At 31.9% G+C, this 288358-nt stretch overlaps 7 protein-coding genes and 1 long non-coding RNA gene across 14 annotated transcripts in view; 1 reads left to right on the forward strand and 7 right to left on the reverse strand.

The window, feature by feature from the left end:
- Positions 1–8644: 8644 nt before the first annotated feature.
- On the reverse strand, positions 8645–13601 carry LOC139529051 (uncharacterized). The gene is made up of 2 exons (XM_071325292.1): positions 12440–13601; positions 8645–10100 (listed from the first exon to the last, which is right to left on the reverse strand). The coding sequence occupies exons 1-2, from the start codon at positions 13279–13281 to the stop codon at positions 8828–8830; spliced, it is 2115 nt and encodes a 704-aa protein (XP_071181393.1). The 5' UTR covers positions 13282–13601; the 3' UTR covers positions 8645–8827.
- A 13004-nt stretch (positions 13602–26605) lies between these two features.
- LOC139527602 (E3 ubiquitin-protein ligase TRIM45-like) lies at positions 26606–28638 on the reverse strand. Its single transcript, XM_071323133.1, has one exon. It carries the CDS (start codon positions 28621–28623, stop codon positions 27403–27405), a length of 1221 nt encoding a protein of 406 aa, XP_071179234.1. The 5' UTR covers positions 28624–28638; the 3' UTR covers positions 26606–27402.
- An 8686-nt stretch (positions 28639–37324) lies between these two features.
- LOC139528950 (E3 ubiquitin-protein ligase Midline-1-like) lies at positions 37325–39395 on the reverse strand. The gene has a single exon (XM_071325197.1). It carries the CDS (start codon positions 39393–39395, stop codon positions 37467–37469), a length of 1929 nt encoding a protein of 642 aa, XP_071181298.1. The 3' UTR covers positions 37325–37466.
- A 16881-nt stretch (positions 39396–56276) lies between these two features.
- Positions 56277–161815, reverse strand: LOC139529053 (RNA-binding protein Musashi homolog 2-like). 5 transcript variants are annotated; one of them, XM_071325296.1, is made up of 16 exons: positions 161578–161743; positions 161404–161444; positions 161111–161192; positions 153095–153179; positions 149690–149731; positions 132006–132098; positions 106085–106133; positions 76763–76845; positions 75941–76019; positions 73373–73432; positions 72136–72228; positions 64868–65095; positions 63785–63955; positions 63490–63674; positions 62871–62930; positions 56277–62395 (listed from the first exon to the last, which is right to left on the reverse strand). In XM_071325296.1, the coding sequence occupies exons 1-15, from the start codon at positions 161646–161648 to the stop codon at positions 62892–62894; spliced, it is 1401 nt and encodes a 466-aa protein (XP_071181397.1). In that variant the 5' UTR covers positions 161649–161743; the 3' UTR covers positions 56277–62395; positions 62871–62891. The 5 variants fall into 5 exon arrangements, with proteins under 5 accessions (XP_071181397.1, XP_071181399.1, XP_071181398.1 ...); XM_071325298.1 differs by lacking the exon at positions 63785–63955 and having other exon boundaries at positions 161578–161815; XM_071325297.1 differs by lacking the exon at positions 73373–73432.
- On the forward strand, positions 150198–154672 carry LOC139529055 (uncharacterized). Of its 3 annotated transcripts, none has more exons than XR_011665739.1 (4): positions 150198–150607; positions 152872–153074; positions 153524–153693; positions 154572–154672. It is a non-coding gene; the product is annotated as an uncharacterized lncRNA (long non-coding RNA). The 3 variants fall into 3 exon arrangements; XR_011665741.1 differs by having other exon boundaries at positions 153661–153693; positions 154572–154615; XR_011665740.1 differs by lacking the exon at positions 154572–154672 and having other exon boundaries at positions 153661–153892.
- Positions 161816–254089: 92274 nt separating the features above from the next.
- On the reverse strand, positions 254090–255107 carry LOC139527604 (protein Star-like). Its single transcript, XM_071323134.1, has one exon. It carries the CDS (start codon positions 254911–254913, stop codon positions 254113–254115), a length of 801 nt encoding a protein of 266 aa, XP_071179235.1. The 5' UTR covers positions 254914–255107; the 3' UTR covers positions 254090–254112.
- A 13789-nt stretch (positions 255108–268896) lies between these two features.
- LOC139526375 (E3 ubiquitin-protein ligase TRIM71-like) lies at positions 268897–270576 on the reverse strand. The gene has a single exon (XM_071321514.1). It carries the CDS (start codon positions 270574–270576, stop codon positions 268897–268899), a length of 1680 nt encoding a protein of 559 aa, XP_071177615.1.
- A 13572-nt stretch (positions 270577–284148) lies between these two features.
- LOC139526376 (protein lin-41-like) overlaps positions 284149–288358 on the reverse strand; it is a 16141-nt gene continuing 11931 nt past the window's right edge. Inside the window, exon 2 of the mRNA XM_071321515.1 lies at positions 284149–285853. Within this exon, the coding sequence (XP_071177616.1) occupies positions 284149–285843 (1695 nt within the window). The 5' untranslated portion in view covers positions 285844–285853. The remainder of the gene's footprint in view (positions 285854–288358) is intronic.

Consider the following 288358-nt stretch of genomic DNA (forward strand, 5'->3'; position numbering starts at 1 on the left):
CAAATTTATCTTTGGTAAACTGGCACGGCTTGTTAGTTTACTGTTGCTAGACTATCAAGGGGAGAGTTTACTGTTGCTAGACTATCAAGGGGAGACAATTTAAACATTAAAAGGAGGTGTAATTTGTAATCTTTTATACACAATTTGGAAGAGAAGTTATTTTTTTGAAAAGTTATTGTTTTTTGTTTTGTTTATATTATTAAAATATCAAGAGCCAAAGTGACTTAAAATGTTGTCAGTTGATCTTTGCCTACCTTAAAAAATATTTATTTTACTAAAAGTCTAAAACAATAGGAATTTTATATCATTAAGTTTGAATTTTGTGTAAATCTATTCCTCTTTCCAGTATATAATAAGGGCCATAAGAACAAAAGTAAAGTAGTGTAACCAGGGCAATTGTATTGAATTGTATGTCTTATCAAAATTTGAAAAGTTCTTAAATTTTATCATTTCTATCTGTTAATATTAAGTCAAAATATGTTTTGAAACTTTGCATACAATTAAATTAGTGTATGAACAAAGCTGTTATTTATGAATGAAACAAAAGGTGTTTTTGGAAAGCACACCGAAGAAAATTATGGAATTTTATAGACTTTGAAAAGATAAAATCAATAATATATAGTGGAATAACAATGTTTTATCTAACCAAAGTTATTAAGGGGAGATAATTAAAAAAAACATTGCTTTAGGGTTAAAAATCCAAGTTCCTAAAGGGAAATAATTCAAAAACTTTTTACCTTGCTTTAGGGTTAAAAAGATGATGTAACTTTTCCATTAATCCATTTGTTGAAAGTTTTTCATCAGCTATCAGCAAATTAAACAAAAACATTGCATATCTTTTAAACATTCATTTTAAGCTCAATTAGTGCACCTCACTATTCTGAAGAAAATAAAATTTGAGAAACACATCATAATTTTGCCATCCAGTATGTTGCATCATACATGTAGCTTCAATTTGTGTATTTTATATTCATCTTGACTAGAAATCATTTTAAATGTGATTGCGTTGGAAGAAGAATGAAGATGTTCATATTTTTTTTTTATGTAAACAAGAATTATAAAATTTATTAAATAAATTTCATATAATATATATGTTATATACGATTTTTCTGTTGGTCATGTATTTTTATATTTAAAGAGGGTCTGGATGTGGGCTTGTCATTTCTGAACTCTTCAATTTTTTAGGCCTTTTTTCGATATACTTTGTCCAGTAGTCTCTGTTCTTCCCATTATTGAGGGGGATAGGACCACCATCGGGACTCCAGGATCGAGTGTTTTTAAGCGTGCGATTTCGAGATTGACCCTTGAGGGATCTGGGAATTCTTTTTTGAATTTTGGGATGCCTGGATTTGAATTTATTTAAATTCAGGAACTGATGATTTCGTTTCTTTAAGCAAATACCCCCTAACCCCCCATTATTCACTGTTTTTTTGGTGGTTTTTTTTTTTTTTTAACGTTTTTCTCCTTTCTTTTAGATTTTGTCCAAATATTCTCAATTTGTTTTAACCCCATCCAGATCCTTATTTACAGCTTACAGCTTACAACTTGTGTTGAAGGGTTGCTGTCATGTTGACTTTCTGTTGCTGTTATGCATTTTTTAATGAATTTTTGCATGTAACTATGGAGTCAATATTTTAAAATTTGTATGAATGAACTTATTCAAAAATTATACGAATTTCACACGGAACATTTTTGATTGGACAAAACTTGTTGTAAAATACATGTGGGTGGATTATACTCAAATGAATGCATAAGTATTCTCCACAATATTTTCAACTAGTACAATTTGTACTTAGAATGTCAAATACACTTATCAAAACCAAAATGAGGCTAAGCAGAACATTTTGATTTATGACAAGAGGATCTAGTAAATGTGATTGCAAAAGTTGAATGCTAGTCTTCATTAATGGGAACCAGAAACTTTTTTAATTTTTTTTCACATTTATAAAAACATTGCAATATTTTCTGAGTTATGGTCCATAATTTTTTTTTAAATTGATGAACGAAAGGAATGCATCATTTTGTAAAAATTTGAATGTTTTTTTCTGAAATGGAAATTGGCTGCTCTGGTCGATGTTGTATGCATTGATTATTTTGTGTATATTTTGGTTAATCATTTTTTTAATCAAAATCATGTTGATGATTACAAAGTATGAATAATTTTTTTATACAATAATTTATTTTTATAGTTGCATAGTTTAAACCAGTATTACATCAGAAACAAATTTACTAAACATAATTTTCATTATTTATCAGTAATCATATTGATAAAAATTACATGTTTGAATAAATCATTTTCTAAGATGCTACCTTAAAAACACTCATAAAGCTGTTTCTTTGGTGGTTGCACCAAAATGAATAATGACCTCAGCCCAAAACCTCAGTCAGTATTGATTTTTGTTCAATTTGACACTCATAATTTAGTTTTACAAAGAACTTTTATAGCAATATTGAGATCACCTAAATAAGTTGTTAAAATCATGGCATCACTAATAACTATATTTGAAGACATTATTTGTATTTCTGGATTTATGAATGATTTGTTAAATTTTCAATTAATTTAAGTGCCTTTATTGTTAGTTTATTGAATGACTTCTTATATTACTTTGTAATAGTTGTTGCTGGATTTTCCAAGCAAGAACAAGGTTCATGTTATCATTGATATTTTAAGGTGGTACCCAACACTTTCACTGAAATTTATTCGTCTCGTTTAATTTTCATAAAATTTGGTCAAAGTATTTACTTTGACCCTTTAACAAAAATATAAAAAATTCAAAAATTTTGAACCAACCGTTTTGTCGGAAAAATTACACTGGTTATATAGCAGTTTGACAAACACCAATTTTTATCATTGAGAAGCTTAATATTCCTTTTACAACACAACGTAATTAAAACGTTTAGATGACTTTACAGAGTTATCTCCCTGTAGTGTTAGGTACCACCTTAAATGTCATCTAACCATTATTGAACAATACCTACTGTACATTTGCTGTTAACCTGGTGACATTTCATTATACATTTATATTATGCTTTACAAATACAGTATATGAATATATATATTATTGCATTCATTTCATATTCCATTCCTAAACGAACAAGAAAAAAATTATATCTTTTATACCATTTCTCGGGTGTATAGGTGAACCACAAATGGTCAATAAAGCTGAAATTCTCTTAAACTTAAATGCAAAATTTGGCAAAACAACAAAATTGAGTATCTAAGAACAATACGATTTCAATAATCCACGAAAATGTGACTCCACAATAATAAATGACTGAGACACTGTCCCAGCATTTTAATTTTAACAAAATGCATGACTAGTGGTCACAATATAGCCTTCAACAATTGAAAAGAACCTGTATCTGAGCAAGTAGTCCATCACAACTCAACATGTAGTCTTGTTGTGATTGAATTCAACAGACAAGATTAAAAAATGCCATTAAGACTAGTTTCCTTTAAGGGCTATTCCTTTCGAATTAATATGGAAGGTTAGGAAAGAAGTTATTTTTGCTCATTTGGGTGGTGGGTTGTTTTTGCTTGTTTGACAAATGATGAATGTAAAATAACTCCTTAAAGCAAGTACATTTAAAGATACGGAGATGTATACTGAAAGTCATTCCTATCCACCCACATCCTTATCAATGGAATAGTCTGATGTGCAAAACTCTTGATATGAAGTAATACTTGGGATAGACACATTCACTTTGATGCTTTTCATTTTTTTGCTATTTGCTAGACCCAATGGTAATATTCTTATTTAATTTTATCAAATTTATTCATCTCTTGGTTAAGTTTCAAGTTAACCAAGGGTTATATTTAACCCTTGGATAGAATTAATCCTAGGTTATTTTCTGTTGCCTCGTGTAGATAGCTTCTCTCTCTCTACGCTCAAGAACCTTTGCACTATCAAACCCTTTTTTTACAGTGGTAGTTAAAATTTTCCACCCTTCACCTTTTAAACACAGCTATTAGATATAGGAATATGTGGTGTGAGTGCCAATGAGACAACTCTCCATCCAAATAACAATGTATAAAAGTAAACCATTATAGGTCAATGTACGGCCTTCAACATGGAGCATTGGCTCACACCAAACAACAAGCTATAAAGGCCCCCAAAATTACTAGTGTTAAACCATTCAAACAGGAAAACCAACTGTCTAATCTATATATAAAAACGAGAAAGGAGAAATTACATAAACAAACGACAGCTACTGTACATCAGATTCCTGACTTAGGACAGGTGCAAACATTTGCAGCGGGATTAATCTTTTTAATGGTACCAAACCTTCTCCCTTTTTCTGAAACAATAGCGTAACATCACAACATAGAAAAACACAAAATATTAATTGGCAGGCTTAACTCAATCAAAAAACGTAAATTAACACACTATGAACGAATAAATTTGATATTATTGTATTAATTGTAAATTTGTCCTCGTCACGAAAGAGAGGCGAAAAATTTCAAAGGGACATTCAAACTCACAAGTCCAAAATAAACTATCAACATCCTGGCTAAAAAAAGAAAAAGACAAAAAGACAATAGATAGAGCTCCTGACACAAAACACAACATAGAAGACTAAAGACTGAGCAACTTGAATCCTATCAAAAACTGGGGGTGAAATCAGGTCCACTAAAAGGAAAGTAGATGCTGTTCCTTTTTTGGCACCCAAAAATGCATGAAATATTTTCCATAGGGTCCTATGTTAAACGAAGTCCCTCACTGGAAGAACCCCATATATTGAATTTTTGTTGAAATCAAACAAAGTTCAACTTTGGACCCCGATTTGGACTAACTTGAAAACTGTGCCAAAAATCAAAAAACTAAGTACATGTTTAGACTCAGCATATCAAAGAACCCTAAGATTTCAATTTTTGTTAAAAAATACCTAAGTTTAATTTTGGACCTTAATGTAGACCAATTTAAAAACGGGACCAAAAATTAAGAATCTAAAAACACAGTTAGATTCGGTATATCAAACAACCCCAATAGTTCAATTTTTGATGAAATCAAACAAAGTTTAATTTTGGACCCTTTTGGCCCCTAATTCGTTGGGACCAAAATTCCCAAAATCAATCCAAACCTTCCTTTTGAGGTCATAAACCTTGTGTTAAAATTTCATAGATTTCTATTAACTTATACTAAAGTTATTGTGCAAAAACCAAGAAAAATGCTTATTTTGGGACCTGTTTTTGGCCCCTAATTCCTAAACTGTTGGGACTTAAACTCCCAAAACAAATCCAACCTTCCATTTGTGATCATAGACCTTGTTAAAATTTCATAGATTTCTGTTTACTTATACTAAAGCTGTTTTGCAAAATCCAAGAAAAATGCTTATTTCGGCCTTTTTTTGCCCCTAATTTCTAAACTGTTGGGACCAAAACACCCATAATCAATCCCAACCTTCCTTTCATGGTCATAAACCTTGTGTTTAAATTTCATAGATTTCTATTTACTTTTGCTAAAGTTAGAGTGCGAAAACCAAATACATGTCTTCGGACGACGATGACGGACGACGACGACGCCAACGTCATACCAATATACGACCAAAATAATTTCAATTTTTGCGGTCGTATAAAAGGGAGGATTATTACTCTCGCCCATTCTCCCCTCGTTATCCATTGGCCAAGCCAAAAGGATCAGCGTATTTGACTGATTGGAACCCCACCCTCTTTTTGTTGAGTTGCGAACCCCCAGCTGGATCAGCCACTCTCCCCAAAAGAGAGAGTAACGAAATATTAAATCTGTATCTTTGTATGCTGAGCGTGCCTGGTAGTCGGGTTTCTATTGTAGATACACTTATCCCTTTGTAGGTCCGAATATGAATGTTAATTTATTCTCGAGAAGAAAAGGGGGGGGGGGGCTATTTTTCTTTAAAACCGTAAGATAAAAAATATAGTTATGATTACCTTTATTAAACTGATACAGGCAAGTACTTTGGGTTATAATATTGCCTTTATCTTTAGTCTCTTCTACTACATCCAAACATTTTCATATTATTAATTTATGTTGTAAACAAAAATATTTGTATCAGAAATCAATGCAGAAATGTATTTATATCAAATGACCAAGGAATTTTATTTTGCACTCGTTTATGTGCGCGTACTTATCATATTTACAGATCGGTTAAAAACCCAAAACTAATTTACATAATGGAAATCTAGGCGATAACGAAACATCGGAATTACCTCAAGGTCATCACGATGTTAAAAGGGTGGTTGAGTTTTTTTTTAAATAGCTTCACCCGCCACATTTAATTTATAGCACTACCTGAAGTCAGGAATTTTGTCAATGATTTTCTTTCAGCTTTATCTTAATGTTTTTTGTTATTAAAAAGGGAATTGGAGTTCTCTCAAGTCTGTACTTTGTGTTTCTATTAGGTTTTTTGTGCTTTAAATTGAAGTTATGAGTAAAGCCAACTCAGTCGATTTTTTAAGTTTGTTCTTAAATTGTAATGGTTCACCACTGCAATTATAGGGGATGGGAGTCACGCATCAGCAAACATGATTATTTAACCATGCCACATTCTGACTCTGTCTGTCCCAAGTAATGAGCTTGTTGTTTAATGGTTGTCGTTTTACTATATGTCGTATGTGTTTTCCTTTTTTACAGAGGATGACCTTGAGGTCACTCCGATGTATTGTTATCGCTTAAATTTCCGTCATTCATAAATTCTAGTCAAATTAGTTTTGGGTTTCCAACACCAGTGAAAAAAGTGCATTTTCATACCTGCGATTTCTGTTCTCCGGTTGTACGATGTTTCAACAAAATATGGAATCATTTCAGTTGTTGATTTAGTGGTGAAAATTTGACTAAATTATATCTTAATAAATACGATTTTATATGTTTAATTGGTGTTTCAGAAAGAGGTCAGGTGCTCTTGTTCATTCATAAAATTATCGTTCATTCATAAATTTATCGTAAAATAAAAATCACTACACAGGTTATACGTGTAGTGTAAATGACCACCTGTAATCTAAAAATAGCGGTCTCACTAATAACGACAAGAAGAACTTTTAGCGACAAGAAGTGTCAAGAACGGACAAGAAGAATAAATTAAGCGACAAGAAGACTATTTAGCGACATGAAAACTTCTCGTACCGCATGAGGATGACACATATCAAATGAACAATTATGTGTGGGACTTAGTTTTAAGAAATGATGTCAAAGTAACACTATGAAAATATTTTTAGTAAGCTGAAATATATATTTATTTTTTACATGTTTATGTCTTGTAAGTTATTTTATTTCTGTCCCATTTTTCAACATTAGTGTCTCGAAAGGTGAAATGTTTTAACTGAATGGTTAATTTAAATTAATTATGAAAATTGTTAAAATTAAATAAATAAAAGTAATTATTGCCCAGTTACAAACACTTAACCAGGGGATAATCCATAATTACCCCCAACTTTAGCCTGGTAAACTTGTTGTCTCCTTGTGAAATATAAAACATATTAAAAATGATTTCCTGCTTAAGTTTTTTATTGATATAAAGTCAAAACCTTCTTGCTTTTTACTAGACAACCATGTCCTGTCAGGTTTAATTCTTATATATGTAGATGAAAAATAAAAGTGTCCCAAAACATTAACATGGCAGCAATTGCTTTTACAGCCTTTAAGGCTTTGATTTTTTTTACAGAAGAGTGTCCACCATGCACTTGCACTGCACTATAATAATAGTAGAATAGAATTATCATATATAGAAATAGATGAAAATGATATTAATCGGTCGTCCAACTGTCTATATCAATCTGCTCAGCTCTTAATAAAACTCCATATCACGGCTTACTCGACAAAAAGCTTAATATTATGTCTCGCAGCTGATATTTTACGATATCAACATGCAGACAACCTGATAATCGGTACATACATGCAATCGTAATATTAATAATATATATAACAACAAACCAGTGTATTCTCTACGACTATTATTATACAAGTATAATAGTCCAAGGTATACTGATTTCTTGCACTACAATATAATAGTTATTACGGTGAGGTTGAATTTCCTGTCATTTATTCATCATCCAAGCACGAACTTGTATCAGAAAAAAATATCTCTGTAAATAAACCCAAGTTTCAGGTATAGAGATGTGATCTGTTTCTGTGACATGTGCTTTTGACCATCCACAAGAACCTGCGGTCATCCGATGTTCAGTACTTCAGTACTTTGATTTTATTTTGTACATAAATAAGCCGTCAGTTTTCTCCTTCGAATGTTTCACATATTGTGTTCAAAATTTAAAACACAACAATCAATTTTGGGTATATTATTGTAAAACTAGAAGCAAACAAACAGCATTTATATAAACGTGAAGGCCTTTTAAATGTTTTGTATGACTATACAAACCATCTTGCACGTAAAACCCCCATGGTCATTGGCAGGTATGATTACAAGCTTTTTTCCTCAACAACACGTAGCATCATCAAAAGACAAAACCCCTCATTTATGCTTGAACAAAACTTCCATTGAAAACATACTTTTTAAAAGGAGGGGAGTGGGGATTTTGCACATTTTTTCTATAACACTGCATGGTCTCAAATTGATTTCCTAAAGTTGTCTTTTCATACTGTTGAAGAATTTTGCAGATAGGATTCACAGTATAATGATTACACCATAATAGTAACTATTTAAACATGAGCCATTGATTAAAATCTTTATCGTAAAACTATAAAATTGTGTACATGATAACAAATACATAATTGGTTCTGTGGTTCATAAGACGCCCGTCCTCGTAACCATTGCATTGACCGATGGTTTTGGCAGAAGGAATTACTGGCTATAAGTATATTGACCTTTACTAGTCTAAGGTTAAAATAATCGAATTTCATTGGTTGTTAAACACAATGTCATTCATGATATTCTCTTCGTTGTCTCTTTTCATTTGCATAAGTTTCAGTTCGTCAAACACCGTCGACTCCGGAAACGTTTCCTCGTACTCTTCCTGCAAAATTCGAAGTCTTTTCAAAAGATCTTTCCCGCGGTCAGACATTTTGACATACGTTTCTTTGAGAAAACGGACGGAATGGCCTCTCAATACATGCATGGTCCCAATTTCAAGACCCTCTAATCGTTCGAAAAATCTAGAGGCTGCCCAAGAGGGATGTGATGTCCTTGGTGATTTCTGTCGCATATCCATCGGCACAGGTGGAAACAATCGGTACTGACAGGCGTAAGACGCCGTTACTACAGCACCATGTGTTAATAAGAGTTTCTTGATTTTATTTGCGCATTGTTGGAAGAACACTTCGTCGTCAGCATCGAAAACACATCCTTCGTATGGCGGAAGCAGACATTTATGTGAAGCGCGGAATGTTTTTTTGCCCCTTTGTTTCACGTTACTGTGAACAACTGTTGGTTTAGGCGAAGGAATGTGACTCATATTCGGCGAATCTGATATTGAAGGAATATTTGACCCATGTGCCTCCATTTGCGATGGTCCCATGGATCGAGACATTTGTGGGACAGACGAAGTTATAGGGACGAAATATTGCATCAGCCGATTATCCATTTCCGGTTTGCCATTACTAAATGTTACATCGTGCATATTTGACGGCGGCGGCGGATATCGATTTTTCACAACGACCATCTCATTTTCAGGATATGACTGGTGCGGGGAATCAGCATAGTAATCATTCACGAAGCTTTTCGATGGTATCTCATTTTTGCCCGCAATTATTCGATCAACACGACCCCCATTTTGCGATATTTCCATAACGTCATCTTCATATTCATCCGCGTAATTTCCGGTCGTTGTAACATGTATACTCTTTTCTGATTGGTTATCTGTTTCAGTAGCCCAGGTGGTATTCTGATTGTCTTCTGCTATTTCAGGCCATTCGTCGTCTGCTTTTGAGGCAAAAAGACATAATTTCTGTTGTACAATAAACCGGACAATCTGATATGCGCGTTTTACTGTTTCTTTGTCAATAATTCTGGATGGCAGATATGCACTGTTATTCCCCATAGCAACACCATTTCTTAAAGCCGTCAGAATGGCTGACAAACGAGCAAGATGGCCGCCTGCTTGATTAATTGACCCAAAAACCATTTTATTATCGACATACATCTTTTTCATTCGCTGAAAGATTCCAAGACATCTGCAATGAAAAAGAAACAACTATTATAACAAAACACCGTTTTTCATATATTAATTTTCATAAATTGACTGCTAATAAAACTTAAAATTTTTCAAATAACCGAGGATTTTATACCCAAGGAATGGATTACATTTATGTAAGCTGTATTTGTCAAAACCTTTCGTTATTTTGGGATCTCAATACTCCATAGCTTACTTTATTTGGCCCTTTGATGTTTTTTTCATTCGAGCGTCACTGAAATTTCTGAAAACGAAACGTGCGTGTTACGTACAAAATGTATACCTCGTATCAATGATGAGTATAATTGTAACATATCAATGCGTAAAGTTTATATTCCATATGCCATACTTCATATATTTTATTTAAATTTTAAGAACGATGAGTTATTTTTTATTTTATTACTAATTTATTATGCGTCAATTTCTCCATATAATGTTTCAAGACAAAGGGGTGAGTTGAGCATTTATCCGTCATATGTGCTTAGTAATCATTATGAATACCGTGAAAAGTCCATGATTCTCATATCTATCACAAGTCACGTAAGTGAAAGAGGGGCGAAATATACAAAAGGGACAGTCAAACTCATAAATCGAAAATAAACTGACAATGTCATGGCTACAAATGAAAAAGACAAACAGACAAACAATAGTACACATAACACAACATAGAAAACTAAAGAATAAGCAACACAAACCCCACCAAAAACTAGGGGTGATCTCAGGTGCTCCGGAAGGGTGTAAGCAGATCCTGCTCCACATGTGGCACGACGTTATGTGTTTAATTTACAAGGCATTAAATATATTTTGGTCACTTTAACTTTATAGAAGAAAAGTCTGCTGGAAAAAAAGTCATTATCATCATGCAAGACCTGCAATGTTGAGCTGTATCAGGGTCTGGGTTGGGTTTTACAGAATAGAGAATGATGGACCTAACAGTGCATAATCATGATAATATAGAGTTATATAAAGAATAGAGATGAATTGGCAAAAATAAAAAGAACAGAAAATAACGCGGTGATGAAATATAAAGGAAAGAGAATAATGGTGTTCTGAAATATGAAGAATAGAGAATAATGAGAAAAATAAATAAAGAATAGAGACGATTGAGGACAATAAATAAAGAATAGGGGATAATGGTCCAAAAAATTAAGAATGATGAAATGAAGAACCGATTTGCGGAACCAGGGGTGTTCCGTGGTATATTCCGGGGTTGTACCCACCTCAAACCACCTTTTCGACATTTTTTTTTTAATTATGTGAACTTTTAGGTTGTTCAAAAAGGCTTGAAACCGCCTGATCTAAATGACTGAATTCTAACTTGTTGACCCCTTCCCCCCCCCCCCCCCCCCCCAATCACAATACTCCTGTATGGAACGAACACTGCTTGTTACATCGGATCTTTGATAAACTGTCAAAGAGTATAACACTTTTATGTACGACATGCATACTTGTTTTAAACTTTTCTGTCTCAAGGATAAACCTACAAGTATCTTATGAAGTATTTCCTAATAGGTCAATTGTTGGAGATTGTAAGATAACATATAATTTTTATCATCCCGATATACATGTAACAAACATATCTTCATCACGTGAATAAATTATGGAAAACTTTGCCGGTTTCCGGAAACAAATTTATCAAGTGCAATTAATGAGCCTTGTGATATCGATGTAGATAGGAAATTGTTTTCACTTTCATATTAGTTTACTGTATGTGAAACGGGATATTTCCCCTTTTTTATGGTGGAGTGGGGGTTGGGGTGCATTATTTAAAAGTATTACTAAAAGTTAAAACTCATTTTCAAGAAATATATACAATAAAAAAGATCGCTCGCTCGCCACATGTTTTTTAGAACTTTTGTCCGAAGAATTAAAATCAAATTGGTGTGGCCTAAATTTTAATAAATCTTGTAGATAAGATAATAAAATAAATAATACGTCGATCATTAATGAATCGATTTATAAAATCGTTGTGAGGATGTACAATCCGAATAAATAGTTTTTATCTTTTAAGTTGAAATTAAAGTAGAAAAATAGAACTTTTAAAGAATTGAATGTAAAAGGAAATGAATGTGAAAATAAATGAAAAAAACTCGATCAAATATGGAAATTTCATTATTTATAAGTGTTTCTTTCTTCAAACGGTATCCTTTTCAACTATTCACAATTGTTCAACTTGTAGAAGATCCTTTCCTCTAAGGAATTTATCTGGATCAAAAATAATCAGGGCTTAACAAAAATCCAGATAAGGAAAGCTTCCTTTACATTCAATGTTGACGTCATCTGTTACAAGACACACACAGATAGAGGTACTTGCATTAGTATTTATCAATAAATATTTACCTAGAAAATTCAGCTTGTCCACCAGAATTAAATGTATAAGTCTGGTCACTTTGCACACTATGAAAATTTCTGACTGACGACAAAATGGTCTGCGTAGAATTGGTTTCGCCTGTTGTGTCTTTTGTACTTTCTGCAAAGTTCTTACAGCAGACGATCAACGCTCTGTCAAACATTGCAATTCGGTCCCTGTTTTCAAAGACGCAGTGGACATCTAGCGCCTGGATTGTTCCAACAAAGTTCATGTGTCGTCTAAATTGGTTTTCCATACCGCAGCCATATATTTCTTTTAGTTTTGCATTCGTGAAGATGTCTGAAGAATTTTCAATGGTATCTAAAGTTTCTTTGAAATCGTCAATAATAATCAAAGGGTTTCCTTCTGAACATTTCAAAGTTTTATTTAAATCAGTTTGAATGTTGTGTTCATCAATCAATGATATGACTTTGTCATCGGAACAGCCTTCTCCTTCTCGATTTAAATGTTCCATCGCTCTTATTTCTTTCTCCAACACGGTACAAGACTGTTTAGTTCTTTGTAATGCACACGTTTTACGTTCTCCCCGCCTTGCAACTAAAAGACACATTAAAGAAGTTGGTTCTGTCCAATCAGTATCGATTTTAACGGTTGCCTTGGTACCCATGAAATGAGCAACAGAAATCAGCATCGGAAACAGCACTAGTTCCGCAGCACACGACAGTTCTTCGCACTGGGACATGACAATATTGTAACTTTCACTGTCTAGAATACTTTTCCAGTCAATTTTAACATCTTGGGATTCCTTAAACCGTTTCAAATTTTCCATCTCTTGTAGTTCTTTAAGCGGCATACTTTTTATGTTATTCATTTTTTGCTAAACCAGAAAATAGCAGCGTCAAATTAATTTTTCCATTGTGACAAAATTGCGTTCGCTAAATAATCTAAAATGGCGTTGACGAACTGCAGTGAACTTTGTTTAAGTATACAAGTATACTCTTATCACGGGATAATCAAGCGATAAATAGCTCTATATATCAAAATAGTGTAGCTGACCTAGATAAAAATAAAAGCAGACGATATAAGTCCTTCGTGCTACACAACCGTCTAATCTTTGCGCTAAAATTAAACCTCGTAACCAGTGAACCGACACGAATACTACCTTTTCGACTTATTGTTATGTACATAGCTAAGCTATATAGGTAAAATTAATTACAGTACATGTATGTACAATTGCTATTGCCAAGGGGCGTAGTGATAAAAAAAAAATGTTTTCTTTTAATAAATATATATACATATAAATATGTTAGATTTATGAAAGAAAATGAAACGGAAAAGAAAAGGGGGAAGAAGGAAAACTTATATAGAAATTGTTAGTAGCTAATGAGTGGTACATCAAAACCTAAAATAAAGTTCCATATATTTGTACAGTAAAATTGAGAAAGGAAATCGAGAGTGTGTCATAGAGACAACAACCCAACTAAAAGAGCAGAAAAACAACCGAAGGCCTTTTCTTTGAAAAATATTCATGGTTCCCGTATGCTTTTGGAACATACACATATCGACCACGAAAATATTCTCTAATATTACTATCGGACGATTTGGTTTGGATTTGTAACTGCCCAATCATTTAATTATTCCCTCTTTATTAAAGATGTTTCACGTACGTAATTGTTGACCATGTAGTTTATAGCTTTTGACCCAAGAAAATGTATTTTCATATTGAAATAGGCTGGTATATTGGTGAGGGTTTTGAATTAAGGAGATCGGGTATGGATATTGACACTACATTAGATAAATAATTTGAGAATGAATGCATATATGTATTTTATTCCTTTATTCACAATATAAATATTGTTTTGGCTCCGATTCTGACCAATGCTGATTATATACTCAATATATATTAACATGTACACTGTGATTTTTAATTAATAATTTCAATGTCACTTGGCCTCTTATGGGAAGCTGTCTCATTTTTGTTATTTTTCACATGTTGAAAAACGCTTAAACAATGTATAGCTTTGATAAATCAAGGGGGTTATGTGACATATAACCTCCTTGGATAAACTATTTCAAACTAACCATAGGAAGATCAACTTCCATGGCAGAGAGAATGAAAGTTGATTAAATTTATTCAACCGAATTACGTGTATTTAAAAATTTCATTTAAGAATTGGCGCATGAAATAATGAAAAATTACAATTGTCGTAAAGTAAGTCTAACTGAATTTGCCAATAATTATTTATTATTTTACAACACATTAAATATTGCTTTGATTTCCGTTTTCTTTTTCTTTTTAGTTTCTCAGGTTTTTTTTCAGTTGTCTATATATGATCGTTTAGTGTACGGTATTTGTCACGGTTGTCGTCATTTTTTTCATGCCTCTGTCTTTCTTACTAACGTGGATTTTTATTGTCCCCATAGTATAGTCCCCCTTTTTTCAAAGACAGTCGATGGTGTGTGGTATTTCATATGAACTTCAACTACCTATTCTAACAAACCCCTCCCCACGAGAATAACAATAAGGGTTAGCAATATCATCTGTACCTACAACACCCTTTATCTAGTTTTTAACGCCTCATCCAAACCATGCATTAACAGAATAGAGAATAATCGGCAATAGGTGTAGAATTTATGGAGAGAGAAAAAACCTACATAATATAGAATAATGGATTGCAACAAAATGAATAATAGCAAATGATGACTTAACATAACTAACATCATTCATTTTCTATATGGGCCCCGATTATGTCTTTCAATATTTACTTAAATTTCCAGTATTTTGATTTTGACAACTGCATTCTTGTCTATTAAAATGACTTTAACTTATAAGAGCCCAAATCTATCAAAGTAAAGTTGGGAATTATCCGGACAAATTATTCAGATTCCGACCCAACCATGCGATTATTGATCTTTTCTCTTGATGCCGCCTGCTTGGCGTAGAAGTAGCAAATCCCAGTTTTACGTGAAGTCTTTGGTTTAACCCGACAGGGGAGATAATTGAAAGACTTACAACAGGAGACGTGCATGCTTTGTGAAGTAATAGGGCGTATGCACGTTTCGCCTACATTAAAGACTCCAATGGCGCTGGAACCAAAACAGCTGGAATCTCCGTGACATTTGAAGTGGATGCAGAAAGTACGACGCCGTCGTACTTTCTGCATCCACTTCAAATCCTTTTTCAGTGTAGTTTATCACGACGGGTGCAACATGTGGAGCAGAATCTGCTTACCCTTCTGTAGCACCTGAGATCACCTCAGTTTTTGGTTTGGTTCTTGTTTCTTAATAAAGCTTTGGTTTTCTATTATTTGTCTGTTTGTCTTTTTCTATTTTAGCCATGGCGTTGTCAGTTTATTTTCGATCTACGAGTTTGACTGTCCCTCTTGTACCCTTCGCCCCTCTTTTAGTTATATTTATGACATATATAATGTTGTTGATACTATAAAACGTATGCTCACATTCTAGTTGTACTATTATATGCATTGTACTGTGGAGAATTTTGTTTATAAGTATATTTTGCTTGAGTCTGATCCTTTTCGCTTTGAGCAAATAAAATGTGTTTTTAAAGCTAAATTATTTAAGTTGGAAGGGTGAAATGATTGAAAAGAAGTTGAAGAGCATTAATGACAAAAAGTATTTTAAAAGATTTTTTTAATTAAGTCGTGCCCACTCTGGCTATTGGACAGGACAAAGCACGTTGAGTACCGAATCTGAATGGAAAAGGTAGAGTCGAGGTGAATCAACGAAGAACTGGTGTTCCATTTACAATGCTATAAAACATGCTGAATGTTAATTGTTAGTACAACACACTTATGTTTTCTGTGTGTCTATTGCTTCGGTTGGATAATCTAATACGGTAGGTCTTACCGTTTGTAGTCCAAATGATTAAAAGAAAATAGCCTTTCATTACCGTCATGATCCTGAAAATTGTTAGAACTGATTACATGTTCGTTACGTATTAAAGTGCGCCACTATCCGTGATGTCCTGTGGTGCCTGTCGTTGATGATCGTTGCTGGAACATCATGTTCGTTGCTGTTCTGCGGTTTGCATGTTGTGTCGAATATTATTTTTCTATGATGGGTATTCTTGCGTTTGTTTGTGCTGTCGAGTAGTGTTGTCATTCTAGCGACATTTTTTAACATTGACATATAAGCGGTAGGTTTTACTAGCAATAAAACCAGGTTCAACCAAGCATTTTGTTCTTATAATGTCCTGCACGAAGTCAGGAATATGGCATATGTTATGTAATAGTTCGTTTCTATTTATGTTAGCGTTTGCTTTTGTTTCTTTTTTTTTTTTTTTATTTAAGTGTTCCTGTTGTTCCTTGTTTTCTTCATTTAGTAGTTAGAATGTGTCCATCAGTTTAGTTTGTGTGTCGAAATGGTTTTCTCTCAATAGATTTATGACTTCTAAATACCAGTGCACTGCTGTTGCCTTTATTTAGTACAACTAGAGGAAGTTCGGTGTGATCATCATTATAATATGGTATGTGTTAGTACAATAACAGAATGTTCGGTGTTAGTACAATAATAGAAATGTTCGGTGTGAAATATGAACGGATAACAACTGTCATATTTCGGACTTGGTACAGGCATTTTCTTCTGTAGAAAATGGTGGTTATATAGCTAAATAAACTTCTCACGTGTATGACAGTTGCACACACTTCCATTATAATGACAACGATGCGTGAAGATTACAAAACAAACAGACTTAATAGGTACAAATGTTAAAAATAACCGGGATGCATGAGTACAAAGCCACGTTTTATGTGACAAAGGAACACAAAGGGGCATATGCAAAAAGCACATAAGCAAAATTGAAAAACAAGTATACACAAATTGACCATAGCACAATATTACAATGACGTGATGTAAAAAGTAAAATCACAAAAAAACTGAACTCCGAGGAAAATTCAATCGGAAAATCCCTAATCCAATGGCAAAATCAAATGACAAAAACACATAAAACGAATGGACAATTACTGTCATATTTCTGACTTGGTACAGGCATTTTCAAATGAAGAAAAAGGTTGATTGAACCTGGTTTTATAGCGCTAAACCTCTCACTTTTGCGACAGTCCCATCAAATTCCGTTATATTTACAACAATGCGTGTACAAAACAGACATAATAAATAAAATAGTCAAAATGTGGGTACAGCAGTCATCACTGTGTTACAATCTTGAAACAAACAATTTTACAAAAAAGCACAAAAACGAGACGTTCTTTGACATATATCACCTGACTTGTCAACTTTCTATTCAGACACTATATGATGACGTTTTACAAAGTCTGATTAGAAGCTGCGAGCTTTGGATAGCGAATAAGTTGGGAATCCAGTAATTGAACACAAAAAAAAACTAGTGCGGGTTTAAAATTAAGGCAAACAGGTCTTTCTTTATACTTTAACTATGGTTTTAATTAAATTGAAATATCTGACAGTACAAATTTTTTAGTTTAATATTAATACTAACATTACTTGATAAGAATATTTGATTCATACAACATATTTAGAGTTTTAAATACAGTTTAATTTCCTTTAAACATGAAACCGCAAGATATCTTTTTTTTTAAACATTGTCAATGTTGAAATATTGATTTGAGCTAATATCAATACAATGATTATCTACTAGTATTTAGCTTGTAATCCCAAGGTACATTTTGGTTATAGATTTCACCTTTTGAACCTTACGGTTGTATGATCTGTTTAGTATGATCAGTTCGGCATCTAGAAATACCATTTGGTCATTTCTGTTAATTGATTTCCTTAATGATTAACCAACGTATGTTGGGTCTATTAAAAAAAATTGTTATTAGAAATTTAAAATTTTTCACAAATAAAAAAAATATCAAAATATTCTTGATGAATAAAAACTTTACAATTGATCTCTTTATCATTCAGTGTAATTTTACTAAAATTAAGTAAGGAAGTTCCTTTGGCGAGAAATGGCATAATAACTTTGATGAAATTGGCATTTTTACGTTTGTCCTTCTTTTTTTAGGCTCTCGGAACATAAATAGGGTATATTATTTTTCTTTCAAAACTTTTTGACACAATCGTATCGGTAGCAAATTATTTTAGTAAAGCAATGTTTTGATCCTCAATGCTCATCAACTTCGTATTTTATTTGGCCTGTCTAACTTTTTTTGAATTCAAGCGTCACTTATGAGTCTTTTGTAGACGAAAAGCGAGTCTGGCGTAAATACAAAATTTAATCCTGGTACCTATGATGAGTTTATTTTCACTGCCCTCACGTACTTCGACAACTATGCCAAATGAAAAAAATGGAGGCAAAGGAGTAGGTCCAGTAAGACCCCTTTTTGGCCCCAAAATATAGCAGTTACTAAATTGTCAAAATGTAAACTTTTAGCTATTTATTGGAAAGAAGAATGCTTCTTCTACATAAATATGGGCTGTTCTTGACAATACAATGCACATATGTCGGGTACTAGCATCATTAAATCATGCTAAATTACAGAAATCTTCACAATTTTAGCATTTTAGTTAATTTTTAGACGGTTCTGTCTTAAATAAAAGTGTCCGCATTCGTGTTCATTCTTAATATTGAAATGTAAGTTGTAGTTGATGATAATACATAACATATATAAAGGTTGAGGATGAACACGGAAGCGGCCACTTTCATTTTTGAAACAAAACCATCTGAAAAGTGACATTTTTGGGCATATTTGATAGATTTTTCATATTTAAGCTTGACTCGGAGCGTTTTTAATGGCTAAATCAGTTAAAATCTTTCACATAAACTAATTGAATCAACTGAAATAGACACTGAAGTGTTTAAAAAGAGCTCAAAATTTTTCGTTAGATGAACCTGACATTTGAGGCCAAAATAGGCACTTACCGGACCTACCCCTTTTACATTTAAGTATGTGTGTAGAACATACAAGAGTTCTAAGCCAACTCATACACGAGGCGAAGATAAGGAATACGAACAGTTGCATAGTATATGGATCCGTACCACACTAATTGATAGAGATTTCAATGGATCAGTAGCACACTAATTGGCAACGGATTAGTACCACACTAATTGACAATGGATCAGTACCACACTAATTACCAATGGATCAGTACCACACTAATTGATAGAGATGGCAATGGATCAGTACCACTCTAATTGATAGAGATGGCAATGGATCAGTACCACACTAATTGATAGAGATGACAATGGATCAGTACCACACTAATTGATAGAGATGGCAATGGATCAGTACCACACTAATTGATAGAGATGACAATGGATCAGTACCATACTAATTGATAGAGATGACAATGGATCAGTACCACACTAATTGATAGAGATGACAATGGATCAGTACCACACTAATTGATAGAGATGGCAATGGATCAGTACCACACTAATTGATAGAAATGACAATGGATCAGTACCACACTAATTGATAGAGATAACAATGGATCAGTACCACACTAATTGATAGAGATGACAATGGATCAGAACCACACTAATTTATGGAGATGGCAATGGATCAGTACCACACTAATTGCCAATGGACCAGTACCACTCTAATAAATAGAGATGGCAATGGCCCAGTACCACACTAATTGATAGAGATGGCAATGGCCCAGTACCACACTAATTGATAGAGATGGCAATGGCCCAGTACCACACTAATCTATAGAGATGGCAATGGCCCAGTACCACACTAATTGATAGAGATGGCAATGGATCAGTACCACACTAATTTATGGAGATGGCAATGGATCAGTACCACACTAATTGCCAATGGACCAGTACCACTCTAATAAATAGAGATGGCAATGGCCCAGTACTACACTAATTGATAGAGATGGCAATGGCCCAGTACCACACTAATTGATAGAGATGGCAATGGCCCAGTACCACACTAATTGATAGAGATGGCAATGGCCCAGTACCACACTAATTGATAGAGATGGCAATGGATCAGTACCACACTAATTTATGGAGATGGCAATGGATCAGTACCACACTAATTTATGGAGATTGCAATGGATCAGTACCACACTAATTGCCAATGGACCAGTACCACTCTAATAAATAGAGATGGCAATGGCCCAGTACCACACTAATTGATAGAGATGGCAATGGCCCAGTACCATACTAATTGATAGAGATGGAAATGGCCCAGTACCACACTAATTGATAGAGATGGCAATGGCCCAGTACCACACTAATTGATAGAGATGGCAATGGATCAGTACCACACTAATTTATGGAGATGTCAATGGATCATCCAGATCACTTCAGGAAGATAGTCCAAAAGTATGTTCGTGAAATTCGGCTGCGATTTACTGTAGATAGTAAGACAGCAGCATGGCAGAAGTTGAACAGAAATAAAAATAGAAACGGGTTGTACCATCTCACCTATACTATTCATTATGAGTATGCATATCATCATGAAGTCAGCAGAAAGAGAAAGAAAAGGTTCAGGATAAAAGTTAAGCCAAGGAAGTAAAGATCAATGATATTTAGGAAGGATCAGCTTACAACAAAGTTCAAGCTTAAGATGAAAACCCGACATTTCACATAACTCTATTAAGTGTCTTGGAATATGGTTTTATGACACTGTAAAAGACAACCCCAATGTGAAGACAGTTCGAACATAGGTTGCAGAATGGCTTGAAACGTAGACAAGAGTGGATTATCTTGGAAGTTACGCTTGGATATATAAAGATGGGTGAAGTGGAACTTGCCAGAAAGAAAGATCACATGAGCAGAGTTATGGAGGAGGGAACCGTTCAGAATTTCAGTCATGCTTAGATCAGTCTCCATTTCAAACTTACATCAGTGGGGACTGACAGAAGAGAAAGGCAGAAAATTATATGAAAGAGATAAAACGGTACACATACATTCTAGGCAGTAAGGGTACGCTGCCACAGGGAAGATATCGATGGCGAAATGAGAAGGTCCTAACACATCTGTCTGATATCCTTGATGATGAGAGAAGGAAGAAGATAACAACAACAACTGAGGCAAAACATAAGAGATTCGTTAGAGAGGGAGATAATAGTCATGCGTCAAAGTCACAAAGCGCTTCATTTTGGACAACGATAGTGAATAGAAAATGAGGGATGACATTACCAATAATCTTGTTGTTTCCAGAATGTGTGCAGAAAAGACTACGCCCAGACATTGTAGTTTGGTCAAAGAAGTGAAAGATGATAGTAGCAGTAGAACTTACAGTTCCTTGGGAAGAGCAGACGCTGATTTAGGGGGGCCCCCCTTTATGATAAAACATTTGGTTGCTTATATAGGGAATCACTGAAGCGTGACAGGAGCGGGCCCCTTTTTAGGTCCATCAGTGGGTCCCCACTTATGAATATTTCTGGATCCGCCACTGAAGAGAGATGTTACGAGGTATACAGGAAGAAGAAGTAGTATACAGAGCTGATTACAACATGTAGAGAGAGATTTTCGAAGGTATGGCCGTTCCAAGTCGAAGTAGTTATAGACAGAGGAATTCCTGGATAATCAGTATGGAGGATGCTTCAGGCAATGATAATATTTGGGAAGGCATAGAAGACACGTAAGGGAAGCAACAGAACGTTCTTCTTGCAGGTTATGGCATTGCCGAGATGGTATGAGCTGGAAGCCGAGTGCTGATGCGCAGAGGTTAGTCCATCTCTAATGACCCGTCAACCCGAGGATGTAATTGGACATCTGGTGATGATTGAAAACATCGTACGGCATTAAGGTACCGACAGAGAGCAACAGCGACTCAGAGATGAGTCAACTAGATATGGCAACAGAAAAGCAGAATACCACCATCTGAAAGTAATAATCAGTAGGGTAGATGTGCTTCAACGTAAACTTGTCAATAGTTTTAAGAAAACTATATACAAATGGTTATATATAAAATAAAACTGAAAATTGTTACGGGGAAAGTGTAAAAGAGACAATAACCAACCGAAGAGCAGAAAACCAATGGGTCTTCAACACAGCGACGGACTCCCATACCCACAGGCGGAATACAGCTTGCCCTATATTTTTCAGGATACACCTAGTTTTATGAAGTTAAAACTTCGGTTTAAATATTTACATTGAAAATATTGTTGAATATAAAATGATTTTGAATTGGTTGTATTGATTTTTTCAACACAAATTTTGGAGAAGTTTTGGGGGAAACATCTGTGCCATGTATCATAGATCGTAGGATGAAATGGTTTCATTTTGATCAGGTAAAGCACTTTAAGCTCGCCTTCAGTGACTGCGGAGTTTCTTTTGTACGGTAATTTATATTTATCAGTTACTTTGTTTACTTCTGTTAATGTTATCTATTATATATCGCTATTTCAAAATTCAGCGGTTTTACTGTGCTGATTTTATTTTTGCGTGTTCATTAATGTACTAGGCGTAATTCCATTGATCGAATAAAAAATGGTATTGTTGAGAAACGAAAAATGCAACCACATATGCCTGTAACCGTCCCCAAGTCAGAGGTTGTCTATAGTCCTGGTATCTATGATGAGTTTATTTACAACCACTGGGTCGATGCCACTGCTGGTGGAAATTTATTTCCCCGAGGGTATCACCAGCCCAGTAGTCAGCACTTTTTGTGCTGACATGAATCATCATTGATATGGTTATATTTATAAATAAACTGTTTACAAAATTTAGAATTTTTGAATAATAAGGCTTTTCTACCTCAGGCATAGAATACCTTAGCTGGATTTGGCAAAACTTTTAGGAATTTTGGTCCTCAATGCTCTTCAACTTCGTACTTTATTTGGCGTTTTTAACTTTTTTGGATTCAAGCGTCACTGATGGGTCTTTTGTAGACGAAACGCGCGTCTGGCGTATATACAAAATTTAGACCTGATATCTATGATGAGTTTATTTATGTCATATAGTAATATACCTGGTTATTTTGGGGGAGTAAACTGTTGCACATATCATATGTGGTAGGCTCGGTTTAATGTAATGACAACTTTCAAAGACTTTGAGACAATATAAAGCTTGGCATATTATCTAGGCACTTGTCTATTATTGAAGATTGTATGCTGCTCATAAATGAATGTTGTTTCGGTATTTTTCGTATATCGTTGCGTTGCTGTGTCATAGACTTATATGCTCTGATCCTGACCCTCTTTACGACACGACAGTTGATAATGTGAAGTAGAGAATGAACCAGCATGCAATGATAACTGCAGTGCAAAAAGTGTACAGATTAAAAATTCTTTGATTGTTTCATATTTTGTATTTTGCAATCATGTAACAAATGTAGATTTCCCTTTTAGAACTTTTAAATTTGTTTCATGTCAATATTTCATATGATTAACCAAATGCTTAATATTTACAACTTCTTAATTGGTTTTACTGACGAAACATGTTATTGACTTTTGAAACGTCGCAATTCATCTGAAACATTTACTCCTGGATTAACAAATTTTTCAGATAAGGAGTTACTATTAAATTCACACTGTATAATCCACGGACTAGATATGCCGAAGTACGCAGTGGAAATTATTCGCACTAAGATACCTTCTTTTGTGAGTTGATGAATATTTTTGGAACTACACCCACAGATGTAAATATTTTCTTCATAGTCCTCGTCTATTCCTCTTGTAACGCGCGTCTGGCGTACTAAATCATAATCCTGGTACCTTTGATAACTATTAACTCTTTAGAGTTCAGCCTTCCCGTCCTCATATCTAGACACAGAATTGGTAGTCACAGCGCATATAAAATCATTTTATCAGAAGCAAGTTAGAAGAAACTTTTGTTACTAGTCTGGAAGTCACTTATACTTGATCCGCTGGATGCACTATCAACGTTACTTTTCCACATTATCCAACTATGTATTCTGGAAATACATACTGTAGCCCCCAAAACGAATGATTTACTGTTGAAATCTTTTCTATCTTCATATTTAAGACGTCAATGATGAAGATCTGCGGCGTCACTCCTATGGTAACTTTCAAATCATTTATTTCTGTAATATTGAAAGGACAACGCGTTAATTTTAATTCACCTTGGTAGACAAATCTCCGATTGAATTTAACAACTCTGCAGGATGGGTTGTTTGTTAATGATATAAAGTCACCAAGAAATATACCACTTCCATATAAGTCCCTCCATTAGCGACGTCAAAAACGTGTACAATTTCTATGTTTTCTGTTTGCATATTTACCGATTACTTTTGCATCGACGATTCGATATGGATAAGTTGCAGAACGATTTTTTTTTTATATCTTGTCAAGTTTTTGACGGAATCACACGGTTTTGAACGTAAACGAATTGATTTTTAATTTAGATATTGCAGGTTTTTTTTGATTGTCCAAGTCGGCCTTCTTTGCTATGGGTATGTTTACTACTGTTAAACATTGGAGTTCCGAATCTTTTCCAGTTATCAAGAGTACATTTCAGACTCGTGAGTTCCAGAGATTCATTTTCCATAACTTTCAAAATGTCACTCTTTTTTGTTGATTAGTGTTTTCCATTTTGCTTAGTGTTTGATAATGATACTTTTCAATATGTCAATCACTGCTATTATGCATTTACATTGCCCTTATTTTTCCGAATGACAGTACTATACACATGCTAGCAAACGAAAGATATATCTAACAAACATAACACACAGATGGTACCATTTGATTGCTTGGTTGACTGTAAATGCTTGATTTACATTCAGTATCAAATATTTTTGTATACAGGATGAAGGCAACATTAAGTCTAAATGTTTTAACACAGAGCTTGTAAACGCAGGAATAACTAAACAAAACTAAATTTTGGCACTAACAGAGGCATTGTTTGCTTTAAATGATAATTGTTAGCGCAATAACAAAAATGCTGGCATAAGACACATAAACCAAACAGAATTAGGAATTTCGAAACAATAAATATAGGTTATAGTATTAAAAAGAAATGATGGCAAACGAATATCAAGAAATAGTAGTATAATTATAAGGGGACGAGCAATTACATTTTCAGGGGGATATAATCCAGAAAATGACTATTCTGGTCTGGCCTGTTAAAAAATGAAAAAACCTAAATTGGCTTAAGAAATGATGAAAACAAATATTCCTAATAAATTCAGTTTTGTTAACAGTTAATTCATCATCATGACCATGTAAATGATATTGCAGGTCAACAAAAAAAGCAGGACATTATTGTGTATAAAATTGAAATTTATAGGCCTCGCTACATGACGTAGCAACAAGTGGAGAGGAAGTTACCATTCAGAGAAAATCCGCCCCCCCCCCCACTACCATGAACATTAAATGATAGTCCCCTAAGTACAACAGGAAAATATAAAATGCGTGTACAAAAAGTAGGAATTATCGAAAAAGAAAATAACGTCTTTAGTGTAAGTAGTAAAACATGTCCTGTCAATTTATATTATAAAGGAACAATAAAGATCTGGGACACTGTGCGTTATGTTTCTTCTTTGGTGTAAGTATAGCTGTATACTAGTATTATTCTGTTAAACATTTGCACAGGAAGTTCTTAGTAAGCAGCTAGATATACTTACAATCATTGACATGCCAAAAACACTGCTTTATGTGAGTGACAATTTCTACACTAGCAATACATACAAATTAAAATTGTAATGTACCCTTATATATCAAGGTTTATTATACTAATCGCTTTAAGTCTATTTGGAAAATGCGCGTGCCAAGTCAGGAATATTACCTTGGAATTTCGGTATTTTTATCATATTGCTGTGTAAAACCAAACAACATTTTAAAAAGAAATCAAACTGTTTGGAAAAATCTGATGGTTTGTTTATCAAAAAGAGACGAACTATATAAGAAGGAAACTCAAACACATTAGTCGAAACCCGAACGGACAACGCGAGACGACCATAGGACAAAAAATACAACATTGAAAACAATAGACCGAGTAGCACGAACCCCATGAAAACCCGGTGTTGATCGTGAGTTCCCCTAAAAAGTAGGCAGAATAAGCTCCAGATGTGGTAACTGTCGAGTTGCTTATGTCACTACAATTTTTGTTATTCCATATTCGAGACAAACAGACAGTACTGTGGTTAAGACAACTGGAACATAGCTGTGATGCAGATATTTAATAACTATTTAACATCTAATTCGTGGTGGTGGTTGTCAATCTTGGGATGACTTCAACTTAACCACTTAACGTTAACCCTTTGTTTGATAGCTTTGTGGTGAGCAGCAATCGCCTATCAATGAAATCATGATAAAAAACTGAACGCATTACAATATTTTGTTCAAATCTTTATCTATATTAATACACATGTAAAACAGTGACTTTGAAAAAATGAAAAAAAGTTTGACATTTTTAGTAAAGATTCATTACTAGTCTACGTTTGACCAATTTTACAAAGGACAATCTTCCCAGAGAGTAGGTCTGTCAATAAAATTCTATTACTGTTGTTTTCAAAACGTATCATCCACGGATCGGATATCCCAAATGTACTTGTTGGAATTATTCGCACAAGTTTACCGTCTTGTGTTAGTTGATGGACACTCAAATGTAAATATTTCCTTCATAGTCCACATCTATCCCATTTGGAACGTTTAATTGTTTTTGTGCACATTTGTAGGTAAATGTTATTTGTTCGTCCAAATATTTAGACACAGTACTGGAATCGACAGAACATACATAATTATTTCTTCCATAAGCATGAAAGTAGTAGCTTTGGCTATTTGTGTTGCTGTCTTGTTTTCCTGATCCGCTATATGCATCTATCCAAGTTAACTTATTATTATACCCGACTATATACTCCGTACAGACATACTGAAGCCCCCAAAACGGACCATTTATTGTTAAAGTTTTTTTCTATTTGCATGAATTTCACGTCTATGATAATAATCTGTGGCATTGCTCCAACGGCTATTTTAGAATCGTCTATTTTTATTATATCGTATGTTCCATATGGTAACTTCATCTCGTTTTTGTAGACACATTCTCGATTGAATTTAATTACTCTTGAAGATGTATGGTGTGTTAATATTATGTAATTACCAAGGAACAGACCACTTCCATAAGAGGTCCCTAACGTTCCATTAGCAACGCCAAACACGTATAAACAATTTCTATGTTACCTGTCTGCATGTTTACCGACGGCTCATGCATCAACGGATCGTACACACTTAAGCTACCGAACCAGTTTTTATTACTTTCGCAGCTTTTAATGAAATCAATTGGCTGGAATTTCAAATTCCTAATTTTCAACATAGACATTGCATCTTTTCTTTGTTTGTCCAATTCGTCTTTCTTTATTAGTAGCCTATTTACTTCTGTTAAACACTGTAGTTCCGATCCGTGTTTAATGCAAGTGTCCATTATTCTCTTCCAGTTATCAACAGTACATTTCAGACTGGTAAGACCCATCGCTTCATTTTCTAAATCTTTCAAAATTTCTCCCTTTTTAGTTGATAATTCTTCTTTTATTTCGTTTTCCATTCTTTCTAAGTGTTTGATAAAGTTACGTTTCAGTGAGTCTATCTCTAATATGATGTTGGAACTTTCTGTTTCAATCTCAGTTTTATTGTTTTTAATGATTTTAAGAGGACTGTCAACTTCCTGACTGAATTGCTGTAGTTTCTGAAGAAGATCCTTTGTTTGCGTTGCTGTTTTGATACCGGTTATAGCTTTATCAATGGTTGTAACGATTTCGCATTTTCTGTGGTTAAGTGTTGCACATAATGTACAGCATGGTTTAGAATGGTCTTCACAAAATACTTCAATGGCCTTATCAGGATGTTCATCACAAAACACAATCCCTGACGTACCAACTACTCCTTCAGAAGATTTCAGTTCTTCGATAGAAATTATTTTATGATTTAATGTCATTCGAAACTTTCTATGGTAGTTAGTACACTCTGGACAGTATGCCTCGCAACATACTGTACACCAATACTCGGCTTTCTTCGATATATTACTCAACTGACATGCGTTACACATCTTTTCCGATCTGGTAATGTCTTTAAGGTCCATCATAGATGTTATGAGATGGTTTATTGGCAGTTGATCTGCCCATGTCTCTGGAACACCAGGGTTTCCCTGGAGTTGAATCAACTTGCGGCAAATCGGACATTCAAAACCACCTTTGTCTTTTTCCTTTGTAACTGACGAAAGAATGAACGTAGAAATGCAGGATTGACAAAAAGTATGAAGACACGGAAGGTATTTGGGAACATGGAACGTTTCTAAGCATATGGGACAAGTCAATAACTCACTTAATTCGTCTTTTACTTCAATCGACGTCGCCATTAAATTTTGTTTATCTAAATTACCTTCCCTGTTTGACTTTGAACGGTCAACCGGTTATAAATAGATAGTCGGTTCAAATGACAGAACATTCTAACATATAATAATTTTTTACAGTATTTTATTCATAATTTGCGGTTTAAGGAATTCGATGCTGACCATAAAAGTGTTTAGTACATAGCTGACGGAATAGAAAAAAATAGAAGTAGCTTTTTTGTTTTATGAAAATGATAACATACTAATAAGTCAACTAACCATAGTTATAACAAAAAAATTGAAACTGCAATTGTACATGTACGTTATAGAAAATTGTAGCTACTTTAAATATACTTGTTTATGCCTATACTTATTGTCTTGTTCATTATTCATCAAGATAAACCCTTTGCACGAACGTGCAGTAGATTTTATACTGATGTCACTTATCAATCAATATTTTTTTATGCCTTTTAAACGTTGAATGGGTTGGAAATGGACCCCATTCTACTGTTTTTGTTTATATTTTTTATTTAACTATTCCTTTGTTTACATATTTAACGTGTTTTTACCATTATCCACATTGTTTTAAAATAACAGAAGTAAATATAAAATTATGATGCACGTTTATTCTTAGTATCCGCAAGGCAGGAAAGAAAAAAATATATGTACGTAATCCCCTCGCCATAAAGACACGTATCAACTAAAAATACGTATTTATTTGTTTCTATTGGGGGTTTGCATGTTCTATCACTGATGAATGAATAATTTAGTTTGAAAGTCTTTTACAACCACCATATGTGTTTTAGAAATGGTATAAGATGTGCTGTTATTACGATGCAGAAAAGTTGACACAAGAGACGTAGACCAAATAGTCCAACAGAAAGAATCATTAAATAAAAAATAAGGTTGTCATCCATGTATATAAAAGAAAAACATATTAAAACAAGATGGAAGGCGTTGAAAGAAGGGTTACTAAACAGCTATCATACTTCAAAGATATGAGTTATCCAGAGAGATTGAACAAATTTGTAAATGTACATGAAAGCAAGCTCTTTTTTACCATTGTCAGAAGACTCACAATAAAGAATAAGTAGCTGACCACAGAGAATATAAAGTAGTTCGCCAATGGTTTCTATCAAATATCGGAAAACACCCTTGCTCTGTAAGAATAGAAAATTGGAACAAACTGCCCATCTGTTATAAGGACTTGATGCATGTAAGTTCGACTTGTTGTACCTCTAAAATATTTCGCCCTCCTTTATAGCAACAATGCGATTAGAGTTAAGTACAAGAAACACGACAAGCATGACTAAGCCGAAAAAAATTCTTGCACAATTTAAGTCTTTCAGTATTAAGTGTATTGCAAATCAAGATGATGCAAATATTAGGAAATTTAGCAGTAATAGGAATATTTAAAAAAAGAAGATGTAGTAAACAGTCAAAAATAAAACAGATAAAATCTATTTTGTAAGAATATTTCCTTTTTCCATTTATATACCTAACTGTAAACCTAACAACAAAATTATTTTCATTTACCTGTGTATATTACTGTAAATTGAATTTTGTTCAAGGTTATTTTGTTTTCTGAAATTGTTTCACATTTCACAGTATTATAATACTGTAACTTTAACTATTCGCTCCTTATCTTATTGATTTTGTATTTGTATCATCGATCAAATGTATTCGTTCAGTGTATGTTCACTTGTGTTGATATGTCTTTTGTTTGAGTAAAGCCATTTAAATTGATATTTTAAAGTGTGTCTTTCTCTTTCTATGTTGTGATATAACACTATTGTTTCAAATAAAGGGGAAGGTTGGTACCTGTCCTAAGTCAGGAATCTGATGTTCAGTCGTTTGTTAATGTGTTTTTCTCGTTTACTCGATTTTTTTATATAGATTAGACCATTGGTTTTCCCGGTTGAATGTTTTCACAAGTCATATTTGGGGCGCTTTGTAACTTCCTGTTTGTTGTGAGCCAAGGCTCCGTGTTGAAGACCTACTTTGACCTATAATGGTTTACTTTTATAAATTGTGACTTGGATGGAGAGTTGTTTCACTGTCTCTCATACCACATCTTCTTATATCTATAAATGAGATGATGCCTTAAATTAACTAATGAAACCAGTAAAATATTCGTGTACAGTAAAATAAAGACAAAATATGAAATAGAAAAATACATTTTTAAAAATAGTTTTGAAAATAGAAAATTATTACGTAAATGCGAGTAAGTGACCATTTCTTGAAAATAGAGAGGGGTAGATATAAAAGAGTTCAAAGAGAAAATAGAATATGTAAATATTGTAATATAAATGCGGTTGAAGATGAAACCCACTTTTTCTTAAAATGTAAAATTAATAAATCTTTACGTAATCAACTTGAAAAAGATATAAATAATACTTTAAATTGTCTGAAGCAGATAGATAACAATTAATTTTATCTTCATTTGATATTATGCAGCTTACTGTTCCGTTCATTAAAAAGTAATTTGCACTGAGGGGAGTGAACACAACGCCTGCATAAATATTTCTGTTTTACCATTTTATATATGATGTTTAATATGTTATTTTTTCCATTGTGTACATTGTATTGTATTGTTTGTATATGCCGTCAACCCTATGGTGTATAAGTGTGCATTTCATAAATAATAAATAAATAAAAAACTTAATTAAATGAGAGCTCAGACTGTCTTGAGTGAATAACACTTTCATGTCATCATTAGCTTAGGAATCTGTATCATAATGGACGGTGTTATTGACTAGACATATGGTACAAAAGACAAAAAATTGCAGACTGAATTGATAAAAGAAAAAAAAATAATATAATCTCTCAAAAATTTAGTACATAAATCTTTTGATGTCAATATGACGTCATGAACATTTCGACATTACCATATTTCACAAGGCGCATCACTGAAGCGATATCAATAATCGAAATACACATCTGGTACAAATAACATTTGAATTAGGGCTTTACAGTTTTTTAATTTCGAGATTAACTGTAACTGCTAAAAGAAACCTTCGAATACAACCGTATGAACCCTTGTGAAAGTAGTCCAGTCTCGACGTATGCACTCAAAATTTGAACATAGATTTTATTCGTATACATTTTGAAATTTGCTGCTACATGTATTAGTTTCTACAATTAAGATTTTAAACAATAAGTAGGTCTCGAATCTTTTTTTTTACAGAATGTATGACGTACATTTCTTTTATTTGCCAACGTAAATTATTTTTGTCAACTGTATTAACAACAAGCAATGCACAGACACGAATACACCACCATCATTTAAACAAAAACTGAGCTTTGAATGAATAAATTATAATCAAAACACACACCCTCAACACTGGGGTCCGAAATCGTCAATCTCTTTTAGTTTGGTATAACTTACAGGTTTCCTTAATGGTACATCAACTAATGTCCTCTGATTTTTCCTTGTGCTTAAAAGTCCTAATATAAACTCGAAACTTACAATTCAAACACTTTTGACAACTAGAGAATTAATCACAGCTGACACCCTTTATAGACTTACGGCATCATTTGTCTAAAAGGGAAGCGAAAGATACCAAAGGGACAGTCAAGCTCATAGATTGAAAATAAACTGACAACGCCATGGCTACAAATGAAAAAGACAAACAGACAAATAATAGTACAGAAGACACAGCATAAAGTTCATATTTATTGAAACTTTTATAATTCTGTCGTGTTTTTGATGAATGCATTGGTTTTTTTTTTTATTTTCTACCGCTGACCTATAACTAGGTTGAAATTATGAATAAAGTTTTACAAGTCAATATCCATTCATGTAGTATCGCAAAGATTATTCACTGGTGTGTAGGTTTTATAAAGTTTCACACGTCAATATCCATATATGCAGTTGGAAAATTCAGTGACAAAATATTACATCTCCTGTAGTAAACACTGAAAACTAGATCTGTTTTGCAAGAACGTTTTTAATTATAAATTCACGGGAAAGCGTTACGATAAAAAAAAAATAAGAACAGAAATTGAAATAATTTGAAATGAAAACAAAACTTTCATTTAATGTTATCATTTTCTCCTACAAAAGATAGTTATCAAAGGTACCAGGATTATAATTTAGTACGCCAGACGCGCGTTGTGTCTACATACGACTCATCAGTGGCGCTCATATCAAAAATATTTAGAAAGCCAAACAAGTAAAAAGTTGAAGAGCATTGAGGATCCAAAATTCCAAAAAGTTGTGCCAAATACGGCTAAGGTTATCAATGCCTGGGATAAGAAAGTCCTTAGTTCGAAAAATTTTTGTAAACAGGAATTTCTGTAAATAGAAAACTACGTAAACAGCAGACTATAAAAGGAACATGATGTTAAAAAGTAAAATCACAAAAATACTGAACTCAGAGGAAAATCAATTTGGGAAGTCCATAATTACACGGCAAAATCAAATAACAAAACACATAAAAAACGAATGGACAAGAACTGTCATATTCTTGACTTGGTACAGGCATTTTCAAATGTAGAAAATGGTGGATTAAACCTGTTTTTATAGCGCTAACCCTCTCACTTTGATGACAGTCTCATCAAATTGCGTTATATTTGAATTGGTTTGAAATGTTGCTACTTGTAAGATCTTGTAATCGAAAACATTTCTAGAATACCAACTAATTTTTTAAACGGTTGTATTATCTCTAGAACATGCTAATTATTCGCATATTTTGTATATGTGGCTAGAACAGCGAATGTCAAGGGGGATCCAAAAGGAATGGGTTGATATGAAGCAAAGATTGGTACTTATGAAATAACGTTATTACGCAATGACAAACGACCCTAAACCCGATAAAAACATTGAATGCGAACAGATCAAGAAGACAGAACATGCATGTACAAAAATGAAGACGACATTTTCTAAAAAAATATATAAACAATAGTAACAAATTTCCTTTTATATTGTTATATTCATGAAAAGATAATATTTCAACATTGAATTTTCATGCGACAAGAGCAGACCATTGTACTCGAACACTTTAAATGTGCAAAATAAGTATATTATGGAAAATTGTAACATGCGAAGGACTTTGTAGAACACTAAAAAACACTTGGTGGTCCGAAAGATCTTTATATTTGTTTGAACATGATTTTATCCCCATTTTTTTTTATCAGTATATAGCAAAGATTGGCACTTTTAAATTTCAGTTTCACAAGCTTCTTATGCAGCTATATCGATAAATACTGAACATCGTGTATATGCATGTATATTTCTAATATCACAGTTTAACAAATAATTTCTTTCAATAAAATTAACGGTACCAATTTTCTTGCACCAGATGCGCATTTCGACAATACATGTCTCTTCAGTGATGCTCGTGGCCAAAATATTTGAAATCCAAAACTTATATAAAAGATGAAGAGTTATAATTCAAAAGGTCCAAAAAGTATAGCCAAATCCGTGAAAGGAATCAGAGCTTTGCATGAGGGAGATACATTCCTTAATTTAAAATAATTTCTAATATTTTGTTACAGCAAATTTTAATAACACAAAAAAATCCGTATTTTCATGCCAGTACCGAAGCACTGGCTACTGGGCTGGTGATACCCTCGGGGACTAATAGTCCACCAGCAGAGGCATCGACCCAGTGGTAGTAATACAATTAAAAGAGGGACGAAAGACACCAAAGGGACAGTCAAACTCGTAAATCTAAAACAAACTGACAACGCCATGGCTAAAAATGAAAAAAGACAAACAGAAAAACAATAGTACACATGACACAACATAGAAAACTAAAGAATAAACAACACGAACCCCACCAAAAACTAGGGGTGATCTCAGGTGCTCCGGAAGGGTAAGCAGATCCTGCTCCACATGCGGCACCCGTCGTGTTGCTTATGTGATTACAAATCCGGTAAATAGTCTAATTCGGTAGGTCAAATTCATGAAAGGGAAGGGGATTGTAGTTACGACGTAAGGAACATATCCGATATCATTTGTGAAACGGTTATTCCATAACGGTCAACCAACTCGTGATGGCGTCCGTAAAATTTACGAAGGGATGATTTCAACTTCACCATTTGGAACTCTTGGTTTAATAGCTTCCTTGTGAGCAGTAACCCTCTATCAAGAAAATCATGATAGGAAATGCAAGCACGGGAATATCGTATCAATTGGGAGATATATACCCCGTATGCAGGTGCTGCTGGAATGTTGCTACTTAGAAATGGAAAGTTCACAATTGGAAAGCTGAAATCATCTCTTTTGTCGTAAAGTTTTGTCTTCAACCGACCCTCATTGTCAATTTCTAGATGTAAGTCAAGATATGAAGCCGACTTAACTGTATCTGTAGTATCCTTTATCTCCAATTCGATGGGATAGATGCGATCCACATAGTCACCAAATTTTGAATTGTTTAGTGAAAGAACGTCATCTATATAGCGGAAAGTAGAGTTAAAGGATATTGCTAACTTCTTATCTTTCTTCCTAAGAAGTTCCTGCATGAAGTCAGCCTCATAATAATAAAGAAACAAGTCAGCAAGTAGAGGGGCACAGTTTGTTCCCATTGGGATGCCGACAGTCTGTTGAAAAACACGTCCTCCGAACGTAACAAATATGTTGTCAATCAAGAAATCAAGCATCTTGATAATATCGGTTTCAGAGAATTTTTTGTTTGAATCAGAATGGTTCTTTACAAAGTATGATTTATCCCTCCCTAAGACAAGATACTTGTATCTACGTTGGCCATTCTTTTTTATGAAGCAAAGTAATACCAACTCTTTTAATTTGTCTTTTAGTTTGGAATGTGGAATACTTGTGTAAAGAGTAGAAAAGTCAAATGTTTTAATACTGTTACAAGATGAAAGAGAGTTAGATTGTATGTACTCTAAAAGATCTTTGGAATTTTTAAGTATCCACATCTGATTCACGCCACCTCTAGAATAGGCAGTTTCACAATAACTTTGAAGCCCGTCTTTGATTGCTGATAAAATGGATGTTAATAATTTAGAAAGGGGTTTCGTGGAGCACTTGGAAGACCCAGCAATATACCGTTGTTTGTAAGGACACTTATGTAGTTTAGGTATCCAATACAGTGATGGAAGATCCAGTTCTTCATCTTTGGTTGAAATACCAAAGGAACAAAGAACAGACCTATGATTATCCAGGATTTCCTCTTTGGTAAGTGTCGTGAGGGTATATGTTGGGTTTCCACGTGAATTGTCTATACCTAATTCGTTTATCAAGCAATTAATGTAATGACTTTTACAGATAAAAACGATGTTATTTGGGGCTTTGTCTGCGGGGACAACAACATATTCATCATGGAGGTCAGATAGGTGTTTAGCAACATTTGGATCTTTGAAGATTGACGTAGCATGGGCATTGATGGACCCATTCAGTTTCTTAATTCTGATTTGTATTAACGACCTCACTGCCTTAATCCATTCGGATAGAGTGTCTACGTCTTCCTTCTCGCGCTTAGCCCATTGCCTGGCATAATCCTCGACTGAATCCATCAAAATTTTAAAGTTGTGTTTCCAATTGATGGATTTAGGCTCACGATATTTCGGACCTTTCGATAACACGTTTCGTAGAGAAGTGTTATTAACAATGTTAAGGTCACCGGTAATAACGTGGCCAGCAGGATTATATGTGAATTGGGAACTAGCACAAGTGCAATCAGGAGGTTTAGACTTGAAGTCGTCAATATCGAGATCCTGCAAAACGCGTTTGTAATTGAAAATTTTAGTTGCAATAGGTTTGGTATAGGTATAAGAAATTATTGGTACAGACTGGTCTTTGAAATAAGGAGGTATTTTCGATTGAACTAATTTATGATGAAGGATATTGCCTAGGTTGACGCCATCGAGACCTTTGTTGGCAAAGGAAAGATTTAGAAAAGATCTTTTCTCTTTTTCATCTTTTCCAATGCGAACTGGCTTGAAAAGTCTGTGACTAGCAATATCCGAAATTATAGCTTGTAGTTTGTATTGGTTTGAATGAGGGTTTGTTACAGTGGATTCCAAACATAAATTGAACAGAGAATGAAGTTTTGAAAGGGGTAATGAATAAAGTTTCGTGCGAATGTGATGAATACCTAACGGTTTTTGTATGCATGGCAGCAAGTCATTAATAGAGACATCATGCAGAGAGGGTGATGTATAATGACGATGGCCATGACTACGTCTACGTCGAGGAGTCGAGTTGAAAATATTCATCACATTCACCGAGTTACACGAAGGACTAGATAGAATACCTATACCATCAATTTTGTCATTGCAGCCATACGGTGTTGCAGTTCCCAATTGTCTAATCCAGTAGTCTTCTTTTTGTCTACGGAGAGTCGTTGAAAGATTAGGATTGTTCGAGCTGTGGTATATTTTTTCAATAATTCGAACTGTCATAGAAACGATGGAATGATCGGGCTGATTGAAATGCTGGTATAGAATGTCGTTAGCATTTACGGTACCAATTTTCTTGCACCAGATGCGCATTTCGACAATACATGTCTCTTCAGTGATGCTCGTGGCCAAAATATTTGAAATCCAAAACTTATATAAAAGATGAAGAGCTATAATTCAAAAGGTCCAAAAAGTATAGCTAAATCCGTGAAAGGAATCAGAGCTTTGCATGAGGGAGATACATTCCTTAATTTAAAATAATTTCTAATATTTTGTTACAGCAAATTTTAATAACACAAAAAAATCCGTATTTTCATGCCAGTACCGAAGCACTGGCTACTGGGCTGGTGATACCAATGTTCAATTGTTATCTTGAAAAAAAACTTTTGTTCAGTGTTGTTATCGGCATTGTTTGATTATTCATTTTCTTAAGACATTTTTTCTCCTTTATTCTAGATTTCCCAATGTAGATATCATCACAAAGAATATTTACTTGTCTATGCTTAACAAATTTTACAGAGGACAATCTTCCCAGAGTTACCATCGGTCAATAGAAATCCATGGCTGTTTTCTTCAAACCGTATAATCCATGGGCTAGATATTCCAAATGTAATAGCTGGTATTATTCGCACTAATTTACCGTCTTTTGTGAGTTGATGAATATTTTTTGAGCTGAATCCACAAATATAAATATTCCCTTCATAGTCAACATCTATGCCTCTTGGATTGATTAATTGGCTAGAACATGTGTAGGTAAATCCAATCTTTTCGTCCACATATTTACATACAGTAGCGGCATTAACAGCACATAAATAATCATTTTTTCCTGAAGCATGGGCGTAGTAGGATTGACCATTAGTTGCAAATCGATTCAGTTCTTTGCCACTTGATTCATCGATCCACGATATATATCTATTATGCGCTACTATATAATCTGGACAAGTGTACTGTAGCCCCCAAAATGAAACAGAGACTTTTAAAGTCGTTTTTATCTGCATGCTTATCACGTCAATGATGAGTATGTGTGGTGTCGCTCCTACGGCAAATTTCGAATTATCTATTTTTGTAATATCGTATGGTTCATGCGGTAACTTCAGCTCGCTTTGGTAGACACATTCTCGATTGAATTTAACAACTCTAGAAGATGGCTTATTTGTTAATAATATTGAATTGCAAAGGAAAATACCACTTCCAAACGAATTTCTTGACTGTCCACCAATAGCAACGTCAAAAACGTGAACAATTTCTATTTTACCTGCTTGCATATTAACGGACGGCATATGTACCATTGACCCAGATAAACTAGTAGTTAAACTTCCCATCACATTTTCATTATTTTCAAAGTTTTTGAGGGCATCAATTGGCTTGAAAATCAAAGATTTTGTTTTTAACTTTGACAATGTTTCTTTGATACTGTTTTCTATTTCGTCTTTCTTTGCTGTGAGTCTATTTAATTCTGTCAAACATTGGAGTTCCGATCCGTGTGTAAGGCAAGTGTCCATGATTCTCTTCCAGTTATCAATCGTGCATTTCAGGCTGGTAAGTTCCATCGCTTCATTGTCTATAGATTTCAAAATTTCTCCCTTTTTAGTTAATAAGTCTTCTTTAATTTCGTTTTCCATTCTTGCTAAGTGTTTGATAATGTTATTTTTCAGTGAGTCTATCTCTGATATGATGTTGCCACTTTCGGTTTCAATCTCGGTCTTATTGTTTTTACCAACTTTAAGAGAACTGGCAATGTCCTGACTTAATTGCTGTAGTTTCTGATGAAGTTCTATAGTTCTCGTTGCTGTTTTGATACCAGTAGTAGCCTTATCAACAGTAGTAACGCTTTCACATTTTCGGTGGTAAATTGTTGCACATAATGTACAGCAGGGTTTTGAATGATCCTCACAAAATACTTCAATTGCCTTATCAGGATGTTCATCACAAAAAACAATCCCTGATTTACCAAATACTCCTTCAGAAGATTTCAGTTCTTCGATAGAAATTATTTTATGATGTAACGACATTCGAAACTTTCTGTGATCTTTTGCACATTCTGTACAGTATGCCTCGCAACATACTGTACACCAAGACACGGCTGTCTTTGATACATTACTCAACTGACATGCATTACACACCTTCTCCGATTTGGTTATGTCTATTAGGTCCATCATCGATGTTATGAGATGGTTTATTGGCAGTTGATCTGCCCATGTCTCTGGAACACCAGGGTTTCTCTGGAGTTGAATCAACTTGCGGCAAATCGGACATTCAAAACCACCTTTGTCTTTTTCCTTTGTAGCTGACGAAAGAATGAACGTAGAAATGCAGGATTGACAAAAAGTATGAAGGCACGGAAGGTATTTGGGAACGTGGAACGTTTCTAAACATATGGGACAAGTCAATAACTCACTTAATTCGTCTTTTACTTCAATCGACGTCGCCATTTTAAGTTGTTTATCTTAATTACCTTCCCTGTTTGACTTTGAACGGTCAACCGGTTATAAATAGATAGTCGTTTAAATGACAGAACATTCTAACATACACTGATTTGTAGTTACAGTATTTTATTCATTATTTGCGGTTTATTGAATTTTGTTAAGGAATTCGATGCTGACTATAAAATTGTGTAGTAGTATACAGATCTATAGCTGATGAAATAGAACAACTAAAAGTAGCTATTTTTTTTATGTAAATGATAACATACTAATAAGTTAACTAACCATAATTATAAAAAAAATGTTTCGAAACTGCAATTGTACGTTTTAGAAAATAGTATATACTTTAAATATACTTGAATAACATGCCTATGCATATTGTCTTGCTTCCATTATTCATTAAGATAAACCCTTTGCACGAACGTGCAGTATATTTTCTACTGATGTCACTTATCAATCAATATACTTTTCATGACTTTTAAACGTTGAATGGGTGGGAAATATTAATATGTTTTATTTAACTATTCCTTTATTTACATATTTTACGTATTCTTACCAATATCGACATTGTTTTAAAATAACAGAAGTTAATATAAAATTATGATGAACGTTTTTTTCTTATTATCCGCAAGGCAGGAAAGAAAAAAAATAAATGTACGTAATCCCCTCGCCATTAAGACACGTATCAACTAAAAGTATTTATGTTTTTGTTTCTATTGGTAGTTTGCATGTTCTATCACTGATGAATCAATAATTTAGTTTTAAAATGTCGCTTACAACCATCATATGTGTTTTATAAATGGCATTATATGTGATGTTATTATCATGCAGAAAAGTGGACAGAAAAGACGTAAACAACAAAGTACAACCGAAAGAAGCACAAAATTTTTAACAAAATCGGGTTGTAAACCGTATATATATATATATATATACACGTATATACAACTCGTCTAAACATCAACCCAACAATGTTAGATCTGTAAATTTGCTTTCGCAAATTTTTGGTTCTTCCCTCGCCGGGATTCGAACCCATGCTACTGTGATATCGTGACACCAAATCGCCTGCACTGCAGCCGTCCCGCTAGACCACACGACCACCTGGGCTCTCACGTATATATATACATGTATATACAAGTATATATATACATGTATATACAACTCGTCTAAACATCAACCCAACAATGTTAGATCTGTAATGTCGTGACACCAAATCGCCTGCACTGTAGCCGTCCCGCTAGACCACACGACCACCTGGGCTTATATATATATATATACACACACAAGCTGATCTCAAAAACCTTACCATCACAATCATAGACCACAACGAGGGTTGGTCGAAGGTCGACAGAGTCGCTCGGGAAAGATTTTGGATAAGAAAGTTACGGACAGTTTCCCCAGAGGGCATAAATGAAAAAACATAGAACGAGTCCTTCATTTTCCTGTGACCACCTGTTTCAAACAACGCCGGATTTAGTACTGGCTTTACAGTTCGAAATTATTTTTAAAAATAACAGTTTAAATTACAGGTTTCCATTGATTCGGGATGATGTATAAGTACGTTGCCACGTTCAATTATTTTACCTCATTATATAAAACTTATTTTTTCAATCATTATTAGACTGCTATTCGTTTGGGAGGCTTAAATATGTAGTTTCTGTTGTAATTGCCCTACCGTTGTCTAATTTATACCATCCTGGATCGGTTAGGACATTTTTGATCTTTTTGTTTGAGGACTGCCCTCAATGCAGTTATAACATCTCAACTGTCACAACCTTTGGAAATCTAGAGTTGTTCCAGTTCACAACGAAAATAACTACTTTCATTTGGCATATCTTTGTAATCTTTGCGCCGTGTTTGGAAATTTTAAAATTGTATCAGCGTCTGTGGTGTTCGCTTAAATTGTATAAATTCAAGATTTAGAATCAGTATCTCAGTTTGAATATATTGACATGATTCATTTGACATCGTGCTATTATTGAAGAAGGATATCTGTTATCCGAAATATCTAATATTTGTATATTTTATAGTTTTTTAATGGTGATGTTGTACCCTTTTTGACTTGTTATATATTATATTTTGTAGTGTACAGAATCATATTACATAATCCATCGCCCTGTAAGATTGATCGTTGACTATTTATTCAGTCATTTTATATACATGTATATATATATATATACAAGAAAACATATTAGAAAAAGATAGAAGGAGTTGAAAGAAGGGTAACTTAAGGGCTAGCAGATCTCAAAGATATAAGTATTCCAGAGAGATTGAACAAAAATTTAAATTGTTACTAGTACAAGGAAGCCAAAAGTAAAATCACAATAAATACTAAACTGCGAGAAAAATTCAAAACAGAAAGTCCCTAATCAAATGACAAAATCAAATGATAAAACACATCAAACGAATAGACAACAACTGTCATATTCCTGACTTGGTACAGGCACTTTCAAATGTAAATAAATGTTAGATTAAACCTGGTTTTATAGGTTTTTTAGCAAGCTTTTTACCTTTCCAGAAGGCTTACACTTAAGAATAATTAGCAGAGCAAATATAATACCAAAGTGGTTCGCCAATGGTTTCTATCAAATATCCGAAAACACTCTTTCGCTGTAAGAATAGAAAATTTAAAAAAATTACCAAAGCCCCCCTCCATCAATTCCTTCAAAAACTGGTAAGACGAGCAATTGATAAATGAAAGGATTTATTATAATGATTATAGGGCAGATATATCCGGAAGTCACAAAATCAATAGTCAATCAAATGAATAAAATTATGAGCATGGAAAAGAGGAATCTTTAGGATCCTGTACTGGAAATAAACTATCAGTACACAATTTATGACAACAAACGATTTTTTAACATTCTGTAACACCACCTTTTTACCGCCAAGTTTTCTGGAAGAGCTAGACCCAAGACAGCAATTTTATGAAAGACGGCTTTTGAGGTTTGCGAGATGTATACTGTTACGCCCAATTCAATCTAATTAAAAACCGATCTCTCATCGCTCCCGTTTTCTGATATGTCGCGTGGGACATATCAGAAAACGGGAGCGATGGGAGATCGGGTTTAATTATATTGCGCCCAATTTGACTGGGATAATGATATTATTGAACTGACATTGTCTTTCGAATACAAAGTATTGGTAAACAGACACCAACCCACAAACTAAAGGTTGAATCAATTCAAAAGTGTTCATATTGTGTAAAGTCTTATGAGATCATTTTTCTATTTTGGAGTTTTCGAGAATATATACATCATGATATTTCAGCATGTAAAGTGCCGTCTTAACATCACAAAAATAAGATGACGAATTAACTAAACGTATGTGTGTAACGATTATCAGGTTGTCAGCATGTTGATATTGTCAATTATTTTAACTCTTATAGATTTACAGAGATATGATTGGTTAAATGACTACACGTGGTGACGATGTATATTTGATATAGGGTGTTCTAAACATATGGGGTTAGTTCCCATACATGGCTAGTTACCATATGATGGGGTTAGTAAGGAGTTACTTCCCTGTGAAAACAAAAAAGATTACACAACCCTTTATAAAAACAACACGGTGTTGAGGAAAAAATCTGAAAGGATTCAACAGACGAAAAAATTGATGATGAAAGGTTGAAATAAGTTCATAGAACATAATAAAAGCTAACAAATTGTTATTGTTGGCATAACGGAGTTACTTCCCTTTCAAAACAAAAAAAAAGAAATCTGAAAGGATTCAACAGAAGAAGAAATTGATACATGTAATGAACGATTGAAATAAATTCATAAAACAAATTTAAAGCTAAACTAAAAATTTGTTATATTGTTGGCATTTTTTTTCTGTAAAGACAAATGGAAGTAGGATCTTAATACTAAGTATCAGCTTCACTCTCACCCCATATGGAATTTACTGACCCCATATATATCGTATTAGGTCAATAACACACCATGTAACTAATAATGTCAGCAGCGAGTCACAATATGAAGTTTTTTGGCGAGTGAGCACAGCGAACGAGATCAAAACGCCTTCATATTGTGTCGAACAGCTTATATTTTACGATATCAATATACAGATAACCTGATAACCGATTTATTGGATTGTATTTGAGTCTTTTGGTATTGTTTTTTAGTTTCACCAGCAACCGGAAGTTGACTTGATAAGTTCGGGTCGACTAAGCCAAAATACAAATTCTTGCACAATTTAAGTCTTCCGATATAATTTTTAGTGTATGGCCAATCAAGGTGATGCAAATATTAGGAAATATTAGAAAAATATATGCGGCAATAGGAATATTTGACCAAGAGTAGATGCAGTAAACAGTCATTATTTAATGCGAAAAGAGAAGAATTTTGAAAAAAATATTGCCACAAAAAGGAGGAGCATCATATGACTAGGTTTATCATTCATTAAACGCAACTAGAGATGCCATCACAATTAGCATAAAAGAGGGCAGATGTACACAATAACGAAATCTTTCTTATATTGGTTCATTCAAAGTTATATTTGTCGAACTGTTTCTGAGTATCATGCTGTATGTTATATCAGATAAGTAGTATATCTATATAGAATTCGTCTTATTTACTAGTACTTCCATTCGATAATGGAGTATCTTTTCTTAAGATTTCCTGTACAAAGTCAGAAAAATTGCAGTTGTTATCTTATAGTTCGTTTTTTTGTGTGTGTTGTATTGTCGTTTGTTTTTCTTTTCACTTCAGTGTTTCTGTTGTTTCGTTGTTTTCAATGTTTTTCTGTACTGTACATGCTTACATTGTTTGGGATGTGGTACACTATCAGGTCATTATTGGCTCTATAATATCATATACACAGTAGCATTTTACTGAGACGGTTTTTGGGTGTGATACACTTTCTTATCATCATTAACTAAGGAATCTGTACCATAATGCATAGTGTGATAGACTGACTAAAAAAACCTCCTTGACAAAAGAGACAAAAGAGCCACTATTTGTTCCCTAAAATTGCAGACTGAATAAATTGATAAAAGTAAACATTTTGATATAATCTCTCAACTTTTTAGCGCAGAAAAGTAACTTGTGATGTCAATATGACGTCATGAACATTTCGTCATTCCCATCTTTGACACTGAAGCGATATCAATTGTCGAAATACACATCTTGTGCAATAAAATTTGAATTTGGGCTTTACAGTTAATTCTATTCAATTCGAGTTTAACTGTAATTTTCAAAAGAACCCTTCGAAAACAACCATACACACCCTTCTGTAAGTTGTGAAGGCAGTCGAGTTTCGACGTTAGGGAACGACCATTTGATATTCTGGTGGGGAGGGGGGGGGGTGGAGGGGGCAGGAGGATTTGATTTTAATTGGTTATTTATTTTTGTAAACTGCACTATTGAAGCAAGATTTTTTATTTTCATTAAAGCAAGGGACTGATTATTTATTTTCACAACTATATTTTTGATATTCGAAAACATACAATTTGTAAATTATTTGTTTATTATAAATAATACATGTATAGTCAAGTCATTATGTACCAATTAATCAGAATAAATCATCATCCTCTGCAGGAATGAATCTTCTGTATTCCCAACTGCATATACAATGTACATGTATTACATACATACACAGTATCAAAGTTGTGTTGTGTTAAGCCTTTTTTTTTTTTTTTTAAAGTATTGGCAAACATGTTTTGCCGAGCGGAGCGATACAAAACTTTTTTGAAGGGTTTTGGAGCCACTGAAGGCCAATGAAGCTATAGAACAAATGATGCAAAATCGTGTTTTGTTGGTGTTCCCCAGACCCTTTCTTAATCTGGAAAAAGCAAGCTCTATTTTAATGATTTTTTGACAATATTTTGGTCTCAAAGCAAAATGTATAGATTCAGTGTAAGACTTAATGTTTAGGTACTACATCAAAAGACCTGATGAGTAATGACTCAGGTCAATTACAAAATAACAAAAGGAATGCAACTCTAACAGAATACAGAAGGGTAATCAACGAACAAAAGACAAATAAATAAGAAACATTAAGCCCGAAAAATCAGGGGCTAAGTCTAAGGGAGAACAGAACTTGCTTCTTGCAAGGCACTCGCCGTGAACACAATTTGATATGGAGACTAAGTGTTTGGTTTTGAAATTTCCTACATGAGGCATTTGCCTCAATGTAGTTACAGCCCTGTAATAAAACTGATGTAAATCTTTCTGAGAAAATATACCTCAAGTTAAATGAAACTAATTTTTAAACATTTCAAGTATATTTAAAAAATAGTTATACTTTTATTATTAAAAGATTTGGGAAGTGTTTCCCGAATTTTGTTGTTGAAAAAAAAATGAATTTATGAAGAATCTGGTGCCATCTCAGACTTTCGATTAGACCTGCTGAGTTATTTGTTTTCAATGCATTGCAAGTCAGGTAATTTATTTTCTAACTACCACAGAACAAACCATTTATTTTTGTGATTATCAAGGCTGAGTTATTTATTTTCAAAATCCTCTCCCCCCCCCCCCCCCCCCCCCGAATATCAAATGGTCGTCCTCTCTTAGCACTCATAAAGTTGAACACTGATTTTATTTGTATACATTTAGAAATTCGCTTTTATTTTAAATTATGATATAATTAGTTATCAAAGGTACCAGGGTTATAATTTAGTACGCCAGACGCGCGTTTCGTCTACAGAAGACTCATCAGTGACGCTCATATCAAAATATTTATGAAGCCAAACAAGTACAGAGTTGAAGAACATTGAGGATCCAAAAATTCCAAAATGTTGTGCCAAATACAGCTAAGGCAATCTATGCATGGGAAAAGAAAATCCTTAGTTTTCCGAAAAATTCAAAGTTTTGTAAACAGGAAATTAATAAAAATGACCACATTATTGATATTCATGTCAACACCGAAATGTTGACTTCTGGGCTGGTGATAACGTCTACCAGCAGTAACATCGACCCAGTTGTGTAAATATTTATTTAAGGTACCATGATTATAATTTAGTACGCCAGAGGCGCGTTTCGTCTACATAAGACTCATCAGTGACGCTCATATCAAAATATTGTAAAGCCAAACAAGTACAGAGTTGAAGAGCATTGAGGATCCAAAAATTCCAAAAAGTTGTGCCAAATACGACTAAGGTAATCTATGCCTGGGAACTGAAAATCCTTAGTTTTCCGAAAAATTCAAAGTTTTGTAAACAGGAAATTTATAAAAATGACCACATTATTGATATTCATGTCAACACCGACGTGTTGACTACTGGGCTGGTGATAACCTCGGGGACTTTACGTCTACCAGCAGAGACATCGACCCAGTGGTGAAAATAGTTATCAAAGGTACCATGATTATAATTTAGTACGCCAGACGCGCGTTTCGTCTATAGAAGACTCATCAGTGACGAGCATATCAAAATATTTATAAAACAATAAGTAGGTCTTGAATTTTTTTACATAATGTATGGCGTACATTTATTTAATTTGCCAACGTAAATTGAGAAATGTTCATTTTTGGGAATAATCATATGCTTTTTGTCAATTTCCTCAACAAAACTTTATAATTTTTCGAAAAAACCAAGGATTTTCTTATCCGAGGAATAGATTACCTTGGCCTAACATTATGGAATTTCATGTCCTCAAGGCTCTTCAACTTTGTATTTGTTTGGCTTCATAACTATTTTGCTTTTTGTCAACAACTAGAAATGCACAAACACAAATACACTACCACCATCCAGGCTAAAATGCACACAGAGATGAATATTTTTGTCCATCTAATTAGTTAAGCCTTTTTTAACTGATTTTTATAATTCATTGTTATGTTGTACAGGTATACCACTGTCCCAGGTTAGGGGGAGGGTTGGGATCCCACTAACATGTTTAACCCCGGCACATTATGTATGTATGTTCCTATCCCAAGTCAGGAGCCTGTAATTCAGTGGTTGTCGTTTGTTTTTGTGTTACATATTTGTTTTTCGTTCGTTCGTTCATTTTTTTCTTTTTTTTTCTTTTTTTTTCATATAAATAAGGCCGTTAGTTTTCTCGTTTCAATTGTTTTACATTGTCATTTCGGGGCATTTTATAGCTGACTATGCGATATGAGCTTTGCTCATTGTTGAAGGCCATACGGTGATCTATAGTTGTTAATTTCTGTGTCTTTTTTGGTCTCTTGTGGAGAGTTGTCTCATTGGCAATCATACCACGTCTTTTTTATTCTTTATATATTATCTATTTATAAGAAAGTAGAGTACTTCTGTTACATAAATATGGGCTGTTGTTAACAATACAATGCACATGACTTGTATCGGGTACAAGTATTATTAAGTCATGCATAATAACTGAAATCGTCACAATTTAAGCATTTGAGTCAAGTTTAAGACGGTTTCCGTTCAAATCTTTCACATAAACTAATTGAATCTACTAAAAGTGTTTAAAAAGTGTCAAAAATCTTCCATCAGATAAACCTCAAATTTGAGGCCATAAGTGGCCCCTACCGAACCTACTCCTGCACAATTAAGGCACTTTTGAGAACCCTTTATAGGTTTACGGCATCATTTATCTTAAAGTTCATATTTATCAAAGCTTCTCAGTGATTTGTAAATTCAGCCTTGTGTTTGATGAATGCATTATTTTTTTTTTTAATTTTCTACCGCTGAACTTAATGTAATAATGACGTTGAAATTATGAATAAAGTTATATGCATTCATGTATAATCGCAAAGAATGTTAACTGGTGTGCAAGTTTAATAAAATTAGACACGACAACATCTATTTATGCAGTGGGAAATTAAGCGACAAGATATTCCATTTCCTGAAGTAAACACTGAAAACTAGATCTTTTTGATGTTTTGCAAGAACGTTATTAATAATAAATTCATGGAAAAAGTGTTCCGGTGAAATAAAAACAAAACTTTCATTTAATGTTATCATTGTCTGCTACAATAGAAAACGACGTATACAGCAGACTATAAAAGGAGCATAGTGTTAAATTGGTTTAAAATCTTGCTACTAGTAATCGAAAACACTTCTGAAATACCAACTTCAACTTATTTTTTTAAATGGTTGTATTATCTCTGGAACATGCTAATTATTCGAATATTATGTATATGTGGCGAGAACAGCGAATTTCAGGAAGAAGTCTAAAAGGAATCAGTTGATGTGCAAAGATTGGTACTTCTGAAATAAAAATATTACGCAATGTCAAACGGCCCTTAACCCGAAAAAAACATTGAATGCGAACAGATCAAGAAGACAGAAAAAACATGAAGACGACGACATTTTCTTAAAATTATATCAACAATAGTAAAAAGAGGACTTTTATATTGTTATATTCATGAAAAGATACTATTTCAATATTGAATTTTCATGCGACAAGAGCAGACCATTGTACGAACACTTTAAATGTGCAAAATTAGTATATTTTGGAAAATTGTAAAATGCTTAGGACTTTGTAGAACACTAAAAATTACTTGGTGATCCGAAAGATCTTTATATTTGTATAAATATGATTTCCCCTCTTTTTTTTATCAATATATAGCGAAGGTAGGCACTTTTTAAATTTCAGTTTCACAAGCTTCCAATGCAACAATCTCGATAAATACTGGACATTTTGTGTATGCATGTATATTTCTTATAGCACAGTTTAAAAACCAATTTCTTTCAAATGTTCAATTGATATATATTTGTTTGGTGTTGTTATCGGCATTTGTTTGATTATTCATTTTCTGGACTCTAGCATTAGAAGTTTTTTTTTTTTGCTTTCTTTTATACTAGATTTGTCAATGTAGATATCATCGGAAAGAATATTTACTTGTGTATGATTAACAAATTTTACAGAGAACAACCTTCCCAGAGTCAAAATCAGTCAATAGAAATCTATTACTGTTAATTTCAAACCGTATAATCCATGGGCTATATAGTCCAAACGTTCTAGCTGGTATTATTCGCACTAATTTACCATGTTTTGTGAGTTGATGAATATTTTGTGAGGTGTATCCACAAATATAAATATTCCCTTCATAGTCGACATCTATTCCTCTTGAAAGGCTTAATTCATCAGTTGTGTAGGTGAATTTAGCTTCCCCATCCACATATTTAGACACAGTAGCGGTATCAACAGCGCATAAGTAATAATATTTTCTTGAAGCGTGGAAGAAGTAGGTTTGACCATTAGTTGTACGTCGATTCAGTTCTCTGCCACTTGATTCATCGATCCACGATACATATCTATTATACGCTACTATATAATCTGGACACGTGTACTGAAGCCCCCAAAATGAAACAGAGACTATTAAAGTCGTTTTTATCTGCATTTTTATCACGTCAATTATGAGTATGTATGGTGTCGCTCCTACGGCAACTTTATAATCATCTATTTTTGTAATATTGTGAAAATGTAATCTTTAAGCTATATTTTGGAAAGTAAAATCCTTCTGCTACATAAGGATGAGCCGTTTTTGACAATACAATCCCTATGCAATTCAATTTGTTTTCGTTTTTGCGGAATATAGCTAATTTAGCAATTTTAACACTAGCATTGATATAAATTTTAAAACTAAATTTAGCGCGCAAGTTCTAATATTTTTCAAGATATATAAGTGTGTATTGGCCAAATATGATGCAAGGTATGAGGATGCACTATTTATATTAAGGTATGTGAGCCAAAAACTGTGCATTTACAATTTGTAATTTTGTTTTCACAGAGCTTTCATCATTTTGTATCCAAAACGTTATAATAATAATAAAGTCATCGGTTACGGATTACTATAGGTGTGATTTTGGATATTCTAACTCTTTGACAGTTGGTTCTGTGTAAAATTGTATGAGTATTCTCTAATGTAGATATCAATTTCAATTGAAATACTATTTTTAAAAGGACAAGTGTGAAATGAATCTAAGGGACTTGGTTCTGCCACTTTAATACATTATTTGCACATCTACATATTGTGATGAAACATAATATTAAAGGATCGGATTGACTGTAAAAAAATCTGTCTTTTCGAAAAAATGTTCATAATAAATGTTGTGCACACTGAATTTGAACACAACTTTTTGAGTAGACAGAAAAAGATGTTACAGTCATTCCTTTTACTTCCCTGCTAAGATCCATTTTTTTAAGGAGTAAATCGTCAAAAAAACCATTGATGGTGTCACGGTTTATGATCTGATAAACAAAAGACCAATAAGAAGACGTGTTACATCCAAACTTAAATTATATAACACAAAAACATGCAACGAAATGGAAGATGTCATCATTCGGAGACAAGATTCAGATTTAGAATCTTCACATTTCTTTCCATGTCAACAATATCAGAATGTTTGCCAAAAAATAAACTAACCACTGCCTTCTATCTAAATTTTTTTTTAGCTCCTTCCTTCAGACATAAATGTAATTTTCTGAATGAACTTTTGGGGTGATGTTTACGACAGAATTTAAATCGCGTTCATTATAACATTATCTATACTCTTAACAAATGATAAAAGGCAGCATTGATTAATTTACTACTCGAAGAAATCACTATCCATGCATGTCAGGGAGAGTTAAAAAAATAAAAACAGGTTAGTGGAGTATATCGATATTTGTGGATAAAAAATGAAAAAAATACAATCTAATAGGAAATAAACAGGATGAAAGGAAAGGAAAGCATACATTGAAGCATTCACAGTGTGATGTGAACCTATTTTGTAAATATATAAATGAACCTATGCGAAATCAATTCTTTTTTCTCCATCATTTAAAAGATATGACACAGAAAGCAAAGTAATAATATCAACACGTCGTGAAAAAGCAGTAAGAAAAGGGTATAACGCTTGAATTATCGGTATGTTAATATAAATAGAATAGGCTTACGAAAATGGAAACTTGTTTTTTCAACCACGACCAAATAAGGGAAATCTTCTATAATTCGTAGACAATTGGAAATTAAAACCGTTCATTCGTAAGCATGCGTGGATGTTATTTTAAATTCGGTTTCCAACATATATTTTGTAACAGTATGTTGATTTGTTTACCAAAATGTCTTAAAACTTAAGAGATGAGTTACATAGACTTATATGTTTAAAGGTATATTATTCCATAATTTGGTGTTGCAAGAAATATGTTGAAAAGATAAACTCATCAAAGATACCAGGTGTCTAATATTTCATGACATTGCATTACTCGTGGCTATTCATCGAGTTTATTTGAGTCTTTTATGGTAAACACATCAAACAATTCGAACATTTTCTCGATCTTGATATCTATATCATTAACGGAAAGCTTAATACTAAAATTTATGATTTATGAGATGATTTCTCATTTCCTATCGTTAATTATTCATTTTTAGATGGTGACGTTCCATTGTCACCATCTTACGGTGTTTATATATCGCAACTTGTACGATTTGCTCGTGTATGTAACAATGTTTTAGATTTTAACGAGAGAAATTTATGTATTACTGAAAAATTATAACACCAGGGTTTTCGATATCACAAACTGGTCAAAACATTTACTAAATTTTATCATCGGTATAAGGACATCATTCGTAAATATAGCTCAACATGCAGACTTCTTTTACCTTCAGGTATTTCACATCCAAGATTTTATGGAAATATTCTTTATAAAGCACAAAAATGTCAATTTTCAACTCAGAAGCTAACGAAACCTTTAAATAAATTTATTAAGAAGGGGTATAGTTACGACACTGTTGTCAGGTCATTAAAGATTGCATATTTTGGCGTTAATATTGATTCACGTATAGGGTCTTTGCATCGGAACTAAACACATTTATTTGAAAAACAGTTGTTGGCATGACACGGGTTATGTTCTTCTCATATATGTTATGATGGTATGATACTAAACCCCTCACGGGAAGGATTGTGCCTGATATTCATAGGATATAGACAATGGTTCAATCAGTTTAATTGAAGTCTGGAGCTGGCATGTCAGTTAACTGTTAGTAGTCTGGTGCTATTTATGTATTATTGTCATTTTGTTTATTTTCTTTTGTTACATCTTCTGATATCAGACTCGGACTTCTCTTGGACTGAATTTTAATGTGCGTTTTGTTATGCGTTAACTTTTCTGCATTGGCTAGAGGTATAGGGGAAGGGTTGAAATCTCAAAAACATGTTTAACCCCGCCGCATTTTTTTAGCCTGTCCCAAGTCAGGAGCCTCTGACCTTTGTTAGTCTTGTATTACTTTTAATTTTAGTTTCCTGTGAAAAATTTGGAGTTTAGTATGGCGTTCATTATCACTGAACTAGTATATATATTTGTTAAGGGGTCAGCTGAAGGACACCTCTGTGTGCGGGAATTTCTCGCTGCATTGAAGACCTGTTGGTGACCTTCTGTTGTTGTCTGCTCTATGGTCGGGTTGTTGTCTCTTTGACACATTACCCATTTCCATTCTCAATTTTATTTCTCCAATTCAAATGTAACTGTGAGTTTATGTCCACCAGTATTAACACCTTCTCCACTTATAACAACAGATAGGAACAATAACCACAAACATAAGACCAAAAATGTACTAGTTGACAACTTTCAGAGTATGAAGACAAAAAAAAAGAAGAACTTTGCAACTTATTAGACTCAGCAAATCCAAATATACTGATAGGAACAGAGACTTGGCTACGTAGTAAACTTAGTAGCTCTGATTATTTTATCCTTGACGGGTACACTGTATACAGGAAGGATAGATGAGATGGCTATGGACAAGTTCTCGAAGCAGTAAAATCAAACTACATCAGTGTGGTCGAAAATGACACTTAATATCACATCATGACAACAAATCGGTCATCATTGGTAGTATATACAAATCACCCACTTGATTAGAAAGAACAGTTCACCAGTAGTTTGGCTTGGAAGGGGGGGTATAAATCTACCCAATATATATTAGAAAACATAATCTAGCATTGGCGATGCGAATAAGCCATTTCCTGGACCTAGTAAAAGACAGTCACCTGGAACAGCAGTCTCTTTTCCCATAAAAAAACACCATGTTAGACCTATCAAAGTAGCCTTCATTATTGAATCATTGGCGACAATGACATCGTATACATCGACAGCCATATATAACTGTAATGTGGGAATTTATTTAATTCAACTTACCTACCATACTTGAAGGAACAATACCATCAAAAATGCCATCCGCAAGATCAAATCAACCTTAGGTAAACCAGAAAATCAAAAAAAAATTAGAAGACAGATAAAGAGGATCTTTGAAAAAGCAAGAAAGGCCAACAGAAAATATAATCTTGATGGATACCATCGACTAAAAAGCTCAACACAGAAATACCATAGGAAGGCTTATAGAGACTAAGTTAACGACATCATTAATCCTGAATTATCAGCAAATCCTACAAGATTCTGGGGATTTTTTAAAAGTAAGAAATGCAAATTATTTATGAGTTTCACCTCCCATAGATTCAGGTGTCCTCAATAACTTATAAATATTGTGAACGATCAATTTTCTTCAGTATTCAACACGAGTGGGTATATCAATACCATCCTAATAAAAGTCCACATCCAACAATGACTAAAATACATGTAACTGAAAATGATGTACTAAGATTGCAAAGCAACATGAATATCCTAACACCAGCTGGTCCAGATGAGACCTCAACAAGACTTCATATAAAGGTTGCACTGTACCAGCAAGCAACATTAACCTCTTTATTTCAAACATCAATCTATTAAAGCACTATACGACAAGATTGGAATTGAATTTTCAAGAAAGGAGACATATCAAATGCCAGTAGCTAACGTACAGTTTCCTTGACTGTTGTCACATGCAAGATCCTAGAGCACATACTCTGTAGTAGTATTACAAATCGTCTTGATACCTACTGCATCCTAAAAGACGCTCAAAATTGATTTAGGGAGAACAGTTCCTGCTAGTCGCAACTTGTCCTTATGATAAAGAACCTAAGCGTTATTATCCATAACACCATCAATTGGAAAGTTATACTCATCAAAGATAACAGGTTGATATTTTGTGTTTCGTCTACAAAAGACTCATCAGTGCCGCTCGAATCAGAAATACATGTAGTTAAAAAAGCCAAATAAAGATTGAAGAGCAATGAGGACCAAAATTTCCTAAAATTTTTGTTAAATACAGCTAAGGTAATCTTTTCCTGAGGTAAGGTTTTAAAAAAAAGAATAAACACATAGGAGTATATCTAAAATGGCAAATTCAAACAAGGTCTTCACCCAAAGAAATCTTCAATATTGTCCCCAACAGACAAAGGCTATATGCTACAAAACGCTACTTAGACCATAGCCTTACAATGCATGCTCAGTTTTGGGATCCGTTCACCTACCTTAACTAACAGAAGCTAGAAAGTGTGCAAAGAAGATCAGCCCTATTTGTGATGAACGTCTACCAACAAACCAGCAGTTTAACATCACCGCTAAAACTCTACAATGGCAACCACTAGCCGAGATTCGAGGGCCAAATGCAAGGCAGTAATGATGTTCAGAACAAGGCCGTGTAGCAGTATCTAGGGTAGAGCTACATATTAATCACCGGTAGGTAAAGGACACACACAAGACGATTCATCATACTGTATGATTCCCTTTTTCCAGACGCAATACGGAAATAGAACAACCTTCCACAACCTATTGTGGAAAGTATCTCACTAGATGCTTTCAAGCAGTAGTGCTGACCAGAATTCCTTAACCGCACCATCAGACTGTTTTTAACTTGCACCTTTGTTGTCACATCTAGCATGGGTAATAGTGCGATAATACTCAGGGGGTCTGCACTGTATTGAAGGAAGAAATATTTATGTGATCTTTCATTTACATTGTCTAACGTTGTCCATTTTGAACACTGACATAAGAACTTCTGACAGTTATCATCAAACATTGTGTCAAACATGATATATTTCTTCTCTATAGCAACGTTCCATATTACTCAACGTACCAGGCTCCGTTTGTTTAATTAACACGTATTTGCAGTGACGTCTAAAGTTTCAATCTACGCAATACATTTATATTTCGTAATTTTTAGTGTGATGCAGCATTAATACGGATAAATTAATAAGTCAATCATTCACAGGGATTTATAATGAAATAATTATTGCATCCAACTTTTTATATGGTATTAACGTAAACTTCAAGACAACCAGTATAAGACTTTGGATAAAACAATCAATTACATTGCTGTTGTATAATTAATGTGTTCACTCTTTTTCTTTAATATTTATAAATATTAACTGTATGAAATATGACTCAATACGTTTCAATTGTTTTGTTTTCTGTATTTATACATTGGTTGTTGTTTGCTCAACGTCCAGTGGCATATATATTGTTGAATATTCAGGAAGATCATTCGAAACCAAGTAAACTTTTGGTGAAGAAACATGCTGTAGTTCTATTGAACTAGTTTATATTGAAAATGCTCATGATTCTGTTACTAGTATATGGAAACTTGGACATAATATTAGCTTTCTTGTCAAGTACGACCTACTACGAAGTGAAACTAACAAAATGTAAATCTACAAACGTCTAACTTATACATTAGCAGATAAGGAATTTTAAGGTTGTGTTCAGTAACTGTCAGCATTCTCTGACACTGTATCATTTAATAGATGTTACTTGTACTAGTACATGATAAAAGTCATCTGTAATGCAGATATTGAAGGTCAATGCATTTTCTGAAGTGATTTTTAATGTGAATTTTTCTATGGTCCTATTGATATTCCTCTTTTAAGAGTATGGTTTAGTACTTCCAAAACCAGTTCAACAACACACCCAAGTGAATGCTCTAAGATCCATACCTATTCTTTGAATATCATAGTGATTTTTGTCCTTCGGGGAATTTGGTGGATGTGGTTTTTTGTGTTTATTTTTTTTTTCATTGCCGTATACCACATATCTCCTTATTTTTTTTTGTTTTTTTTCAAAATATTTTATATATCAATACCATATTAGGTTCACAAATCAAAGACAACAAGACAAATCAATTTGAATATACTTTTAATTTTTGAATGAACTTTTTTTTTCACAAATACACTTTACAGACATAATGATGAGAGAAAATGGTTTTTAAGTATCTTAATAATTAAGTAATTTATTGGCTTTGTCAAGGTTAAAGTTTTTTTTTTGGTATAGTTTTAAACATGGCACACATACAATTATTGCCACTTTTCTGGTTACCACAGATAGGTCATCACACAGGGATACAGTAACATCTTTGGCACAAGTTTTAAGTTGCCATGGTATCAAATAAATAAATACCCTTATAATAATATATGCTGCATCTTCAAATAAATAGCTACTCTAATTAAAAGCCTAAACTAGAATTTTTCTGGAGAAAAGACAAAATTTGAACTTGGACAATGCTTTTATCTTAAATCCTTTAATTTTATTTATCTGATGTTCACATTTTCTGTATAATGAAGAATTGTTTCAGTAACCCTTACCTATTTTGCATAATAATCATTTGAATAATCAGAAGTCACCCCCAAATGTTTTAATTCAATTTTTTATAACTATTTACACAAGTGTCAATCATTTTGAAAATGGGAGTAAACAATAATCCAGCATTTATTGCAGACGATATAATGAGACAATTATTTAGTTTATACAAAAACAAATATACATAATACTTGTATAAAAAATTCACATAAAACTGGATATGAAAAAACGGACCAGTCCTTATAACATTACATATACAGGGTTAGGAAACAAACGTTCTAAAAAGGTTATATGTTTTTCTACTGATTAAATAAGCTGGGTGTTATTTCATGAAGTATTTCAGTAAAGCTTAACTATTTTGAATCATTTTCATTATCCCTGTTATAGTAGCAATCACAACTTGATTTATAAATTGCTCGCGATGAAGACATATACATATACCTTTGTCTTACTTTTTAATTTATAGTGATTTTTTAAAGGATTATTCAATTGTTTTAAGGACTTTTTTTTAAAAGCCTGAAAATATTTTCGACTTGCAAACAGTATCATGTTAATTCTTAGACCATAAAGGGGGTGTGCACTATACACAAATGCACACGATACACCCCAAAAGACGGTAAGCCTTCGTGAAACAGCTTCATGTAAAAAGACCCTTGTTGGAAATACTACAGGACACACATCCATAGAGATTCATTAATAATAGATATAGATCTTTTAAACTGATGTAGCTAACATTAAAACCTATTGGTGAAAATACTAAAAAACAGAAATATATTAACAATAGGTCTTATTAGTTTCCAATTGACTTAAACATTAACAACAAATATTAAGATTTGAAGAAAAAAGATTGAATGCCAAAAATCCTAAATCTTTCATTTTTACAAAAAGTTAACAAAGGGGAACATCTGAAAATTGTTGAAAATGTTTCACAATTTGTTGTCTAAAAAAAATCAAGAATAAGCAATTTTAAAACTTTTTTTTTAAATAATCTTAAGTTACTTGAAAAGTATTTTTTCAAGTATTTTCACCAACTTTTTCCTACACTAAGCCTACTCTATTCACCGAATACATTAAACTCAATCAAAAAAATTGAAAGAGCTGTATTCATACAAAAAAATGTGTTCCCTGAGTTCATAATTCAAAAATCTGCCTTTCTTGATAAAATAAAATATTGCTGGTAATCGTTTAACTCCCATTTTCTAAGCAAAGTCCTTATTCTCCTTTTCTCATTTTCCAGAATTAGGAATGTCCCTTAAATATATTTTCTCAATCACACTTTCTTGAAAAAATAATGGGGAACATCTCAAAATTCATTTGTGTTAAAAATTCGTACACAGTATAACATTATTTTATGGTAATTACGCTATCTATTTTAGTCTAATTTTTAAAGAGAAGAAACCTGTGACTAGTATTATTTTTATCATGCAAATTTTGTCATGCAATCTATACTAATTTTACACTTGACCAAATAGCACACTAACAGTGACCGGCATTTTAGTAAAATTACTAAATAGTATAAATATCCTATTGAAAATCTATGATATAAATACAATCCTCAAATTATATATTGACAAAATATCAGCACCATTTTATATTCTGAGATGTTCCCATCATTTTTGTCAAATATTTAGCGTTGATATCACCTGCCAGAAAGCATGAATGACTTATCAAAATCTACATTGATCAAAACTTTTATGTACAAAGACAAATACATGAGGAATATAAATATAAACGAAAACAATTTCTGGGTGAAATATTGATATCTTTTTAACTTAACAAAGGTATTTTACATATGTCACGATACACACCCTACTAACTACTACATATTTACTAACTAAACCAGGTTAAGAACCTAGTTATCACAGATAGTAATGCAGGAGGAAATCTCAAAAATATTTTTGTTTGTGAAACTAACTACTGAAGAAAGCCCAAAAATTCACTCCATGGAGTTTCAGATCTTATGATGAAAAAAATTCAACTAATAAATTAAAAATCTGACTATATATGCAAACATTAACATTTTTGAGAAGACCCCTTTCTTCTGTGACTGAGACATATTTTGTACTTTGGACCCTGATGAATCTTTATATTTGTACACTATTACTATTCTTATAGCACTAGGGGCTGTTTATTTATTTATGTGCCTTTTCATGCAAACACTGACACAGAAAAAAAATCACATTCACGGATAAAGCTAATATTTACAGACGTTGACAAAAAACAAAATTTACACAATCCATTTTAGTTATTTCCAAATGCGTGGTTTTGTATAATTGCAAAATTATTTTTTCGTAAAAACTGAAGATGCAAAAGAAGGTTTTGAACTACTGACATGTTTAAGTTTAACAAAATATCCTTTTACAAATTTCTTAAATTCTTAAAATGAATTATTGCTATTCATTTAAATCAAGCAGATAGTAATTGAAAAATATAATAATAATCAAAAGCAATAAAGCAAAAAATCAATGTAAGGACTTGCTAATCTTATATAAAAAGCAAAAGCTTTTGATATGCGTAGAACTTGTGCACACTGATCTATTGAAACTATTTAAACTGACCAAATTTTCGTAACAAATAGATTTAATAACACTGTCCATAAAATTTGTAAAATTGTAAAAACAATAACATATTTTTCTAAATATAAGAAAACAACCTCAATTTTACATGTATTTACAAGACAACTGTTTACATGGTGAAACAGAAACATTCATTTGAAAAAAACAAAATGTCAGCTTTTAACTTCAAAAATTTAACCGATTGTTTCCTTCAATGTCAAACTGAAAGAAAATTTGAAATTGGCTTAGCACCTTTTTTCAAGAAAATGTGTAAATAGTTATCAAAGGTACCAGGTGTAAAAAAAGATGTAGTTTTCCAAAATAACAGCACTATTTTTTTCTGCGTAATTGTGATATTTACACCATCACAGTGAAAAGGTATTTCAATAAACAAATTGTTCAAGAAATAATGCAAGACCATTTCTAGATGGTTATTTGTATATTTTATAAAATTAACAAATAAAGAACAATCTAGTAAATTAAATTGTTAAAAAAAACCTTCAAAGACTTTCTTCAATAAATGCTCTTTTAAAGTTTACTTTTGACATCCATATTTGAAGAAAAACATATTGATATTCTATTTTTAAATTCTCCTTATTATGAGACATTCAATATGAGATAGAACTTATTTCTATGACAGTAAAGTATTGCCTCTTTTCTAAACCCAACAAGTAAACAATAAAAAAAAAATACCTGAAGTTTCTTTCATTTGTTCATTGTAATTTTATTGACCAAGACCCAGCTTAGTTCTTTTAAATATCTTATGCATAGCATACCAGTATATTCTGTTAGCAAAAAGTTGGAACATGAAGCGTAAAATGCCAAAAGTAACAGATAATACAAATCCTTGCCATTTAAACATTATCAATTTGCCAAATGAATATCATCTATTGATTTTGACCCCATACTTTTGTAAATTTCAAATATTTGACAAATTACGAAATATTTATTGAAGACTTTACGGAAGTTATATTTGGTGTACCATACCCCTGAATATTTTTAGAGTTGGTAAAAAAAACATTATTTTTTTCTCTTTTACTAATAATGAATATTTGGTCAGCATGGTATTTTTTCACAATTTTAAATTTAAAAAGTTAAAGGAAAAAAAGAGAAATCTGAACACAAGGTTAGAAGAAAGATTTTCCAATGAACACTATTCCAAGAATAAATTATTGCCATTATAAATTTAACAATACCCTCAACCATACAAAACAGAGATAGAATTTAAAATAAAATTTAAGTAGTTTGAAAGTTTGATTGAAGCAGAATAAAAAAATTAGTAATAAAAGATTTTAACAAAATTAAACTTTTCGAAAATATATAAAAGGTATATAGGGAATCTAAATCTATAAAAAAACATATATCCCAACCATTCACACATTATTTTACATTTACGAAACCATGCAAATATCGTAAACAAACCATTTTTACACCCCATTTAAAAATTGTTTCTTTATCACATTTCGATAAAAACAATAAATGTATTATGAAAAGAAAGGGAATAAAAAAAAAGTTCTACGAATAAATACTACCAATATTTGATAAAATTATATTTAACTTAAAAATAAATGAAAGATAAAAAATGATAATGGTTTCTCTAATATTGAATGAAATATACATACTGGACATTTTTCGTTTCTGAGATAAAACTGTTTAAAATATCTGTTGGTTTGAACTTTAAAAAAAAATATCATTATAATTTCAGAGAATAAAAATTCATTGAAACCTAGAAAAAAAACCTCAACAAAAAATTATAAATGATAAAATGAAAAGTTTCTGTGCAAGCACAATAAATCAAATGGAAAATTATTTATCTTTGTTAATTAAATATTAATTAAAAGATAAAAATTTATGAAATAATTGCCCAGTATTTAAATGTAAAATGAATGAAGGCAAAAAATAAAATATAACATGTCATTTGAAAATTAAAATTAAAATGTAAATAATCAAAGAAAAGAAAAAATATAACATGAAAAAATAATATACAACCTTTATATACAACATGTTGAACTAGCCATTATCATTCTAGTTACCATGACAATGAAAAACATCAACAAATCACTAACCCATAATTCCTTTGAAAAAATGGATGGGTCGACCAAACACAATTTAAATATTGATCTAAGTTTTTAAGGATCTCTTTTTCTTTGGTATCAACTTATTTCTTAAAGAGGTCCTGAGATTTAACAATTTTAAAGTCTAATTTATCATTTGAAAAAATCCTTATTATTGTCATGGCAACTAGATTTCCTCATTTTTGTGGACTTTGGCTTCACTGAAGACTCCCATCCATCAAACGATAGATATACGTTTTGAATTAAGTACAATCATTTATCACTAACCATACATTCCCAGATCTTTTTCTTTAGTATCTATGCACTCAGAATTTATAAATTCAAAAAATTGACCATATCACAGGTTTTGTCATTACATTAATGCCTATAATTTTAATAGTTTTAAATACATATCATAAATTATGAATCACTGCATGTAAAAGTGTAGCAAACATTTCATGTTTTTCCTAAGACATAAAAATTTTCTACATTTAAATAAATACTACAACCTATATATTCTTTCTAATACTATGAAAATACCTAGATCCCAAAAAATTCAACGACTTAAAGATTTCACTGGATCAACAGTAAAATCTCTATTTTTTCTAAATGGTTCTTGTTATAAAAATTGAACCAATGCACGGCTAAATCTTTGCAAAATCCTAACTTTAGGAAATATTCTAAAAATATTATAGAATTTTAAGGGATTTAGGTATTTTCACAGCGATATCTACAACTTTGGGATGAGGGTTGAAATTTGGTTTTCTACATGTAAAATTTTGACTGCATAGAACATACAATATACAACAGTTTGTTTTTTGGTAAAATTGCGTAATTCAACAAACATTTAAAAATATTTCGCAACAAATAACCCATAAGAATTGATATATAAATATCCATAATAATAATAATAATAATAAGCAATAAAAGTTGTAAACAATAGAGTCTGAAGAAGGACCTTTAAATGCAATTTAAGAACTATCCATTTCTTCGAGACAATTTTTCCTTCAGCCATTATGATCTTTTGTGTAATTAACACCCCTCCTGAAGATCTGAAATAGAAAAGACGATAAATAAAATACACATTTTTATTAAAATATGAAGTACTGTTGAAATTATTTAGTCACAAATTTTAATGGATATTTCTTAAGGTCATTTTGATAACTGTAAAAAACTGAAGTTCCTATTGTTTCGAAAATATTATGAATTGTAATACCCAACTCATTTGCAAGTTTTTTTTACTGCATGCGTACAATTTTAGCTGCTTTTTCAGGAATAATTTTTCAATGGTATATATTTTTCATCTGTTCAAGGTCCTCACATTTTTCTTTCTTTTTATAAAATCTATTGAAGCATATGAAGTTTTTCTAAATATAGATGGTACTGTTAAAATAATTTAGTCTCTAATTTCAAGAATATATACTAATGTTCTCTGTTTTATCGACAAGTACATAAATGATACACAATAATAGCAGGAACTACAAATCATAATTAACATGATTGAGATAGTACTAGTGTACTACATACCATTTTACTCTGCCATTGTAACTAATATCCATTCTGGAAACTTGTAGCTATCAACTGTCCCTGCAACAGAAGCAATTAAAAGAATAATCATAACTACTTTATCAATGTCAATAAATTCACATTATCAAGGACAGCTGCAGATTGTCAAAAAAACAGTCTTATAGAATCAAAACAAAAATTGGAAACTTCTGTCTACCTTGACTTTCATTGTGAGCCAAGGTTCCTTGTTGAAGGCCATAATTAGACCAATAATGGTTTACATTTTACACATTGTGACTCAGATAGAGAGTTGTCTCATTGGCACTCATACCACATCTTCTTTTGACTGTATGTTCCATAATTACACACATAAAAGCAAAATAACACAATTACTCTGGCTGTTATACTTTTTTCTCATCTCTAATTAATCTCTTGTCTCTGTCTAGCCCTGTACAAAGTACTTAACTCTTAATTCAAAGAGTGAAAACACATTGGTTTCAGCATCTTTCCCATTTTTTTAAAACATTAAAGTCACAATTTATGCGGGTTAATACAGAAGTTGTGATAATTTCACATGTAAACAACTAAATTATCTACCGTATACACTGAGGTCATAAGTCTAAGATCTGATAATACTTACAGCTAAACTATGACCAGCTAAACCATGGCCTAGACTGAGAGTTGGCTGAGGACTGGTGGCTTGAAGATACAGACTGTCCTGACTGTTGTAAATGTCTAGTGGACCAGGGCTGTTAGCCAAGGGTAAACCACGGCTTGGTGAGGTAGTTGCAGGGAAGGCAGATTGCCCAAAACCGTTCAGCATGGCTGAAATAAAAGTGAATAACATTAAAAGATGCAATTCTTAACTCGTTAACAATGAGTCGAACATGTGAAAAAAATTATTAAAGGAAAAAATTATTAGATTGTATGTTTACCTATGTCATACAAATTCATACTATTTGGATACTGTAGATTCGCTAATCTTTCAACTCGGAGGTTGTGAGCTCGAACCCCAGTCATGTTAGACTCAACAGATTTTAATTGATAAGGACTGCCTGTTTTTCTGCAGAAGGATGGCGACTCTCTCTGGATATTACAGGTTTCTCCTACAAAATAACTGGCCACTATGATATTTAGCCAAGATAGCTGTACTAATGTTCTTGCGTTTCAGGATTTAAGGTATGCACTCTGTTTGATTTGGATTTTTGAAGAAATTTTGCTCCAATTGCTGTAGATGTTGTCTTAAATTATACTAGATTTTTTCCAAACTATTGAACTGATTATCACAAAACTTGAAAGTAATGTTTTTTAGAATTCTGAAACTCTCAGATCATATCCACAAAATCCATTTAAATTAGTACTCCATAAATAATTCCAATGTATGTTATTTTTTGGAAATCATTGCTTGAAACTGCAAACGTACTTTTATTTTTGAAGATAACTACTGCAACTTTAATAAATGATTGTATATTTGAAATTTTAGACAGTGAGAATATTTTTTTAATTTTTACAATGTAATGACCTGATGAACAGTGGTTGTTGTTTGTTGATGTGGTTTAGAATTGTTTCTTGTTTTATTGTTTTTCATATAGATTAGACCGTTGGTTTTACACAGTCATTTTTGGGCCCTTTAAAGCTTGCTGTTAAGCGTGTACGCTAAATCAGATGTTTGAGACACTTTTGAAAATTAATGTAATTATGGCAAATGATAAACTGTTCTCTTTCATTGCCAAAACTACTGAAATCTGGAGACAGTACTGTCTAAATGTTGGATGACACCATAAAATATCTGATCCAAATCATCAACTATTCCTGAAATCATCTTTCTGCATTTTTTAAAGTGAAAACCATCCCAAAGTATTTCCTGGAATCTTGTCTAAAGTAAGGAAAGTTGGTGTGATTGCCAAAGAGACAACACTCAACAAGAGACTAAAATGACACAGAAATAAGAATTATTGGTCACCGTGGTAGGAACTTTTTTCTTGTGGCGGAATAATTTGTTCTTCCTCTCTTCTTACCTGAGAGTCCTTGTTGTGCACGCTGTGCATTAATCAGCTGTTCACTAACACGCTGTAGTGGAGAGGACATGTTAGGTTGGGGAGACGGCTCGCTTCGCTGAATCTGTAATCCGGTCAGCTGACTAGTCTGGGCAGCACCAAGATCAGTAGCGTATATGGCAGACGGTGAAACATGTCGGTCACCGCCAGGGGATGGGGCAGCAAGATAGCTTGTATAACCAGGGAAGCCTGAATAAGAGAATAGAAATTCTCTTAGTAATGTCATAATGAAACTCGCAAGACAAAATTTTAAATTTGAAAAAAAAAAAAAAATCCGTAAAATGATAACATTGGTCATAATAAATCTCCTATTTCAATTTCAAATTTTACTGTAGTATAATCGTATTTCAAGCAAGATAAATAAGTTTCTCATATAAATCATCTTTTTTTTAACTTCAATGGATTTTGAGATTGAGAAAATTCATTATGACTTATCCGGATTAATAAAATTTTTCAAATCATAATTATTTTGTCTTGCTTAATCATAGAAATTCATGAACATTGTTTTAGAAACATAAACAAAAATATAATCTGTTTCATAAGCCCTCCAAATATGCGATGATAAGAATTTCTTAAAATCAAATCATTGCTTTTTGGTGGAGGTTTATAAAAAAATATAGGCTTGGCTTCCCTGGTTTTGCATGAACATTAATATAACAAGCACACAACATTAGGTTGACTAAATATAGTTAAATCAATTTCAAGCTATCTAACTATTCATAAATCTAAGCCAAGTTTATCATTATCACTAATATGCAAAGAAGCATTCAGTATTTTTAAACATCTAAATAAAATTTTAACTTTTACAAAAAATAACTTCGATTCTTTTTTAAAAAAGAGAAAATCAAAAAATATCTATTTTTCTAAAAATAATAATGTTAGTTTCTAAAATATTTACATAAAAAAATAAGTATATGAAAAAAATTGGTTATCTATTGTTTATTTTGTATATTAGAAACTAAAGTTTATGTCAGTCGCATGCAATACACTACCAAAAGCAAAACTAACTTCTAAAAAAAAAAGAAAAAAAAAAAAAAAACATACATTTTTTTTTCTAACAAAGCAGTCTCATAATTTTTGTGTGCTTGGATAACTACTGTTTCATGCAAAATCAGCGGAGCCAAAATGTTTCATAATCTTGTTATATATAACAAACATAAGGTCACATGATCACCAATTAACAACAAATTGTCCAATCAGAAATAAGCTGTAAAGTCACATGCATTAACATTAAATCTAACAACATCAACTGATTTCAATCATAGTGGAACAAAACTAGTTTTTTCATAAATGTTCTGGTTGAAATCTGTTGATTTTAGAATTTAATACTACATCAATTATACAGAGGTATATTTATGAGTTATGCTTATCAAAGTTATCAATAAATTTTCACATTATTAACAAATATCATATTTTCCTGTTTGTTCAATAAATAAAATCAGTTTTGAGGAAAAAAACCATTTTGGTTTAATAATTTTGAACTGAGATACCTCAATATCTATTGGTATTGGACAAATTCTCAAGCTTAATTTCATTTCAAATTGAAATTTAGCAAGAAATATCTTCAATCGTATTAATAAACTATTAAATAAACTGAAGAAGCATAAAAATGGAGAATTGTCTCCCCTTAAAAGACTTTGATGACATGTCTATGTTATAAATAGCATAGAGGTAATGTGCTGCTGTATCATGATAGGTTATCAGATACAATTTTACCTCATATCTCTGCCAACTTGAAGCAATATTAAGTTATTTCTTGCTAAAATTTAACCACGAAATGAAACGAGTGTCTGTGACACATATTTTGATAAAGATTTTCACAAACATAGCACACAATATTACACAATTCTATATTTAGCTACACAGGATATATCAATACAAACCACACATGTATAAAAGGTAAGTGTATTTACATCTAGATATTAACATTGGATAACCATTTTTCCCTTAGAAAAAAAAATATTTCTTTATCAGATACCATACATAATTAGAATTTCTCAAAATGGAATTTTAGCTAGATTTGAAATCTTTTTTTAGAAATTTCAGATGAAATGGAGTTTTTTTTCTTTTATATTCAAAATCATGCCACCATTAAATAGCCAAAATGGACATTTGAAATAAATAATCTTCTTAGTTCTTGAAAAAAAAACTATTAAAAAAACAAAAAAAACTTGAGGTCTAAAAATGTCTTTACTTTACACTGGAAGGCACTGTAAGCTTGACCACTAAATATAACCTCTAAACAAAATGTGCTGATTATCCAATGTACAATGATTAATCACTATGCATATACTGATTAGAACTAAACAATAAATACTAAAATATACAATAATCTTGCTAGCACAAAAGGGCAGAGTTCAAGTAAAAAAATAACATATTCACATATAAAATGACAAAATCTTCCAAGTAACAAACACGCCATCTTGTGCAAAGGATGATGGGGGAAATAAGCTGAAAGCGACTGATACAGAAAAATCAAGTAGAAAATGTGGACTGAGCGGTGAGACATCAGTGGCGCTTACCAGCTGTGCCTAAAGGGAGTCCCACTACGTTTCGTCCAACACCTCTTAATGCAGCACTGCGGGACACTGCCAATGAGTTGAGGGAAGCCCCCATAGAGGTACTAAGAGCTGCACCAAGCCCTGAATGCAAACGTAAATCAGTTTACAAATATTCTCAAGATAAGTGTATTAATTAACATGTGTGTGTTCATTTTTCTAAGTGAAGAAAAACAGAATTGACAAAATCTAAGCAGAAGATTCTTAACTATCAGAAGCACATTCTGTTTTCTCATTATGAACTTTAATTGTTTTAAATTACATTAAAAAACTAAAGTTGATGTAGTAATTTTTATTTGTAGTTTTGGAGAAAAAAATTCTTAAAATCTGGTTTTTTTTTTTCAAGAATTCTCAACAGAAGTGCAAACATTATCTTAATGAAAAAATGGAGAAAAATCTTGTGTAACAAAATGTTTATTCTCATTGAATATCAATCCAATCATACAAGATTATAAATGAGTATACAGCACATGAAAATATTGTGCAACATGTATTATTTTGTAAAATGTAATTTAACAACATAAAATCTTGGGCTACAACATAGAGAACCTGGGACATTAAAAACAATTGTTGCACTATACAAAACAAGTGCAGACGTTAAGTTTGTCCATCCAATTTATAAAAAAATAAGCCTTTAAATTAATTTACAGATCTAAAGTTCCTTCTTACCAATAAAGGACATACTGCAGATTATTTATTTTCAAATGAGAAAAATACAGCCCCCCCCCCTCCCCTCTTTAAAAAACAAACTAACAATGAAACAAAGTTGAAAAAAAAATAACCATGTAAAAAATACACCTCAAAAGAAGGACACATAACAAATAGAAGAGCATCAACAGTATCTCAAATTAACTGATTTTTTAGACAAAATTCAAGAGTTTAAAAAAAATATAAAGATTTCAAAAAAATTAGAATCTGTAATTTAATTCAAAGGCTTATTAACCATACATTCTCATGTGAATAAAAATCGCTTTTACCAAATAGACTATTTGCCAACCCTGCAATTGATCCTGTGATTAGAGTTCAAATCCCACAAATTTTTTCCCACAGAATGGTGATAAAATTTTCATTGCCAATGAAAAGCAGGCAGAAAGAACAAATTTATCTAGTTTTTCAAAGATTGAATAACATTAAATCTTTAATCTAAGTAAATACAATGACATGAATTGTGATTTTTGTATGCACATTGGATAAAACACCTATCACTTTCAACTCATTGTGCTTTGCATGAGCAGTAACCAAGTTGATCCAGTTTGGAACCAGATTACAATTGGCCAAGGGAGACAACTTCAGATAACTATGTCTAATAACAGAATCAAATTGGTAATTGGCAAATAGACTTTTAGCTAGATATACATCTGCTTCGTATAATCAATGAATCAAGTAAAATTTCAAATACTGAACATATAATGCATCAATAAAACTATAATGATTGAAATTCGTTTCCAAAGTATCAAAGAATACTGTATGCACAAAATTATCATGGGCCTCACATAAAATGTTTTGGTCAATAATAATGAGATTTTACTTTCAAATTGATAAAAATAAATAAAACTTTCAAATATACAGCTAGTTAAATAATAATGAAGAAAAAATAAATATACCGTTATTTATATATAGGCAACATTGACGTAAAATAAAAGCACCTAGCAACGAAAAATACAAAAACAAAACCAGCAAAACAAGAAATAGCACAAAAATATATATTAATATTAAAGATGCGAGAGAAAAAAAAGAAAAAGAGATGAAACAAAAATAATGGTCGCTTCGTTTGGATTTCGGTTAAGAGGAATTATAATCATATGAAATGGGCATGGATGCATTAAATGTACAATTCTATAAATAGTAAAATGTTGAATGTACAAAACAATGTACACGTTTTAAAAGTACACAAAACACTTGATTTTTACAATAAATTGTTGGACATTACAACTTTCAACAAATATATATATACATTTAGATATGGACAGTAAAAGATTTGATCAAAATTGCATATTTGTGAAATCAACAGTTTATATTATCTCTAACAAATTTACCAAGTTGCCTCTTATAAATATTCTTTTCTTGGATCATTACAGAAAAAAAAAAAGTATTGCAGATTTTCCCTTACTGGTGATTTATTGCAATCATGATGCATTTGTTAACAACAACTTGGTACTTTTGTTATATAAATAAATATAATAATAAAAATATCACATTCATTAGGGAACATCTCAAAAGTATTTCATGAAGTCTTAGCATTGATATGTATGATTTTATTTTTGTCCTTTGATGAAGTTTCCAATGAATTTTAATAAATCTAAGAAGGGAGACAACTTCTAATTTTTGTTGAGTTATCTACCTTGAGGTAAAATCAATTTAATTGTAAATCTCTTGGCAAGTATTTTTCTTTTTTTATCTTAAAATAATCAGTTTCGATTTGTTACTTTCTCACTGATGCACACATAAGTTCCTGAATAAAAATAAATAAATGGCACAAATTTTTACAACAACTTTTTAAGCTGTCGTGTTGCTCTGAAAAATTCTATAAATGGGTATAAATGTAAAAAATGGTCACAATTAAAGTAAACGATTGCTACTTTTGAGAAAGTCCCCTTACACAAATATAAATTAAAATAATAAAGATATGGTACCCTCTGTCATCTAATACTGAACTTTTTACAAAATTATCACAAATATTTATCAATTTTTTAACGGTCCTGAAAATGGTCAATCATGAAATAAAGGCACTGGACAACAAAACTTAATGCTTATTGCCTAATGGGAAGTTATATATTAGAGTATCCTGAACAAGCTATGTGAATTGTAAATGCTTATTCCCTATTTCAAGAATATCACTGATCCAGATCTGAATTGGTCATAGAAATTTCAGCTTACAATCAACAATCTAAAAATGTTGTTTGCCGCTTTGATGTATAAAATATTAATAATTTTTCCAAAATATTAGTGGAAGCTAGCTTCTCTTGTGCATTTCAAGATGTTTTAATGAAAAAAGACAACCTAAAATACAGTGTTACTTTATTTGAAGGACTTTTATGGAATTAATCTGTACAAAGTGCCAAAAAAAATCGCATTATAGTATATGAAGCTGTACTATTTTTATTTAAATTTTTAAAAGCACCAAAGGTCAAGTTGACTTTTTTGTCAATTAGTCAAAATTTATAGAAAATATTTTCAAAAATTTAATTCAGGTTTTATATGATAATTCAAGAAAAATTAATTTTTATTTTCTGAATTCAATTTTTTTTGCGCTTTTCCTTTAAAACACTCGAGAAAGTTCTACTAAAAAATTTCAAGTTATAAGACAAATTGGCATGGCAGGTCTATTTTAATTCTGCACTTAAAATGCTGGTTAACGCATAACAATTATACTTGTGAGGTGAGGTAGATATTGTCGTGCATGTATATTTAAACGTCCTAAAAATCTTCTGATCATTACCAAAGTATTCTAAGTATATTTTTTATTGCTTGAACATGAATTTTAATAATAAATAAATAATAATTTAATTATTCAAAATATGGCTCAATTATTGCTTTGAAGCACCTTAAAGTTATATATATGTATATAATAAATAAAAAAATTATGCTCATTTTCACTAAATTTTAATACATTTAATATCTTATCGGCGGGATAAAAATAATCAAGCTTGTTAAATAAAAAATATAAATATGTTAATATCTACTTTTTGGCTATATTTTGAATCAATACAATAAATATTGTAAACATTACATTTATATATTTACATTTTATACACTATACACTGAGGAAAAATCAACTATGCTGTTACATATATTATGTATTTAAGATAACATAATTGTACAGTTATATATTACATCAAATATAATATATAATTGTACCATTATATAAATTAAATTAGATATAACATTTAACTGTTTCGTTTGAGGTTGTAGAGTGCTCTTTAATTTCTTTTAAATTGAATTTCTTTCCAAATTTTGAATAGTTGAATGTTTGTCTCTTGTTGAAGACTGTCTGGTGAAAAATAAATGTGTTGGTTTCTTTTTTTTTTTTTAGCACAATAAGGTTTCTTCTCATTGATATAAATCCACATCTCCTCTTTTTCCTATTGTAGAAATTACTTCATGACTTCATGCATTGTTCCTTTATTTTTTTCTTAGAAAACCATGCCTAAATGTTTTTCCTGTGTATGTTTGAATGAATGAATGTATATAATCTGAAAAATTATTCAGATAAACTAGGGACTTTCAATTATATTTGCATGCCTATAAAAGGACATGGCCTGCTACTTCTTAACACAGAGTGATGTCCCTTTTATTGTGAACATGGTGAAGCAATTGACATCAAAATGGCATATTTGGCAAGATAACAATTTGTGACATAGGAAAACTGCATACTCAGAAAAGGACATCAATTACAAACCTTTGACAAATATTTCATTAAAGGGAGATAAGTTAGACATAAAAATGAGACATGTTCATGTCCAAAATGCTGATGCAAGTACAACTATGTATAATATTTCTTTTTCCATTCTTCATTCATTCTGTAAAACAGTTCAAATTCTGAATCAACCATACAGTCAAAAACAATTTAACAGTCTTGTTCATATTTCTTTTGGAACTTCTCTGGTCTCACTGAAAACAACTGATGGGTTTAGAATGGATACCACTGCCCTAATTCTAAGATTTCCATACCTGGTGGATAGTAATATCCGGCTGGAGCAGCCAGCGTCGGGAAGCCACGCCCATATGGAGAGTACATTGCAGGGATGGTTCCTGGTAGCAAACCTATAAATAAAGAATGGTATTCAGGCTTTAGTTGCCTTGGTAACCAAAATGTATGACACAATTGCTACAATGCATTGTTGTAGTTTCATTGATATTCTGCTAATTCCAATATTTGAAGATTTTATTCCAGTAATTAAAAGAAACTTGCGTCAACTTCGCTTGCATTATAAAATTCATATTTTCTTTCAAATAATATTGGAATTGACAAATTTCAATTAAAGCTACAAAGAAATAATTCAATGAATTATCATTTATATTTATCATTATGTGAAATCTTCTGGTAAAAAGTTTATTTTTCTTCAAATATGGTATAAATAGATTCTACAAAGCTAAAATTACATTAGAACATTATTGAAATGTATTAAAGTTATCAAATTTATGAAATAAGGAAATAACTTTTTGTCAAAAGCAGGATGCCATAATCTTAAAGACAGCAGTGTTTTTAGCCTATTAACAGAGATTTGAATTATTTTTAGAAATTCTGGATACATGCATTATTTTTACCAAAAAATATTTCAAAAGAAACAGAGCGATATCAATTGTAAGTATATTACATTGTATCATGCATTGAAAATCTTTATTTCATAAACGATTAAGTAAACAACATGCTGTTTCTTTTGAAAGCATGCTATTGCAATATGAAAACATTACATAATTCAAAAAAGAAGTAGAACTAAGTGTCATGTGAATTTATATCATAATTTAATTAAGCAGCAATGTTAATAATTTCCTGGAAAATTATGTACGATAGTTCGTGTGCAAAACATGCAAACACTTCCTACTTCAAAGTAAATAAATGCTAAAACAGCTACGTTCCTCTAGTTCTAGATATGGAACCATTAAATTAAAGCATGCAAAATCTCTAAAGTTCAAACAGCAATAGGAAAAGCTGAAGAGCAGATGGCGTGAATTGAAATATATCACAGTTTTCATAAAGAAAGATTTTTTTGTAGAAAAAGAAATTTTAAAAACTTTAAACATTTAAAATCTGATTGAAAGAAAACTGAAAGACAGATTTGTTTTCCAATCCGGATTTACATGCTGATTAGAATCGAACCAGCACAAAAAATTGGGTTAAAAACTGCACGCATAAAAATCTGTAAGGAAGTCACATGGGAGTCATGTGACCCGGGAAAAGACTTACACATCTCTGGTACGATCATGTCGCTTGGTATTTCCCAAACAATTTCGCCATCTTCTGTCACTACGAAAGGATTAGAAAAAGGGAGATAAGTTTAGTGGCGCCAGAAATTTAAGCACACACACACAAATACAGCTATCTGCAAATGACTTGATATTAAAAGAAACATAATCGAATTTTTCTGGTTGTTCATTGGAATTGTTAGTTGACTATTTACAACACAGAGGCAGAAAATCTTTTGCTACAGATTTTTTCCCCAACTCGGTCATCTTTGTGTTAAAACAGTCAACTTACAATTTTTTCACTTGGATTGGTATATTTTTTTTGCATTTGAAACTTGTAATTCTCAATATCAGTTTTCGATTTTGTAGCAGGTCATCTGCATATGTCTGTATCAGAAAGAGCCTCAGTGTTATTTTTCATAGAATTCAAGTGTTCATAATAATAAAATTTCAGCTGTTTACAGAAATTATTACAAAAGATATATCACAAATTTCAAATTAAAATGTTTTACTCTTGAATTAGAAATAATAATTCTGAAGATACTTCAAAACAAAAATTTCAGTTACAGAACTAATTTCTCTTCATTAAAATATCCTTTGCGTTTAAATATTTTCATTATACCATATAACTGTAATAGCCTTTTAGATATTTTTCCTCATTCTGTAAACAGCTTTTTCTACATTATAATTTCAAATTTTGAAAAGTTACAACTAACAAAAAATATCTAAGTCAGTGATTTTAATTCTACTAGTGCATATTATATACAACAAATAAAAAATCTATGCCAAAAAATATCCCAAATCTATACCAAAAAAAAATTAGCTGAAGATTGATTCCACTGAGAGACTTTCATAATATACTGTGCACTCACATAAATTACTTATATAAACAATACTCTAACATATACTCCACGGAAATAAACTGGTTGTTTCATGAATGACAGATCTACTTTTACAAACAACTTGGTTTTTTTTGTTTTGTTTTTTTAAACTGGATTGTATCCCCTTTTTAAAAGGACTTCTTCCATTTTCGGAGTTTATCCCAATGTAAAATAGAAAGTAGCTTTAAAGTTTTATGATTTTATTAAACAGTTCTTTCCAGAACTAACATCCCAATTTCCACCTTAAAACATATTGATAGACAAAATATGTTAATTCAAGGGAAGTAATCATTATAAAAAGGGAAATAATCCATTATATATGATCTATTATCAATTGTCTATTCTCAATTGAAAGTCTCAATTTTGATTTTAAGATCTGGCATTGACAGAATGTTCTTTTATGTACCCAATAATATCTTTTAAATATATCCCAAACAGTTTCAAAATAAATAAGCTTGTTAATTCATTAAGCTTGTATATAAATATATATTTTATCAAAAAACTGTTTTAGTAGTTGTAAAATTATATGAAGTGAATACGTCACACCAAATGAACAGAATTATTAATAAATATTTTGATCAAAGTGGAACAAAATTGTTTAATAATTAAAATATTATTACTGAGTACATAAATATATAATACATCACACAAGAGTTCCTGTTTACACATGAATAATTACTACTAAATATATAACCACCGGCTACTCAAATATCTCAGAATCTTGTAACTCAAAGAAAATATTCACTCTTCACTTGAAATGTTAGTTTATATATTTCAGCTGATTTTTATAACTTTCCACAGTTAAAATTTCATGAGGTCGAAATACATCTAAGACATGTGCAGACAAATATGTCATGCTGCATGACTTACTTTAGTAAAAGATTTCAAAAGTCAGTCATTTTTACACATTAGACAATTACAATTATTCCATTTTCACAAATGATTATTCTTTGAATTTTGATTGCACTAACAGTAAAGATTGAATGTAAATATTTCCCAGAATTCCATATTCTGAAATGGTGGTATGAAAGTAGTGTCACAATGGAGAAGCAGGGTGGCAGCACATAATTGTGTTGGGAACCAGTACATATCATTCTCATTCCCTGCCTATAAACAAGTTGCCTCCCTTGTATGTTTTTAAAACACTTTACTCCTATATAACCAATTTCTAAAATTTACCATCACCGCTAATCATGCAGTTTTTTATTTCCATTTTCTATTGTTTTGTTTTAAACAATCGGTAAATTCTTCAATTTATACAACAGATTTTTTTCATATACTTCATTATTTTTGTGTTCGGTTCATGGAATTTGATACAAAATCATACTTGTCAAACTCTCATGCAAAATTTGAGTAAAATTTGAATATGAAAGATTGCTATTTTGAAAATAACAACCTGCCCAAAAAAGTCAAGGACAAAGTGCTATGGAAAAAATTTGTAGGAAAGACAAAAATAATATATCTCTACTCATTGAGTGGCAAATTTCAGCCTGCATTTTTAAAAAGAAAACTTTGGACAGAAAAATATTTCATCTGCCATCATTTTTTTAATTTAACAAGAGTCAAAAAGAGAAAATAACTTTTGAATGACTGCAGGCTACTAATTTGCCACTCGCCTTTTAACAGAATTATAAACACTACGCAACAACCAATCAACATAGTGACTGACTATTGAATATAGAACATACCACGAGCTATGCCCCGCCCTCGTGCCGCTAAGTTAGTTGGCACCATGACTTCTTTTGGCTGTGCTTTTTTGCATTCGACCTGCAAGAAATTCAGTAAAAAATTTTTACTTCAACAATTTTTATTTTCTAATTAATAATAGTAACAATAATTCTAAAATATCAAATAAAAAAACCATGTGTATTGTAAAATATATTCCAATGCACAAATGGAGTGATATCAGAGTCTCTAAAGTGATTCCATCTAAACAAGTGCTAGGAGCTGTCTTGAACATACAGTGAGATGTGAGCTATTGCTCTCTGTAATTTGCTTTTGTTTTTTAAATGTGTTTAATGATTGTATGCCAAGCATTGATCATGTTGATAACCACATATTTTCCAGTTTGCCTTCGCTAAAAGAAAGATATTTGATATACCGGTATGTACAGAATTTCAAAACATGTACAAAATTTTATCAGCAGTTTAAAGGGTAAAAGAACCTTGTACAGCTTCCTTATGTAATGTCTGCTTGAGTGGGTATAGGTTTTGAGAAATTTTCTTTTTTGTGTAAAATCTAGACAACTAGAAAAATTTCAAGACGCATGCCAGAATCGCCTTCCGGCACCAAGCTGACCGTGCGAGGGCTGTGAAGCCAGTCAAGGTCATTAAACAATTCCATCGTCATTGCATGCCAGTACCATTTTCTTCGATTTTGAGTAAATTTTACCACAGCTTTCCCTGATCCCTGATACTGCATAATTCTTATGGTATGTAAAGTTCCTGGAAATTTTTGTTACTTTCTGTGATAAAAAGTTTTTTGGTTTCAATTTTAATCCAGTTACTTACCATTTTCTTGTTAATTTCATGAAAGTGAATTTCACAGACTTTATCAACAACATCTTCATCTTCAAAGGTAACGAAACCAAATCCTGCAAAGAAAAAAAAATAGAGGTTAATAATTATTGATAAATAATATCATGAATATTTACAAAGCAGTCAAATTGTTACCGGATGCAAAAAATGTAAAAGAAATCATAAAAGGTCTGCTGTTTTTTGTCTATTTTCCTCTGGTACAAAATGTACTCAAAAGAATGCCCAGATAGAAAAAACAATCATGCACTCAGTAGTTTCTTCCAATATTTCAAGATTTGAAAGATTTTTACAACTTAAAATACACATTTAGAAAAATCAAGAATCAATTAAGTTTTACTTTTTCAGCAAATTAAGACAACTAATGGTCAATCTTTTAAAACCGACAACATAAATGTACACAAATTTTATAGATCTGTATTATGAGACTTTCAGGCAAATGTCAACAAGGCGTACAGGACTCAAAATTATCTGAATAAACACAGGTTTAAAATTTTCAAATATTTTTAACAATTTATTGGTAGATTTCCCCCCTTACTTATGTATTCTATTAAATCTTGTTTCTAGAACTTTCTTTCCCATTCTTAAACTTTCCAAAGCATGTACTGTTTAATTGTTAAGTAAGAACAAACAGAGACAATCGAGACACAATGGCAATATATTTTCTTTCCCATCTTAAAATGAAATAACTATTAGCTGTACTTTTATTTAACAGAGCATACTTTGTAAAAGAAAATAGATAAAATAACATTTAAACTTTCTTTCACCCGAATAACAATAAAATAAATATCTTTATTTCATTTTTGAATTTTCATAACTTTCATAACAAAGGATATTGACTTTTCGACCGACATTGGAAAGTCAAAAAAAAGTTGCCAAAATGGTATTTTAACTTTTATCATAACTAGGGACTACAAATAACAAAAGACGCTTAGAAAAGTCTTCCAAACTAGTAAATATTTATACAAGATTAAGAAAACAAGTAGTTCAATCCATCCATTATTTTTGAATTTCTTTCAAGTCTTTATATTTGGGTTTCATTATTTATTCAAGAAAAATCCATAAATAAAAACGGTAAACTAGCAAACAAAAGTTATTGATGTGGCTATAAAACAAGACTGGACGGGTCTTCAGCTAGATGGATTGCGAAAACAAGAGTATTTCTGAACTATGTGTCAATTTTTACAAGAACCTTCACGTCTACTTGCCAACGAAATGTGCAAAAATTGTAATCTTGATCTCCATAATACTTCAATATTCTGCAACTCCTGATTACTATGCCAACTCATAAAATAATTTTCCTCCCTACTTCATTAATTTTAATGGAAACTAAAATGAACTAATTCAGAGCTAAATTACACTTGTTCTAAAAATGACGTAATAAAAAAGAAGTGTCATAAATTTCTGAGTAGATCGTAAAAACATTTGGACTTGTTTATTGGTCTATACTTATATATGAAGTGCTACTTTTAATTTGACAAGTGTCTATTCAAACTACCAAATACTATTAATCTAAGATAATAAATTTTACACTTTCTTCTGGTCTATTTTTTTTCGGTAAATAAACTCAGAAAGAAAAGAATACTAGCCTACTTATTGTCCTCGTTGTAACAGATCAACAGTATCCAAGAATTTATTACCAGACCAATTATTTTTATCATGTATCATATGAATATCATTTAAACATATATAGAATATAAAAACATTCACGGGGAAAGACCTAAAAACACAAAATGAAGAGAGATTTCCTTTTTACTCAAAATTTAAATCATAAATTATTACTTTATGTTTTTATTAGTTTGAATAAGAGTTTATTTTAGAAGAAAATGTTTATGCAGAAAATACAAGTAGCAAAACTATTATTCATAGTTGAAGGAGAGAACTGGATTTAAAGTACATCTAAAAGATTGATAACAAATCTATATTTAATATCTAATCTAAAATGGAGATATCCAATATAAAATTTCATCTTTAAATACAATTTTAATTTTTTATTTCACAATTTGTTAATTAAAACCCAATAACACATATAATTAAAAGACATCTAGAGGGCAACAAGGTTTCAACAATAGTCTAATTTTTTACCCCCCCCCCCCTTCTTTTTTTATTAGCAAAAATTAAGATTTGAAGAAATTTTCTTTCAATTTCTGAAATCTGAAATGAAAAAAATTGCCTCCCCCCCAATTTTTTTTATACCAAAAGCTCCAATTCCTTGCAAGCCTAATAAAGTTGTGACTAAATTCTTTTAATTTAGGATACAAACTGAATGACCAGCTGGTGAATACAAAGAAATAACTACTCTAAGACTTTTATAATATAAAACAGTCTTTTATCCTTCCAACGTAAAAAAAAGTTTATTTAAAGTTTTTGGCGAGGTCTGGATGGGTTGGTATTTTGTTACTATTCTGATAAGGCATTATCTTTCCAATATTCTTCCCAAAATGAGATGAAGGCAAAGTTTAAGTCACTTTTATTCTTTACAGATTCATTTTTTGCAAACAATATGGGGCTGTCTTCTGCCCCAAGCCTCACAAGAGAGGGTCCCGATAATCAACCAAAAATAACATTCAATTCCTAAATTGTCATATGGGTTGTATATTACCCAGCATGCATTTGGAAAACAATTTCCTGGAACCAATGTGATGGTGGTCAATTAATACCACATACAGTCATGCAAAATGAAGACAACATCTAAATATAGTATGAACATTCTTATATAAGTCTACGATATTACAATTTGGTGTAGAAGATACTGAAAGAAGTGTCATAAGGGGAGATAACTTCCTAAAAGTACTCTTCTCGCTACTGTTGTCTCTAAGATGTGATAGTTATTCAAACATAATCATGCATTTAAAATGTGACTTCCAATCAACAATTTCATTATAAAAGTTTTGAAAAAAATCATTCCTTTTTTAACAAAACAGCCAAATTTTTAAATTGACCAAGAAAATCGTCAATTGGAATTTTATGTTTTGTGCATCAAGTTCCATCCACCAGATTTATTTCTATGCTTAGTTTTTTGACAGATTTAACTCTACAAATAGTACAAGTCTGCCAAAAAAAAAAATGAACAAAGAGTTTCCTACATATGCTAATTATAATACTGCTCATGAACCAATACTGAACATTAGGGTCCAAGCTTCCCCAAACATGGCCAGTAATGGCTGCAGAGGAAGCAGGGACAAGACACTAAACGTAAAGCTAGCGGTGTGCTAGACGATTGGCTAAGGTCTAATTTCTCTAGCTACAGAGATGAGATATACCCATTAAATTCTGCCAATCATCAGTCAGCTTTTACCCGTTCCTGAAAAATTCAAGCACATGGTAAAATAATGTCTTCATCATGTGACCTTCTTCAGTCATTTGTATACTAGGCGATAAAAGTGATAGCAACTTTCACACCAACAAGTTTTGTTTATTTATTTTGCAAAACAAACTCTACAAGGTCGAATAACATTCTTCAGAATTTACTGATGCGATACATATATCAAAAGACTTTTTAACTTTTAACTTTGTCACTAAGACCTAATACGATAATATTTATTCACTGATCCAATAACAACTCAAACATTCCATTTTTGAGACTGATCAATGAAAAGGATTATCTATCCTGGTCTCTAAAACTAGCTTGACTGTTGTGGTTACTTTTATATTAAATTCAAATGTTTCAATAACAGTTTCCCTATTTTTAATTAGAGTTATCTCTCTTTGTTCATCAAAGCCAATTTGTTATTGTGTAAAAATATTTCTAATCAAATGAAGGCTGTAAGTAATCTAGTTTTCTTCAAACTGACAACAAAAATCAATAAAGAAATACTATAATATTGGAATATGGATGCTAACCACAAACTTGCAGTGTGAACAATATCTATTCAACAAGGATGAAGTTGAAACTCCTGGGACTACACAATCAATTGACCACAAATATTTTTCTGAATTTTCCAATCTCTTATTTGTCTAATCTATCATTTGAAAGTCTTACACCATTGAAGTTAACATTTCTCACTAATTATACTAAGAATGTTTTATCCAGTTTGTAAAATGATATATTCTTCAAGTCTTCAGTTCCAAACACAGACAAATATATCACTGGAATAAATATCTGTGTGTATAAATATCCAAACGATGAAAATAAAATATTGCATATTAAAAATTGGGAACAGAGAGTACTTTTATTATTTCACTTTTAAGGCCAAATAATACAGAGGAAAATGAGAAGGGGGCTTTTAAAAGAGGGGTAACCCTGAACCTATCAACAATTCTGTCATTTGTAATTTTCTTAACAAAACATTAAGAAAGAAATAACATCAGTTTAAGTGATATATTATATAACTATTTTAGTTTACTCTTGTTTTGGGGTTGCTCTCCCAATGTTATCTATCAACTAATTAAGTCCTATATTCATCAATTGTCTTTTTATATATGTTATCAATACTAATAAGAAAAGAACTCAACCATTCAAATTTGTATCCCCCCTTTTCTTGATCCTACTTTTCATCTGATCTGCTTAATATATGACCTTTAAAATCACTATCTCTTCAAGTCTTGAAATTTACTGAATATAGCTTTAAAAAAAAACTTGTATGCTAACCTCTCATTATTTCAGACCCACTTTCTTTTTCAATAAACTAAAATTTATTGAAACAGCAAGAATGCATTCAATTGCGGTAATATAAGACTTAATGAAACTAATTCGCTTTAGGCTCCTCATAGCATAACACAGGAAGAATTCAATTCTTAAGATTCTCGACTTTTTAATCAGTTTATATTGAGCTCTTCTAAAGCAATATAATGACAGATTGATGTAACCTTTCAGACTTGAGAACCATCACAACTCAACCTTTTTGATCTGTGTGAATGGCTGTCAGCTAGCTATAAGGCAAATGACCTAAAAGACAACACAAGACCAACAAGTACTGATTTTGTTTCAAATATCAAAAGTCAGCGGAGGATTAGACATTGGCATGATTTTGACGCTGCCAGCTATAAGGCAAATGACCGATTATGTTTCAAATATCAAAAGTCAGCGGAGGATTAGACGTTGGCATGATTATGACACTGCCAGCTATAAGGCAAATGACCTAAAAGACAACACAAGACCACCAAGTACCGATTATGTTTCAAATATCAAAAGTCAGCGGAGGATTAGATGTTGGCATGATTGTGACTGTGTACTTTTCAGACATTGATTAATATTCAAGTAATGATAATATTTCAAAATAATTTCATGCTGTGTACGAATTCAAGCTTTAAAATTGCTGTATTTATCATAAGCCCTTTTTTCTACACACATTCAAATCTTATAAAGAAAACAAATTAATAATGTGTCAATTGTAGGTTTTTCTTTTACAAATTTGAACTCATGTACAATGTGTGTTTTACAAATATTGACCACTTAATCAATAGCCTTAAAGATATAAAGCCAGCAATAACATTTTGTCAAAGAAAAGGGTTCATATACTGTTAGTAAGGATTTCCACTTAGAAACAAATAAACACATAGAAATGCCTTATAAAAGCAACAAAGTTTTGTATTACAACCGATTATTGGCGCTATCAATTGACTGATCCTTTAATTTGACATTCAAGCCTTGTTTACATTTGTATTTGTGACTGGTTATGGATTTAAATATTGAGGTTATAAAATGTTATGGTCAATGTTACCCACCTGTCTATCTTATTTGTAAAAATTCATAACTTTCTTAAATCTCTCTTTTATCATTCTATGGTCAAATTAACCCACCTAGCTTAGCTGCCTTAAACTTGTAAAACTTTGAGACTTTAAAATTAAAATCTTTCTTTTTCTGTTAATGGTCAAATTGACCCATCTGCCCTTCAAATTTGTTTAAATTCTTTAGCTCATAGCTATAATAAAAAAAACTTTCTTTTGTAAATAAAAAAGCAAACAAATTCTTTTCTTTATTAAATATCTTACAACATGCAGCTGTGAAAAATCTTCCATTTATTCATAAATAAGCAAAACTCCTTAAAACAGTGCTGCATGTATATAAAGACATCAGTACTACATAGATACACTATCTTGGACAAATAAGCTTAATGGCATGATAGAAGATATAAGATTCTGATAAAATTTGGTAACTTTTTTTTTGTGGTACATCAATTTTTTTTGGTGCTGTACATCTTAATGTACTCAGCATGAAGTCTATTAAATGCACCTAGAAACATTCTGTAATTTTCTTATCAAATTAAAAAATCAAGTGGAAGAATCTAGTGAAGTAGGCCATTAATTTGATATCTGTTCTTCCTGTCTACTCCTCAGATGATAACACTGATAAAACTAGAGATGTGTCATCACCATTTTGGGTTTTCGGATTCATCCAAAGATGCAAGCAAGATGGACAAAGAAAGAAAGGACCGTAATACAAAGTGCTTCCTTTTAGCTTTTTCTACTCCATGTGTAAGATTTCTTCCCCGTTTTTCTAACTAATTTATGAAAAACAAACTTAAATCATAACTGGAGTCGTCGTTGGTTCCATCATTTGGAACTATAGTTATAAATATTTAGAATTTGACTGTTGTTTTTAAAGTCTGTTGATAAGAGAAAAATGGCCTTCTGTATAAAGGAATAATATTTAAGATAAACATAAAATTTAATATCATTGCTTTCGCTAATGACATGCATGTTTCTGGCAAATTGATAACATATTGAATCTAAGTACATGTAATATTAGAAGAAATTTGATCTTTCTTTAGTTTCCTCATAAATCAAAAGAAGTTGCCACATTCTAAAATGCCATAAAATTTAGAAACATGTATAAAGCGATATTCCTGTCCAATTTTTATTTGCATAAGATTATTCTTAGTAAACTAACTCACTTCAAAAACTGTTTTCAACAGATACAAACAACAGGTTTGATGCAGAAGTACATCTGTAACAGCCAATCTTAATGTTTTTAAAAGTTAATTATTCAATTTTTAACATCTTCTCATTTTTACAAAAGTAATAGCAGAATATTACAAAATTATTTACAAAGTTTCTACAAAGAAATGAACATCTGAACAATTAACATCCAATACATTCCCCAACACCTCTTAGCCCCCATTAAAATTCTAAATCAACATCAAGCCAGCTTTTTCAATTTTGAGTATTTTTGAAAAAACAGAAATTACATCTCAAACTCCCACCAGTACTTTTATCTTATTTATGATTTCCATGTGCACTATTTACTTTCTTAATGAATTCTGTTGAGCAATATTATGTTTGTGTTAAATATTTATTTTTGCTGTAATTGATGAGGGAAGATTAGGGGATTCATGATCATGTCATTTAGCGTCCCTTTTTTTTTATTACAGTTAAGCATCAAATGAGGATTTAAAATTTATGGAAAATTGTAACATTATATTTTATTTTTTGGTATTTTATAAGCTTAATTTTTTTTAGAGTAAACAGTCCCTTTACCCCCCTAATTTTGCAACAATTTATCCTCTTGTAAACTGGTACCCCAATCACGATTTCATTTATTTTGTTTGGAGGTAAAAGTACAGATGATTGTCAGAATGAACTAATATCTTTTGATGTTCTGGTAAGCTGACTGTTTGCAGTATGAAATCTTTCTTTTAATTCATAGATTCTAACTTTTGCTTAAAAATAGATTTTATATTCATTCAAGGTAAATATGTTATACAGATGTTTTAGATGAAAAATAAAAAAAACAAATGGCTGAAGCAACAATGCATTTAGGATAAAAGGAAGATTCATCTCTCAAACCTTTCCACCTTACTATACAAAGTACAAGAACTAACAGATTTTTTTGTTTTCATCAAAAACTTTAAAGCAGCTTATCCTCAAAGTACCCCTCTTTTGTGAATTTTCCCCTCAGACAACTCCCTGAAGGATGAGGGAATGTAGAAATGATAACTTATCATAATAGATAAGGATGCTGCTGCTAGCATCTCTTGGAGAGAATTATTCTGATAAAGATATCAAAAATAATTTTAGTTGATAAATCTCTGAAAATAAATAACGAGATCCAATCTATGATAAACAATCAACAGGGAGAAAAAAATCCTTGAAAACTTTATTAACCATGTTGGATGATACATTTCATGTCTATCTGGATGATACATATTCATGTCTATTTCATCTTGATGATTGTATATTTCCAACAGAGTTTGAAGAAAATGATAAGTATTGCAAAAAAAGATATTTTTGAAGTCTGTTGAACATTAAAATCAGGTAATAAAACTGCAAATTTTTTGATTAAATTGATGATTTAACCAATCAAGCAGGTGCAGGCACTTTGGTGCCTTCCTCACTGTAGTAACATTATAACCTTTCCTTAAAATTAGCAATCAGAGATTTTTTTTTACCACTTCAAATAAAATTGTGCCAAAATGTTCCTTCATGATTTTTTACGTCAATGAGACAGCAATAGCATTACAATAGCATTACATAGAATACAAAAAATTAAAATCATCTCAACGAGAAATGAACTTTCTGATCTCATCCCAACCATTATTGCCAAGTCGTAAACTTAATGAAGTTATTGGGTAATTAAACAGTCGCTGGTTATTCTTGTTTGCTTCTGAATTCTTATAAAAAATCTATTCTGATTACATATAATTTGGGGGGAAAAGATTTTTTTAATTGACAAGAAATATCCATTTTTCCAGTCAATTAGATAGGAATTAGTAGCACAACAATGCAAATGGGATGAAATGACCATGGATGTAAAATGCCATGCTCTCAAGACTGGTATCCCATCACCAGTGTTACAGGCAATTTCAGTCAATTAGTTCTGGTTGCCTGGCTAAAATTGATTCAGCAATGAGTTTTTTTACACCTGGCCTTGTAACAAAACATGTGAAGATGCATTTTATTCTCATTAGCAATTAACGCCTAATTGCACAAGACTGTCCAGAGATTTTTTGCACACATGCATCAAAGAATGTCAAAATCGCAACTCTGAACAGAAACCACAACTATTTCAATAATGTAATCTGGCATGCAAATGACCCTTGGGTAGGCATTTTCTCAAGTTCATTTATGTTTTTATCACTGATCTTAAAACAAATGAATAATATACTTAATAGAACAGCCCGGATTTCCCCTGATATTCAACATTGAATCCAAACATCTGTTTTATGAACATTGGAAATCTCAGAAAAGATAAAATTGAGAATGGAAATGGGGAATGTGTCGAAGCCACAACAACCCGACCATAGAGCAGACAACAGCGGAACCTTTCTAAAATATTCATCCTTTTAAAATATATACAGTTCTACAAGTTACAATCTATCTTTTATCTTTCCCATTAGACACTTAGCAATGACAGACAAGATGAGAGAATTATCCCCTTATCTGATTAATAAGAAGCAGTAACAATTATGAATAATTGTCTTATTATTTCCCTTGACAATTATGTATCCTTAAACAGGAAGTTTTAGTTGAAATCCATAACCCATAAATAGGTTTTGACACTTTTTCTTTATTTTTTTGTAAGCAATTTTTTCATTACTCAGGTGGCAGTGTTTGCGATTTTCATTTTCATGACCTTGAAGTTGGCATTATTAGTGCAGATGACCTAGAGGCTGAACATATAATAAATAGAACAAGAGGGTGCCTTTAAATATAATAGCTTGAACCTTATATTTAATGACTTAATACCCCCTAAATATACCTAAAATTTGGATACATAAATTATTTTAATAGAATCTGGTTTATAAAGAGCCAAGTTCAGCAGTACAGTTTTAAGACAAGGAACTAGAGAAAAGCGCAAGTCGGTAAGGCAAACAATGTTTCCAGGAAACTCAAACTGAAAAAAACATTTGTTTAGATTTCTAAAACGAAAATGTTTACTACAATTTTCAAATCAACTTCCAGTTAAAATATGTAAATCAAGTTTTAATGAAGCGCCCAAGAGAAAACGAAAACGGGATCCATCGGGATCCCAATGCAATCCCGGTGAAATTGTCGGGATAAGCCGGGATAAGCATCTGGAGGCGGGATCCCATTCGGGATAAATATCTGAAACTGGGATCCCATTCGGATAACTGTCTGAAGCCGGGATTCCAGTCAAGATGAAACGGGATAAATATCGGACACTGGGATCCCAATCGGGGTAACTGTCTGAAGCTGGGATCCCAATCGGAACTGTTTAAAGCCGGGATCCCAATCGGGATGACTGTCTGAAGCTGGGATCCCAGTCTAGTTAAAACGGGAAATTGTATATTGAACCATATATTATGTTGTTGAAAATATGTAAGTGTTTCTGTGGTCGGGTTGTTGTCTCTTTGACACATTCCCCACTTCCATTTTCAATTTTATTTTTATATGTCTCTGATAACATCAAGTACAGGTTATTGGTGTTAATTAACAATGCGTATGACACCAAAGCTGTCAGTTGAAGCCAATCACATTTAAGTGTCACTTAATATTCAGTTTGACAGATATTAATAAGTCAGAAAAATGCCGAGATTTTCGCGATAAAAATGGCAGGGCGTCCGAGAAATGTCACACGAGTGTTTTGCCAGAAAAGCTTGGGCGTTTCTGTTGTTCCCCAAGTTCCCATAAGTGCGTTTCTATTAGTTGTCGTCCGGCATCAATGATAAGATAATGATCGACATCGTAAAACTTTGATTTCTCAACTTATGTAAACTGTAAAAAATCATAACCACGTGCTTTGTTTTCAACTGTACTGCCGCGGGACAGTTCGACCCTAGAAAATACTGACTACTGTCCTAAATAATGCGGCCACTATCTTATCCGCATGCACCATGTGCCGATTAATAAAGTATAATTTTCTTATATTTAGTAAAAACTGGCCAGTAATTAATACTTTTATGCGATACCCTTAATTTATTTATAATACCGTTACGGAGACAGATCAACTTGGCCGATATAATTTGGGGCGAGATTGTCACGTCGACGTTTGTGTACTGGTAAAAACGTCATCAAAATTTGTTTACGCTGAATTATGGACAGGACGAAGATGAAGATGTTTTCAGATAAGTGCATTAATAATTTAATTTAACATGTGTATATGTGCATATAATGATTATAAAAATAATTTATTGAGGAACTATGATTTGTATGGTTTTTATCTGAGCAAATCAACATCAGAAAGTCTGAAAGCATAAACTGAAAATATATTTATTTTTAACATATACAATGAATAAACTTGTTAACTTGTCACATAACAGGCATAAATAGTAGGTATGTCAAAATTTAATTCAGTTGTGTGTATGTTTATTTGGTGAAAATAATAAGTCGCTATAGTTATTTATCGTCAGGGGATAAAAAAGGGGGAAGGTAATTAATTTGCCAAAAAATTAAAATAACCTTCCAAGACTTCATAATTATTTGGACTAGCTTCCAATCTACTGTATTCTATAAACATTAAACATGCAATAATATTTCTATTGAATTTGTTGCTTCAAAACGTATTGAACAAATGATTCTTTGTGGATTTTTTTGATACTTTTAGGGGATATACTGATATTTTTAAATGGAGCTTCCAACGAAACAGATTGCTTGCAGATATTCCAGTTACCATAATTTACTCAGCAATTCTAGTTGGAAGTACAGAGACAGCAAATTGATTAACAGAAAGGAAAACATGACATGTATCCTTTTGCATAAATAACCCAGGATTCCCAGTGGCAGTGCAATTTGAATTGGTGCATGTATATCCTGCTGGTATTTATTTTTGGGATCCCGCTTTTTTTTCCGGGAATCCCAGTATATTTCCACTGGGATTTACATCGGGATCCCGCTTCTTTTACGGGAATCCCGAAATTTATCCCAATACATTTACATCGGGATCCCGCTTATTTAGCGGGAATCCCGAAATTTTATCCCAGTGGGATCCCAATCAAAATCCCACAATATCCCAGTGGGATCCCACCTAATTCCACCGGGATAAAATATCGGGAATCCCGGACTTTTGGCGGGATTCCCGAAATTTTATCCCGGCGGAATTAGGTGGGATCCCACTTGGAATCCCATCAAAATTCCAGCCGGGATTCCAGTGGAATTCCAGATTTATTTTCTCTTGGGGCATGATTAAACAGTTTTGAACTTAAAAATCTTCCTGTTTACCGAAGTTCTTGTTTATTTTAATTAGATTACTTTGGGCTAGATCTCTTATGCAAATGCAATCAAATTATGCCCAATTCACAAAACAGCTTTTGAAAAAAAAATGTACCCAAGTGCATTGTTCACGGCTTTATAATTTGACAAGAATTAAATTCACTATGCAAATTTAATCTAACAACACACCAGTTAAGCCAATTTAGCATACAGACTAAAGCGCCATATTAAGCATACATTTACTTCTGTTTCCAACAAGCCATAAAAATTGATTAAAACCATCAATTAGTGCTTACATTTCAAACCAGTTTAGAAACACTGTATCTGATGTTCTCTAATATCAAGTTTATTAGCAGAAATAGACAGAAACGCGAGATAGATAAAATGATAATTCAAGAAAATCGTAGGAAATAAAATGGTTTTCATGTTTAAGGATACTGAAACAGCTCATGGCCAAACTATTATCAAACTGCATAACTCTCATAATTTAGATAGACAATTTCTACGATATCATTTTTTTTTTCAATTAAAAAGGAGAATATTTTATTGGTACCTAGAACCTAAACCAATAAATAAACTTTTATCCTGTGATCAGTTCCGCCATTGCATGATAATAAATGCAATTTATTTTTATTACATTTTTCCTTTGTTTCATTCATCTGCAATTACAACCTGTTGAAAAGTACAAATAAATTGTAAATCAACACTTTTAGCTTTATTACTTCTCCTGTTTTATGAGCTTGACCTTTGAAATTATTATACTTGGCCCTTAAAACTCAAAAAAAATATATTAATTGTCCCTGGAGCAGAACTTTTACTTTCTTTTTTAAAACCTACAAGGAATTAATTCATTGTCACTGATAAGGTTTTTACTGCAATAATATAGGATAATATGAAAGCAATTATTTTAGTAGTTTGAATCAGTGGTTGCTGCAGTTTCTTATTGTCCTGTGGCTAATATCTGAAGTATAATTCAATCATGTTGAGAAAAAGTTAACAATTAGATCTGAATGGCAGGCAAAACACCTAAAGAGATAGACAATTATTTAGATTTGAGAGCAATTAAAAAGGTTGAACAAAAAATTTTATTTTCCAAATGTAACCCATTGACTCCACAATAAAATTGCCATCACAATCCATGAAACACATAGCCTCTTAAAGTGCAAAGCTAATCAAAATAAGCATTCAATGAATTCGAGGTCAGAGTCAGCGAGGACAGAACAAAATATATTCTCACAGCCAAATAAACATCTTTGAGCAGAAACAAAAATTTAAGGAAGCCATACTCATCATTACCCTAGCTATCTATGGCATGTGTTGGGTTACTGCAGAAAAGATAAAAGTTGATAATAGTTTTTTCTTTACTTGGCTAACTTGGGAATTCAAACACAGACACACTAGCAATTAAAAGAAAATAGAATTTTACTGTAAACATTTAACTTCCTGTATACTTGTCAATTAACTAAACCAGATCGAAATCTCTTCCTTTTTTTAACTGCAATGCTTACAGCAGACGGCCATCGTCAGATGAATAAACACTTGTCTACCATAACTAGTTCATTAGCAATTCCATAGTTTATTTGTATATCGATTCATTTATGTTTTATACAGTTTCGCACCTAGTTCTATCCTTGAAATAGCATCTGAAAGGCTTTTTCATAAATACACAGTGGTTTTAAATACTTTCTTCTCTCAGGGCATGTCAATTTGCACAAGAGGATTGGGAATGAATTCTTATTTCACAAGAGGAAGTCATTGTTAAATATCCTAGAGCCAAACATATGGTTTCTAATGTTCAAACAAAAAAAGTCATAATGTAAAACAGATCTGTTTATCTTCTTTCTGCTTACATAAGAATATAACTAAAGCAACACAGATAAAACGTTTGATGAGTGAACTTTGAAAGATATGTGCTTTGAAAAAAATCACAAGACCATTGATTTTACTAAAAGTTTTTCATCCAATTTACATTCTTTCAAAGAAGATTCAATTAACTTTTTTCATTGAAAAATCTTTTTATATAAAATTTCATTGATGAAAAGTGTGCCATCTGTTTACCGAAAATCCATGGAACCACAAAAATGCTCATAAAACCAACAGACAACATGCATAAATCTCCATGTAACTGTTGTACCATCATAACAATTTGTCACTTCAACAGATTGTTAGAGAATGCTATTACACATTCCCCTCCTCATCAAAGAAATTGTGTCCTCATTAAAGAAATGAAGGGTTAAACATAGCCTCTTCTACCTCTTTTTATTTATATGTATACTAATGTAAACTGAACTAGATTTATACTGCATTGTCATACTGTAAATGTCAGGAATAAGAAAAACACTGTGGATACAAGTCGTACACTAACATTATTACTGCAGTCATGCAAAGAAGCAATGATACAAGTAAAAAGTAGACCTTATTTCAATGAATTCAGTACCAAGAATATTGATTTCCTATCTTCAGACTCTTTCTAAAAACATATATATATACGTCTCTAAATTTATGTCTAACGGTAATCTTATGCACTTGTATGTAATGTGATGAAAGCCCTTTATAGGGCCCTAAATATTCTTATTCTTATTCTATATTTATAAACCAATTCCAAGCAATGTCATGTTATTTTATTGAAGAGGCATGGTTCCTTACAGTTTAATTACAATCCTGGAAATGTTACAAAGGGTTTTGTTATGACTCAGGGAGTCTGATAAGTTTACTTTAACTCAAAATAAAACACCTGGAACTGGAATGCAAAAGGTTAATGGAACAACATAAAACCAAAACAGCTGCCCCGACATTGGTGTTACTAGTTTATTAATTAGATTGACCTTTCTGAAAATTCAAGATGTTCGTAACAGACATGTAATATAATCTTTCCAGGAAGATAAAAAGAGAACTGGAACTGTTTTTGAAAATTTTCTTTCAATAGATCTAAGGCATTCATTGGAGATCACAGCAGCATCATTTCTGAATTTTAAATGGAACTGTCTGACATAAGAAGTAGATGAATCTAGAGCTAGAACTAACGTTTTTTCCCCTGTTCCCCTATTAATTTTGTTACATAATTAATTACTATTTGGAGGTGAACGCTCTTTCAGAACACTTTTTTTTATTTTAAAGAATTTTTTGTTTGTAAACAGGAATACAAAGTATCTTCTATTGCCAAAAATCATTTTTTTTGCAAAAAAGATAGCAGGTCTATTTCTATCTTACAATTTATCATGAAAATCTTTATATTTTTTAACTGATAATATTTAGCTGTTTATATTCCCAAACGTGTGATAAAATATCATGTTTTGAAGGTAACACCCTCAGCAGGGCTGTGTCTTCCATACTGGTAAAGTATTCATTAAAATGTGAGAGATATAATGTAAGATTTCAATTTTATCACACATAACACTTTATTTTATCTTAAAATCAATCTTATCTAATCCTAAAAATATCATCTGCCGAATTTTGTAATATTTCAATTCTAGCAATTGCAGACAGCTTTCTGATTGTAAGCCTGCTACGTGCAGTTGATCAAATTTAATGAAACTATCTAACTGTTGCTCAGTTATCAGTGTGAATCCAGCATTTGGTGCTAAAATGGTGGACCTGGCGGGTCACTGCAACTGAAATCAACTCAGCCAAGTAAAACATTTGATGCATATATTTGGTAGACATTGGGTTCTTTAAAAAGTAAGTGCTTGCCATGATTAAAGATATTTACTGTAACCAAAACCTGATGAATTTAAAAATCTTTGCATATTTAGAAATGCAATATCAATTGAATCCAATTTAATATCAGACATATCCTTTATCAATACTTCGAAAAATGAACAGAAAAGGGCCAAAATGACAACAAAATAAAAACATTATAAAACCAGACAAGACATGTAGAACAAAATAAGGGTTTCTCTGTTCATGAGGAATATTATGAAAAAGTTCAAAATTTCTGAAGCCTTGTGTTTAAATTGAGGCAATTATCAAGATAAAACCTTTGGTACCACAGGTATCAATCGGTGCAGGTAATTCAGAGTACTCATGTACTGAGAAAGATAAATCATAAATTTCCATACTTCATCCTTATCTAATTAATACAGTATCTAATACAATCTTGGGGAATTTCATGAATGCAGAATGAAGAAAAATAACAATCTCACAAGTTATAGCATACCAAATATCCACAATGCATCATTTTCAATTAAGCCAGAGACTAATAAATGAATCCATTACTGGAAAGAGACCCTCGTTCCAATTCAATTTGGATAAAGAGAAGCGATTCATTCTGATGTCGTTTTTACTACATCTATCCCTATCAGGTTTTCGCAATGATAAACAACCTTTGAATCAGAATGACAACCTCGGTCAAAATCTGCCGCACTTTGCTTAATAAAGTCATTAGACACATTGTCAATCACTTTCTCCAAACCAGTGAAACGAAATTAAATAGTGCCGCGAGTAGACTTATTAACCATACCTTTTACAATCGAGGTCTCAGCTTTCAGTGGACAAGTGCTTCACATCAAATCATAAACTATTTCCATTAAGGAAAAACATTGTGTTATTAAAACCACCAATGTTATTATTAGCAATCAGGGGAACAGAAAACTTGATTTGTAATCAAAGGAGCGTTTCCTAAGTTACAGAACAACTGTGGCAGGCTATTTACAGGAAAAATATATAGGAAAGAATATTCATCGGTTTGCTCAAAGAAAAGTGATTTATTTTGACAATCTAGAAAATTGCAATTCCAATAAGTAGAGGTCAAACAAAACTTTACCAATGTAGGTCGGGAATTTACCAATTCAAAATAGGACCAAGATTGAGAATGCCATAGCTATTCAAACCAAACTTTGTAGTGAGTTTGAAGTAAATATTGACCTTCAATACTTCAATTGCAATTAGTAATTTTGCTAGTTGTTGCTTGGTTTATCTAGATAGCAGCTTAAGTTAACAGCCAATGTTAAGGTCTGGCTGCCATCTTGTTTGTCAAAAATTGGAGCCTTAAGCTAATCAACGGCACTTGAAAATTGAAATACCTAAATCTCTTTGTTGTCAAAATTAGAATTTATGTAAAGCTCAAGATCAATGTAAATTATGTATTTGTCACAAAAAGATCTCATTCTAATTTGAACTTTCATTGAACCACACATGTTCGTATCCTTCAAAATTATTTTTCAAATGCCCGACACTTAACAAAAGTCACATATTATGTCCATTTTCAATTACAAAACTGTCCAATTTAAGAGTCCAAAGTTTCTCTTCTAAATCTAAAAATCCCTAACTCATGACTTATCATAAAATATAGACTTGAAAATTTCAAAATCAACTAATAATGGAGATTAAACATATAATGAAATACGATTGGAGACAAGGTTAAAACAGTTTGAAATACTTTTAAAATTTAAATCGACTTAACGAAGCTTTCATTCCTCTGTAACAGGGTGTTACGACAAAATGGAAAGAAAAAAACTACCCTGACCTTTTATGACCTAAAGAGACAAGTTTGGGTATAACAAGAATGATAAACTATATATAAAATATTCCTCTGAAAGATCGGAGGTCTACAAATATCTCATTACCGGAACTTCTAATGTGTGTGTTTGTGAACAACACCCTTCCTCGCTTATTCAGAAGAAAACACGACACTTTCTTTTGATTATATCATGTACCAGGAAATAGCTGATCAAACATTAACTGATCATATTTCATTCTAACTTGTATAATTACCGAATAAATTTAAAACAAATTTAAAATGAATATGTCGTAGAAAGTACTATTGCTCATGTGGTCTGTCAATTTAATTTATATATTTTTTTTTTACTTTTATCATTCAGAAGTACATACCATCCTATATGACTCAATTAGGTTATCTGGGGTTTTATTTCTTCAGTTATATTTTTTGATAGAAGAAAATATTTCTCTTGCTAGGTTTACAACAGTACAATGTGAAAGGGCTTATCTGAATAGCGGTTTTACTATTTTTGAATAAACATTGAGTTTTGAAGAAAACTATTTTAGGCCTTAAGGGTGACGGTGTTCTGAAATTTTACAAGGTAAATGGGTGGCATATTATATGCATATACCATTCTTAACTCTCTCATAATCTGAAGTTGGGTTTTAATCCCCTGCTCAAGTCAGCCACAGATAACGATGGCCAATTTCAGAATGTCTCACACGAAAATTGCTACTACATTCACACACACACTTCCAGAAGCCAACGAGATGACAATAAAGTGAAGATGTTGTTAACGACCAAATCTGCGAAACACTATCAGACCATCTCTGACATTTATTCCCAATCTTATTAACTTGCTGCACATCCAGATACAATGCAACAATAAGGTAACATACTCTCGGCCTTTGACACCTGCAGCAAAATTTTCTTGTTTCTCCTCACATTTACTGCTAAATCTTAATGAAAATCAGTGTGATGGAGCGATTTTCAGTAATTGTAGGCAAGAGTGATTTGATGGGGCGTAAGAGCTGATTGGCTTTGATAGAACCCTAGTCTGAAATTAAGTTGATATTGGATGATTGCATTCCTCACCATCTTTAATACCTCTTAATAGTAGAAAAGGTGAATGATTCTACTAATTGACCCAATTAACTGCGGAGACAAAACGGAAAAAAAACAAAGACATGATGCCTCATAGTATTCAAAAGTTTTGAGAGACAATAAATGTCAAAATTTGAAAATCCCACATCTATGAAAACTTGAAGTAAACACATCAAAGTCATGACATAAAAAAACGTTTGTGTATATTAATTCCAACAGTCCACAAACCTTACAACTATGCTAAATGCTTGGTCCTGCTCAGTTAAAATCTTTGAAAGTCAGAAACTTTTACCGATTTTTACCAAGTCGAAACAGTCATAATGTTCATCAAAACGATAAAACAGAAGTTAGAAAATTCTTTCACTAACAAAGATTAATTAACAACATTTGTGTAAATACAAGTTAAGTGCATAGGCATTAATGGTTTCTATATTCATCAAATCAAATGATTTATTTTTTGCAAAGTTTCAAATCATTACTTGAAGCTTAACAGCATTGGGGAGATTTTGGCAATTTTCTCTTGTTGATTTGAAATCAGATACATATAGAAACAGGTGTATGTATTCTTCAACATCGTATATCAAACATTAAAATAGTTTTTTTTCGTTCTTTCTATACAGAATCTTGAGTCAATAAATGAATCTTCTCTTGGCAACCATCTTAAAATAACCAATGAGAAAAAATAAGTTTAGACAAGAATTTAAGGCACTGCTAATATCTCGTTAAAAGTGCATACTTTTTGTATTATTATCTTCTAGATGAAAAGAACCTACTAAAACCTGAACTCTTCTTCTGATCAAATATAACTTTTTATATGATTATATTATGCTATTGCAGCTAAATTAAATTACGAAAGAAAAATTGTCAACTGTAGTTCATTGAAATATCAAATTAATGCTATATGTCTGTATTGTGCAATGGCAATTTTGCTGTCTTTTTTTTCTGTCAAAATATGCAGGATTTTAGTTTTTGCTAAGAATATCATTTTTAATTTCAGTATCTTAAATCTGCAATCTGTTAAATTAAGACACTTATCATCTAGCTCTTTTTAATCTTGCATGCATATTTCCGATCTCTTCAACAAATTACTATATATGCAAAAGCATTGTTTTCCAATCCATCTTAAATACTGGATTATTTCCAGCAGACGTAAACTAACATCCTTTTACCGCTATACGCTTCCACGTAATTATCAACGATCATCGGAAATCAATACCCCAAAGCACCGAAAGACACCATAAATTTAGCCAACTATACTAACAGGACATGATTTCTCTTTCCCCCTAGGGAGCCAGATCTATCAATAAGCCGTAGCTTACAAAATACTAATAAAAAACAAGTAAACTTAGCCTTATTGGGTTCTCTAAATCAATGACTATCGGCTCTCTCTTGCATGAACAAATTCAATGTAATTTGCTTTTAAGAATGACACCGTTTCTATCAGATTCTGAAGTAATTTAAAAGGTAATTTGAACGGCTGAATGGCTACAAACTTTTTTTTTTTCCTTTTGATTTACGTGGAATTGGAAAAAAGATATGACTGGTTGATTTGTTTCTTTACTGTCTCATCTGTGTTTAATTGAATTTCAATGCTTAGGACACTTCCTGTAAGTTTTTGCAGAGAGATTAATTTCACTGGGTTTTTTTCTACACCAAACGAAACCTGTTTTGCTTTATTATCTTTCTATGCATATACATATTTATTAATACTTAAAAAAATTAAAAATTAAAAACATTTTTCAAAATTGACTCTTCATCAGCTAAGAACATGCATAAAATTTAACTTTTTGAAAAATATAGATAGTGAAATTCATCATTGTGCAAAATTATGAGAAAAAAACATGTGATTAACAATAATAACCCCTAATCTCACTACATAAGTTTTGGTCTCGTTCATTACAAACTCCTTATAATTACCCCTTCATTTTTAAAAGAGGATCTCTTCAACAATCTCATAAAAAGCTGCATTTCTTTGACGTCATCTAATTTCCCTGCACTTTTATATGAGCTCAGCTATTTGAGCACTATGTCATCATGCACTTACACAAAATAATCATTCTTGAATAAGATTGTTTTTCTTTATGTGTGCACATATTTCAAGTATAACATTTATCCCATATACAATATAGCAAGACCAAAGGTTGAAGAGGCCATATGTACACAAACAATCTGAAATAGCATTATCTAGGACATCATTTGAAATGACATTGGACAACCAACACTAAATTTGAAGACCACTTTAAATGTCTGCCAATATCACATTTCATATTAAATACTCAATAAGCAACAAGTTAGAGATATCAGCAACACTTAAGAAGAATGGAAATATTCAATATTTCTCGTAAACGTCAATACCAGTGGAAAGGACAAACAGGGGAAGAGAGCACTTCATCAATTACGATGTTTCATTTTAACTATGACAGTTCTGTCGATGGTAATTTCCTGCCGCAGAATATTTATGATGTAAAAAAAACTAGATAATTTGTGATCGAAATAAGGTTAAATTGCATGCTGCTAGAGTTGTCTGTCCTTTATTACTTCTGGTTACAGCACAAGACATTTGTGTATTTCAATTCTTTTACGAATTATTCTTTTATAATAAGACGGGTAAATGGTTTTGATAAAACACAAAACTTCTTAATAAAACATATACTTCTTGTCAAATGAACGCATGTTCATTTTCTTAAAATTCTTCTTCTGCCAAGGAATAGAAATTTATAGAAATTTTCTTATCTTACGTAATTTTGTTTGAAATTTATTCAACCGATTTGATTAAAATGAATTCTTTCAGTTATGCTCAATAATTGAAATATGTAGTTATTTTTCACTTCAATACCAATTCTGAATGAAAACAGCAAGAAACTGCAGAATCAATATAACACAGTTGCTGCATTTCATATTTTCAAATAATTTGTCCTGCCACATAACACACAATAGCGAAAATGACAGATTGATCCCTATTGACTCATTAATTATTTTCACGCTGCCTTGAAGTTATTTGATTATGTTATGATCTTTGTCTACAATTAATTTTTTCCTGTACTTCAACCTTGGGTACAGGTCAAGGTCAATTGAAAGAATTCTTCATCCATGCATGTGCTTGTGGTTTGTGATTTTAATACTAAATGTTGTTAATTTTAATGGAAGGGTTTCTGCACATGCATGTGCTAATAATGTAATCGATGTGCAGCATTTAATAATGGATGTAGGGAGTTTCCCTATTTTCAATGGTTTATGATATTCCAATGATTTCAGATAATCATTTTATAAAGGGAGCCAAGAAAATTTCAATTGATGGACCCCTCGAGGATAATCTAGGTATAAATTATACCTGTTTATTTTTGTGAACAATGCTTATTAAAAAAAATCTTTAAAAAAATCGTGATACATTTGTGTTGACATAATTTCAAATGTTTGTCCATTCACCAGTATATCAACAGATTTCTGACTTTTTAATGAGAGAACTGAATAGAATGAAACTTCCATAACAACTCATATCAGTATTCCATTAGAAACGTGTTTATCAGAAAATTTAACACTAAACCCTTACCATTTCTTGAAATTAATCTCTCAAAATCGGTAAAAAAAATGGCTTAATATTCAAAGCACCTGCATCAGTACAAATAAAACATGCATTATATTTGTCTGTTAAATTAGGTTCCATGCATGCAACAAAGTATTACAAGCAAAAATTGCGAAGAAAAAGATTTAAAAATCCATATTTCTTAGAGAGTATTTAAGCCCTTGCAATAGTAGGAGTTTAAGTCTCTAAGATTGCAATAAAACTTAGACCTAAAAATGTATAAGCGGACAATAAAACAAATTAGTAATATCTTAAGAATATGACAATTATTTAACAGGATATGTTTATGGGTGTATGTAAGAGGAATATAATTGTCTTTTATTGTTATTCTGACTTTTTATGAGTATTTATGTTATGTAACGCTCATATATCACATTTAAATTTCCTTTCATATTTCTACAATGCTAAAAGTGTTAAATAGGTGGTAAATACCACAATAGTATTAGAAATGAACCTAAGTGGTAGGGACCAGATTGTTCAGAGTGCAGGAAACCATAACAAGCAATAAAAGTATTAGAAAGAACATAAATTGAAGGAAACCAGAATTTCCACAATGCAGGAAACCATGATGAAGCAACAATAAGGGTAAATACCACAATAGTAAAAGAAAAGAACCTAAGTTGAAGGAACCAGATTGTCCAGAATGCAGGGAACAATGATGAAGCAACAATAAATTTAAAGTAACTTTTTACAGTTCTTATAAAAAACAATTCTCTTCCTTGAAATTTACTTCCTTTGTTTATCTATATTGGATAATTCAATGTATGTAAATGCATGTGCACCCATGTTTCAAATTACTCATTCAGAAAAATAAAACACTCCATTCATTCCCAGTATCTAAAACACAGATCATCTTTTCAAAAACACATGTGCAACATATCAAGCTGAAAAACATATGCTATCATTATTTTTTCATTACTCTGATGTGTTCTGAAGGTCAGATTCTTCTTTAAGAAGCACCCTGATATGTTGTGCTTTCTTTCCATTTCGTCTTTATTTCCATTTAATTCCTTCCCACACGCCTACTGCAAATTTAACAAAGAGGCCTTCTCACTTTGTGAAATCGTTTTACCAAAGACAAATGTTTAAAATTACGTACAGAGAACACAGCTGTGCATTTTCCATAGAATACACTGTAATTACATGTAATCGGCTTTTTAGAGGTGTTGGTATACTCTAAGCCTATTATACAATAAATCCTAATTAATAAGAACAGTGATTGAAGATGGGCAAATGCATCATATCTAATCCTTGTCATGTTCATTAAATGTTGCTGCAAGGTTAAACAGGTTCAAGTCTAGTGTTTTCATTTCGTTCTACGCTTTCTTCCCCTTTACAGACGTATGGTGAGATTTTTTCAGGGTTTATTTAATAAAAGATATCTGAAAGCATGTCATTTGCTAAAGACATTTTGCAAGATTCTGTCACATAAAATTTTGTTTTTCATAAAAAAATATATATCAAAAAATGTGCCTGCATTAAGCACAAAACTCTAAATATGTGAGCTTACTAAACTGGTTTGAAACAAAATATTGTCCTTCAACATCTACCTTTAAAACCAAATATAAACTTTGATTCTTCAATTCCACTTGGCAGATATACAAATGTAATATTGTTATAAATTCAAAGAAAATCATTACACTGCCTGAATACACAAGTAAATTTATCAGGATTCAATCAAAGCGCAATAAAGTCTTATTAAAGCTACAAATTATCAAAGCCAAATACCAAAGGTGACTGATAAAACATTTTATTTCTTCTGTAGAAAACAAATTAACTCTTCCATCAATGTTAAATCAATGCATTTACTTGTAAAATTAAATTGTATATTGATAAAACACAAGAAAGACCTTGACTTTGGTTAGCAGACGTTTCTCATGCATGAAGATGGATGGCTATGACTAAAAGAAAGATTCTTTAATAGCTCATCAGAGAAGAGCTAATTTTGTAAGCATTTCAGGTATTCACTCTTACACATTCAGAACCATTAACAAATAATAAGTCTGCAAAATGTGCCAGTCTGCCTGTATTATCTTCACCCTTTTAAAACATTTATGTTCAAATTAATAGGATATGCATTGCAAATTGCATAGCTTTATTAAACTCAGCAGTTATTTGTGTGGGGAAAAAACCCATTTAAATTAAGTAATCTATGAAGTGTGCAAAAATGAATCCAAAGTTAATTGTCAGTGCACATACACACATGATTGCCATATCAGAATATTTATAAACATATCAGCTAATAGCAACCAAAAATCAAACATGGCATCCAAGATGGCATCCAAAATTTTCTTCTTTGTTCATCAAAAATATGAGTAATTTACACTAAGACAAAGTTTATTTATTATAAAACTGATTCATCTATTTCAATGTGTCTTTAAATCACTTAAAGCAAACTCATCTGTCTGGCGCACTATTTTACTTTATATTCATATAAATATACTAAATTAAAGCCATACTATGATCAGCATGCTTTGCTGATGATTTCTACAAATAATGGATGAAGAGGAAATTACAAAGTCTATGAAAGAAGGAGTGTGAAATTAAATGCAATACAAAAAACACCCTTAATTAACAAAAAGCATTTTTTTTTTTTTTAGATAATTACAAAAACAAAAATGTTACAAATCCAAGCTTCGCGTATGGCCAACCTTTTCTAAAATATTTTTTTTTAAAATAAGTTTACTCTTATTTCAAATTCTCCATAGATTAAACAATGGTGACATTTTTCCATATCTGATATATGACCCAACAAACAAACAAACAAACAAACAACTATATAAAACTAATAAAAGGTCCATTTTTACATTCTACCTTGAACAATTTATTTACAACCCTTTGATATCAGAGATAAACATATCTACTCTCCACTTTCTGGACTTCATATTCTTACATATCTACCCAGTAACCAGTTTCCTATTAATTCTAATTGAATTAGAGTGACCTCTAGATAAAACATTATCAGCATACCAAGTTTACAATAAATCCATGCCACAGAAATCTTATCAAATTTATCAAGATTTATTCATTGTTTTGCTTGTAAATGTTAAGCAGGTTGCCTTGCAGGATCAAGAGTTTATCAAAGTCATAGTTAATGGCAGGAGAGAGATTTGTGCTAATCTGTCTGTTTTGTGGCCCTAATATCATGGATACGTAGTGACCAAATAATTAACTCCCAGTCAATTTCAATTAATTTGTTTCCCCCTTTCAGATATAGAAATAATCAAAATATAAAATAAGTACAACTTTTCTCAAAGATATTGTTAAGGATGCATAAAATTAAGCCGAAAACAATGTATGTGGGCAATAAAACAATAATTCTGTTTACCCATTTTAGAGATTTTCAGTATGTAGTATAAATTTTATCATTGAAGAAATTCTTGCACTGCATGACAGACTTAAGAGTGGAACATCTAGGAATTTTAATCATACTAAAAAATAAAATCTTGAATCAATTTGCTAACAGACAAAAAGATATGAACAACGAAACCAGATGAAAAGTTTAAATAAAACAAACTTTTTGAACCTCACAAAAATATCTGAAATTACCATTGTAGATCAAATTCTGACAGCATAAACTGTTTTATCATAAATTTGTTTCTGCCTAACTGAACACTTTGCAGGAAGGGCATCAAAAACTATTAGGATTTTTTTTCTGTAATTTTCTTCTTACAACGTCTGTTAAATCTATTCCTATATGCAGGGTGATCAAATAAAGTTTCGCATCACTTTCTATAAAACTTCAATCAAAGATTTTCTATGCCACAAAAAATAGTAACGAGATTAAGTATATTAGTTTTGAATGTTTTCATCAGTTGTACACTATGGTTGACTATTCTTGGCCTCATAAACTCCTGTCTCAGCATGTTATAGATAGGGTATTAATTGGTTCGACAGGTGAGGTGTGAATGGAACTCTTCTGTCTTAGAGATAAGAAACAGCTCTCAGCAGGTGCTCCACTGCTTCATTTGAAAAATGCCAATAAAATTTTGACATATAAAGTATCATAAGCAGCATGTATCATAACAAAGAGGGCATAGTTCATGTCAAATTTACAAGATAATATATTCATTTAAATTTATTCTATCTTATTGCCCTAGGTTCTTAAAAGTTTTCAAGAATTTGTGAAATTTTCAGACGGTGAGTGAGTGCCAAATTGAAAAATCATTTTATTATTTGCAATTCCATGACTTGTTTGCGGCATTCCCATAAATGAACTTTGAGAAAGTACAGAAAAATGAAACACAGAGGCTTTGCTTTAAAATATGAATGAAGGTTTCACAAAGAGACATGGATATATGCAAAGACAAAGCTGGGAAAACATTACAGAACCATATTTGGCACCTATTCTATGAGAAATAAGACTACGCTAGAGACTATATATTTTATTTACACAAAATCTACCTAATTACCAACCTTTCAATCCTGATTAAGTGACATTTTATTTTTTTCTTATCACAAATGTTTTTACTTCTATGCAACAAAAAAACTTCAGATCGAAATTTCATATAATATATAGTTGTTGCAAAACATTTCAGTGATTCAGATTTCAGATCAAAGCAATCAAGATCTCTTGAACACTTGAACACTTGCTTCATCTTTGTTAGCATGTCTTATTCATAAATTCTGTCATGTTGCTCAAAAATCTTTTCCCCGACCTATTTCTTTCATCCAAATCACTATTCAAAAATGATGTTCGGTTTGAGATCAATCCATTTCCAAAGAAGATGGATAAATGTGACACCTCTATTGGATAATCGATATGAAATATTAAGTGCTTTTCCATTTCGTCTTGAAATAATGCTTGTAAAACACAATAGATATGATTGTTTAAAGATGAACAAATAAATCCACCAACAACAATAACAGCGCACGTCACATTCCATCAAAACACATTTCTGAAACATTTGTCAATAACTGGTGGAAAGTGCAAGCAATTAACACTTTAAAGCATCATTTATGAAAGAGACATTTCTTCTCTACATGAGCACTTAAATCCATTATCTTTTCAGTAAGTACGAGATGATGAAAACATTAAACATTCGCAATCGACATAGTAAACAAAGGAACACATACAATTCCGTTTTAATCCATATATACAGAATCACCGTCCACATCATTCATTAGTTCTTGAGCCTTCTTTTTTTTCCCATCTGCCATAAGAACCTAAATTTTCTTGAACAGAAAACAACATCTAAAGCCTACTTCTATCTAAAAAGCCTAAAATAAACTACTACAAGACCTGTACTCAAGCACTATAACAGACAGAAAACCTACAACTTAACATTACAAGAAGCCATTCACCAGTTAGAAAACTACAAGAAAAGACTATACTAAAATATACATATAGAAGTACTAACTACCCTGACTATTAAGTAAACTAGGACTATTACAGTATTTACAGATACTATTTCATGCCACAATACTTTCTTCACATGAGCAGTAACATCTCCGACATTCCATAAATGAACAGACTTATGTTTAAAACATAGCAAAATCTTCAATTGCCTTCATTGCTGTCTATATTTCATTACTAAAAATCAAAGCTTGCATTCCGCTTTCTTTGTAATTAAACTGAGCCAGCAATTACTGCCAAGGCAGATGTTTTCAAAACTATATTGATGTTGTTTGCCAATCAGATATTCAAAAACATTCAACCAAGTAATTATCGAGTACACATCAAAATCGGCAAGTGCAAGAATACACAGCTACAGCAGCATGGTTCTCTGCCTGAAGGTCGCGAAGGATAAACCCCAATGTTTATTTGCGTTCTAGCAAAACTAATAGCAATTTCGTTTTCTTTACGGTAGCGATAATGAGATGGAGTGTTTAAAAGATTATCAGAGTGGGGAACAGAAGGCAAAAAGTTTGCTTTCCAAAAGGCACCGCAGATGACAGCTGTTTTCAAACCGTGTGTTCAACAAAAAACTCAACTTATCTACGTCCATATGTAAAAAAACAGACATCAGTCAAGTATTTGGGGATCTGCCAAGCAATCGATGCATCAAATCAAACTGATGAAAATAGAAAACATTTGATACTCTCTTTTTCATTTGTTTTCTTTGCAATTTTTTCGTAATTACTGTTACTTTTATCAAAATCAAGTGATTATCGTGCTGAATGTTATGAAATGTTGGCTCCGATCTTAATCCCCCCGCCTCTTTTCGCTTTTCTTAATGATTTTAACAGATTTTTTTCATCTCCCTTCTGATAACTTTGCTTCTCTAGTCAAAGAGAAGGTAGAATCATTTTATAATGATTTCTAGTGTTTAAATTTGGTGAAATTTGACCAAACTTCGTAAACAAAATATAAATTAATTTTTAACATGCCAATTTTTATCAGCTTATTTTGATATAATATCTAAATCATTATCGAATCATTGATCTAAAAACACCCATGTTTTCACAACAAAAGAACATTCAACCAAAAATCAAGATTATTTCAAAGTTTTCACTGTTTACTGAGGCTTTTTAAATGTCAGAAAGTTATAAGATTTTTATCAAACTCTCTGAAAATCACGTCAATTGTTTTCAAAATTAAAGTTTTTACTCTAATCTAGTCCAAATTAAAAAGAAATTAAAATTATGTAATCAAGGTTGTACGCATGTTGTACTTTTTTTTTTAATACAAAACAATAATCTTGAATCAATCCAAATTTTATTAGCTTTCTAAAACAGCAGACCTTTCAACTAAATGTCAATTCAAAATTACATTTTGATTCTGGTCCAAATTAGCTCAAAGAAAACAACTGAATCAAAATATCTTCATATCTTGATTTAATTAACTGGGCCACAATTTTCTTCGTTAATTAATTTGCTCATGGAATAACATTTTTTTGTAGATTTTTTTATTCCCTCCAAGAATGAAATATATCATATTCATTGCTTCCAAAAAATGCAAATTGTGAAAAGCCCAAAACTAATAGCATTTTCACAAAACTGCAAAATTTATACTTAAAGAAAAGTACTCTCATACAATAGTTCCCAAATTTTGAAACAATTTTAGTATCTGGTAATTTCAGTGTGATGCAACTGAGCTAATTTGGTTCTATATGTCAGGGAATTCTGGGATCTTTTTATTTTCCCACAATTCCCTTTTGTGTTTCCTTTACAGCCATCTTACCTCGATGTCTCATAGTCTGTTTGTCAAACATAAGCATTGCATCTTCAATCTGCAAAGATAAAAAAGAGAAAATTTTAGACCTATTGGTTTAAACAGATTAGTTAGAAAAATCTCATTTCTTGTTTCATTATACGTCCCTGTTGTTGTAATAGATTAATGAGAACCAAATATATGTTATTTGAGGCATCTATGTAGGTCCTGGATAATCCATAACAAGGAACAACACCGCCTTAAACTTTTCCTGCTCCTAGGTAGGAGTTTTAAGATTGGTAGAAGAACATAAATTTAATGTGTATAGTTTTGAGAGAGTGAGAATGTTTTAGAGGTCAAAGAACTTAGTGGTCCTTAGTAATCTGTTCCAAATCTTACATTTTCAAGAGGCTTGAATTTTCAATTTAGCAAAGATGCTGTTTACTGTGTATAAGAAGCACTACCGTCTCACTCCTTTTAGAGTTCATATGAATCCATTAGTTGTTTTAAATTGATTTGTATATGCAATCTGAATTTTCACGATTTAAACATTGCAGTCTATGATTTTATTAGCCTTATACTATCCAATCTCTTCCTACAATAACTTTTTTTTCATTTGACATTTGAAAATGCTTTATCAAAATTAAGTACTTTCTCTTCAAATAATTCTTTTACAAATTGCATTTCTTACTGACATCAAATTCAAATTGACTTTTCAAAAATATATTCAAGGTACATTCTGTACTTGTAGCTTTTCAAAAAGTACAAAAAAATTATTAAATTGAGAATCACATTTTGCACGCAAAGTAAATATGCATCAATTTCACCTGAACTTCTGCAAATATTGCAAATCATTTTTTAAATGAACATGATGACCCGATATCATTATAATTGATTTCAAGTGGGTCAAATACATATTTTTGGCACCTTCTTTCCACTTTGCTTTCAATGTTTTGTAAATATTAATTGAATTATACAATGTTATATAATTAAAGTTTTGACAAAGTAGGCTGTTTAAACACTGTATTATATTTTAGGACCCTTTATTAAAAAGTCATGTGTTTATAAAAGTACTTTTTGTTATTTAAACAAACTCTAATTTCAATTAACATTGCATGCTCTGCAAACCATTAGTTTTAATGATTTTTTTATGAAATATTATTTGAAAGAGTTCCCTCTTCAAGCATAGGAAATATATATGTAACTGTAAAGTGAATTATTTTTGCAGAGTTTAAATATCATGATTTCTTAGGCCAAAGCTTTTGGCAAAGATTCCTGTTGCATTTTTCTTGGCTTTGTTTTTCTTTCTTTCTTAAATATCAAATGTAGAAAAAAATATAATGAGATAAAATTGGCAAAAATAAAACACTCGCAAATATTGCCAACTTTAAAAGTATCAAAATGAAGATAGTCGCTAAAAATATATCTTGGTCATCAGCAGAACTGGTTATGCTATTTTCTAAGGGAGCTACCATTTGATTTTTATGGGGGGGCTAGGATGAAAAATGTTGTCCTGCTTTTTTTTTAGTTGTAATCTCTAGCTGTCCTGCCTTTTTAATTTTTACTCTATTCGGTCCTGCCTTTTTATTTACTAGTTTATCCTGACTTTTTTTACACAAATTGTCATTCTGCCTTTTTTTTTACCAAGTTGCTCATCCTGCCCTTTTTTTTACTCAAAACTCCTGTCCTGCCTATTTTTTTCAAATTTCATCCTAGCCCCCCCCATAAAAATCAAATGGTAGCTCCCTAAAGGAGAACTTGCATGAATCACAAGAAACAAAGCATTTTCTTTCGTTTTGGAAGAAATACTGTACCTTTTGATCAACTTATTCATTTATCATCCCCATCCCCTAATAGAAACATCAAAAGAGGCTACTAAATCTGATTATAATTAGAGGACCATAAGTGATTCCCGAAAAAGAAGCCACATTTTTTAAACCAGATCTTTATCCTTCCCCTTTACTGGAAAGATTTCAAATGTAACTAGTTGTGACAATTCGATCGATATCATGATTTCCTATTAATTACATTATGCTAGCTATAAACATGAAGTCAATTTGAATATATTTTTTTCCTCTAGAGGAAAAACCGATGAACTTTATTTAATGACAGATTCATTAGATCTCCGATCTTTAGAAATTTTATGTGATGTGGTAGCAATCAATGAGAATTTATTTAGAGTCCTAGCTGATTGATCTGATCTCAGTCCTCACTGCGGAAAATCGTACAACATCAAACAAACTTCTAATTTAGTTATGCCTATTAGCCAATATCTAACAAAGGACTTATTGGAAAGTTTATACGGGCAAAAAATAGCCTCATCTTGAAAGAGGATTGCAAAATAAGGAAGTTGAAACGAAATATCAAAGAAACAGGTCCATCAGTTTTCATTCAATTTGTTGCTTTCAAAGATCCCTGTAGATAATGTTTGCTTTCTGCTATTGATATATATAAAACGGAGATGTGGTAAGATTGCCAATAAGACCAATATCCGTAAAAACCATATCATAAGAAGTAAACAACCACTGGTCACTCTATGGCTCCAACAGTAAGCAAATCCCAAACAAACCCCTTTCAGCAAGCTAAAAAGGCCAAGAGATGCCACCATACAAAGGGGAAATTGGAGCCGCCAAAAAGTGAAAACCATTCCCACCAAAATACATTCTTAGTACTTTAAATATCACTCAAGTCCAGAGAGGCATTCAAAACACAATCAATTCTATATGTTACCATCACTTCTGAATGATAAATTATCAAAGCAAAAAAAGTCTATTAGAAAAAAAAGAATCTTTCAGTCGATCACTATTGATATTGATCAAGAGAAAAGTCTGACTACAATTCCCTCTTATTAGTTTAAAGAATAATAGGAACCCTTAAGAATATGTGTAATAGGTGATTGAACCCAAGCATTCACTGAAGGCCCTCTGTCCTAATACCCCATTGTAACTCTGATCACGACATCAGCAGCCTTTACAAAAGAGAGTTTATAGATGATTAATTGTTTCTGATTTGTTCATTGCATGCAAACAGGTCTAATCAGGCAACATGTGATGTTCCAATGCTTTTTGTTTCTGATTCTTAAAATGACGTCTGCTGAACTAAAGTAGAGAAAAGAGGTTGTAATCATATCTTAGTTAATACATGAAATCCTGAGGTACTTAAATGTATTCTGTCTTAATAATGATGAAACTTGTTCAATGTTAAAAAATAATCAAACTCAAGAAGCTATAATATTATAAGACAGACTTCAATATTTATGCATCCTTATTTGTCTGAAAGCGATTTCAGTCATTTAATATCGGTTAAGGATTTAGTATGTCTTTTCCTATACAACTTCGGTGTTTTAAAAATATTGAGTATGGGTACTACACCCTCTAAGGGTCTTTTTGGCTTTAAAAAGCTTAGGGTTGTTTGTCAATGATATACCATTGGAAACCCAACTATCTTTTTATTCATAGGTATACATATTACTCCGATTCTTCAAATCTTTCAAATTTATCATATTTTGTAATCAATTTCACATAAATGCCAAACTCAATTTGAGTATTACAATTGTCCAATCTGGATTTTCCAAATCCAATTCTTCAAACAATCAACCACACAACATTAAAACAGAACAATATGGCAGCTATTTATACACTATACACAGAAATTCCATCAACATTTAGAAAACCGATTAATTTCTCAATTATAAATAATGATTATATAGCGTCATTATATCATGCACTGTACGTTTGTATTTGAACCAAAACCCATCAAGCTTAATTGCATCAAGAAAAACTTGAGAGAGAAAAAGCAAAAACTTGCTTTCATTATTCGCCAGACACCCCAGCATATTTGATTAAAATCACTATTAGGTGAACCCATCTGTTAAATTAAAAGATTTGGCGAAACAGAATTCCTTCTCCCTGGCAATCATCACTTCGTATTAAAGGCAAATCAGATGATCTTGTAACCGAATCATTGCTAACTGTGGATTCTAGATTTGGCATAACTTTGGCATTTTGTGCTTTTCAACTTCGTAATTGATTTTGGCCTTTTTTTAAACCTATTTGATGCTAGCACCTCTTGAGAATTGTCTGTAGACCAAAAAGTTTTCTGGCATACTAAACTACACCTTTGGAGATGAAACAGAAACCCCACATTTTTCTTATGTAAATGCGGCAACATCCCGATAAATCTGCAACACCTTACTGGGAATTCTTAAATGGATGTCATAAAATCTATAAGAAGGCATCTATAAATAATACTGAAAGGTTAAATTTAACCCTTTAATTAAATTTATTCCAATTCCCTTTCATCTTTTTTAATTTAATTGACAAAGACCTGAATATAAGATAACAACAATAAGTTTTATTCTGACCAGAAATTGACAACAGACATATGTAAAATAGGTACATAATTTTCCCTTGTACTAATTGTCAAAGAAGTACAAGTGTATTCAATTTGAATATAAATATCATATGATTTGTTGACAAGTTATTTTATGCCCTAGGTCTAATGAAATGCCTATAATTACTTTTTATCAGTTAACAAATCAAATCTTTTACATAAAACAAAAGTTTTTTTTGTTTTGTTCATGCATACACTAAGTACTGAGGTGGTTTTCGTTCATTGTCTTATTAAAACAGGCGGAAAATCTTTTAACAAGAAAAGGTCATATTTTTTTATTTAGAATCAAATATCATGTTTTCTCGTGCAATATCGGTGAAATACTTGAAGATATGTCCATTTTTTGAAACAGACTTTAGATGGTAAATTAACCCCAGACCAAAACAAAATACCATCTGATTTCTTGATCCTTCAAGGTTGCGTCCTTACACTATACAAAACAGGGATTTAGTCACTCCGCTGTCAATCAGTGAACTAACAATAGGTCCCTCAATAGACTTGTCAGCCGCTAAGAATAGACAACTGTTAAACTGTAACTATCGTTAAAATCTCCCAACACAAGGAACGCAACAATAGCGTCAGGTTCTACCACCCACAATAGAATCAAAGTTTAAATCCGATTATACCTGACTGTATAAATTGCCGACTAACAAAGGCATGCCCCATCAAACTGAAGTCAAATACTGATTCTTCCCGCCTTTCAACGCCAATATGCATATAAATATCATAACGTAATTACGAACAATACCTGATAATAACCATATACTGTCAAACAAACTTGATGGACGGTTAATATAATACGAGTGTTGAAGCTAGACAACCACGGAAGTCTTTTATTATATCATAATTTATCAGATATGTTTTTATGAATTTCATCGCATTCTTCAATCGTAGTTTTAATCTTAACGTGTCAAAACCTTGTCAAATCTACATGTGAATATCTTGTTGTATATATCAAAGCGATTCTGTATCAAAACAATTGTAAATTAACATTCATGATATTCATTAAGGGAGAAAATTATTGGTTTATATCCTTTATACAACAACTGTATATATGTAAATGTAAAATACATGAATAACATGTAGGAAAAACATTAATTGGACAGCTACCCCCAAAAAATCATAAAGAATTAAATGCATATTGTCTTTTTTATCTGATGTTAATTTGTTTGTTTGACGATTACTTTCGAAATATTAGCTAGCGTCTGAGCCATTTTACTTTAAATCTTCAACGTGAAAGCGTTTCTAAAATTTCTTCTAAAGTATTACCAACTGAACTTACATAAACTCGGCAGACACTGAGAAAGGTCACCAAATTTGTTTTTGTTATACAATATTTTATTAATTCTCTCCATGACAACTCGTCTTCAAATTGGTGTAATTTTCGCCACATATAATATCACGTTTAAGACAATCTAATTGTAGCTTCAAGCCAACAAAAGTGTTTTCTCCCGCCAGCCTTTTCAAGTCAACGTTCATATAACTGTCAATTTGGCACAAATGGTACCACTTATAGAAATGAAAGTTCCGAAAGACGATGATGAAAAAGGTTTAATTTAAAAGTTGTTTTTTGTAATGGACTTTTTGCGGCAATAAACAAGACAGATAGACAAGGAAAAAATCTAATTTTTGAAAGTCGTTTTGTTAAAGGAAATTTCATTTGAAAGCATTATGTGAAGAGTGGTTTTCGTGGCAATTTGTATGTCTTCTGTAACTTAAACAAGATCATATGTTCATAATATTGAGAATTATTTGCAAATTTGTAGTTTTTCTATTTCTTCAAGTACTATAAGGAAGTTATTTTTTTATGTTGTGTAGTGGTATTGTATATTGTTGTTTCTAAGTTGGAAATTTTTTCTAGCCATGGTGTTGTCAGTTTATTTTCAACTTGTGAGTTTGAATATCCTTTTAGTACAACATTTCACGCTTTTTTGGAAAGAGCAACTTTTAAAAAATACTCATCACCAAGTTCAGTATTCAGAAGTGGTTTTTTTTTTATCACAAAAGCAGAATCACCAAAGTTCATGAGTATTGAGACGGGTTTTTTTCTTCAATCACAAAAGCAAAAGCAAAATAGTAGTGATGCAAAACAATCAGTACATGCATACTAATATATGCTCTTCAAACTAATATGTCCTTTATAGCGTCATATCATTCAATTTTATTTTCTTCTACACGGATCTGATTATGATCAATTCAGGAGGTAATATCAAGGATTCCATTTATACGAATTCTAATCTAAAATCAGACTTAATATACTTATTTATTTCTCAAAATGGATTTCTATATACTTTGACCTTCTATATATTGTTAAAGAAAACGGCTTGTATCATTAACAAAGATTAATTATGGGTCATTTATAAAGCTCAGCATTGATGTTTTTTTAAATTTACATTCAAAATTTTTAATCAAAATAATAATGTCTATATTCAATCTAAAGGTAGAAAAAATTTATCATATATCTTAAAACGATCTTAAATGTCACTTCAGAATATTTAAAATTTGATGACATAAGTATTATAAATGATATATTGATCACAGGTTGAAATTTCAACAAAATGTAAACCCTAAAAATATTACCCCTGTCTACTTAATACAACTAGTATTTACAGTAATTCATTACAGCAATTAAGATGGGTGCTGTCCCAAGTCAAAAACTATTTTTCTTGAAGCACATCTATCAAAAAAATAGTGTTTTATTTCTAGAACGCAGATTCCAATGCATTATTTTATCTTGCCCTCTTTTTCTTGGTTCTCAATATAAATTCTAATCAACCGTACATGATAAAAATTCAGAATTTGTATGCATTTAATTATATCACAAATTAAATCAATTAATCAAAATCCTTCAAAAGTTACAACCTCAACCTTTCCTAACATCAGCCGTCTCATTTATTTTTTCTCGCCATTAACGTTGATACTGATTTCTCCTAGTTTATCATAAACGTATTAATGATTTCCTTTCCCTTGACAGTCCTACCACAAGTATACAGGATTGTTACGATAAATGAAGTGGCCATTGATTGGGATACATTTAGACATGGTGAATCTCGGCACAAGCATTCCGGATCAATAAGAGAGAAGATATAGGGCTATACATATGTACAGACAGCGGGAGAAACACCAAGCAATTTTTCAACGTGTCAAATAAAGATTTTCATTACATGCTTATCTCTACAGCCGAAAAATACCAATCTAAACAAAACCCAAAATCAATACGGAAATAGCTGTAACGTCTGCTTGAGTGGCCATCATAGATAATAGACGATGGTAAAAGCCAATATACGCCAAAATCAAAAGCATAAAAATCAAGAATACCAATGGCTAGAAAGAAAGTTCAATAACAATTAGGTCGGAATAAAAACATGGAGAGAAGCTTATTGCAAACAACAAATATGGAAATTTTTAAGATTTAATAGCACTATGATATTGTCGGATTTCTTCTGTTTTGCCTGAGATCAAATATCCAACCTTGGTGAATATTGAAAAACACTTTAAGCAGACGACAATTTAATTAAGTTTGAATTTTCAAACACTTTCTGATGAAGTGACATACTAATTATTACCAAACCATCTTTAAATCAAATTAAGATAAAAATCTTTTGTAATCTTTCACCTTTTGACCTTTTAATAGGAAATCTTTGAATAAAATGCCCCTGTTACCAGATAATTAGCTATAATCACAACATGCATTTCAGCAAATGGCATGACATGTTACACTTAAACAAGAATGATCAGTTGACTTTTGTTATAGTGATTCTACATGTTCTGGTGGGGTCATAAAAACTAATTGGTGAGTCCCCTGAGAGAACGATGTGGTGACTATCACCCACTCTGGACAATGTTACAGGTCTGTTGACTTGACATTTATGGTAACCGTACAAGTCTGTTCTAATTTTTATATGGCAATTTATAGCTGTGCATTTTCTGTAAATGGCCTCTTGTGGGAATCAAAGAGAATTCTCTATATGGATTTAGACATTTTCAAATCTAATGGTATTGTCTGTTGTTATTAGTTTCAAATGTGGCATTTAAGTCTTAAAATAAAAGAAGAAAGCAGAATTATGCAAAATATGATTCAGAAAATAAAAAATGTTCTTTTTAATTCTCTTCTGTGAACCTTTAAAGACTATTAAAACATTCAAATTCCATATATCAAACAATTTAATTTCATTACAGCTCTTTCCAATCGAAAAAAAAACCAAACATTTAGATTTTAGATTCACTGGATCTAAAAAAGATAACTATCAGTTAAACTTAAGCTTTATTATATGAACAAATCTGTGACCTACAGAAATCCTTGTGACTTGTCAATTTTCCATCACGTTCATCTTTGATACTTTACAACAATACACAACATGTCGCAGAACATATGCTTACATGGGTTTAGTCCACATCAATACACAAACACATATCGCCAAAACAATCTCATTCTGTCCAATCATATTATAAAATTACTGTTCAAACAATATTGATAATAAATAAATCATTTTGATGAACTTGAGACTTGGTAGTACATAATACTATCCCAAGCTGTTGTTTGCAGATTTTTTCTGAAGAAAATTATGACGTCTGATGTGCATTGAAGGGTATTTTTGTCAAGACTGTTATCTATTTCAATTGAAATTTAAGATTTTTGCCATTGAAGATTATTATAGTAAATTTACTTAGGGTAATGATAATCAATTCAGAAACAGATGACACCCCAATTAATGTCACTGCAATTACACGAAACAATACTGTAAATCACCAGTGAAACAGATTTTTGTATCTGATGACCAAAATGATAAAATTAAACACTGAAAAATGTATTAAAGCCAAGCTGTTGAAACTTTTTGTTTACTATGGTTAAATTTTTGGACATCATGTGATTGCAATCTTTAAGGAGTACCAGTCATCTTATTCACTGGAAACTGCCAACTTTACAGTTTATATTTCTGAAAATGACATCATTTGTCAGATTCTGAGTTTCAAAACAGTTTGGAAACTTGAATAATGGACTCTCATCCAAGAAATTACTAACGAAGGAAAAGAGTTAATTATTCTTTTCTGAGAACTCATGGTCTAGACTGGGCCTTCTTTGACCCCAAATTACCCAATGCCTTGTTACATTTCCATATCAATTCTAACTGTTTGACCATGATGTCTAAACAATTGCAGGAACTTGTTAAAGATACATGGATGGATGTCCATTCCTTCGGAAACATAACATCCTGATCTAGTAATACTTCCGTGCACTGACTGCATATATTAATTATTGATCATGCAAGCAAAGTAACAAGTAATTGTCCTTAAGTCTGTGTAATTGTATCCCTGATGTAATTTATAATTAATAAACTAACGACCAATGCTTTTTCTTATTAATTTGCGATGCATTTGATAGATTTTTGGCCCAGATATCATCATCACAATCACACTGTAGTTATTCTTGTTAGTTTTTTGTTTTTTTACCTGTATAGGATAATTAACCTCACAAAATTCTACCGATTATCACTGATTCATAATTGATGGATTCTATGATTAAAGATTTTGTCTCTGGGGATTACAATTACAGCATACCGAAGAACGATTGTAGCGATTCTGTAGCTACACTTTACGTAGGATTAAGGCACGCTTGTCGTGAAAAACTTTCACAAATCATGATTGTCATACAGCAATACCACTACTGATTTCTGTCATATCAAGCTAAAATCAAACAATATTGTGTCACTGGCAGACAATCACCCATTTGGGAGACAGCTTGTACTCTGAATTTAGATGTTAATTTTCTCTGTTTCTGGCTGCAATTTTTGTTAATTCAGCATTTTTTTTTTCAAATGGAACCTTCTCTCATTTTGCTGGGAAGTACTTTTGGAGAATTCTTAAAATTTAATGGTTTCCTTCTGTCTTGAACGCTAATTATAAGAGAAGTAAAATTAAAATAATCATGTTTTCAAATCTCCAGACAAAATTTGCATCCTTAAACCTTCAAAATTTCCCCCATGGAACCTCAGCTGACTTTTAATTTGTTGAAAATACAGAAAAACACAATTATAGGCTTGGATGAACACATCACAGCAGTCTAATGATATTAGATTTGAATTACATCGTTAAAATCAAATTTGTAAACACTTTTAAATATTCAAATTCGGTAAAAACTTGTACTACAACAACAGGATATTTCCTTTTATTTAAATGCAAATTTAACTGATCCAATGAAAGTGCAAGTAAATCAACTATATGACTGAATGGAAATGAGAAACTGTTTTAGTTGTTTTAACTTCCAGTGTCAAACATTACAAATACATATATGCCAGAGGAGAATCTGATTTTTTCTAAATTTCTGGTGTGTGCACTTGATCATTGAACATTCATTTATACATTATTTTGTTTTTTTAATCCCATACAAGTTATAATACTTCATACAGGTGATAGGTTATGCCCTGTTAAAGATAAAGTTCTTGACCACTGATATCAGAAACGACAAGGGTTGTCAAAAAGAATTAGAATTTATCTCCATTTTGTATTCTCAGGCTTAGATTATAAACAAATTGACAGTTTTGCCCATGTACCCAGTAAATATCTTGAAATGTCTTAAACAATATTTCCTTTGATGTGCAAAGTCATGCAATCATTTGCACCCACAAGACACATTATGGTGCAGCAGGATTAATACAAAATTTGGTATGTCTTCAAGAGATAATCGACTGCCATTACGGCTTAAAATAGACATGTCACACAAAAAACGGATAAACCATGGTGGGAAAATCCTGTTAATCTCACCCCAGGAAAAGAGATTTTAAATTTGATCCCATTGCAAATGGTCTTGACATTATAAGTCCGATAAAAAATGTTAAATAAACTTATCAAGTAGCGTTTTCATTTCTTCAAACAATGATTTTGCATCTTTTTAACATATTGATCAAAATGAAATTGACACTGAAATAAAGCTGTTGAAAGTACATGTACATTTAAATCAAACGTGCCTAAAATGGCTAAGTACAAGACAGGCCCAATAGCCATAAATTAAAGGTACAAGTCTCAATCATTTCCAAAAAAAATTGGTATGTAAATTGCAGTGAACTGTATTACGTAATCTGAAATTTTCTTTAAATCTTATTCAAATTTTACAATGTCCAAGAATCAATTACTACTTGGGAAGTTCTCAAGATCAAACAAAAACTTCAAGTGCAGACTATATTTAACGTTTCAATCTGATAGAGTTGTCATTAAAAAATCTTTAATTGTATGTCACCCTAACCTCAAACGAACATGAACAAATCGCTTCTTTCATCAGTTTGAGAAGAAAAAAATGCATAAAAAGTAACAATTGATATATTTAAGTCTCAATCAATCTAAGCCAAATCTTCTCATTATACGCCATAACATTTTTTCAAACTATTATAAAGATCTGACAGTTTTTAATAACTTTTAAAAATCACAAAAAAGTTTCTATTTACAATGAAATGTAGTTGGGTTACCATTAATGATTGGCAATTGTAAATGAATAATAATTGGAACTTTTTTAAAAGATTACAATTTCCTGCAAGATATTAAATAACACTATCATAGGATTCTTCGAAAATTGAATATTTCACCCTGGTAATTGAACTCAGAGCCACAACCAAAACTGTTTTAAGACAGATTTAGGAACATCTCTGGAGTTTCCATAGGGAATGCAATGCAATGGATACAGTTCTGCTTTCTCCTTTAATGAAGACATTAACATTTATGACTTGAATCCTAATTTTCACACACTTTCAAACACAATAAATTTGAACAAACTATAAATATTTAATTTGAGGGACAGATAGTTTTGTGAAAAAAATTTAACAATGACATAATATTGCGATGAAATTATCTAGTTGTGAAGTTGAATTAATCGTTAATGTGATTCCCAACCTTAAAATTAAGTCTTTTTCACTGCACTAAAACTCAATTAAAAGAATTCTTTATAAGCGTATTAACAAATAGGTCGAAGAATGGGTCTCAATTCCAAACTCATTGAGAGATTTAAGAATGCATATTGTGGGTCTAATTGTTATCAAGTACGTTAATTAACTTTTTCTCAACATGTTCTGAAGTTCAAGATTAATGTAAAGAATGCTTATTCAGTACAATACTCATGATACCATGCAACTAATTTAACCTCTTGACCTATTTCATAATTGTCCAAATTGGTTTAAATATTTATTTAAACCAAAAAAATAGCTGTGGACTTGTGTCACTTCTATTTAAAGCCTATAATACTGAAAGCATCAAAATTAAAGGGTGAGTACTTAAACCCTTTTATTAAATTATTTGCATCTAACTTTACTGTAAAACGATTTATTTTGATCTAATTTTTATTTTTTTTTAGACAGCAAACTTCTTTTTATAGAACATCAGATTCAGCTAACAATTTTATTTCCTTTTTTTCCCGATCCAAATTTTGAAGAAGAAAAAACAGCCATCTTAGTGTCCAGTATTATACTTTTATCCTTTTATAGAGATATTAAATGTGATAATAAGTCCCAATAATTACAACTGGCTTATACTCTTCCAGTTATCCACCTGTATCCACTTACCAATCAACAACAATCCACTTAACAAGCCACACTAATTACATTAGTACCTGATCAAAGACTCCCAACAGTTCAGGTGTGGAGTATTACAGGTAAAACGATTGATAAGGTAGATACTTAATGCCATGTGAAGATAACCACTACATGTACTCAATTTATCATTCCTTAACCTGACAAATGCATTAAGCTCCATTAAAACACCTAGACAATTTACTGATTTCATAATCTTTGTCTTACAGATGTTTTCGGCCATCAGACACTGGGCCTTTTCTAACCACAGGTTAATTTTGGGAACCTGCTGCTTCATCAACACACTGGTTAATTTTGGGTACAACAGTTGTTAAAAAGTTAAAATTTTCAGCTTTTCTAGCTCTTCTTTTTTTCGATAAATGATTTTTAGACTTAAATTTGAAATAATTTATAGATTCAAACACATAAAATGTTTATGCAATAATTAAAATGTATCAAATACTTAAATTAATTTTGAACCAAACATAAAATATATATATGCACTTTCTATGCAATATGCTAGGACAAGCAACAAAACATAAGTTAGATGTAACTGCAGTTGGACAACACGGGGTTACCACACTGTAAATCTCAGACAAAATAATGATACAAATAAAGGAAACACTGATGGCAAAACTGGACCTTTTGATTAAACCAGTACCCTCCCCTTATAACTTAACTTAGGCCACAGACAGTGAAGAATATATAGCTGTGTGATACAATATCTGACTGCAAATTTATTTCAGACAATTACAGGATTAGATTGAATGACTCCATTGACATCCCAGCACTTAATTAAAACTCTTTCAGGTCTGACTCCCATAGACAGTGTTTATCATGTGACCAATGACATTATTATGGTGAGGCGTGATCCAGACCACTGCAATAATCGTAACCCCATCATCTCAGGGAGCTTCACATGAAGTTGCCGACCACATATTACACTTCATTACCCTCCACTTACGACCACCAATCAAGTTTGGGCCATCATATTACATGAAGAATGACCAATGACTTATTTCGACCTATAATTCCTGTCCATATACCTACAGTCTATTAAGCACCTGCAAGGTGTGCGACAATTGTAATTGATTATGACATTATGTACCTGGGACGATCTCTCATTAATCATATATTTAATGTTAGACTGGGTATTGGTAAAATCACTTAATCAATATTATCTTGTAATGTAAGCGAGAAAAAAAAGTCATGTGGAATTCCCAGATGGAGGTTGTCTCTATCATGTCCTAAAGCAGAACAGTGCTTTTAATGAATAAGTGCAAATCATCTATAATTTAGTCTAAAATAAAGCATTCATAGTTTTCATATTTTATAATGGTCTAAAAAGGCGATTAATTTAAATTTGAGTGTAGAGAAATACATTTTTTTTATAAAACTATCAAAATGATAGTTCACATCCATTTTATTTGCATTTTTCTAAATTGTATCCCCAGAATAAACAAGTATACCCCCACAAAATGAATTGCAAATGTACTTTGACTGAAAAGTTTACCATTTAGCAGATTTTTGTATTTCATTATTTCAAAATATCATTTTATCATTAGTAAATAATCCTCCATTCATCAATATTGTGTGGTTGGAATCTTAAGAAATTCTAAATAAATCTTCTTTCAGGAAATACTCTGTTCTTGTTTTTTTTATCGTTAGTAAACAACCTTGATTATCTTTCCTTAACAGACGACACAAAACAATACATCATATATACTATTATCATACTATTTCCATACTGTGCTAACCAAATTGGAGAAATTCAATTAACGTTTTTCCGAGGTTGTCAGTATTCATGCAACAGCGCCGCAACCCTATTTACAAACCACCGGCATCTAAATTCATTGTCTATTATCTTCTTGATCGTTGTAATCTTATAATTCTGTCGAATATTGATGCCGATCTGTCATCAGTTTCCCCAGAGGTTTCCAAGTGAGGCTGTAAGAATGCCGTGCGACACTTTAAGCAGATTAAAGATCTTACGTCTTACATGCTTTAGAAATGGGCTGTAATCTATCAAGGACTTTTTTAATCCTATTTGCTATGTGTGTAGTCCAGCGGTGAGTGTCAAAGACTTGTTTTTGCAGGAAGATGATTTGATCAGATCAGGGACAGTAGTGAGGCTAATCTTTATTGATTATATCTATTTAATGGCATGTTTTTACTACTTATTTAGGTCTGTGAGGGATCATAGTTTAAAATGTTGACAAGTGAGCAACCTAGAGAATTTCAATAAGTGAGCACAGTAAAGAATTTTAAACAAGAAAATACAGCAAAAAAGTTTTGAGCAGTGACAAGATCATTTGCCCAGCTAAGATGGTTTTCAAACACAAGAACAAAAGTGCTATAATTAAAGACTTAATTCATATTCAGATAATTGAGGTTTGAATGTTAAAGGTATGATCCCAAGAACCTCAAAACTACTATTAAAGATTGTGTGTGTATAGTGCAAGGTTAAGATAATTGAAGAAACACTATCCAAGTTCTGATCCTTAGTTACCTCCCTTTGAGACATCCTGGCTATGGGCTTCTGCACAGTAAATAGTACAACATGTAGTAAGACATGTGACCACAGCAAACTACTGTTCTATTTTTAACTTTAAAGTAGGTTATACAACAGGACCTGAATGCCTAACAGAAAGTGACACAATCTATCTAAAAACCATTTTGACAAAACAAAATTGTTCTCTCAGGCTATTTTCTGAACTGACAACTTTTTACAAGTCATTCAGACAAAATATAGAATCCTGTCTTCCTTTTAACATACATTAACAAGAGGACGATAGCATGTAAATATTTCCCAAGACAACCATACTTTGACTTTCGTTGTTTCCCCTTTGACCTACACTCGTTTCCGTATCTTTAAAGAATGTTTGGTATAATTTAGAACACAGATGACATGACCCTTTTCATGTTTCTTCAGAAGTTACAAGCACATGTGTAATACATGCAGGAAATGACTTTTTTTTATTGTCTGAAGTTCAGTATGACTAAATTGTCTTTTCACCTGTAAAACAATTTTATAAAATAGAAAATTGAAATTCTGAATTACTACACTTTTTCTTTCTGTTTAATACCTCGAACATAGCTTGAAAACCAGGACTTTTTCTTCGTTTTTAAGTTTCTTTTTATTTAATGTTTAAAAAAAATCAATAAATATAAGTCATTTTGTATGTTGAAATTCCCAAGCACTTATCAAATATTTGTCCTAAAGCATGAACATCATAAACTTTATCAGAGACGTGTCTGTCTCAGGGGCTCTTAGATTAAAATCTTCTAAAATATTTCTTTTATACTATCCCCTGGTTCAAAACAAAAGTACATAGTCTTTTTTATGGCAAGTGTAAAAATATTATATATTTCAATACATATTTCTAATTACTATGTTTCTGATTTAACTTAATATCATATTAAGGGAGCTACCATTTGATTTTTATGGGGGGGGCTAGGATGAAATTTGAAAAAAATAGGCAGGACAGGAGTTTTGAGTAAAAAAAAAGGCAGGATGAGACACTTGCAAAAAAAAAAAGTCAGGACAACAATTTAGGTAAAAAAAAGTCAGGATAAACTAAAAAAAAAAAGGCAGGACCGAACAGAGTGAAAAATAAAAAGGCAGGACAGAGATTACAGCTAAAAAAAATGCAGTTCAAAATTTTTCATCCTAGCCACCCCCATAAAAATCAAATGGTAGCTCCCTAAGTCACTTTTCACTTTTATCATCGACTTTAAAAATTAAGTCAAAAACAAATTATAAATTTCATTAATTTTTGTAACAAGACATAACGCTTCACAATTTTTTTGTCAAATAAAAAAGACTTATCAATTAATTTGTTAATACTGATCATGTTTTATTACCAATGATGGAAAAAAAATTGACACTTTTGCCCTTGAGGCAAATGAACTTGTTCAAAAATAAATGTTCTTTTAAAAAAAAATAAAAAACGGGTCATTTAGTACAAAGAAAACATTGTATTACTGATGGAATGGAGTAAAAACCTAATTCATAGTCATTAGTGAACTGGCCCCTGGACTACAATTTTCATACTAAGATCAATTTCGGGAACTACAGGAAAAGGGGACTGAAACTAGCAAAAAAAGATTTTATAATAAAAGTATTGAACTATAATGCAAAACCTATTAAAAAAACACTTGATTGTACCAACCAACTTTATTTTGGATCATTTTGATATTTCTGTTATATCTTGCCACATGAGTGGTCAAGCAGGGCAAAGCACTTTATCCCTTAACATAACAAATATTAAAAAGTTAAAAGGATAAACCACTTATTGTGTATGAACTTTTAAATTCAGCTTAAATACCTTTTTATATCAAAGTCAGGATGTAAACTTCACATAATTAATACAATTTAAATTTAAAAATTCATCAAAGTTGGGGAAAAAACATATTGCTTGTTATCACATTTTAAAGTCATTAATATTCAGTGAAGATTAAAATTAAAAATTAATACATACATAAAAATATGACATTTTATACTTATGGCGTTGAAAAAATCGACATGGTTCCTTGCATGTATGTCTTGAAGGGATGTATGTATCACAGTTTGAAATGAATATATTTTTTTTAAAGAAAAGCTTTCAGATGTCATAGTTTATACCTTTAAGGTGATCTCGCATAATCAAATTCAACAGAAACTTATTTTTTTAATATACATATGAATTAAAGGCTCTCTGGTAAGATGTGACACCCTGCATGCAGAACCATAATAAAATGTTACGAATTTCGGCCCACTTTACATTTGTCAGTTTCATTTGACTACATATTCACCCTCTAACCACCTCAGTCAGCAAAAAAACATGAAATTTGTAAATGAAAGAAAAAATATTGTATTTTAAATGCCACATCACTTTTTAACAGAATAAATACTAAGAAAAAAAAATATAACTCGAAATTTGCATATTTGACATGACCAGATCTATGAATGAGAAAATCTATTTATAGAGTCAGGTTTTCCAGTTATATTTCAACAAACAATTCAAAATACAGCAAATTTTAAAGAAATCAATTAACAAATATGATTTATTAACCTCTGCTTGCCAAGTTTGTCTTTTTATGTACAGAATACTACAGGCAACTTGAAAAATCGACTTTTTCCATAATACAGCTAGAGTCCTGCTGGACTATCAATCATTAGAAAGCCGAGCCACCAAAAAACAATTACAAATATCCAAAACAAATTTCGATGTAAAGGGATCCATTCTGGTGTGAAATGAGAAATTAAATTTTCACAAGTTTGCCTATCTAAACCCATTTTGATATATTCGTTCATGCATCATGTTTAACAAGCCGATTCTTTATTATGATGTATTTACTAATAATTAATGCTCCCGATTATTTGTCATGCTTATGGTTTCTTCTTGTCATATTGCAAATGTCAAAGCTGGGTAATAGGTATCACTTTTTAATTTAAAAACCTATCAGTGATCAATCAATATCAATTAATTAGCCAATAAGCTCCCTTGATAATAGTTATTTTTTTCAATAAACGACAGTGTATTTTTGACAGAAATCATCTTTTTATGGCAATTGAATAATTGTGAAGAGGGAGAAAAAACGGCACATAAATTGCAGAGGGTACACTAACAAATCTCCTCAAGTGTTAATTATCTGTGAAAAAAAATATTGCAATAGTTGACCTTCAAAATTGTAAAGAAGAGGACAATTCCTTTTTTAACAACTATTACTTAGGGAATGTTTAACGATTTTGACAACCCATAAGTGTCTTGCATGGTAGGTCAAGACTACAAAAATTTAGCGAAAAATTTCAAATTTTGTTTTTGATTTCTGTTGGATTAAATCTATGCAAGAATATCTGCAGTATATATCAAAGAGAGATCAACCCACCAACACGAAAACCAAACACCTACGTTTGCACCTCATTAAACACAAAGCCTGAAACACTTAAAGTCTTGAAACCTTTTTTGACAGCAATTGAAAGGTAGTTAAGTTACATTACTACTACATGTATCAAAATGTAGGAGGGAAAAAAAATAACTACATTTAGAAGATCTAAATGTGTTTCTGGATAGAACATGTTAAGAATGCCAAATTTGTTCCTAATTGTTTGCTTTTGATCTTTTGAAAGGGTTTATAACACTAATTAAATAATCATTAATTTCTTGATAGCTTTCCCTTTGATCCAAGAACTTTTTAAAGAGATATGATATTATATAAATTTCTCTAGATATAATGAATAAAAGATAAGTATATTGCATGTAAGTATAGTTGTTATTCTCATCATCTCATTCAGAGGGTTTGTGACATGTGAGAAATGTAATATTACAAAAGAAATATCCACCAAATTTCTATTTTAAGACATTTATACACAATGCAAACCTATTTTTGATTACAGACCTAGGAATCTTTAATTTAAGACATTTGAAAGAAAATACATTAAAAGTAGGAAAAAATGGCTTTTAAATTAAAGTTTTCAGAAATTTACATCATGTACTTGTGTACCATCAAACAGTGATCCTGAATTCATTTATCTTTATTTTGGTGAGAATTTTCATTTTTCGACAATACCTTCATGAAATATATCTACCAAAACAACCTCAAATTTACATTTAATGACATGGTTACATATCGTATCCTTTCAAGATATTATAATATGCCATCATTTGACTATTTTTCTTGTTAATACAAGCGCTGATCCAAATACAATCACCCCCTGTCCTGCATTTTAATCTCCGTTCTAGAAGCAATATTATATACCATTTGAAAGCGAAATTAGTTTCACATCAATTGAACTTTTTAGTAGCAAGTGTAAGGAACACACCCTATTGCACAATTTGTATAGACGTTTCTTTACTTTACTTCTTAAGCTGAAGTTAATTTTGCACAAGTCTACCTACAAAAATTAAACAAGAGACTACACGTTTAATTTCACCACTAGTTGCGGATCCAAAATTGTAAATAATAAAAGTAGGTTTTTTTAAATGATAAATCATGACTGCTACAGCGAAAAAGTTTAAAGAATACATTTGAACAATACTTTTCTCTGTTTAAGTATATTTCATTTCAATTCTAGTAGAAAGTCATTTGGGAATTCCATTTTTCATTACACCTAATAATAGTTTAGGCCTAATACTTGCTTCATATTTGTAATATGCTGTAATATAGAAGTTGACAGTTTTGTGAAAATAGAAAGAGTAATCTAAAGAAGTCATGATGCAAGCAGAAAAGATCGAATACATTGCTGTAAGAAAACTAATACCTGGTGGCTAAAACATTAGAACCTTAATGGACCATATAAACCAAAGACAAAAATCTAAAAAATTTCAATTCATGAAGGTTTTTAACCCACTCTTTGATTAAAAGAACAAAGTAAAGCAGAAGTAAAATTATCCAGGAAGAGATTTTGCTTTAATTGCATGAAGAATAAATTCTCCTTGTACACAAATTAATTATTTACGAATTACATCCTTACAAATGATCAGCCGAACTATTTATGGCTCAGAAAAACACAAAATGACATTATTCTAAATTTATCTTGTCTTAATGTGGCGATACTTTTCGTTTATTGAATTTTGACAAGAAGTGGGAGGTTTCCTTCCATATAGTATATTAAAGTGCTGGAAATTAAAGAACAGTATAAAGGATTCAGAATAGTTATGTGCCCTTTGAACAGAGACAGATGAGACACATATCATAGAGGACCATGTCGGTGCAAAAGGCAGCACTGCAGTCATTAAATAACTACTAGTGCAGGGCTATCTGTTGTTCTTGTTTAAAAGCCTCATGTTTGTTTGTGTTTTTTTCAAGAGTTGGATGTAAATGCTGGTGTTGTTTATTTACCGTGTTTAATTTTTGGTGATTACAATTCCCATTATCTATTATTATTGAAATCTTCCATTTATCCTCTAGTTTCCTATCCTGGTATTCTGAATATTATTTTGTAATATGTGAAATAACTGCAAACTTAAACTTCAATCTCATCTTTTTCGGTATTTAACCATCTTTGTAGGTTTTGTTCACTTATAAGTTTCAAGCTTAACAAAAAACTTATTAAATCATGTTTACAAGTATACTGAAATTCTACTTCAAATTAAAGATTGCTTTTCGATCAAAAGACAATAAACTTTAGTCCTGAATTCCAAAATTCATAACCTTTGTAGTGAAACTTTAAATTTTTATCTGACAGTATAAATTACTCAAAAAACATGTATTTTCCTATTTATATAATCATGTGTTACCCTTTTAGATCTTGTTTCGTAACGCATGTACAAGTTTGTAATTTTTTATATTAATTGCTATCAATTTCCGTAATGTCTTTATATTTACGTCATAAAACATAGTTTCTATAATTTCTTTCATATGAAATCGAATAAACATTTAAAACACCTTATATTAGCAACTAACAATTAAAAGGAAGAAAAAAAACTTTGTAAATACATGAACGCAACTGTATTAAAAAGATCCACTTTTTCATCATCATGTGAAATGAAAATAATGGAAATGTTTTTCACTTTCTCTTGCAATTTAAAATTTAATTAAATTTTCAGACAAAAGAGTCACTAAACCAAAGAAATTGACGAATATTTAATGGGTAAATTTGTTCAGCCAACTGCTTGCTTTATAAAATTGTTAATCATCTTTCTCTTGAAGCATTAAAGGCAAAGAAACTGTACTATAAAGAATATGTAGCCTTTATGAAAGGGGTGTTCCATGGGCTAAAATTGTTTTTACTAACTTATAAATTAGGTCAACACCATAGAGATATGACCTATAAAATGTTCTGGGAGGAAAGTGGGGGGGGGGGGGGGGGGGGGGGGGGTATGGGGGCTATGAATACTTTCAGGATTCAATGTCTATGGGTGATTATAAAAGAAACGTTCAGGGAGGAGGGGGAGCTATGAATGCTTTCAGGATTCAATGTCTATGGGTGATTATAAAATGTTTAACTGTTTGACAACATCAAGACTAAAGAACTCTATTTCTAGTTCATATAACTACAGGGGCGGATCCAGCCATTTTAAAAAGGGGGGGTTCCTAACCCAGGACAAAGGGGGGGTTCCAATTACATGTCCCCATTCAAATGCATTGATCGTCCAAGAAAAGGGGGGTATCCAACCCCCGGAACCCCCCCTCTGGATCCGCGCCTGTAACTATGCAATATTGTTTAAAACTATTGCTACAACCCCTGCAGGATAATTGGCTGTCCAAAGTTATGGTCTGGAGTATATTTAATGAGGTTTATTACAGAAATATGTGCTATGTAAGCTAAATCCCAATGATTTGTTTTTTGTGGGTTTTTTTCCAACTAAGAAATCATCAAAATGTTTGTCATAAACTTATTTAAACAAGAAACAATTTCATGATTACTGGCCATTAGATCTTCACTTTTGTTTATCATGCTGACTTTGGTAAGATGAAAAAGCAATATAAAAAAAATAATAATTAAAGTTTCTGCATCGATTTCAGATCATTAAATGAAATGATAAGAGATCGTCACACAATGCCCACCAAGCGTACACTGGAATAGCAAGCACCCTCTAAACAAGTATTGTACAGATTAAACCATTTAACCCTTTTATCCAAATAGAAAACTTTGTATGATTTCGTGACCTGATTTGATGGTCTCATTTCAATCTTCTCCCCCTTCTTAAACCATTGCATTTTGTAATTCCCTATATTTTTGTTTAAACATAAATATATATTTTTATTTGAACACAGAGATGTGGGGTATACAGCATTGACATGGCAAAATGAACAACATAAATATACAAATGAAGCATTAATTCATCTAGAAGTATTTTAACTGCATTTCCTTGTATATATGTAAAAATTAACTTTCCCTTTTTTAATAAAAGTTTTCTCATGAAAAAAATTGAAAAGATGTACTATCTATTTGTCAAAACCACAACATGACTCATATAATAGTGGTCTGATCAGCATTTATAATTTCTATCTTTTATAAGTTTTAACCATAATAGTTCACATTAACAAAAGTAGGCGGATTTGCTCCATCGAAGCGAGAACCACAATGTAAACATAGCCAATTTTGTCACTTATGTACAGTTATCTAAAGCCTAAACCAAATATGAAATGACATCGCATAATATGATTGCTGGGACCATTACCTAAACACACAAATACATAATGTTTGTGGCAACAAAAACACACACATTTGTATACATTAAAAAGTAATTACTGTGTAATAAAAGATTTGATTTCAACTCAATTGCTTCCCTTTGGTATGGATGTTTTGAATTTACTTTCATAGATAGTACAAAAACCGTTAATGGGAATAACTTTTTTCTATTTTAGCTATGACGGAAGATGCCTTTCCCTGTGGATAGGAGTTTATGTAAAGGATTCTATCCAATTCAAGTCTTTGTCTAAGCCTGAATTTCCTTTCTGTCTATAACCGTTGTCTAAAGCAGGCAAAAGATATACATGGTTATGAAAAATGGTTTTCGAAATTGTTCGGACAAATTATTTTATTTCTTAAGATGTTATATAGAGTTGAGATACATTTTTTAGATTAATGAATATCCACCCTTTTTCACATTATTGAGTAGATGATATTAATATTGAAGGTATCTTTAATTTTTTATGACACTGCTGTTTAACTATTCAGAATTCAACATTTATGAAAAAAAATTCTTAACAGGTCAATAAATGGATGATTTATATTTTTCATAATATTATCTCTTAATCTATTCATCACCAATTCTGATTATTCAAATCTTTAAGCATGATTTCCCTGTTAAACAGTGGAGCTTTCACATCCTAATTCTGTTCGGGAGCTTTACATAATAGATAGGTTTTTTAACTTCCATCAATAGAAGATTTTAATTCAAAACAGCATTTTGTACGAGATACTTTGCCCTTAAACAACTAATATCTTTATTTCCAATAAAGCAATACATCTATTCATAAAATACACCCAAATCAACTTTCCGCTTCATGTAACCAGAAAAGACGCAGATTTTAAAATTCCAATCACATGATATCAAAATTCATGTGAATACTAACGGTTTAATGTTTATACTAGGCCACAACAATTGAAACCCTTTCGTTGACGAAATTTTGATTCAAACGATGTTCACACGCCATTGCCTGATCCTTTCATTTAAATATAATTATTGTCAATTCCTAAACACAAAATTCATGTCAAATTGATTTTCCTTACCACATCAACATTGTTCAATCGGAGATACTGATTTTAATATCTAACGTACGTTGCGAAAAACAGTGTGCAGCAACAAAATATGTGAATATTAAAACGGGTTGGACTTGGTATCAATCGTATTTACATTTTTCATTGATTCTTGCTGGCTACTGCAAGTTTTCACAGGTTGCAACACAAGACTAGAGATGAATTCTCATGACATTTTCAAGAAATAATTCTTTAACTCTTAAGTGAGGGAGGGTAATTGATTTTCTGTATTAGTAATAATCAACAAGCAGTAAACCTATAGTAAGAAGATCTGTCAGTAGTGAGACACATGTAATTTGAAATGAAAAATAAAAGTTTGAAGAAGATAAGTTTATCCTGACTTTGAACATCCTCTATTTCTCATTTTGAAATAAAACTTTCTATAGGCTTGTATGCAAACTTTTGTAAAACCTAGAAATCAAATATTACTGAAAACACAAGTCTAACCTCATTCACTAAAATTGGAACCAATCTCCATCCTGCCAAGATACACTAACTTAATGAGAATCTCCATAACAGTTTACGAGGTATTATTTCTTATGCCTTTTACAATTTCTTAGAAAATAGACAAAACTGGTCAAAGCAAAAGTCTATGCCATAAAAACAGCTTAATTTTCTATTTTCCTTCATCCCTAGAGGCTAAATTCTGTACAGTATGCATGAACATGAAAACATACGATTTTACATCAATTATTATCCTCATTACATGACTAACTTTTTTATCGCTTATGTTCTGACTTTGCTAATGACCTCGGCTACAGTTTAATTAAGATGTTAAGACCCACGTTACCTTCTTTTCACAGCAATTTGTTGATGGCAAGGAATGTGCTTCAAGGAATTATAGTTGTGTAAAGATGTATTACAGCAGATGTATATTCAAAATGCTCTTTTGAAAAAATTTGTTTTGAAAATTGTTTAATTTTTGAAAAGACATTTGAATTTAGATTTTTATGCAACTGTTGCATATTTATGACAATCTGTAGGTGAAATGGGTTTCAAATTTGATATGAAAAACTGAAATCGACCTTCGTACAATAAAGTATTTTATGGCGAATGTACACATAAGTTACGACCCTGATTAGAATTTTAACATTGAACAAGAACAAATTGAACGGTTAAGTGTTGTATTTCCTTTCTTCTTTATAACAATATATTTAAAGGTGCTATTGTGTAAATAATTACTTTTCAACTTTGGAACCGATTCAAAAAAAATCACTCCAAAACAACGTAGAAAAACATGTTATGAAAACTTGATACTCAATTTACATTTGTTTAACGTGTGGCCAATTAAAGATAGAAGCTTTGAGTCTATATTAAGATCGGTAAATATAATGTTAGCTATTTCAATGTAAAATCATGTCAGGGTGATATTTACTGCAATCTTTGATGAGTGTAAAATGGAGGTATTCACCAGATGTGACTTGGATGATTTTACAGAATATTTAATTCATGCCAACTCTTATTTGCTTATTCACATGAGTTACAAGAAAATAGGACTCATTTTTAAATAAAATTTTAAAATGACTTTTAATCACACCGTTTGAATTTTGACAAAAACTTTCAAACATGTGTCCTTCTGACAATCGTAATCTGCAACAAACTTCTTGCTCTTCCAACACAGGATTGTTTGATTTTGCCGGATTTTTCCAGATTGTCTGATTTTCAGGGATTTTGCAGGACTGTTTTATTTTGGCGGACTTTTCGTTCATGTTTTTATATGTAACACCTCCACAACAGAGGGTCAAGAGTATGATTTTTTTACAAGATCCTAGTACCAATGCTCCTTTCAAATTCATCATTAATAAACATCACTTACTTTGCCGAATCCTGAGAAGAAATTTTTGACATCTTCTACTGTTGTTGACGCTGATAAACCACCAACAAATATCTTCTTTGTTCTTGTAACCATCTGAAAATAAAAAAACAAAAATTTTAATTATACATACATTAAAACATTTACCCTTGTACAATCAAATATTTTACACACATTTCTTTAGTTAAGAAATACACATACTGCTGTTTTGAAAGGTGGGTACTGCATATTCTCTCACATTTTGGATCTCATTGTAGAGTATAAGCCAATTTGGTATTTTTTTTAAATGTATCAACACCATTAGATCATCAGTCAGTTGGTATTTGCCTAGATCTTTACCATGGAAAGACAGACACACTAACAGCAAGATGTACTACCAAGTTGTCAATTGTTCTTACCAATCTCTTAGAACACGTAATTATTAACTAATACATGTCCTACACAGATGTGACAAAGGAATATGTCTTAATTGCAAACTAATCGTCAAAAATGCATTTTTTTCTGTGTGTAAAGAAACGTACATTAATTGCCCATTGAAATAATAACTTCTGTGTAGTAGTGACAATTATCCTGGATAGTATATGCCCTAATAACATCTCAAGCACTTAGCGTTATGGAATGATTACAAGGGGTAATTTCAGAATCGGCTGTCAATTTCTAAAGTAGATCTACTGTACACAGGATTTGCATTAATGTACAATACTTTAGTAAAGTCAATTGCAATGAGCTTATTATTTGCATGAGAAAAGTTTTGCTCTTTTAATGTGCTAGAACATTGTACTAAATGCTTTGACCGAAATGTAAGCTTATACAACAACATAAAAGAGGGACGAAAGATACCAAAGGGACAGTCAAACTCATAAATCTAAAACAAACTGACAACGCCATGGCTAAAAATGAAAAAGACAAACAAACAACAGCACACATGACACAACATAGAAAACTAAAGAATAAACAACACGAACCCCATCAAAAAACTAGGGGTGATCTCAGGTGTTCCGGAAGGGTAAGCAGATCCTGCTCCACATGTGGCACCTGTCATGTTGCTTATATAAGCAAAGGTGGTATACTGAATTGTGTTTCTGGATTGTAATCTCAGTGACCTATATCCCACACTTCTTTTAATTCATATTAAAAACAATGTAAAAGATGTAGAGTTTACCATCATGAGACTAACATCTAGCAACAGAAATGAACATAATAACATATATATATATATTACTGAAAGGTCAGCATTTGGTTTACAATATTATCCTAATTATTTGAAAGGGTTGCACAATTCATTGTGAACTTACAGTTTTTGTACAATTTAAATGAATTTAAAGCCTAAATTGTTTATATAATCTTTTGCATACAACCATATGCAAATTGTGCAAGTACTGGACTCTGTTGGTGCAAACATCAATTGTTCAGGTTTCTTTCATTAGTACGTCTGCCCTTATAATATTTAATCTGTATATGGATTTTAAATATTGATTTATCTTTCACATCAACCCTTCTAAATGTCTTGACCAGTTGTCCAACATGTCACAAACAGATGACCATGCTATATTAAGTTACAACTTATCTAATTCATAAACAGAACAAATTAGAGACAAATTCATAATGGACTTGATATAGTGGAATACAATGTATGGTGTGTCTATTGAACAACCACCAAAATAAAATCTTGTGAATCTTTTGGCAAAATAACTCAAATTGTTTACATGGAGAGTTTTAAAGTCTTTGACAACTGAACTTCCTTTTTTTCAGGGCATCAATTAAATTTCTTTTCCAGAAACATGTGCAGTGTTGCCTTCTACTCTGGTATTAACATCATACAGTTATATTCAGCTTAAACTCTTGTTTACAAAATGCCATGCAGTATTTACTTTCAAAAGCCTTCTAATGGTAACAATTCCATTTGTCATTTTCTTCAGATTAATGTCAAATACAAGCAATTCCTCAGAGTATTCATAAATCATGAAACAATGAACCGATTAATATTAGCACAAAATGCTTTAATTGTCAAATGATTACAAACGATTTGTGATGTAATCAAGAACGATTGGTGTGCCCCATTGGATATTATGTCATATCCATGCTAATTACTCGCGAATCAAAATGACGTAAATATTACTAAGATGATAAACAAGATACCACCTAGCAACATTTACATTTTTGTTGCGGTTTTCTCAGTATAATGAGGTTTTTCTTTTTATGTTGCAGCTGGTTCTGTTTGTTGTGCAATCAAATTATTCTGTTGTAGAGAAAGGTATTTTCCCAGCCATTAATAAAAGGTAAAAATAACAGTTCAAATTCATTAAGACTTAAAGACAAAGGGAAATCAGCTTACATCATAGTGTGCTTTTTTTCAACCGTAAACAATTATTTTTGTCTTCTACAGAACAGTACCTTGATCCCCTTTACTCTCACCCTGCACTTTCCCCAAGCCTACTTATTTTAGCATAAAATTCCAATTTAAGTTTATAGGTGTTAATATCAGTCTTTTTTTAATTTCACCAATATATTTCCACCCCAGATTTTATCATTTTGCCCATCTTATATCTTTCTTGCTGATGGACAACTGTCAAAAATATTCACACAGATTTCATTTACTCATGACATGACTTTAGTAGACCGAAAGTCTCATGGGAACTTTTATCCTCATACCAAAATACATGCAAATACAATCATAAAACAAGATATTGGAAATCACAGACCACAAAATCTGTACTAATGACCATGCATTTCATTAGTGACATCAAGGGTCAATTGTCTGTGTAAAAGTCTAATGGAAGGTCATTTGGGTCCTTTAATAGATTATCAATCTTAATACCTGTCATTCTCATTACAGGTAAAACACAGGTAAACATTTTATACCTTTATCTTTATTATACCTGTACCAATAATCAAACATGACCCTTTTGTAATATGACTCACATTTGATTGTTATTATGTAGATTTTGAACTCTGGAAAAAAGGGGGAGGGTGTATATAGGTGATGCTTTTCAGAATTGGTAGATTTATCATAAATAACAAGAAATAAGGAGTATTCCACACAAAAGCCAAATCAAACCTCTAAAATTGTTTACCATACTTTGTAAATTTTGACATATACATTGTAAGCTTTGTACCATTTTCTTCTAAAAATAGTTTAACTATAAATATATATAATATGGGTTTTGCTCATGTTTTGGGCTAATTTCAGACAATATTACATTATAAACACCACACTGAACCAAAATAAGTGAAATTTACTACGGATAAGGAAAACAGAAAAAAAGGGGGAGAGTGTAATTTGTATTTGTTATCTAAATCAAACATATACATGTGAATACATTTGCATTAAGTGCCTAAGCACCCAATCTTGCCAATCCAGATAAACAAGGTTATATTCCCCAATTTATATCACACTAGATGACAAGAAGGCACCATATACAATCTCTACCCTTCCTGATTTTATTTGAGCATAATATTTACTTAAGAAAGTAGACTTGGAAGTGTGAAATCTTTTGACTTATCTGGGGCCCAATAAAAGAGGACTTATTAGGGGACATCTTATAATATATTTAGATAAACAGAACAAATAACATTAATAATAACTTGGCTTCTCTTTTTTTGATGGCAAAATCTTTCATTATCTTTTATAATCTTTAAACATGAAATCACCATCAAATAATTTACAATTAAAGTAATTTCATCTGTGCTGGTGCCCCTAACCTAATCAAATATTATCCACAAGTGACCCCTTATCAGACCACTTACTATACCACTTAAAGTATGTTGACCATATATCATACTATTGAGCAACAATAAAATAGTTTTAAATTTACAATTTACACCTTTTAGTATAAATAAAATGACAGAACTTACATCATATATTATGGTCCAATAATAATGTTAGACATAATTTTACACTTTTGGGACTGTTTGACTTAGCCAAATAAGCATAAAACTTATATCATTAGGATCTGGAATAGCCAGTTAAATTTACTTAAAACTAAACCGTTAAATTTACAAATTTCTGCTATGGCTAAAAATAGGATTTTTCTGCACAACAATCAAATCACTTCAAGATCAACAGAGTCCAATTTCACTTTCTCTATTTTGAAATGTTTCCAATTTGTAATGTGTGGTCCACAGATATCTAATAAGACATTCTAAATTGGAAATGGAATATTTAAATTAAAAATGAAAGTTTCAAGATCTGTTTGATATAATATTATATATTTGCGTTTGGATTTTTTTTCACAAAAGGCATTCAGTCGTTGTATGTTTTAAGATACCTATCACATGAAAACACGTTCAAACAAAAGTGTTGTGACTCCAACAATAATTGTAGGCGATAATTTTTAACACGTAATATGACCATAACGTGAAATAATGACATTTAAAGAGAAAAGAACCAAAGTTTTACAAAATAGTTGAAAAGGCACTGAAAAGTTTTGACACTCACTGGTGAATTTAATTGGTGAAATTAAAAGAATTTGTTGACTTATTTATAAGCACGATCGAATCTATATATGTATCAAGAAAAATCATAGTTATGAAAAAAGTATAAAATGTTCACAACTATCCAAATCGTATGTAATTACCTTGATTAATGAGGGAGCTTTTATTCCATTAGGAAATTTGTAACTCATTAAAGGATTTTTTAAGACTTTTTATCCTCAATAAAATTCTCCTGAAGAGGAGAGGTTTCAGATCAATAATTGTAAAGTCTATTTCTGAAATGAATTAAATATCTCTAGTGAGAGAGAAAGACAAAATAACAATATCCTACGGCATTATCAAAATATGTGGTGTTTAAGCTTAAGCTGTACAAATTACTGTATACTAAAATTAAAGTGTTCAAACTCTTTAAAATTATTGATAAGCAAGAACAACTGACAGTGGTTACTTATTTTGGTGGAGGAAGCCTAAGTGCCCAGTTTTTGAGCAACACTGACTTTTTGAAAGACAACTGACTATACAAGTCAAATATTAAGTTGACATGCAACAAAAAAAAAAAGGGGGGGGGGTCAAAATGACAAGAGTTTTGTGGTGACAGTGCTTATTTGAAAATCAAAGACTAGACTTGTCAGATGGATAATTAATGATTAAATTTACACTATAAAATACCAAGCTTAGTTCTTCATCAAAATTACATTTATTAACTGTTACTGTTACTGATTAATTTACAACAAGAACATGGGAAAACACAGAGATGTTCCAAAATAAATGTAATGTCCTTGGTTAAACATTAACTTATAAAGTCTAGGGAACATAGGTTGTCCTTGGTCCAAAAAACCATAACTATCAAACCTTCATTCTTTAACTCTGTGTTTTTACAATATTAACACCAAGGACTCCAGTCATATGTAAACAATGTTGCCCTTTAAGATTGTATAAACAAAAAATTAACTTTACAGTCACCAAGTAATTTCCCCAAAATGTCAAACTTGATCACTTAAATGTTTTACATATTCATTACGATTTGACAAGTTTACTTTTCTTCAGGAAAATAAATAGCCATATTATCCAAGCAACTGATCCTTCTATAAAGAATGTCTTTGTTGTCAGTGTCCTGTCGCAGCGATGGGCAATTAGGGCAGTGACATTGTAACATCAACCCAAGTTTATAAAATAATTATTTCAGGACTAGCTAAAAAGTCTATTTTCAATTGACAAACAGGATCCTGATCTGAGTCACATCTCATTTAAATCTTAACCAATCATTAAATACAATGCATGCTATACAATTCATCACTGTAGATGAACTCCTTACTGACCAAAATCATGACTGAAAATTATTTTATTGTAGTGATAGACCAATTTTCAAGATGTTTATTCATTTCTGTTGGAAAACTATGCGATATCTACTTATCATCTCATTTACTAATACATGTATTATCAAAAGTTTTCTGGATTGATTCTGATGTTCAATTTTAGACAATTTCATTTCAAGACCAGAAGTCTTCAAGAGTTTAGGATTGAATCCAGGCAGAAATAAATATCAAGCCTTAACAATTAAATTCTTCCTCCCACTTGTTGCTAGCAGAGCTCAATTATAAATGAATCTTGTTTTTAACCGAATTTGACAGAAACACAATTTACCAAATTTTCCGTCCTTTCCTATTATCTAATAATACAAAACTGTGAAAACCTAGCAAATTGTTAACAAGACATTTTTCTCTAAAATTGTCACTCATGTCACATGTGATTGATACAAAACCACTCTTTATCGGATAGTTTTCCGACAAAAATGATGAAAATTAACCTTAATTCTCTCAGAATTCTCTTATGCCCATGGATTAAGTTGCAGTTCATGAATACAAATATTACGGGATATTCAATTTGTTTGAGGATAGATGTTTTTAGTGAATACAAATCTATCTGACAGGTAGTCGATATCTTATGAAAGATTTGGTAAAATATCTCTAGGAGTTCTCTCTCATGACGATGGCGACCTGTTCAGAGATAATTGATTCTCGAGGTTAGGCTTGTCATATTAGTCTTCCATCACTTCTAATATTGACACGAGAGATTATCAACGAGAGTCCTCAATGATGGAAAACAAATAAATGTTTGAACGCTTTCAAAATGGAAAGTAAAATTTTGGCTTAAAAGATCAAACTTGTTGAAACGTAATCCAGCATAGCCGCACAGATCTCATGAAGACAAAATTGCTTGACATGTTTTTGGTTTTTTTTTAAAAGATTTTTCAAAACCAATTCTTGACAATTCAAACTCTTTTCTCATGGGGCATTGTTTTTAAAGAACAACAATTGATGGGCATGTTTCCCCAGAATAATTAATAATTTTAATAAAAAGTCCAGCTTGGAAAAAAATGTTTAAAACATGAACAATTTAAAGTTTACATGCAGCTCTTTTTCTGCATATCAAACCGTCTTTGCTTCAAATTAATGTATACATTAGTCCTAAGATGTGACAACAGTCATATATGTAAATCTTGAATTTCTATCTTTAATAAAAAGATGTACACATATCATATTCTAAATCAAGTTTGTCCAAGCATGTTATAGGGAAATTAATAATACATCTTCGTAAAGAGAAGATAACTCCATATGAGATACTTTTCCTTGGCCTTGACAGTTAAAACAGACTTAATATGCAAGATAGATATCAGCTTAGAAGAACAAGTTCAGATCGATAAAGATGACTGACCCCAGCATTAATTCTCCTCAGGACAAAATGTCTGAATAAGTCAGGCAAAAAGATACGGGCTAAGATCAAAACTGTTGTTTTTCATTACAGAATAAGAAAATCGTTTAAAAGGGATGAAAAAAAGGTAAACGCTAAAAATATCGCACACAGAAGAATACTATTTAAGTTAAACTTTTTTAAATACACCTGGGGCTCTTTTCATAAAAAGTAGTCTTACTACAAAATATGCTCATATTATAAGAGTGATACTGTAATGTTCATGTATGATTTTTCGTAAGATATTTTGTGAAATCTCAGAGTGCTGTCCCAAGAGGTGAACGCTGTATCTTTTTTTTAAAAGTTTCTAAGTTTTTTATCACTCCAATGACTAACTGTAATTGGTTTATTAAAGTGGTACCTAACACTACAGGGAGATAACTCTGTAAAATCAGCAGAACGTTTTAATGACGTTGCGTTGTTAAGGGAATATTAAGCTTCTCAATGATCAAAATAAGTTTTTGTCAAACTGCTATATAACCAGTGTAATTTTTCTGATTAAACGGTTGGTTCAAAGTTTTTGAAATTTTTATATTTTTGTCAAAGGATCAAACTAAATACTTTGTCAAAATTTAAAGAAAATTAAACGAGCCAAATTTATTTTAGTTCAGGTGTTAGGTACCACCTTAATTACAATAATGAATTATGGAACCGTCCAAAAAGAAGAACCTGATTTGACTGAAAATTTTCACTGAGAAAAAAAAAGTTTGGAGTAAATGAAAAACTAATTTCACAAGAGTACAGAGGACCTGGAATTTATAAATGATAGAAATGCAAAATTATTGACAAATTCAGGTACCAGAAACTTCATCCTTATCAACATCATCATCAATAATAATTAGGTTTATTTATTATGAGTTAATATCCTGTTTTTTGTCAATACAAAACTAATTATAACCCAAACTTTGGCCTCACTTTACCAAACTGCTAAAATCCATTGACTTCAAGTGTTATGATTACTATATCAGTACTGTTAATTATCAGTAAAACTGTTTTTTTGTGAGTATTGCAATTTTGATGGAAAAATGGCAATAACCATGTACAGTATTCCTTTTAACAATGTATATAGGTCATTGTTTTCCTCGCCAATTAAATCAAATGACATAAAAACATAATTCAGATCTTTAATGGTGGTCCTATAATAACTTGTATAGGTCACCAGCACAAAATAATATCATGAGTTGAGGGAGTTGTAACAAATATAGTTTATGTTTTTTTTTAATTATTCCATTTCCATTATATATAAGGGGAGAATTAAGCCATCTGAATGTGATCTCATATAATTGTAAGGTCTTGGCTGAAAGGTCAAACAAATTCTCCATTGATGGAGCTTAATCAAAGATAATAAAGACTGCAGCAACAACTTTGAGAAATCTAAGCAGAATTAAGAATTTAATATTTCTATGTACTATACTCCCACTAAACTGTGGCTAAGCCGATCGTAATTTTTTAAAACATTTTTTAGTTTTATCTTTAATGTCAGACTGTCTTGGGTATACTGGATTTCTTGTACAAGTAGTGATAAAAAATGTTAAGTCTATTTTTATACTTCTACATATGATGCATACGGTGAATCACTGATATCTATAGTCAGAAAACCTTGATCGATTCTGAATGTCAAAAGTCGTAATAAATCTGATTTTTACTTGGATCAAATTTCCCTCTTCCAAGAAATAGTGGATCGTACTTAACTAAATGTCTGAAGTACTAAATCGTCTTCAAGCTTTTACAAATCTGAAATTGAAATCCATCTTTTGAACTTGAAACTTTTTTTTCAAAGAATCAATTCTTTAACTAATCTCACTCAGTACATGTCAAATATTTTGGGTACTTATTTTTTAACTGAACAAAAATTCTTTAACTGAACAAAGATTTAACCCATTTCAATGTGTAATGTCTGCATTTAAAAAAGTTATTAAAAAAAAAATTATTTAAATTTTTTTCAATCTACTGACCTTTGGTTGCATTGGTGTAACTGGCATTGGAGTTGCAATGGCTTGTGTCAAATTCATTTTTCTGATCTACGACTAAATATTAACTCCGAAGGATAAAAATCACAAAACACTAAAACTATGGTATAAAAAAATCCTGGCCTTCCCTTCTAAAGTCTACAAGAATAATGTCGCTGGTACAAGCTAGAACTGATCTTGTATTCGATCAACCCGACAATAGTTGTGTAAACATATGATTTGAGCAAACATTTTATAAATACCCCTTGTTATTAACTTATGAATACTGAAGTGCTTGTACATGAAAAATAATTACTCGTCGATTTCAATAGAGATGACAAACCATGCAATAGGGATGACAAAGATAATGAAGGATTTTTGGTGTTATTAGAAAACCGAATAATTATGAGAACAAACGATATAAATTGCCGTACGCTATGTTGATTAGGGTAATTACAGAAACATTTTATTTAGAGGGAAAACAGAAAGTTTTCGGAACTTAAATTAAAAAGATTTGTTTCAGTAAGGCCGGCCAATTGTTTTCGAGTTTATAATTGGACCAATTTGAAACTTTTTTTCAAATTTTACTGAGCCAATTTCTTTCAGTTTTGATTTTAATAAGATTCTAACATGATATTCCCCTAACACAAATTCTTTTGTTGACAACTTTTAAATTGCCGTTAATTGGGAGAACTCTTGTCGACAAGGTCATCACTGTAACAGGACCATCGTAACAAATACCATTCAAATATCCCTATAACTTAATAATAAACTGTTACCGTTCTATATCAGATGACAACCAAAATAAACTTGAGAATAAAATGGCCTTTTTTTGCAAAATTAAAATAGGAACAAATTTCAAGGACAAAAGGTTATAGAATGTGAATCATATCTCATCTATTAAGAAATTGTACCCAGTCAAAAGAGAAGAGTATTTGGAATAAGGAGTTGGAGGGAAAAAGGGCCCAAATTATGTTTCCTTAACAAGAAAATAGGGGGGAATCAGGGGACAAAATATGAAATTGAATCTCAAAAAGATCAATGAAATTTACTTTCCAACAACTCAGATTTCTTATTAAATGGATACACCAGAACTTTTAAAAGAATTTAAGAAAGATATGAAAGTTTTGATCTCAAGTATGAACTAAGCCAATTTAATACATATGCATATATACATTTTTTGCTCCTTCTGCGTTAAAGTGGACCAATCTTCTCGCCAAAAGGAGGAGAAGACCTTTCTTATCATGAATTGTATATTTGCACCAGAAGTGTGAAGTGGTACGTATATAGTTTAATATCTTTGGTAAAGTCGTTAAAGTTTAATTTGAAGTGAAATATTATTGCAGTTATAATATTTGTGTGTTTAATAAAAAATTGGTGTGCTGTTGCTAGGAAACCATTTGCACTTCTACAAAATATTTAATTCCTTTCCAAAATAACACTTCAATTTGCTTACAAGTTAATTCTTTTATATTAGACTCTATAAAATTTTATCATTACCATGGTAATTTTAACACGGTGTTTAATTTAATTTATACACAAACACTTTCTGGACCAAGATCCTGGGAAAACCAACGTCTGCCTTATTTGGATCAAACTTTCCACAAAAGCAAGGAACCTGTGAACAAATTTTCTTTTGAGAAGTTTGGAATAAGAGTAAACAATGTTACACAAAGAAACAAAATAAAGCGTCAAAAGCTTTTAGCTCCTTCTCGCATTGAAATTGTGTAAACAATTGGGACAATATTTACCTTACTTTTTGTTTACCTCCCTTTTTCAAATCGACCTCAACGTTTACTTTCAATATTTACTTACTTTCTGTAAACATTTGGGCTATTTCCCTTTATTTCATCCCCAAAGGTAGGCCATTATTAAAAACCTGTTCAAAATTAGCATGGTGAGTTTTTCATTTGTTAAGTTTTTTCTTGAAAAATTCAATAATAAATACAAACTTCAAATTCTAACTTTTCACCAGGGGCTAAATATTGATTCTTTAAGAATAAGTATACTATTAGCTCAGGCAGTCAGGCACATAGTAATAATTATGTCTATTTATATATAAAACGTAGAAGTCCTTTGCAAATTAAACATTTCCATTTTAGTATAACATCTCATTTACTTGAATAAGTAATAAGATTTCATTTTCTTAAACAGACAGTAAAGCTATTAATTTAAATAAGAAGAATGTTACCAAACAAAGAAAACAATATATTTTTTTATAAAAAGGGAATCCATGTGCAGCACAAAAAGGGGGTCGAGATTGCTTTTTTGTTATACAAACTGTGGATTCATTTTTATATTCGAGATTCTAATTGGTTTATGTTATGTGTATGCTTACTTGAGCCAAATTTAGATGTTTAATGAATTCAACATTTTCTGACGTAATTGAAAATGATTACCAATCTATTGAGAAAAAAGGGGGGATGGAATGTTTCCTTAATATTCTAAGCCTTGAAATCTTCTTTTATAAAGGCATCAATATCAAAAGTAATTTTGCCAAAATGACTTTAAATGTTCTTTAATGGTGAAAATTTACAGGATGATAAAACATCTGTAATTATTATTCCGTCTGTTGTAGTATTATACTATATCTCTTTTTGAACCTTATTCACCTTATTCTACAATCAATATAATCTTTCTTTTAATCTTTTTCGATTCATCAGCAAGATTTAATCCTTCCTTTCAGTCAATTCCTAACTGTCAGAAAGGCTAGGAATAGGTACTGCTGTAAGTAAAACTGATTAAATACCGAGCCAACTGTTTTCAAATAAAACTAAAAGATCTTGTACTGCTATGCTGCTAATTAATGCCATCAATATGTTCTATAGAATAAAATCCTTCTTTTATCCTGGGCTTACTGCACTATTAGTGTCACATCCAAAAGTCCAATGGCTATGAATAGATTTATTGCATCACTTAATACTAGTTCTTTCAAGCAGAGGTTTGAGACAAATGCTAGATACAGGGAGGGGGATAAAACTTGCTTTGCATTTCAAATTTTAAACAGATGCTGAGAGGTTGATTTTTTTTAGTACCTTAGTATAAAGGTAGTTAAGTAGACGGTTTACTACAAGGAAAATATTTAATGAACTATGAACATAGATACATACTAATCCAAAAGAGTGCAACAAATTACATACTAATCCAAAAGAGTGCAACAAATGCATAAGAATTAACGGTTTCTACTTTGATTTTCTAACATAAAGATGTCATCATGAGGAACTGCATGCATATTGAAAAATTTGTTGTGAATTTCACCATTAAGAATAAATACAGAAAATGTTCGTTGATTATAATGGATCCTTGTAAAATGAAATAATATTAAATAAACCTTAAAGACAGGTTCAGTTTGAGCAACCAGGAAAATTCTCCATAAAAATAAACCCCCTTTCCGGTAAACATGTTTTTCCATTGCTTTTTGGTATTTCATGGATTTAATTTGAAAGTTATCAATGAAAAATTATAAGCTCTATTTTTTCAAATCCTGGATCATACCATGAAAACCATGTCTCTTTTTGTCCTGTACCCTTAGTCATTATTCAATGAAATGTCTTCTATATACTGAAAATCGTTAAACTGAAGACTCTCCAGAAATCATTCTAAAGTCTCAGGTAGGGAAAATTTGAAATGGTTTGTCATCAAGAAGGTATTTGGCAATTCTGTACTATCTACCCCAAGTGTCAGAAAAAAATGCCAACATCTCAAAATTATTATACTAATGATCTATATATGGCTCTTTGAAACATTTATCAATTTTTCAACATTGCTATTCATATAAATCCAATTGTGACAAATAATTGAAATTTGTTACAAATATTGGAAAATACATCTTATTTCAAACAATATTGAAATTATAATTGCTAATTTTACGTGAAATTTGAAATCGATATGACTAGAGTAATAAACGATGTTTGTTTTTGTAATGAAATCCATATCTGGTATGACAAATGTATGATAAATGTGCGGATATTAATTTACCTACAATATACCATGTAGGTACACTTAGACATTTAAACAAAAGCTTTCAATATATTCATCTCATAAGATTAATTCTTATCATAACATCCCAGTATAATCCCTGGGACAAACATATTTTCTGCAGTGATGTGCTTAGAACGGAAGGAATTTTCAGCCTGTGTAAGTCGGAAAACAAGAAATGAAATATACAACGAAAACGACTTAGCAAAATTATTGATCTTTTATAAAGGCAGGGTCGATTTAATTGAAAGTCCAATTCATTCATACAGAGAAACCACACAACATTTTTATGTTAGTTGAAGAACAACATTCTATTAATGGCTACAATGCATAACCATCCAACATTGATTTTTTAAGCCTGATGGTCATATGCAGACCTTTCAAAGCCTTCCGTCCTATAGATGAATTGTGTTGCTGATTTAAAAATATATTTGACCTTCCAACTATTGTGATCATTTGGCGAGCCCTAAGCCTTTGTCTATTTCATTTACGAGCGTTGTAGTCTCGGACACACGGACACATCTGCCCGGAACTTCAGAACACAATGTCTTTATTCAGATTCATTTACATATAAAATATGTTTTTTTCTATAGAGAACTAAATCCATCGATAAAAAATGTTAATCAAATTTTCTTTCACACAGAACGAAATGAATTGAATCAAATCATGAATTAAAGATTTGAATACAACTGTTATTGGAACAATAACTTGTCTATTCTTCGCAGAATGAGAAATTAATGTTTGAATTCCACGATCTTTCATGTCCTCATTCTATTTGAATAGATTTGTTAGCAAGTGACCAAATTATAGGAATGCTAGGGTTATGGGGCTAAGAATTTAGAATGAAGTAATTATATATCTCTACAAATTCTTTAAAAAAACCACCATCATCTTCAATACCGGCAGTACCTATTTGTATTGAGACAATGAAGTAAGAATCGCATTGTTAAGTTTTTCCAGGAGGAAAAATTCAATTTAAAAGTTGACAAACAGCAGCAAATGATTTGTTTGCATTTTTAGAAACCCAAAAAGATTATGGTCAAAAAATAAAATATAGTTCATGAGATACCTCAATCTTTCATTCTCATTGTGTAAAACAGAAGGGTTCAAATAAGTGTGCATCCTGAAGGTCCTCAAACTCTTTATTAACTGATGCTCAAGTGTGACTTCCCTAACTTTGAAATTTAATCAGTTGAACATTTCATTCTTTGAAGAAAATTTGAACTTCTAAAACCAGTCTATAAATTCACTGCATTCATCTTTTGATGCACAGTGACTCTGCAGTTCTGTTCCACTGCATATAAACATGAAACAAATTTCACAGAAGACATTTTAAATGTCAATGACTATTCGCAGCACGTTAAAAAACAAAGAAAACAAGAGAGAACACATTTAGACTTGATGTTGAACTAATAAATGTTATTTTTTTGTCCTGCAGTCAAGTTTTCGAAAACATTTTCTGATTGATTTTTCCCGTAAACATTCAAAGCTTTAGTTAGAAAGAAACCTTTTTACAACATTTATATATTCTAGTTGATTAAACATCGCCAACAAACTCACATTTAAGTCAATTTATCGTTTTCAAATGATTTTTTCTCTCACTTTGATGAACTGGGATGATGGAATTTCTATCGGATCTTTAACGTAACTGGATGGCGCTCTATAAAGCCGACTGATGAAGACAGAGGCGTCTTAATGCAAAAAAAGAAGATAAGATTTTATAGACCAGTGAGGACAATAGCTCAGGATTCTGCCGTTAGGAAACTCAATTTTAAAGTAAATCCTAAATTGAAAATAAGGGAAATGTTTAAATGATTTTCTTTTCGATCCTATTGCGAAATCATTCAATGGGAAAAATTCACGGTGGTATTTAGACTTACTGTATCAGAACAGTTTTCTTAGGGCCATCAATCGATTTCCTGGCGGCAATAAAAAAACATACTTATCTTGTATTTAAGACTTGCACGACAAAGTTACATCAATGACGGTCAATACTGATTACAAGTAAAACAAACTGGAGGCTGTAATACGCTAATCAGCTTAACATTTTTCTCTTATAGTATTCTTTTATTGTCAAAGATACACAAAGTCCCCTGACTACGACAAGAACTTTTCATTGAATAGTTTGGTTTTCACAGACAAAATATCAACAATTAGATTCTTGGTTTTTTCACAGAAAATTTTCAAAAAAATTCTGCAATTTCTTGTCCACTCCCCCCTTTTTTGCATAGCTTAGATCATATTTTGTAAAAGCTTTCTTCATAAAGTTTCCACATTAAACTGTCAACCAGATGACATACTGTACCTGCCCTTACATTATAATGTTACTAATCACAAAAATTTAGATTTCAAATTCAATTACATAACTTTAACCCAAATATTCCTGTATCAGCATTTTTCCTGGAAAGTCCAATTTTATCTGAATTATATCACTCAGTTTTAAAAGAATTGAATTTACGAAACCTGTATAATAGTAATAAAAAACAATTTTCCAATTATCAATATGAAATTGACACTGCCGATATGGAGCTGCATATTTATTGATATCCATTTCACAAGGGCTTCAGTTTTAATCTGATACAGAATCATTCTCCAATTATTCAATATGAAGATTCCATAATTAATGCGTAATTTGTAATAATACTCAGTAATGGCTTGAAAAATGTCATATTCGTTTAAATTAATGTTTTAACAAACTTGGGGTGAATACTGGGTTTTCTGAAGCGATAATAATAAAACTGAGAATGGAAATGGGGAATGTGTCAAAGAGACAACAACCCAACCAAAGGGCAGAAAACATTCGAAGGCAATTATTGGGTCTTCAACACAGCGAGAAAATCTCACACCCAGAGATGTGCTTAAGCTGGCCCCTAAAGAAAAATGTGTACATGTTAGTTAAACTTTCTAGTCAGAAACTGCTATTAGATTTTATGGTTATCTGGCATCAACTGTCTTTGTAATTAACTTGAACTTCAATTTTGCAATATATACAAGACGGTGTTCATTATATTATCTTTTTATAATAATTCCCTAAGCACTGGTCTGATCCCTAAGGCAAGCTTTTTTGTAACTTCAAGATCATTTAACTATATTAAGGACGATGTGTCTAGCTAAACACACTGTATACAAAAAATATTGCTTTTTATATTACATTTTATCTTCTCAGCTCCAGGATACAATTAAGATTTTTTTCTACATGTAAAATTTATACATATAGGGACAGTTTAAAATTTGAATATACTATTTTCCCACAAGGTTAATTTTTAACTATTTTTCAGTAAGAATATTGGTTGTTATTTTGTATGTACACGTAATATGTGCCTCATTGATATCTTAAAATCTGTCTCTGAGATGTGCTTAATTGAACATGGAGGGTCCAATGATCAAAGTACTACACCACTTTGTCAATGGTATATTTAAATTGTTCAGTACTACTTTTAAGATATTTGAGTCTATACAGAGTTGTGTTTTTCTATGTCTTCAGGGATATATCTAGTATATTTTAAACAATTGCACTGCCCCTGCATTTATTCATCCGTAATATCTTTCATTTTTTCTGCAATTTAAAAGAGCAGTTTATGTACAATTTATAATTAGGGTGAATTAAAATTTAAACGTTTTCCTACTTTATTTAACAATAATTATGCATCGATGCACCTTGTATTAAGTTAATGGATTATTTTAAATTTTTTTAAATTTTAAATTAACTTTTTTTTTAATTTTAAATCAACATTTATGGAATTACCTGAAATGTTTTGAATTAATTTGAAACTTTAAGCTTCATCAACTAGATGAAAACAAATTAATAGTGTCAGTTCATAAATAAATAATGCACAATTTCCTTTTCAGTTGTTAAATGTAAAACCTTTAAATTGATGTGGATGATGAAATACATTTAGTTTTAAAATGCACAAACGTCTAATCCAGTCCAAAATCTTTCTACTTTTTTGTTGTAGAAAGTAGAAAAATATTTTCTAGTATCACAAATCCATGTAACAGATTTTTAAGTGCACCAAAGAGAAGTGCAAAAAAATCTCTTATAATTTGCTAAAAAAATTCTTTTGGCTATACATACACATATACATGTTAACCATGCTTACCCCATCAGATATAAAAGAGAACTGTGCTAGCAGTATGCCCTGACTTAATAGAACTGGTTCAGACTGGAAAAAGGGAGCACAATATTTAGGGTCCTCCGGTGACTGATATGTTAAAAATCCCACCCCTTCATAGACTTTGCTTTTCACATGGGTGTTTTCTATCCAATACCATAAAAACAAACATATGACATTGGGAAATTACTCATCATATTTGAAAAAAAGGTAGACAATAATTGAACAGCCTTACATGTTAGGCATAACAATATTTGTTGTACATGTATTCATAATATTTCTTGAAATCATGTAAACATATGTACAAGTACTCAATGCACTCTAAATAATTTTTTAAAAACCGGATTGAATACATGTATGCAATAAATACATGTATCTTATACAAAATACATTTCTGAAAATAGAAAAATTATTTGGATACAGACATGCAAAATATTTTGAAGTTAAAAACTGGTATACTGACCTTTGGCTGTGCTTTTCTTGGGAATGCAACTTTAGGATCAACCTGTGGATAAAGATACCAGAGATTGTTAGAATCCATTGTGGCCATTTTTTTTTCGTTTTTCGATGAGAAATCTAAACACACAATATTATAGTAATGTCTGGATAGTTAGTCCAAGGTAAATATAACAAGATAAGTAACAATAAAATCGTAGAAACAATATGTCTTTGTCAATCAACAAGTTTATGGTCCTTTGACAGCTGAGAGTGGACACGTCAAATTCTTTCCTACACGTTTGGTGATCAAAACTGTGAATGTACTACACACTTGCAGAGGACTTTCTGGTGTACTGTAGCCAAAAGTTGGTGTCTGCGGAAAGCTCAGCGAACACGAAGAAAGCGGATGTTGAGTTTTACGGCGCAACCCACTTCTGCAAAGTCTGTGTATGTATAAAGATATCTAAGTGAGTCAAGTTGAAATAACTGTTTAGTTTAATATTTACTTTCTTTATAGATACCAGGCTGTGAAAATTGACTGTGAACCAATTAGAAATCGTGAATTCTGAGGATTTGAAGAGTCGACGTCACTCTATACACAAGATGAATTGTTTGGACATTATAAAATGTATTGAACTTTTTAAACGGATCGTTATATGCTAACAATGGAACATATGTGATATAACACTGCTTTTTCCCATCAAATTTTTAAATGTATAAGTAAACATTAGCCGAGTGGATCGAAATAAAGGCGTGCATCCTTTTCTGTCGGTAACAGTTGGGAAAATTGTATAAAAATCTATTTTGGTCTATCAGATAGTGACTGTCATTAGCAGACGTTGTATAAAAGCCTTTCTAAACAAAGCCGGTAAACAGGGATCAGAAATGTTAACAAAAAGTGGATTTTTCATCAATTGGAATAAAACCTCCGTAATTTTAACATGTAAGTGTTCAGCAAACAAAAGTACAATAAGTGAGAGTAATCTTGTTGAAATAATTTCAAACTTGTGACTATTGTTTAAAAGCAATTAATTTACCTGCAATGCTATCATGAAATGCAATTTTGGGAAAGTGTAAACAAAAATGGAATCAGTATAAACCTGAAATTGATCTAACCCATATGGCTTCCGTTGGTGTAAATAAACGTTACGCTTTTTAGACTGGAATGGGGAAACTTAAATTTCTAAATATTATTTTAAATGCATTGACCTGGTTTTTTTCATAGTTCAGTTAAAAGATGTAATCATCAATTGTAAAAAAAATAATTTCAATAACAAAATAAAAATAGGTTTTTAAACTTTTCCCCCTTATGGCAATGCATAACTAAAATGTATAAACAAAATGCAAGCTTTTCATTGAACATGCAAATTTTAATTCTGTTGCCAAAATAATAACACTTGAATTTTTTAATCTTAAGGTCCCATAAACATCACTTTTTTCCATTTATATACAAACAGTTTTGAAAAAATAAAAATATTTTGTAATAAAAATGTAATAATTATGCAAAAGAATCTTTTTTATTGCTATATCACATCTTTACACTTTTGAACTAACTTTTTGTAAACACATAATTTGACTATTTTGAGGACATTTCCGACTTCAATAAAATATGAATATTACAAGTATATCTGTCAACTTTTGACAGGGAATTGAAACATCTTTATTACCATAATGAATCATGTTCAATTGCCCCACTCGTGTTTGCCCAGTACACATTTTACACCATGCCATAATGGGAGATAACTCTATGTCACAAAATGAACCAAAAATTTTACCAAAAATGTTTTAATTTTTCTTAACCAAAAATTACATAAAATTGAGAATGGAAATGGGGAATGTGCCAAAGAGACAACAACCCGACCATTGAGCAGACAACAGCAGATATTTCTTCTTCTGATTAAAAAAAATGGGTCCTGTTTTTTAACTCTTAAGTACTTCAAATTTTATTATAATTACACGTATACATAAAAAAAACTTTTGAACTTTTAAAAGTATTGTCTAATCAAAACTAACACTAATATTTTATCTAAATAAAAGTGTATTAATGTAAATCATACTGTTTGAACTTTTGACAAATTTTAAGGCATTTTTACTACATTGGTGACAAATTTTACACAAAGGGTTCTAAAACTGCCCTGTGGTCAAAACATGTAACGCAATCATTTGTCAAAAATAATCCTCATACCCTCATGCTAGGTGTTAACCTAACCAAACATTATGTTTATCTTAAATCTTGTATCTAATTATAATGATAATAGATATAGTGATATGACATAAGGAGACAACACAAGTACAATGTATGCTAAATAATAGTCATTTACATAAGTTGTCCATTTCAAATTATGATGTAATTAATGGATTCTACCTTACTCAATTTGTTACGATCCTATTATGATTTGTTATATTGTTAATGAAATACAAGAATATATAATCATTTTTTGCATGGTGCACGTCCTGTCTGTACTAGATTGATAAATTAGTGTGTGCGTTTTTTAATAAATCTCTAATTAGATGTACATTTCTGTTAGTTATGACACAAGTTTTATTTCATGGTATAATTTAAACAAGTGATATAAAATATATATACAAAATGTTGCAATTTTCAAAATTGTGAAGAATTTTAGACCATGACTATTTTTTAAAGTGTAGACTAAGTATACCAGAAATATGTTGCATAGGCGGATCCAGGGGGGCCCGGGCCCCCCCCTTTCGTGGGAAAATTTTGTTGATTGTAATCATTGTATAGGGAATCATTGAAGCATGACTGGAGCGGGCCCCCCCTTAGGAAAAGTTCTGGATCCGCCACTGTGTTGCCTTTGAAAATCTGCATGGAAAGGATGTAAAATTTAAGGTTTTCAGTTTCTGAACATAACAAAAAAGAATTTTGAATAAATTTAAATATTCAGTTTTATATTTATATAATGAAATTGTTGACAATTTCCGTGATTAATTTAAATTTGACAGTTAAATGCACATGTATTTTACAGGTCATTAAAATCAGGTAATAGGACCCTTCCCCATGTAAATAAATTCCAAAGTAATTCAATATTGACAAGACAAAATGAATGGTATATTAAAAAAAATACAGATGAATTTCACAAAATTTAGTTTGATAATATTCAAATTTTTTAAACAAGTGCATGATTAGAATTTAAACAATAAAAACATCCAATATTAATTTATTTTTTTGAATTTGATGCTTTGCAGGCTTAGGGAAAGTACCGATATAAAGAAAATTCTTATTCCAGCAAGTTATACACCAACATGTACAAAAGACAACAAATACAACATATTAACTGGAAAATGGTCAAGGGTCTGTGATTGAAAGAAACATGCAAAAAGGACAATTACAACATATTAACTGGACAATGAATGGTCAAGGGTCTGTGATTGAACGAATCATGCAAAAAGTAAGTAGAAAATACCATACCACTTTGTTATCTAGTTCATGTGGGCATGCTTTTAGCACCTTGTCGACATCGTCAGGATTCTGAAACGTAACAAAACCAAACCCTCTGAAAAGAAATAAAATGTACAAAATGTTAGTTACCAATCACCAAAATCTACATTTTAACAGTAATATGTAAATATTTATGTAAATACAGTTAAAAAGCTATATATTAACCTACGTTAGTGAACTGTGTTTCTATGAAAATTTAGAATTTATACTATATTATTCAAATTAGTACTTAATGTAACTGTATGTACTTCATTTATGATGCATCGAAATTTGACAATTTTACAATTTTCAGATGACATTGAAAAAAAATACCTATGTTTTAGATGACCCTGAAATTAGTACTAAGTTTATGTACCATAACTTGAATTGTTATTTATCAAAAAAATTTAATTTTTGCAGATGACATTGACGGCAACTATAATTATGTTTAAGATGACCCTGAAATGTACATTTAAGACACTAGAACACTCATGAGGACCCACTCAAGTTATGAGCAGCTTTTCTAATGTTTAAAATTTTACTTTTCATTCTAAAAGAGGAAGAAAAGATACCAGAGGGCCAGTTTAAAGGTATGGAAGTATGATACCCCCTTCCCATAATCAAGGCACATGCTACAGTAAAGTCTTGTACCCCTCTCAGTAATCAAATCACATGCTACAATAGTATTGCGCCTTTAAACAACATCTTTTGTTCTGAAGACGCCATTCTTGCTGGCGAAGCTTATTGACCAATAACACTATTGCAATGCAGTAAAAACATTGAGTGTTGTTGTCTTTTAAGGTGACATATATGTTGTTTTTTTCAAATCAATTGAGGAATCTAAGCAGACATTTTTAAGAATAAACAACCTTTTCCTTGCAAGCACTTACAAAGAGTGCTTATGACTAACAACACATAAACTCCTGCTATCTTGTTAGGATCAGGGTAAGCAATGTTGTAAGGATCAAGGTAATCATGTTTATCATGAGCAAATGTCATAGGGTTACAAATTTCACTTGCATTCTGCTGCATCTCACAAGTGAAATCAACACCTCTGTGTAGATATCAACCAGTCATTTATCATATCTTCAATATTATAAATCATATACCTATGTAAATCTATAATACATTGCTGTCATACAAAACAGCTGGATATAGTCTTGATCAATTTGATTTTATTCAAATGACTGGAGAGTTTACTTCATTTACATTAGAAAAGTGTTTTATGGCATCTAAATGATTTTAAACCAGATTTTTTACCTAAATTTTTACCTGAATTAAACTATTTTTGAAGGTCATCATCAAGTACACACGACTTTGTCAGGTTAAATTTAAAATCTGATCCTTATTGATATTAAGTTTAACCTCTAAATGCAACATGAAGCTGTAATAACTGTTGATTTTCTCTTGAATTTGATATTTTCTGCTGTCCAAGACATGTTTTTAATTCTATATCTCATTCTTGCAGATTGAATTTTATCCACATTATATAGTACCGAAATTTGTGAAGGAATGATTTCAAGATGGTTTGAATATGGAATGTAAGTGTGAAGTACTTGTTTTTGTACATTTAAAATTTTGAATGGAATTCATACTGTGAAATACAGTAAATAATTTTGAGGACTCCATGAGGTGTATTAATTATAAATGAACAGAGATGTATATTAATATTTCAAAATTCTCCTACCCTCAGCAATTTCAAGTCAAAACTAGATTTCACCTCCTGCTTGTATACATTTTCAATCTCAATTCATTATGGAAATATTCCATGTTTTATTCATTTATTGTAACCTGGAACATGTATATTTTTCTTTCAGAAAAATCCATCCATGCTGACAACCATTCAAAAGTGATTTATCAATGGACCCTGGGACTAATTACACTAACTTTTAGTATACCGGTAATAGTCCTCAATGGACCTTAAAAAAATTAATTTACACAACATTTACAACAAATTGAGATAAAACTTGAGCCCACCAATCTTCTTTACAAGGATTATATCTTAGAATATTTATAGAACACCATTCAACTAATAAAACTGAAGTTGCCATTTTAAAGATTACTCTGATCAGACATTGCCATCAGGTGGCGCTCATTCTGACATGGAGGTCAAATCTCTAGTTATTTCCCTAATTCATTGTATTTTTTAGTTAATTGCAATTAGTGGTTTGTCTTGTTCTAATTGACAATTGATTGTCAAAGCATTGTTTTCTTTTCACAATACAGAGTGCCTGGTGTCTCCACCTGACAGGTTGTTTTAGCTAATATCCTCATTAATGAATGGATTAATTTGAAAAATCATTCAATCACAAAAACAAATATCAAACATTGATTAATCATTTAAAAAGTGAGATTGGACATTATGAAAAAACAACATTTCTAAAAAAAAGTTTTCCTCTAGAAAATTTGTCCTAAAGGGAATTAATTCTCCTACTTTGAAGGTTTAAAAAGCTGACACCTATTTGATTGTATTATTTATCTTGAATTGAAAGTGCTGTAAATAAATTATATTGTAAAAATGTCACTCTCTAGGAAATTGAGTAAGATTATAAAAGATCATGAGATTAAGAGCTGACATCAATAGTAAAATTCTAATGTACACAAAAATCCTTTTAAAAGAAAGTTTCTTCCCAATCAAAAGGGTTTGCATGGTGGAGACTGAAATACTCAAAGAACTTGACTTTTCTTTTAATTATGCTCCATTACTCCTTTGAAAATCAAGATCATCAATCCTTTCAGAGAATTCCCTCTATTTCAAAACATTTGATGAGAATCTAGAAGGTAATTACCAAACTCTCAGTTTCAAATGAGTTATGTCCCTTCTTAGGAAATGGTACTCAGGTTTGCTTAAATAAAAGGCAATGATAAGAAGTATGTATTAAGTTTGTTAACTTTCCTGCAATATTTGATCCATACAAATACACATGTTACTCAGAGTGACTCACTCTCCCTTAAACAAAATATTACCAAATTCAGTTTAGAAAAGAGCTGATTTAGAGTATAAACAATTTCTATAAGTATTGAAAAGATTTCAACCTTCGCCCTTTATACGATCTTCCAACATTACCAAATTCTCTAAACCTTCCATAAAACAAACCAATCATTATGAAGTATTAATTATTATTTATATTATATAATACTGGTACATATGTACTTCAATAATATAACAAAAGACAATCACTGGCAAGGTCGTCCAGAAATTGCTTATAATTTCCAAAGAGCTAATCTACCAAAAACAACTAAATGCATGTACTTCAACACTCCCACTCTGTTATTAAATCTAAACAGGTCCTTGAGTCCTAAGCAGCTTGGTATATCTTACAGTACATAGCACTAGTACCTCTAATTGGTAAATTATTCAAGACTAATACATGTATTTAGAAGATAAAATTCATCTATGATGCACTTCTAGGATACATACATGTACCTGTGTTCCATCAATGAACCAAAATTGAACTTAAGATTTTTTCAGCTATGGATGATTTGGCCTTGCCCTTATCTTGGGATACCAGACCAGAATTAATTAACACATGCAAGATGACCTTGAAGTACAAACACTGCTTATAGTTGTTCATTACTGTGAAAAACATCCATAATTGCATGAAACTGACAACCCCTTTTTAAAATACATGCATTGTATAGAAAATGAATGTTTCATATCAAATACATAAAGGAGTACTTGTGCATTAAATGCAATTACAGGTCTGTGTGCATTATGAATACACAATTCTGTTTGTGTTTGATTATATAATCTCAATTTATTTCGCAAGTTAATCCCGGTGACATAACTTTTCAAATGAAAGATTTTGTTCAAAAACGTGACTTCCTTTTTATGGTAGCCTTCTACTAATAAAATTAAGAATTGAAATGGAGAATATGTCAAAGTGACAACAACCTGAACGTAGAGCAGACAACAGCCAAGGCCTACTGAATGAGTCTTCAATGTAAGGAGAGGGTCACACACCCAGAGGTCCCACACCAGTTTCATAGAAATGTTTTCAGAACAAAATCTTAAAATAGTAAACATATATTTGAGTCACTATGGTAGTATAAGAAACCAAAAAAAACTATCAAGACCGTATCCTCATTATAAAGAATCCCTGGGGTAAAGATGTTTTTTTTAGATCCAGGTAATTTGATAAAGGTAAAACTTAGTTATTATTTTCTCAAAGAAATATCACTTTTTTTTTAATGGGTCTTTTTTTAATCAAGATGTTAGCCCAAGCTCTAATTTTATTGAAACTGTTTGTTTTTCTTTTTTAGATGAACGAAGTCCGGCATGAGGGATACAAGCTGCAGTTGGGTAGTCCTTTTATCCACAGAGACGGTTGAACTATGGCTCCACATCAGATAAACAATATTACATGTATATGATAATCCGAGGGCCATGATACTACCAAACGGAGAAGATTTCAGCAAACAATTTACCAAATTCTTCAATTCTGAACAATTTCATTCAAACATAGCATAAAGAAAACTAAAAAAAGTCTCCCTATACACCATGTTGAATGAAATTTGTTTAATTTTGTTCATAATACCTAACCCATAACCAATAGTGCCTCCTAAATGTTAATTGAACATTTCATTTGCATTTTCCACAACATTGCAAAAGTTACCGAAACTTACACAACTGAAACCAACAAGCTGTTAATTTCTGAAAGATATTTAATTGCCACTCGTCTTTTACAAAATGAACATCGCTGATCATAAACTCTAAATTGCTAAACCTGCCAAAAAGAAGCTTTCAAACAGAAATTTTCCCAGGCAAAGCCGTCACATGTTTTCATGCTTCTTGGATACTAGATGCTCTAATCTTTTATGCCCAAGAAGATAATTACACATTTTTTAATCTTACTAAAGAATGCTCAAGTATATAATAATCATTAGCTTCCGTTAATTGTTAATGGGCACTTGAAAAATACTTCAGTAGTTTTATATTTTCCTCCCAAGGTTTTTATGACTGATTGATTCACAAAGATGCTTAAACCTTTATTTATTCCCATGAAAATGGCCGGAGATTCATTCAGCGGTTTCTCAATTTTTAAAAACTCAATTCCAGAGTCATTTATGAGCCTGGTCGCTTGTAATTACATTTCTATTTCTATCTCTGCAATATTAATATGTTTTTAATGTTTAATAAAAGAGGTAAAAACATTTTTATCGTTATTAAATATTTCGACATTTTCCTGGTTTGCATAGACAATAGTCCATGTACAACCGTATTTAATAGATATGATTTCTTTTGATGTTTTGACAGAATATGATGAAATTCAAAAGTTATTAAATTCAATGAATGTCCAAAACTGTGTACATGGAAAGCTAAAGGTCAAATGTTAATGGTTGTAACAGTTTAAATTTTTGAAAAAATACAAAGACAATTTTTGGGTTAACAACCTGTTAACTAGACACACACGGCAATTAAGCATGACAAGTGGATGGTTGTACATGTAAATCGTGAATGACAGTTTATCGTGAATGACAGTTTATCGTTGCACGTCCACAGAATTCTTTAGCAATATTTCATTAATAATAGGCCAAATTTTTGTCAGCATGTACATTGTCGAATGTATAGCTCAAGTTTTGCATAAAAAGTTAACTGTATTTTTTTAATAAACCAGCATATGATCTTTTATTGAATCTTTTAACAGACACAAGCCTATTTATTCAATTTTTCTCTTACATTTGTTTCTAAGAAGACTTCTCCCAACTTTTACATTGGAGCCCACTGTTTTTTAAATTTTAAATTTTTGCCTTTGATGGATATGAAGGCCCCTTTCCCTTTCATACACTGCATGTACATTCTCTTACAGCACTAGAATATACCAGTAGGGTTACAGCCCCTTGGAGATAACTTTAATGTACACAATGTCAAAATAAAACTGAAAGCTTTCAAGAGGAAAACTTTTTATTTTAGGCGATTTTGAAAAGCAACTTTCAAGAAAACATGAGCTTTTTGATGCTGAAAAATTTACGATCAACTTTCTTAAGAAATTATAACCCTGTCATGCCTGTATAGCAATGTTTACAATATTGGTACAAGATGTAGACACATATATTTTAACCAGTAACATCAGCAGTTGGTGTGCGTTTGACAGGGGAAGAAAGTATTCTGATGAATTGCTCCCCAAGATACTAATGCAGTACTAGTTTTATCAGTATCTACTGTCCTAAATATCTATGTAGTCTACATATAACAAAGTAATCTGTCATAATTTGACTGGGTTTAAATGCAAAATGGTTAACACAGTGGTGCAATGAAGATGCAGTCTGCACCGTAAGCCACTTAAGTCTGATGCCCCAGACGATTTTTTTTTTCAATTCATGGGTATTTGCACAATGAAAATAAAGGATAGTTGTTTTTTAAACAAGTAGTTTTTGGTACCGACTGAAGAAGGTTTAGATTCGCGAGTGCCAAACAGAAGTCCTCAATATTCTATATATATATATATCACCTGTGAAAGTTTGTTTTTACGTTTTTTGACTCTTTTTAAAAAACATACCCATAAATTTGAATAGTCAATGTATTATTTTATGGCTTAATTTGATCCACTTTAAATGTATTTGATCCACTTACAATTTAAAATTGAATAAGTAATCAAGAAGAAGATTTAAGTGATCTATCCATTTAATCTAACTTTCTTTCTTAAGTGTGAATTTTGCTTTTCATAGATGAATGGGACATTCAGTCAAGAGTTTAAAAAAAAGCTACCAGAAGTCAGACAATAAATAAAATATCCCACTCTAAGCTAAAATCTGGAGAAAAATAAAAGCTCCAATACACATTAACCCCAACCATAATTTGAAATACAATTAACAGGTAAATGTACATTTCTCACAGTCCAGTCATCTTGAGAATTGTGAATGATGCCAAAAAATGTATAATTATCAGGATGAAATTGACATATGTTGCAATATACAACCTTAGAAACAAATTCTCTTTTAATCTTGTAAATCTGCATTGTGCAGTAGGAGTACTACATGCACTAATAGCTGTTGTTTTTGCATTATCATTCTGTTTTTACATGTAGGTACAATTACTGTTAAATTGCTTAATGCCCTGGCAATTTCCCTTTTCATTTTAAAATAAAATATGAAATCAAAGAGGTTTCTGAAGGTCATATTTTTGGACTGATTTACATAAAGGTCAGATTTATCTTTAGCTTGTGTTAATGTAGATAAGGTACATACATTTGTATATGAGATTGTTTAAAGTTAAAATCATGTTAAATCTGATCATTTTAAAGATTTTATATATTTGTAATTTTGCACCCCATCAGCACCTCAATTAAAATGCCAAAAACCTGGATAAACATGCATTTAAAGAAACTTGAAATGGACCCAGTGAATCACTTTCTTCATTTATCACAAAGTTTATCTGGGAAATGTCAAGATACTAAAATATGTAAAGAACTTGTTGATATCAGCTTTGAACATGTTAGTTACACAGAAATTCCATTACTGAAAAGTACTAGATTTATTACCCTTGTAATATAAAGATCTTAAATGTGTGCAAGATTGTTTATTTAATAAATACACTGTTTATTTGATTGTGTTTATTACTTTATAGCCTTTTTCTTTTACCTTGGAAATTTTAATACACAATGTTTTTACTTGTAATTTATTTTAGTACAATGTCCCATTTTAAATCTTTTAATAGGTTACATAAAAGAACAAAAGTAAATGTCATATATTTTTATATCTACTAAAGTGAACTATTAAATTTATAATTCATTTGACCTAATATGTTATAAAAATATCATTTAATTATTTAAATTTCTACATCACAATGAATTAAGCTATTGTGTTGCTGCTTTCTTGTGGAATGTTTTAGAGAATACACCCAAAGAAAATGACTGGATAGTTTAAAATCAATTGTTTATTGTTCCCAGTTCAAAATCAATTTCTGGAGGCGATGGGAAACGTGTGAATTCTAATAATAGAAAGCGAAACAATTACAATAGTAAATCAATGACCCGTAACGAAAAATGTAAACAATGAGTTTCTTACCGTGAACGCTTAGTAGTCGGGTCCTTCATAACCATAGCTTCTTTAATTTCTCCATAAACACCAAAATGCGATTTAAGGGTTTCTACAAATTAAAAAAGCACATTTTTGAAATTGACCATAGATCTAACGAGCACTGCAGATGAACTCGTTGACATTTGATTTGAATACTTCCGACAAAAAAATCCATTGAAAATAATTAACGGTGTGCCACGATCTTTGAACCGGAACATCACAACTTTATCGGTAAAAACAAAAGAAGATGACATATTTCATTAATTGATTTAATCACATACCTGCCGTTGTCTGCCAACTTAATCCTCCGATAAACATTTTCCTGCAAAAAGAAAAAGAAATGCATTAAGAAAACCATGAATTGTGACCTAGTTGATTGAAATTTGATCGCGTACGCTAACTAACAAAAGATCAAACGAGTAAACAATGTTGAAATAGAAGTGAAATCAACATACCCTGGATCATTTGGAATATCATCGATGCCATTTGTTGAAATTGGTGAATTTTGAGCAGGATCCATCTTCATTTTCTAATTACTACTACTCTAACTAAACACTACAAATGTTATCCAAGGTACTGCACGTGGGGATGACTGAATGTTCGTTACACTACTATTGGTTTAAGGTGGGTGGGCCATCCGCGCGTCTCTCAAAGGCGCGAACTATCAGTGATTGACAGTCGTATATCACCTATCGATTGGATAATTGTTCGTTGCCTGGTAACACAAATCAGTATTTACTGGCGTTGTGTTACCTTTCGACCGCAAGACACGCCTTTTATTCTGAATACACAATACAAACAAACCCGCCCCAATTTTCATTTATGGCTGCAAATTGAATTATTTTTAGTGATCAGGAATTTTACAACACGCATGAATGAAATCGTAGCATATAATCTGCATTTCAATGGCGAATACACATTGAGAGAGATAAATATACGACTTGCGTTGAATTTCAATCGATATTTTCATTTCTTTAGGCGGTAAGGATACAAGGAGTTTATTGAATTGACTTTTGTTATTAAATTATTACAAATCAATGCGTAATGTAAACACGTCAGAGTTGAATTAATCCGTTTGTAATTGCATTAACTGTATATCTGCCTGTCTAAATAATTTTGGCAGATTCTAACAGAGAAATGATCCAGGATTTGACATTTCTTGGGCCCGATATTATCAATAATTTTGTATATAACACTTTCTTTGTAATCATTTATCAACCTATCAAACGAAACGGTAATCTCGTCTGACAAAGTTTGCCAAAGGTTAGCTGATAAGAAGCTTCTAAATCGTGCAACTAGGGAAACCATAAAGAGATAAACATTTTCTTTTGTTGATTTAAGTTAACTTATTATTGCGCAATCATTTCTAATTAGAAAATAAAAAAAGAGACGTCAGGAGACAGTTATCTAACAAGATAATTATTTACCCGTCCTGAATGACAGGTGCGAATCTTAGAATATATTTTTTCTCTCGCTTCAAGGCAGTGAAAACAAATTGTGTCTCGCTTAAAAAAAACCTGTTCCTTTGACTTTTTCAAATGGAAATTGACGGATTTTCAATAAATCGGGATTTTTTAAAGAATTTTCCACTCGAAAAAAAGGGGGAGTGATAGATTTTTGGTCTACAGAACACTCGGACATAGAAACCAATAAACAAACCATATCTACAGAACCCCTGACACAATGTCGCTAGGAGTCCTGTATAGTTAGGAATTGATGAAAGATGTTTTATTTCCTTTTTTAGAAAGATAAACTACGCGCAAGCCCTTTACCGAAAAGCAAAGCTAAGCAGCTTTTTTATGTCTGGTGTCTCAGTATATTATGTGTATTTGGTACGAGGCAGGGACAATTTCGCCTCGTATTTCCTTCACACAAAGGCCCATTTAAGTTTTAGATCTTTCAAAAAATACATGAATCGCATAATCACAGTTTCATGCATGTGTACTCTCAGTCTGACTATTTAACACAGTTTGTTTAATCTACCCTGCCAGGGCCGTAACTACATTGAGGCAAATGAGGCAAATGCCTCATGTTGGAAATTAAAAAAAAAATGAAACCAGATTGTCTTAATTCATATCAATCTGAATTGTTTTCACGAAAAGTGTCTTGCAAGAAGCAAGTTCTCTTCACTCTCTGATGTCGACACTGCATGTTTTTCGTGATCATCCATGAGTCATCCATGTTTCTATTTTACTTTCAGTTTTTAGAGTTGATGGTGTATTGTTTGTACTTTTGTGTTCCGAGTTTGTCTTTTGTTCATTTATTGTCCTACTTTATAACTATAGTCTGCAGAGTGTTGATTTTCATTTGTAAAGTGTGGTTTTGCAATGTTGCATGTCCACCGATGTCCAGACATTGTACGAGAAAATATTTTAAGAATATACAATGCTACTGAACATAGAAAAAAATTGTCGTTTCTGCATGGAAGGATTGAACTTGATATCAAAAAATACAAAACTGGCTCTTTTTGTAGATAAATAGCTGACATGGTTTAAATCAAAGTAACACCACCAATTTCCCGGTATCAAATCATCTTTAAAAAACGTCAATGTACTGCCATATGACCTTTTACATTAAAAGGATTAAACTTACATGAAGTCGTTTTCAGACCCTTAAACAGAAAATAAAATAATATGAAGTAGACGTGCACATGACCTTATATCACACAAACTCAATGCATAGAAAAAATTACAAATGCTCAATGGACAAAATCTTTTTTCCTGTTCTTCATCTTGATAGTTGATGGAGGGTCTTCAACAATAAAAGAATCATTAACAGTAAAATAAGATCAAGATGGTCCTTAGTGTCGACCTAAGCAGTATATTGGTACTTAAAGTATAATACTGCACGGTCACTATATTTAGACATATCACCAAAGTCTGAATTAAGCACAATACAAGACAATAACAGACAGACATAATGATTAGGAGAAAATAGGTTTTTGCTTTATCCTACATATCGGTCTACTTTTAATGTTGTCCCTGTAAAACCTAGAAGTCTTAAATTCCAATGAATCTATGTTTTTGCTTTAAGCAAGAATATTGTCGAAAGTAATAGCTAAAAATTAATTGCGTTTCAATGTCAGAAAGAGTCTGGGAAACGCTCAGAATGCACGATTTTGCGTTATTTTTCTCATGGCTTCTGGCCCCCAGACCCCTCGCCAAAATTTGTTCGCCTCGTTACGCTCGGCGAATTTATTTTGCCTCAATATTAAAAGAGGCTAGTTACGGCCCTGCCTGCTTCATGTTCAAATGTCTGATCCAAGCCGGTTGTCCTATCAAGGAAGTATATATACTATAGTCACTATAGTATGTTTTTGAAATGCTAAATGCTACAATTCCTTTATTCTTTATCGTAATTTGGATAGACGGCATTTCTAGCTAGTTTTGGTTGATATTTTTTCAATTTTCTAGACTCTTATGCGACTTAGAGCTGTACACCTTTTAAAGATTGAAAACCAACATGCCTTTAAATTTTTTGAAAACTTTTTATCGTTTAGTTGCGATTTCATTGGCGTATTTCGGCACATTTTTTAGTTTTCTTTAGAAATATATATTCTGAACTTAAAACAAAAAAAAAAGAGTGGTGAAGCTAAATATTTGAGGTTTCGATTGGTCCCGATGCCAAGATTAACATAAGCAGATTAAAGAGATGATAATCAGTTTACGAAAAGTCTCTATCAATCTTTTATAATTATACAACAGTAAAATGATTATGCTTATATTATGGTTGATTTCTCAACAGATCTAAAACAACTAGTGTCAGGCCTAGGCTAAAATTTTGACAGGTTTTGGCATTTTGAGTATTTATCCCCAAAATGTAAAAGAAGAACGATAACTGTTAACCAAAACCAGGATTGTATTGAAAGTAAATCTATGTATTGTCTCTTGATACTAATATCACTCATTTGGTTGTTAAAGTAAGTGACGTCTTCGATGTAAAATTTGACAAAAAATATTCAATTAGCACCTTAGGGAGCTACCATTTGATTTTTATGTGGGGGCTAGGATGAAATTTGAAAAAAATAGGCAGGACAGGAGTTTTGAGTAAAAAAAAGGCAGGATGAGACACTTTGCCAAAAAAAAAGGCAGGATGACAATTTAGGTAAAAAAAGTCAGGATAAACTAATAAAAAAAAGGCAGGACCGAATAGAGTGAAAAAATAAAAAGGCAAATCAGAGATCAACTAAAAAAAAATGCAGGACAAAATTTTTCATCCTAGCCCCCCCCCCCCTAAAAATAAAATGGTAGCTCCCTTATGTGTATACTGGGCCTATAATACTAATATGTTAGTCCTAGGTATATGGTACATTCAATCTTTCAATAGTATTCAATGTCCTATATGATTTGATTGACAACTTTGTAGATTTCGACCCTGTGAGTGTAACAGAACAGAGGAAACAGGCCCTATCTCTTTGTTATATTGTCTCAAAAAGGTGCTTCAACAATAATGCAAAGCCGTGTATATCAGTGGCGTTCAGGAGTGGACTACAAAGTGTAGGGGAAGGCAAACTTCTTAGTGAATCTTAAACCATAAAAATAGCTTTCCTTTCGGTTGATCTGCTTAAAGTCTAGGATTTCGTTTTTGTCCTCTACAAGCCTTTTTTTATTTTACCCCCAAAAAGGGGTCAACAACATTCCGATAGTTCCTCCTGACGCAACTGTGTATTTCTTATTTGACAAAATACCTCTATATAGATATTTGTTTTTCTTCTCTTGAACGAAACATCGCATACATATATAATCAGACAATGAACAATTGCTGTATTTGCTAGCTATCAAATCAAGCAACTATAAACTACAGGTAAAGGCAGATCACCCAAAAACGATTCTAAACGATTGCATCCAGGCTCAATATACCTAAACTAAACGCATGTTCAGAATGCGAAAATAAATTCTTTATCAAATTCAATCATGAACGGCAAGGGAGCAATGAAAAAATCAAATGCCGATGAAGGAAAAAGAGTAAAAAATAATATAAAGCCAAACATAGCAAAACATTTTCGGCAACACAATTTGTAGAAATATGAGGTATTTTATGGGCCCTTATTGCGCCCCTTTAATAGCAGACTTGTTTTTGTACTGTAATGAATACCAGCTTACGACCAAACTCAGTAAAGTACAGTCTAAACTTTGCATTTAATTGATAAATTCAACAACACTCACCGTTAACTTGACAATATTTTCTTCGTTAAATATTCCATTTTTTTCTAAAATTACTGCCGAAATTTACCCAAAGGTACTTACTTCGAATAAATCAAATGTAAACGGTAATACTGCTTTTCTAGATTTAGACATTTCAGTGTTACGCGGAAAACTCAAAACTAAAATTTACGACAAAATGGACACTTTTTCGTTCCCTGTTGTTAACTTTCCTTATTTTTTGGATCGTGATGTTCAATTGGCGCTTACGGTATTTATTTATCACAACTCGTTCGCTATGCCAAACTGGTAAATTATTGAATCAGGTATTTCGTTTCCACAAATTACTTAAAAACCTTTACTAATTCTTCCATAGATATAATGATTTGGTTATGAATTTGGTTGTACTATCCGATGAGTTAAGCCTTTTTCAACTGCATGATTTTTATATATGTTCGTTCTTTATATCGGTTGTATTGTTACATCACTGTCCCAGGTTAGGGGAAGGTTGGGACCCCGTAAACATGTTTAACCCAACCACAGTCTGTATGTGAGTGCCTGTCACAAGTCAGGTGGTTGTCGTTTGTTGCTGTGTTATATATTTGTTTTTCGTTCAATTATTTTGTACATAAATACGACCGTTATAGTTTTCTCGTTTGAATTGTTTCACATTTTTCATTTCGCGGTCTTTTATAGCTAAACTATGCGGTATGGGCTTTGCGCATTGTTGAAGGCCGTACGCCATGATGACCTCTAGTTGTTTACCTTCTGTGTCATTTGGTCTATTTTGAAGAGTTGTCTCATTGGCAATCATACCACATCTTCTTTTTTGTATGTCACAGATTTTGGTAAACTTTTGCATTTTATCGTTTACTCTTACCGAAACCGGGACAATTTTCCTGTCGGATAGTATAAAAGTTTTAGTATTGCTTGTACTCGACAGCTGCTTTCGGAAACAGCTCCAAAACTATCTATTCAAAGTGAAAGAAAAATAAGATCTTAAGATAAAACATCAAATGAGCACAGTATTAAAACTTTACTATATCTACTATAGTATATATATAGCTATACATAAATTGGCAGCATATATATGAACATGCCCTTCAATACATGTGTTTGACGTCAGCACAGCATATGTAGTGTTCATTTAAGATCGAACTTGCATTGTAACTTACATGTATAATTGTCTCTGACGATCAAGCCACGTTTTCAGTCCTCTTGTGAATTTCCCACTCATACTTTTTTTTGCGGTTAATTTATGATTTATTAGCATATATATAACAACATATTATATATCGCACTTGTTATACCCATAAAACACTGGCGTATAATTGGTATAAAATTATGTACCATGAAATATTAAGCAACCACAGCATTACAATACATCAAAATATCAAAAGTTCCTATAATATAAAGATAGAAAGATGTGGTATGAAAGCCAAATGAGACAACTAGCCACCAAGCAGACACAGACTGGATATACAGCTCTTGACTTGGGACATGCAAGCAGATATATATAGATACAGAATGTGGCGGGTTTAAACCTGTTTGTTTGCTGGCGCCAAACCATCCCCTTATAAACACAGATTTAAAAACAAGGAGATGTAGTGTTTTTGCCCATGAGACAATTATCCACCAGAGTTCACCAGAGTTCAAATAAGACAACTATCCAGCGAACTAGGTTTCAACTGAAAGTTGGTTATATATATATATACGAACGCTATGCAAGACAATGACATCTCAAATATTGTTAGTGCAGTTAATTTTTAAGTGTGTGGTGGAAGGGGTAAATTTCTTAAAATTAAAGGTCAAATTATTTGTTACTTACTTTCTTAAGATTTTCGTCTGGTAAAACCCAAGTATTGATTGATAAAATTGAGAATGGAAATGGATAATGTGTCCAAGAAACAACAACCCGACCAAAGAGCAAAACAAAAACAACAGCCGAAGGCCACCAATGGGTCTCCAACACAACAAGAAACTTATGAAGTTAACGCTCAGCAACAAATATCATACTAATGATATTGTACGTCCATTATCAGTGAACATATTTGTTTAGGGGCCAGCTGAAGGACCTCTTTGGGTGTGGGAGCTTCTCGCTGCATTGAAGACCCATTGGTGGACTTTGGCTATTGTCTACTCTATGTGGTCGGGTTGTTGTCTTTTTGACACATTCCCCATTTCCATTCTCAGTTTTAATGATGATATTCTAAATTTTCACTTTCGTTATTTTCACTTAGAGTGACAAGCTAGTTCAAATGTCTTTAAAAAAAGAATGACAACGTAAACAAGTAAAACATATCTTGTTTTAAGCAAGCAATATTTTGTTGTGAAACTTTACCATTACTGTATAACCCAACGGTTATCTGAAATTGATACACGGTCATTTTTTCTTAATTTTTATTTGACATTAAACCGTGTTCGGGAACACGTGTTTTTGACAGCTGAAATTCATACAAGAATCATTTGTGGTCTGATTTTCGTCGATTTGATCTTTTGTTTGAAGTCAGTAGAAATAATACAGGACCTTCCAAGAGAGACAATATGATAGAATTTCCCATTATTTGCAATATCAATGAAATCCTCCGATCGAATAATTTAGAAAATTGTCTACTTTCCAATTGAAATTGAAATAAAATTCTGTTTATTATATTGATCAACCGATCGATACCAATCGATCGATACTAAGCACTATATTCAAACGCTGTCCGATATGATCAATCGATTACAGGCCAGCTCCCGCAGATTAAATCATGCCGCTGAGATTTTATAGCTAGCGTCAAAGTACGTGTAAATGTTTGTCTAAGGTGTATTGTAACAGTAAATACTAGTATTATACATGTCAAATGCATGTTTAAAATTATTTACATTTGGATTTACGCTGCATAAAATGTTAGGATGTGTTTTGAATTGAATAACATGTTAATTTACAATAAGATGTACTTTTGGCATTTTTTTGCAGTGTTTTTGTTTTTTGTTCCTGTGCTAATTACCAATTGCATCATACGTCAGTAGGAAAATAAAGTATATTGGGAAGATACTTAATTTAATAGCACGACTCTTTGCAGCATTTAAATTCGCTATGCTAAACTTTGCAGACGAATTGCAGGTAATCAGAAAATGGGTTGGGGGATACCAAAATGATAAGTAATGCATCAAACATGACGTAATATCTCATGGTTTAAATATTTTTACAAATTTTCGCGTTTTAAAACAATTTTGTCAGTGTCGTTCGTTTTACTATTTTTTGTCAGTCGTTTAATGTTTATTGCAAGTATTTTGTTCACAAGGATTGCTGCTGTAGCAGTGCTGCATTGTCTAGTAACTAGTGACAGAACAACAGTTATTGTGGCAGTTTTTATTCAAGTAGGGCATTATGCTTTTCGGTCCCTTCGTCCGTTCGTTTCTCCGTTCGTCCGTCTGTCCCGCTAAAGTTTTTGGTTAAGGTAGGTTTTGATGAAGTTGAAGTCCAATGAATTTGAAACTTGGTATACATGTTTGCTATGATATGATCTTTCTAATTTTAATGCCAAATTAGAGGTTTGACCCAATTTTCACGTTCCACTGAACATAGAATTGATATTGAAGGTGTACTATGGACATATTCTTGTTTGTAAAATACCATGTAGTGCCTTGTACATTTTATTGATGATGCGATCCACCAGAAGTCATTTAATGGTTTATTTTGTTAACAAATTTCTGGTTCAACCCCATAAGGTAAATTTTAGACTATTTTTGTTTTTGGTTAGTCTATTTGGGTGAGTAATGCCTTTAAGCGAGTAATATTTTGCTTCGCCGTTGCCAACTGATTGGTTATGCTTAACGTCCAGAGACAAATATTACCTGTAACTAGGTATATAAGTTGAGAACGGTATAAATGAGATACGAAAAATGATTTGTACTGGAACGCAAATTTAGGTAGACTCTTTTATAAGGATCAACCACAAGGCGCCAATTGTATAATACACATTGACTATGACATGTGTTGTGCTTGCAAACACCAATGATCTGAATTTCAACCCAATTTTGACATTAACTAGCATAAAAATAATAAATGGAAAATAATTATGTTTATTCATTAAATAATATCAAAGTTATATTGACAATAATTATAAAAAAATATATAAATGCCAGAGCCTCCGCATCAGGCAGAAGACATACACATTAAATTTCGCTCCCAATAATGAGCCTAATAGTTTAAAAAAAATGACATGAAAGCAATCAATCAATAGTCATGTTGTCGGATCTTGCAGTAGTATTATTTTAAGCCTGTTCCAAGTGCAGGTTCGCTATCTCAGACGCATTCTTGATAACAATTTGTTTTCCTTTACTTAAAAAATAAACAGAATCTACCAATCACGCCCGTTTAACCTTTTATTTGAAGCATCTAATTGGTTTAATCTTTGCGGAGTCTGGCAGAAGATCTGCTGTGCACGCGCTTTGACGCAGACGAGTGTGTAAGGTGACACTTTAGATCAATAAATTACGTCATAACCGGAAATGTTCAACAAGAAAATTGACTGTTACAATAGCAACATTTTCATGAATGGCATTAATTCAAGGCACCTGTCCTTAATAAATCCTGAAATTCTTTTATACTATAACTGTTTTATTTTTGGCACTGTTGCGTGTTTCTAAATGAAAGTAATCATGCTGTAAGCATGTGCCATCCTGGTGCGAAAACCTATTATTTCTATTTTGCATAATTTCATTTTGAATTAATTCAGAGAATATGATAGATAACAGAATTACATATAAAATACAAAAGAAAGAAAAATCGATATAATGTTAAAGAATACATGGCATGTCCAATATATCTGATTTAAGGGTTTAGGATTTTTTTTTACTTTATTGATTAATTGTCTTTTGATTGCAGAAATTTTATATGCGCATTTAGAATTGAGAATGAAACCAGGGAATATGTCAAAGAGACAACAACACGACCAAAGAACAGATAACAACCGAAAGCCACCAATAGGTCTTCAACGCAGCGAGAAGTCCCGCACCCGGAGATGGGTCTCAGATGGCCTCTGAATAAAAATGTATACTAGTTTAGTGTGAAAATGGATGTCATACTACTAGTCTATACTAAATGAACTAAAATATAAAAAAAAAACAAAGGACGGAGGTTTCTGACTTGGTAACTGAAGATCAAAGGGTTAGGCCTAAACTACGTATTTGTTTCGGTGTAAATTCGTCCCTTTTGCTGACCAATCTACCGGAAAATTAGAATACTCAGTTTAAAAGCAAATATATTTAGCCATACAGCAGGTTATCAACATTTCCCAGTTTTAATCTCCACAAAGCAAATTTTCCAACTTTAACTGTCAGTGGCGGACCCAGAGGGGTCTCAATGTATTTGGATAGGGACATATAGGTTGGAAACCCTCTTAATCCTGGGATGGGACTCTTCCCTATTTTGAAAATGGCTGGATCCACCCCTGGCTGTATAATATGAGGTATGATATAGAACTATGATTGCAAATATACAAATCTCCAACAGAAACCAATTTAATTTAAAAACTATATGTGTGCATTTTAGGGGACGGTCTTTCTAATCTATCATAAAGGAGGACCAAGACAACTAGATACATGTATATATAGCTGAACAAAAAGTGAGATTTGACTTAATTATATCAAAAGGATGGCTTGTGGTCTGCAAAAGAGTCGACATTTAAAATGGTTTGTACTAAAATGAGCAACATGACGGATGCCACATGTGGAGCAGGATCTACTTATCCTTATGGAGCACCTGAGACCTCCCCAATTTTTGGTTGGGTTCGTGTTGCTCGGTCTTGAAGTCTTTATGTTGTGTTTCGTTTACTATTGTTTGTCTCTTTTCCTTTTCTAGTCATGGCGTTGTCACTTTATATTCGATTTATAAGTTGAATATTTCTTTGGTATCTTTCCCTTCTCTTTCACCCTGGTGCCCTGGAACACGGTTGTTGTTTTACGCATATTGGATGTGAAAATAACACATACAAAATTACTATACACGAATTAAAACACTTGCAAACAAATATCTATGGTTACCTTGATAGCTGAACAACAATACAGATAGTAACTTTATCACAAGCTTATCTGGCAGAAGAACAGAGAAATATTTCTGTAAATATATTTAATGAACCACGTCTTATCGTGTCGTTTGGTACACCACATAAAACGTACATGCAATGTATTCAGTGCGCGTGTCAGCATAGTAATTCCCGCGTTAAATGAACAATTAAGCGGTGTCAGAAACACACGCCATGGCAGACGATATATATCGCCTTATTAATTTGCTACGGCTATATTTATGGTGATTATATATATAATGTCTGCCATTATTTACATACGTGCATTTGCACGTGCAGACGGTGTACATTATCAAAAATGAAATCGACTACGACGTTAGGGAAATAAATTGAATGGCATTTGCACCAATTGCCATCGTCACGATTTAAGAACCGATATAAGAATATCGCTTTTCGTGCGTCCGAAATCAGAAAATTTGGATCATCTAAAAGCACTGAAACTTAATCGGTAAAGCAAAAAAAATATTTATTAAAAAGAAAGTATAAGACATTATGTATCATAGATTGATATAGATATAAGAAGATCTGGTATGAGCGCTAAAGATACAACTCTCCATCCAAGTCACAATTTGTAAAATAAATACACTTTAGGTCAAAGAACGGTCTTCAACTTCAACACGGAGCCTTGGCTCACACCGAACTATAAAGGGGCGCCAAAAATGACTAGTGTAAAACCATTCAAATTGGAAATTACTTTGTAACTTTGACTTTGTGGTGGACGATTGGAAATTGCTTCTTCCCTTAGTCTTTATTTTGTCATTGCTGAGCGACGTATTCACAGGAAGCAACGAATTTTTATATGGAAACACGTCTTAAAGTGTAGTTCAAAAAAGGGGTTAATAAACATAATTAAAGTCATGCAAAAAAAGAATCCGCGTTAGAGATACAAAACAACAGATAACAGTGAAATAGTACTGTCATGAAAGCTAGCTGCCCTTATCACAACATGCATATTAGCTCAAACTTATTATTTGAAAGCGAATACACAATGGGATTCTGGACCAACTATTTTTTTCATATCTAAGATTGAAAATAAAGGAAAAATAACAGATATAAGTTCTAAAGTAATCGATTTTAAAATCCAATATTGCCAAAAGAACAGAGAGTATACGAAATGTACGTAATTTGAATATACATTCTTAAAAAAGATCAATCAACTGGCCAGTCTGCAAAAAGTAATATCACAAAAATACTGAACTCCGAAGAAAATTAAAACGGAAAGTCCCTAATCAAATGGAAAAATCAAATTATAGAACACATGCTTGAAACGAATGCACAACAACTGTCATATTCCTGACTTTGTACAGGCATTTTCAAATGTAGAATATGGTGGATTGAACCTGGTTTTATAGCGCTAAACCTCTCACTTGTATGACAGTCGCATCAAATTCCATTATATTTACAACGATGCGTGAACAAAACAGACATAATAGGTAAAATTGTCATTATAAGGGTATAATAAGTCATCACCGGGTCACAATCTCAATAAGAACAAAAACCAACAAAGAAGCACAAAAAAGTATATATCAAATTTAACAGTCACATGCATTGCTTACTTATTATATATATATATAAAATATCTTCAAACGAGCATCATTTAATTTAATGCGTGGTGATTGTCTTACGCTTCTCTGATTTAATTCGCATGGTCTTTTCAAAGAAGGTCTCGTTCTGAACATGGACGAAATTGCCATTGGACATTGTACGTCAACACCAATCAACCCAAAGAGGGTGGTGGGGAAACAGTTATTATGGTACACTAAATCTCTTATTAGTTATAGAATAATACCGTTACATGAAGGTCTTCAAAATGAGACATATGCATGGTATAGAATCCTTGCGTCAACTTCCTAAGAAGTCTGAAGTTGAACTGTTACAAGGAAATTTTTTCTGTCATATCAAACAAACTCTCATCTTCCAGAGTAATTTCAAATCTTTAGCCTATACCAACCTGTTGGTCCAATTTTGTAGAGCCTACTTATTGTTATTATTCTAAAAATGCATGAAATAATTGCAGGTTTGACCCACTATTTTCTATATAAGAAAATGCCTGTACCAAGGCAGGAACATGGCATGCAGGTGTAACCATTCGTTTGACGTGTTTGAGTTTTTGATAAGGGACTTTCCATTTGTTTGGGTTTTTTTTGGTTTTTTTTTGTTTTTTCCCCCTTTTTTTGTTGTATTTATTTTCATTAATTTTTTTTCTCCTTTCTTTTTCTGTTATATAGTTATTTATTCTTGTTCAATATCATTGTAACATTGCATGCTATATTTATGTAATAGTTAACTGGAGTTGGTATTTCAAGGAAACGGATTAATATAAGCTATATATAGCTTGTTTCCGAATCCTAATATTATTGTGTATTTTGTATGATGATATATTTGTATTGATGATGAATAAATATGTTTAAACTAAGGAACTTTCCGTTTTATATATAATTTTCAATCAATCAATCAATCAATCAATCAATCAATCAATCATTAATCAATTAACCAATAGATCAATCAATCAATAAATCAATAAATCAATTAATCAATCAATCAATCAACCAACCAATCAATCAACCAATCATATGTTCCGATAAAAAAAGGCATATATGTTTGTCCCTAATATTTTATTAACTGTGCATTTGCATTCAGGTATATCAAATTTATTCGTTCATAGTGTGTTAATTTACGTTTTTTGATTGCCTTCCAATTCAGATTTTATCGCGTGGTTTTCTATGTTGTGATGTTATGCTATTGTTTCAGAAAAAGGGAGAAGGTTTGGTACCATTAAAACGTTTAATCCCGCTTCAAATGTTTGCACCTGTCCTAAGTCAGGAATGTAATGTACAGTAGTTTGTTTATGTTATTTATACGTGTTTCTCGTTTCTCGTTTTTTGTATAGATTAGACCGTTGGTTTTCCCGTTTGAATGATTTTACACTAGTAATTTTGGGGCCCTTTATAGCTTTTTGTTCGATGTGAGCCAATGCTTCGTGTTGAAGGCCGTACATTGACATATAATGATTTACTTTTATAAATTGTTATTTGGATGGAGAGTTGTCGCATTGGCACTCACACCACATCCTCCTAAATCTATATAACAAACATTTTCGACTATGGCAATTAAATTTAGAAGTTAAACCTCTGTGTTTTCTACCTACCTGGTCGCGAAATAAACCCAGTTACAATCAAAACGTATCTACACTGCATCGTTTATAACTATAGATTTTGAACGGTCCTGCAGTGTGTGATGTGGTGAAACTAAGTTAGTGTTTGAGCTGAACCATTTTATTTAGTATTGTTCCCATGCTCTATGATGTAAAAAGACAATAAAACTATGATGAAAAAACGACATTTGAATGTTTTGACAATAGTCATTTTGGGGCCGTTTATAGCTTGCTGTTCGGTTTGAGCCAAAGCTCCGTGTTTAAGACCGTACTTTGACCTATACTGGTTTACTTTTAAAAATTGTCACTTGGATGGAGAATTTTTTCATTGGCACTCATACTGCATCTCCTTATATCCATTGAAACCACATCACATTCATCTAAGATGTGGTATCAAATACCGTAGATTCAGGGTTGACTATCTTACATATAATTCAAAATTTGACTTGACTATAAACTTATAGTCGTTTCAGTTATACGTCAACCCGAAACAATTACTCACGAAGCTGGCACTCAAATATGTAAGATTATATTAACTTTTTCTATTTTAAGAATTGATGCATACAAAAAATGATGTGAAAATTTAAATTCGTTTTTGCGTATAACTCTTTTCCTCGTAATTTTCGGAATGACAAAACATTGCAAACATTTCGATATCTATTCAGTTTAACGAGTTTGACAATAAAATTTGACTCAAAAAAATAATTATAAAACCATGCATTATGGTGAGTTTTTTGTAATAATTTTAAGTTATAAATTGTTTATAAAATAGCAGCCATTTTTATTTATTTTCAGAAGTGCTTAGCCAAGTATTTTATATCCTTGCCAGTTTTGTGATTTGTATCACAATTTGAAGTTGACTTATTTAATGAATAAGGGTAATATAATCTTTACATAAAAACGTAGTTGATATATACCATGCACTATTGGCTTTAAAATACAGTTGTAAAGAGAGCGCTATAAGATTTCTTTACAGCATTTACCGAGTATAGCAAAACCCTTACAAAGACAACGAACTCAACCTAAGCAGTATAATAAAAATAAAGAGCAACTGCAAAGATATGATGATTTTTTTTTTTAAAGAAGTCTGTAGAATTACTTGAATACGTAGGATTTATATGTACGAAGACAAAAATAACTCGCTCCAGCTTTTTATAAATAGGTATATGTTTTATTTATTATTGTCAATATCAAAGAGAACTTTATATACTTATTAACCATATCTGAACTGTGACGTAATCGAACCAAAACACCCTTCAGCTTTATTGAGGCTTGGTGTTTAAATTACTCAAGTGAATGGGTTCTTTGCGTCAGTTTATACGGCTTCTGAATATGTTTGCTTAAGCAACGATGAATACTGATATACTATTTAACTAGTGTAAAGTAAAAGTGCACTTCAAATACTATAATACTAAACATCAAAACCACGTCAGTTTAATGCTTGATGTGCCTTTCTTTAACCCGGTGTAAAATCTGGCGCGTAAAGTCAACAAGTTGCAACATGTTAGCAACAACTTTACGTTAAACTGTCGGATAAGCTATTAATAATGCATTTTATATACGTATAAGTGATAGACGAACTAGATTTTTACATAAATCGTTTTTAAAAGCTTGATGCAATACACAGACAAAAGCTTTTTATTTTATTACTGAAACAAGTTTTTCTTTAGCTGTAATCTCTGTCCTGCCTTTTTATTTTAGTTGATCCTGACTTTTTTTTACCTAAATTGTCGTCCTGACTTTTTTTTTGCGAGTGTCTCATCCTGCCTTTTTTTTTTAACTCAAAACTCCTGTCCTGCCTATTTTTTTCAAATTTCATCCTAGCCCCCATAAAAATCAAATGGTAGCTCCCTTATTTGGGTAATCCATTTTTCGAGATTAAGAACTCGTTCGCTGCAAGGAAAGATTGTATCAAATTGCAGGATAAGCTAGAAATAATTATACTTTAGTTTTTGGGAGGGGCGGCCCATACTTTACATAATTCTTTTAAAAAAATTTGATGCCATATGATTAAATCTTCATCTTCTCAAACGGATATAACATGCAAATAGATAGGAAGATGTGGTGTGAGTGCCAATGAGACAACTCTCCATCCAAATAACAATTTATAAAAGTAAACCATTATAGGTCAATGTACGGTCTTCAACACGGAGCATTGGCTCACACAGAACAAAAAGCTATAAAGGGCCCCAAAATTACCAGTGTAAAACCATTCAAACGGGAAAACCAACGGTCTAATCTATATTAAAAACGAGAAACGAGAAACACGTATAAATTACATAAACAAACGACAACTACTGTACATCAGATTCCTGACTTAGGACAGGTGCAAACATATGCAGCGGGATTAAACGTTTTAATGGTACCAAACATTCTCCCTTTTTTGAAACAATAGCATAACATCACAACATAGAAAACCACACGATAAAATATCAATTGGAAGGCTTAATTAACTCCATCAAAAAACTTAAAAAGACTATTTCAAATGGCATTTCTAAATGCCGGAGTGCAATCTGAATAAAATCTGCATCATTTGAAAAATTCCAGTTGCCGAACTTTTATGTTTGGGGAGGGGTGTGTGTGCACAGAACCTTCATAGAATTTCTCAAATATCTAAGGAACACCCTCTGACCCCTATGACTAAACAACATTGACTATTAAGGACATTTTTATATCACCTTAAACACATTTAGGACCTATATACATAAATATTTCAAAATAAATCCTCACACCGATTCTAAGCACCCCGAAATCAAAAATGTTTATCCTTCGAATTATGGTCTTAGTTGAAATATTGCACGATATCCTTAGATACAAACATGGAAGTCATAAATAATTCGAGAGGTGTTAAAACTGCTATTTGAAGGACCTCTTTAGACAATTTCGCGTCTTCATAATAAATACGTGAATATACTACACAGATTGAATTAAAAAAAAAAACCACACCAACAAATCGACTTTAAATATTCTATTTACTTAGTTGTCATACACAAGGGAGCCATATGTTATTTTCTGCATGTTGTGCATGTAATGAAATACACAAAGAACTAACACATATGCGTCATGCAATTTAATATACAAGATATTGATAGGAAAAGAACAGCGATGGTTTTTGCAACCCAGACGTCCCATAGGATAAAAGACGGAATCTGGCTACTATCTCATAAAAACAACATATTTTTCTACTTTTGGGAGAACCATTTTATGATATACGTACGCATCTGTTCGTTGCGGATGTAAAATACTATTTGGTTGGTTTTTTTTATCAATGTTTATAGATAACGGTTGCGTTCGGTGTTCAGTCGATAAACATATTTAGTTGGATAAAAGACAGTTTGGAGTAAATAATTTGTACAATGATATAAGCAATATGCATTGTATATAAACAAGAATATACCTTTATAGTCTTCTACACGTGACAATATATAAATACTGCCTTTTGTTTTATACATACTCATATGTAAATATATTTTTATATTAGGCACCCGACCTTTAATCTTTGTGAGACATCTTTTTCTTTAAATACATTTTAGGATTCTAGATATTTGGAAAAAAATGTTTCAGGAGAGAAGTGAAAAAAGTAGTTGGTTGCTATCGAAAGTTGGTACATATGAAGTAAAAACAACATTGCATTAAACAACGAAATTTGGATCGATTCCACGCGCAATTGTAAGTGGTGGAGGAGTACGTAAGACAAACGCATGGAAATTCTAAAATATTAAGCGTAAGAGAAGAACATTATCATAAGGGTCATGCAAACTAGTCTTAGGGAAACTATAGTAGTCTACATTTATAAGTTTGGGTAATTCAAAATCAAATGTCTAAAACTGAAAATACAAAAAAAAACCGAAATGAAATGATATGATGGTACGCAAACTACTTAAAGCCATTCTTTTAAAAATTTTATTTCATCACATGAATATAAGTTTGAAAATTATTGAAAAATATGCATATAATAGCACAAACAGGTGCAAAATGTAATCTATATATTTCTTTTTCGTACCAATTATAAACAATGAACAATATATTATATTTACGTTTGCCTTTAACATTTTTATATCACCCAATCTTCTAAAATATTATGTAATTTTAAGTGCGATTTAAAGTACAGAATTTGATTTACATTTATGTTTTAAAGCATTATTATTTACTTTAACTGACCATGTAAACATGGAAGTTTTTTTCTTTGATCAAAAACGAAACCGTTAAACAACTTGACATTACAATTTATGAATTGGATTAAAATATGACTTTTAAAAGAAAAGGTATAAACAAATATCTTTTGGTGTAAGTTTAGTTGTAAACCAAACATTGAATTAAGTACTTTTTCTGTAATACATCTCTTGAAATGGCTTACGTTGTGCAAACATATATCCAAACCCATTAAAATCTGTAATCTGTCGAAAGATTTTATTACATTTTTCCATGCTGTTACCTCTTATTTAGGGAAAGTTTTGTTTCTCAGTCGAAAGAAAGAGAAAATATGAATTAGAATACCGGATGTTGATTGATGTTTGTTTCGTGGTTAATTTCATTAATTTCAACCGGAAGTGAAATGGAGTCTGCGAAGTCATGACTTAGGCTGGTCCTCTCCTTTGCAACATACGGGTACCACCGTCAGAGCCAAACAGATAAAGGATAGAGAACCAGTCTAGTCATAACTCTGATAGGTTGACTCACCAACTGTTAACCAGTTAACACAATTTTAAAGCTAAATAACAATTAGGCACAACGAAAAACAATGTTTAAAACTGATGCAGAATACACGCTGCGAAATGGCAACAATACAAAGACCCGGAATCACAGGTCGACAATACAGTAGACATTAAACGAAGCGCACCATCTTAAAACATTTTGGGGTATTATTTCGTGTTTGAATGTTTTATCTTATTATTTTGGAAAAGAGGGAGGAAGTTGTTGTTTTATGAGTTGTAGTTGTGTTGCATGTTTTGCTGTCCAATATTTTTTGGTGACTCCAGTTATCCGGCTATGTTTTGTAATAAAACGTCTGTATACTAGTAGGGTTGTATCTTATATCTGAGAACAGACACTCTGATATAAGTATACACTATGAAATGCTAATTCGAATTTCATATACGTTGTTTATTTTCCCACATCTACTTGTGTATATACTATCATGTATTTCGTTCAGATTGCACAATTCTGATCGAATATTAATATGTCATAAAATCAGAAATTTCAATTAAATCAATTCGCATGAAAAATCCCTTTGGTGAGGTTGAAATTAGAATTAAATAAAGCGTAAACTGTACATTTCAACAAATAATTATTATGGGAATAAAAAGAATACTACACATATATTATTGATTTAATAATTCGATTTTTTAGAATCATGTGAAATAGATGACCTTTGTAAACACGAGAACGTGAATTTCGCGAGTATTAAAATATATTTCAACTGATTTTATACTTAAAAACTTGTTTGTGTGTAAATTCAATAAAAAAAATGTGGCCTCCTCAAACTATAAGCAATGAAATGGAAAATTGAAATAATTTATTATATTTTTATATTTGCACAATTATTTTTTTGACGAGTTGAATCCACTTAAAATGCTTTTAACGACATTTCAATGTCTTTTTTTTACTGATTTGTCAATCAAAGTTATGGAACTAGGTGTTATAAAGATATCATAGATAATATTTTCTATGATTAATAAGTGATATAAAAATGTCTTCCATTTAAGTACATATAATTAACTTGTCTTTTTTTAGTGTAAACATTTTTTTCGTCAATTTATAACCCCTAATTGTTTGACCTTTTATGTTGGAAGAGAAATAGAACTTATGAATAAAGAACATTGTATTATCCAAGATAGAAAAATGAGATTTGTTCAATTATCTAATCTTTCATTATGATCCCTAATTTTCAGTGTATGTACATCTGTATATACATGCCACCAGATTAAAAAAAAAAGAAAGAAAAGAAGATTTTAGAAGACGTAGACTATAGTTTTTCGCAAACCAATCTTTGACAATTTAATGCTTAATTTTGACAATCACCGTGTAAACGCATAGAATCAAATTTTCTCCTTAGTAAATCTATACATGTATATAATATACCCAATTAGTAAAAAACAGGTTTTCTCTTTAGGCTGTTGATCATAAGTGTGCTTCAATTAATGTGATTCTTTATAAAATGTAGATTACTAGATGCGATCCTGTTAAAATAAGAATTTGGACAAGAAACCGAAGGTTCAATAAGGAACTGCAATTCGAAGAGAAACAAACAACACTTTGAACAAAATACAAATGACGTAAAAACAAACATGCCCTTATAAAACTACACAGAAAACCAAAGATTGTGCAACACGAACTACACGGATGAATCTTGAAAGGATTACAACTGTTTCTGCTCCACTTTGGACATCAGTCATGTTGCCATTGGAAATTCGATAATAAGTCGAATTATAGCTGATGTTATATAGTATAAAAGGAAGATGACAATGTTGCTACGCCAAGAAGAAATAACCAGCGGCAAAACGGAGAGATTTAATATTCGTCATCATAATCATGATGACATCAGTTAAACTTTAGAAAGGATAAATTCAACCATGCAGATAATCTTGCATGGTACTGTACTACCAAACTGTGACATAAAGATTTTGATATTCTGTTTGGATACGAGTTTCCTTCCGAGTATATTCAGAAGGCACTTTGAGAAACAGCAAATTGCGTTTTTCACCCCCCCCTCCCTTTCTGCTTCCATTTTACACATATAAAGGGAAAATAATTAACATTTGCTAAACGTTAAGTGGCAAATATTTCTAGTATATGTCAGTACCAGAAAACAATTAGTAATGAATCCAATAGAAATATAGGTTGTGCAAAGTGTGTTGAAAATTATAGAATCAGTTAGATAATGACAAAAGTCATACATCCTGTTTAGTGCTTAAAATGAACTTAGATGCTCTTCTTGTGGACAAAGGTAGATCCTGGCTGGACAAGCTTTGATAAAAACAAACACCATTGGTGGCAAGTATGGAAAAGCACCATATAATACAATGAACCCTAGTAAATGGTCGTACCAATATATATAAGATAGCTACCACGGTGTGATCTTGCTAACGAGATTTTATCGAATGTTCACGAATATGACAAATGAGCCAACAATGGCCAGTCAAGTTAGCATATCGCTTTCTTTACATTTGATATATTAAATTACAAAACGGTAAATAATATTGACAAACTACAGTCTTTTCGAGCACCTTTGATGACAAATGAAAGCTATGAATTTTGAAGCAATCTTTTGCAAAATCGAATTCTGCAGTATACATTTTTTAAACTCATCCAAAGTACGGATTAAGATATGATATGATAGTTGATTAAAAATGTGTAAAGTCTTTTGATGTATTTATCACTTTTAAAGAAATATTATACGTATCATTTTTTTAACAAAAACAGGTAAATAGACTATTAAAGCTCATTAAATATAATATCATATTAGTTTTCAATTCAAAGATAGGGGAAATAGATAGCTTATTACTTATTCAATGCGATATGTTTGTAACAGTTAATTCAAATCGTTAAATTTTGGGTGGCTTCTCCTTTGATCTCGGTAAGCAGGTGATATCGTCTGCAACTTTCTGAATGCTCATTTCAAAGTTATTAAAACATTATTATGATTTGTTTATCAAAAGTAAATGTAACATATTATCCGGTTTTTAATAAAAATGTCATTATGAAATGAAACTACATTTACATAAAGAAAAGATAATATTTCATTTATATAAACGATATTCTTTATGTTAATGTTAATGTTTGTCCTTGAAACCCTGACATATTCTCCCACAATCTATCAAAATATGCCAATGATTGCCAACATTTTTTTCAACGGAATAAAGGCTGCCATCCACAAAGGTCAAATGAAAACAAAATGGCCTTAACTTATCCCTGCCACTTGAAGACAACCGCGAAATCGCAGGCATGTGAATTACAATATATGGTTTTATTTTAAAATTCGCATTGTCGACTAACAAAGAACATATGCTAGGTAATGGTTTTACTCATTGTTGAAGGCCGTATGATGACCTATTACAATATTACATTTAACATCTTGAAACATTATAACTGATACAATATGACTCATTGATTTAACTATTCACCCCTTTTAATAAACATTGAATTTTAAGCGACTATGATACAAGTGAGAGGTTTAGCTAGCTATAAAACCAGGTTGAATTCAACATTTCCTATACATAAGGAAATGCCTGTATCATGTCAGGAATATGACAGTGTTTTCCATTTGTTTGATGTGTTTGGGCTTTTGATTTTGTCATTTGGTAGGGGGCTTTTATTTTTAACCACTTAAATCGTGTTAAATTATAAACTTCATATCAGTGTGATGCATTAGTAACCCTTAGTTAAACGAGACCGAAACATGCTTTTGGTTGGGTGAACGAATGTAAATTACAAATCTGTTATTTTGTTTATTTTCGGGACGAGTATTTATTTATTGCATGATATGGGGATAAAGTATGTGAAACACTTTGGTTACGATTTCTTACACTTGGAGCATTTGTTTAAGATTTTGATGTCTTTCAGTGGGGTAATTTAGTGTCACTTGGTTGCTTTCTCTTTTGTGTATATTTCAATTCATAAGACTTATATTATTGTTATGCCAATATTGATATCTACTTTGAAAAATCGTGCACTTAAATTGTATAATAGTACAATTGCACGATCCAAGTGTTATCTGTAATGAAAAATCTTCTTTTTCAAGTTTAGACGAATATCTTTTAACTAATGTTCATTTAAATCATCTCTTTTCCACTTTACTGTTTTTGATGTTAGGGTTCTCTTGTGTATTTAAGTCGAAACGTCAAGCCAGGTGAAATAAACCTATCCAAAATTTTTATCAAAATATACAATTTTCTTTACAAATATTTTTGTTTACCTAATACAATACACCAAACATACATTTCATTCATTCTTTTCAATCGAGACTAAAGAAATGTTATTACAGTGTTATCTTGTCAACGGATATTTTGGCATTTTGTCAGGTGAAAGTGTTAAAAGATCGAAAGGTTATTAATTTTCTTTATTTTCAGATTTCTTTGGCATTAAGTATTTTCTTTAAATTTATAAAATCATCACGTAAACTGTCTCCGTTGTGGATCTAAAAAGTCGCTTAACATGGAAAGAAATAATATGTTACTAAGATATGATGGGTAGAAAATTAAATTTTAGACCCACGTGTACCGCTTCGTGTATCTCTTTCCAATACCGCCTGCTACAGCGGTAACACGTGGTTTGAGTAGTTTATTTAAAATGATTAACTAAAGTTTGCTTAACGTCCAAAGGCAAATATAATTAACGATAAATCTGATACATAAATGATACTTATGATGAAACCGTCATCTCGATAAAGTGCTGTTGCTAGGAATAGAGGGGTTCACAAGTGAAATATATTCCCCCGAAATCAAGGTGATTAAAACCATGCCTGTAATAAATAAATAGAAGAGTAAGGAAATTTGTTAAAGATGATGTCTTTTCTGTCTTTTCTATCTTGCGGATCAAAAATTAATATTTGCCTCTTGTGTGATCATCAGGTAAATCATGTAAGTTTCTGTTATATTCATTTGATAAAATTTACTGTTTGCAATAGCATTAATTGTTCTAAATAATTTGGATGTTCTTATCCCAAGGATACAAACTTAGCCGTATTTGACACAACCTTTTTCAACTTTTGATCTTCAGTGCTGTACAACTTTGTACTTTTTTTCGCTTTCGATCTTTTATACCTGGCGTCACTGGTGAGTCTTGTGTGGACGAGGCGCGTTTTTGGCGTATTAAATTTTAAACCTGATGCTTTTTGTTATTCATTAATCATGTGTTTCTTTGTCTAATACGTTTTCCTATTTATTTGTATTGTAGTCCTGTAATATTATGTTGTCATTTCTATGTTATATTTAACATTGCCATTAAAGTGCGAGGTTTGGCATGCCACAAAACCAGGTTCAACCCACCATTTTTTCCTTTAAAAATGTCCTGTACCAAGTCAGGAATATGGCCATTGTTATATTATAGTGAGTGTAAATTGACATTGTGATAAGACGTGTCACGGTACTTGTCTATCCCAAATTCATGTATTTGGTTTTGATGTTATATTTGTTATTCTCGTGGGATTTTGTCTGATGCTTGGTCCGTTTCTGTGTGTGTTAGTTACATTGTAGTGGTGTGTCGTTGTTCTCCTTTTATATTTGTGCGTTTCCGTCAGTTTTAGTTTGTTACCCCGATTTTGTTTTTTGTCCATGGATTTATGAGTTTGAACAGCGGTATATATACTACTGTTGCCTTTATTTGGTACCGTTAAACTGAAAGAATTAAGAGACATCTGTACAAGCGTATGCATGAATGATCAGGGTGCATTAAAAGATGAACTGACCAATTACAATAAAATTCCAAAGATGTTTTATAAGAATATATGGATGTATACATCCTTTTCTGGATTTAGATATTTCGGTTTTAAACGGGAAACTCCACACTAAAATTTACGACAAAAGGGATGATTTTTCGTTCCCTATTGTTAATTTTCCATTTTTAGATGGTGATGTTCCTTTGGCACCATCTTACGGTGTTTATATGTCACAGCTCGTTCGCTATGCCCGTGTCTGTTGTGATGTTTTTTTATTTTAACGAACGCAATCTATGTATTACTGGTAAATTATTAAACGTTACCATAAATTACTTAAAACCTTAACTAAATTTTTCCATAGATATAAAGATTTGGTTTTGAAGTTTGGTTGTACCTGTAGAAAACTTGTTTCAAACGGCATAGCACATCCTCATTTTTACGGAAATGTTGTTAACCGTGCCCGGAAATTTAGAAATGATCCTTGTATACTTATCGCTCCTTTAAATAAACTTATTTTAAAAGGTTACCAACTCAACACTGTAATAGATCATTGAATATTGTTTTTATTGGTATAAATATTGATTTTGTTATCAGTAAATTAAAAGCAAACTAAATATTACTAGTATGTTATATACATATACACATTCATGGATCTACAATCTGTCGATACCTGTAACTTGGCATTGCACAAGGTCTAGTTTTTCTCTGACTGTTTATGACGTCTTTACACTAAATCCATTGGATGTTGGATGTGTACGGATTGATAGTTTAGTCTTAGATGCATGCTTTTTTTTTATTAGTTGTTAGTGGCTTTGAACTAGCTTTCAGATAACTGCGAGTACTCTCAGATCTGTTCCTAGTGTCTTTTTGTTGTCGGGATGTTCAAGTACCCGGCCACGTCCACTTGTATTTTTGTCTATTTGATGATTTAAGCCTTTTTCAATGTTTTTTATAATTCGTTCTTATGTTGTACTGTTATACCACTGTCCCAGGTTAGGGAGAGGGTTGGGATCTCGCTAACATGTTTAACCCCGCCACATTATTTATCTATGTGCCTGTCCCAAGTCAGGAGCCTGTAATTCAGTGGTTGTCGTTGTTTATGTGTTACATATTTGTTTTTCGTTCATTTTTTTTATACAAATAAGGCCGTTAGTTTTCTCGTTTGAATTGTTTTACATTGCCATATCGAGGCCTTTTATAGCTGACTATGCGGTATGAGCTTTGTTCACTGTTGAAGGCCGTACGGTGACCTATAGTTGTTAATGTCTGTGCCATTTTGGTCTCTTGTGGACAGTTGTCTCATTGGCAATCATACCACATCTTCTTTTTTTTTTTATATTTAACAATACATAATACAATCCTGAGAATTTAGTTGGTCCAGTTTAGCCAGGAGTTAGGAGCAACTAACGGAACGCGGCCCGGAATATGCATTTGAAAGATAAACAAACCAATCGGAAAAAGTATTGTAATTTGTAAGGACAGTTGTCTTCTCTAAACGTCCATAATTACATTTTCAAACATTTCGTTGAAGTGCAAAGTAAACAAATTCAAACAAACTTAATACACAATTGATACAAATTACATTAAAATATTTGCAATATCAGTAACATGGTTTCTGTAAAACTAACAAATTAGTAAATTCAGATAAAACTGATATGAAATTTAACAAGAAATGTACATTTCAAGATTTATTCTATTTCTCTAACTATAAACGTGTATCTCGCGTAAACATTCAAATTCAAAAGAATTAAATAGATCTAATGATTATGGTTATGTAGACTTGTAACATATGTTTAGTTTTGTTTGGGAATCAAAGGTTATTTAATCTTACAAGTAAATTATTTTCACTAGATAGGATCCCGGCATGTAACAACAACGTCAATATGTTGTGAAGCATAAAACAGATTTGTCAGTGTCCTTAGTTACCTATAGTTCATGTCTTAAACTTGTTTCAAAATAGGCGAGAAACATGTCACCTTTTTTTTTACATACTTAGCAGATGGTCACTCATCACAGCAATGGTAAAATAGCCCAGTGTACAACTATCGACTAGTTTCTAGATTTAGATTTTTTCGCATTTAGGTATATAGGACAGGGCAGAATGTTTTTGTACACTGAATATAAGACAGAATTATCGCCAGATTCAGATCAATATACAGCATTACAATATAAGTATTGTAATATAGCTTCTGTGTATACATTTTTTGCTAAGCAACACTCCTGGTATCCTAGTCAATGATACTCTGTTGAGTGAATGAGGTAAAACTGGCCTTCTTGGTCCCGTTATGTTTTGGTTTTGGCATGTAGATGAAAAGGAGTGGTACTAAGTTATCATTGGCGGATTTAGAAATTTTCATAAGTGGGGGCCAACTGACTACCTACGAGCGGAGACACTCCTGTCTTGCTTCAGTGATTCCCTAAATAATCAACCAATTTTAATTGCTTCGTGAATGTAACACTTTCTGAATTTTAATAGAAATTAGCCAGAAGTAACTGTTCTACCGAAACGACAGTTCTTTGTGGACACTTTTATAGGAACTGATCCCTAATGCAGAACGCATACGAAATATTTAGTTTATCCTGACTTTTTTTTACATAAATTGTCATCCTGCCCTTTTTTGGTCGAGTTGCGCATCCTGCCTTTTCCCTCTCAAAACTCATATCCTGCCTTTTACAAATTTTATCCTAGTCGGCCCTAAAAGTCAAATGGTAGCTCACTAATTTTGCGTGTGGCGCAGATGTTACCGCCAATGTTTATCAATTGTCAATCATACTGAATTTGTAAGCTTGTAAATTTGAAATCTCTTTTTCATTTCATTAAACTGTAAATTACTCTGCATAGCCCCCGAATATATGTTCAAACGGTCCACCAGTACTAGTAGTACTATAATAAAAGACTCGATGACCACTTTGGTCGCCATAACACGCTTCCGTACTACTTCATTTTTATGACGTTGAGTAATTATTATTTGGTGACTAAAAAGTGTATTGTTTTTGCGTATACAAAGTAATTAATTATGAATATTTGGGTGGTTAAAACTTTAACACCCTCTACTTATGTTTATAATAAAAACACTTAATTTTAAATCAAAGTTGATAAGAACATGATACTGTTATAATAAGATGATATAAATATTTCTGAACGTCGGTGAACTCTATTTGCAGCTGTTACGTTACGTACAACATCTTTTGACATTATCAAATCAATATCTTCAAAAGAATATGAAAATATAAACGTTTTATTCAATATATTAATTAACTTGTAATAAAAGCATGCAAAGCAATTGTATCATTCCAATCTTCGGAGAACTTGAACATAACGACGTTACGAAAGTGCAGGTTAGAAAATTTAACATTAAAGAAAAAAAGAACAAAAACGGAATGGATGTGTTTTCTTCCGGTTTGTTTTTTCTGAACACTGCTTCTTTGTGGTAACATGTTGTGAGCACCGACGCAGCAAAATAGAGCACAGCCGTTTTAACGATCTGAAGATACACAAACCACTTGGATATAGTCATTTCCGGAGTAAATCGAGTGCAGCATAGTTATTTTTTAGAAAAAAACCTTGTTTTTAGTTTTAAAATATTATAAAATGTTTGGTAAAAGTTTTATTCACGATGCTGCCACGTGGTTATTGCACTGTTAAACATTAAGATTTGAAATAGTTTACAAAAATAAAAAATGTAATTATTACTAAAGATATATTTATCTTCAAACGAATTTATTCTAAATTGATAAATTTCTATCAGATGGACATTTTTATGACATAAAACTGCATGCATTTATGTAAACACTGTTGTTCTGGCGCTGTTTAAGATATCGAATTCTAAATGTTTTGTAATGTAAAAAGATAGCATTTTTCACATCTGGATCTGTTACCCATTTCTTTAACTATTTTTCTATAGCTGCCAATTTCATCGACAAAAATAAGCGTGTTTATTTGAGAATATGTCAAATATACGTAAAATAAATGGTTCACTTGAGAACCAGTGCTGCAATTTTACGCGGTTTTGCTGAGGAAAATCTAATTATACGGACAGTCTTGCGTAACCTTGAATTAATATTTATTAAATTTTGAAACACATAGTTGCGTTTATATTACTAATGAACTGAATGATTGAAATATATTTCCTTTATCTTACACCTCTGAAAAATCAATCATCATAAAACCATCTAAACTAAGATACATGTATCTGGTAAATTCAATAGTTGAGCGTTTTAACAAACTTGACTTCAGCTGATGTTTCACTCTGATTTACACATTCATAAATGTACCTTTACTTGGCGGGATATTTATATATGTTTTAGAGCATACAATCCAATAGACTATTTTCCTATTACCGACCTTTGACTCCGGTTAACATAATTTTAGACAGGTTCCCTTATCTGTGGCTGGACATACTGGTCCAGAAAGAGCAACCAAAGGAAGTAAAATCAAACACAATCGGTGCAATACAGGGGACACGTTTACCGCTTTCAGGGCCGTAACTACCGGCTATGAGGCAGGGGAGGCAGTTACAGGGGAGGCAGTTGCCTCCCCTGAATTTTCTACACCAATTTTTTTTTTAAGTAATAAAATGAAATATTGACAATATGTACACGAAGAACTTGAATTTGTATTATAAACAATACAAGTTTACAGTTTTAACAGTGTTATCATGATACGTGATATATATACGTCATTTTCCGGATTTTTGATCGATAGTGGACACGGTGGGTCAACTTCCTATTATTGGGTATACGGGGATGTGCCAAAAATATGGGTCATAATTTTGCGAGATTTTATATAAAAATGACCCTCACTTTTTAATGACATCCTATATTAAAATGCATTTACGTTTGATAACTATACTATATATTGATTAGGGGTATGATCTACATATCATATGTAAATATGCTATTGAGAATCATACATTATTAATGGTCAATTATTATATTAAATTAAATAAATTCATTTGAAAGTTCACCTTTCAAACAAAGTGCTTTCAGATAAGTTCCCAAATGAACCCCGGTGAGTTAGTGCTTATATAAGCATGGGTCCAGTTAAATATTGTATATAAGTATAAGTCATTCTTTCTTAAATATTTATATAACTGTACTGAATTTCAGTGAATGTTATATTAAAATGGGTACGTTTTTTGAGGCAAAAATGGCACACCCCTACCAAGAAAATATCGAAGTTACCCCCCCCCCCCCCCCCGTGATAGTGGAACGTTTCAGCAAGGATGCATAAATATACGTCCTTGGTTTCAGTATTTGTTTTTTTTTCGTGTAGCCGTCCGTCTGTTATTCAGTATTTGTACGAGAACACATTTGAAACTTTGCTTTCGACAATTTTGAATAAAACTTAACTGTTCACATTTATTTAGGAGCTCAATTAAGCAGAGGAAGTTCCCTTTGTATTATGAATCTTTTATGAAATCAGAAATTTGTTACCGACTGAATCAGCTGTTGGATCATTTATTTTAAAGGGAAACTTCGCAAAAAAATCAAAAATTGATATTATGTTCATTCTGTATAAAAATGCTCAAATTCATAGATATTAAAGTTTTATTCCGCTAGATAAGCGATCACCATCGATTTTAAATTTAGAGTATCAATTCTTTGCGATCCGCCATCTTGTCTTCTTTCCCGATTAATAAAAAAGATATGTCTATAAACCACAAAGAAACAAAACTACAGTAACCGATGTAGTCGTAATTGCGTGTCGATTTTCAATCGTACGGTTGTTTTATCCGACTAACTAACTTGATACGGAAAATATTCTTACTTTAAATTACCATGGTCTGTTGTTTTTAAACTGTTGATATTGGAATTAGGTGAAAAGTCAAAGTTGAAATCATAAATAAGTGTTCCGTGAAAATTCTTTTCGAAAATCTAATTTGTTCATAATTCTTTAAAGTAATAAACTTTTTTCAAATATATATTGATCTTCCCTCATCTGATCACCAGCATGGCTAAAGGTATTACTTCCAAAGGTATTGTGAGGGGTGTGAGGTGACACGTCCAGGTATTCAAGCGATTTCCTGTCGGGCTTGCAAGCTCATGCATCGTTTCACTTCTGCAGGTATTGATCAGTGTACACGGCTGATAACTTATAACTTTCCATTTTGAACTATCAGATGTATAATATACAACTCTGTCTTACTTGTCATTACTAAACTCATACGCTTGTTTATAAATAACATTTCTGGTGTAAAGAATATAATTCATAAAAATATAAATAATACCCAAACAATAAGATTTGATGAAGTTAAAATCTATTTAAATATTTTTTCCAAGGGTGAATTTGGAAAAATGTAATATATAGTCATTGTCACGTACAAGAACATTGTGGTCAATGCCTTAGTAGTTAAACACTCCCATTCGTTGTAGCAGTGAATTTCTATACTAAATATATACTAGCATAGAAAGTCCCTGGTTGTAGTTATATACATGTCTGTTCAGATGTCAACAATATTGAAATTCAAGGGCCTCGATAAAAAAAATATCTTTCGTTCTATGATCTTGCTTAATATGTTTTTTTTTAACTTACCAGTTCAGGTCGATTTCTAACGAAAATATCTTTAAATACAGATTATAATTGTTTGCATAAAAATTGCTTCCAGGATCCAGCAATACTGATGTTTCTTAAAGTAAGGAAATCGAAGGAAAACATATCATTTTTAGCCACTGATTCTATTGAGAAAAATTCTGCGGTCAAAATGTATTTAGTGTTAATAATTATAGGTCAAAGTACGGCCTTCAAGACGGAGCCTTGGCTCACCCCGAACAACACTCTCAGCAATCTCAGCTTGTTTTTACAAAAAATTTGCTTCCAGGTCCAAGCAATCCTTAAAGTAAGGAAATCAAAGGAAAAGGGGTGATTTTTAGGCATTTTACTGAGAGAAAAAAAATGGCGCGGGGGGGGGGGGGGGGGGGGCGGCCTTAGTCGGCGACCCCCAAACCCCGGCCTCCCCTGAATTAGAACCCTAGTTACGGCCCTGGCTTTCCGATTATTTTTTATCGTGTATAGAAAACATAAAACAATAAATTTCCCTCACAATTGTACCGATCGAAAGTTTGATTTTACTCCTTTACGTTGCACTTTCTTGACTGAGTACCAGTATGTCCTTCTAAATAGTAACCTGTCGAAAAATATAAACCCCCAGAGTCAAAAGTTAGTAGTATGAAAAAACTTAAATAGATCAAACCCAAAAACGTCTGTGCTCAAGTTATAACATAACCACATAAATGTATGGATAGTGAAGCATCACCTGGCGTTTTTGAAAGAAAATAACGAATTTCTAGTGTCGTTCGACTGGTATTGCGCCTGAACAAAAACAGTCTGTTAAAATGGCTAGAAATATCTGTTTTTAACAATAATGATGAACAAAAATTCGTTCGATCCTACAAAAAAAAGAGTCAATTAAGAAATATGCAACCACATATATTTGAAATCTAATTCAATAATACACTTTCAATGGTATTTCCAAACGCAATGTAATCACAACACGCAATAAAATGTTAAATATTTTATTTGATAAGAAGTATACTTAAAATTGAAAAAAAAATGATATAATGTTAAAATTATCATTCAGATGTTCACAAGATATACGGATGAGTCCGTCATATTTCAGTATTATCGTTTTTGAATTCCGTCTCACTCTGGGAATTGAAAAACAATTTGCTTTTATGCAAAACTGTCAAATAAGCCAAGGCCTTATCGCCTAACTAAAACATCGTGCTTCAAAATGTCTCATACATAGATATAAAAGTGGGTAAACTATCATTTGTATAACGCCTTAGTTCGTGTCAAATTTTGCTGAAATTTTTTTTTTGATTAATAGCCATTTAAAGTCAAATATGTCAATTTCAATATATGTATGACGTCACAGCAACATCACACATGACATTCAGTACAGAGGTGCCCAGATTATATCATGCTATTTCTTTATCAAACAAAACTAACTCGACTTAGAAATGATAATAGAAATTTAACACCACTATTAATTCGTGGGGGAAAAAGGGAGAGGGAAAGGGGGCAAAAATGGATCTTATTTTACATCCTCGTTTGACGGTGAGCTAAAATGTTGCCAAACTGATTCCTGATGGCAAATATCAGTTTTACAGAACTGTAAAAACACACGGATAAAAGCAAGTTCATGCACAGAAAATCTGGTATATTATTCAGTTTACGGTACACATGCCTTTGCACATGCAAAAATCGTTTGCAAAATGCATAAATCTGTGAACATCCCATTGCTAGAATTCTTAATTAATTACAAACCAATATCTATAGCTAATTATTGATTAATCACTGCAGGTACGGGTGATATACACCACTGTTCTTTTTGTTTATTGTAAAGCCGATAACACATGCATATGGCATGCATTGTAGATAATATAGTTGGCATTTTAAATTGAACAGAAATTGAATGTTTTTTTTGTCATTATAGATTAAAAGAAATGCTAAGATTATGTTCCCACGCATTGTATAACCTTAGAGGTGTCAAATACTTTGAGATAACAATCGAAGGGAAATAATCCATGTAGTTTTCCACGAAAACAATTAATTAAAGAAGATTTAATAAAAGGATATTCTTAAAGTAGAAGAGTTCATAAGATCCTGGGGTTATATTTCTATTTTTTAACTGTATGTTTAATTGCATGGTTAGAATGCGGCTGACTGCGCAGATTTTGATATCAGTCTACTCGCAGCGGAATGATTTATATTGCGGAACTATAAATAGATATAGGAAGATGTGGTATGAGTGCCGATGACTGAGACAACTCTTCATCCAAGTAACAATATATAAAAGTAAACCATTATAAGTTAAACTATGGCCTTTAACACGGAGCCTTGACTCACACCGAACAGCAAGCTATAAAGGGCCCCAAAATTTACTATAGTATTTATTTCAGGACCAATAGGCCAGTTCAAATTACCGATAGAAGAAGATGTCAAAAATGTATGACTTTTTTTTTACCTGTACGGAAATTTCGTGTGACAGATGAATACGAATATTTCGTTACCGCAATCCCGTACTAAATAAAGGCAACAGTAGTATACCGCTGTTCAAACTCATAAATCCATGGACAAAAAACACAATCGGGTTAACAAACTAAAACTGAGGGAAACGCATAAATATAAGAGGAGAACAACGACACAACACTACAATGTAACTAACACACACAGAAACGGACCAAGCATCAGACAAAATCCCACGAGAATAACAAATATAACATAAAGTGCCCTTCAGCATGTTAAGTGCACGTATGTAGCGTGATAGAAATCCATACAGCAAAGAATTCAGCTCAGTAATAACACTACTAGGAATCGTCTTACATTAGCTTGCAGTGAGTTAAGTGCTTGCTCATTGTTGAAGACCTTTCTGTGACTCTAGACAATGGACGGCCCATAATACAAAAAAAAAAGAACAATTTCAAAATTATTTTACAGTCGCAATAAAAATTGTACAATACCAACAGTAAAACAAAATGTTGACTGTTCAAAGTTTGTTGTTGATCTTTCGATGCCCGAAGTTTCGTTATTTGCGTCCTATGATTGTTGACCAATTGACGAATACCAAAAATATCCCATCATTCAAATTTCATTTAATCTAAATTTGTTATTTTATAATGGAATAGTTGTGATTTTATTTTGCAACAGGATTTTAAGATAAAGTAGAAACATAACTGGAAAATGGATCATAATATCTAAAACAAATTATACTGATAGAATTAAAAGCAAATTTCCAGCTCCCCGGAGTCGATTTTGTACTTTTGATATTTCATGACGTAAATTCAATATGGTTCTTTTAATCGACGAAAATTATTATTTAATTAGTGTTAATTTGATTTCTGTCTTCGAGATGTGTATTTCACCATTAAATTAAATCGCGATTATTTTTTTATCGATTATTAATGCGATTATTGTTAGTTAATTCATCGGTTGATAACTTTTGATCGTTTTATAGTCTTTGGAGTATTTCAACAACCATGGCATTATAGGAAAACAAACTATAAAGTGACGAAATGATCATAGGAACACGGCATTACACGCTTTTTGGCTGCAACAGTTGTTTTATCATCAGATGTTTTTTTCATCACTAAGATCTAAACTTCAAAGTTTTTTTGTTTGTAAAATTGATTTGAAGGATTTTTGTATAGTGACAACCGTAAAAAATGAACAAAAACTTGAACGATCTTAGTTTGAATAAAATTTCGTCCTTTTTTTTCTTGGAGACCTTGGGCTACGTGGGATTATCCAATAAAAGCATAGTTTATCTACGAAGTTCAACTTTGTAAATGTTTGGCTTTATCAATTTCGATTTGAGCGTCACTGATGAGTCTTATGTAGACGAAACGCGCGTCTGGCGTACTAAATTATAATCCTGGTACTTTTGATTAGATATAACACTTTGATAGAAACAACCGATCGATGACCTCGCCAAAGAAAACCTTTGACGGATAAACCGGGCCTTATTGAAAATTCCTGACGTGATGCAGTCCTTTTGGTTGTTTAGGATGTATAAATACGCAGCCACATCCAATAACACACACTGCACGTTTAAGGTGGTACCTAACACTACAGGGAGATAACTCTGTAAAGTCAGCTTAACGTTTTAATTACGTTGTGTTGTAGAGGGAATATCAAGCTTCTCAATCATCAAAATAAGTGTTTGTCAAACTGCTATATAACCAGTGTAATTTTTCTGATAAAACGGTTGGTTCAAATTTTTTAGAATTTTTATATTTTTGTCAAAGGGTCAAAGTAAATACTTTGTCAAAATTTCAAGAAAATTAAACGAGCCAAATTAATTTTAGTTAAAGTGTAGGGTACCACCTTAAACATCAATGCAAAAAATTCGAGGGATATTACAATGCAAAAATGTCTAGTCAGAATGAGGACGTTAAATCTGATGCCTCGTGTAAAAGAGAATGCGCTTTGGGGTCTGTTCAGCTGCATGGCATGTAGCAAGACAAAATTTCTGTCCCTATTCCTACTATATAGTAATTTACCCTGATTTACCAGTGGCATATGCATGAAATATTTGCCATTGGACGTTAATACAGTTAAAAACCTTAAAAACATTGTAGCGATAAATACTACAGTATGTTTGATTCAAAAGCAAGACAATATTCTTCAAAGTGACATTAAAAGGAATTGACGATCAGTAAATGGTTGAAATTGATAATTCAATTGCTGATTTCAGTCTTTTTTCTATACATGTGTGCTGGAGCAGTCTTGCAGAACCCTGTTAAAATTTGAAAATTGAGAACGAGTATATAAGCCGGTATTACGAAAAAGAACAATAGCACAACCTGCCAAATGTACTAATTGTCTATTTGTTCTAGTCATAATAAGATTACACATCTGTTACTGGAAGCATAAGCAAGTAAGGGAGGGGACTAGGATGTAATTTGAAAAACTAGAATAGGCAGGACAGGAATTTTGAATAAAAAAAAAAGGCAGGATGAGACACTTGCAAACAAATAAAGTCATAATGACAATTTAGGTAAAAAAAAAAAGTCAGGATAAACTAAAAAAAAAGAAGGCAGGACCGAATAGAGTAAAAAATAAAAATGCAGGATAGAGATTACAAAAAAAAAATGCAGGACAAAATTTTTCATCCTAGCCCCCCATAAAAATCAAATGGTAGCTCCCATAGCTTCAATCAAACAACTTTTCTTGACTTGTATTGTGTGTGGTTTATTGAGTAAGAAAATGGATTACTTAATATATTGAAAGACTTTATCCGCACGTGGCAAAGATACAAATAGTTAACAAATTAGTGAGATAACTTTTATAACACGAAAGGTACATTAAAAGCGTTCTTGGTGGAATTGAAGCAATATGTTCCCTTACTCAAATTTTAAATTAAACGAAATTTTTCGGTAAATGAATACATTATTCATGCAAAACATATAGTGTGCTAATTTCATTTACATCAGCAAACTGGAATGGCAACATATTACAGACATTTATTATTCAAAGTGTAATTGAGTCTTAATCATAAATAATATGTCAGATTTGATTTCGACGTATTCGAGTGCACCTTCTTATAGTTTACACTTGATACGATTTTAATTATCAAACTAACACACGATGTTGTCAATAAAGTGTCATAACAACCTGCTACTTCGGAAAATTTACAAGGTAGACGTACTGAATATCTTATCTTGCTGGCAATTTAGAGAGACTACATATATATGAGGCTCCAAATTTTCTATAAATCTTTAATTTATCAGCGGATCAAAGATCATCGATCACTACATTGTTATTTATCACATGCCCAGGCTTTCGTTTCCTGGTTTCCTAGTTTATCCTGACTTTTTTTTGCAAGTGTCCCATCCTGCCTTTTTTTTTGCAAAATTTATATTTCAGCAAATATCAGAGTTCTCATCTTTTATAGGAGGTTTTTAAGACGACTCCCGTGAACAATATAAACCGGCCTGATTTCTTTAAAAATCGGCGAAGAAAATGCTGAATTTTGAGCTCGCTTTGCTCAAATACTATTTTAAATTCATAACGGCCAGTTGTTATAGGCATAATTGAACATATCGTCTTTCGCTTTGTAACTCATATTAGAGAATTAGAGAATGTTTATCTAGAACTAAGGATTTTGTAATATCAAAATACACCCCCACTATTACCAACTAGGAAAATTATGTAATGAAGTGTACTGTTTATGTTACATTGAATGTGAGTTTATTTAATTGCCGTTAAGTTTAATGGGTTCGTTCGCTGAAATGAACAATAAATTTACAGGAATCCAATGCTATGATAATATAACGCTCTAATTGGATGCAATTAAACAAATAAACAAGATAAGATACAACGGGAAGCCATCACAACATTAAATTTACTTATGTAATTAATTGGAACAAACGTGATAATGTGACGCATGAAAATAGTTTTGTTTCTGCTGAATACATGGTTGGTTTCAAAAACAGCATGCTTTTTCGTGTGAAATTTGTACGAACTATTTGCGACTGGACGATAAGAACAACAATCATCTTATGTTGACGAAAACGTATGATTTTTGTGCTTTCTGATATTACTTAAATAATGATCTATGGTTTTTTTTTAAAACAGATAGCAAATGTCAAAGAACGAGTATAAAACATTATAACTGATTTTCATACCTTGCCTAAGGTTGCCTAAGGTTGCCAAAGCTCAAATATTTAGCTTGAACTTGATAACTTATAAACTAATAACTTATTAATCGTTTAAAACAAATCATAAGGTCAAGAAGAGGATGACTCCCTATTTATGCATTTTATGTTACACCACACCCAGTGGCAAATATTTCACATATATTTTGGCCAAGAACATTTGTTTGTATTAAACCAACAGCAAGCTATAAAACCCCTCGAAATAACAGAATTAAAACAATTCAAACGAAAACATATTTGCCGGATTTATGTACTAACCAATAAACAAAAAAGAAATATGATGTACAGACAACAACTACTGAATTACTAGCTCCTGACTTTGGAAGACTCTTACACATTTTGGTGGGCTTTACAAATAAGTGGGTGCCCAATCCACTGACCTGGGACAGTGGATAACAATTAATAGAAATGTTACGGTAAGAAAATTAACTAGACCACAATTAAGGCAAAGATCCGTTGTGATGCTTACCTTGTTTTCCCGCAGTACTGCTGATGAAATCATAGAAACACTTGGGCTGGCTTTCAGGAACTGCGAGTATTTTTTTATTGAATGCGGTATAATTTATTTTTTGTTTGGTTATCCATCTCATATACCATTATTTTAAAGTAAATGTGTTTTCCCAATGCATACTTTATTTATTGTTTGATATTTTAAGTGCTTTTCCTGAACTGGTATTTTAAAGTAGGCACCTTTTCATTCATTTTGCTAACCTGCTGATAGAAGTTAAAAGAGGAAAGGAAAGGGCTGCTAAATAGCCAAACCTCGACTTACCATCACACGCGAGTCCTCATTACGGACTGTATCAGTAGTTGTCTCATACCATGCTTATAATCGTCTAGTAATATTTTTTGATAGTTGGAAAATAGTGTTTAAAAGAGGGACGAAAGATACCCAAAGGGACAGTCAAACTCATAAATCTAAAACAAACTGACAACGCCATGGCTAAAAATGAAAAAGACAAACAGAAAAACAATAGTACACATGACACAACATAGAAAACTTAAGAATAAACAATTCAAGCTTGAACTATTTATTTTATAAGTATAAAGCTTGTACTATTGTAGATTGTTCCCGGAATGTACTCTTTTGGTTAATTTTGAAGTCTACTCATTTTATTCATATTGTTTTAGTGGTGATGCTATTTTGTCAAAAAATATATAATCTGAAATCAAACAGATAGCAACAAGAGCTTAACGAATGTGTTTGTTTTTTAGATTGTTGTATTCGTTTTATAAGTATAAAAACTATTAATGTGTTACAATCAGTTTGATCTATGTAAGTCAAATTAATCTAGATCGTCTTTTATTATTCGGCAGTAAATCTGTCTTGTGCATTTTGCTTTGGGGATTACTTAAGAAGACAAGAAGCTTTATATTTGCGGAAATACAATGACTGTTTGAGAAAAGTTTGTAACAAGCGTTTGACAAGATAATGAAATCTTACAACTAATAAATTCCTGACCTACTTAAGTACGGATAATTGATTGAATGCTAGTTTTAATCCAGTGACACACTTGTCACTTCAATAAAAAGAAATTGAACCGCGATTACGTATTACCATTCTTAAATTTCTTCGTTTGTGCGTTTTTTCTCTCAACTTGACCGATATATTTTAAAACCAGACAATTTTATTGATGGTTAAAGGCCACTATTCAGTTAAGAATCAGTAGATATTTTCCAAGCAGAACTATGTCTTTGCGTTGGAGCACTATCGCTAATGAAGAATATGAACAAATTCGATTTGACGACGCTCTAATAAATCCTGAATTGATTTCATGTAAGAGAAACTCTGAAATCTCTATCCTGTTCTGCATAAAAAAATTACAATTGAATTTATTGACTGAATAAAAAAGATATTGGTTAACTTCAAAGATTCAGAAGAATGAAGCGACTTTTAAAGGACAAGGTTCAATAAAGGCCAAATACGGCCTTAAATTTAACTTTATTGTAAGATTTTCAAAATGGACATAATTTGGATCTTAAATGGATCTGCTTCAAAAGCGTTACTACTAAGTTAAACCAGTTTCTTTGTAAAAGCATATTTCAGGCTTCAAAGTCAGCTCATTTGCATAAATTGTTCAAAAAAACTATTTATGTGCACTTTTCGGATATAAAAGCTTCAGGAAACTCATCGCCAATAATTTTAACCCTTGATGAACTTACTCCTTTTATGATAAGGTTTTCAACAATACATGTAACCCGAATGAATGACCTGGGTAAAAAATATGGAAGGCTCAGTTTCTTCCATTTTGATGTAAACCAAATGACGTGAAACCTCGATTGGTTATATGCATAAAGGATAAAGACGCAGTTACGTCTGGTCTGAATTGGAATGTTACATTCGATAATGTAAAATAAGTAGAGGGCCACGCTCGAGGGATGCGTAAGAATCCCTTGGCAAGTAAAACTCCGACTCCCGGTTAAACGGACCCTGCGCGTAATTGCACCCCTTCAGCCAATTCGACAAATCACCGGCGCAGCACCTATAGCCTTTGGATTATTCTTAAAGCTCTTTCTTAATAAGCATGAAATATGTGCCACTGGACGTTAGGAACAGCACCCACCCCATCAAATCAAACACACCATTGTCAAAGTCTAAATCGTCTCGAGCCTTGACCAGTGATTTTTCTTTAAAATAAATAATTCCAGATACTACCGAGATTTCAACTTATAGGACTCATACGGTACCACGTGACGGCGTTAAAATATGTTTTAATTACCCTGTCCTTCTGTAAGATTTGATATTATACTAAGGCCACACCAAATTAATTTCTTGTTCTACGGATTTTTGGACTCCAAAATTTGGGGCGAGCGAGCGATTTGAAAATTTTAATAAAAAAATATTTAATTTGCAAATTTTTGAGGCGAAGCTTGAAAAGTAAAGGCGAGCGATTATATTTTTTTTTTGTAAACATAAAATAGTAGGTTTTGACAATAATAAAACTTTTATAACTTGTACTTTGACATTTCTTTAATTTCTGAAGTATTTTTTCCCTGTTCACCAAGAAATAATTTAATCCGGTTTATGTATGTGTGACTGACAATGAGACAATTCTCAATCCAAGTCATAATCAGTTTGGGGGCAACCCCTTAATGTTATAAATCTCCCTTTTACATGTTTTATGAGAGATCAATATAAGTTATAATATATTTGTTTGTACAAAAGGGCTCATATTTTCTAAAAGAACTATATATCTATCTAGTATTAAATGGTCAAAACATGTCCAAGAATTTTGTAATATTCCTGGACTATAACCATGATAAATTAACAGATTTACTTTAACAGTTTAATATTATTCAAAATAAGTGGACCCCTCTTTTAGAAAAAGTTGTTTAAAATATGATGTAACTCTCCTCTTTTTGAGTACCAAATTTTAAGTTTTCAAAGGTTTTGTTTAGAAGAACTATACAAATCCTTGGTATTTCTATTTTCTTTTCTACATCAGTAAAATGACCCCTTGTCTGAGGGAGGGTTGTTCTCAACCTGACAATAACAAACACAGGTCAAAGTACGGCCTTTTACACAGGGCTTTGATACAGACCAAACAGCAAGCTATAAAGGATCCCAAAATTATTAGCGTACACAATTCGAACAGGAAAACCAACGATCTAATTTATTTATCCAAACGGGAAAATACCAATGAACAACATCAACAAACGATAACTGCTGAACGACAGGCCCCTTAATCAATCAGGACAGGTGCATAAACATGCAGCTGCTATAGATAGTTTTGTTTTGCCAGCATACAATATAATTGCAGTTGAAGGCAAATCCTTCAGAAGTTCTTTGTACTTTATTCTAACAACGAACATGTTTTGATAGGGAATATAAGTAAGGGGGAAAGAAACCAATGTTGATATATTTTTATAATATTTACAAAAAAAAAAAATGGTGCGGGAAATAGACATAATTACATTTCCGGATGCGGGAAGCGGGAATATAAAAAAAATAAAAATATTTTGTTTTGAAAAAAATAGGTGCGGGCGGGTCCGTCGAACAAGGAATCAAATTGGTGTGGCCTAAATACATCTCTTATCTCAAGCAAGCTTTTAGTTCTTAATCTGCTTATTTAGAAATAATGCCACCATACATGACACTTCCGGTTAGATTTAATTAAGCGGTGCCATGAACAATACAATCAAGACGAGATGAATTATCAATTGTATAGTTGTAACTAGGCGAGTGACTTTAACCATAAAATTAAATTTTTAATGCACCTACCTAACACACGGCTAAATTACATATCATTTGAAAGCTACCCATCTGTACTATCTGTTTTGCCCGGTCGTAAAAAAATCGTACGGTGCAATTTCCGTCAAATCAAGATCAAAGGCCAAGGACGAATAAGTGTATATTTTCTAAGATTTCAGCCTGATTGCATAATATGACTTTTATATACTAAATTCACATATGCAAACAATTTAAACTTTTAGCAGAGAGATTAACAGTCATTATTCAAATGCATATTTTAATATTTAAAGCGTGTTTTTGACAGAGAGCACATGTTTCCTGAAATTCGAGTAAAAGTTAACAAAATGTGTGAAAACCCAAATATTTCTTTCTGGTGCAAATGCTAATCAATTAAAACTAAGTAAAACCCTGTAATGACTATCAAAGAAGTTTTTGACATCATAAAATTCCCTAAAATTATGCTTACTTCTAATCAAACAGCAAATCATAACAACGCATACAGTTGCCCAAAATACCGCCATATGCGAAAAAACAGCTTTTAAGCATTTCTTCCTATTTAAACATTGTATGTGGTCAATATAAGATTTAATAAACAAATTCTTAAGAATCTGAAAAATTTAGAGTAAAAAAATATGTGCGCGAATCATCTTATTGCTTGAAATAAAGGGGGTGAAACTAAGAGATTGCAATCTGCATTGTAACTACCAGACTGAAATAAACATATTTCGACTTTTCTAATTGTTTGTTGCGAAGCTTCATTATAAATATTGATGTAGTGAAAAGACATTTTATTTATTTAATGTGAATTGAAACTTTAGACCAAAATAAATAGAAAATAAATTGATGAAAATTGAAATTTCAAAGAATTTCAAAAACTAGTAAACACATTATAAAACTTGACTACTTAATTGCTTAAATTGCGTTGTTCATTGTTTACATGCATTAATTCATCAAATAAGAATAATTTTGAAGAAAAAATATCCATTAATACGGAACGATTCTAGTTACAACTAGACTTTCTGAATAGTTTGAATGACTAGTTCATTTTTCATACGAGAATGACTTCATGCAAGAGTTTCTGATGACGACTGAAAAGAAGCTTCACTTTCAATTATATAGATGATGTCATCTCACTGAAAAGTGCAAAATTTGTGACAATGTTGGACACGTATTTTCCATTGAAATTGAAAATAAAAGACTCAACAGATATAGTTTACTCTATCACGTATCTTGTAATCGATGATGAGGGTTGGTTGAGAACAAGTTTTACGACAAAAGAGATGAGCATAAAACAACCCATAAAAACACCCCTTACTACCAAATTATAAACTTTTCATTTCTATGTAACAACATTATAGCAACGCCTGCATATCTATATATCTATACTACTAAAGGAGGAGACCGATTTCATTGAGCCTCAACTCCTCTGAAATAAAGGCATAAAGGCAACTATAGTATACCGCTATTCAATAGTCATCAATCGATTTACTAGTAACTGAAATAAATCCGGGTCACAAAGCAAAAACTAGGAAAACGCATCAACTATAAGAGGAACACAACGATATAACAGAAACACAGAACTGCTACAAAAACAAACGCCAACATACAAAGAAACAGATTATTCGATACCAACTGCCATATGCCTGACTCGGTACAGGACATTTGAAGAAAAATGGTGGTTTAAACATGTTTTAAACCAGAGTTCAAATGCAAAGTTGAAATCATCCCTTTGAAAATTTCATGGACGCCACTACGAGTTGGTTGACAATTATGAGATATCTGTTTCGCCAGATGACGACTGATAAGTTCCATCGACGTAACCAAATTGCCGTCATTTCTGCCGTGAATGTCACCAACCGAATAAGGCTTGGCACCGAGTTAGGCAATACATGAGCCACAAGACGGGTAAAAGAGAGCAGTGGTGTAGTAGTCAGTGCATCGGACTACTAACACAAACTTAAGGTTCCTGGTTCGATTCCCGTTCCGTGATGACAATTTCAGGGACTGAATTTTTGGCTCTTCCTTGACACCATTTGTGAGTATGGTCTTGAGGAAACGATGAAAGTCCGTCGGAAGGGGACGATAAATGGCTGACCCGCGTTAAAAGAGAGCCATATCTCTTGCACGTTAAACACACCTTTGTAGATTTAAAAAAAGAGCAGGCTAATGCCGCTACAAGGCAACATTCGCACCCGCAAAGTGGAAAGCAATTAATTTAAGTTGCAAAACTTGTTTCCCAATCCACTATAAATAAATATGTTTAAACTAAGACGGGTGTCACATGTGTAACATGATCTGTCTACCCTTTGGGAGCCCCTGAGTTCAATCAATTTTTTTTTAGGGGTTTGTGTAACTCAATCTGTAGTTTTATATGTTGTATTTTGTATACTGTTGCTTGTCTTGTTCGTTTTTTGCCCGGCTTTGTCAGTTTGTTTTTAATTATGAGTTTGATGTCCCTTTAATATATTTCGTCACTATTCAAGTAGTAAAAGGTTTCAAAATTATAGATCAGTGTAGCTAAATGTATCATGATAACGATTTTGATCTATATATATATATCACCGTGAGCAAATTAAGTTATTTTCGCGGATATTTGTCTTATTGCGTTAATCTTCTTCACTTTACTTTGAGGTGATTTTTTGGCCGATTTTCATTACTGAAAGTTAATGTCTTTAAAGTAAAATAATACCAAAGGGACAATCAACATCTCAAGCCATGAATCAAATAAAGTTAATTAAAACCATGAACAAAATAAAATTAAAGTCCAAGAGACGAACAACAGTCCAAAAAACACAGCATACCATGAAAACGAACACTCCTAAAACAGCGAATGATCTTATGAGGTCAGGAAGGGTATTTAACGTTTTCATTTTGTTATTTCACAACTGCTTATAGTGTTTTACATACACAAATTCGAGTAAAAGTTAACAAAATGTGTGAAAACCCAAATATTTCTTTCTGGTGCAAACGCTAATCAATTAAAACTAAGTAAAACCCTGTAATGACTATCAAAGAAGTTTTTGACATCATAAAATTCCCTAAAATTATGCTTACTTCTAATCAAACAGCAAATCATAACAACGCATACAGTTGCCCAAAATACCGCCATCTGCGAAAAAACAGCTTTTAAGCACTTCTTCCTATTTAAACATTGTATGTGGTCAATATAAGATTTAATAAACAAATTCTTAAGAATCTGAAAAATTTAGAGTAAAAAAATATGTGCGCGAATCATCTTATTGCTTGAAATAAAGGGGGTGAAACTAAGAGATTGCAATCTGCATTGTAACTACCAGACTGAAATAAACATATTTCGACTTTTCTAATTGTTTGTTGCGAAGCTTCATTATAAATATTGATGTAGTGAAAAGACATTTTATTTATTCAATGTGAATTGAAACTTTAGACCAAAATAAATAGAAAATAAATTGATGAAAATTGAAATTTCAAAGAATTTCAAAAACTAGTAAACACATTATAAAACTTGACTACTTAATTGCTTAAATTGCGTTGTTCATTGTTTACATGCATTAATTCATCAAATAAGAATAATTTTGAAGAAAAAATATCCATTAATACGGAACGATTCTAGTTACAACTAGACTTTCTGAATAGTTTGAATGACTAGTTCATTTTTCATACGAGAATGACTTCATGCAAGAGTTTCTGATGACGACTGAAAAGAAGCTTCACTTTCAATTATATAGATGATGTCATCTCACTGAAAAGTGCAAAATTTGTGACAATGTTGGACACGTATTTTCCATTGAAATTGAAAATAAAAGACTCAACAGATATAGTTTACTCTATCACGTATCTTGTAATCGATGATGAGGGTTGGTTGAGAACAAGTTTTACGACAAAAGAGATGAGCATAAAACAACCCATAAAAACACCCCTTACTACCAAATTATAAACTTTTCATTTCTATGTAACAACATTATAGCAACGCCTGCATATCTATATATCTATACTACTAAAGGAGGAGACCGATTTCATTGAGCCTCAACTCCTCTGAAATAAAGGCATAAAGGCAACTATAGTATACCGCTATTCAATAGTCATCAATCGATTTACTAGTAACTGAAATAAATCCGGGTCACAAAGCAAAAACTAGGAAAACGCATCAACTATAAGAGGAACACAACGATATAACAGAAACACAGAACTGCTACAAAAACAAACGCCAACATACAAAGAAACAGATTATTCGATACCAACTGCCATATGCCTGACTCGGTACAGGACATTTGAAGAAAAATGGTGGTTTAAACATGTTTTAAACCAGAGTTCAAATGCAAAGTTGAAATCATCCCTTTGAAAATTTCATGGACGCCACTACGAGTTGGTTGACAATTATGAGATATCTGTTTCGCCAGATGACGACTGATAAGTTCCATCGACGTAACCAAATTGCCGTCATTTCTGCCGTGAATGTCACCAACCGAATAAGGCTTGGCACCGAGTTAGGCAATACATGAGCCACAAGACGGGTAAAAGAGAGCAGTGGTGTAGTAGTCAGTGCATCGGACTACTAACACAAACTTAAGGTTCCTGGTTCGATTCCCGTTCCGTGATGACAATTTCAGGGACTGAATTTTTGGCTCTTCCTTGACACCATTTGTGAGTATGGTCTTGAGGAAACGATGAAAGTCCGTCGGAAGGGGACGATAAATGGCTGACCCGCGTTAAAAGAGAGCCATATCTCTTGCACGTTAAACACACCTTTGTAGATTTAAAAAAAGAGCAGGCTAATGCCGCTACAAGGCAACATTCGCACCCGCAAAGTGGAAAGCAATTAATTTAAGTTGCAAAACTTGTTTCCCAATCCACTATAAATAAATATGTTTTAACTAAGACGGGTGTCACATGTGGAACATGATCTGTCTACCCTTTGGGAGCCCCTGAGTTCAATCAATTTTTTTTAGGGGTTTGTGTAACTCAATCTGTAGTTTTATATGTTGTATTTTGTATACTGTTGCTTGTCTTGTTCGTTTTTTGCCCGGCTTTGTCAGTTTGTTTTTAATTATGAGTTTGATGTCCCTTTAATATATTTCGTCACTATTCAAGTAGTAAAAGGTTTCAAAATTATAGATCAGTGTAGCTAAATGTATCATGATAACGATTTTGATCTATATATATATCACCGTGAGCAAATTAAGTTATTTTCGCGGATATTTGTCTTATTGCGTTAATCTTCTTCACTTTACTTTGAGGTGATTTTTTGGCCGATTTTCATTACTGAAAGTTAATGTCTTTAAAGTAAAATAATACCAAAGGGACAATCAACATCTCAAGCCATGAATCAAATAAAGTTAATTAAAACCATGAACAAAATAAAATTAAAGTCCAAGAGACGAACAACAGTCCAAAAAACACAGCATACCATGAAAACGAACACTCCTAAAACAGCGAATGATCTTATGAGGTCAGGAAGGGTATTTAACGTTTTCATTTTGTTATTTCACAACTGCTTATAGTGTTTTACATACACAATGGCATGCATTGGTATTTTTAAAGCTTATGTAGAAAATGCTCAAAGCGTCTTTTATTCAAATAATTAAAGCGATTAAACTTCTAAACATTTAATATGAGTTACTATAACACGATTTTAAACTAAACAAGAAGCAGCCGAATTTTATTTAGTTCGTTTACATCCAGCTTTCGATAACCAAGTGTTTCTAAACAAGGTTACTTATTTCAATGTTGCCTACGATTTAGTCGCAAAGTAATGTTTGCATTTAAACATGATTACAAAAAGTAAAAAAGTTTGACTTCGTAAAAAACATATTTTAACCTCAATTACCTCACATATATTCTTTTCTTACTTTAAATACCCTTTCTTTAATTATGGAAAATCATTCGCCTCCCTGATATTCACAATTAGCGATGTGCTATTTTAACATAGATTAACAAAATGATCGCTATTTGCAGATGACAGATTTTTGGGCAACTGCAAACACTTCAATAGAAGGCTGTTCCATGAACATTAATTAATAATTGCATCTTAAAATTACAAAACAAATATTCCTTGACCTAAAACATATACATTTATCTATTTTTTAGCATACAAATATCGATTTCCCAAGATATATTTTGCTTTTTGGATAATTTTTCATTTTTTTAGGATTTGTGATAAATTTCAATATTCGGGAAATTTTGCGCATCGAATCTCTTATTTTTTGTTTGATTTGGAAATTATGTATCATGTTCCATAAAGTTCATATGATCTTTTGGAAAATTTTATGGTACAAGAATTAGAAAATGGCGTTTTATTTAGTAATCGCAAAAATTAGAATGTTTTTTCATGACCTTTGACCTTGATTTAACAAAAATTGCACCGTACGATTTTTTTACGACCGGACAAAACAGAAAGTACAGATTAACAGCTTTCGAATGATATATAATACAGACGTGTGTTAGGTGGGTGCATTAAAGTCGTTAACTTAGCGTCTTTTTGAAATAAGTCACTCGCCTAAACAGTATTACTTGATTTATTTCACTTGGCTGGGCGGAGTTAAAACGGTTCGCTCATCATTGACCAGTCCATCTACTGATAGGAGTTTTAGGATAAACTCATCAATGAAGTGTCTAGTTATGGTCATTGTTAATTCGTTTGGTGACACTGAGAGGTGATTAGAAATCAGTGATAATTATAACTGCAATCAACCTTATCATACAATCTTCAAATAGACTGTCCTTATGTAAATTAAAACGTAAGCTCCGCCCGATCAGTTGAAATAGTATTGGTAATACATACATCGATACCCTAGCTCCTTTTGGGATTTGGATCGTAGCAACACGTATATAGACTATCACCACAACACCAACTTATCATTTCAGTATTGAGTACAAATTCAATCTAAAACTTCTGTAACTGATTATGAAAAGAATGTAGCAGTTAATCCTTTGATAATATAAAGTACTTAGATAAAGTTTGGCTCCAAGAAATCGTTTCAGTTTTATACAGGCCAAAATTGAATAGGTTATAAGATTTTAAGTCTGATATAAAATTTCATAAACCTTCATTATTAACCCTCCCATTTAAGACTCACGTAAAAACGGTATATAAATTTAGACAAAAAAGATGTACAAGATACCAAATTGAAAATCCATACGAACAAGTTGTAGAGAGACCGATACAACAACGCTTTAAGCTTTTTTTAGTTTCTCATTTTTTTGCGCAAGATTTAATTGTCTCATTTTCTTCAAACTTTCGAAAGTATATAAACCTGCATGTTATATTTTAGAATTAGTAGGCTCTCTACGCTCAATTACCATTTCAAAAGCAAAAAATATATCCTAACTCTAGGAGTGAGAGCTTTTACGTGACATTTATTTTGTCCTTTCGTCCAAAAACAATTATATCATTCTTTTTTCGAATTTTATTTATAGTGCAACCTGATATAACATTTTACATACATTAAAATAAAGTCAACCAGCTAGCCTTCAAAGGCTTACGAAGCACTGTCAATAAGGATATATAATTAATTTAGCGCTAATATTAAAAATATGAAATTTATACTTCAAGAACAATTTAAAACAAGATTATTTATATGTCATGATGAGAAAGTAACTTAGTTCTGACTTTTGAAATATTGAATATATAGTTTGACACTAGTTTACAGTCAGTAGTTAGCAATTTAATGAGTATTTCGTCATCAGAAAGAACGGAAAGGTCTATGTTGTTACGTTGTTGAAAGTCAGCCAAGGTATTGTTTCTTTCACACAAATATAAAGGACATTGAACTAAAAAATGTTTTATGTATGAAGAGAACGACTTTATTTTTTCGTCAGCAGCTCGACAGGGAGGTGTTGTATCGTCACAATTGTCTAACTTACTACTATACAAAAGATTTTATGTTCATACATCTATATATATATATGTCGAAATACATATATATATATATATGTCGAAACAATTTCTTATTGTGTAATTACTTTTCAATTATCTGTAATATGATGAAAGATTTTCATCACATTTTTCTAATGTACACGGTTCATGTACTACTATACAGAATAATTCGTATCTAGTCTGAAGCTTGCCAGTGATGAGTTGTAAAGTGGAAGCCTGTCAAGCTGCTGATCTAGTTTTTTTTTAGAACTTTAGAATAAAGTGTGGAGTGCGCTAAGTCAGTTGCTTAGGCATATTAAAATGTCATCTTTTGTTGTTATTGTAACTCAGATTTAGTCTAGGCGAGACATTTCAGCATGAGCACTTTTGTTTCTAGATATGACTGCATGTCATACAGAATTGCACAAAAATGGGCTTTTAACCTCACCAACGGACATGCTTTTCTTCAATAGCCAATATAAAAAATATTAAGATGTGATATGTTTGCCAATGAGACAACTTACCACTAACGACCAAATGACAAAGACATTATAAGTCGCCGTACGGCCTTTAACAAAAGGCAAACTCAAAACCACATAGTCAGCTATAAAATGACCCAAAATGACATACAACCGAGAAAACTAACGAAAAACAAATACGACATAAAGCAACATTATAACAACCATGAATTCCAGGCTAATGATTTGGCAAAGGCACATACTAGTATATAAGGTGGTGGGGTTTAAACTAGTTTGATGGTGAACAACCTTCACCCTAACCCGGAACAGGAATGTATCAGTACGATATAAGAACAAACTATAAAGATCACTCGAAAAGGGCTTCCCTCGTCAGGTCGATACAAAGCAGAAAAAAACATCCAACAAAAACACAGACCGGTCATGGCAGGGTATGAATACATGTGTCTCAACAACAACAAAGAGACACTGAATACAAATCTATGAATACGAACAGTTATGTATACTGTCAGCTAGTCCAAAGTCACTAGCAACTAATAAAAATATCAAGCATCGAGAATAATATATCAATCAGTATATTTTCAAACTAACATCCAATGGATTTAGTGTAAAAACACTCCGTGTTGAAGGACTCTATGTCACTTTGAGATCAACAATACAAGCGTTGTTTATTTATTTGCTTTATGTGTGTTTTTTTGCTTGTTATGTGCATGTATTGATTTTGTGTCATGGATGGATACCTTATATCTTCTGTTTTCTTTTGCACAATAGTGAAAACAAAGATTAGTTTAACCAACAGGGAACAGTCAGTATGTAATGAGGTAAGGACATAACTTTCACCATGGAACGAGGTAAGGATAAAACTTTCACCATGGAACGAGGTAAGGATATAACTTTCACCATGGAACGAGGTAAGGATATAACTTTCACAATGGCACGAGGTAATGATATAACTTTCACCATGTAACGAGGTAAGGATATAACTGTCACCATGGAACGAGGTAATGATATAACTTTCACCATGGAACGTGGTAATGATATATAAGGTCACCAAGGAACGAGGTAATGATATAACTTTCACCATGGAACGTGGTAAGGATATAAATTTCACCATGGAATACAATCAACATCATTTTTTTTATAAGAATGTACTGTACTATAATAGTTAACTATAATTTTGGTAGAGTAACAACCATTATAAATTTTCCTGTAACATATATTTCAGACATGATATACAAAATATATTCATTTCACTTGGATTACATAACCTGGAGCATGAATAATGTAAAAAATATAAGCATCTTTCGAAGTGTGGTGCAGATATGTCGGTAATATTGAAACTGACGTTTGCCGTGCTAGTTTCTTAAATTAACGTCATTCATACTATTCAAAATACATTTAATTGGATTCTATAGAACAGATTTGTTTGTGGTTAAATTAAGCAGAAATATGCCATTTTCAAGCTTGATAAAGAATCATTACAATTTTGTTCTCATCAGTTGTATTCTAATGAATCAAAAGCTGCCAACTTATTGTATTGAGGAGGCACCAGAATGACCTTGGAAGGTCTGTAACAATATCAACTATTAGAATGAGTGATGGTGAGGAAATTTATATCTATTATATGCTTTTTGGTCTTTTGTGGATAGTTGTCTCATTGGCAATCATACCACATCTTCTTTTTTATATTGTTTGATTGATTGCTAAATAATCAGCGAAAAATATTTCATAAACAAAGAAGACGTTACGGTATGATTGCCAACGAAACACAAATGACACAGAAATTAACAAAGATATGTCACCGCATGGCCTTCAGCAATGAGCAAAGACCATATTGCATAGTCAGCTATATAAAAGGCCCCGAAGGACAATTTAAATAATTCTAAACGGGAAAACGAACGGCCTGTGTATGTTTCTGGTGCCAAATAACCGAAGAATCCAATAGGTAGGTTCTTAAATACCGACCAATAGATGTAGAGGTCTGGAATTTCGACTGTAATCGGAAAAAGAGGATATATGAGAAATAGAGGCATAACTTTGCTTCTTCAACGTGCAAAGGTAAATTGACAACTATAGGTCACCGTACGGCCTTCAACAATGAGCAAAGCCCATACCGTATAGTCAGCTATAAAAGGCCCCGAAATGACAATGTAAAACAATAAGGCCTTTTTGGTTATATCATCTCATTAAAGTTTTCGTATATGGTTTGGTTTTTAAAACACTTAGTCTCGAGCATTACAGAGAGATATTCGTTTTGAACTATGAATCCAGTGCAGTAACGTTGGTATACTCTAATTATTGACGTGTTGTGGATCTGTTTGTGCCTATGAAAATGTTTATCGGGTTTGGCTTTACGTACGGTCTTTTTCGGTTATATCACCTCATCAATGTGGGATTAGGATTTTCAAAGAGAGATATTCATAGTTGAACTGCAAATCTAGTGCAGTTGCCTTTGTAATGTTTAATGTTAACTTATTATCAAAGCATTTTCACGCTTCTTGTTTCTTATGCTATTGATATTTTTTTATGAAATTTGACGGCAATAAATATAGATAGCTATCTATGCAATTGAAGTGTTTGCTTTGAAAACGAAAAGACCTACCATGAATATTGAGTTTTGTTTAGATTGCTTGCTTGGCAATGCAATTGAAAATGATATTGTCATAATTATAATAAATTTTATTCAATAGATAGTGTACAATACAATTATTTATTTGGACAAACAAAAAGAACTTTTTGAGGGGAACAGATGTTTCAGTATTTTCACATGAATGTAAACTGCCATGGAAGAGCTTCGACTGCCTTTATTATTTATATATATTCGTAACAATCATATTGATTGTTTTCGGGAGTTCCAAGTCTTAAATTTTAACGGAATTTAAATACTATACATATATCATTGAAAACTTCCAAACATTGAACAACTTGCTTAGGAGCTTAGACTGTACCCTTTTGGAACTCATAGTCCATCATCAGTGAAGACAGCTGTTGAGAGCTCACAAACATGACTAGCCTGTGTGTCTGTAAGCCAGTGGTTGGTTGTTGTTTGTCAAACTTGCGGTTCATTTTCAATCTTTTTCATAGATGGCCTTAGCCGGATTAGGCCAAACGTTTATGATTTTTTGGTCTTAGCTCTACAACTTTGTAATTTATTTTGCCTTCCAACTGTTTCGATTTGAACGCCAGTGACGAGTCTTATATGAAAACGAAATGCTCTTGTGGCATTCTAAATTGTAAGCATTGCATATCAACGTTGTCGGTTGTTTGACTTTTTAATTGTCGGTGTTTACTTTTGAATTTTAACTACTTAGAACTCTGACGTACACGCTGGAATTTTGTCAATTGAAATTAATTAACTTCCTGAAGATAAACATCTAAAAGAACACAAAGTGATGATGGTCGAAGTATTTGAATATCAAACACGAGAAACGTTATTTATCTTTTTTGTAGCAATACAATGACTTGACTTTGTATCAAGTGCAATAAAATCTAGAGTTATTTAATTTTAGATGTTTTTAATGATGAGATCCTCAGTATTAACCATTTATATCTGAAATATGATTTTACAACTATCTATCTATCTAATTCAATAGTTTCCTTCATGGCGCTTATATATATAACGCTGTCTGTGATTTTTCGGTACATCTTCACTGACTTACTATAGTTTGCTTAGTGATTTGCGGGTATTTGAACTTTGACTGAAAATGGATGCAGGCTTTAATTCAGAAATACGGGATCATAGGCTCGTTTATTATTATGTTGAAATTAATAAACTCGGGTTGATATTTATAGATTATCGTTGATCATCTCAACGAGATTGATTTTCTCGCTTGAGCTGGTATGTACAGCGAAAGTGAGAAAAGCAATCGAGTTGAGATGACCAATGATAATCTGTTTATCGCTATTTTACTTATGACGACGTTGTCAATTTTATGTCAATTTCGTTAGCAACGCCACGTGGTCTCCTTAGTTTCTAGCGATAATTTTGCCATCTCAAGCGAGAAGCATGATATGAAAATTATCACAAAAAAAGATCAAAAGAAAAATGCACAAAATAGCGATAATAAGCGTTATCATATACTTAGACTTAATAACATGATTTATGCCGTATGATTTAAAAGCATCAAATTTACTTAAATTCCATATTTTTCGAATTGGTGCTTAGCGGGCTGATATGAAAAGTTTATCACATGCTTCGATTATTATCACATGCCTTTCCGTAACGTTATCACATGGCATTCCGGTGATACTCGGCAAATTCCGGAAAATTCACATCAATGGTACGTTTTCAGTGAAAAACATTACAAAGTAGGATACAATTAAAACATCTATTTTGATATATTGTGTAAAATGAAAAAAAAAAAAACAATGATAAAATAAATGCATTTTTAAAAGTTTCAAACAGCCATGCGGCTCTTGGGCTGATAATATATGCGATATGAAAAATGCCATGTAATAATCTGGTAATATCCAATTCTCAATCGGTATGAAGCATATGATTATCAAATGACTTGCAAAGGGTGAATTTTATGATAAAAATTTATAACATAACAAGGCAGATTAGTCATTTTACGCCTTGAAAAGTCATTGCTGGTTCACATATCTAATAATGTTCGATTAAATATAATTATATCATATGGGCTTTGCTCATTGTTGAAGGCCGTATATTGGCATGTAATTATTTATTTCTGTGCAATTTGGTCCTTGGCAATCAACAAGATCTTATAATAACATTACATTGGTGTTAAGGTAGTATGGGTGTCTTCCTCCATCTTGGATTGTAAAAAACAGAGAATCAAAGGTCCAGATTTTCCATCAAGTTAGCAAAATTTGATGCAGGAATGCAGATGTTTAATGTACATTTTCATTTAAAAGTACCAATTTATAAGAATATAACTTCTAAATATTGATATTTTTGCAAATGTTAATTATTTGGTTTTTTTTTTTTTTTTTTTTTTTTTCAATTGTCATTTTAAGGGGAGGTAACTCTAAAAAAGTGCATTTTCTAAAGGATTCTGTATGGAATTTTCCTATTTTGTATTTTAGCCGGAAAAAACGTACGGTGACCCTATCTTTTCTTTTGATATTCTCAAAGCAGTGTCTGAAAGCTATCTTTTCCTGAAGTATCTAACAATTCTATCATTTTGTTTAGTTTCTAATCACAAAATGGTGTTTTTTCCTGTATAATCCATACAAAATGTGTCATTTTGTTCCGTCCTGTAGCTTGAGAAAATGCGCGGTGACCTATCTTTTTTATTATATTTTTCAACATGTATCAATAGATACAACGTTTTTGCAAAGTATGAACAAATTCTATCATTTTTATTTTAGACTCCCATACCACCTTAAATAAGGTTTTATATAAATTTAATTGGCAGACAACAATCACGAATAGTTGAAAAAGGATGTTTCCTGTCTCAATAAAACGGTACGAACGAAAACCATACCAAACTGATAGCTTCATAGTTTAAGCTTTGTAATACAAATATAAGATTTAATTGATTTTTTGCGTATTTTATTGTGAAGTATAAGATCGTATAAGTGTTGTGCATACGCACGGGTTTTAAGTAAATAGCATGAAACACCGTGAAAATGTGTTCTTGGTCAACGAATCAAACTGCAAAAAGCCGCATTTAATCATTAAAACAAATATAAGAAGTTCTTCCGGGAAGCAGAAGGCGTTTTGAAGGTATTTGAGTCAGCTGCATAGACAAAAGAAGATTAAATATTATATATAGCAGAAACATCTACATTAAGGTCCTTTCCTTTGCCTTGATTTTGACATTATTTCAATCTCTTTTTCTATATTATCACATATCTTTCTAAGCACATTCGACTTTAAAATTCTTTTGGGAATTGTGAATAAATCTAAATGTCTTTGAAGAAAAAGCTAATGTCTGCAAAAAATTAATATAAAGAAACAGCACGAGACATATTCATTAATTTGATCATACTAAAATAGCTTTTAAATCAAAATTTCTACCATTAGTCTTTAGATTGATCGTAGTAGTAAACATTTGGCAGACGACACTTCAATATCAGATCAAGACCCTTGAAATGCTTAAATTTATATGTTTGAATTATGATACTGAAAATCTAAATAATAAAAGAGAGGATTATGGTAGAAAATTCTGGTGTCATTGCTCTAACCATTCGTCACAACTCGGCCGATGGAGTTTTCACCCGAGGATAGCCAAATGTGCTCTAACGTAAAAGAGGGACGAAAGATACCAAAGGGACAGTCAAACTCATAAATCTAAAACAAACTGACAACGCCATGGCTAAAAATGAAAAAGTCAAACAAACAACAGCACACACGACACAACATAGAAAACTAAAGAATAAACAACACGAACCCCACCAAAAAACTAGGGGTGATCTCAGGTGCTCCGGAAGGGTAAGCAGATCCTGCTCCACATGCGGCACCCGTCGTGTTGCTTATGTGATAACAAATCCGGTAAAAAGTCTAATTCGGTAGGTCACATTCAGGAAAGGGAAGGGGATTGTTGTTACGACGTAAGGAACATATCCGATATACCGATGATAAGGATTTTAAAAATTAACAATTTTTCGGTGACAGACACGGAAACTGTATCCAGAATACGACTGATTCGATCACTATATTGCTTCCTTATATCGGAAGCATAATTCTAGGAAACAACTGTTTTTTTTAGAAAACTAATGAAATAGAATTCAAACATATATAAATGTAATTTAATATACAGTTCTGAAGTTTTAACATTTCGACTAAGAATCACCATTATTTTATTTTCCATTAAAAGAAATAAAAATCTATCTTTCAAACTACTTTAGACATATAAGAATAATGTTTCGAAATTAAACCCTGTTGAGATCTAAGCAGACCATGCTAATCAATAAGATCCAATAAGTTCACATATTTGATATCCAAATGCAACAGTAGTTTTTCAATGTTCAAATTTTATAAATCGAATCAAACTATCAAGAAAACGCATATAAAATAGGACAAACTCCAAGAGATCGAAACAGAGTATACAGTGTTTCCTTTCTAAATGTTTGTTGGCGAGCGTTAACTTTTTTTTTCTTTTTTTCTTTACTATTTTCGGTATGGTATTTGGATGTGTCATTACCAGTTCCAATAGGCTAACCTCTGCAAATTCGGCTATCATACATTAAGGATTATGTAACGGCCTTGTGTTAATTCAATGCTAAACATATGGAAATTTGATAGAAAATCCACAGCCTTTTCCCTTGTACTTATCATATTTGGCAATTCGATGCTTGATATATAGAAGAATTATTGCATGCAGTGAAAGCAATTACTTTAAACAAGTTTATAAATTTAGTTATTTCATATCGGTTGAGAATAAGATTCTCTTATTGGATTAAAAGGGGTCACATGACATTCATTATTCTTCAGTTATAAATTCCATCGGTCGTTAACAGAAAAAAACGGACCAGAAAACCGGGCGTGAACGAACTTTTACATGATAATGACCGGTGGGGCGTGGTTTCCGTTTGATAATGACCGTTGGGGCGTTGTTTACGTCTGATAATGACCGTTGGGGCGTGATTTCTCTGTTAATGACCGGTGGGGCGTGGTTTCTCTTTTTACAGAGATGTACCTTTTATAAAACATGTTCCTGTTTTTAAAATATGATTATGTTTAAGTTGTTGAATTGTTTATTATATGATTTCGTTAATTATAAAATTAAAGATTAATAAGTATTTATAAACTGAAAAATTGCACTAAAATGAATGGCAGTATTACAACGACTGGTCTTCACTTTTTGCCATAGAAATCGTACAACTACTCGAGTTCGCTGTAGGCAATTTTAATTTATGAGAATTTTCCAAAACATGGTTTCTCAATGAAATAAACATAATAGTTCTTGAATAACTGGTCATTATCGTGATACATGGACTGCCCGTAGGGCAGTGGTATTAACTGCGACAGCGATAATGACCTCGCCTTCGGCTCAGTCATTATCACTATCTTAGTCAATACCACTGTCCTGTGGGCAGTCCATATATCACGATAATGACCAGTTTTACAAGAACTATTATATAATTATTGGTTAAAATAAATGTGACTCAGCACCGGGTGTGCCGAATATAGCAGTTACACGCCTTTTTCCATATACTTTTAACGTCTTTATATTTTTAATAGAAAAACGTGATCAATGCACACACTGTAATTGAAAAAAATATAAATCTGCAGCTGTAACTAAATTTCATTAAGATGACATTACTCCTTCTACAATCGCAATCCAATCAAAATAAATAATTTGTAAATTTAAGAAATCAAAACAACCTTATCTTAAATTAAAGTAACGGTTTTAGGAGATAGGAGCTAAAAGATAAATTGGAAGATGCATAAAGATCATTTCGGTTTATCATGTGTTGAATGAAGATTAAGGAATGTTGTGAAATATTAAGATTAATGGACTAATTTTCAAAATTTAACAAAATTTCATTTACAGACTGACGAGCATCGTTTTGTCAACTTAAATTAACTGGACAGACACGATAGATATCATTGATGCTTGAATGCAATTGCTCAAGACGACTAAACAGTCCTGATATCTATCATATACATGCATGTTTTCATGCGATTTGCTCGGGACAACTGACCTGCATGGACAGTGACGATAGCTGACATACTTGTTTCCATGAGATTGGTCGCGACGACTAGACAGTCATGATAGCTGTCATACATGTGTCAATGCGATTGCTTACAACTACTGTACAGTCATGTTTAAATGCGATTATTCGAACGAATGCAAATTTTAAATAATAACCCATCAAGTCATATTATTACTTTCAACCGGGTGAAAAATCTACTGAGAAACTAGGAATGCACTTAATTTAATGGCAATCAAAAGTAAAGACTAGTCATTGCGTATTGCTATATCTGACGAAATGTACATATTTTTGTTGTATATTACTTTTTATTTAAATTTTTCATGTATATCAGACACAATATCTAACCTACAAAGAAAGAGATAAATACGAAATGTTGATTAATGGATGGGTCTTTGCTTTATTGGTCCAGTGGTAAATAAAGTGGGTCGATCGTGATAATTACAGACAGGAATTTAAGACTTCGACTGCAAAAAGAGGGCACGCTTGATATAAGAACAGAAGTAATGCTTTGTAACAGTCATGAGCAGAAAGAGGGACAAAAGATACTAGAGGGACAGTCAAACTCATAAATTGAAAATAAACTAACAACGTCATGGCTAAAAATGAAAAAGACAACAGACAAAACAGTAGTTCACATGACACAACATAGAAAATTAAAGAATAAGCAACACGAACCCCACCAAAAACTAGGGGTGATCTCAGGTGCTCCAGAAGCTAATTGAAGTTGTTGAAAGGGTTGCTTTAAACACATGGCGGGGGACCGTTATCGCTACACATGACTTTAGATCTAGCGTCTCCATTTTGACTGGTCGTGGTTACGTATTTATGCATCCATAACAAACAAGCCAACGTTCCTGTGGTATGCATTTTACAACTAAGGATAATTTTATACCCTAGTCAATCCTTTATTATACCTTTTCGTTATACACAGAAAAGCTTAATACAAGCAGACAATGTTATTTTAAATTGTTATTGAACTGTGGCAAACATTTTATTTTGTTACAACATCCTCAGTTCAATAGACTGTTTTAAAAAGGATCCTAGCTTATTTACCTGAATGTGTGAAATTGGGTTGAGTATATGTTATTTTATCTATGTCATTTAAATTTATAAAGTGGATATTCTCATTTATCAAAAAATCAAAATAAACTTTTCTATTATTATGGTTTCTATTACAATATAAAAAGAAATGAATTTCATCTTCAATTTTTGTTTTTGTTTTTGCATAATCTTTCTTCTCTTGGTATTTTAAGGTATCTACCTTTTTCTATTAATAAATTATGGTCACTTAATCTAAATTTTGTTATCAGTTTTCTGAATTCAAATTTTGAGCAAGTTAAATATTTTTCTTAGTGATGAAATTAAAAGGGGATGCTAGCTTGATATAGCGACAAAGGTGTTTTTTTTCGAAGAAGCGTAGATTCATTAAAAGTCAAATACTTTCCTCAAAAAATTTCCCCCTATTAACTTGGTATTTTATCAAGTGTCTGATTAATCTGTTAGTTACTGTTTCGTTTCATATACCACTTCTTGTAAGTGTATACAGAATGAAAAGAAGTTACACACACTTTCTATAATACGGTGCATTAAAATAAAAACAGACAAATTTGTCTCGTTGCAACGCTTGGTAAAACAGTTTTTCTAAAATGCGTTACTTGTTTTACACATTTCATACATACAATTTATGTTAGAATCCCTGTTTTCTACGAAATTGAGAAGAAATATTTCGTTGTCATTTATACAAATTGAAAAATTCATAAGTGATTTAAATTTAGGAAGAAGTAAAGAAAACAGACGCAAGCACAGTTTAATATTGAACAGACAAGGTTGGAATAGGTCAAACCGCGAGAATATCGAAAGATTAATTATATACAATCGAACAAACCTACGTCAATTCAGCAAAACAATATAAATAGAAGAAAACTTTAGACGGATGATATTGGTTAACCAAACAATGCACTGACAGGATTAGGCGTATTTGTCTGTTTAGACATTAGTTTCGTACCTGTGCAATACATTTTGATCATCCTGTAATTAGCTACCCTCCCAAAACATTTATTTTAAAATGCAAATTCATTATAAAACACTTTCAATACATTATAAAAGATTACAAACATAGGATAATGTTCTATGTCTTATATTTTGAATTATATTGTAATCTCTTTGGTAGCTACAAATTAAATTAAAACAGAAGTTTGAAAAAAGCAAATTTGTCATTACAATAAAATGCCGCTATCTGCGCATGACTACGATGACGATCTACACCAAAATGGAATGAGAGTCGAAGGAATCAAATTGCTGTAATAAACACCAGGGTTCAGAAGGATCTTAATAATTGGTAAATCAAGAAAGATTGAAAAGTTTGATTCAACTATTGTAAACTATCATAAAATTATTTTGAAAGAGCTTAAATGTTAGTGGGTCGATTCGCTCACAAATTAAAAAAATCTGACAGATGTCGCTCTCCCATGAATTATGATGCAATAACATTGCAGTTTTAAAAGTAGAACGAAGTTAAATAAATTTCCAAAGTTTAAAAAAAAATAATTGGAGTGATGCGATTGACGAACTGTCTGCTGAATAATCCATGCTGAGTTTTCTTACTCTTATCACAAGGACATGTACCATTTTATTTCTGTAATCCTGTAAAACTGCAGGACGATATAGCATTTCTTTGATATCTTTATGACCTTGGTGAAGTTTATTACCTAACAACTTAAAGATTACATCAAGATTTTATCACAAAAGCGATGAAAACGTTTCTGCGGTACTTACAAATTGCTTAATTTAGTTTATTATAGAATTGAATGAGATTTGAGCGAGATTTTGAACCTTAGTGTTAAATTAATTTAACAGGTCTGTCGACGTGTGTTGTTTGTTCTTATAAACTATTTATCTGTTAATCAATCTTTCAAGAAGCTACTTTCTAAAGAATTATATCTATTTAAGACGATTATTAAGGACGTTTTGTCTCTAGTACGTCTGCTTCCAGCACGCGCATTTTGCTTTTTTATCTGCCGCTCTTGTACACCATACTGCGAATGAACTTTGATTAGTTATATTTGAACCTTTTTAACCAGTGCAGTTATTAATCAGGAAATTTTATCAAATATTTGATGTTAATCAGCTTGTTTTAATTTCTCATGTGGCAAACTATTGCAATATTAATATAAGTGTCCAGAATCCAGTGTTTCAGGCAATTGAAAAATAGTTTGGTAAGGCAATAACCTTGAGCGCATGTCAAATAATTTTCTAAACTAAACTTTCAAAGAGAGGTTATACGACTTTTGCCCTCCTTGTCTTGTCGTACTGGGATTACAAGATCACACAACTTTTTATATTCTATTTGAAGTACTGCAGAAATTTAGAGGTTTGTTTGTACATGTACTACAAAGAAAATTGTAAAATACGAACAGAACACTTGATTTTGATGTGTCAGATGCGTCTTTTTAATATATTACTTGTAGTTTTCTTGTTAGAATTTGCTTTGAATTTGTCATAATTAGGGCCATTTAAATAAAGGCATCAGTAGTATACCGATGTTCAAAACTCATATTTCGATAGACAAAAACAAATCTGGGTCATAAACCAAAACCGAGGGAAACGCATTAAATACAAGAAAATGACGACACAATATTAAAATGTAACACACACAGAAACGAACTAAGTATTAGCGAGGCATTAGACAAAAACCGATGCGAATAACAAATATAACATCAAAACTAAATACATGAATTTGGGATAGAAAAGTACCGTGACACGTCTTATAATAATATGAATTCACACTCAAATATAAGAGGAAACAAACGACACAAACGAAACACAACGTTTAAATATAACACACACAGAAACGAACTATAATATAACAATGACCATATTCCTGACTTGGTACAGGAATGGTGGGTTGAACCTGGTTTTGTGGCATGCCAAACCTCCCTCTTTTATGGCCATGTGAAATATAACATTAAAATGACAACACAACATTACAGGACTACAATACAAATAAATAGGAGAACACAATTGACAAAGAAACACACGAATAATAGCTAACAAAAGGCAACAGGTTTAAAATTTAATACGCCAGAAGTGCATTTTGTCCACACAAGACTTACTGGTGACGCCCAGATACAAAAGTTTGAAAGCCGAAACAAGTACAAAGTTGAACAGCATCGAGGACCAAAACTTCAAAAAAGTTGTGCCAAAAACGGCCAGAGTTTTCTGTTAGGTACCAGAACATCCCTATTATTTAGAATAATTTATACTTTTGCAAACAGTAAATTTTTATAAAATGACTACTAAGAGTATATAAAAGATATATATGATAAAACTGAAGTATTAACTTATTACAGGAAACAACCGAAATACATTACATAACCCGACAAAATCCAACACAAAAATAGGCACATCTGAATTAGTCAAAACCTCAACGCCAAGTGACGTCATATTTGAAATTGTAAAAAATGACAAAAAAATGACAGTCACATTTCAATTTGTAAAACAGAACATCAAAAATGAAAAATGACGTCACATTTGAATGAATAAAACTATCTGTCAAAAATAAGATAGAATTAGGATTGATTTAATATTATATTTGTATTAAATACTGATATTACATTTAATAACAATGAAAATTGCAATACTGAGGTAACAATTAGACAATTACCTATATTCTATGTCCGGTTAATTCAGAATCAAACTGCAACCGTAATGCATCGTACAAATTACGTTGAACTAAATCAAATCTGATAAATGAAGGCGGTGATTAATATTCTTTAACATAACACATGAATATAACCGAAAAGACGTCGAGGCATTTGACATAATCCGATGAAAACTACAAATATAACATCAAAATTAAATACATGAATTTGGGATAGACAAGTACCGTAACACGTCTTATAGCAATGCGAATTCACACTCAGCAAAACAGTCACAATCGGGAACAAGTCACGTTTGGTAATTAAAAGGTAAGACGACGTAATGACAAACTACAATCTAACAGGTGGTAAAAATGTCCTTAGCTAGTTAGGTCAAAGACACATCGTATGGATCAACTAATTCGTGATGGTGTCCGTAAAATTTACGGAGTGTCAATTTTAATCTGTCCTGTTCATAACTTTGTTGGAGCAGTTTCTGCGTAAGGAGCACACACCTGTATATGAAGTCCGTATAGTGTGAACAAGCACGAGAATAACGTATCAATTGAGATATGTAAACACCATACGAAGGGGCAGAGGGTAGGTTACTGCTGAGAAATGGGAAGTTGAAATCGTCCCGTTTATCATAAATTTTCGTTTGAAGTCGTCAATATGCGTCAATATTGAGGAAAAGATCAAGGTATGAAGCAGTCCTTCTAGTATCAGTAGTATCCTTAATTTCAAGTTCACTGGGATATATGAGATGTAAGTATTGGCTGAAATATGGGTTATTCAATGATAGAACATCACCAATATATCGGAAAGTGAAATTTAAGAATTTCGCAAGATGCTTTTTCTTGTTGTCTTTTAGAAGGGTTTGGATGAATTCTGCTTCATACAAGTACAAAAACAAATCGGCCAGTAGGGGTGCACAATTAGTACCCATTGGAATACCGACTGCCTGTTCAAAAATAAATCCTCCAATCTCAACAAATATATTGTCGATCAAAAAGTCCAGCATTTTGATAATATCATCTTCAGTATATTTTCTGTTAGATTCAATGTGATTCTTCACAAAAAATGAATTATTGTAACCCAAAACAAGAATTTTGTATCTACGATTCCCATTTTTATTGAAAAAGCTCTGTTAAAGCTTGCTGCGCGGAATGGTTTTTGTTCATTGTTGAGGAGGAAGTACGATGACTTGTAGTTTCTTACTTCTACGTATCTTGTAGAGAGTTGTCTCATTTGAAATAATACCACAACTTCTTATTTCGTATTCACCAGAAAGGTTCAAGAGTAAAATCACAAAAATACTGAACTCCGAGGAAAATCCAAAACGGAAAGTCCCTTATCAAATGGCAAAATAAAAAGTTAAAACACATCAAACGAATGGATAACAACTGTCATATTCCTGACTTGTTACAGTCATTTTCTTATGTAGAAAATGGTGGATTAAACCTGGTTTAATAGCTAGCTAAACCTCTCACTTGAATGACAGTCGCATCACATTCCATTATATTGACAACCATGTGTGAACAAAACAAACAGGTAAAAATTTCAAAATTAGCACAAACAAATATGTAACATAGAAGCACAAAAAGGCATATTGACCAAGCATATAAGGGAAATTGAAAGACTTGAATACAAAATTTATAATAGCACAATAACATAATGACGGGATGTATAAGTACATAGCCACGTCATACATATCAAAGAAACACAATAAGGCATACTAGTATAGATAAAGCACATGAGCAAAAATGAAAAAAAAACTATACTTGGATAGTACTGACGAAAGTGAGGAGCTATTTCTAACAAGTATTACCAAATCCTTTTAAGGTCAACCTCGAGGGAGTCCGAGGCTTAACTTGTTAATGATTTCTAGATATATCAACAGATAATTTTGTATATTACAGTCAACAAAACACAACATAGAAAACAAAAGGCTGAGCAAAACGAACCCTACCAAAACGAGGAATTTAGTTTAACCGGAAGGGTTAGTATATAGATCCTGATGTTCAGGTTGCACCCGTCGTGATGCACATGATAGTTATCATGGGTTGGTTTTTTTTTTTTTTTTTTTTTTTTTTTTTATCTCCGGCAAGTGTGTCGTCTGTTCTTGTTCAATGTATGATCCGTAATTCTTTGGCGTTTCCGACTGTCACAAGCTTTATCTATTCAAAAGATTTAGCTTTCAAAATGGGAGAACCCCAAACCCTTACCCCTTCCATGAAAAAAAAACAAGAATTAAAAACACAACCCCCCCCCCTTTCCCCCCCCCCCCCAAAAAAAACCCCCCCCAAAACAGTAAAGAATAAGTTTTATTATTTGCAACTCGTTATAAAAATAACAAGAATTTTACGAAATGATAGGTAGCAGAAAAATAGACAGGTTTGTATATCTAGAGCAAAAACAAGTTTTCTACGTACATTAACATTTAGCAAATCTGTACTAATTCAATCGATAAATTCCTTCAAATGAAAAATTTCTGACATTTGTATAGGATATATCTCTGATTAAATATTTTTTACATACATTTATCATACGAATATAGCATTGCCATTTATCTTTCTGACAAAGTGTGTTTCATTTCAAAAGTATATGATATCTTCCTTGTCTTGAACTCTCCAGAGGTTAACAGTACTGGTATTCCATGTTGAACCTTATCTCATAAAAATATACTACATTTTCTGAAATGAATTATTTTTCTTTGCATTTGTGATGAATCTGTCTACTTTGTTAATGGATTAGATTTTGTCAATCAGAAACAGTATGTAGGCATAATAAAGCATTATGATTAACTGACCTTACTTTTTCTAAATTCTTTATACCGTAGCGATTCTGTGGTGGAAGGCTTAGAATATAGGTGGACTGGTTGCTATTTTGTCTTCCTACTTAGGTCAATATATCTGAACACAGTATCTACTGAAGCCCAAGACGAGGGATGAATCGGGTATAAAAAAAAATACGAACACATTTTCATTCATGTGAAAAGATTTTTTAATTTCTTTAATTTATTGCTTGATGAAAGGCCTATCAAAAAGTAAAATCTCAAAACTACCGAGGAAAATTCAAATCGGAAAGACCTTAATCAAATGGCAAAACACATAAAACGAATGGATAACAACTGTCATATTCCTGACATTTACATGTAGAAAATGGTGGATTGAATCATGGTTTTATATCTAGCGCATCCTCTCACTTGTATGACAGTCGCATCAAATTCCATTATATTGATAGCAATGTGTGAACAAAACAGACAGACATAACAGGTAAAAATATCAATGATACAGCATTCAATATTGTGCTATAATCTTATCCGTGACTAAATAAATATACAAACATGTAGCAAAGAATCACAAAACGGTATACAGACCAAGCATATTAGAATAAATTAAAGACAAGAATACACAAATTTACCATAGTACAATAACACAATGACGGGATGTATAAGTACAGAGCCACGTCATGTATGTAACGAAGAAACATAAAAAAGCCATTGAAAAAGCACATATCACTGGTGGCATTCGGTTTATAAAGATTGAAGAACAAGCAAATGGTCATCATACATATTCAAATTTATTTCTGAACATTACACAGGTCCGTATATTATATATTTACAGACAAGATATTTAAATGTGAAAATGTTGAAATATATTGAGTTTTCTTTATGTATTGCCGTAAATTATTCTCAAATGTTGCACATATTGACGAAATAACAATAAATTATGCCTATATCAAAATTCTTATAATAATATTAAATTGAGACGGGATATTTCATTAGTATATTGACTTCTTAATAGTTTTTCAATGTGTACAGCTTCCGTTTCAATTACAGTAATGATGTGCCAAAGATATTTTATAATAACGAACTTAATACAGATGTTTGGGATTTACATGAGCAAAAAAATCATCTAAAACCTTTGAACCACAGGCTTCAATTCAATTTGCAAATACGCTGTTACTATGATATTAATTTGATAAAAGCGAAAGTTTGAAGGCTCATCATGGTCATGAGTTATCCCTTTTCAATGTTTTTATCATTTTTTACGGTGTAAGACTAAAACATGATTAGGTAGAGCTTAATTGCTCATTATAACTGAGATATATAATGCTTTCCTCTTTGTCTCACCTGTCAAGGTACCAAGATGTTTACATTATAAATTGTTACCATCATTCTAAATTTTACACCATTCGAATTTCAATGTGTACAACACGTTTTCGAGAATGTTTTAACCCATTTAATCCCAGAAAATACTTTCGTGAAGTGTGAATCTTCAGTAAATATTAATTTTAAAAGCATGCATCAACGCCTTTAGGAAACTACACAGAACGGGAATTGCAAGTGGTATGAATGCCGATATCAAGTCACAATTTGTAAAACACGGAGCCTTTGCTTACATCGAAAAGCAAGCAATATTGTTAAAGCAAACCATCAAAGTTCAAAGTACGGTCTTCAACACGGAGCCTTGGCTCAAACCAAACAGCAAGCTATATTTGTAACTGGCAAACAACCGTCCATAGTTGTATACTATAAGGGCATATACCACAAGCACGAGAAAACATTTATATGAAACCATATAGCACAAGCAACAAACCCTGCAGCAAACAGAAATAGCAAATAGTCGGCTTTAGGATAGTGACACAAAATAGATTCAAAATGGATCATCGAAAGCACGTCATTGTTGAGTTTCTTTCTAAGAGCATCAAAACAACCAATAAAGACGAGCAGAACAGTCAAAATTCATTATTCAAGATTAGTATCCTGAAAAAGAAGAAAAAAAGAACACAAACATTTATAATAAATAAAATTGAGAAAGGAAATGGTGAATGTGTCAAAGCGACAAAAACCCGACCAAAACATGCTTTGCGTTATCAGTGGAATTTAGGTTAGCTGGGGTGAAAGTAAAGCAACAAATTGGAGTTTGAAGTTTCGTGCTTGGCCATCGGAGTAGATAAGCTAACAACGGCGTAAACAGAATGGGAAACAAAACTGTCCTGTGCCAATGTACTGTAAAGGACGAATTCACCTGTAATGAAAAGTTTACTATCAGAAAAACGGTTGTGTGATCCTCACGACCTTGTCCCAGATAAGAAACATTTAAATATTCGAATTTCATTTTTTAATTAATTACATTAAAGATAGTTAATTGACATTTTCTAATCATCAAGATTCAGGGGTTTGATATTTATTACAAAGGCAATTGTCTCTGGCTATCAGGAATATATTTTTGTATCTATTTTTATGTTTAAAGTTAATTAATGTATTGAAACGTGACTACTCATATATAAAACTGTTTTATACTCTTGTAATTGATATAATTTGCAAATCATATTTAATTAGGATTGTAAAGCACTGCATAGCATTTACTCAGTTTAAGAAATATTACGTTAATTTGACATTATTGCATAATTATTGCTATAATTTAACACGGAAAAGTTAACGTCGATAATTACTATTACACGTTGAAATCAGATAGGGTTTTGTGAAGGGAAGGTGGGAAATTGTCAATTATAACGATACATAATTTAGCTACTCAGTACGTTTAAATACGGATCGGCACTCAAAGTTAACCAGCGAGAGACTCAATAGGTAAATAAGAAAAAACAAACTAACAACGCCATAGCTATAAAAGAAAAAGACAAACAGACAAATAATAGTACACAAGACACAACATAGAAAACTAAAGATTCAGCAGCACGAACCCCAACCAAAACTGGGGGTGATCTCAGGTGCTCCGGAAGGGTAAGAAGATCCTGCTCCACAATTGGCATCCGTCAAGTTGCTTTTATTATTACAAACCCGATAAATTAATGTGAACAATGGTCCATTTATAAAGAACACATGGATAGAGATCATGAGACTAAAAGACCGATGAAACTTTTTGAAAAAAAAACAAACTTATTTTTGTCATTGACCGAAATTATCAGCATAGGTGCCAAAATTATAAGAAAAATTCAGGACTTTTACTTTTAACAAAGAGCATTACAGTATAGTATGCGGAAAGGTGGAAGTGCTAGGAGACACTAGCACATTGAAAGGACTGCCAAGCTGTCCTTTGGCAAATAAAACCCGTCTGAGACCTCTTTGAGAAGAAGGCTAATATTTTCAACGTCTAAAACGCACAGATCGAATGCGTGATTACTGCGTATTCAAACAGAATTACGAAGACTGAAAATATGAACCTGTCAGCTCTACAATAAAGGGCACATATTTTCCTTAAAGTTGGATATACGCATTTTCATCTTTAAAAATATGGGAAGTTACCTCCCTTTAAGAATAGTTGTTTTCTTTGATCTTGAGTTGTCTCCTAGGGCAACGGAGCGTAGTTTGGTAAAACGAATCAAATGGATATTAACGCTTGTTTTCTATATAATTCTCAATTCCTACTTATTTTTCATATCTGTTGGCGCAAAGCAAACCATCTTATTGCTTATCATGACGTCATAAATGTTTATGTTTATTTCACACATCTAGCAGTCACCATCAACAACAGGGAATTATTATTAACATGTAAATATGAAATTAATTCCATAGGTTATCAATTTTAATGCTTATGATGGAAAAATAGCGTGATAATGGTTTAATTTTATTGCACATTTACTAAACATTTAATGAAATCATAATTTCCACACGATTAAAAAAGTCATAAAATGTCGATCTACTTTTAATTTTGCTGTAGGATTATTCTATTAAACGTTTCCTGCTGTAATAAATCTGTACATTAAGCAATATGGTTATAGAAATAAAACATAAAAGATGCTTTTAAAACTAATACTGTTCCGCACTAAACTATATATTAACGAAAAGTTTATGTTTTTATACTTTGTTGATATGTTTTGATCATAAATCTAGGTTGAAAGAATTGGCGGATTTCAGAGTAACTTTGCGTCAATAAAGAATGTTATAATGGCTAAAACAAACGTGCAGTATGTAATGTTAATCAATATAAATGCACGAAAGCAGAATCGGATAGTTTTAAAAGGATCGCAATCTGACAAAAAAAAAAATAAGGGGACGACCATTTGATATTTTTTTTGGGGGGGAGGGGGGATAAATGGTTTGTTCTGTGATAGTTTGAAAATAAATTACCTGACTTGAACTCAGCTGGTCTAATCGAAAGTATGAGATGGCACCAGAATCTTCATAAGTTCACCCCCCCCCCCCCCCCAAAAAAAAAAGCGGGAAACTCTTCCCAATTTTTTTAATAATAAAAGTATGAATATTATTTAAATACTAGTATACATGTACTTAAAATGCATGTATATTGTCTCAGAAAACCTTACCTCACTTTTATTTTAACACATTGAGGCAAATGCCTCATGTATGAAATTTCAAAACCAAACGCTTGTCTCAATATCAAATTGTGTTCACGGCGAGTGCCTTGCAAGAATCAAGTTCTGTTTTCCCTCAGACGTAGCCCTGATTTTTCGGGATCAATGTTTCTTATTAATTTGTCTTTTGTTCATTGATACACCTAATCGTTATTTATTCCATTCCGGATTAGTTCTAAAATTACACAACTTTTTCATCCAGTATAAGCTATCTGGGACCCTGTTTAAACAATTGACCATGCACGATACTTTTTAATGAGGCCTGTTTAAACTACCGTAAATATTTCAAACAAAATATTTTTTTAGTTCAATTTTAATTTCGAAAACAGTGGATCATACTCTATTAAAGTTTCTTGATGATCGCTTTCTAAAGTTTTTCCTCTCTCAGCTCTCTACTGAAAAACCTCTATTTTCGGCCGCTGAACACAAACAGGAAGTTGTATAAATGACTGTTTTCCCGGATTTAACTAAATAGCGATAAGGTGTATTGTCCTTCTGTATTCTGTTAGTGTTGCATTCCTTTTGTAATCTAGTAATTTTATTATGAACTTGATCACGAGTTTAAAAAAAAACAGCAGCCAAAAACTTAACTATGTGAATTCCATTTTTGCTTTATCATGCACATTGGTCTGTTGATGCTACTAGAAACTTTTAAAAATCTTACATGATACATTTTGCTTTGAGAACAAAATATTGTCAAAAAATTATTATAACAAAACTTGCATGATTTTGCATCATTTGTTTTATAGCTTCTTGGGCCTTCAGTGGCTCCAAAACCCTTCAAACAAAATTTTGCATAGCTCCGCTCGGCCCCATATGTTTGCCAAAACTTTTTAAAAAGGCTAGTTACAACCAAACTTTAATACTATGTATGTATGCAATACATGTATATACAGTTGGAAACATAAAAGATTCATTTCTGCAGAGAATGATGATTAATTCTGATGAAATGGTACATAATGACTTGACTATACATGTATTATTTATAATAAACAAATCATTTACAAATTGTATGTTAAAAACTTTTCGAATATCATAACTATAGTTGTGAAAATGAATAATCAGTCCCTTGCTTTAATGAAAATGAAAAATCTTGCTTCAATAGTGCAGAAAATGAATAATCTGTCCTCTTAGTTTACGAAAATAAATAATCGATCAAAAACAAATCCTCCTGCATTTTGGTCAATTTTTACTTTTCAGTCTTAATGTGACGTCAACTTTTGTTCTTCAGTGATAACTTTGGGTAAACTTTTGTGCTTCAATGATAACTGGAGGTCAACTCGTTTTATTCAATAACAACTTGATGTCAACTTTTGTTTCTTAATAAAAACTTAGATGTCAACTCTTGTTATTCAAATCAATGACAGCTTGATGCCATCTTTTGTTATTCAATGACATGCAAATGAGAAGTTATATTGCACAATGACAACATGAGGTCTACCAATTTGTTATTTAATAATAACTGCAGGTCAACATTTGTTATTCACAAATAACTCGAGTTTTTTTTTGTTATTTTAATCAATGACAGCTTGAAGTCAAGTTTTGCTATTCAATGACAGTTTGGTGTCAATTTTTGTTATGCAATGACACGTTGAAGCGAACTTTTGTTATTCAATGATATCTTGATATAAACTCCAGTTCTTTAAATCAATGAATGCTTGATGTCAGAAGTTTGAGGTCAACTCTTGTTATTTAGTGACATTTTGATGTCAACTTTTGTTATTCAATGACATCTTCGTGTCAACTTTTGTTATGCAATGACATCTTGACGTCAACGTTTGGTATTCAATGGAAATTTGTTGTCAACTTTTGTTATTCAATGACATCTTGATGTCAACTTTTGTTATTCAATGACATATTGACATCAACGTTTGGTATTCAATGACAATTTGTTGTCAACTGTTGTTTTTCAAATCAATGACATTTTTATGCCAACTTTTGTTATTCACCGACATGCAAATGTTGTATGACAAGGTCTTATGCACCTGAGCTTCAAACAGGTTGTTGATGATTTTAAAGAAAACTTACGGAGCGTCGTCGAAACATACAAAATATAATCACAGATATAGCCATGTCGTTGTGAAAACGACCACAAAAGACCGACAGAAATGTATAAACTTGCTCCATTTGAGATTATTTGATTACGAGACAATGTAAAGATCGCATCTTTGTATGTGTGGGCATAAATGATCTGCTTCCAAATTTTTGATGTTATTACATTTATAAATAAAGGCAACAGTAGTATACCGCCATTCGAAAGTCATAAATCGATTGAGAGAAAACAAATCCGGGTTACAAACTTAAACCCGATGGAAACACATCAACTGTAAGAAGATAACAACGAAACAACAGAAACACTCAAGTGCAACAAAAACCAATCGATTACTGCCATTTCCCTGACTTGGTACATTTTAAGAAAAAATGGTGGGTTGAATGGCAAGGTTAAATATGTTTAAACTTGACTTGTTTAGTATTTCTTTTAGGATGTGTTGTATGTTTCTTATGTTTATGTAATATTACAATACGTCACGGTTTTACTATTTCAAATGTTAATGAAATACGTTTTGCAAGGAATGAAAATGTTTTATTTCATTTTTTATCAGCTGGTCAAATAAAGATACGAAAGTGCGGATGACACAAAAAAAAATCCCACTCAAAGCAGGATATATCTCGTATACCATTAATACAACTGATGTCAAGACCCTTATTTCAAACACTGTCTTAAGAGACCAATTATCAATAATTTAAATAGAAACATTTAAGAGGCATTCATAGATAGTCTGCCTCTGTAGCAATTTTACACACATCAATAGATAAAACTAGTTCACTACCGGTCATGTTGGGTAAATAAAGCTTTGATTTATTTGCAAAAATACATCAGAAAATGATTGACTTTGACCATTATATTCCCTATGAGATTAAAAATTGTCAAAATTGATGAAACGAATCTTTTGTTAATATAGATTGCTATTTCCTTGTCACGCGTAGTAATTTATTGGTGCGGAAGAGAGATAATAATTCATTGGTTCTGCTGACTATGTATAACATACAAATCAAGGATGTGATACCGCACAAAGAAAAAGGCCATAAATCTAATGAGAAGATTTCTTTACGTTCGATTGACCAACATTAGGAAATTATCTACAGACTGAAGAAATAACTTGCTGAAGGTTGCCTAAGTTATTTCTGATTTATTTAATCATATAAAACGAAACAGATGATAACATACAAGGAAGAAATCCTGAAATGACCTTTCTCGAACTTGACTTACATATATCGAATTTACGTACGAAACATCCTTGATTAAATTGCCTTACCAAATTTGCAGATTGGCAAAAGTTCATGGGACCGGGAAAATATGTTCATTTGAACAGCTTACATCAATCATATTCATTCATAACTCTCAAGTTAATAAAACTAAGTGTACCGGCAAAAAATGGATACATGCAAAAACAACATAAGAACCAAGAAAGATCGATTTTTTCTTCATCTGACGAGTAAAGATATTCTGAGAAAATGGAGAATAAAAGCATAATAAACTTCAATATGTATTTTAAAAGACATCAATGTTCATTTAATTGGACCATTCAGTCGGGGTTAAATCAACATTGATCAACTGTTGATTGCCTTGTCTGATGACCACTATTCATAAACTTGTTAAATCTTATTGTATAATTCGCCTTCTCAAATTCTCTTTTTTGTATATAAAAAAAGAAGAAGAGAGACTTATCTTTTTTATATTTATTTTTAGTTGTTGGAAGGAGTGATTAGACCAAAATCAAAAAAGGAATATATACAGCATTTGTAACATCTATTAGTTCGTTATGATTGCGCTGAATCATTGAATGTATAAAAGCATTAAACAACCTATTAGGAAAGAAAACACAAGAAAAAAATACCCACCCATTTAAAACAGAATAGAGCCTTTATATCTATAAAAGAGTTTTTTTTTAATCAAATCTTAACGACTGGGAATTAGTCGACGGATGCACTGTAGAATCTAGTTTTGAATAGCAAAAACATTGCACAAGCTTGAAATAGAAGTTTATATTTTGACTCGGATCAGAAATATCTGTCTCGGATGTTTACTGTTATAAGGGTCTTCGTTTCTGTAACCTTTCAAATTGATTTGCATGTATTTTTCTCTATTCTTCATGTTTATGTCAAATATACACTATTCTTGACTTTGTGGGTCTATTCTCCTTAATGTTCTTCTATTGACACAGTAATCTTTATTCAGACCTTTAGTATGTAACAACTGGGAGACTAGTTAGTTTTATAGGTTAGCTTAAGCATAAGTACACATCAATAAGAATAGACGAATACAAACTTTGATACTCGCTTTATTGGTTATGTAAAGAAAAATGAGTAAAAACATGAAAATAATGTAACACGTTTCAATAATGTTTGTTATCTAGTAATCTTCTACATCAATATATGATTTTCTCTCGAGTTTTCATTCAAATAACGACAACCGCAAATCGAACACAACGGACCAATTCAAAAACAAACAAATCAATTTAGTTTCTGAGAAAAAAAACCATTATTAGAATCAAAGTTGTTTTAATGTAAAAAAAACAAAATGGGCTTCATTCTGATTTTTTTTTTACATCTTCAAAGATTTTTTATGCAGCAAAAATCAAAGCTGTTTCAACGCCATTTTTCTGGTTATGATTCTTTATACACAATCAGTTATCTCTAATTTCAAACAAACTAACTGAGATTTTTGGTACTTATTCAATCTGATAACTTCAATTTTAAAACATAAACCAGATGGAAACGATATAAAAGTACTTTCAAATCCGAAACTAATTCAAGGACTTTCCATCCGAAACTAAATAAACGGACTTTCTATCCTGTTGTATTGGATATAATAAGCTAAACTTTTATTTCTAAGAAAAAATGATGACCATTTATCAAATAGTAGTGCAAACAAATGGAACATCAATGAAAAATTAATGTTTGCTGATGATTAAGTAATTATTGATGATATGCTTTCCAATTTTATGCTTTTATTAGGAACCAACCACCGTAAATTTTCCCTTTGTGATCAAGATTTCAGAAAATTACATTAGAACGCTGTAATGCGTTTTTGTCAAGAACTATGAAGAAATTTACAAATCTTTCATCAGGTTGCTATTTTTTCTCCAACTAACTAATGATATTTTGATTGAATTTATTTGTTATGAAATATTGAACATTTGATTAAACTTATTCTGTCGGGATAACATGCAATCTCTATGGAAATCACAGCCTTCTGTGGCTAATTTAAAAACGAGAAATGGTTTAAGCAAATATAGCATATACGCATTAAAGGTGGGTTTGACTCCACTGGCTTTCTTGGCGGTATCTGTCTATTTCAGTCATTTGACATGACGTTTCTCTGAAAATGAGATTCGTGTTGATAGTAAAAATAAAGTTTTTTAACCCACGTGATAGGTACTTTAGCAAATTTTATGATTTTTTTGGCTTTCAATGTTCCTCAACCTTTTTATTATTTGACCATTCATTTGTTTTGATTCAAGCGCCACTATTGCTAAATTATGAGCCCCGATCTTGGGATACGTTTGATAACGGTTTTACGTGTCGTATTTTGTTATTAAATGCATAAGACTTGTATTGGAGCTATTATCAAAAAATTATACCTTGGATTTTAACTTCAAAATTAAATTTTCTTTTTCATTTACGGACAATTTAATACAATCCACTTTATAATGTAAAACATAAACTCTGGAGTCAATCGTAGATATTATGAAAATATAAAATAAAAATAAAAACAAGTGAACAAAAAACTAGTCTGTCTTCAAAACAAAGCAATTTATATAAAATATAATTTAATTTAGGATTAAGGTATTTTTATTTTATAATTTCAGGTGCATGTAGCAAGTTCCTTTTATGCAATGTCCTATGGTTTTTTAATGTTTCTTCTTTAGCAGTTAAATTTAATCAGCCAAGGAAGGAGTATTAATATCAGCAAGATTGCAAGCCCATTTAATACATATGATTCGTTTATTGAACGAGGAGATTTGCTTCTGATAAAAGTATGGAATATAAAACAACAGTATCTGATGTTAGTAATGAAGAATGTGACAAGATATAAATATTATTTTTATACATTTGTAACATCTTTTTATGGTTGCTGAATTTGTGAACGAGGTTTTGGGTATGTTCTGGGGGTTATGACAACTGAATACAGTGACGATGTTCTTGTTTGTATGTTTGCTGATGTTCTGCTGCTTGCGAGACTGTAATGAAAACAAACTTTTAAGAATACAACTATATATTTAGGTGCAACTTCATGCCTCAACAGCTGCATTCAAACTTTAATAATTTAGAGAAATTTGTGTTATTTGTTTCAAATTATTATGTTTTATATATGAACTTTTTAGTATGAAAATCTTTTATATAAATTATAATAATTTGAAACAGATAACACAAATTTCTCTAAATTATTAAAGTTTGAATGCAGCTGTTGAGGCATGAAGTTGCACCTAAATTTTCACTGTCACAAATTCAAGGGCACACAGAAATCAATTTACAGATTTTTGTGAAGATATTTTCTGTGTGTGAAGTAAATGATTTATTCTAAGTAGACATTATCTAATATTTAAAGGAAAAATACCTTTTGTTTAAAAAATATGTTTTTTGAAACTAGCTATGAATAGTTGGAGTCGAAAACCATATGTCTTATGTACCTCAATTTTTTAAATAGAACTTTACGAACTTTCCGTCAAAGATGAAATGGCTTGGATCTAACCATTAAAAGTTCAACGTACTATCTTCAACAATGAGAAAAAACCACCATACCATTGGCCCGACAAGGAAAATGTGCAACAATTCACACAATGTGGCGGGGTTAAACATGTTTGTGAACGAGCGACCCCTCCTCTAACACCCGTAACAGTGGTACAACAACACACCATTATAACAAGCTGTAAAATTTTAGTTGAATATGGCTTAAATCAAATATCGCCCTTACCATCCATGAAATATTTGCCACTATCTGCACGAAGAACACAAAAGCAACTAACATAAAAATGACAGACACAAAGCAACGAACTAACATTTTCAATCAGTACACATCCAACAGATCTGGATAAAGGCGCCATAAACAAAAGAAACACACGAACTTGTGCAATGTGAACATTTAAATTAAAACTACCCATAACAATAAACGAAAAACAGATATGACAGACATAAAATAATGACAACTACCGAAGTACAGGGTCCTGACTTGGTATTGACACATATAAAATGTGGAGGGGTTAAATATGTTTATAGCGCTCACCCTAGCCTTCAATAGTGGTGTAACAGCATTACATAAGAAAAAACAGTCAAAGACAATTGGAAACATTGTTTGTTGAAAACATAACTGTATCAAACATCCTTATAGACAATTTCTCAACTGATTTGGAAGAAAATTACTAATCTTACCAAAGGAGGACACTATTGATTCTTAAAGTACCTATGTAAACAATAATCTGATTTCTTTTTTGTATTAGAATTGTTTATTGGCATATAAATCTATTTATACACAAGTCTGTTTCATCTCGATAACAATGAAAATATAGATTCGTCTCAATTACCAGAAAATGATATAGACATTTCAACTTCTAACAATGTTTACGACCAAATTACGGCAACTATTGACAACAGAAGGATCTGTGGCCTTTGATTAAATTCTCCCAACCCTAAGATGCGTCTAAGGACCATCCACACATTTTAAAACAAGCAATTACCGCAGTTTTTTTTCTCCAATTTGATATGTAATTATTTTGAAAGGTTGTAGATATCTGTATTGACTGAGATATTGAGATCCAAGACTGACCGATGCATACCGGTGAGTCATTAATGGAGACATTATTTCACATCATTTGGTTTTTGTCATTGTAGCAGAAAAGACGAATGACCATGATGTCACGTTGTTATCACAGCAATCCCCATAATCTAATTCACTAATAGCATACCGGATTTTTGTATTAAATAGTTTTCACACAACAAATGTCCATAGTTTTAACGTAGTAAAATTGATGCACTTAAAGACGACATTTTTTTTTAAATAGTGTAACTGTTTTCTCGTTTGAATTGTTTTACATTTATATTTACGGGGCCTTTCAGCATGCTCACATCGAAAAGTGGCCCGGTCAAAACCAGCAAAGACTTGAAAACTTGCATTTTCTGCATCTCCTGCTAACCGTGGCACGATACATTTTGGAGTTTTCGTGAAGAAATCAAAATAATGAGTCAGCGGCTGGAAGGGTGCTATGTCTTCCTTGGGACTGTGACCTTATTAACTACATTGTAGTACGTCTAGAATACGACTGAGCGTATCGCCACTATTGATCTAATACAAAGCAGGGGTCATATCAATATAACATAGCTATATATAGGTAACTCTCGTTCCAAATATGCATTTAACTTGCCATGAAACAACCCTCTCTCATCAATAAATCAAGCAAAGCAGCGATGCAATTTTTACACACAATTTCTTTACCGGAACAAATTATCCTGAATTATATTTTCAAAAAATTACAAACAAAAAGAAACATCAAATTTACAATAGACAACTAGTCTCCAACATCAAAAGTCATTGTCCTGAAAACTAAGATGAAAATCTGACAAATTATATTATTTATACTCAAAAGGAACATTTAATTTGTCAATGATGAGTAATGGTCGCTTTCTAAAGTGCTAAAATATCTCGTACAGTTACTATGCTAATAGAACCATAAAATTACACAGCTTCAGATAAATGTTGAGATTCCGTTAAAAGTCTTAAAGGGTTTTGGCATTGATTGAAATTCACGGAAACTAGTTGTATGTCTAGTTATTGAAAATAAATATATCATATTTATTGTAAATGTTTATTTAAGATAAATGCTCTGCCGATATTAACAATTTTCGAAATGTGAACAATATTTTCTCTGGCTAAACAAATTCATCCTACAGATTTATTCTTGTAAAATTACCCACGCACATCAAGAGACAAATCATTATATGTCCTAAGTGGAGTCAGAGGGATTGCTTCCTAGTATATTTCTGTATGTAAGGAAAATATACACTCCCGCAGTGTGTTTCCGACAAGATAAATAGTACATATAATCTCAATAGAGACAAAAGATTCTACATAAATCTAAAGATGGCGAGTCAAAATACAATAAAAACTTATGCAGGAATATTTCATATATACAGTAGTATATCGTTTAAGCAGACATTTTTCCATTGCTAGTTGTTCGCACATACACGCTTATATTCCAAAGCCTTGCGAACGTATGCTTATCTCAAATATTCACCTGTCTTGCATACTGTTCAACTACATGGATTTACCTTCATCAGGAACGCTCAAAGCCAAACACCTGAAATCCGAAGATGTATATGTGTCAGACCACCAATTACTCCCTCCAATTTAGAACGTATGTAAAAGTAGCCCTACTCTGACACAAAATAGTGCTTTTGATGTCCTTGTTTACTTAAACTAACCAACAAATTTGCAGAAATGAAACTTTTGGTGAAAGTGAAATATATCTAGATCATTTTGAGCCAAAATTTACTTGTCTATGAGTTTGCATTAAAAATTGAGGATTAATGCGCTCCATAGTATACTAATTTTAGATTTCCAGAAAACCAGGTTTTTGTTTTGGAGTACCTCTGTTTGATGGTCAGTTATTTTGTTAGAAGGCTTTAAAGGTATGGTGAAGATTGGCATGTAGAAAGCTGATACATGTACAATTAAGGATACACCTGGTTTCTATGAAGTTAAACATAAGGCAAAATATTTAGAAAGCTGTGCAAAATTTGGTTGAACAGATAGGGATTTTTAATTGGTGGTCTGACACCTATAAGTACCGAAACCGTTGCAGAGCTATATGTCAAAAAAATAAATAGCAAAATTAAAATCTAAAGCCAACTTTGCCTGAGGGAGTTGAAACCTTAGTTTTCTTAATAATTTCAAAATTTATAAACGGACAATTTTAGAAATGTTTGTTAAAATGCACAAGAGGTGGTGTAAAATATACCATGAAACTTAACCTATAAGTTGCGTCATGTCCAATACTTAATATAGTGGGAATCACATTCTTTTAAATGCTGCTATTTGGTTGGCTGCATAAGACGAATTATTTTTATTGTGTCATATGTTTTCCTCCTGTATGAACACAATCCTTTTCGCATAAAGACAAAAATCGATTTTAAATTATTCTGATAATATCCGTTCAACAACATTACTTTTTTTCCCGCATTTTCCGAGTACTTTTTGCAAACGGTTAAATCAAATAAATTTGGAAAAAAAAGTATTTGACACTTTATCTTGTGAATGAGGATTATTGATAATGATAAAATAACAAAATATGCGTAAGATTATAGATTTCGCTAAGAATGATACTGCTGTCATTTCAATAAACAATAGCTGACATTATCTCTTGTCTTGAAAGTTCTTCTTTCAGATTAAAACTATTAACATCTTTTTTCTTTAATTAGAAAAATCTGTAATCATAAGAATTAAGTAAATTTTTTAAAGCGTTTTTGTAAATGTATACGAAATAAAAGCAAATGGTCATCAACATTTCTTACAAAAGCGTAGGTGATAATGGAACTAATAGACTGATGCTTAAATATTGTAAACATACGAATTATTGTGTCAATAGCCAGCTATTGCATGCCAATTCAAGAGAAACAATATTGGATCCTGGATTTGGATATTTTAAGGTACTTTTTGGTTTATACCTTTTTCGGTATTGATACATCCTTGGCTTTTGAATAATCGGTGTGAGCGCTCCTGATGAAGGTAAATACAGAAAGCGCTAAGGACGCATGGAATTTATAATGTGTCTTCATATTTTTTCTTACGTCAATCAAAAATCAAATGGTCGAATCTCTAAACTTGATTGCTGAAACCTCAAAAGCGCATTGCGACTGGAAAACAGACTGAACATTTTTAAAATTCTGCCATACAGCATGTTATACACAGACCATTTTTTTAGGAGAAGAATCGATACGTGTCAATGATTTCCTCTGTTAAAAGAAGCCTATGAATTAAATAAGTCCCTGCATAATGATGGTTTTCATATCATAGTTGGTATACATTTGCTCTAAATATTTTTAAAGAGACTGGATTAAATGCTGAAGATTTTGAAACTTATGATAAACCATACAATAAAATTAAATATTCCTTAAAGATGAAGTTTAAACAGATATCACATGAATTTTATACAAAAAAAGTCTTGAATAAACTTTCTTCTATAACAGACAGTTCGAAATTATTTCTATATAGTCAAATAAAAACTGAGATAAAAATTGAAAATTATTTATTAAAAGAATCAAATTTTAAAACCAGACAATTAATTTCTAAATTAAGGGTTAGTGACCATAACCTAGAAGTTGAAATGGGAAGATATAAAAATGTACCCAGAGATCAAAGGTTATGTAAACTTTGTAATAAAATTGATGATGAATACCATTTTTTTCTATATTGCAAACTCAACTTTAAGAGATTGCTTATTTTTAAAGATTAATAATATAAATCCTGATTTTACAAATTATCAACCACTTTTAAAGCTAAAACAACTTTTAAATCCTAAATCTGAGCTTTTGACAGAAATTGGTGACTTTATAAAGCAATCTTTAGAATTGCGAAAATGAGGTCCATGTCCATCAAAGGTTACATTAATTACCATTTATAACTATGTTTTTTTTTTATGTTTATATTTGTAATTCTTCACTGTCTGTATTAAATGTTGTATTTGTGTTTGCTTGACCCATATGGGTGTATTTTGCAAATAAAAATTATTATTTAAAATTTTGATATTCATCAGTCATAATTGATTTTAAAAATAAACATAATTTAATTACTATTCATTTTTTTCCTTTAAAAAAATCTCAGCGAAAAATTATACTGTAGGTTTCGTCGAACACTGAAGAAACTGCAGAATTTTCTCATTCCATAGTGAAAACGAGGCTCTGAAATCAGTGTTGACAAATAATGCATATAAACTCGATAACTTTTCAAACACAGAAGGTGGCTAATTGGTATGAAGATTAATACTCAATTTTATATTTTATTAAATAATGACGACAAGAGATTGTCAATACTGTTAAGTTAGTTTCTCTTTTATTCGCAAATTAATGAATTATTCTAAAAATCAGTTGAATCACTTTCGCTTGATTAAATTCTAAATATTGATGTTCATTTAGAATATGTCAAAGTTATAAAAGGAAAAAGCCTCTTTATTGAATATTATTGAATTTACGACGGATGCGTTTAGAATTAGGAATAATGTTTCTCTGCACTAAATAGTCTGCTATACTTTTTTGTACTAACCATTAAACCATATTTTAAATTACAAACGACTTTTGTAAATGACAAAGATATAATTAATAGCAGTACAACAAGTGGAAATTTGCAATATTGAAATATTTAGGTCAACAAGATCATCAATTAGAAAAGGAAAAAATCAAACTAGTCTTTTGATGGTTAATGAGAACTGATTTTGAATGGAAAAGAGACATTCTGTTTTTTTTTTTCAGCGAATGCCATAATTAAATGTGTTTTAATGATAACCAGGATCGTTTGGATGCTTTAAATGATTCAAATATAAGGCAATTACAAATAATGAATGTTGAAAATACGGTTAAAAGTTTTTGGAGTTACTCAATTAAATTATTTGAACCATAAGGAAGTCAAACTGAAAGATACAATTACGTCTCCAAGAGTTAAAGGAACGAAAAAAATCATTAGTGTTTAACACACACATGACAGCAAATATGACGCGAGTCTTCAGAACATAACAAAGATATAATGCTGATGGATTAGACCGACACACTGAGCTTGATGTTTAACGTGCTAGTTCATGAGATAATAATTTTCAGAAAGAAAAGCCACCTTACCCGGACCAAGACCCGGACATATTATTATAACTACGAGCCGACTACCATTGAAGTTTGCTCTTACTTCCTAATGCCGCGTGTCAAGCGGAGCAGCAGAAAATATACGTAAATGTTTTTGTATTAAATTAAAGCCTTATTCAATATTTCTTATTCGTTTTCTCAATTTGCAGTAATGCAAGACGTTTCGAAGAATTGGTACAAAAACTTACAGCATTAGAATTGAACTTGGCTTTAATCGATATTTTTAATCAAAGGCTTCTCCAAGAGAGGCTTTTCCCTGTCTGATTTAAAACCTATTAAAGAACATAAACTTTACCCCGTAAGCCCACAAATCTTTAAACCGATTAGAAGGGTAAGCGAATGAATCTAAAGTTGTCACAATATCCTATTTCAAATTAAATAATGTTATATCTAATACAATACATGTCGACTCATCAAAAAGATTTTATAAAAACGTTGAGCAAAATAACCAACTTACTGATTCTAGAGATAAGCTTTGGTATATCAATAGTAACTTCTGTCGTGGGCCTCAATCCTTTTTGTTGTCTGTGGGGACTATGGGATTGAAGTCACGCTTTTCGTTATCCAAATTTTATTTTACTGCCATTTAACAAACACATGTATGGCAGACGACACTAATTGTTCGCCTCAATCCTTTTTGTTGTCTGTGGGGACTATGGGATTGAAGTCGCGCTTTTCGTTATCCAAATTTTATTTTACTGCCATTTAACAAACACATGTATGGCAGACGACACTAATTGTTCGCCGCCGACAAGCATAAAGAAAGGTATACAGTCCCGTAAAATACAATAAACAGTATAAATTATGTCCTACATTTCCGGTAACCAGAAATACCAAATAGAGGTATATAACACTTCTTAGATGGTGAGGCTGTTCTATTCGTACGTCTGTTTTGGATGTGTAAGGTTTGTAAATGCAGCATTCGGTTGAAATGGGGACGTAAACACCATGCAGAACTCCTCGTGTTAGCAGAGTGTCATGCAATTTCAAAGCATAGTGTCTCAATCGTAACTAGAAGTACTAAGGATCCTATTGGTTACTTTAATGAGTTATCCACGTTTTGGTGTATTTCTGAAAAGTTGACCAATTTAATTATAAAAGTTAAAACATACCTCATAGCTGTTATTTTGACAGATTTTAAAGAATAAGTTAAGTGTTTATAAAATAAATTAATAAAAAGATAGTTCTTTAAAAAAAATCAATATCCTATCTTTTTTTTATTGATTTGCAGGAAAAAAATCTTTTGATAAAATAATAGTCGCGTATTCAAACGTAGTTGATATCCTTAATCTCGAATGTAAATTCTTTTAAATGACATGAATTTTCGATTTCAGATTTAATTTTGTTATATTATTTCGTATATGCATCTATTTTTAATGGACATTGGAACAGTAAGACTAAAGATATACAAATATTTCTTCTCCGTCTAATTGAAAGTCTTTTGCGGTTCTAACTAAATAAGCCACGAAATTAGCAATCTGCATCTCCTGAGATGGAATTGATCATATGTGGATGCTGTCCTGATTAAAAAAGACACCAACCTATTAGCTATATTAATTCTGTTCTATTTGTTGTAGAGAAACAAGCTGCGTGCTAACGCTTACTGATGGGAAAAACAAGTCATTGATTTAAGCTAAGGCCTTATCGGTAGAAACACAGTTTCAATAAAATTGACAGTTTAATCGTAAAATTGAAGGATATAATTGAGATAAATTAGAGATAAATCTAAAATTTTCATTCAAATAAGAATACCGTCATGCACCGTGGAATGGTACGTTGACAGGCAGATTTATAAAAACAATAACAATTTGTTGCTAATTTCCTTGCCGGCAACTAGTTAATATGACTTAAGAATTTAAAGTATGGCTTCGCCTGCTTTGAAAGTCGTATTAATCTTCACGGGAAAGATTGATAGGTGCACAAGGGTTGCAAAACATTGCCATTCATTATAATTGTTCACACATGACAAAGCTATTATTATAGATCTAAAAGACGTTTCATTTGAGAGTTACGACCTAGATGCAAGTACTTTTACTCATTGTTGGAGGCCGTACTATATGACCTGTTACTAATCATGCACAAAGCATTAGCAATCATACCATATTTCCACATTTGATATTCAACAATTTTTCAATGTGGTCCAAGGGGAAATATCTGACACCGTTTATCAATAGGGATGACTGGGCGGATAGTTTTGGCTGCAAGTCAAAGTCAGGAACCAATGCTTAGTTTTGTCTCATAACAAAAACTTAGGGAAGCTTGGTATATAACTTATATAAACTTTTATGTGTTTGAAAACCCGATACAAGTCCCTAGATGTATTTAAACTGTTCATGGGTTTGTTGTGTTGTCAAAAAGACGTATATATCCCATTTTGCATGTATTTATGTCTTCTATAACTGTAGCTTGTTTGTAACTAATCATTATGAAAGAAGCGTGTGTGTGGGTGTGTTTGCACTTTAATACATGTACCTTCTTAAATGTTAACTAGATATTAAGATATATATCAATAATTTAAGTTAGGAAAATTAAAGATTGAGTAAAACTTATTCTTATTCGCAATTGAATTTATCTTGAGACTTTTCAAGAAAGATAGTTCCTGCGCCACACATGTATGGTGAAAATAATCCGGTGTGATATCCAGAGTTATGTCCGCAAAATGAATCAACTTGGGTGAGAAAAAACAAGTTTACAACAAGAGTGATATTTATCTGACAACAAACGGCTGTCGTTAAAAAAGGTTGCACAATTGATACCAATATCATGTCCTAATTTTAAAAACGCTTTCAACAGAAAATAATTTTCAATAGGTCTTCATCATGCAAAAGTAAAGCAAGTAATTATAAAGTATAAAGCTTTCTGTTATAACGTTATTTGATTTTGTTTATTGTCGACCGATCTGTTACCCAATAGTGGTTTACATCAGAGTATTTTGTGTTTTAGTGGATAGTTGTCTCCCTTGTAATCAAATTACACAATCTTTTTCTTTAAAATACTAATACTTTGATTTTTGAATTAGTAATATATAGTCAAGACCATTTGAGTACTTGGTATAGTTTACAAGAAAATGAAAATATAAAGCTACATATTTCCTGTAAACTTTGTCGGAGTCATCAGTGTTCTTTGATCCTAGCGTTTAGCAGCAACGATTGTGTTATATTCCTACGCTGAGATCGAAAGTTTTCTGACATTTTCAGTAAATTGTTTTAATTTAGATTAAAAGTTTATTTTTACAATGTTCCATAAAATATACCATAAAGAGAGATCCAAATGTTTCCGTTACCTGATAATTAAGATCAATCCAATAAATAGAACTAAAGATGTGGGCAAAAGAATTGATCTAATTAACTGTTTATTTGTTCAGTTCAATCTTTGTTTGAAAAGAATTAAAGAGAACCATAAAATAACCATTGATGCATTTGTGTTGACAAAGATAACACGAAATAGAAATACAAACGTACAAATATATTTTGCTTAGGCCAGTTTCATTTTTTCTTAGCTTTTCGAGCTTCCATTTGATGGTGCGGTTTTCATAGTTATCTGAGACGAAAATAGTTTATTTTCTCTAAAACTCAAAAAGCATATGTTTTTCAAGGGACAATTGAAATTGATCATATGTATGCCCGAAACCATTATGTGGTTAATTATGATGCTAAACTGGACCCCTGTTGTGTTCACTTATCGATACACGGACGGTGCGAAGCTATAGACAGAACGGCGGACCAGTTTATTATGATGCCAGCAATAACAACAAAATAACAAAAGCATCAATAATAACAATATAAGCAAACGAAATACCAAAATCAATAACAACAACCATAACAATAACAATAACAACAAAAACAAAAACAACAATATTTACAATAATAACAACCATAACAACATTACATCTTATAATAATAATATTAACAACTGCCTATTTACTTTAAGGATGTACTTATGTGAGGTTTTGGAATTTGCGTCAAATGTTCGGACTCTTTGGTGTTTTTCCATACAATACAATGTAAAATATTTTGCCCCATAACACCCATTTATTTTTTCATATCAGATTAATAGCTCATGAAAGGTCATTTACCAAAATTTTAGAAGATTCTTGATTTCTTTTCTTTTGTTTTGAGTCACAAATAATACCAATGCAAATATAAGGTAAAAGTCCGAGTTAGCCTTTTCCCGCCATATTTGTAATCTCAAATATCTCGAAAAGGAGGTCCATGACCCATCAATATTTTTAGCTTATTTTTATCCTTAATGGATGTTCTACCAGCTTACAGTATCATTTTTAAATTCTTAATTTATTAACTTTTACCTAACCTCACCTAAGTACATCCTTAAAAATCATTGAACATATGCATTTTTAAAAATGGCGAGAAACTGCATGAAATATGTTATAAGAAGGTTTTTTTCCAACTGTCTGGCTAGTATTTCAATGATTGTCGGTGATGTGTCGACTTGAATGTGTATGTGTTTTGCGTAAATTGTTTTGTCATAAATCATACCGTTGTTTATTTCGAATAGTTTCCCATTTTGTCAAGTCAGGGGCATTTATCTAGTATTTGTTTAAATCATTGAAGTTCGTATGGTGACCTCTAATTGCTTAAATAATTCACTTTATTTAGACTCTGTTGCATATAGTTGTCTCAGTGGGAATTATTCAACATCTTTATCTTATATATTAAGTTTGACATTTGACTAAACACAAAACAAACAATAAACAGATTTGGCCTATCCAAAACAAATGGTCACTGGGATTTTGGACATAAAACATTTATCTCGTCTTGCCATACTGATGTTTCTAAATGGTGTCTAGAAAATGGTGTCATTTAAGCGGTATGGTTCATTCCCTCTATTCCCACTTTTTATAAATCTGGTAAGAAAAGGTAAAATTTCATGTGGGAATAGAAGGAAAACTTGTGCAAACAAAGGATTATACTGTACAAACATTTTTTAATCAACTGTTAATTGACCAGTGTTTTATTTATTAGAACAGGTAATAAGTTATTTTTGTATCTGTATGAACTCTGTTTTTTTTTTTAAACAAAATAAAAAGTGAAGTAAAGTTAAGTTTTCACCCATTATTTTATATCTATGATTATTGGTCCAAGTAATTATATTTTAAAGTATACTTTTATTTCATATCTTAAGCCAACAGGAATCACCAAAAGCATTAAATTATCGTTTATTTAAAGTTACTTTGGAGTTTGAGAAATATTTATTTTGGATGACCGGCAGATATCCTTATTTCTTAGATTTTGAACTTTGAACATGAAATCTCCAATAGAAACTGGAAGATGGCAAAAAATAAAAAGAGAAACAGAAAATGTGTATTGTGTAATTCAGATGCCATTGTTGATGAATACCATTACATTTTTAATTGTTCAGCTTTCGATAATTGTAGAAAAAAGTAAAAACAATGTATTGCATTTTAAAATAGAAATAGAACAAACACGTTGAAGTTTTATGACTTATTGAATTCCCAAAAATGTACAGAACTGAACGAATTTTGTAAACTTATTAAGGAGATCAATAACAAATTGAACTTTTCTGGGTGAACAAATGTGAATGCTTCTATCTACTTTCGTACATTATTTATTCATGTAATTGTATTGAAATATGTGTAATTATCTCTATACCTTTCTGTAATTTGGTTTGTGAGAATAAAGATATATATATATATATAAGATTATACTTGGTTATAATATTATTTATATCATGATTTATTAGAAAAGCAGACAATCTTTTAAAGTTACAAATTCAAAAATTTAAAAATAAATCTGACTCCAATCTATTTATCATATTTTTTCTTTATTTTTAAGTACTAATTCAAAAATTTTAAAATAAATCTAACTCCCATCTAGACTATTTATCAAAATTTTTCTCAATTTTTAAGTATTTATTTGATGAAAAAAGAAACATATTACAAATTAACAAGGTATTATGCCTAAACAGTGTACCAAATATGTTATGCTTTAAAAAAAATACAGGTAAATCTTAGGTGAAATTCTAATTAACCCTGATTGTTATAAAAACAAATTATTTATCAAAACATCTATTGTTATTTGCAAGTGGGAATAGAAGGAATAGTATTTTTAAAAAGTGGGAATAGGAGGAAGACACCATTTAAGCGCATAGACACTGGAAATGAAAAATAATTACGTCGTTAATGATAAAGAGACTTTGATGATAAAATAGAGGCGAAGATACTTTAGAGAACATACTTGTTATTCTCAGAAAGATATTAATTCGGTTTCCACAAAACAATAGATACGTTTCTAAGACCAAATTCATAAGATATGGATTAAAAGTGAATGACCTTTTGTCCACGTCAACCTCGTGTTTTACTTTCATTTTCTCAGAAAATTAATTTCCAGCTAGCCTGGCAGTCCCGAAATTATCAATATTTTTAAAGAATTGAATGCTTTATTAAAATTTTGTTTTAAGTAGTAAAGTGCTGACCGACATGTTATATGAAGCGCGGAAGCCATTAAAGGGAAAATGGTACTATTAGCTTTTCCAGTATTAGGTTGGCCTTTTGTGTACCCAAGGCAGGTGAACGAGGTCAACTAAGGAGCAGTAATATTTCTAACAGTAATGCCACCATCTTAAGTAGACTCTTTCAAATTTCAAAGGTGTATGCCGATCTAAAAAGAAATTCTACAAGAAAAGTTGTAAAAAGTATCTCTTGTGTAATTTCAATTCCACTTGCATGGCTATATGAAACATAATATTATATTTGCAAGTACAGTTAACCTATACTATTTCCATAAAAAGTGTACTAATCGATTGACTTCGAAACAAATATATTTGGCCTTTTAAACATTTTTTGATTCGAGCGTCACTGATGAGTCAGGCGTAAAGTTATTGTAATCCTGGTATCTATGATGAGTTTATATATATTTATTTGGCCTTTTACACATTTTTTGATTCGAGCGTCAATGATGAGTCAGGCGTAACTATATTATTGTAATACTGGTATCTATGATGAGTTTATATATATTTATTTGACCTTTTACACATTTTTTGATTCGAGCGTCACTGATGAGTCAGGCGTAACTATATTATTGTAATCCTGGTATCTATGATGAGTTTATATATATTTATATATAGCAATATATAGGAAACGAAAACCATAAATTCGTTATCTTAATAAATCTAGACTGCAGCGGAAGATGGCCTCCAAATTAACTTGCTTAGAAATCATTTGAAACCAATAATGAAAAACAAACAAATATTTATTGAAGATTCTTTTCAATGACTCGGTTTTTGATGCAGATATTTTACAAATAAATGCCAATCGCAAGGAAATTTATTAGTTTATTTGCAAATAAAATTTCTTTATGTTTTGTATGTCCCGTTGTTTGCACGCGTCTTTCCAGGAACTTAAATAAGATAGTTTGTGGTTTTTAGATACCGCAATTAACGATCTAAAATGTTTGATTTCACTAATCCCCAATTACAAGATGAGAAAAATGCAAACAGAAAGGAAATGATTTTATATAAAACGATGAAACGGAAATAGTTCAGGCAATCAATCATAAAGAGTCCTAATTTCCTAATATAAACAAGAAAACTATTTAGAGAGAGCATTTACTGTATTGAATTTTGGATATTTATCAAACATTTGATTCTAGATCAAACAAAAGCAAACACACGAGGTTTATTTTATACCAACTTCAACTTAATTCAATTTCTAGAAACAATAAGATTGAAATCGTTTATTCAAAACGTACAAGCTTTCTCTTCGAATAATTTAATATGAAAGTGGTAATTTAAATCCAATTTAATAGTTATTGGTATCGTTAATAAAGAATCTGATCAATTACCATGTCCTAGTTTGAACAGAATATAAAAAGAAATGAACCGTATTTGAGATGTTTAAAAGTGCAATCTGGGAAAGGATAAAAAAAAAAAAAAACCCACTCAAGGCATGTAGAGTGTAATTCATCTAAATTAATGTTATTATTCATTGATGATAACTTTACCAAGAAAAGGATAAGTTGAAGAACACCTTTTAATTGTCCATGGTGGTTCGTTCATAACGAATAAAAAAATCCATCAAAATATGAATTAATAGCTGCGCCATAAGCACATGATACGCCCGTTGCCATTTTAGCTCGAAAGTTCTATAACTCTGCAAAGTCATATAACATATATAAATAGATGCTTATTTTAATAGATATAGGCTAAACAAAGCGTTTTTCAGTTATTGTCCGAAAACTTGAAACTCCACCCTTTTCTATAATTTAAAGTACAAATACTCCGAACCAGTAAAAGCAGACATTTAAAAATAATGTACATATTTATTAACAATTTACAATAGTTTCGTGAATATTATTTAAATGCATTTTTTTAAAATCCCATAAGTCTAACATTTAAAATCTGAAATTTATAATAATTGAAAGGGAGCTTTAGGTCTAGCTAGATATAAACAAATCCCCGAAATTTCGTGAAAATTGGTGAAATTGTTTTTGAGCTGTTATTCGAAATGTTGACGACGGACGGCCGGATCTAACGTTACGACAGAAGGTACATCATTAAATAACAACTGGTTATAAATACAGGGATAACACAAATTTTGCCTATTGTTCAGAAAATAGATATAGGAAGATGTGGTATGAGTGCCAATGAGACAACTCTCCATCAAAATAACAATTTATAAAAGTAAACCATTATAGGTCAATGTACGGCCTTCAACATGGAGCCTTGGCTCACACCAAACAACAAGCTATAAAGGGCCCCAAAATTACACATGTAAAACCATTCAAACGGGAAAACCAACGGTCTAATTGTTCTACTGTTCAGAAAGCATGTTTAGAAATCAAGAAATTTATTTTGTTATGGATCAAGACACACAATTTGTTTTTGTATCTATTGTCCAACAAATTTTTAAAATTTAGACCGTCATCTACAACGATAGTTTTTTTTTGGTAAAGTTAACCTTTAGGTTTCACTCCCATGGACATCATAAAACTCATTTGAAATAGTAAATTGATTTTACTTCGGGAATCTTCCAATTGGAATTTTTATCTCTAAGGGCATATTTATTTCTAAACATTTAACACATTTAATCTAATAATTTATTGTTATCTTTTTTTAAATATGTCATCCCTGTTAAGTTTTCTAATCCATTTGTATCCAGCTTTTTTCATAAATTTTAGTATTTGGTCTCGACGATCTTGTGTTTCTATCGTCAGAACATCTATGTCTAATTCCTTCCAATCAATAGATTCCAAAATCATCATTTCAGCGCCCTCTACGTCAAGCGAAAAATAATCGACATGACGTTGACCTATTTCTTTCAAAAGTGAAAGAAGAGAATAACATTGCACCGTAATTTTTTCACCAGCATGTGACCAATGGTCTGCCTTACCGTATTTTTTCACGTTTTTCAAACGTCTGCGTTGGTCGTCTGTTAGTGTTTCCTTTACGCTCGTGAGAGCACCAGCTACAATAAGGGTCATATACGGCTCAGAGTTGCTAATACAAGCGTTCGCCATATAACATCTCCTATCTTTCTTCAACATTATTTGATACATGTATGGATTAGCTTCCACTAGTAAGCCTGTCCAGCCCCGTTCCTTTTCAAGAAATAGTGTATTTGAATAATCTTCCCCATCATAACCACCGATTTCAACGAAAAATCCATTTTTTTGACCGTGTAGAAACTTGTCTATATATCTATCTTGGCCATGTTGTGACCAAGCTAGAGTACCATTTACCATACCATCAGGGTGATCCAAGACATAGGTACCAGTTCCCCTATGAACAACAACGTCCTTGACCCCATAACTGCGTATGAATGGTGAGATTATGTAATACACAAGAACCAGGATCAAACTACACAAAACAACCATCCACATATGTCTTGTATTGAATAAAGCCATAACACCACAAGATTTTACACACTATAAACTGTGAGTGTCGCGTATTCGGTACCTCTTCTGTTTTTTCTTCAAAATTTAGCTTATTACTCTACTTTAGGTCATAATAGTTTATGATTTCATCGAGGTGCACTTTTAAATATTATTGTTAAGGTTACATCCGCTTAAAACAGACATAATTATTATTGTGTTTACCTAGATGTAATGCATCAAGGTGCCCGAGGCGTTTAACACGGATGCACACATAATAAATGCATTTTAAATAAATAACGAAATTTACATGATCATAACACATATTTCATGTACTTTAAAATTGGTTCATGTCTACACCATGTAAAAAAGAAGAAGACATTCGTAAAAGAAATGTGAAAATAAAACGACCCGCTTAAAATATGAACGATTGAATGTGATTTGCTCAACGTTCAGTAACAAATATTTCAAGTATACTTAAACCAGGAAAACAATATATGTTGCCGAAACTGATGAAATGTGGGAAATTGGGTTTCATATGATCAGGTACGAGACCATGTGTCCACTCTAAGGCGAAGCATTGACACAATATCTCATTAAATTTTTCCAAGGTTGATTTGGACTATACCACTGGCCTCACATGGTAAGTAGGATAGAACAGGAGCATTGCCTTGCAATTTACCATCGACGTTAATCAGAAAGTTGCTACAATGGTTCCTGAACGCACAGTTCAGCATTTTTTTTTCTACACGAGGTGATTGGATTAAAATCCCCGTACTTAGGAAAAGCGGTCAAAAACAGTCTTCCGTATTATAACAGGGGACCTCAACAAAATTAAAGACAGAGAAGATATATTTACTTTCTTAAAAGAGGCAGAATATCGTTCACAATCAGATAGAGGATTGGTTGAGTGTTGCCATGTCGACATTAAAGATGTTTTCATCCTGTTGTAAAATATATGGAATAATAGATATTAACATGGGAAATTTCGAAAATAACTAGGAAATCAAGGTTTAAATATATAAAGACCTGTTGGTGACCTCCTGCTGTTGTCTTCTCTATGGTCGGGTTGTTGTCTCTTTGACACATTCCCCATTTCCATTCTCAATTTTATTCAAGTACGCAAAGCTTTTTGTGTTCATACCGAAAGACAAAGCAGCGAACAACGTAGTAGTGATATGACGTAAATGACGTAAATTATTTTCACGGAAATTCTAAAAAAATGAATTATTTTAAAATCATTAAGGACCATACTATTTTAGCTCTATGTTTTAAAACGGATGTTTTCAAAAGAAGAGCTACAGAACTACTTTATTAGCGGATATGACCATTACTGATATGACTACTCACTAAGGAAACTGTTCTTGAAGAAAAAGCAGGTTTTGTTTTAAAAGCGTAATGAATATTTGGTTACTTTCAGAATTGCAGTCCCACAGAGAAATATGCGGAAGAAACAAATCTGTCTTAAGTTCTAATGAAAAAAATATATCCTTTAAGAAGAAAAAAAAAGAACGAAGATTTCCACATTGGAATATTTTAACACACTTTTATAATATATCAATATTGTTGTGGTCAATAAACTTTAATCTACAATTTTTATGCTAAAGATATCTGTCACTTGTAATTAATTTCTAATCATAACCTGTTCATTTCTATTCATTCAATACATCATTTTTACCGAGAATCGATTTCATGTTGTCAATATCGGGAAATATTTTGTTCATTGCATTCACTATATAGTGTTATTCCACCAAGCTTGTGAATAATTGAGGCAATTATAAGTGAAAATTTGACAAGTATTGCTTCTTTTGATATTAAATTGGCAAAACGGTATAGTAATTGAAACGACTTGCAATAATTTCCGTTTAATTAATAAATAATACATGAACTTCGATAAAATCTTAAATGATTCACACCAATTTGCCTAGAATAAATTCCAGAAAGATATGTCAAACTGGTGTAAATTGCAATTTTAACTAAATACACGTAGTTTTCCTTTGTTTGACCGAATAAATTACGTCCTATATTAAATTTTTCACACCACAGACATTGATAGTAGCCACTGGGCTCACAATTAGTACATTCATATAATCGGTTTGTCTTTACAAGACTCATCAGTTGCGCTCGATCCAAAAGCAGTTCAATCATCATGTCTTTAGACCATGTGTTTGTATCATATCATTGTTTTTGATTGCACTTTTGGTTCTTTTCTGTAAGCATGCGTATAGACAACATAACACTATGTAAAAGGGCTTGGATGGTGTTAAAATAGACGTTAATAATGGTAAAAAGGTGCAGAATAAAGGGTTAAAATTGAAAGAATTACAAGAGAATAATGGGGTATTAAAACATAAAGACTAGAGAATAATGGACACAAAAGACAAAGAATAGAGGAAAATGGTCTAGGAAATAAAAGGCCCTCATGTAAAATATGTTCTTTTAAGCTGATAAGGAGCTAAGACCCGAACTTGATTTTAAGTGACATATATCAAGGTCATAAGTTGTCGGTTAAATGTAAGATGTACACACAGTATAGTCTATCAATTTTTCTGCTTGTCATGGAAGCAGTTTAAAACCTTTTGGTGATTTTGCGCTGTTTTCTGCTCTTTGGTCGGTTTGTTAGACATCTATTTGACACATTCACCATTTCCATTCTCAATTTTATTTTTTACTTATTCTTTTAGACAGTTACAAGGAGTGTCTTACATTTTCTGAAGACAGGCAAAGTCACAAATATCCTTGTTGAGAAATATGTGTTATACGTGAAGAAATATCAACCCCAAAGCACATTGTTTCCCTCCAAAATCGGAGACTATTATCGATCCGTATCTTATACGCTTTCGCGCATGATCAGTCGATGTACTGCCCGCAAAATCCAATTGGAAGTAAGAAGAAAGGATAGAAAATAGGAGAATTAGGCATATAAAGATCATGTACGTATAGTGTAAGTGCAGCATTTTGTTGAATTGAACTACATCCACCCTTTTTACTTAGTTGCAGAACTGTCCAAAAACGTAATGGGCTCAAAGCGTGTCGAAGTGATCACCTTTTGATGTATAAACACAGGCACCCGACGACTTTTCTAAGTGTATTTAACATTTTTATCATCAAACCGAGATAAACGGGTTAGTTTATACAATGTTCGTCATTTTCAACACTTTAAAGTAATAGAATTAAATGCATTAAAAGTGTCCAAATCCTTACTGTGTCCACCTTATTACTGTGTCTCTTTGTTTTAACATTTGCCCAATTGTCCCGCGATTTCGCTGGCATCTTCTAGTATCATTTTATTTGTACTACATAGCTGTAGATGGGAAGAGAATTCAAAATACAAATCATATTCCTATTATTTTATTTCCATTTGTTGTAGTGTGTCCTGTTGCATCCATTAATGACAAATCACGCAACATGTTTTAAATGAATCATACTATCTTATTCAAAATCTTAATCTTCGCATGAAAATAATCATTAGTTGACTAAATGAACACTTCAATTCATCATGAGATAGAACCCCAGTGGATTTGTCCATTCAATGGTGTGACTAAATTTGATTTTTCTGTCTAATGCAATAATGTGGCTATTTAATGACCTCGTTATCAAAATGTGATGTTTTATAAATTTTCGTTGACGTAGGGGGCATCTTTTCTATTACGAATGAAGAAATCCCATTTCCTAGCTGGCTGATACCCATTAAGATTGATGCACGATAGAGAGGTTTAATTTTCTGCTACAATTGTTGGAAACAACTAGTTAACGGAAAAAATACCGGGTTAGAAATGTCATTAGTGAAAGCAACAGCTTGGTTATGTTTTAACTGGGATATTTAGTCAGCAAATTTGCTATTCTCTGCTGCTGAAATCTAATTTAAATAGTACTCTCTTTTATACTACATAAAACCATTCGTGTAATTCTTATTTTGAAGAATGCGAGACTCGCAATGGACAAATGTTGTTACGAAATAAATGACTAGACATGCAACTAAAAAGTTTTGAATTACACCGCTACTTACTTAATAAGCAAACAAAAAATACCTATATACTTAAGTATAACACAAAGTATCTAATTTGTATCTTAAAAAAAAAAGTAACCCAGTCCTTTCTTTATATTTTGATTTTGCGAATGTCTATCCCACAGAACCGTGTTATCCCGTATTACCGGAATCATTCGTTATATATAGGTCTTCCAAGAATGTCGATCGTTAGTCAGAAGATAAATATCAACGGAACAATAACGATTTATTGCGAGAATAATATTTTTAAATGGTTGTACGAAGACGGAAAAACACAAGGTTGACAAACTTGCAGGGAGGCCTGTTTCGAATTATTTCGACAACAAAGGTATGCATGGTATTGTACTCCTCGTCATTGGTAGTCTACAGTTTTTATATCCGGGTGTTATAGAAAAATGTTGGCTTGTAAGGCAGATATTTTGTAGTATATGTTTAATTTATTCGCAACTTGGCCAGCAAGGACGCAAGTTCAATATTTATGGATAGCTGGAGATCATCTTTATTTCGATTATGTCTATGTAATACATGTATGAGAGATTATACGTTGACGTTTACTTCACACCCTTTATTCATAATTTCAAAAGATATTACATGTAGATAGTATTGAAACGATGGCATTCAAGGGCATTCAAGGGCAATAACTCCTATCAGTAGTCAATAAACTGTTTTGGTTATACAGTCAATCATGTCCTCTTGATTCTTGAACTTGATGCTGGATAAATTTCTCGCTTTTCTTATTCTGAAATAACAGGTACGGATGCAATAAAAAAAAATAACGAAAAGGTTCAAGGAATAAAATATTGCATTTTGGGCACACATTTTCTTTACAGGGCAACAACTGTTTACCGGGTTTGTAATAACATGAGCAACACGACGGGTGACACATATGGAGCATGATCTGCTAACCCTTCCGGAGCACCTGAGATCTTCCTCAGATTTTGGTGGGGTTCGTTTTGCTTAGTCTTTAGTTTTCTATGTTGTGTCATGTGTACTATTATATGTCTGTTTATTTCTTCATTTTTAGCCATGGCGTTGTCAGTTTATTTTCTATCTATGAGTTGGACTGTCCCTCTGGTATCTGTCGGCCCTATTTTTCAAACTAAAATCTTAAAAGGTATTTGCAATTGTTCTCGAACGTGAACTAAGAACCAGCGCTAACCAAAATATATGATTCCCACCGTCCACTGTTGTGTTTTCATACATGTTCAATGTCAAACGGATACCCTCTAAGCATTGGTCTTACTGCCAAACAGAAATATCTTGGAAAGTCTTACTGATTAAAAAACTACAATAGGGAAAACATTGGCAATGATTGAATTTAGTAGTGTCAACCCTGTGATTATGACCCGTGTATATAGCAAAATCTTTAATACACCGTTTGGTGGGGCGCCTGTCAGAGGCGGAACGTACAGATAAGAGGTAATAGGTAACTATTGGTATTGGTATCGGATTCGACCCGGAACTTGGTAATTATTGGCAATATTAATTATTTGGAAAACAAAAGGGTCTGGAGTGGTGTAATTTTTAATCTACACCATTGTCCTATATCAGCTATATATAAAGTTGAATTCTTCGATTTGTCGTTTTTACCCGATGACGGCAGACAACTCGGACCTCGTTATTTTAGTATTATAGATTTCAAATATTGGATTGTATATTCATCTCCAAAGGGAGAAGAAGAATAACTCTTGGGCGAACTGAATTTTGATTGAATTCCAATTTACACTGTATTTTAAATATTGGATTGTATATTCATCTTCAAAGGGAGAACTGAGAAGAATAACTCTTCGGAGTGAAATGAATTTTGATTGATTCCAATTTACATTGTATTTTAAATATTGGATTGTACATTCATCTTCAAAGGGAGAACTGAGAAGAATAACTCTTCGGAGCGAACTGAATTTTGATTGTATTCCAATTTACATTGTATTTTAAATATTGGATTGTATATTCATCTCCAAAGGGAGAAGAAGAATAACTCTTGAGCGAACTGAATTTCGATTGTATTCAAATTTACATTGTATTTTAAGTATTTAATTGTATATTCATCTCCAAAGGGAGAAGAGGAACTACTCTTGAGAAAACCGATTTTTGATTGTATTCCAATTTACCTTGTATTTCAAATATTGGATTGTATATTCATCTCCAAAGGTGGAAGAGGAATAACTTTTGAGCGAACTGACTTTTGATTGTATTCCAATTTACATTGTATTTCAAATATTTAATTGTATATTCATCTATAAAGGGAGAAGAGGAATAACTCTTGAGAAAACTGAATTTTGATTGTATTCCAATTTACATTGTATTTTAAATATTGGATTGTATATTCATCTCCAATGGGAGAAGAGGGATAACTCTTGAGATAACTGAATTTTGATTGTATTCCAATTTACATTGTGTTCTAAATATTGGATTGTATATTCATCTCCAAAGGGAGAAATGAATTACTCTTGAGAAAACTGATTTTTGATTGTATTCCAATTTACCTTGTATTTCAAATATTGGATTGTATATTCATCTCCAAAGGTGGAAGAGGAATAACTTTTGAGCGAACTGACTTTTGATTGTATTCAAATTTACATTGTATTTCAAATATTGGATTGTATATTCATCTCCAAAGGTGGAAGAGGAATAACTTTTGAGCGAACTGAATTTTGATTGTATTCTAATTTACATCGTATTTTAAATATTTAATTGTATATTCATCTCCAAGGGGAGAAGAGAAATAACTCTTGAGAGAACTGGATTTTGATTGTATTCCAAATTACATTGTATTTTAAATATTGAATTGTATATGCATCTCCAAAGGAAGAAGAGGAATTACTTTTGAGAGAACTGAATTTTGATTGTATCCCAATTTACATTGTATTTTAAACCTTGGATTGCATATTCATCTCCAAAGGGAGAAGAGGAATAACTCTTGAGCGAACTGATTTTTGATTGTATTCCAATTTACATTGTATTTTAAAAATTGGATTGTATATTCATCTCCAAAAGGGAGCAGAGGAATAACCTTGAGATAACTGAATTTTGATTGTATTCCAATTTACATTGTGTTCTAAATATTGGATTGTATATTCATCTCCAAAGGGAGAATAGGAATAACTTATGAGAGAACTGAATTTTGATTGTATTCCAATTTACATGGTATTTTAAACATGGGATTGTATATTCCTCTCCAAAGGGAGAAGAGGAATAACTCTTGAGCGAACTGACTTTTGATTGTATTCCAATTAACATTGTATTTTAAATATTGGATTGTATATTCATCTCCAAAAGGGAGCAGAGGAATAACTCTTGAGAGAACTGAATTTTGATTGATTGTATTCCAATTTACATTGTATTCTAAATATTGGATTGTATATTCATCTCCAAAGGGAGAAGAAGAATAACTCTTGAGCGAACTGAATTTTGATTGTATTCCAATTTACATTGTATTTTCACTATTGGATTGTATATTCATCTCCAAAGGGAGAAGAGGAATAACTTTTGAGAGAACTGAATTTTGATTGTATTCCAATTTACATTGTATTTTAAACATGGGATTGTATATTCATCTCCAAAGGGAGAAGAGGAATAACTCTTGAGCGAACTGACTTTTGATTGTATTCCAATTTACATTGTATTTTAAATATTGGATTGTATATTCATCTCCAAAAGGAAGCAGAGGAATAACTCTTGAGAGAACTGAATTTTGATTGATTGTATTCCAATTTACATTGTATTTTAAATATTGAATTATATATTCATCTCCAAAGGGAGAAGAGGAATAACTCTTGAGAGAACTGAATTTTGATTGTATTCCAAATTAACATTGTATTTTAAATATTGGATTGTATATTCATCTCCAAAAGATAGCAGAGGAATTACTCTTGAGAGAACTGAATTTTGATTGTATTCCAATTTACATTGTATTCTAAATATTGGATTGCATATTCATCTGCAAAAGGAGAAGAGGAATAACTCTTGAGAGAACTGAATTTTGATTTATTCCCATATTCTGACATATATATTGCTACAGTATATATGTCTCCAGAAAATTCTAACACGAACATTACCGGGTTAGAACCCATTGATGACAAGCTACTAGCTGATGTTGTTAAATACTCTAATTTAGGGCAAATTATAGTCCAAGGCGATTTCAATGCCTCTACTAATACAAAACCAGATTTTGTTGCCTTTGATAATTCTTGTACTTCAAATCAAGATGATTTACAATATATTTCTGATCAAAATATACCAAGGAATAACCTTGACACCAAACTTGTCAACAATAGTGGAAAGTATCTACTGAATTTATGTAAGGAATCAAGTCTTAGAATACTAAATGGTAGAACCATAGGTGTTTTACATGGTAAACACATTTGTATTACATACAATGGATGTAGTGTTTGTTTCTAAAGAATTATTACATATAGTTAGTTATTTTGAAGTACATGACTTCACTTCTTTGTCAATTCATTGTATAATATGTTGTTCTTTATTACTAGTAATAGGTTTTATTATGCCTAAAAAACACCCTAATATCAGTTGGATCCTATCCCAAATAAGTTTATATGGACCCCTGAAGCAATAAATCTCTACACATTAAATAGTAACAGTATAGAGAGTAAAAACAAATTTGAACAGTTTTTGAAATCAACTTTTAAAGACTCTGAATCAGAAGTAAATTCATTTAACACTATACTATATGAAAATGCTTTGAAGTCTGCTGAACTAGTAAAGAAAGTCCCAGTCAGAAATAAAAATCAAAATAGGTCAAAAAGACGACCTTGGTACTCTGAATCTTACCGTGAACTTGGCGTTACGGTAAAACATTATGCAAAGTTAGTTAATAAACATCCCTATAATTCTGAATACAGACATGAATTTTATTCTTTCAGATTTAGACTTAGACGTGTATGTAAATATGAAGAAAATAAATACAAAAAAAGATATATTTTCAGAACTTTATACATGTGAGAAAGACCCAAAGATGTTTTGGAACATTTTGAATAAATTAAGTAGACAAAAAAGTAATAACAAAGAAAATGGATCTTTACCACAAGAAGATTTCATCCAGTTTTATAAAAAAAAATGAATAGCTGTGACATAAATCACAATAGTTTTCACTCTAAAATTATTAAAGATTTTGACTCTCTCTCTAAAAGAAAAGTTTAATTTATCACATGTTACAGATGACTTAACCAACTTGAGTTCAGACATAACAATTGAAGAGATAGCTATATATATAGTAACAGCTATTCGTTTAATTAAAAATGGCAAAAGCACATCAGCCGACATGATTTCAAATGAAATATTGAAAAATGCAATCCCTATTTTAATAAAACCACTTCATAAACTCTTTAATAGCATATTCGAATCTGGTCAATTTCCGAGAATATGGATTCAAATTCAAATTCAAATTCAAAGCTTTATTTATAGTCGGCATGTTACATAACAAATAAACTTAAGCTCTCTGAGCTTAAAACAATATCATCTGCATATAAAAGAATGTTCAAAGAGGTATCCCCAATAGCAACTGGATCCGTATGTTTGTTATCAAGATTACCTACTAGTTCATTTATAAAATAGTTAAAAAGAAGGGGACTCAATATGTCACCTTGTTTAACACCCCTTTCTGATAGGAATAGAGGACTCAACCCATTAGAGAATTTTATTCTGCATACTGTATTAGTATACATTGAATAAATAACATTAAACATTTTTTGGGGGATATTATTGATATTTTTTGGGGGATATTATTGATATTGATATTATAGATATGGAATGAAAGCTTACTTGTTCTCTTGCATAAGAAAGGGGACAAATTTGAACCAGGGAACTATAGAGGTATATCTATTAGTTCTAACCTGGGTAAACTCTTTAATAAAGTTTTAGAATGAAATTCAAAACAGTGTGGTTGTGTGGGGTCACCAAGGTTTCTTAACGCCTTTAATTATAAAATAATTCGAAAAATTAATCAGAAATAATCTTTATGTTTTGATTTATATAATTGATATGAATCAAAACATCGTGTTATTTCTGATTAATTTTTTCGAATAACTTTATTAAGGTGTTGAGAACCTTTGCTGACCCCATAGTTTAAGTGTCTTTAAAAAGTACACAGTGAGCAATGGTCGTTACATACAAACGTTCACCTAAATTGTCCCAGTCAATGGATGAATTTAATGTGTCAATCAATGGCCACAGCCATACTGTATTGAATTTCATTCTATATAAACGTTTAGTAAAATTTATGGATATCAAAAATTTAATAAGTAAAAATCAAATAGGTTTTAAAGAGAAAAGTCGTACAGCTGACCACATATTCACTCTTAAGACCATAACTGATCAATATAGACAAAAAATAAAAAAGTTTTTGCTGCCTTCATAGACTTAAAACTAGAGGCTCTAAAGAGCCTGTGTCGCTCACCTTGGTCTATGTGAATATTAAACAAAGGAAGCAGATGGAATCATGACAAAATTGTGTTTTGGTGATGGTGATGTATTTGTACGTCTTACTTTACTGAACATTCTTGCTGCTTACAGTTATCTCTATCTATAATGAACTTGGCCCAGTAGTTTCAGTGGAAAATGCTAGTAAAAATTTACAAATTTTATAAAAATTGTTAAAAATTGACTATAAAGGACAATAACTCCTTAGGGGGTCAATTGACCATTTCAGTCATGTTGACTTATTTGTAAATCTTACTTTGCTGAACATTATTGCTGTTTAAAGTTTATCTCTATCTATAATAATATTCAAGATAACCCAAAACAGTAAAATTTCCTTAAAATTACCAATTTAGGGGCAGCAACCCAACAACGGGTTGTCCGATTCATCTGAAAATTTCAGGGCAGATAGATTTTGACCTGATAAACAATTTTACTCAGTCAGATTTTCTCTAAATGCTTTGGTTTTTGAGTTATAAGCCAAAAACTGCATTTTACTCCTATGTTCTGTTTTTAGCCATGGCGGCCATCTTTGTTGGATGGCCGGGTCAATGGACACATTTTTTAAACTAGATACCCCAAAGATGATTGTGGCCAAGTTTGGATTAATTTGACTCAGTAGTTTCAGAGGAGAAGATTTTTGTAAAAGATTACTAAGATTTACGAAAAATGGTTAAAAATTGACTATAAAGGGCAATAACTCCTAAAGGGATCAACTGACCATTTCGGTCCTGTTGAATTATTTGTAAATCTAACTTTGCTGAACATTATTGCTGTTTACAGTTTATCTCTATATATAATAATATTCAAGATAATAACCAAAAACAGTAAAAATTCCTTAAAATTACCAATTTAGGGGCAGCAACCCAACAACGGGTTGTTCGATTCATCTGAAAATTTCAGGGCAGATAGATTTTGACCTGATAAACAATTTTGCCTATGTCAGATTTGCTCTAAATGCTTTAGTTTTTGAGTTATGAGCCAAAAACTGCATTTTACACCTATGTTCTATTTTTAGCCATGGCGGCCATCTTGGTTGGTTGGCCGGGTCACCGGACACATTTTAAAACTAGATACCCCAATGATAATTGTGGCCAAGTTTGGTTTAATTTGGTCCAGAAGTTTCAGAGGAGAAGATTTTTGTAAAAGTTAACGACGACGGACGCCGGACGCCGGACGCCGGACGCCGGACGCAAAGTGATGGGAAAAGCTGTGGGCCAGGTGAGCTAAAAAGGCATTTGATACTGTATGGCTACTAGGTTTATTTTCTTAACTCATAAAACATAATATCCCCCAAAAAATGTTTAATGTTATTTATTCAATGTATACTAATACAGTATGTAGAATAAAATTCTCCAATGGGTTGAGTCCTCTATTCCTATCAGAAAGGGGTGTTAAACAAGGTGACATATTGAGTCCCCTTCTTTTTAACTATTTTATAAATGATCTAGTAGGTAATCTTGATAACAAACATACGGATCCAGTTGCTATTGGTGATACCTCTTTGAACATTCTTTTATATGCAGATGATATTGTTTTACTATCTGAAAGCAAAGAGGGTCTACAAAAATCTCTTGATATGTTACACGAATATTGTTCATCATGGAAACTACAAGTTAATACTGATAAATCAAAAATTATGATATTTAATTCTAATGGCAGGACATTGTTAAACCATTTTACTTATGATAATGCATATCTTGAAACGGTAACAAATTATTGTTACTTGAATATTGTTTTAAAGTATAATGGGAATTTTTGCCTTGCTGTGAATACTCTAATGGAAAAGCCAGGAAGGCATATTATAAGATAAAGAAAACTATAGGTCTCAACAACCCATGTAGACTTCTTGAAAAATTGTTTGATTGTTTAGTTACTCCCATTCTTACATATTGTAGTGAAATTTGGGGGGTGGATTCACATTTTAAAGACTCTGATCCCTTTGTAAAACTTTATGTTAAATTTATCAAAGACATATTAGGGGTTCACTGTAAGGCATCTAATGATGGATGTCGAGCCGAACTTAATAGAATTCCCTTGCAAAATAAAATATTATATTCAATATTCAACTACCTGAACCATATAGTTTCTTCGGAAAATTCTTTGGCATATGATATATTCACTAAATCTGTAGATTCAAACCCTTGGGTCATAAAGGTCAAGAGTCTTTTGAATGGACTTGGGATGTATTATATCATCAATAACTTTAATTATGTTAAAGGTAATTTAAATTCTATTAAGCAAAGAATTAATGAACAATGTTTGCAAGTTCAAAATGCAAATATATTTGAATCAAAAAAGTTAGACTTTTTCAAGAGTGTCTACATAATGGGCAGAAGACCACCCTATGTTGATATATTAAAGTCATAAGAAACCTCAAATTAAAAAAAAATATGCATATGTTTTTTATAACTAAATGGATAGTTTTCACTATACAACTTATGTACATATACTTTTTTCTGAGGAAAGTTCTTTAATTTGTCCACATTTAGAAGAAGATTAGTTATTTTTAATTGCTTGCTTCCAGGAAGCAATTCGCCGACATATTTTCCGTATGCATAGTGACCTGAGCGTAACCCTCCTCGTAAAAGTCCGGTAATCGCAATACGCATGAATCTGTCATTAAAATAAACAATTATCTGATTGTACATGTTTAACGCGTGCTCAATACCCATGCTTTTTGTTTTTTGTTTACTATAAGGTGAAATCGGTAAACTTCGGCTTCAAACACGGCATTTAATGAGCAGCCATATTTGTTAAATCATAACAGACAGAGAGAAAAAAAAATTGACGATTATACGATATATTTGCGTAAAAAATGACAAAATCGTGCGCAGAGGAATAAGTTTATGATATATACATGCATTGGTTCAAGAATTGGATAAATATCATTTTCACCCCTCACTGGTTTTATATGACTTTAATTAAAAAACAGAAGTGACAGAGCTGCAATATGTAAGATCCGTATAAGCGCTCATATACTGATGATTGAAAGAGGGAGACATCTAAATATTCCCAGAAATGAGAGATACTGCTCTGTATGTAATTCTGGTCAAATTGAAAATGAAAAACATTTTCTTTTACATTGTGAAAAATACTCTACTAAAAGGGCCATATTTTACCAAAAAGTTTCAAATATAATCGTTGATCCTACAAAATTTCATACACAATTCTAAAATTGACTTCCTCTTTCATTTCAAACAGTTTGCAGAACAAACTCTATAAAATTGTCAATATGTCTAATTCATAATCATTGTCTATAATATTACATATTAATATAGTCATTATTTGCAATACCTATTATGTTTGACCAACTATGTAATTGATATACCATGAGCCTTAACCATTTATTGTTGATGAGTTTGTGCTAATAAAATATTTGTATATTGTATTTGTATATAATTACATTGTATTTTAAATATAAGATTGCATATTCAAAACAAAAGAAAAAACTAAATATTCTAGATAAAATATGAATATAATAAAGAATGTTAGCCGCGCAAAAACCAAAAACAAAAAGACCGATGCAAAGAAATTGCTGTGATCTAAACAAATTTCGACAGTTTTTACTTCTAAATATCGAATAAGTAGGCTTGACCATTAGAGACATTTGTAACAAGAAGCGAAGACGATGTTTTATCTATGTTTATAGCAAGTGGATTAACAATTCCATCTACCTTGGACAATATAGTTTTACTCGTTTTTCCATCTTCTGATAAAACTACTATCTTGTCATTTCCTTTGCATGCGACATATATGAAGCCATGTTTGTCAACTGTTATTCCAGATGGTTCGCAAATGTCTTCGTGTGTGTATGTCCACAATAAAACTCCATTATTGGTGTAACAAGATACGAAGTTACGTTTCAAATCTGTACACAGGATATTGTTTTTATACAGTGCTGTGTGAACTGTATAATCTCCCGGTACACTGATGTCTGATAAGGTATTACCGTCCAGATCCAGTATTATAAGTTTCATTGGACTACTGTCCATGTTAACTACCAATGATTCGCCATTGCTGTCAATGCCATAACATGTATTTGTTACTATAATAGTCTTTGTAATGTTTTTCTTGATTAGGTCAATGAGCAAGATGTTGTGTTTATCAAAAGAGGTCACGGCTATTAAATTGTCTTTGATATAACAAATGTCACTTGGTTCGTCTTCGAAAACTATAAGGGTTTCACTGTATTCCCCGTCTTGTGAAAACAAAATCAAACTTTTACTGACTGAATTAAGAATAAGAATACGACCATCAGGTAAAATCTGACAACCTTCGATATATTTTTGGGGTATTTTCAGTGTTGTTTTCAGTCTCGGTTTGATACCATCAATCGTTAATCTAGGTGGAACTGACAAATGTACTTGATATTCGCCAGAAGTTTTAAGCTGCAAAGTACACGGTGACGAATGTACTACTGTATTGCCAAACGTCTTAACATTATTGATTAAACATTTTAAATCAGAGAAAAATTTCGACTCCAAGCGGATCTCGTCCAATTGGCCCTTTCTTTGCAATTCGGTGAGATATCCAACTTCTTCTGATGCCAACTTTTCCAAATATTGCAAACCTACGTAAATCTGCAGATCTGCTGCATACAGGGTTATTTTTGAAAAATCATTTTGCAAGCGTTGAATCGATTTCTTCTTATTTTCCATTTCACTAGTAAGATGGTCATATCTTATTCTTATCTTATCATATTCTGCAGATAAATCATCCACTAATTTCTTTTCTATTTCATCTAAATGTTTATTTATTGAGGCACGTAGATTTCTGATTTCATTTAAGGACTCAGGTTTGTTCTCTTGAATGGTTGTTATTCTAGACTTTAAGTATTTTACTGTTGTTTCAAAATTTTCAAGTAAAATATTAAACTTTTTTTCTAAATTTGAAACTTTAGCGGAAGTTTTGATATCCCGTAAAACTTCAACAAATGGGTCGAAATCCCTGCAATCTTTATGGTTGTCTTTTATGCACTTAACACAGCATGGGTTGCCATGGAATCTACAATAAAAGTCATACTTTTCATCATGCTTTTCACAACGACTTTTTATATCAACAATGAACGAAGGCAGTTTCATGTACTCATCCAGGGATATTGTTTGATGCCCCTTTGAAGCTTTAATTCTTCTATGATGCCTTTCACAGTTTTTACAAAGAAAAGTCTCACAATCTGCACACCAAACAACTGCAACATTGGAAACATCTCCCTCTTCACAAAGATGACACATATGATTAACAGACGCCATACTCATAGGGTTAGACCTACAATAGAAATTTTCAAATATGCACATATTATCAGAGATATTAGTAAGCTCCTATGCCCTTTCCACCCTGACAAATATTTGCCCTCCACCCTGCAAAGATTATTCCTTGTAAACTTTAAATTTTTGTGCATTCGAAATCTGTTCAAAGTTTGTTTTGTGAAATATATCAACTATGGCATAGTCATGACATAGTTAGTATTTCATTTTTTTAACACTTGCGTAAAGAAAATCCAATCATTCGATAATGAAATTAGTACTTATTGGAAAAAAACTTAAAATTAATCACGAGGAGCAGGAATTGGTGACTCAACCGGACCACCTGAGGTAACCCTCGGTTTTGTGTGCTGCTCAGTCTTTAGTTTTCTATGTAGTGTTTTGTGGACATGTCTTTTTGTCACGTTTCACTTTTTGACATGACCTTGCCAGTTTTTCTTCGACGTACGAGTTTTAAGTTTTGGTATCCTCCGTCTTTTTCTTTCTTTAGAAATATCAATTATAAGCAATACCAATTACAGTGTATAGTACTATTAGTAATGATAATAGTTACACCACCAGCCATTCAGAGATGACAACAATTTCTGACAACTTAACCATCTTTCCGATCAAAGTATAACAAATAAAGCCTTAAAGGCACTGAACTGCCAAAAATCATATCTAGTTCATCTCCAGAAATAATAATTGGTACAGAAACACATCTGAATCCAGCTTATAGCAATGCTGAAATATTACCGCATGCCATACCAAGTAGTCACCAGTACATAATATACAGAAAAGACCGGAAAGAACTCTTAGACAAAAATTATGGAGGAGTCTTGATAATGGTAAGACCAAACAAAACATCAGATGACTGCCTCGATTTTGACACAGAATGTGAAATAAAATGGATTAAAATTATACTTAACGAAAAAGACCAAATACTTATAAGATCCTTTTACATACCACCTGGCTCAGAGGAGAAATCACTACACCAATTAGAAAAATCACTTTCAAAAATCAAAAGTCATAAACGATACAGAAATGACAAAAATTCTTAGGAGACAGAAGGAACGATTCCTGGAGGAAGAAATATATCGCTAAGCAACATCTTGATAAACATACTGAACAACTTTTATTTGTAACAAATCAACAACCTACCAACAAGAATTGATTGGATATTAGATCTCACGATAACGTCACATCCAACACTCATAACTAGAACCGCCACATGTCCACGTATAGGGTATATTGACCACGACATCTTTTCAGTATTAATATTTATAACACCACAAATCGTTAAACAGCAAAGTAGAACAGTACCCAACTATAAAAAAGCCAACTGGGAAAGAATCAAGCAAGATCTCACATCACTCAGAAACACTTTTTAGAATTTGAATCAGAAAGAAATATACACCCAGTAGAAGAAAAATGGACACAGTTCAAAGAGGCAATTGAAACCTGCATAGATAGACATTTGCCAAAAAAGAAAAAAGGGGAACACCACGACGTACCATGGATGAAAACTGAGATTAAAAGATTTACCAGGAAAAACAACGCTTGTACAACTTCATAAATGCTACTGGGACTACCGAAATTACATGGTAGATCCTGGAAAAAACCAAACCAAAAACAGTAACAAATTATGTGTAGACGAAACGCGTGTCGGGTGTATTAAATTATAAGCCTGATGCCTTTGATAATATCAATTATATGGTCGTTTTTATAAATATACTGTTTACAAAAGTATGAATTATTCGAAATACTAAGGATTTTCTTATCCCAGGCATATATTACCTTAGCTGTATTTGGCACAACTGTTTGGAAATTTTGGTCTTCAAATGCTCTTCAACTTTATACTTGTTTGGTTTTCTAACTATTTTGATCTGCGCGTCACTGTTGAGTCTTGTGTAGACGAAACGCACGTCTGGCGTATTAAATTATAAGCCTGGTACCTTTGATAACTATTTACACCACTGGGTCGATGCCACTGCTGGTGGACGTTTCGTCCCCAAGAGTATCACCAGCCCAGTAGTCAGCACTTCGGTGTTGACATGAATATCAATTATGGACCATCTAGACGATTAAAATATCCTAAATGAAAATCAACAGGGGTTTAGAGCAAAAAGGTCATACGAAAGCAAACTCCTGATGACCACCGACTACATCATCAAATGGATGAACAACAATATTCAAGTCGACATAGCAATCCTTGACTTTGCAATAGCTTTCGACAAAGTTCCTCACAAAAGACTATGAGAAAAGTTGCAATATTGTGGCATTAGTGGAACAACCAGAAAATGGATTGAAATATTCCTCAGCATCAGGATCCAAAAGGCAGTTGTAGATGTGGAATCTTCCAATTGTTCATTTGCAACATCGGGGGTTCCCCATGCTGTGCAGCTGAAAAGAAAGCTGAGAGCGTAAGTCTGTGTACCAGTACATAGCCTCTACACTATTAAGCCTTCTACAATGCCTCCCCGCGACAGCACATGGTAACTAGGATTTAGCATCCTAGACATTATTGTAGAGGATATCGGAGCAGCAAGGGCCCTAGAGATGCAATGTGTAGGCCCATCGGCGCGTTGACACGCCCTTGTAATCATCAAACTTTCCCAACTATGGGTAAATAGCACCACTGCCTTGTGGTTAGATTTGAGAAAATCAAAGGCTATGGGAGCAGACCCAGAAAGAAAAGCCAGGAATATTGAACTCGTCAGCCATGGTAGGCACTCGTTTATGGGAAGGAAAATCTAGACAACAAAACTCCATCTTACAGGTAGTAGGTTTATCGTATGGCTAATCACCATGCAGAGTAAAAAATTGATGATTACGGAAGATACATTAAGAAATCAGCATCAGGATAACACCTCTGCTGTACAACATGGTTTGCGGGACATGACGCTGGTGGATGAAAGCCCACGGGAAGTCCACAAGCTGACACCCTTGTGTACACCAAAAGAAAATATACTTTTAGGCAGTTGAAATGTTAGAACTATGTATGCCACAGGTAAAACTGCAGAAGTGGAGAGGGAAATGGACAGATACAATATAGAGCCTTAAATGCCGACCGACATGGAGAGGATAGGATAGATGGGGTGAGGTGAGGTGAAACTCTTGAAAAGGTTAGCCATCACCTATATTTTAGAATGGAACTAAGCAACAATCTGAAGTATAATCTGCACATTGACCAAACGTGCAAGAAAGCATCAAGAGTCCTAGGATTCCTTGAGCGTAACATCAAACACTGTCAACCTAGTGTAAAGGAAAGTGTATATACCAATCTCGTGTACCCAACATAATTAAAATCTGTACAAAAGAACGCAACAAGATATGTCCGGAATAAACCAAACGGATACAAAAAACAGACGGAACAACAGAAATGGTAAAAAATCTAAATTGGAAAACATTAGACCAGAGAGAGTCGAAAAACATCTGACGTAATTCTCATGTATAAGGAAGTCTTCAACCTAATTGCCGTACCTATTCAACATCACCCTACTATGACAGAAATAAAATTAATTTGCTACAGTCATGCATGGAAACTTCAGACAATTCGGACAAATTGCAATGTGTACAAATACTCATCTTACGGAACCAACTACCACCAACTGTGATAGCCATCCCATAATTGGATGCATCTAAGTGGCAGTCAAGGGAGTATACTAAATAAAGGCAACAGTAGTATACCGCTGCATAAATCGATTGAGAGAAAACAAATCCGGGTTACAAACTCAAACTGAGGGAACCACATCAAATATAAGAGGAAAACAACGAAAGAACAGAAATACTAAAGTGCAACAAAAAACCAAACGACAATGCAACACACACAGAAACGAAATATAAGATAACAATGCCATTTTCCTGACTAAAATTCCACATAATTGTACAGTGTCAATACGTTTATTCTTTTAAAAATGTTGAGGCTCTGCAATTAGCGTGTGTAAATAGTCCTTACTGAGATGTCTGTTTGTGTATGTTACTAAGTAACCTAATTGAAGTTAAGTTGGTAAATGTTGCTCACTCTTTCGTTTTCTATGTTGTTATATGTATAAAGTTGTTTGTCTCATTGTCTGTTTCTTTTCTAGTCATGGCGTTGTCAGTTTATTTCTACTTAGAGCATGTAGAGTTTGAATGCCCCTTGGTTATCTTTTGTCTCTCTTTATATACATGTATAGATATGTTCCTCTTTTCTATTTACTGAACGTAGTTTCTCTAATTTAACGTGAGAACACAACTTTATCAATGACGAAGGGTTTTATGTGTCATCTGTAAGCTAAGGGTTTCATGACCGAAACACCTGTGCCATTTGCTTCTTTTTATATTGTACAGTCATGTAAAACATACCGGTTTGTTACGTTACAGTGATAATGTACTATAGGTTTGATATATAAATTATAGAAAAATATCACAAAACTATTTTGTATGAGTCGATATTAAAAGTGACAATTTATTTTATTTTGGTTAATGTTCATATTATAAGATTACAATGCATTTAAATTAATAAGATTGAGTTGTGTACATTGCAATGGTATTTTTGTGTATCATGATTCCACACAATCATTTATAATCATACAGATAAAACAAACATATACATCATATAGGTGTACATGCATGTGCACGTAACCAATAAATAAGATATTAAGTTAATTATCAAAGTAAATAACAAAACAAAAAGAAGAAGACATATACATACTTTATAGATTAAACACCTCTCTTTTCCATAACACATCAAGGTAACAGGAAATTATCAAGTAAGTTTATGGCAATATCCGCCATAATTAAATATTTCCTAATTTATAAAATGCAATTTCTGAACTTATAAAATGTAATCTCTTAATTTGTAACATGTACCTTTTCTCTCCATTAATACATAAATTTATACATGTCTTTTGTTTTGTAAATTTGTAAATGCATTTTCTGAATTTGTTAAAGTATTTTGTTCGTTCGTTACATGAATTTCTACATTTTTTGATTTGTGAGATGATTTTTCTCTATTTGTTCAATTAAATGATTTCCTTCTAAATCGTAACTATGAAATTATAAATTTCCTTATTTTTAAAATGGAATTTCTAGGCCTGTCATATTTGTTTTTCGTAAATTGTTTTGTTATGAATTAAACCATTAAGTTTCATGTTTGAAATGATTCACATTTTTCATGTCAGGACTTTTTATACCAGACTATACCATTAAGGTTTAATTCGTTGTTGAAGACCACACGATTGCCTTTGATTACTTGCATCCACTTCATTTGAACTCTTGTGAATAGTTGTCTCATTGGAAATCATCCCACATCTTCTTATTTTTATATTAAAAACCCGACTTTTAAACTTGTGTCGTATTCAATATGCATGAAATATTTTCAACTGGACGTTTAAAAATTAAGTAACCAACAAACAATCAATTTAAACTCGTGTAAAATAAAGGGACACTAATTTTTTTTTTGGGTGGGGTGGGGTGGGGAAAGGTTACAGGAGGATTTTGATAAGGAATATTCTGGCCTGAATGTCGACTCCTTCTACCCAGGATATCAAATGCTCGTCCCCTCCGGATAGTTCTATAATATAAAAACATCGATCTGTTTCCAGTATCTATAATTGTTATTCGACACTTCTACGCTAGACATCGGACATTTATGAGTAAGAACAACGATTGGTCGAGTCGGAGTCAGAATAACTTGTTGATGTGTGATAAGGGACTTTTTGTTTTAAAATTTGCTTGGTGTTCAGTAATTTTTTTATTTTTTCCTGCAGACTTACTAACTCATTTGAGCCACAGGTGCATGTAGCAAGAGGAAAATCCATTTTAGCGTGTCAGCTTGGTACAAATGAGAGTTAAGATTAATATTGTATACATATGTTCCCGTCTTTAAATGCATATACTATTGCAAAAGGACATTAAATATCAATCCTTTATCATTACTTTTGTTTAGGTTTATAGAAGGTTTAAAAAAAAAATAGGGTGTTCAAACTCATCAGAGATATCAGGCTAATAACTTAAACGCCAGACACGAATTTCCTCTACACGAGACTCGTCAGTGACGTTGCGTCTCAAAATTTAAAGGCTATTTCAAATAAGAAGTTGAAGGCAATTGAAAACCAAATAATTCAGAAACGTTTTGCAAAATATGACTACGTTTATCTATCCCTGGAGGTATATAATCCTTAGTGTTTCGAAGAATTCAGAGATTTATCGACAGGAAATTAATATAAATGATCGCATCAATGATATTTGATGTAAACACATTTGTGCTGACTACTTGACTAGTAATACACAAGGGGACGATACGCACAACAACAGTTGCATCGTCGACCCATTGGTTGTAAAAACTCATCAAAGTTACCAGGCTTGTAAATGTGTACAACAGACACGAGTTTCGTCTACACAAGACTCATCAGTGAGGCTCGAATCAAAAGAGTTAAAAGACCAAATCAAGTTAGAAAAATGAAGAGCACTGAGGCATAAAATATCCAAGAAGTTATTCCGAATATGGCTAAGGTAATCAATAAGCGGGGATAGAAAATCCTTCGTATTCCGAACAATTAAATAATATTTGCCTTTTGTGTCTTTGTGAGTCATTTTTTGTAATTCGTGTCTGTATGTTGAGTCAATCCCTTTCCTACAGATTTGTTTAGTTTGTTCGTATGTTGTGCTGATACATCCCTCTGCTTGGTTAAAGGGGACGGGAGTTGACCGATCACAATCATATTTAACACTGTCACATTATATACGTGCTTGTCCCAGGAGCCTACAATTCAGTTGTTATCGTTGGTGGGTGTCTGTCATTTTTGTTGTCTGTTTTAGGCTTATAATTGCATTTTGAATCTGTCGATTTCCGCGTTTGAATGGTTTCTCATCTTGCCATTTATAGCTAACTATACGTATTGCTAATTGTAGAAGGCCATATGTTTGCTTGAATCCACTACTTTTGTCCAATGCAATCATAACACATATTTTTATTTCATTTTAAAGCAAGATAGTAAAAGGGACAATGAAGACCATTATGCGAAGAATTACAGATAACACAATGAGGAAAATATGAAAATACAACTGTTGACACTTTCACAGTGGATACTTTTCACTACATATGGTAAGCATTTACAAAAACAAAGGATAAAAAATAATCGCCAAAGATACTGGATAACACAACAGACCACATCAACTACAAACACCAGACTCAACTGCAAACACATACATACACACAGCAATGAAAACAAAAACATATTGTCCAAAAAGACTTGACTATGTAATTCGCCACATAATAGCAATAATAAAAAAAAAATGACGCACGCAATTCAATCACTCCAATAAGAACAACATACTTCGTCGGATTTTTAATTTCTAAAATTTGAATACGAAAGCGTCACCATAAAAAAAATTGTAACAAGTAGTGTAGATGATGTTTTGTCTATATTTATAGCACGGGGATAAACGATGCCATTATCCTTCGACAGAATTGTTCTACTCGTTTTTCCGTCTTTTTATAACACTACTATCTAGTCATTTCCTTTGCACGCAACTGTTATTCCAAATGGTTCGCAAATATCTTTGTGTTTGTGTTCCCATAACAAGAGCCCGTTATTGGTGTAGCAATATATGATATTATCTTTCAAATTCGTAACGAGAATATTGCTTTTATACAATGCCATACGAATAGTATATTTTCCTGGTACTGTAACCTCTGATAAAATATAACCGTCGAGATCCAATGTTAAAAGTTTGTGTGAACTACCATGTAAACTCACAACCAATGTTTCGCCGTTGCTCTCGATGCCCAAACATGCATTGTTTACTTGAAAAGTCTTCGTAATGTTTTTCATTATTATGTCAATCAGCAAAAATTTGCGTTTCTGGAGAATTGTCACGGCTATTGAATTGCCTTTAATGTAACAGATGGCATTTGGTTTGTCTTCGAAAATTGCAACATGTTCAGTGTAGTCTCCATTTTTTTAAAACAAAATTACACTTTTACCGACTGCTTCTAGAACAAGATGTGTACCATCAGGTAAAACCTGACAACCATATATTTCTAACTGTTGGAAACGCTTCGGAATTTTAAATGTTGTTTTAAGTTTCGGGTTAATACTATCAATTGTTAATAAAGGTTGAACTGACAGAGGTACTTGACAATTCACAGAAGATTTTAGCTGCAAATTACATGGCGAAGACTGAAACATTGTAGTGCCAAATGTCCTTATGTTATAAGTCAGACATATTAAATCATCGGACAATTTCGGCTCAATATTAAAAAACCTGTCTCTTCCTTTAGTAGTATTAATGCGTTGGACGATAGACTTTGTGTATGTGACTAAAATGAATATACAGGCAGATTATTCATGTTATTGTAAGAAAAAAGTAAAATAGAATTGAAAAAAAATCTCCTAGTAAAATTCAAAACGAAAAGTCCCTGTCAAGTGGAAAAACCAAACGTTCAAACCAATGGATAACAACTGTCATATTCTAATTTGGTTCAGGCATTTTCTCATATAGAAAATGTTGGATAAACCTGGTTTTTAAAATAGCTAAACCTCTCACTTGCATGACAGTCGCATTACACTTCATCTTATTGACAACGATTTGTGAACAAAACAAACTGACATAAAAGGTAAAAATGTCAAAATAGGGGTACAACAGGGTTGCACTATTGACAGGACGATTGCCCGGATAGTGATAGGACGGTTGACCGGACGACATATAAATAGTCATAACTTTTTTGTTATTCGGTAGATTTGTATAATATTTGTAGACCTTAAAGATATTGAAATATATTTTATGAAAATCAAACAAAATAAGTGAAAACAAATATTTTTGAGGAAATAAGGTTGACCGGACGGTATTCACATTTGCCGTTATACGCTATACATATATTCAACTGATCGGCAACAAGTGTTAATATCTCTTTTGTTTTACAATATTTGTCCAAGAAATTCAAGAATCTGTGAGATTTATAAATAAATTATACGAAAATATAATGTTTTTTTGCTAAAAAAAGTTGACCGGACGGTGTTCACATTCGCCGATGTACGCGTTAATTATATTGAACTGTTTACTGATAAAAAAAAGTGTTAATATCTTTTGTTTTACAATATTTTTACATGCAACTAAGAAATCTACGAGATCAATAAATACTTGATATGAAAGTATAAACTTTATATTAAATAAAAATGTTTTTCTGCTAAAAAAAAGTTGACCGGACAGTATTCACACTCGCCGATATACGCTATACATATATTCAATTGGTCGACAACCAGTGTTAATATCTCTTTTTTTTTAAATATTTGTCCAAGAAATTTACGAATCTGTGAGATTTGTAAATTAAAAAAAAATTACCGGACGGTGTTCACATTCGGCGCTTTACACGTTGATTATACACATATGTATAGCGTATAACGGCGAGCGTGAATACCGTCCGGTCAACTTTATTTGCTCAAAAATATTTTTTTCACTTATTTTGTTTGACTTTCATAAAATATATTTTAATATCTTTAAGGTCTACAAATATTAAACAAATCTACCGAATAAAAAAAAAAGTCATGAGTATTTATATGTCGTCCGGTCAACCGTCCTGTCACTATCCGGGCAATCGTCCTGTCATTAGTGCTCCCCGGTACAACAGTCATCTGTGACTGGATTTTTATACAAAATATATAATGCTTACACGGGGTCATTGTATTGTAATTTTGTCTTTTCAGTTTTGATTTTCGATTGTGTCTTTATTCTTACTAAACTCTTTTTAGAACTTACTAGCAAATGTATACTTATCTTAAGATCAGAAATAACAGCGTTAAAAGCGTACATGTAATTATAATTATATATTTATCACTTGATAAAGGGAAATTTAGTTAATGTAAATCTGACATTTTACTTAAGATCGATATAGCTGCAAAACACACACAATTACTGATGACTCTTTTTCTCTATTTACACCATTTTATTTGTTATTCATTTTTAAAATCCTATTATATTTTTGTAATTTTGAATTCATAAATTATAAAATGCAGATGATGTTTTAAAATTCCCATTTACGCTGTTTGTCATATTTTTTTGTGTGTTTAATACCATACATTGTTAAAAGAATTTTCCGTTTTCCAAGTTAATGGTACTGTATTGTACTTTAGGGAAGCAATGATTAATGCTTTAGTCTTATAACCCCATAGTGTTTTAGTTTATATCGAAGTATTGAAAGGCTTGCTATTAGATTGAATGTTCTTGTCTTGGCTTTTTGTGCTCCATATGTATACTTTACAACAAAATCATTTTTATATGCCTCTGTCCGTAATTATATTTGGTGGCATTTGTCAAATGTTATGGTCACGGTGTAATGCGGTAACGGACTTATAGGGTTTTGTTCGGCATTTCCGCACTAATCGGGTTCGGCTGCGGACTTATCGCGTTAAATTTAAGACTGCATGACACACTTTTGCATTTTGACCTCTAATGGTTTACTTTAACAAATTAGGACTTGGATGGACACATATCTCATACCCGTTTCCTTATATCTATATATCTATATTATATATGCAGTTAATCAGGTTATGTTATAACTGCAACTATAAGTCGATATCCCTAGACCAGCTGACGTTTTTTTGCAACAGCTAGAGTCCGAGAATATTCCTAGCCAATGATATTTGACATATGGTTGAAAAGTTCTGGTTTTGATGAGATGGATTTTGCTGATAAGAAACAAACTTGATGATATGTTTTTGTTAAATAATCAAGAATTTTCTCAATATACTGCTGAAATTTACCCCAAGGAACTTACTTTAAATAAATCAAATTTAAACGGTAATAACTGTCCTTTACTAGATTTAGATATTTCGGTTTTAAACGGGAAACTCCACACTAAAATTTACGACAAAAGGGACGATTTTTCGTTCCCTATTGTTAATTTTCCATTTTTAGATGTCGATGTTCCTTTGGCAGTATCTTATGGTGTTTATATTTCACAGCTCGTTCGCTATGCCCGTGTCTAATGTGACGTTTTTAATTTTAACGAATGTAATCTATGTATTACTAGTAAATTATTAAGCCAGGGATATCGTTACCATAAATTTCTTAAAACCTTTACAAAATTTTTCCATAGATATAAAAATTTGGTGTTGAAGTTTGTTTGTACTTATTTCAAACGGGATAGCACATCCTCATTTTTACGGAAATGTTGTTAGCCGTGCACGGAAATTTAGAAATAATCCTGGTAAACTTATCGTTCCTTTAAATAAACTTATTCTAAAAGGTTACCAATTCAACACTGAAATAAGACGATTGTATATTGTTTTTATTGGTATGAAAATTGATTGTGTTATCAGTTAATTAAAAGCTAACTAAATATTACTAGTATGATATATAGATATATACATTCATGGATCTACAATCTGTCGATACCTTTATCTTGGCATTGCACAAGGCCATGTTTTCTCTGACTGTTTATGACGTCTTTGCACTAAATCCATTGGATGTTGGGTATGTACGCATTGATTATTAGTCTTAGATGCATGAGTTTTTTATTAGTTGTTAGTGGCTTTGAACTAGCTGTCGGTTAACTGCGAGTACAGATCTGTACCTAGTGTATTTTTGTCGTTGGGATGTACAAGTACCCGGCCACATCTATTTTTGTCCATCTGATGAGTTAAGCCTTTTTCAACTGATAGTTCGTTCTTATGTTGTACTGTTATACCACTGTCCCAGGTTAGGGAGAGGGTTGGGATCCCGCTTACATGTTTAACCCCGCCACGTTATGTATGTATGTGCCTGTCCCAACTCAGTACCCTGTATTTCAGTGGATGTCGTTTGTTCATGTGTTACATTTTTTGTTTGTTCATTTTTTGTACATAAATAAGGCCGTTAGTTTTCTCGTTTGAATTGTTTTACATTGTCATTTCGGGTCCTTTTATAGCTGACTATGCGGTATGGGCTTTGTTCGTTGTTGAAGGCCGTACGGTGAGCTATAGTTGTTAATTGTTGTGTTATTTTGGTCTCTTCTGGAGAGTTGTCTCATTGGCAATCATACCACATCTTCTTTTTTATATTCATAAGGTCATGAGAATAATTTAAATTAATTAAATTTTACTTTATTGACAACGTCTGTGTAGTTTTTTTTTTCAACAAACATATGGATAATTGAAGTTTTTTTTCCAAATAAATGTCCCTCTGTGTTTTTAAAACCAGCAAGATGTGCGACATTCCGCATGAGTTGTTACTATATTTAGAGGAAAAGTGGGAATTTCGATATATTATTAACTTGTCATAACATAAATTCCTCACAGCGATCAACGTACGTCTTTCGACACGTATCACAAAATCACACCTATATCAAGTTCAAAACTTGTAGTGCTGTCAAACCCCTCTGCGAAATAAGAAGGAGGCGAAGGGTTAGTTTCTAAAATCATATGATCTCTTTCACATTATATATGTGTCGATCACTAGCCATGAGCATAATATTTAGTTGTTATCGATGGTTGGTATGTCTGTCATATTTGTTGTTTGTATAAGACATATAATTGCTTTTTAAAAACATTGGTTTCCTCACTAAATTGTTTCCAATCTCATCATTCCAGTTCCTGTTATGGATAACTATACAGTATTGCTAATTGGTGAAGGCCAAACGTTCTAACATCAACCCCTTTGGTCTCTGATCGATGTCTTATTGAGAATCATAGCACATATTCATCATTGTTTTGACAGAGCCAAAGCCAAGGATAAACTTCAATTTATTGTATCATGAAAACGTACATTTGTAGTGTACTATAGATGATGTCTGGTTACCGGTTCATAAGTGAATGTTTATAGGCATAAACATGCATAAATTAAATTTTGTCAAAAGGATTGGTGGCATGTTACATTTAAATTTCTGCGGTTTGTTTTTACGCTTCCTGGCTATGCTAAAATATAAAATAAACTATCACATTAGTGAATGAATAAATGTTAAAATTTAAACTGGCATTGATGAAATTAAGGAAAACCACCCAGTTCCTTAACTTTTGCGTTTTTTTCTCTCACAATAATGACCAATTAATATTCACCATTGTGACGGCATTTACCATTTTTGTAGATAAACACAGTATTTCTGAAATCATTGACTGTGGTTCTAATATTTTATGGTGAAAATGCGATTCTTTTTTTTTAGTTTTATATTTGTCTTTTAATCTTAGGCCATTTTATGCCTTTATAGGCCCTACTACCCAAGAGTTCATATAGGGTTTCTTTAGAGGTAAGTAATAACAGTATAAAGAAATAACCTTCATCATGCTTAAGTACAAACATCACGAAGAAGCTATATCCGTTATTATAGTGTATTTTGTAACCTGAGAAGGTGATTTTGCCAAATTAATAAAATTAAGTACAACGAATGGCACGAAGCTTAAATTTCTTTCAATTACAGTAAAATGTTTTAATTTTTTTTGTCTGCACATTTTGCATTCTCTCTTAGAAAAGTTCTTCGATAGAGTTTCACTCTTGGAAATAATTCTCAGTTGAAATAACTTATATTCTGAGTTTTGAACAAAAGAAGTCAAAACAAACGTATAATAAATACGTCGCGCAAAAACACTTTAATTAGAACAAAACAGTTTTTTTTTTTAATTTCTAAATTTTGAATACAAATGCGTCACCATTTGAAGAATTTGTAACAAGAAGTGTAGATAATGTTTTGTTTACATTTATAGCACATGGCTTATCAATCCCATTCTCTTTCGACAGAATTGTTCTACTCGTTTTTCCATCTTCTGATAAAACTACTATCTTGTCATTTCCTCTGCATGCAATGTAGATGAATCCATTTGTATCAATCGTTATCCCAAATGGTTTGCAAATGCCTTCGTGCTTGTATTTCCATAATAATATCCCCTTACTGGTGTAGCAATATATGTGATTACCTTTCCAATCTGAACAGACGATATTGTTTTTATGCAGTGCTGTACGAATAGTACATTCTCCTGGTACTCCTATCTCTGATAAAATATTACCCTCGAGATCCAGCGTTACAATTATGTTTCTTTTTGTTAAACTCACGACTAACGTTTTCCCGTCGCTGTCGATGCCAAAACATAAACCGGTTACTCGAATAGTTTTTCTTATTTGTTTCTGTAATAGGTCAACCAGTAAAAGTTTGCGATCCCTGAAAAATGTCACGGCTATCAAATTGCCTTTAATGTAACAAAAGTCATTTGGTTTGTCATTGAAACTTATAACCTTTTCAATGTATTCCCCTTCCTTTGAAAACAAAAGCAAACTTTTACTGACTGTGTCTAGAAGAAGATTTCTACAATCAGATAAAACCAGACAACTAAATATTTTCATATCTTTAAACAGTTTTGGAACTCGCAATGTTGTTTTCAGTTTCGGATTAATACTATCAATTGTTAGTAAATGTGAAACAGACAGATTTACTTGATATTCGCCTGAAGATTTTAGTTGCAAAGTACAAGGCGACGAGTGTACTACTGCAGTCCCAAATTTCCTTATATTACTAGTTAAACATTTCAAATCGGAAGATAATTTCGACTCAAAGCGAATTTCTTCCAATTGACCTTTTCCTTGCAATTCGTTGAGATATCCAACTTCTTCTAATGTAGATTTCTCCAAATACTGCAAACCTACGTAAATTTGAAGGTCTGTAGCATACATCGTCATTTTCGCAAGGTCATTTTGCAAATTTTGAATTACTACTTTTTTGGTACCAATTTCATTGGAAATATGGTTAGATTTTTGTTTTATCTTATTGAATTCCACGGATATATCATCCAATATTTTCTGTTCTATTTCATCTAGATGCTTATTTATTGATGCACGCAGATTTCGTATTTCCTTAAGGGATTCTGTTTTATTTTCCTGAAGAGTGACCATTCTAGAGTTTAAGTATTTAACTACCGTATCAAAGTTTTCAAGTAAAATATCAAACTCCTTGTCCAAATTTGAAACTTTAGCGGAAGTTTTTATATCCCGTAACACTTCAACCAATGGATCTAAATCTCTACAACCGTTATGGTTGTCTTTAATGCACATAACACAGCACGGGTCACCATGGAACTTGCAATAGAAATCATACTTTTGATCGTGCTTTACACAACGATTTTTTATATCAACAATAAACGAAGGCAGTTTTTCGTAATCATCAATTGCTATGGTTTGATGATCTTTTGAGGCTTTAATTCTGCTATGATGTTTATCACAGTCTTTGCAAAGAAAATTCTCACAATCGGCACACCAAACAACTGCAACATTGGACACATATTCCTCTTCACAAAGATGACAAATATGGTGAACAGACGCCATACTCATAAGGTTAGACCTACAATAGATAACTTTAAGTATGTCAATACTATCGGAAATTCTGTGAGCTTTAATCCCCTTTCCTATCTTCGATATATTTGTACTTTGTTCTGTAAAATATGTTTTCATCATTTGTTCATTCGCAAGCTAAAATAATTGTTTGTGTGGGATCAAAATGTGTTCAAAATATGTCCGTTGATCATAAAAGACAAGTGTTGTGAAATATTTAAACTATGGCATATTTATAACATATTATCGCTATTAAGTGTATTTTCTTTGATCTCTCTAATTTTGTCATTTTAATTCTCACTCGACTCGCTTGCGAACGAAAATTATTCGCTAGTTTCTATAAGGTCATTAACAACAGCCTTGTAATACATGTCCACGCGCTAAAGTGTCGACCAATTAAAAAAAGTTAAGCCGGAACTATAAAAAACGTTATCGGATAACTGCGCTGAAATGTTAACAAAGAAATTATTTTTCCCGTTTCAATTTTACCGTGAATTTCACGTATAAATTAAATTGAAGTGAATAAAAGTAATTCATGTTTCTCACAAATAAAAAAAAACGTCACTTTTTACACAAATCTGCTACAAATGATTGTCTGTCTGTTGCATGTATTGTGTGCTGTTCGCTATCTTTGAACACGCCGGTTTATCAATTCGAACACCGTTTTTCAAACGTATGAAAAAGTCGTTGTGTGACTTAATATGTATCGAATAAGCCTACGCTTAAAAAAATATATAAAAAAATCAACAAAAAATGCAGCATTCTTATCGTATTAGATTTATTTTTTGCTTAGTTTGTTTTAAGTAATATTCGAAAATACAAGAAAAGCGATAATTGAATAAATTTATTTTCTCCCTTCTATGAGACGAGAATGAGAGGAGAGACGAAAGATACCAAAGGGACAGTCAAACTCAGACATCGAAAATAAAATGACAACGCCATGGCTAAAAATGAAAAGACAAACAGACAAACAATAGTACAATTGACACAACATAGAGAACTAAAGAATAAACAACACAAACCACACAAACACTAGGGGTGTTCTCAGGTGTTCCGGAAGGGTAAGCAGATCCTGCTCCACATGTGGCACCCGTCGTGTTGCTTAGGTAGCACTCCACAGTTAGAAAATAAAATTGAAAATGAGCCACAAAATGTTTTATCATCTCCTATTCCTGGATTTCTAATACATTAACCTAACTGTTTGTGTTGTACATGTGCATATGTATGTAATCAGTATATTCCATAGATTTGATTTTCAAAAGTTAAAAGAGTGAAAACTAATTCCTTTTATGTGTATCCATGGCAACATTCTGCATTTATTTACCATAAAATATTGCAAAAAGGGGGGTGGACATGTCACATATCCCCCCAAAATTTTGATCAAACTAGAATTTCAATGCCTTTGAGTGATACTTTTTTAGAAACTGTTTTTATAAATCTTCCTGATGATCAAATAAAAAATGGGGGTCTTTCGCCTCATTTTTTCATAAAATCCAATCGCAAAGTTCGTGCGATAAAAAGTTGGAAAAAAACATTGCAATAATTGCCGGACCAATGTATGGTAGGGACATGCAAATACGGACTGTCATACAGAAAACAGCCTATATTACATACATTACATAATCTTGATGTTCATATAAACCCAATACAAAGGCTATTTTAATACTCAGCTATCCAAAAATGAATTTTATTGCACACTAGCTCTCATATTTGAAAAATCCACAGGGGCCAAAATGCGAAACTACACACCTAACTGTGGAGTGCTACCTTAAGGTGAATTTTTTCCCCTCCTGCCTCAATTTTTATTATATTTTCTGTGTTCTACTAGCTGTTACGATGAAAATGGTACCTTAGTTTTTAAAATTGGTTCAGTAATAAAGATTTTATGAAGGTTAGCAGTTGATGTTGAAACGCGACAAAAAGTGATTTAAAAATAAATGCTGGATCATAGTGAAAAACTTCAAGTCTGTCTCATTTTTGGGGTAAATTTCTAAAACTTTTCCCATTATCTTATTTAAAATCATAAAATTACCTTCAAAGAGGACAAATTGTACAATTTTTAGGTATTTGAAAGCACTTATAGGTCAATTTTGCTGTAAATAGCATACCTAACCTTGGTTTAGAAGCTCTCAAGCAGGGTATAAATTTATAACAGTACTGGCATCATTAAATTTAAAATTCTTGAAAGAGTAGGGGATTGAAGTTACGACGTAAGGAACATATCCGATATAATTTTTGAAACGGTTATTCCATAACGGTCAACCAACTCGTGATGGCGTCCGTAAAATTTACGAAGGGATGATTTCAACTTCACCATTTGGAACTCTTGGTTTAATAGCTTCCTTGTGAACAGCAACCCTCTATCAAGAAAATCATGATAGGAAATGCAAACACGGGAATATCGTATCAATTGGGAGATATATACCCCGTATGCAGGTGCTGCTGGAATGTTGCTACTTAGAAATGAAAAGTTCACAATTGGAAAGCTGAAATCATCTCTTTTGTAGTAAAGTTT

The sequence above is a fragment of the Mytilus edulis genome, chromosome 6 (assembly GCF_963676685.1).
Source record: "Mytilus edulis chromosome 6, xbMytEdul2.2, whole genome shotgun sequence".
Taxonomy (NCBI): domain Eukaryota; kingdom Metazoa; phylum Mollusca; class Bivalvia; order Mytilida; family Mytilidae; genus Mytilus; species Mytilus edulis.

Excerpts from the sequence above, each read along its gene's own strand:
- LOC139528950 (XM_071325197.1), bottom strand. The coding sequence starts at position 39,395 with ATGGCGACGTCGATTGAAGTAAAAGACGAATTAAGTGAGTTATTGACT.
- LOC139527604 (XM_071323134.1), bottom strand. The coding sequence starts at position 254,913 with ATGGCTTTATTCAATACAAGACATATGTGGATGGTTGTTTTGTGTAGT.
- LOC139527602 (XM_071323133.1), bottom strand. The coding sequence starts at position 28,623 with ATGGCGACGTCGATTGAAGTAAAAGACGAATTAAGTGAGTTATTGACT.
- LOC139526375 (XM_071321514.1), bottom strand. The coding sequence starts at position 270,576 with ATGGCGTCTGTTAATCATATGTGTCATCTTTGTGAAGAGGGAGATGTT.
- LOC139529053 (XM_071325296.1), bottom strand. The coding sequence starts at position 161,648 with ATGAAGATGGATCCTGCTCAAAATTCACCAATTTCAACAAATGGCATC. Across the intron at positions 106,134-132,005 it reads TCTTCTCAGGATTCGGCAAA|ATTGAAGATGCAATGCTTAT; the intron begins GTAAGTGATGTT and ends TTATCTTTGCAG. Across the intron at positions 72,229-73,372 it reads CATGATCGTACCAGAGATGT|GTTTGCTACCAGGAACCATC; the intron begins GTAAGTCTTTTC and ends CTTTATTTATAG.
- LOC139529051 (XM_071325292.1), bottom strand. The coding sequence starts at position 13,281 with ATGAATAACATAAAAAGTATGCCGCTTAAAGAACTACAAGAGATGGAA. Across the intron at positions 10,101-12,439 it reads GGACAAGCTGAATTTTCTAG|ATGTCTTGGAATCTTTCAGC; the intron begins GTAAATATTTAT and ends TTTTCATTGCAG.